At 40.2% G+C, this 257,155-nt stretch overlaps 1 protein-coding gene and 2 long non-coding RNA genes across 4 annotated transcripts; 2 read left to right on the top strand and 1 right to left on the bottom strand.

The window, feature by feature from the left end:
* Positions 1-106,907: 106,907 nt before the first annotated feature.
* On the bottom strand, positions 106,908-242,598 carry HIVEP1 (HIVEP zinc finger 1). Its single transcript, XM_038584179.1, is given in 10 exon segments — positions 106,908-107,856; positions 107,859-108,722; positions 110,726-111,237; positions 131,303-131,404; positions 136,011-136,186; positions 136,895-137,028; positions 140,244-146,203; positions 173,839-173,892; positions 211,434-211,738; positions 242,473-242,598. Coding segments are annotated over 9 exon segments (8,286 nt in total). The 5' UTR covers positions 211,567-211,738; positions 242,473-242,598; the 3' UTR covers positions 106,908-107,505.
* LOC111094072 lies at positions 107,925-113,114 on the top strand. Of its 2 annotated transcripts, none has more exons than XR_005384336.1 (5): positions 107,925-108,825; positions 110,884-111,692; positions 112,461-112,608; positions 112,705-112,863; positions 112,944-113,114. It is a non-coding gene; the product is annotated as an uncharacterized LOC111094072 (long non-coding RNA). The 2 variants fall into 2 exon arrangements; XR_005384335.1 differs by having other exon boundaries at positions 107,927-108,825; positions 112,705-112,788.
* LOC111094073 lies at positions 211,220-238,055 on the top strand. Its single transcript, XR_005384337.1, has 4 exons — positions 211,220-211,589; positions 212,975-213,141; positions 236,039-236,224; positions 237,631-238,055. It is a non-coding gene; the product is annotated as an uncharacterized LOC111094073 (long non-coding RNA).
* Positions 242,599-257,155: the final 14,557 nt, after the last annotated feature.

Raw genomic sequence — 257,155 nt, 5'->3', positions numbered from 1 at the left:
AGCAAGTTTACACTTTCAAAGCAATTTCTGTTTGCCCTTGAAATCCTAACACACACACACACACACACACACACACACCCGCCCCGCGCAGGACGTACCCACAGGGCAGCCACTGTGCAGTTGAATGTGCTGTAAGGTACCAAGCAAAAGAAATGTAAGGCATTGGCTTTTTCGGGTAGCCTCGTTTTTCAGGTGGGGAAAACGAGGCACCCACAGCTCCCACGCTCTACCAAAGTCCTTGCACTGTGCGGAGGAAAGCAGAGGCCAGAAGTTTAGAACATCTTCCCTGCATGGGAGAAAGGTGAGTCTACATCTAACACCTAGGGGCACCATGGAGTAGAAGCTTCCAGCATTTCTTCATCTTGTTTAACTCCAGTCCTCTCCCCAGGGTGGTGGTGGGGGGGGGGGGATATTTCAAATGTGGACCCGCTTCCAGGACTCAAACCGTTCCTTCCTTCTTCTCCCTGCTTAGCCCTCACCTCTAGAATCAAAAGGACAGATTTTGCCCCAGCGGGGGAGCTGGGCACTTGGGCCCCTAGACCTCCCTGGAAGTCACAGTTGGGGAGACAGTAACGGTAGCCGTGTCAGGTGCCTGCGGAGATCTGTTCCCTGAAAGAGCCACTGTAGCAAGAGCTGGAGCTGAGGGAGAGGCAGGAACCCTCCCTCCCTCACCCACACCAGAGGGGCCTCCACCCAGGCCCCAGGGGACCCTCCCTGGGCCTTCTGCCTCTGCATAGGCTTTACTTCAGCCCAACCCTGGGGAGTTGGGGAGGGCTCCGCTTGCCCTAGAACAGGGTGTCATCAAACTGGAAGCCAGCTTTGCCCACCTCAGCTCTGGCTGGTGTGTCCCCACCTCCTCTCCCCAGCAGACCACAGGGAGAGCTGCGAAGAGCTGATGTCACATTCACAGGATCCAAGCTCCCCCCATCCCCCCCAGGGAGGGAAAGGCTGCCTAGGATCCCCGTCACCCCTTCTTTAACCTTCTGGCAACTTTGGCAAAAGCCTGGTCACAGTCAGGACCAACCTGTCCTAAGCTCCTCCTGGGAAAGGACCACCCCCGCCCTCCCCAGTGTCTCCAGGTGGAGCCTGGGTTACCCTCCAGCAGGGAAGCCCCTCTCCCTGCCACCCCCAGAGTACTGAGGCTGCCCCTGCCAGCAGCACCCAGCCATCGGGTGGAGAAGTAAAGCAAAATGAAACTGCCCACATGCCTTCCCACAGTTTCCTCTCCTCTCCTCTCCTCTCCTCTCCTCTCCTCTCCTCTCCTCTCCGTGTGTGTCATCCTGTGAATGTATTTGAATTAGAAATACAAAAAGTGGGCAGTGATCCGCCCCCACCCCTGACCCCAGGCCTTCGAGGGCCCTGTAAGTAAATGCACAGGGTTCCAGACTTGGGAGACTCCCATTGTTCCAAGTACAGTCTCGCCTCCATCTCTGAACCCTGAGTTTCCAAGATGCGCATGGGCATATACAGGGGTGTCCTGCTTTTCTCTGTGTGTCATCGGTGCGCTCTGCCCTTTCCATCCTGCTCTCTGTCTCCACCTCTGGGTGCAGCCCCCTTTCCTTCTGTTGGAGGAAGGGGAAGCCCCTTTCAAGCTCAGAAAAGGCAGCTAGGGCACTGCCAGGCAGCTGCCCAGCAAGACATTTTCCCAAGAAGCAAGAGGGAGGGGGAGAAAGAACCCCAACAAACCAGTTTTACAAGCTCCAAGCTTCCACCTCTCCTCCACTTACAGCATTGCTAGAGAGGGAGGTAGGAGAGGTGGAGGTTAAAAAAGCTGAACAAAATAATACAGGCGGACATCCCACCACCCTCCACAGCCCGAACCCCACCCTCCCAAGATCTAGGAGCCACAGACCTCAGAGAGGAAAGGGAAGGGAAGAGAGAGAAGACTAAGAACATGGCTTTTTTTTTTTTCTTCAATAGAACAGTTTGATGTTGCTGTTCTTGCTTTTGTTATTACACTTGAATACTGGAAACTATTTGATAAAGCAATTTTTTATGTATTTCTTTCTGTATCTCTTGCTATGTATTAATAGATATCTATAAATAAAACCTCCTGAGCCCCAAATGCAGATACTACACAGTAGCAAAGTGTACTGTTTTTAGCACTCCTCAGCTTTGCTCTTTCTCAACTTTTGCGTAATAAAGTTTGCAACTTTGCCAAGCCAATAAATCTGGCGTGAGATGTTGCATTTAGCTCAGCAAAAAGAACAGCCGTTAGGTTGCTTGATGATAGCGCAAAGGATGGGAAACCAGTTTATTCCAGGCACGGTGAAGCTCTCCGTGTCACCAGACTTGGTTCAATCAGGTGTAGTGTTGACTGTTTGACATTTTCCCTCTGCATCGTGCAGAGCACTCAGGCTCCCTGGTACTGCTGTGAAAGAGTGTGTACCACAGATGCTACTCCGTACTACGTTGCACACCTCCCGGAGTCAACACGGCTTCTCCCTACAGCCCAGAATATAACGGTTGATTTAGCCAAGGAAAGAGGATGACCCTCAGGAGAGATCCATCGCCTGCATTTCACAAACATATGATGCACGCAACGCAATCTCCTTGACGCTTTCGTTCATAAGCCAATAACAGCCAGTCTTCAGTTTCAAAGAATATGTGCAATTCTTTAACATTGCATTCCTCAAAACTGTCATCAGGTTTTCACAATGTTGTCGTACTCATGGCCACCTGTACTTTTTCACAGAATATTCTCCATTAACCGACTAATTTCTTTTACTTGAATAACTTTAAAGCAACGCACTGTTACTACTATCGGAAGCAAAAATGTACATGAAGTCATGCTTTCTATGGTTAAAGAATGTACATGAAATCATAGTTTTAATACACATTACAATGAACATAATATCGTGTATTCATTCAGCTATTGGAAATAAAACATCTTCAGCCATGTACTATCACCTTATATCCTAGCATCGAGGTACTCCCCACTCTTAGAGAACACGGTTCCTTACATGACAATGTCTTACACTTTATTGTGTTAAGAATAAGCCCTGGTTTAATTCAACTCTACTTTCAAGACCATCTCAAAATATCGCACATCAAAACTCTCATATCGGTGCACTTCAAAGAAACACGTATTCTGACATTCAGAATCTACAAAAACTAAGCCTCCCTATCTTAGAAGAGTTCCTAGTTGATATTTCCCCTTGGCTTATCGTTTTAGTGTTTTGGTATTAATCTTGTTTTCAACCCTCTACCTTGAAGTTAAATACCCTCTTCGAGTGTTTTCACTGGCATCACACACACACACACACACACACACACCCCACATGTGGACCTACAGATTGGAATGGAAGAGTAATTGTAATATTTCACACATCAGAGAGACCAAAAAATGTGTCGGCCAGTGGCTGCCTCCCCATCTTTTTCCCTTTAATTTTGATTCTATGTAATTTATGACATGTGGAACTAAAGAGACTCTGATGTGGGGCTTAAAAAAAGAACACAACTTGAGAGAGTGAGTAGAGTAGAATCGAGCCCCTTCATTAAACCTGATTTATGTAGTCATTCCTGACAAATTTTCCTTCCACATTTTTGAATGAGACAGAAAAAAAAAAAAAAAAACTCATTCTAGAGCAGGTGCCCATAAATATGATGGCTACCTTCACGTTTTCTTAGGCCAACAGCATATGTATGAGTCAGTAGGCTGCTTTCTGTGACTCCATTTCATTACTGGTTGTATATTTCTTGCTTTTTAAGAATTTCTTTTGTGGAATGGTGGTTACCAGGCTGAGGGGGAGGGCGGTGATAGAAATGGAGAGAGTTGATCAAAGTGTACAAACTTCCAGTTATAAGATGAATAAATTGCGAGGATATAATGTAGGGCATGGTGTTACCATTGACAATGCTGTATTACAAACTGGAAGGTTGCTAAGAGCATATTTAAGTGTTCTCACCACAAAAAGAAATGGTAATTATATGATGTGATGGAGGTGTTAGCTAACCCTACAGTGGTTTGCATTTGCAATATATAAGTGTATCAATGTGTACCAAATCAACACTTTCTACACCTTAAACTTACACAGTGTTATATGCCAATTATGTCTCAAAAAAGGTGAAAAGAGTTTCTTTTGCACCTCATGTATAATTACAAAACATAAGCCAAATGTCTTAGCTCTTTCTCAGCTTTTCTTCTAAGATTTATTTATTTATTTATTTATTTATTTATTTATTTATTTATGATAGACAGAGAGAGAGAGAGGCAGAGACAGCAGGAGGGAGAAGCAGGCTCCATGCTGGGAGCCCGATGCGGGACTCGATCCTGGGACTCCAGGATCGTGCCCTGGGCCAAAGACAGGGACCCAGGGATCCCCTCTTTCTCAGCTTTTGTATAATAAAAGGCCTGTGGTGTCCTGCTGAAATTTAGAGAGCTACCCTCAGAAAGTATCCAAAAAATGACTCATTTGATATTCATTTTCATATTAGAAATCAGAATGCAGAAAGCTTCTATTATTTTATTTCTCCAATTTCATACATATATATGTTCATTGAGCCCCCACTGGGTGTTAAAAGTAATTTTAGGTACTTTGTGTGTTCCAATGGAAAGGTCCAGTGGATTTTGTATTCACAGGTCAATAAACTGGGATGGGATTAATAAAAATCACCAGAAAAAAGCAAAACTGGGAGTGCATGGGAAGGATGATCACTGAAGTGGGGGAAGCTAAGACATTTATAAACAAGCAAAGGCTGTGACCATTCCAGGCACCAATGATTCAAGAAGTAATCCTGGAATGAAGGAGGCCAAATGGAGGATCTAAAAGAAAGCAGGGAAGATCTTCAAAGATGAGTGGGTTTGGGATCTGGGACAAAGGACAGGAATTGGCTAAGAAGGTGAAGGGAAGTCTAATGAGATGATTTGGTTATTGGATTTACAGTTTCGGGGGGACCAGATGGTCGATGATGAGATAGAGAAAGATTGTGTAGGTGAGGTATGTGGTCAGTGTGTCCCACACCCCTGTAATGTACCAGTAGGATGTAGAATGTCTACAGTTTCACACTGTGGTTTCTGAAGTCCTGATGGACATTGGCCACTAGGAGGAAAAGCCACAGGAATCATGAGGAACTCCTTCCAGTGCATAAGCTCAAATGATGTTGACAGTTCATTGTGTAGACTATGTCGCCATTAGAAGGTCTGGATTCTATTTGTATTTGAAAATATTAAATGAGTTAAAATTATTCCCACATTTTGCAGTTCCCCTTTTTGGACTCAGCCATTTTCGGGGGGGGGGGGATGCGGAATGTGTTCACTATGGAGTTCGAGACTCTGCTCCTTCAGTGAGAAAAAATTTAATGCAAGGATTATTTTTGTTATTCCTATCTGCTGCCTACCTACCAGTAACAATTCAACCCTCCCTTTCTAAACTATCACTCTGACCAAAGTACATTTCTTTTCAAATAATCATTTTTTCCCAAATCTGAATATGCAGTGAAAAAGGAAAGAATATTCATTGCGGTTGTCAACATAGGGGGAAAAAATTAGGGGAAAAGTGGGTTACATTTTTAAAGGGGCATTTGGATTCATTTAAACATGCAAATTTAATTTCACAAGCTCCAGAATATATTTAACGCTAAGGATTGTGTTTTATTTGGCAATTGTGCTTTTTTCCATTTGTTCTTTTGATGAAAAAAAAAAAAAAAACTTTTGGAGTGGTTACAAGAATAATTTTCCTGGAAATTAATGTCTTTACTCTTTTTTTTTTTTTCTGTGAAGCTTAAAAAACTCCTGCATACTTTTTCTTTTAATATTATTTAACATTTATTGATTAACTGTCTTTCCCTGACTGTAGTTTTTACTAAGGACAGTGAGCTAAGACAAAAGACATTGAAGTACAATTCTTTCCTACATATGACTCACAAGAGCAAAGAATGCAGAGCGGTGACGTCGTGTTTGTTACCACCTTAGGTTTATTTATTTTAGAGAAATATGGGAAAGGGAAAACTGCAGTAAAATGAAGGAATATAGGAAGTATCTGCTTATGGCTGAATTTCAGGCCACTGGAGGTCTTCTGGGAAAGCAGTACTGAAGGTTCCTTTTTAAAAAGAAGGGAGGGGTGGGGAAGGGGGTACGGGAAAGGGGAAATCGAGGGCAGAGGGCCAGGGAGGAGAGGCTGGGGGGAGAGGGCCAGGCAGGGAGCTGCACCCCATTCTCATTACCCCCCTTCCTGGGATGTGAGGGAAGCAGGGAAGCATGAGTTAGAGAGTTTAGAAACTGATAATGTTCATATAAAGCCCATTATCTTGCTACAAAGTGGAAAAGATTTTGTGAGCTGCAAAGTAGCTTGTTGAAAGCCTTTTTTTCCCCAAGTTGTTTCAAGACTAGTCAGGGAGAGCTAACATTTTCTAGATAAAGAATTTTAACAGCATTGTTTCTTTCTGGCTGTTCTTTCTCCCCCAACATCCATTCTATTTTTATACACTATCTGGACAAAACTATCTTTTTGGACTAATGACCAGGTCTCTGCACCAGAGGCCTCCTTTTCTTCAGTACTCTCCCCAAGCCCCTCCCCCTTCCAAGAAGCATTTTTGCCACTTTCTGGTGACTTGGACCCCACAGAATGGGACAAAGAGTACAGGTTCCCAACGTGCACAGAGATTCCAAACCCACCTCCGCCCCCTCGATTGGTTAGCATCCTCTTAGAGCTGTGGACCTATGGACTGTTTTCTTTCTGGTCTCAAAAGATGATCCGTGAACATGTAGAACATTTTAATCCTGATTATGTTTTCAGTTTCTCTCAATCAAGGCTGTTCTTTATTCTTTCTCTTTATGAAACATAAATATGATGTTGCTTCAAAACCCTAGCTATGTAATGGAAAAAATGATAATTAAGAAATATATTCTCAGTAATTTTTTGAAGGCTTCCAGAGAACAGGGAATCTACAAAGGGCAACCACCCCAGGAGGAGCTACCACCTGCTCTCTGAAGAACAGAGGGGGATAAAAAATTGGAAAGTGAAACAATGGGGCAAAGTGACCCCATCTAAAATTTAGTCAGAATGCCAAATTATGAGAACACCCAATTCTTAGGAAAGTGAAATTCCTAATGATGACATGGTCCATGCAGAAGTTATCCAGCTCAGCAGGAGCTGGTGTGAACTAAATGGACAACCCCGCCCTCACACAGACAAAAGACTTGACCTCTCCATCTACCTCCTCCCGTTTATAAGATGGGGAGCCATCACCTGCTATTTATCTCAAGATGCCTAAGCAAAAGTGCTCAGTGGAGGCAGGAATGTCAAGGAAAGGAGATAGCCATATTGATTGGAAGAGCTTAACGAGTGAAGTATATGCAGAGATCCACTTGGGATTCTTTTTTTAGTCAAGGATCCGCTAAAAGAGGCAAGAGCAAGACACTTCACCAATGCATCATGCCAATACAAGAAGTGGAGAGGACAAGGACAGAGGAAAAAGTTCTGTCTAAGCTACCACTACTGGATCTTGACTAGGACCGGGGAGGCGGGGTGGTGGGCAGGGGGGACAGAGGACACTTAATATGAAAATCATAAGTAATAGCAGAGATCTTCAATGTGAAAAGTCAAAAAACCTGAAACCTAAGAGACAGTGTACACGAGCATTGGCAGGAGGGTTAGTTCAGACACTGAGCATGTGCCATCTTCCTCATTATAAGTGAAAACAGCACTCGAGCTGTGAAGTGGCAGTAGAGAAAACATAGTCTGCAAATATCTAAAAAGGACAAGAAAATTATTCTGAGAGGAAAGTCCCTTTTATTTTAATCTCCTGTAATTGTTTCCTGATCTGGGGTGAAGTTTGTTCTAGAAATGTTCAACTGGGCTGCAGAGACGCTAAACTAATCACAGATAAAGCAATGCGCTAAAATGCCGTAAGCAGTTACCTAGAGAACAAAGAATCTCAATTTTCCAATTTAGGACAGCGTTAGGGGAAAAGAGTCACATACTATTCAGCACAACAGAGTATGGAAAAGGTTATTGTGGTGTATAAAGTCATTAATAACAAAAGAAATATGCTATTAAGAAGATTGGGTTATCACAGAATAGAAAGAAAGAAGTTCACTCTCCTGATTTTCCTTTTTGTTAAAAGATTTATTTTTCTGAAGGGGGAGTGGGGGGGTGGGAGAGGGAGAGAGAGAATCTCAAGCAGACTCCTCACTGAGTGCAGAGCCCAGTGCGAGGCTAGACTCCAGGACCCTGAGATCATGACTTGAGCCGAAATCAAGAGTCAGCCACTCAACCGACTGAGCCACCCAGGCTGCCCCCAGTCTTACATTTTTATACCATTAAAATTCATGTCAATGCCAAAAAAGCAGAGCTAGTGCTGCTTCTCTTCACTGAGATTGCAAAGACCTTTTTATCAAAAAAAAGACCCTTTTATCATTCTGCTGGAGTTGTTGGGGGTTTTTTCTTTCTTTCTTTTTTTTTTTTTTTTTGCAAGCTTTAGTTCACTCCAGAAACTAGCTTTTCTCTTCCTTTATTTTGCTGCAGAATTATTTTCTTTTTGCAGATAGATTAAAGCCATCTTTACATCTGTACTTGGTTATAGTCTTCTCCTTACATTTTTTATGTAGGTTTTTTTATAAGCAATTCCAATAAGACCTCTTCCTGTTTAGTTACACAGATTTCTACCCTTTTCCTTATTCCTCCAAATTAGTTTTGACTGGCTATCTTATCATTGTACTTTTTTTGAGTCATATTTTTATCTTCCCATTCTTCTCGAACACTTTCCCTTTTAACAGTCACTGGAGGTTTATCTCTAATTTTTACCGTGAATTTTGAAATCTACTTTCTAGGAAGCCCTGATATCTGCGGGCCATCGTTCTGGATTTTCCTTCTTTCACTGTTGAAATGAATCACAGGTCATTAGTTTCACTTACGGCTTTTATCATTTTCATTTCACCAGTCAGCTTTTCTTCTTCTTCGGCTCGTTTTCCAAATGACAGCTCTCTGAGAAATGGCTGTGCAAGAAAATGCAGAGCAAGTGTGTATGAGGTTGGTTGAGAGAGGGAAATCTGTTCTCAGATACCCTGCCTTAGCCCAATTTATCTGGAACTAGCCCAATTCCGATCTTTGTCTGACCCCTGACCCCATCCCTCCAGCTTCTCTTATGTGTCAGAGATGGGAGTAGCTGGCTGCCACCCTGGTTCATGGACCACTTTATCTTCCACCCCAACACGCTGTCTCATCCTCCCGGCTCAGCTCGGCCTTGCACAGCCAGGTCCCCTCCTTTAACTGACTACCTACCACTGAGCTTCTCTGGGGAGCCTCAGGAGGCAGAGCTCATGGCCTACCCATTTCATTTTCTAGGGACCATTTTTGTAGGGTGCACCTCTCCTCCTTGCCTCTGGTCCTAGTGTGCGGAGTGAAAAAAGCACTGAGCTTGAATTGAAAATAGAATTTGCACTGCGGTCTGAAAAAAAGACACCATTCCTGTCTTCTTAGATCCTCAAGGCAGTGGGAGAGACAGCCAAACAAGTAAATGGACAAATAAACAAAAATTGACAAGTGCTGCTAAGGGCTATGCAAGCAGAGACCAGGATGATTTTATGACTATGAACTTGGGAGGTTAGCTGCAAACCCTGCCAGAGGGAGGAAAAGGGGATAGAAACATAAAAATTCAAATAGAAAGGCAGTATTCTTTAAAAAAAAAAAAAAAATAGGCCAGGCACCAAGCTTTATAAACGACTCAAGCCTTCAAACTGGCTTTTTTTTCTTTTTTTTTTTTTTTTAGATTTTATTTATCGATTCATGAGAGACACACACAGAGAAAGAGGCAGAGACACAGGCAGAGGGAGAAGCAGGCTCCTGACGTGGGACTTGATCTCAGGACTCTGGGATCAGGACCTGAGCCAAAGGCAGATGCTCAACCACTGAGCCACCCAGGTGCCCCTCAAGCTGGCTTTTGCAGAGATTTTTAAGTATAGGATGTAAAGGAAAAGTAAGTGTATATGCGGCATAAATAAAAAAGGAATATATGGCTGTGAGTGTTTTACAAAGGGAGTGTGGCCCTGCATCAGAGATTGAAGACCCTCTAGGACCCTCAGGAACTTCCGCCAGGCGTATTGCTGCAAGGACAAAGACTAACATCAAGCATCTTTTTGAGCTAACACATTTCAAGGAAAGGAAAGGAAATGACTGGCCTTCCGGTGGCCCGAGAAAAGCAGCAATCTCTGAGAATTCATGTGGTTTGCTGAATTTTAATCTGTAGGAAATATTCCAGGAGGTTACCTTACCATTTATTACAAATAGTAAGGGTTGCCAACAAACGTTGTCAGCTGCAGGCTATCCAAGGTTAACTATACCAACAATGAGCATTGGAGGGATACCTGGATCCCAATAATTGGACCCCAGTTGGGGTCTTCTGCTTCTTCCTCCTAGGTACTTTCTAGCTAGTTCTTACTGGAAATAAGAGAGGAGACACAATTTAAATCAGTTAATTTTCTAACTCATTAAGTGTTCTAGCAAAAAAAGTTTGTACACAGGAAATTAGACTAACACCCAGCATTATAATAATGGAATAATCTGCATTTTAATTCATAACCAAGTCCCAACATTTCATTCCTCATCATTCCAGATAATCAAGAGTCCAAAAATAAAAATAAAAATCATATGTCTGTCCTCCGACGGCCACCTTAACCATGAGGGGCCCCAGAGTGGTGGGAAGAGCATGGTGTGGAGGATCACAGCAAAGCCCAGCATACACGTCCTCATTTGGAAAAGGCAGGTGGCAATCCCAACCTTCAGGCCCTTGGCATCTATCAAGCCATTGTCTTCTGAGCTCTTCTACCCCTAGGCCTGGTCCAACTCCATCTCTCTCAGACACATCCCTTCCTTTGCCAGTTCCTGAAATATTGGAATTTCCCGGGTTCTGCCCTTGGCTTTTTCCTTTCCTCACCCAACAGAAGCCTTCTGCTTAATTCTATCCATGTTTTTTTGCCTTCGGATCTCTATGAATTGACCACTCCCAAATTTGTTTCTTACTAATTACATAACCTTGCACAAGCTACTTATCCTCGCTCTATGTTTCTGTTTCCTCATCTGTGAAATGTGGAAAGAGTCGCACTCACGCCATCTATTGTTGTAAGGACTAAATGAGTTCATATAGGTAAAGCATGTGGAAGAGTTAGCACATAGTCAGTGCTCAATAAATATTACCTGTTGTATGATCACCATCCTTCTGGTTGCCCAAGCCAGACACCGGGTTCTCTTTCACCCTTCCTTCCCAGTCCTATCAATTCTATCTCCTGGTAACATTTCCACTTGTGGGATTGCTCAAGAATCTCATGACTTGTTCCTGCCACCAGTCTCAACCGTTCTCCGTGAGGCATTCACCACTTAGCAAGACAACTTACTAGACACTTCAGGAAAAAGTTTCGTGGGGAGAAAATTAGGCTAACCACCAGCATAATGATCAGAAGAACACATGAATTTTTATTTAGAGGGAGTTCCCTGTCCCTCCTTCCTTATCAATCCAGATCATCAAAAGCACAAAAACAAACCAAAATAATCATATGCCTTGATTCAAAATGCTGACAGATTCATTTTTTTTTAAAGTACAAAACTAGTTCTATTTTTTTCCCCTACTTGAAATCCTTCACCGATTTCCCACAGTCCTCCGAGGAATCTAAACTCTAAAATGGCCTTGCCCCCCAGCCATATGTATGCAAGCAGTGTCCTTGACTGGGTCAGGTTCTCTGGTGCCTGCAGCAGTTGCTTTGTGTTTGTGGGGGGGTTGTCCCTGGCTTCTGCACCAGTGTTTCAAGACTCAGGATGGATGCCACCCCCTTGGGGGAGTCTTCCTCAAAACACCTCCACGCACATATCTACCAAGCTGATACTGAAGCTTGTCATCCTCTGGCTAAGATTAAGTGGAGGTGCCCCTCCTAAGCGCGCCCATATAATGACTCTGTACAGACTTCTTGCGCAACCCTTAGCTACACCCCATTATAACCACCAGTTATTCTCCTGCCTCACCTTTGAGACTGTAAATTCCTTGGCGTGAAGGAATGCACTTTATTCATCTTTGTTTCCCTTCCCTCACACAGTAACTTACTTTTAGAAAGTACTTGGCAAAACAGATTTTTAAATACAAATTGAATTCACAATGGACATAAAGCTCCCAGCTAACAGTCACACAGTTCCCTCTCTTTCCCTTGGTAGAAATCGCCAGCTGGATGAACGTTCTCCCTCCTAGGGATTGTCCTGAAACTATCAACATCTTTGTGTAAATAGCAAAATCTTTGTGTGCCAGGATTCTCTTTTTTTTTCACTTGTGTGTGTATACACACGCAGGCGTGCCCATGTGCACTTGTGTAGCAAACATACACACTCCACCTCTTTGACGGCCAGGAGTCACTTTGCACTTTAACCAGCTAATGAAGAAAGGAGATTTGAATATAAGGTGTCTGTCCTTAAATGTCCCTTATGATATGTTTCCAAAACTAGCGTTTGTTTAGCCTACCTGAAAGTGTTTGCCCCATATGCTGTTATAAAAGAGTGGGAAATTTTATATTTATAGGGTGACTTATCATCTTCATTGTCTATGATTCAGAGTGGATATGTACTTGGTTTTAGTTCATTCTGGAAATATTGAAGTACAGTGTATTATGGACCAGGTAGTATTCTCGTATTCAGTCGTGAACAAGACAGTCCCTGATCTCACGTCCTGAAATTCTAACTGGAGTCCAAAGGGTGGGGGGAAAAGTGAATTTTGGTTACAGGAGAGAAGAAAAGTGCTAACTGCAGATCTGCTGTGTCAAGTGAGAGATGTCTATTTTAATCAAAATTTTATAACAAAAGAAATATGTGTAACCACGCCAAGTCTCTCTCTTCAAAAGTCATGCCAAGACTCCTTCTCATCTCTCTCCTGCCTCCTTAGTGACAAATGGCTTCAAGGCCAAAAATGACTCATCGGGACAGTACTCTGTTCGTGTAACATGTAAGGAAGCATATGTGCAAAGGAAGCACAGGGATGCCAGCAGCAAGCAGCCAAGTGGGGGGCCCTGGGGCCATATAACCAATTTCTGAGCAAGAGCCCTTTGAGGGACTCCATGAGTAACACTAGCTCTGTTCTTGGGATCAAAGTTTTTGTTGTTGTTGTTGTCGTTGTTGTTGTTTTAGATTTATTTGTTTATTTTTGAAGGAGGTAGGGTTGAGGGGCAAAGGGTGAGGGAGAGAGAGAATCTTAAGCAGACTCCTTGCTGAACAGGGAGCCAGACTTGAGGCTCAATCCCACCCGCCCTGAAATCAGGACCTAAGCCAAAATCAAGAGTCTGACAGTTAACCAACTCAGCCACCCAGGCACCTAGGAATCAAAGGTTTTTGAGATTGCATAGTGTCCTGGTGTACCACTAAACATTTGGATCTAGAAGGAAATTGACTAGTAATTTATTTAATTCACATGATGGGTCTCTGGGGACCCATATACCAGGAGAAAGAAGAAAAACTTCAAAAATTTTTCTAGCAGGCAAGACCCAGTCCTCCTACCAAAGAACCAGAATTATTCCCTAAACCCAAACAATGTAACCAAAACATTACTGAGAATAGAGTTAGAAGGCTTGCATGGAATCCCAGATCTGACATGGACCAGCTATTTGTCTTGTAGAGTTGGCCTCTCTGATCCTTGGTTTCCATCCACATGGGTCAATGGGATGCCTTAATAGTTATGATGGAAGTCAAATGAGACAAGGATTTTTAAAGCACCCAAAACAGTGCCTGATTCAGAGTAGGTATGTATGTGGTTTTAGTTCATTCTGGAAATACTGAAGCACAGTATATTATGAACCAGGTAGTATTCTAGATGTGTGGCAACACAGTTGTGAACAAAACAGTCCTTGATCTCATGTCTTTAAATTCTAACTGGAGGAGAAACACAAGAAACAAGAATTTAGGCTAAATTAAAATGAACATTTTGAAGATAAATTGCCACTTTTCCATCAGGAAGCTATGTTCTTTCACTAGGGACTTTGCATGATTTATTAAATACGCCGCATGTACTTTGATGGCATGACAAGGCTCTGTACTAATATGCAACCAATTTTCTCTTGAAGTCATAGAGCCTTTTATTAATAAGTTCTTAACTGGGGGGCCTGGCTGGCTCAGTTGGTGGAGCTTGTGGCTCGTGATCTCTGGGTTGTGAATTTGAGCAGAGATTACTTAAAAAAAATCTTTAATTTTTTTTTTTTATGATAGTCATACAGAGAGAGAAAGAGAGGCAGAGACATAGGCAGAGGGAGAAGCAGGCTCCATGCACCAGGAGCCTGACGTGGGATTCGATCCTGGGTCTCCAGGATTGCGCCCTGGGCCAAAGGCAGGCGCCAAACCGCTGCACCACCCAGGGATCCCAAAAAAAAAAATCTTTAATAGGAAAATTTTTTTTTTCAGGTATCTCAAATTTTTATTTTATTTTATTTTATTTTATTTTATTTTATTTTATTTTAGTTCAATTTGCCAACATACATATAGCATAACATCCAGTGCTCATCCCATCAAGTGCCCCCCTCAGTGCCCATCACCCAGTTACCCCCACCCCCAGCCCACCTCCCTTTCTACCACCCCTTGTTCGTTTCCCAGAGTTAAGAGTCTCTCATATTCTGTCTCCCTCTCTGATATTTCCCACTCAAAGGAAAAGTTCTTATTGCTAATTGCCTTGCAGCCCAGTGTTAGTATTTATCTGTATCTAAATGAAAATCCATTAAAAGTAGTTGCATTTCAAACTCCAACTTTAGCTGGTTAATACTTCTATGGGATGTGGTGTACATATTCACAACTCACTGGTCAAAAGACAATTCATTTAATCACTTTGAAAAATGGACCAAATATTTCTTTTAAAAGCAGAGAGTTTTTGTTGTTGTTTGATTTTGTGGTGGGTTTTCTTTTCAAATGTCTCTTTGAGGATACATTCTTTTTTAAAAAGAGATTTTATTTATTCATGGAAGACACACAGAAAGAGGCAGAGACATAAGCTGAGGAAGAAGCAGGCTCCACGCAGGAAGCCCAATGTGGGACTCAATCCTGGGACTCTGGGATCATGCCCTGAGCCAAAGGCAGATGCTCAACCACTGAGCCACCCAGGTGTCCCTTCTGGTGGGTTTTTTGTTTACTTGTTTATAATAGTGAAGACAAAGGGGGGGGGTAACAGACAAAATATCAGCCAGATGAAGCAGAAACCAAGGGTAACACAAAGCCTATGAAAAAGCTGCCCTTTATGTAGTAAATACCACCCTGTCAGTGGTATTTAACACACATGGCTTTTCTACTGTTTGACCACTTCTCTCTTTCCATTAAAGTTGATGGTGCTGTTTTGTACAGCCCTTTACTGTCCTCTTGGTTTTGGGGTGTTGAATGTGTGGTCTCTTCAGATAAATGAAGTAGAGAGAGCAAAGTTGAGACTATGGTTCATAGAGGAAATCCCCCCCTTAATAAATCCATGCTCTGTGATATAAAGCTGTACTATAAAGATGCCGTTATTAATATTAAGAAACACGTGGGCAGAAAAGATTGTCTTAGTCACTGTTTACTTTCTTTACCTCCTTTTACTCCCGCAGCTCATCTTCCCTCTACCTCTCCCATCTTCCATCCCTGAGGACACAGTCATGCCGTGCCTTCTACTTAGAAAGAACAATCTCTCTTCAGTGATCTCCCTTCCAACCTGCTCAGTGAATTTAAACAAGAAACTCATATAATTTCTCTTTTTCCATATTCTCACCTCACTTGAGAAAAATGGTTATCCCATCCTTCAGGACCATTACTTGAAATCCCACTTATTCGCACCTGCATCTATTACCTACACACACTGAAGTGAGGAGTTTAAGAAACTTTTTCAAGTTTATCCAGTTATCAGAGCAATGGATTTAAGCCCTAGTTGCTCTCATTCTAAACCCCAGGCTCCTAATCACAAGCCCCTGCTCTAAACCATAGTGCTTTAGGTGCCTGGTTTTCTTCTCTCAGCAGAGCCCTTGGAATCTTGATGAGCAAAGACCTGGCCCTAAGAAAGATCAGAATAATAGGATGCTTACCAGAGCTTGCATACATCTTATGTTTCCATTAGATGTTACTCTTTATTCTTTACTCATTAGAAACTCTTGAGTGTCACAGGTCAAAATTGTTATATAGGATCTGTTGACATATGACATTTTGTTTCTCAATAAAAATTAAATGAAATGTTTCTGTGACATTCAAAAAAAAAAAAAAGTAATTCAGTGACTTTAAATCTAAATCTAAGGAGAGTTAGACCTACAGGATCACTTCCCCTTCCACTCTTTTTAAAAATCAAGACAATGGCGTTGTCATTTAAAATGCAAAGGTCAGTTCACAAAGACAACTTCTAAGAGAAACATTCCTGTCTTTTGTTAACAAGGAACTGGAAAGGATAGAGAAAATGATTACACTGAAATTAAGAAGGCACTCAGAAAAGGAAAACACAGCAAAGAAATATGAGGAGACTGTAACTCTCATGAAAGATGTCCAGAATAATCCATTTAACCCTCTCGTTCAAGATCTCACAGTGTTTGTCTAACTGTGGGCCAGGCATCAATAATGGCCAAAGTGATTTATGGTGGTGAAAGATTTTTCTGGGAGCACTCTGATGATGGAAATCGAGTATTAGGAAGATAGAAACCTCATTGCAAACTCAGAGTAGTGGGCTGGACAATGTCAACAGGGTGAAAAACAAGCCCTCTCTGGGAATGCCTTGGACCCTGGATGAGGACAGAGGTAACAAACAGACCTGGGGTGTGTTTTTGTCCTCCATCAATAATTTGCATCTGTACATCCATCGTGTATTCTTTTTGTGCTAAGCCCTCAAGAAAATTCTTCCTTTGGTTTTGGTAGATGTGTTTGTGGGTATATAATACAGAAAAGGGTTTCTTTTGGAGACTGGACAAACTATGTTTCCTAGATTTATCAAAAAAAAATTGTGTACTGAGCAGGGGAAATTCAGAAACACAGCGTGGCTGCTTAGGGATCTGGAATGAGGTCACTAGCTAGTCTGAGAGTGAGTTTTCTGAATATTGTTTGTCAAAAAATGCAGTGCATTTTCTATTATCTACACAAACCATTTCTCAAAATTCTGGCCAAGGAAACATTAAAAATGCTAATCATGCTAAGAGGATTGGACTGTCTTCTTCACAGTTTTATGGTCTTCTCTACAGAGGATTGTGCACATTGGCTCCTGATAATTTCCCAGAAATAAGAAAGCACATGTAAACAACTCACCTCCCACAATCCCACTCACTTTGAATTGTGCTCTAGGTTAAAAATAAACATTCGGGGAAGTGGGAGAGCACAAACATCACCAGGTGGTTCATGTATGCATCTACTTATGAGTCTCTCCCTCTTCCTTCACTAATTGACATTTACCCCTTGCTTTAGTCCAAATGTAGAACCATTTCTGACCGATTTTTGCCTCAACAGGAGAGTGAGGTCCATTCTGGTGGAAGCCAGATCCACACCTTGACCCACTCTGACTTAAAATGTGTCCAGGGTTCCACAAAGTCCCAGAATGCCCCCCAGGCAAACCACTTGTTCCCTCAGGGTACCCGACCTGTCTCCGCTATCTTGAACTACTGGATTCAGGCTTTTATTCATGCACCTCAATCCCAATATGTGCATTTTGCTTTAGTGAACAAATAATCCTAACACTTCATTCTCTTGCAAAGTATTCATTCAAATTACATAGCCATAGATTTTCCCCTGAAATATTTGTGCAAGTAGTCAACCTTAAAAAATCCTGATAACCCTGGGGCAATTAGGTGGACTTGAGCTCTCTGAAACAATTGTTTGTGGAGGCATTTTTACAAACTCAGTACAGTTTCGTTGTAACCCTAGAGCTGTCTGTTCAGTTTTATTGGTTCTGTTGATGCCCTGCATCTTTACCCCTCAACTCCCAGAATTTCTCCTGCTGGGGATCACTACAGGACAAATTCTGTTGGCCCACCTGTGTCTGTACTCCATCCCATTCAGAGCAGCCTGACCATTCTCTGGAACATCTTTCCCTTCTGACCTTCCCTTAACCCTGGCCATCATGTTCTCTGGTAGGCCTCCTTTGCTGCCAAGAAGCTTTCAGAAATTTGGAACATCTTTCTCAAATACACCCTTCTCCACCTCATCCCAGATGAAACCTGGATTTCCCCTGATGACATCATTTTTCCTATAATCCGCAAGGTGAGTCTTCTCATTCCCCACACACCCTTTCCCCAGCACCTTAGAGTTAGGATAATTGTGGCTGTGAAATCTATCCACCTTTGTCCAATAACACCTTCTCCCCTCATTGTCAGTTTTACATACCCAACTAAGTCTTGATACCTGTCCACTTAGAGTTGTCCTCTGCATTGTTGGGGAGCATCACTACTATTGTGAAATTTTAAAATAAAGCCCTGCCACCCCCTTGGAGCATGCATGCTACATGGAGTCGCCCATGTGAAGAGCCACTCCACAGTAATGAACACTTGGGAATTTGCAGTGTGTGTGCTTGTATCTTTCTATTTGAAGATCACTTTGAAAACAGATCTTGTTTGCTTAGTCTCTGTCTCCTGGATGTGTATAACATGGCTCAGCTGGTTGACAATCACCTCAGTTTTAGTTGCTTGAAGAAAGCCACTTCTCTCTTTGAGGTGTTTCCCCAAAGCAGGATTGAAAAAAAATGCCCCACCAATGAATTTTAATGAATCCAGAGTATTCCATAATACTCCACAATTCCCCAATAAGTGGACACTTGAGTCACTTCAAATTTTTCATGTAAACACCACAGTAGCAATCATCATGGAAACATAACTTTGCATAATGTGTCTGGTTATTTTCTTAGAAGAAATTTCCAGAAGTAAGACATGGGGTCAAAGTCTTTGAATGTTTATAGCTTCTGACAAATATTGACACCTTGCTTTCTAGAGTGGTTGTAACAGTTTACACTCCATCAGCCCTGGTGGAGTGTCTCACCACACCCTTTTTTTTCTATGTAATCTTTTAAACAAATCTTTGCAGAGCAACCACCCAGACTGGAGCAAAAAGAGCTAGGATTCTGGGAGGGTAGTCTAAGTCCAAATGAGGATTTGCCAGCATGCTTGGTGTGATAAAGAGTTTAAAAAGAGCTTGACAATATGATAAAGACAATTAGTGCTATAAAAAAATAAAGGCAATCAGAAACTCCAGGGCATGAGGGGGCAAAAGACTGTAAAAGACATATCATCATAAAACATGACCTGGTTTTGAGGGAAACAATATTGACATGGTCACGGTAATGTAATAATTTAACTTTAAGACGCTATCTAATGGCTTGAGTAGGATGGGAGAGGAGAGGCAGGTATGTTGCAAGAGAGCTAAAATTTCATTTGTCACTTCAGAGACCAATAATTAAGGTATAAAAGTGACAAAAATAGCAAAAGCAATGTAAGCTTATTACTAAGAGATATGAAAATAAACATGAGAAGAAACAAAGAGGTAAGTGCTTGCCTTCAGAGACTGGGAATCAAGAGTAGGGGGAAGGCAAGAAAGCCTACTGATTTTCATTACAAGACCCTTTTAACCATAAGCATTTTTTTTTTAAGATTTAATTTATTGATTCATGAGAGACATAGAGAGGCAGAGACATAGGCAGAGGGAGACACAGGCTTCCTGCAGGGGGAGCCCAATGCCAGACTTGATCCCAGGACCCCGGGATCACGACCTGAACCAAAATCAGATGCTCAACCGCTGAGCCACCCAGGTGTCCCAACCATAAGCATTTTAGCTTTGATAAAAGATATTTTATTAGTATTCTAAAACATTATTTGAAGCCTTTATTGATTTTTTTAAATTGTTATTATTTTGAATTCCTATTTTTATAAGTCTGTCAGAATTACACGCTGCTTTTATAACTTGTGTGTTCATGTACTTTATCAAGAGGTGTTACTGGTTTTCCAATAGACTTGTAAAAACTTTTTATATATTTGTCTACCACACTTGCTGGAAATACTTTACCCAGCTTGTTGTTTACTTTGTATTTTGTTTCTAGTGTTGGATGGAATGTAGCCAAATACCGATTTTTGCCCTTTTTTTTTTTTTTTTGAAATTCCAAATTCATCTGCATTTTATTTAAGATTTAATGTTTTATTTTAGGTCTTAATATGTCTTGATGGCTTATATCTTATTTATTTACTTAACACTTACGTGGCGTTTACTATGTGCCGGGCATTATTATAAGGTCTTCTGAAATATTAACCCAATTCATGAGAGAGAAGTAGGTACCTCTCTGATTGTTTCTCTTCAAAGAGCTCATTTTCCTTAATAGCCACAAACACCCATCTCATCTCCAAAGATTTGGGATCTGTTTCTGACATCTATCTTGTTTCAGATCTCTCTTTCCATTTTCTCAGTAAAGTCATATTTTACTGAATGTTACTTTACAATATGTTTACATATAAAAGAGCAATATCCTTTTAATCACTTTAATTTTTTAAAAAAGTCTTAGCCACTCTACCCACTATTCCTTTAGGTAATTTTTTGACTTTTTTTTTTTTTTAAGTTAACATCCAAAATAAATTCCCCTGGAATTGCGACCAGAACTTTGTTAAGCCAACAAATTAATTGAGAGGTATTCACATCTTTGCACTTAATTTAGCTCACTACTAAAAGTTATATCTTTCCATTTACTTAAATCTTATTTTAAAACTCTGAGCTGCTAAAATCTGAGTTGCTAATGAAGTTTCATTAACTCTGAGAATATTTCAGTAGATACTCATAGGTTTTTAAGCTTATATTCTTGTCAGCTGCAAATAGTGGTAATTTTATCTCCTGTCCTTTAGGAATTATACTTCATTTCCACTTTATGATTTAATATATTAGCTAGTATTTTCAAAACAACGTTAAGTAGAGAGATACTGATGATATCTTTTGAAGGAATAGCAAGACCAAATGCTACAAATTTGTATTTAGCCAAACATGTGGCAAAGCTGTATGTTATCAACATAAAATATATTGCAGGAATATAAAATTCATCTGAAATTTTATTTAAAACTGTCATTATAAAAAAAATAAAAATAAAAAAATAAAACTGTCATTATAATTTTGTCATTAAAGTTTGTAGTAGTTGATGTTTTTAAATTGATAAATAGAATATTGACTCCTTTTCAGAAAGGTTGGTAAAGGGGAGAGATTTTTCTGGATAGCTTTCCCAGAAAAGGTACTGCTCATGCTACCAAGCTTTTTTCTTCTCTGACAGTAAAAAAGAAAAGACATTACTTTCCATTCCACTCCTGGCTGTGAAGATTTGGTTGATGGTGATGATGTAGTTTCAGTGAAACAAACAATCTTACCAACTGAAATTTTGTGCTCTGCTGGGGTAAGATGCTTTCTCTACACTTTGAGAATCACACTTGAGATTTTTACTTTTAAAATTTTTATTTTACTTAAAATCTTTATTTTTTTAATTTTTTACATTCACTTATGCTTTTATTTCTAATATATTTTGCATTCAAATAAATCATTTGATAAAAATCTCTCCTTAAGGCTTACATCTAAAAATGTTGCAATGGAAAGCAGTCAGCTTTCAGGGAAATCTCTGATTTTCCCTCTATATCTCAGCTTTCACTGCCCATAAAGTAATTACAAGCATCTTTTCTGGAATGAAGTGATAAGAGAACTTTTATAGCAGAAATAACGTAAGAAGTATTTGTACTCTTAAGACTCAGCAGCTTATTGATGAGTTTATTGAATAATCAGTTTACTGATTATTTCTTAACCAGTCTCGAATAACAAACTATTTTTTTCTGGAAGAAAAAAAAAGTTGGTGGCTAGTATATCCTGTTAATCCGGTAACATTATCTGTAATATACAGAGTATGGAGGCTTTATTTGGTTCAACCAGCCTGCATTATCACCTTTTTTAAACATGGCAAACCAGTTTCCAAATCTGAACACCATGTCATTTGTCTTTGATCAAAAAAGGGGGAAAGTCTGGGCACCCAGGTGGGTGAATGGTTGACCATCTGCCTTTGGCTCAGGTCGTGATCCTGGGGCCCTGGGATCGAGTCCCATGTAAGATTCCCTGCAGGAAGCCTGCTTCTCCTTCTGCCTGTGTCTCTGCCTTCTCTTTCTGTCTCTCATGAATAAATAAATAAACTCTAAAGAAAAAAAAATAGGGAAGAGTCCTGAGATCTTTCTTCTTGGGTATGTCATCCTGTTAAAATACTCTGTACTAGAATTAGTTTCCAAACAAAACTGTAGGGCATGAGTAAAACAGTATATGCACGTGATTCCTAAGTCATTCATAGCCTTCATCATGTTCATTGTTGATAATAACTATGTTTACTAATATTCCGTTCTGTAAATATTTCCTCAGATTCATTATTTTGTTAGCATGTATCCTCAAATCTTTCATTCATCCCCTTGAAGAGAAACGTAGCTAATTATACATACACCCACCACACTATCAAACTTAAAAAAATTTCTAATGAGTTCTGCATGTCTCAACAACTAAGACACAAAATACAGAAGCAGCACATCTTAAAACATCAATGAGGGGATCCCTGGGTGGCTCAGTGGTTTGGCGCCTGCCTTTGGCCCAGGGTGCGATCCTGGAGACAGGGATCAAATCCCACGTCCGGCTCCCGGTGCATGGAGCCTGTTTCTCCCTCTGCCTGTGTCTCTGCCTCTCTCTCTCTCTCTCTCTGTGACTATCATAAATAAATAAAGAAAAAAAAAAAAACATCAATGACTTTTTAAGCACAATAGCATGAATTCAGCAAAATATTTTTTAGTAATGTATATACAAAGAATGGAATTTGTACCTAGGATTTATGTATTGTGCAAATCTGAATAATTCTTTCTTTTCAACCACTGAAAATGCTTGACAGTCCATAGCAATCATTTCAACCAACTTTTTAGTAAAAATGTGTTTCCTTTGAGGACTCAGAACTTTAGAGCACTCTTATCAAATCTCTTTTTTTGAGTGTAGACCAGCAATATTCAATTATATTTTTAGTTTTTCATTTTTCTCTTACACACATTTAAAAATACCCTTTGTTATATAAATATAGATCATCAAGATTGTTGTACATGATTTTATAGAGTTTTACCTCCTTATGAAAATTCAGGGTGATAGAGTAGACATTCTGCTGTTAACACATCTTCACAAGATGTAAAGGATTCCCAAACAACACATTTCCTGGAAACACCCCAGGTTTAAGTGAAGTAAAATAACTGAAAATTGAATACAATTCTTAATGATTATTTTATTTTGTGATGTGAATACTAGTATACAACTAGTATGAGGATTACTAGTACTATGTAATCTAATTCCTTTATTCTTCTTGTATTAACTATTTAGTTGATTCAAAATGTCATGTCAAAGACTCAGGCAAACTGCAGCCAATGTCTCCTGGTGCAGGATGAAATTCACAGGGAGTAAGTCAGCTGTTTCTCATCCATTCTTTTGGCACCTTGGGGAGGGCCATGCTTCCCTCATCACAGCTGTATGCACCCCAGGACTGTGAGCCAGCAGAGGGACCCCCTGCCTTGTTCCTGTCCTGTTACTAAAGAGGACTCAATGGGGAATATGGGTTAGTGGTGGGAACAATATTTTGAGTTCAGGTGTGCCTACTTTATAGGAGAGTGCTGGGAAATACTGGATCCTGAGCTCTGGGTAAAAGAAGTTTAAATGGAGTTGAGAGACCCCTCCTTACTATGCACAATTTCCGGTTTGTTCCTGAGTCATTGCTGCTTATCTCCACAGGTGCAGTGTCCTCCCTAAAGTTATTTAGCGGGGATGCCTGGGTGGCTCGGGGGTTGGGTGTCTGCTTTTGGCTCTGAGTGTGATCCCAGGCCCCAGGATGGAGTACTCCTCGCAGGGAGCCTGCTTCTCCCTCTACCCATGTCTCTGCCTCTCTCTCACTCTCTCTCTCTCTCTCTCTCTCATCTCCTCTCTGTGTGTGTCTCTCATGAATAAATACATAGAATCCTTTAAAAAAAAAAAGATAAAGTTATTTAGCAAACTTACTTTCTCTTAGTATCTGCAGTAGAGCGAACCATAAGAAATGGCCAATGTTTGATCGTTTTGCCCTACAAAAATGAAACTTTAATAGGGCTTAGACCAAAATTAACTGTCAGTCATCACTGATTAGATGTGACAGTCACCTATATAACAATATGATTTTTGATCAGGAGGGCTCTCAGGATGCCAGAAATCTAGTGAAGCAGGTATTTGTCTCTTCAGCTTAGCTATTGGATATTTACTCCATTTTGAATAAATGTCCTTGTATTTTAGTTTATCCAGAATGATGCTAAAATGGTTTTATCAGCTTTCCTTTTTTTTTTTTTCATTGCATAAATTTATATAATGTGCTAACCTATTTCTCTCACTAAGTCATTCTTGAGTTCCAGGAATAAATCCTCCTTGGATAGAGTGGATTACTTACTAAGGGACTATTGTATTTGGACTATAATTATTTTAAGGCTTTTGCAACCGTATACAAAGATAAGATAGATATTCGGTTTGGGAGTTTTGAGTTATTTATTCAGCCTTTTGAAGCAGAATCATTTCATCTACATAAAATTAATTTGGCAGATTGAAAAATCTTATTCTGTTCCATGGAACAATTTAAGTAATCTGCTCCTTGAAAATGTGAAAGCTGTAAAGCTGGTCCCACCTAGTATTCTTTTTTTTTTTTTTTTTTACAAAATTGAGAACTTTTCTGTTTCTTCCATAGTTACTGGAGTTTTCAGACTTCTTAATTATTAAGACAATTTTGGTCATTCATATTTATTCAGGAAATTTACCATTTAAAAAGATGTTCTAAATTATAATCACAGTTTTAAGTATCCTTGATATGTATTGTCCTTTCTCATACCAATTTTTCAATTGTGTGTATACTTTCCTCTTCATTATGTTTGTCACAGATTTATTCACTTTATTTTGTGCATATGTTATTTTCAAAGAAATACTGTTGGGACACGGGTAGCTCAGTGGTTGAGCATCTGCTCAGGTCATGATCCTGGGGTCCTGGGATGGAGTCCCACATAGGACTCCCCACAGGGAGCCTGTTTTTCCCTCTGCCTCTGTCTCTGCCTCTCTCTGTGTGTCTCATGAATAAAGTCTTAAAAAAAAAAGAAATATTGTTTTTCTGTTTTTCTGTTTTCTTTTGTTTTTGTCTTTTTTTAATCTTCATTGAGTCCTTCTACTGATATACTTTGGCTTATTCTTTATTATCTTCCCTAAGTTTTTAGATTAAGTATTTACTTACTGTTTAAAATATTTCTTATTTAATAATAAAAGCCCATCTGGGTAAAACTTTGGCCTGCAAGTGTGGTCTACAGGCTTCATGGGATTTATAATCTAGTTTGGTTTACAGAAATATCAGTAGGAGTTGTGATAGATAAGTTCAAGTTTCTAATGAAACGAAAGGAAACTCAACCAGATTTAGTAGAGCTAAGAGCCAAGAAAAGTTTGTAGAAGTGAAAGGAAGATAGAAGCAAAGGGAGGGCCCCAGACAGAAGGAAATGACTTATGCCAGGGCTGCAGGATGAGAGAGCCTGATGTAGTACTCAGCAATTGCAAATGTTCACGTGGTGGGATATGAAAGGCAACAAGAGTGATACCAGCCGGGGGAGATCATCAAGAATCAAAACTACAAAGGGTGATACCAAGGAGTCTGGACAATGGAATGCCATTGGTGTCTTATGCAGAAAAATGACACAATCATTTTTTTGAAATGATTGTCCATTTCAAAAACCTTTGAAGGAATCCTATGATCTCTCTATGGAGAAAGAGGACTTTGAAGGGTTATTTTGGTCTTCCTGTGAAGAATATATTTGATGGAAACAAGACAGGAGGCAAAGAAACTAGTTTTGAGGTTAGGGGTTGAAAGCCAGGTAAGACACGGTAGTGCCACATATAAGCGAAGCAGCAGTAAGCATGGAAGGAAGGAGAGACGGATTGAGACATATTTAAGAGATGGAGAAATAGAATTAGGTGAGTAATGGGTTGGGCATATGGGATGAGAGAGAAGAGGGAGTGAAGAGTGATGCCCAGCTTCTAGGCTTCAGTTTCGGGGCTGGAGGGCCATACCCTGAATAAGGCAAGCAAGAGCAGAAACTGAGCCAGCTGAAGAATAAGAAGACCATGTCTGTGGATTTGCTGACTTTTTATATTATGACCACTATTAATATAAACTGTGCTTCATACCCTCTTAAATGCTATGTACTTTGATAAAGTAACTTTATCAAAAGTTTTAGAAAAGTGAAATAACTTTCCTACATTTTGTTTGGTGGGTGCACGGTGTAAATACAAAAAAAAAATATTAAACCCTTTTTTCTTGTTTCTACTTAAGGAATTTATCCCTCTTTTACTCACTTCTTCTGTTCTTTTCTATCCAACTTCTAAATTTTGTTCATCAAATCTGAGATACTGTGCCCCAAGAAATGCTATCGGGTTATTTCATAGTACGCATTTCATTGATTTTATCTTGTTCATTTTCTGATTCCACTACTAAATAGAAGTTCCATGAGGGCAGAATTTTTATTCTATTTAACTTTGGTCTATTTAATTTATTACTGTGTTCTCATCATCTAGAACAGTGCCTCGTTTATCAGAGGGGTCTAATAAATATTTGTTGAAAAATATTGTTTTTACATTATGTATTATCACTCCCTTTTTGACAGCCACCCTCAGTTTTGAAATCATTCATTTCATTGCTCATTTATGGTCTTATTTAAGGTGCTAATTCATTTCAATTTAAGGTACTAATTTATTCAGGTTTTGATTGGCTCTAGTATGTGTTCAAGCATTTTCTCCCTTGGAAGAGTACGTGCAGATATATTTTTCTGAGCTCCATTATGGAGACTGCACGTGGAGCGTGGATTGATCACAAATTTTCCTCTTCAATTCTGTAAGTTGCTCTATTGTCTTTGACATTTAGAATTTCAAAGAAATATTCTTTTTTTTTTTTTAGATTTTATTTTATTTATTTACTTGAGAGAGTGTGTGTGTGAGAGAGAGAGAGAGAGAGAGAGAGAGGATCAGAGGGAGAAGCAGACTCCACTGAGCAGGGACCCCGATGCGGGGCTCCAGCTGAGGGCCCTGGGATCATGATCTGAGCTGAAAGCAGATGCTTAACCGACTGAGCTACCAGGTGCCCCTTTGAAAAATTTTGAGATTATCTGGATTTCTTGTCTTTACAGGTTATCTGTTCTTTTCTTCTTCAGTGTAAATTGGATTTTTTTTAATCTTTTAACTTTAAAATTATTTGTTCCTTGGGGACAAGTTTATTCATCTTCATACACCAGTATCTTGCAGAATATAGGCTTATAGTGGGTATAAAATGAATCCTGAATAAATATATACAAGAATAAAAACACAAATTAAGTTTGGGTAAACTTAAAACTGAACCACTACTTCTCTACCTTACCATCAATCCCAAGTTTAACTCATACTAATGTACCCTAAGAGAAGTCAGGCAAGTCACCTCGCATTTCTGTATAATTACCAACCCTGAAGGTTCTGGAAAGTCATTATGACCATTCAGAAAGTTTCATACTCAGAACCCAATCGAAATTAGCCGCTCTTTCAATACCTGTATTATCTAGCAAACTTCAGAAGCCTCCAAAGACTACTTGATTTTTACTTTGGAGAGTCAATACAATGAGAAACGGAAATGGAAACTAATTTTTAATGTCTTAGTGGTTTGGAGGAAAGACACAAAACAGATCATGTGTGAAATTAAAATCTCTCTTTTTTTAAATTCATCCCCTGGCTACCTCAAAGTTGGCTTCTGTCATTAGGAACAGAATCCTATCAGAATTTCAGAAGTAATCATTTCTGTTTCCTCAATATATCAGGAACTTTTGTATTACAACCAGTTTTTAGGAGCAAAGAAAATGGTGGACAAAGCCAACCAAACCTGTCAAACAATACCTAACAGGTGAATCAGTGTGGCCTGATGTAAATACAGAAATTGCAAAGGATACTGCTCATTGTATATTTGCACATACGCATTGATAACACAGATAAACTTAAAATGCATTTCTCTCAGAGTCACCTAAAAGAACACTCATTTTAAAAACATATAGTAATCTCCCCTTGCAAATTCAGAAGACAGAAATAGCAAATTTGTCTTCTGAGTGACACTCAGGTTTGATGAGATATCCATCAAAGGCATCTGATCCATATAAATTAGTTGATAATTAGTTTTACTTCTTTATTGACCATCAGCAAGTTCTGTGTCACTTACTGCTTTTCTTGTGTGTGTCCTTGGAATGTTTCCAAGAAGGAGAAATCTGTCGCTGATCTATGCATTTTATCAAATGGAAAAATAACAAATGAGATGTGTAGGTTTTGTTTTGTATGGTTCAATATATCCTTTAGAGGTCTTTTGTTTTCATTCGACTTTCCTTCTTTCCTTTGAGGTACATATGTGTATTGTGATATGTCCCTTGCCAGCATCTATGTAATGTTTAATGTTAGAGGCATAGCAGCTAAAATGGTATCCCCCTAATTATGTTATTTTGCTGGGCTGTGCCTTTCATCAGTCCAATATCTCTCTATTTTATGCTTGCAGAATTTTAGAGACATCTGCCCTAGCCAGATTCAAGTTAACCTCTCCGTCCCAGGAAACATGGCCCAATCTGTGTTACATCAGGGAAACAGAAATGACTTGCTGAACTTCATTATACACTTGAATGGTATGATTGGCAGTGACTGTAGGTCCAAGTATAAGCAGCTGGTATAAGCAAGTATGCTGAGAAGCACTGAAAGTCTATGCTAAGGGAGGCCTCGACTTACCCACCACCAAGGACAATTGACCTCATTCTTTAATTCCATCTCCTAGGGAGATCTTTTGAAAACAACCTTGTAAAGGACTTTTTTTTTCTTGAAGGAGTCCTTATTGTAAAAGGAAATTTGGAGACAGGAGCCATTAGATGGGATTCCTAAGCGCCAAAGTTGGGCCTTGAAATATTTTTTCCTTTCCTTTCTAAACTATTACAGAGTTTGCTTAGAAGTAGGCAGGAACAGGTGTTTGTTTGTTTGTTTTGTTTTGTTGGTTTTGGTTTGGTTTTTTTTTTTTTTTTTTTTTTTTTTTTTCAAGACTGAATCTTACCCAAAATTTCTCTCCTGGAATATAACAGATTTTTCTACAATGCTGAGAATTTCTACTCATGGATATAATGGCAAGAGAACCAGAAATTTGAGATTCTTTGGGAAAAGAGTTGACATGGATTCATCCTGAAGATACCTGCTCCAAGTCAATTACCCACAAAACTTTTAGCTGATTTTACCACTAGCAATAGTCATAGGGACCTGCTGACAGAGTGTCAATTCCAGGGTCAAGTCTAACTTAGAAAAGAAAAAGGAAATACCCAAAAAAAAGCACACTGCCTTTAACCAACTCAGGCTATTGGCAACAAATACGATACCATATTATTTCCAACATTCAACAGCCAACATTCAACAGAAACACTTAGAACTCTATGAACCTGATTTCTTGTGCATGCTTCTGAGGAATCTGATTCAGTAAGAATGGATGGACAAAGCACATTTTTTTGGAAATATTTTATTTATCTGAGAGAGAGAGCATGAATAGGGGGAGGAGTAGAGAGAGAGGGACAAGTAGACTCTGCTGAATGTAGAGCTGGATGTGTGACTTCATCTTAGGACCTGGAGATCATGACCTGAGCTGAAGTCAGACCTTTAACCAATTGAACCACCCAGGTGCCCCATGCACATTTTTAAAGTCAAAAATGCTCTTGAGTTTCAAAACTTAACTAATTACAATCTCTAACCTAATATTCATACATAATATATGTCTCTGTGTGTATTTACACATATTCTAAAATGATTGCTTCAAGTAGGTTAGCCTTCCCTTGACCCCCGGGAATTTCCTAGTTCCACCCACAGGCAAGCCTAGTTCTGGCAGGCTCTGGTGTCTGGAGGGAGAGCAATCCCGAGTAGGCCAGGGAGGTGTAATCAGCAATAGGAATTTGCTTGTCATAAATCATAGGGAAATAAACAATAGTACACCCACATTCTTACCAAGTCTTGCAAATAAGGACTCCAGTTTTACCCAGGAGGTTTACTCTTGCCAAACTGTTCAATGCTTTTCCTTCACTCCAAGAGGGGCCTAGGCATAAAATTATGAAATGAACCTTCCTTACCATTTCCCAAACCAATTCCTCACCCCAGATGAGTGCCTATTTGCAAAAGAGCTCTGTTGCTGGTCTCATATTCGCCATGCTTCCTCATTGGCTCTGACACTGTTATTTTGTCTTGTCTCTAAATGCACAGAATTCAAGATCCCCTACAACAGGATGTATTATTTTCTATCCCTGGAAGATATCGGTTATACATCTCTGAAGATCCACTTTCCAGGCAACAGCCAATCCATCAGTATTAAGCACATGTATTCATGTCAAGCACTTGCTACTGAAATTATTTTTCAATCCTTAGTTCTTCTAAGTGCAAAGATTTTTTTTTGGGGGGGGGGGTTCTGATGTACTGCAAAATAAAGCAACAACTGAATCTCACATGGTGTTTTATCCATGGAGAAAACATCAGTCTAATGCACAGTATACTAGACCCTTGCTAGATTGGTAGCGTCAATACACAAGTTGAAACCCATTAGAAACAAAGAATCTGGGGCTCCATTCCAAACCCACTAGATCAAAATCTGTACTTTAATAGGCTCTTCAGGTGATTTGCAGGAACATTAACATTTGAGAAAGCTGTGATAGACTTTGATTCATTTATGTCAAATCATTTTAATCTTTGTGCTAATACCAAGACCGTAGCCCCCATCTTTCAAAAAATTTGAGGTTGAGAATGAAACCTAAGATCCTAAATGCAGTTTTCACTCTTGTTCAGTCACCATGTCATATAAAACACCATTTTTCCACTCTCCCAAAGAGTTGTTTCCCTGTGCGTGTCCGTGAGCAATGCCATTCAGGTGCAGCTTCAAGTAGCAGTAACAGTGGTGTGTGCAAAGGTGTTTTGTCATAAGTAACTCTGGAAATACTGTTTTAATAAAACCAGCTCCAACAGAAAGTCCCAGACCTTATCCATGTGGTTTGCAGAAAATCCCACAGGCTGGCTGAAATAACATATATTCTTTCACTCCCTGGAGTTTAATGGAACATACCCGAATTATCTGGGACCAGGCAGGGAAGAGAACTGCTCTCTGTAATCATCGTCATTCAGTAGATCGTAGCTGCCCTTTTCTCTTCTTTTCCATCATGCTTGGATCACAGGGATATTCAAACACATGCACCCAGTCCACTCTCGGGCTGAAATGTGACTTTGCACCTAGGATGGAGACAGAGGGATGGATGTCAGGGTAACGACTCACAGGTGAGCCAGACAAAGCAAGAAGAGAGGAGTGTAATACTAGTCACTTTGGATGGCCATAAAAAAATACCAGAGACTGCGTGGCTTAAACCACAGGAATTTATTTTCACACCGTTCTGGAGGCTGCAATCCCAGATCAAGATGCCTGCCAATTTGATTCCTGGTGAGAACTCTTCCTAGCTTGTAGACAAACACTTTCTTGATCCATCCTCATGTGGCCTTTCCTCCATGGCACACGGAAGGAGGGAGGAGAAGATTAGAGAGACATCTGATGTCTCTTCCACCTCTAGTTAGGTGGCCAATCCCATCAGATTAAACCCAACTTTTATGACCTCATTTAACTTTTATTATTACCTCCTTCTAGGCATTAGCTTCAAGTACAGTCACACTGGGAGTTAGGGCTACAACATAGGCATTTGAGGGGGAACATAGTTCAGTCCATTACATTCTACCCTCTGACCCCCCAGATTCTTGTCTTTCTCACCCGCAAAAGATATGAGTGAAACTCATCCTAGGACAAACTTTCTCTCTGATTGTAAACATGTGAAACTGGATAAAGTATGTGTTTCCAAGATATGATTGTGGGCCAGATAGAGGATAGACATTCCCATTCCAAAAGGGAGAAACTAGAAAGAAGAAAGGGAGTATTAGGTCCCTAGTAAGTCCCAAACCCAGCAAAGTAAGTTTCATTAGACTTCACGGCTCAAGAATAATCCTCTTTGGCTCAGTGGTCCTCCTCAGGCCTACTGGAGTGGCAATGTCACCCTCATGGCCCTAGGTGGTGGTCCTACAGCTAGGCTCTGAGCCAGGGTAGCCTGGCCTGCTAACACCTAGGAGATGCTCTCCACCCTTTGAAACCATTAAGGAACCAGCCCTGCCCCTGGACATATGGTGGGAGTGAAAACCCTAATGATCTCTGAATCACCCTCGGGGTCATTCTTCCCTCTTCTTGAAAGTTAGCACATATTTATAGTTGAATAGCTCTGTTGTCTCATCCTATAGAATCCCAGAAATCTGAGAGCCTGCATTCATTCTGTTTCATTTTCTTGGTTCCTTTTAACCCCTGATGATTGTGTTTCTGGTGATATAATCCCATCTCTATTCTGGGCTTTTCCACTAAAATGGCTGCTTAAGTCTGCGGTTCACACCCACGCTAATCTCTTTATCAAAGGGTTGTTCAGCCACACCCTTAGTGTTCTCTTCTGAATACCTTCATCATTTTGTACTCAGAATTTTCCAAATCTTCACCTTCTGATTTTCGCTTGATAATTCCTTCAATTTAGCTCCCCTTTTGCATTTTGCTGTAAGTGGTCAAGAGAAGCTGCTCCGTCAGCACTTTGCTTGGAGATATCCTCAGCTAAATTTCAAATTTCATTGTTCACAAGTTCTACCTTCCACAAAAAACACTGAAACACGCGCACAGTTGAGCTGAGTCCTTTGCCACAGTATAATAAGGACAGTTTGCAATAACCTCTTTCTCATTTCTATCCAACACCTCAACAGAATGGCCTTGAATGTGCAGGGTGCTGCCAGCATTTTGTGAGGATATGTGTTCCCTGAGATAAAGGAGGCTTTCTCTATAGCTCTCCTCTTTTCTTCTTGAGCCCTCACTACGACTACCATCAATGTCCACATTTCTAACAGTCCTTTCCAGACAATGTATGATTTTTGGCCATGCACCCCCAAAACTCTTCCAGCTTCTTCTCATCACTCAGCTCTAAAGCCACTCCCACATTTTTAGGTATCTGTTATAGTAGCACCCTAACTCTGTACCAAAATCTGTTTCATTCTGCTCAGGCTGCCAAACAGAATACCATAGACTGGCTGGCTCAAACAACAGAAATTTGTTTTCTCTTAGTTCTGGAGCCTAGAAGGTCCCAGGTTAAAATGCCAGCCAGTTAGATTCCAGTTAGATTCCAGTTAGAAAGCTTGCTTTCTGGCTCATAGGCAGACACCTTCTTGATCTGTCCTCATGTGCCTCTATGGCATGTGGAAGGAGTGGGGAGTGGGATGGACACAGAGAACATGAGGGATAGACATTTGGTGTCTCTTCTTCTTATAAGGATCCCAGTCCTATCAGATCAGGGTCTGACCCTTATTACCTCAATTACCCTTAATTACCTTCTTATAGGCCCTATGTCCAAATACAGTCTACTTTGGGGTTTAGGGCTTCGCCACAGAAATTTGTGGGAGATACAATTCACTCCATGACAATGGTATAAATGAGAATTCTCTGTAAGAATGTTTCCAAACTTATTTCATTTGCCATAATGCTGTAATAACTGTTGCCCCTTGTTTGATCTGGAACTCCTTTGAAATTTTCCAGACCAATAAAATACCCAATGCCAGTATCTGTGTCATTTGTGGTATATGAAAATGTGTCATGAATTTGTAAGACCAGTCCTCTGGAGACCGGAGTTTATTTTCCAGCAACTGCATTTATACACCAAGTTCCCTTTAGCGCAATCTGCTGGGCAGCAGGTCAGAACCACACAGAGACATGGGATCACAGAACCCAAACAGATGCTGTGGACTGGAAAAAGATTCACTGCAACCTCGGTTATGACAAGACCTAGCTTGTTCCTACACCACACACAACAGAAGCCAGGGCCTGAAGCATTGCCCGCTACTAGTGTCATCTATGAGAAGTAAAACAAAAACATTTGTACAGTACTTTTACAGTTTGCAAAACATTTCCCAATACAGCCACCCAATTAACAAATGTTTATGGAGCAACTGCTATGTGCACTGCTCAGTGTTCTATATACCAGGATGACACATCTTGTCAAGTGGTGCCATATCATAGCAATTGATTCTTACAAGGGTCTTATAAAGGGGACAGAATAAGTATTGTTATTCCCAGTTGGTGATGGAAAACTCAAGCAGAGAGAAGTCAGTGGCTTGGTCTATGCTAATACATGATGGTGTAAACCGAGTCTAGGTCTTGTGGACTGGGGTCCGGGGCTTTTCAATCCTGCCCAGATTTTAATATCCCTTTTCATCCCAAATGATTATACTCCTAAACAGTAAATGAAGAAACAAACAGGATGGAGGGCATGGTGGTAGTTGGGAAGTCAAGAGATTATATGAAAGGAGCCAGGGGTGGAGGCAGAGAGGAAAACCAGATTGTGACAGAGGAAATAGTTAATTCCAACACTCAGCCTTGACATTTACACTGGCCCCAAACAGCAGGCTCACGAATTCCGCTTGCATGTGCATGCCCGGGATCTCACCGATGGCTCACGGGAGAGGGACTTTTGATTGATATTCTTGGCACAGAATAACAATGTCATCGCAACTCCCAGGCAAACTGCTGTCTGAGGACATGGTTTTCCACCCAGGCAAGCTTCTGTTCCCCAATGGTAAGAAGCAAACAAAGTGACTCTTGTGCTCTCCTTGACCCTGAGACTCGGGGTGCAGAAGGGAGACTTTCAGATGCTGCCCTCCAGGTGGCTCGGGTCGGGCAACTCCATCCAGAAACACTTCACCTGCACTTTCCATTGAAATCCTGTGCCCAGACTTACAGAATAGAGGGCACAGTGGAAATCATAGGGAAGAGAAAAATAAGTGCATTTTCATGAGGACAGGGCCATCTGACACAGAAGAGGAGGGAAAACACTTGCTCCTCTCTACAGAAGACTGGGGGTCCGTGTGTTTAGGGATCATTGTCTGCCTTTGAGAGGTGAAATATGGGTCACATACATGCAACAGGGTTATGGCAATCACTCATTGGTGGCAGGTGGAGAAGATCCTGTTACCTGGGACAGGCTGGTGAGTATGCACATGATGTTTTAAAAACTGCTTATGGGGGCACCTGGGTGGCTCAGGCAATTACGTATCTGCTTTTGGCTCACATCATGATCCTTGGGGTCCTGGGATCAAGCCCCCCGTTGGGGGGTCTCCTGCTCTGCTTCTCCCTCTCTCTGCCCTACCCCCTGGCTCATTCTCTCTCTCTCTCTCTCTCTCTGACAAATAAAATCTTAAAAAAAAACAAAAAACAAACAAACAAACAAAAAAACCCCGATCCTGTTTACAGGACCAGAGGGTCACATTTCCCTTCTTTTTTGCTCATTACCAATGTCCACCCACATCCTCCTCCCCCTGGACACATTCTACCTACATCTCCAGACCATATCACCAATAGCTCACAGCAGGCCAGTGGCAGCGGACTCCTTAGCCAAGTTTCCCCTCTGGTTGCAACGAGGAACAAGAAAAAAACGTATCTGTACTTTCAGAATGAGCACCTCCAGGACGTTCGGGCTGGAAGGCTCAGTCATTCAGGGTGTTCCTCTAATCTGGAATTCCAAATTTAGCAAGTGGTGTGGCCCAGGCATAGAGAATTTCTTTTCTAAGACCTTCCACCTATCAGCAGAAATGGAACATGGGAAAGGTCCCCAGAAGTCACACTTTTCCTGCAAGTTTTCGGTTATTTTGTAAACTCCACCTTAGGGATTTCCAAAGCTTCTGCCTTTACGGGAATCTTCTCAGTTTTACTAAAGTGAAACATGTTTGCTGAGGCGCGACAGACTGAGTGACTTGAGAGGGCAGGAAGGAAAGTCATTGACAAGTTCATCAGGAGTACAGCCCTGGTCCCATCTCCAATGTCCTCTGTGACTATGGGTGAGTCTCGTATTCTCAGATTCCTCGCCTGTAAAATGAAGACGATAAGAAGTCCTGTGCAGCCTTATCACAATCAATGTTTTAAAGTCACAGCAAAATAACTCATAAAAAGTCCTTAGGGAAAAAGCCACCAAAAGTACACGCAAAGGGGATTTTGTAGTTATTCACTCCAATTACGACTGCCATATCAAATTCTGATATGTTTTTAGAAAACATAGAAATTTTTAACCAAAATTTAAAAAAAGATTTTATGTATTTATTTGAGAGAGAGAGAGAGAGAATGAGCAGGGACAAGGGGCAGAGGGACAGGGAGAAGCAGACTCCCCTCTGAGCAGAGAGCCTGATGCAGGACTCGATCCTAGGACCCGAGATCATGACCTGAGGTGAAGTCAGACACTTAAACCATTGAGCCCACCCAGGCATCCCAGGGGTAGAACTTTTTAAAAAGACATTCTGAAACTTCTTTTTTTCTTCTTTTTTATAGATTTTATTTTTAAGTCATCTCCTCACCCAATGAGGAGCTCAAACTCATAACCCTGAGATCAAGAATCACAGGCTCTACCGACTGAAACAGCCAGGCACCCCTGAGACTTCTTTTTTATATTAATAATTATTTTAAAGACATTTCTTGAATGTCGACCTAAAACCCAGCCATCATATACTTTTGTAACTTTTTGTTCTGGGTTTATTTGTTCCTGAGAAGGGAGGCAGTACAGAAAAGATGCTTGATTAAAAGACTCTACTGGTGGGAATGTCATCCATGTGATGTCGATGAGCCTTCATTTAATATCAGAATACCCGACCACAGTGATTCTCAAAGAGTAGTCTGTTGCCCTGGGGCTTCCCTGAGATCCTTTTGGGGGTCCACGAGATCAGAGCTATTCGACTAATAATACCAAGAGGTTGTCTGGCTGTTTCACTGGGTTGACGTTCGCACTAATGGTGCAAAAACAAAAGTAAGTAGAATAACTGCTGTCTCGGTACCAAGCAAGGCAAGGTCTCTGACCTTACTAATAGTCACTGTGTTCTCTATCACCAGAAAAAAAAAGGGGGGGGGGGATGTGGTTTCATGTCCCCCCAAAATAAAACAAAACAGAGGCACCTGGGTGGCTCAGTGGTTGAGCACCTGCCTTTGGCTCAGGGTGTGATCCCCAGGTCCTGGAATCGAGTCCCACATCAGGCTCCCCACAGGGAGCCTGCTTCTCCCTCTGCCTATGTTTCTGCCCCTCTTTGTGTCTCTCATGAATAAATAAATAATCCTTAAAAATAAATAACAAAAAAAAAACCTCATAATAGGCGAAATGATTAAATTTTGTTAATCTCAATCCTTTGACAAGATATCTTTTCAATGTTCTGTGTGATGAAATAGGAAGTACGCAGAAAGCACTTGGGACACGTTACTCCAACACATACACAACTGTTTGAGTTACAATCTGAAATCACTCCTTTCCCTATGGAACATCATCTTTGCTTGACAGACAACTGACAACAAACTATTGTTATTTGAAGTTGGCTACTTGACATGCTTTTCCTGGAGATTGAATAAAGAGAGCTTGTCACTTCAAGGAAAACAACAGACATTATCTGCTGCCAAAATAAAAATGTGAACTTCAAGTCAAACTTAGAATTTGGGAGAACTTGTATCTGTTAATGTAAACCTAACAACCTCCTGGCACTTAAAGACCTCTCTGAGGAGGTCACTAGCATTAACAAACGGGATATTTAGATACTGTACAGCCCGTAGTTTAAGTATGGTGGAGTCAAATATTCACTCTGTGAATCAGTATTTTCCAAATGGTTGATGCATTACATGTCAAAAATCATGCTTGGGCAAAAGAACTGTTAGGAGAATGTAATAAATTTTCATTAAAATTAGTTATTTTTTGCTAATGTGTGCTGAGTTTCTCATTGCTATTTTATACAAATAAACATCTTAATCTTTTCAGTCTTAATATCATAAAAATTAGTTGTTTTATGTCACTGTGTATTGAATTTCTCATTGTCATCTTAAACAAAATATTTTACATGCTTCAGTTTTATTTTCTAATATATTCCATATAACCCACATAAACCAAAGCTTCTTGGGATCCTCAATAGTTTTTAAGAGCATAAAGAGATTCTGAAGGCAAAAATCTTCAGAATCACAGTCCTTTCAATCTTAGTCTTATTCTTTGTAGTAAGATATTCCTAATATAAGAAGAAAGGTAAATACTTTCTTGATTGAGAGAGACAAAAAGGTGACATTTGTATAGATAAGGTTGTATTCAACAAAAGCCTCTCTAAAGAGATGGTGGTATGTATTTTCTTTCTTTTCTTTTTTTTGGGGGGTGGGTATGCATTTTCACATCAGAATGTTGCATTATAGTGAACTGGATTTGGATCACTGTCACACAATGTACTCATTCACCTAACAAATCTGTTGAGTTCCTACTATTTGCCAACACTGTGTTAGGCTCTTGCTACAAAGATTAATGAAATATGGTCTGCCTTCAAGGAGCTCACATTTTTTAAACCAGCGGAAAAAGGAATTGTGTTCACACTCATTTTGTTTATCTATATATCCAGTCAGCAGATATTGAATGTCTACTCTGAGCCAGACACTAGTATAAACGTTGGATGGAGAGACACATCCCAGAGCTCATAGTCTTTCCACAAAGCCAGGAATCATAGCACAAATGAGTGATTCACTGTGATTATGAAGAGTGCTCTGGAGGAGAGTTGCAGAGAGTGCTTCGAGATATAACAGCAACTGAACCTGGTCTGGGAAGATGGACATAGCCTTCCCAAAGAAGTAACTTTAAAATTTTTTTAAAAAATTTATATATTTGAGAGAGAGTGAGAGAGAGCACATGCAAGTGTATGCAGAAGCACGGGGCTGTGGAGTGAGGGGAAACTGAGGAAGAGGGAGAAGCAGACTCCCCACTGAGCCGGGAGCCCGACGCGGGGCTTGATCCCAGGACCATGAGGTCATGACCTGAGCCAAAGGCAGATACTTAACCGACTGAGTCACCCAGGGGCTCCCCAAGAAAGTGATCTTTGATTATAATAATTAATAAAAAGCATCCCAACCAGAGGAAATATTATATGCAGGCTATAAAGAGAGCTAGAGAAACCAAAAGACGATCAGTACAATGAAAGCATGGACAGCCAGAGGAAGATAAAGACAGAACAGGCTGACAAGGTGAGCAGAGCTCCAAAGTCAACTAGCTAGTAAGTAGAAAGGTTGAGATTCAAACCTAGATCTTCCTCTCCAGGTGTAACTAGTACCTCACTAACTCCACTGAATTATAATTTAGGACTTACAATGTGCCACATGCCATTGGGTATACTTGACAATACATCTGCATGAGTCTCTCTCATCATCCCGCTGAATTCGGTACATGCAAATCCCCCATTTTGTGGATGAAATGATGGAGGGCAGAGAGGTAAGATAACATGCCCAAAGCTACACAGCAAAGAAGTAGCAGAGGCAGAATTGTAACCAAAGAGGTTTGGGTTCAGAGTGCATTACCATCTCCGCACCACCTCACAGTCCACACAATTAGCTGAGCCAAGACTCAGTACTCACAACCAGGTCTGGGTGAAGCCAAAGCTCCTCACTTTCTGCAGCAAGCACCTTCTGACTGTTCCCATTCCCTGAACTAGAAATCAGGTTGGTGAGGATTGGCTTTAATTTGCACTATTGGGAACACATTCAGTGGCTCTAAAGACCGTGCACCTCCAGAAAGCCCTTGGCATGGGAGGGGTGAGGATTCCAGGCTTCTTCCTGTGTGTCACCTGATGTTTCAGGGACAGCTTTGCAGCAAAGAGGAATATGCTGTTGAGGAAAATCTTTCATAGCTGCCTCTCTCTCTTCCTCATTCCAGATAAATTATGTTAATGCATAGCCCATTACCTAATGGGGTTGTGATTTAACTTCCTTCTCTCAAGCCTTTTATGGAAAACGATAAAGATGGGGGCAGCCCACACTGTGTACACTTGACTGTTTCAGGAGAAATTCCCACCACCACACCCTTGCTTTCTTTGGTTTATTGAGCTTAAATTTGTATCAGGCTTGTATGTTGATGCAATTTGCGAAAGTTGCTTAAGATAAAGCAATTGCTAGGGAATGCGTGAGACTGGAAACAATGACTGAGTCTTCAAAAAAGTGTTACTCATGTGATTGCCTTCTTTTAAAATGAGTAAGAGAACGGAAAAAAAATTGGTTTCACTTCTAGACTACATTTAATTTCTAAAGAAGAGCAATTACATTGATGTTTCACTTATAGAGCAATGAGCAATCTCTCATTGGGTAAAAATGTAGACCGATTTTTTTTGCATATAGTTTTTATAAAGCAAATGGCAGGCTTGAGGGCACCATATTGTGCCGATGCCTTTCTTCCTCCCCTCAAACCATCTTTCCCACCATGTTGTCTGAAGGTGCACCTTGCAAATGCACATCTTCAATTTTCCATGGTGAAAATGTTTTCCAAGAGCAGTTAGAGTCAGAATCAGCTGTAAGTGACTGAAAATTCAGACTAGAAGTGGCTTAAACTCAGTGAAAACTGATGTAATCTCTCATTGGGTAGGTGATCCAGGACTAGCGTGATAACTCCACCATGATCAGGGCCTCCAGCACTTTTTACTTTCACGTTCCATATTCTCAGCACACAACAGGATCCAACACCAGCCATCACATCTGCATTCCAGGCAGCAGGATATAAAAGGATATGGCTCTTCCTAGATATCATACGTACCACGGCTATCTTTTTAGCCCTTAATCCTGAAAGGGGAGAATAGATTCTGGAAGGCAATTAGGTCTTTGGCCATCGAGCATCTCCGTGTCCCCCTCTAGTTCAATGTGTAAGACACCCTCAGCCTCTCTCTCTCTCACAGAAAGAATCCCAAAGTTCCATCAGATTCATGTATCTAAGTCCAGGGCTTTCGGATAATCCCTAGTGTTCTTCATCAGGTTTGGGCATGGCTGTTCATGCTTTGAGGGCCTATTAAAAAAAAAAAAAATCTAAGTCACCTGATATCACTCACCCAAAGAAACATTTCTTCCATTTAAGAAGAGGGTAAAAATTAAACAATGGTTGCTTATCCCTAAAAATGATAGATACCTCTGGGCAGAAAAAGAAAAAATGTCAGGTCTTTTGGTAGACCCTCATTCCTACTGGGAAGGACTCCCCGTGCACTGTTATCTGTCGACCCTGGCTCTCCTCCTTAGGAAATATTTCCATGTCCACGATCCTCTGAAGTGCATGCCCTTCTTAAAGCACCCCTCTATAGCCCCCTGCCCCCCGTCTCCAGATTTCCAGCCTTGGTGGTGGCTGGATCACCCTAGGTGTTGAGTGGTCAAAGGCATTTATAGGCCAGGTTGTTGCCTTAATGGGCTCTTGCCTATTTGAGTACAAGCAATTCTGCTTCTAAGCAATCACAGAGATCTTGTCTGAACATATATTTTATGCTGGGTATTTTTGTCTTATTTTACTTCATCCCCTCTACACACTCTCTCTCAACTTAGGCTCCTTTAATCATGTTGCTCCACCTATTTTCAACCAACAGTTTCTACCTTGTGGTCCAAGATGGCTCCTCTGGCTTCAGCCATCATAGTTGAGTGAGACTCAGGAGGAAGAAGGAGAGAGGAAGGAAGAGGGCCGGCCCATCCCTTCAAACACTCCCTGGAAGCTGGACCCATGCCTTCTATTTATATCCATTAGCAAAATCTTAATCACTTGGCCACATCTATTTGCACATGGGAGTCATGGAAATGTAGTTTTTCTTCTAGGTGGTCATGACTCTGCTAGCATTCAGAGGTTTTAATAGAGCCTTGAGGGAAAGGGGGCATAAGAACATTCAAGAATAACTAGCAATCATGGCACACTTACATGTGTGTTTTCTATCAAGTTTAGAAAAATTGACAATTACCATAGAGACTGTAACATGTATCAGAGTGAGAGAGTAACAACTACCGTCGAGGCAGCATCCTCAAAGATGCTGGGCCCAGAATTATAACAGTGATGATTGATCGTGGTTCTTCAGCCAACACACAATGAGGCCTGCTGTGTGCTAAGGCAGGGATCGGCTGCAACATCTCGCCAGGCACTTGTGCAACCTCGCCTGAAGAAGCTTCTAAAAGTTGGAATCTTATACAAACGAAGAAAAGACCAATTGAGAGTGGTTAAGCTCATCAATTGATACATGCAGTTTCCCAAACAGTTGGCCTCCGCCCTGCACATAACGATCTAGAAATGACAGAGGGAATATTTTTCTATTAATTTCCAATTCGTCTTCACTGGGAAATTAGGAAACCTTCTGTCAGGTGGAACTAAAGGAAATGCCCCATTGCAACACTTGCTTGAATTGTGTTCTTTTATTTTCCTCTTTGCTTTCACTTCTGTGGTTATAATGGTTAAATTGCATGAGACCAAGGCTTGCAAACTGATTGCAGTGGAAGGTTCTCAATCTCTCTTCCTACAAGAGCAAAACGTCCTTGCTTGAACCGCTGTTGGCATCAGTTAGGGTCTCAGGAGGTTTGCTGTCCTCCAACACGACACTGGGCAGTCTGGGGGTTATATTGGCTAACCCTGGACAAGCTTTTGCCTGTGAGCATTTCTCTGGTAGCTCTCTGACAAATGCTTTTGACCGACTTCCTCCTGGTTTCTTGGGTCACTGAGTCTAGGGCACTTCCTGTCCTATGGTTCTGAATATTCCCTCTGCCACAGCCACTTGCGGGGGAGTGGACGGGGCAGGAGGAGGCCTCCATTTCCTCTACGTGGGCCATATGACACAGGACTTGAGAAATGGTCAGCTGGGATATAGATTGCTTTTATTTCCATGGCATAAACATGTCTCTGTACCCCAACGTAACTTCTACACCCTCTCAAATACAAACTCCCCTGGCAGCCAAATCACAAAGAAATAAAAGCATGGACTTCATTTGTTTTGCTGCTGCACTTTGGCTTATGTTAAGGGCCTAGGCTTGATTTGCATTTATTTTCCTTTGAGCACAGGAGAAATGCTCATTCTCAGGAAATGCAGTTTGGGGGTTTTGAGCCACTTTCTGGAGCAAAGATGATTTTCTGCACCAAGGATAAAAACATATGAAGAATTCTTCAAATGGAGCTCGGGGCCTCTAGAATAAAGATGTCTTGCATGTCATCATCAAAAAGCAAGAGACCCAGGACAGCAGGACATCATATGGTTGAAAAATCTCAGTCATGTAGCAAATGAGAAAAAGACACTAGGGTGCCACTCCATTTCAGATGAAAGTCAGAATCTCTTCTTTACTGGGTGTCACTCACAAATTCTGAACTGCATCAGTTTGCATTCTTATGCAAGCACCGTGTTTTACCACAATTTTTACAGGATTTTGTAGATTTCTCTACCAGCCTAGGTGTCACTTTCTTAAGTCTGTCACCTACCTGAAAACCTCTTTATGTTCTTTGAGGATAAAGGGCTTTATTTTGAGATCAAAATAAATGAGTAATGTTGCTCAATCTTCATTCCAGTGAAGAAATACCGGGCTAATTAATGAGGACCATACTTGGGATGCAACTTGAATTCATTCAACATAGGAGTCATCCAGTAAAGCATTTAGAACTTTATCAGTTGTTTTTTTCCTCCCAAATTCTGTCCTCCATATCAAATGTTTTACGAAAAATATGCTTATGTGTAAAGCCCTACTTTTAAGTACAGAATTTATTTTTATTATTAAATGCATAACATCAAAAATAGTCATTAACTGAAAAACATGCTAATATTACATTCAAACTACTTCTATTATATAGACTATAAAAATCTATAGAGGAAGAAACACTTTTCTTTCTACTTGCAGCCACAGAGTAATTTCTATTCCCATGGAATTAAACAAGGATTCTCTCTCTCTCTCGTAGTATGAAATTAAGAAAAAAAATCAGTGGTCTCAAAGGCAGATTTCACGAAGTCTGACACACTATTATTTTTATGTGATCCTGCTTTCAAGAAAAACAACATAGAGAAGCAATCTCAAAAGTCTGAAAGTCACTGTTAAGGATAGTTCTGTTATGATACACGCTTGGTGTCCTAGAAAAAACCACAGTGTTCTACAACAAAAATCTGTGTCATGACAATGTTATAGGACTGTCCTGTGCAATGTGGTAGCCACATGTGTTGGTTTCAGTTAAAATTTAAATTAATTAAAATAATGTAGAATTAAAGATCTAGTCCATCTGTCTTACCCGTTCAAACATTCAACAATCGCTTATGGCTACTGACTACCACACTGCTGAACACAAGCAACTTTTCAACACTGCAGAAAGTTCTATCAGACAGCTCTGTTGTAGAGTCTAGTCTTGTACAAATTACCTGTTAAGTGAATGACTCAAAGAACAGAAATCCAGGTTAGACCTGGAGAGTTAAGAGCACAGGAGGGAAATTGAATGACAGGTTTTGAAACAGCATGAACTGCCTTGGTGTCACAGACCAGCAGCCATCCAAGAGAAGAAAATCCATAGCAGTTTTTCCTCTTTTTATAGTACCTTAAAAACTTTTTTTTTGTTATTTTTTGTTGGTGGGTGGAAAAGGGCCAAAAGTCATGCACTGTGTGGATTTATCTCTTTTTTGGAAAAACAGAAGAGCAAATATCCCCTGCTCCGCCCAAATCATTGTTAGTGTTAAAAAAAGAAAGACTTATTGAATATCACTGTGTCATCATGTTACCAAAATTAGCAGTGGATTCAGCTGAAGAATAGGAAGGAAGTATGGGCAGGACAGACTTTCTAGGGAAATGGACAAAACTGAGGCTCTCAACTCATATTTTCCATACAGTTGAATCTACACTTAGAACCATCTGCCTTTTAATGAAGCTCAACCTCCCCCCCCTTCTACACATGAGGAAACAGGGACCTGGAGACAAAGAAATGACTTGCCCAAGGACACTGGCAATGTCACTGGAATAATAACCAGGATAAGTTCTCCCTTTTAAATTATTTTAGCAACATTATTACTACTTTCCTTATATACTAGCCAAGCAGACACTCCAATCTCTCCTTTAAAACAACCTATATGACAAAATAATTATTTTTTGCAGAGGATAAAATACCACAGTTCAGAAAAGCACCCTGATTGTTCAAGGGAATATTTGCCATCTTCCTGGTTTTGCTTCTTCATGGAATAACCTGGAACCTAGTCACTTGCCCAGTTGCTCTCGCCCATCTTTAAAAGCAAACATGAGGGAATCGTGTTCCCTCATCTCGCCCTCTTAGAAGGTGGATGGGCACTTATGAAGTCCCTCCAAATACAGACCTTCCTGACCAGGGTAATTCTGGAGAGTGGGTATTTCCAGAATCCCAGGTGAGTGCATTTCATATAGGATGAAGTGCAGCTGCTTCTGATTTGCTTTAGAGCACAGAGCCACCGTCCCCTAGAAGAGCCCAAAGCGGACCCTCATCTCAATCTTGGGAAGCAGCAGAGCAGTGGTTAAGAGCAGGGGAGTGTCAGAAGGATTTGACTTCCAATCCAAGTGCTCTAGTTATGTGTAGTCAGACCACTGGTGACCTCAGCCTCAGTTTCCTTACTTACTATGTTGGAATAATAAGACCCATTTCCCTGTTGCTTTGAAAGGATCCAGTTGATTACTAGAAGTGAATAGCATAATATATTGGTGTTAGAAACATGAGAATCACTCCATGAAAAGTGATGCTCTTGTGGACTGACCTGAGAACCCCAAGCAGCAGCAGAAAGACATGTCAGCGTTCTTGCCTCCAGGCAGCCACCCCGAAGCCAGTTTTCAAATCTTGGCTTCTCTGCCACCAGCTGAGGGAGCATTTCCAATTTTCGCTCCCAGATTTTGCCACTTTAATAAATGCATCAGACCACAAGGTGGTGCTTTATTCTAAAGTTTGATATTAGGAGGTTTTGCCAACCACAAAAAGTGAGTGGCAAAGCACATTCAACATCATTATCAACTGCCAACTGCTTAACCCTAATACAAATACCCAGGTGGACTCCTGCCTTCCAAGGCTAACAACCAAGGAGCCCAGGCCACATAGGAACACCGAGTCCTCTATACTTCTGTTCTTTGACTGAGAAGGAGCTGGAGAGAGCCCCAGCAAAGCTGAAGGCTTTCTGCGGTTCCTTTATCTATAGCATTATGTAAACTCCTGTCAAACTTATACATGTACTGTTTCACCCAGTTTCTGTTACTCAGTCTCCTGGTGAGCAGACTCTGCTCCTAGTAGAGTTCTGTGATGAGGAAGAGAACAAGGGTGTCCTTGTGACATCTGCATTAAGGGGGTGAAAAGTCAACTTCCCCCTTGTGGTCAAGTGACTGAAGCCCATGGCCAGAGGACAGATCGTGGAGCTCTGCGTGCAAAGCAGAAGCCCACCATGCTTCACTTCCAGCCTGCAGACGTGCATGCCTCTGGGTCTCATTGAGCTGTCAGCAGACCAACAACAGTAATTGTGTTCTTTGGGTTAACTACCTCAGATTCGTAGGGTAGTCCAGGTTGTTTGAAGGACTGTGACACCTATTTTCGGCCATTATTGAGAGGTAAGAGAGAATCAGCCATCCTGAGTACTAGTCCTGGCTTGCTCACTCCCTGGCTGCATGACTCTGAGCAATCCCATGAATTTTGTTTACCTGTGAATGGGTGGGGAAAGAAGGCAGGTAGACCAGATGGCTTCCAAGGTCTTCTTTACTACCAGCATTGTGTTAAGTCAATCTCATTGTTCCAGAAGGGGTTCTGCATCAGCTAAGGCTTGGGCTATTGCAGAGGCTAGGAGGATTTTAGGGAGAATACCTAATTATATGGGGCAAAGACTGTTAGGAGGTCAGAGAAAGGCAGGAAGAAGACAGAGAGGAAGAGCTAGGCTGAAGAAACAAGAACTCGGATCCTATAAACTTGGGCTAAGACATGAAGGTGAAGTGAGAAGCTTTTTGTAAAAAATAGCCTCTATAAAGGGGGAAAAAAAAGGAGTTGGGGGGAAGATAAAGAGTATTTTGGGATCCAGCCAAAGGATTAGCCCTAAGACTATTTTCTAGCTGATCCTCTGATAACAGCTTTCTAAAGCCTTGTGTAGACTTCCCTTCACCAAGTTCTTTGACCTTTTAATCCTTCTGAAAGTGACCTGCCCCCTCTTTCTACTAATGAGAACAGGACAAATAAAAGAAAGTTTGCCAGCAGTCATTCCAAGAACATTCTGTTGATTTTCTCATCGCTCTGAAGGCTGCACCCAACAACCTTTCATTATAAAATAACCAAAAGGCCTCTCCATGAGTCACAACGGCTGCAGTCCATAAACTGCACCACTATCTCATACCTCACAGCGTTTTCCTTTCGTCTATTGATATTTTGAGTAAAAGAATCAATTAGGATCAATTATGGATCAACTTTGTTTTAATAGATTCTGTTCCGTTTTAATGAAGAAACTCATAAATTCTTCTTCTAACAAGGAAAACACTAACACTTGGCGGAAGGCGAAGGGGATGAAAGATGAGCTTGACAGGACCAGGCTGCTTGGCTCAGAGAAAATACAAGGCAAGATTGCTACATTCCACAAGTTACTGATTTTGGAGGAGCACTGCATTTGTCCTTTCGAAATGATCTGACTCAGCTTCTTTGGTTCTTATGAGCACTCTGGCCCTATTGTTTGGGAGTCGGATGACCCGTTATTTATTTGATACTGGACATTTTCTTGTCTGTTGAAAAAATGAACTCAGTTACTGAAAATATGAACAGATTTCCCCTATGGGGATCTAGTCAAGATATATGTATTGGTGGAAATTATAATCATGTTACTAGAAGTGATATATATCTAAAATATATCTGAATATGCACTTAGATGTTACATTCTAATAGAATACATAAAAATATAGAAAACTGCTATCTCTTGGGGAAAATATCGAGATTTTACCCCTTCTTCTATTTACTCCAAGTGCTAATGAGTGCCTAATGAGTTTAAATTTATGGGTTGTTTGAAAATTGTTTTCATCCAAATTCATCACTGAACACATCAGACTTGTACAAAAGATAAAAGCTTCCCAAAAAGGAGTTACCATTGGTATGTGTCTTGAGCGACATTTCTGAGTAAAAACTAAAGGAATAAATCAAACAAGAATATTATTCCAAGAAAACAAGGTCAGAGTTACAGAGCTCATTTCCCTTCTGTTTAAGGAAATAAATGCATACCTTTCACTTACAACTCTGCAGATAACCATGTGTTTTCTCTCACAAAGCTTGTCTAAGAAGCCACTGCAATAGTTTCATTTTGCTTCTGGTCAGCACACAATCCTGGAAGAATCTAGAAGGCAAATTATAGTTTGTTCTAGTAAAAGAAAAAAAAATCATTTTTACTAGTCAGACTTGAACAGCAAACGTACAGAAACTACAAGAGTACACGCTTTGAATGGATTTCACCACATGATTTTCTCATCAGGTTTCAGATTTGTTGCAGTTCTTTTACATCAGTAATTTTATCTTTTCCTATTATGTATGAATTCATCAAAGTGGGGTTCTGATAGATCACTGGCCTTTACCTTTAAAATACTGAGCAAAGGGGTGCCTGGGTGGCTCAGTAAACATCTGCCTTTGGCCCAGGTCATGATGCCAGGGTCCTGGGATGGAGCCCCTCGTCGGGCTCCTTGCTTCTCCCTCTACCCTGCTTTCTCCCACTCAGGCTCTCTCTCTCAAATAAATAAGCACAATCTTTTAAAAATAAAATAAAATGCCAAGCAAAGGATAGCACTTATGGTGACCCCCACCACCCCTTTGGGATCTGCGATATTCAACCCCCCACTCCCAGCAGGAAGTCAGCGCTGCTGTGGAGGCAGGAGAGTCGAATTGGAGGACTGGAAGTTCACAGTAGCTTCTGGGCTGTTTAGTCTCATGGTTTTTCTGGCTATAAATCTACTTTTTATTAAAATATAATTACGCATAGATGGTGACAAAGCTCTCATATTATGGCAAGCCATTTCTCACACTAGGAAAGCTGCAGACAGATTGCTGGAGATGCAAGAAATTATGTTTCTCCACCTTAGGCCAGTTAGCTACTGTTCTGGTACTGTACCTCTCACAAATCATTTTCAAAAATCTCCTGGGTCTCCAAAAACTGCCTTGTTTCCTCTTCTCATCTTTTTGTCTGCCCTCTGCAACAGACCTCTGTTGCTTAATAGAAAGGAACAAATATAGGCAAATCTGCCTACTTGCTCAAATTTATTTGTAACCCCAAAATCAATACCCCCGCGCTTTCATGGTGATTCATGGACATGTGCAGAGCAGAGAAAAATGTGAGATATGGAAGCGCATGTTCCCAGCTGAATAAGACGATGTGCTGCCTTCTTGTTTCAGCTCTCAAACTTAAATAAGGTGTCTTTTTTGGCTATTTAATGTCACATTCTTTGCACATCTGTGCTTTGTTTTTTGGATGATTTCACTGTTTAAAATGGCCCCCAAGCACAGCCCTAAAGTGTTGTCTACTGTACGTAAGAACAACAGGCTGTGATGTGGGGTGCCTGGGTGGCTCAGTTGGTTGAATGTCGGACTCTTGATTCCAGCTCAGGTCATGATCTCAGGGTTATGGGATGGAGCCCTGCATTGGGCTCCACTCAGGGTAGAGTCTGCTTCTCTCCCTCTTCCTCTGCCCTTCCCTCCTGCTCTCTCTCTTTCTCTCAAAAAAAAATAATAATAATAAATGAATAAATATTTTCTTTAAAAAAAGAAGGCTGTGATGTGCCTCAGAGAAGAATATATGTGTTCCATAAGCTTCATTTAGGCCTGAGTTACAGTGCTGTTGGCCGTGAGTTCAACATTAATGAATCAACATTATGTATTACATAAAGTGTCCTTCAACAAAAACACACATAAAATAAGGTTAGGTATTGATTGATTGGTGGAAATGTGACCAGAAGCTTACAGGAACCCAACCTGTATTTCACTAATTCAATGTTCACAACAATTTCATAGAATGTAACCACCACCAATAATGAAAATAAGTATAACTACCATTGGTAGCTTTTCTGTTTCCCAAAATGCATATTCCTGTTTTTTTTTTTTTTGTTTTTTTTTTTTAAGAAATAAAACTAGAGACAGTTCAGAGAAGAGAAACATTTTATAAAGAGAAAATTAACCCTATAATGAAGAGTAAGGCAATGGGGGTTTGTTGAGTTTACAGAAGAGATATGGCTTTTTTTTTTTTTTTTAAGATTTTACGTATTTATTTGAGAGAGAGATTAGCACTAGCAGGGGGAGGAGCAGAGAGAGAGGGAGAAACATACTTCCCATTGAGCAGGGAACTGGACACAGGACTTGATCCCAGGACCCCAGGATCATGACCTGAGCCAAAGGCAGATGCTTAACCGACTGAGCCACCCAGGCGCCCCCAAAAGAGATATGTTTAAGACCCTTTCTGACCTCCATTCCAAAGAAGGGAGAGATGGTCCTACATTAAAGCAGATAAGATTGCGTTTGAATATAGTGGAACATTTTACTGGAACTTTGGAACATGAAGCTCCATTCCTAGGGAACATCAAGAAGAGACAACTGACATTCTTTCTCCTAATTTCAGCTAAGCTGAAATTGAGATTTCCAAATCAGGCACGCAGCCTGGCTCTCTACAGCTCTGGGATCCTACAAACAGCACCCATTTGCAAGGGGCCCCACAAGGCTGAAAGGCTAGATCTGTGATTATGGAATGTTTTTCCCCAGGACAGAGTTATCTAGTCAGAATAAACCCATGTGAGGATTAAAGCTAGGCCACTGGCCATATTCTGACCAATATTTTCCAGACTGCATTTCCTGTAAAGTGAGGATTTATTTCACAAATGTGTGTATGTGGTGGTGATGGTGGTAGGAGGTAGTCAGGGAAGAAAAGAGTGTGTGTGTGTGTGTGTGTGTGTGTGTGTGTGTGTGTGTGAAATTAGTGATTTGTCTTTTTTATAATCACACTTCATTTTTGCGGATGGACATATTACTCGGCATTTTGCTATTTTTTCTGTGGTCCAAGCATGTGGTGTTCAAATTCACACAGATGTGGGTTTGAAACTGTGTGGTCTCAGGTTAACCTCCTTTACCTTTAGTTTTCTCATCTGCAAAATAGAGATGACCATGTCTGCCTTGTAGGGTGTTTACTTTCTTAATTGAGATATAATTGACACATCATATTATTTTAGTCTCAGGTATACAACGTAGTGATTGGACAATTGTACACATTGTAAAATGGTCATCACCGTGAGTCTAGTTACCATCTGTCACCGTGCAAAGAGAACTCCAATATCACTGACCAGAGTTCCCAGTGTGTTACGTCCCCAGGACTTAATTTATTTTAAAATTGAAAGTTTGCACTTAATCTCCTTCGCTCATTTCACCCCCACTCCGCCAAAACCCTCCTCCCCTGTGGCAGCCACTAATCTCACGGGGTTGCCTAGAAGATTCTGTCTCTAGTTCAAGTGGCTGTCCCACTCTTCCTGCTATTGCTTGCTCACCTGCCCCCACCCCCCCCCCCCATGGAATCATCCTCTCACCACTAAACTGTAAGCTCCCCCAGGGCAGGTGGCCTATCACAGCATGCCTCTCACATAAGCGGGAGCTCAAGAGAGGTCTGTTGAGTAAACTGTTGGACAGCCAATCCGAGGTTACAATTCTTCAAAAACTCATCAATACCCACAGAATGAAATTTAAATCCTTGGAGAACTAGAAAACTGTTTTTGTGAGTCTGCCCCTGCTTACAGATCTAGCTGGCACTTGTCCCCTGCTCCCCTCCCAGAGCCACAGGGCTCCTGCATAGGCTGTTCCCAGATGAAGGGGGAGGCATGGTGCACAGTAGAAAGACCTAGTCATTCCTGGAAGAAAATCTCTTTTTCCAAATTGGCTGGCTTAAAGAGGGGCCACCCTTTTGCAATGCATCCCCCTTGGGATGACACTGTTTTATAGTTTGCACAAAAGCCGATGGCCAGAAGAGCATCTCTGAGCCCCAGCCCGGAGATTCCCTCCTGATGCACCCAGCATCAGGTCTGGCCTCTCAGCCTCTGAAGGATTTCCCCTGTGGGTTTCAGCTTAAATATGGCTTCTTCCCCAAAGCCTGACCCCAGGATTGAGTTAATAATCCCTCAGCACTGCATGCTTGTTGCTCTTCGAGCATTCGTTCAGATTTAGCGAGTGAGCCTCTAGCAGCCAACTAGGTGGACACAGGTCCTATCTCCTCGAGCCAGCAACATCTCAGGAAAAGTAGTCATTCAACAAATCACCACACAGAAGTGTTTTGCTTTTAATTTTGCAGGAGACTATGGCACTAGAGGAGGCTGTGAAGGAGAAGATAAACATGCATACGAATCACACTTTCCAGGCTGAACAGTTACTGGCCTGATTCCTTGCCAGTGTCCCCACTTGACCAGAGAGTGTTTGACCCTAAATCTGTTATTCTCAAAGCTGAAGCCCCAGAGTTGAGCATGACACACTGAATATGCCCTATGTGAAATACAGATGTTCCCATCATGGAAACTGCTGCTTGTAGGGCTCTGCATTTGCTCACTTGTGACAATATGCAGTTTTGAGTATCTCTGTGCACAATTTTTCTTTCTTTCTTTCTTTCTTTCTTTCTTTCTTTCTTTCTTTCTTTCTTTCTTTCTTTTTTTTTTTTTTTGCCTGAAAGGACAGAAATAAGTGGTGTGAGTATGGGAAAAATCTTGTGAAGCTTAGTGCATTTGCTTTTAGGACATCTGACCCTGCACCCCCAATCACACGTACCCCCAGGGCCCAAGCACCTTTTTCTCTTTCTCTCCCTCCTTAGAGGGAAACTCTGGGCTGTCACCATTTATGCTTTGCCTGAAGCTCATTCATTCCGATGTGTCAACTCTCCCCGGTAGCTACCTTTTAGTCTTCTTTTCAATGTCGAGCAAGAAAGCTTGTGTGTTCTGGAACAGGCATTTTAGATCATTGTGAAAAGTTATGGGGAACAGAGATCCAAGCTCCACCACCAACGCGTGAACACTACAGCCACACGTATTTACATTATCATTTTGTGAAAAGACGTACATTATGTTACGGGTTTTCTTTTGCATGAGTCACATTCTACAAATTATACAACTTTTCAACCAAATGACTTCCACAGTCCGGAAGGCCAATTTGGGTTAGTGGTGTTTAAGGTAACACTGCCAGGGATGCTTGGGAGTCCCGGGTTGAATGAAGATCCTGAATAAGAACTGAGTTAGGGCAGCCTGGGTGGCTCAGTGGTTTAGTGCCACCTTTGGTTCAGGGTGTGATTCTGGGGACCCGGGATCGGGTCCCGCATCGGGCTCCCTGCATGGAGCCTGCTTCTTCCTCTGTCTGTGTCTCTGCCTCTCTCTCTCTCTGTGTCTCTCATGAATAAATAAATAAAATTAAAAAAAAAAAGAACTGAGTTAGCTCCTCAGAGTGAGCTCTACTCTGGCCTCTCCTCTCGTTCTCAAGCACTCGGGGATCCAGGGCTCAGGTCTCTGCACCCTCCACTCTGTTCTGTCCGCATCTGAATTGTGCCTTTGCTCTACAATGTGGCATGTGTGCCACATGCCCCAAGACAGTACTTCTAGATTCCTTGATCCCTGAGGAACACAGCCTCTGGGGGATGATGGATTGCATGTGTGTGTGTGTGTGTGTGTGTGTGTGTGTGTGGTGGGGAGCCATGTGCAAGAAGGCTGGTGTAGTGGGAAGGTATGAGTGAATGGAAGAGTGTTATGGGGGAGAGCATTTTGGAATGAGAATGTGAGCACCTGTGTGCCAATGGGTGCTCCTACAATCAGTAAAGATTTTGGACGTTGGTGCCAATTATAGACATCAAAGAAGGGATAAAAAAGAGAATATAGAGTATTTATTGGCATAAAGGATCCCCTTATCATGTGTGCCTACTGTGTGTCAGAGACTGTGTACTGTAAGTTGTACCTGATTCAATATAGTAACATCTGTACCTATTCATGGAACATATAGATCAATAAACAGACCAGAATTAGACACAGGAAAACATGACAGGAACATGTTTCTTCCAGCCAACACCAGCTTCTGAACAGGAACATTTAGCCACAGTGGAGAAGTGCAAACCTCTGTTTGGTCTTGTTTGCTGGGGTGATGATCTATCTCTCTGGAGGGCTTTTCTGGGATGTGTGGATTCCTCTTTTCCCTCTGTCCCCTCAATCTCTACTCCCTCCTCTCTGATGCTTATAAAGGTGAGAGTCAGCCAGCCAGGAACAACTCCGAGCAATGGGTAACTTCCAGAGGTAGGAGCCATTTGTGAAAGTATCAGATAGCGAGAGGGCTCAGAGACCAAATCCAGCTCTAGGGAAGAAGGGCAAAGAGAGCCAGAGATACACTTATTTGCTATTTTTAGTAGCGGGATGGAAAAACCATTGTGGAAGTCTACCACAATGAAAGAAGGCCGCAGCCCGTAGAAAAAATATTTTTATATGTATGAGGCAGGGATCATACATTTACGAAAACATACTTACACAAATAAGATATAAAAAGAGATACAAGATTGATTCGTGCAAATATAATGCTAACTCGTTCCTTATGAAACTCTTCAGAATTTATGCTGAAATAGCATGCAGCACGATCCATTTAGTTGCAGAGTGCTGACTGTGTGCGGGGAGTTAGGGAATCAGGATTAGCGAAGCCAAGCATGGGGTCATGCCCTCATGGTCCTGACAGCTTCCTGGGCCAGCCGGCCATCACCCAGCAGAAAGTGTGAGCCTGCACCTCCGATGGAGAGTTCCAGATACCAGGCCAGCATCTCAGAGGTTGACCTGCCCTCTTGGGATGGATTTTTAAAAAAGCATCAGGGAAATCTGTTTCTCAGCTCTTCATTTTTTTTTTTATTTTGTTTTGTTTTGAATTTGGTTCTCACAGCCACAAGTCTGCCAGGTGAAACAAGCAAGTTGAAATTCAGAATAAGTGCTGGCTTCTGCTTCTTACACAGCATTAGAATTTTAAATATGTAAGATGTGACTTGAGTATTTTGCTTTTTCTTATAACTTTATATGTAATGCTTAAAAATTTTTTTTTAATTTTTAAATTAAAGTAAATTTTTTTAATCATTTACTTACCCACTCAATGAGCTCTAGACATGTGGATCATCCTGTGCCGTATTCAGAGCACAGAGGCTAGGTGGAGACACCAGGTAACAAGGGAACATACGAATAAATATATAGCTACAACTGTAGTGAGAGTTTCTCTGTGGGTCAGTGTTCTTCATTATAGACACAGGATCCATGCTAAACAAGTTAAGCAGAAAGGGATGTATTCAGAGAGACAGCAGGCTTTGCATTGTAAAGTGGCCTAAAGAAACAAGACTCTAGGCGAGAATTCCAATGTCAATGTCCCAAACCATCCTGCACAACTAAGCCATGAAGGTAGCTGCCACCTTTGCCAAGGTGACAATCACATCTCCTCTTCCAGGATCCCAGCCAGTCTAATGAACTCTGTCCATCTCTCTCTGTTCATTCAGCTGCACGTCAAAACCACCTCCCTCATGTATGTGTGATAAGAAGGACTCCACTACTTCTAGAACTCAGCTTCAAGGGAGCCTGGGAAAGGCGGTTTTGGTCATAGTCCATGCCTTGTAGAAGGAGATTGGAACGCACACTGAGGCAACCCACCAGTCAGCCATAGTCCCCAAGGGAAAGAGTAGAGAGCTATCAGAAGGAAGAGCATGAGACATCTTCTGTGTTGGCTGGGTAATAAAGCAAGGCTGTTCTGAGGAAGTTGCTTGTAAAGTGGAGAAGAACTAGGATTTAGTCAGTGTGCGCAAAGGCCCTGAGGTAGGAATTTGGTAGTGACAGCAAACAAGTAAAGTAAAGGAGAATGAGGGTGAGGCCACAGAGCAAGGCCTGAGAGCTTTTAGAGAGACGGTTGTGCAGGGCTTGGTGGCCCTTTGTACTTTATTCCACTTGCAGTGGGAAGCCCTGAGGGGCCCATAAAGGGGAGTTGTGCTCATGCATTTCATTAACACATAGCATTAATAAACATGTTGTGATTTATTGTTAATGCTCTCTGCTGCAAGAAATTAAATATCTGACTAAAAGGGCCTTAGACGTGTTTATTTTTATTACCTAACAAGAAGCCTAGAGAGAGGCAATTTCAAGATTTGTTCAGTTGCTGAGTGATGTCCAGGATCTGGGTCAGCTTCTTCATGATCCGCCTGCTCACAAGACAGCGGCTACAGTTCCAAGCATCACAGGCTTCCTCCATGGAAGGAGAAAACCTCTCCCTGGAAATTAGGAAAAGAAAGATATTTTCCCAAATCCCTCTAGTTCCTGTGGCTGCTGTTGGGTGCCATTGCTCTACTGAGCTGCAAAATACATGAGAAAAATGATTAGCTGACATTTTCAGATGCTGCAGTGGGAGGCAACCCCTGCCAAGAAAAGGGGGAGGTAGGAGTGGCTTTTGATAGGAAGCTGAGAAAAAGGCCAGGGCTGTATTTTATTACAACACGTACTCCACACACACGCACTCGGGTCATCCAAGAGAATGAGCATGGCAGGTGAGAGACGCCAAGAGCAAGAGTGATGTTCGCCTAGACCTGCCTGGCTAGACAACACTAGAAACTCCCCAAGGCGTAGAATGGGATGGTTAAAACAAATAAATCCACGCTTGTGTAAATCAATCATTTTTTCTTGTGTAATTGTGCCTCCTAGAAACTTTGTTTATAAATTTATCCATAAGCATATTCATAGGGTGATATCAGCCAGGGAGGCAGTGCTTGCAATACGCTATGCCTGGACCGTAGACGTGGGCTCCCTGCACCCCTGGGCCCACCTCTGGCTTATGGAGGATTTCCTTTGGTCGACCAGATGGCTGTTTGACGATTTGCATACATGCGTGTGTGCAAATCTTCTTCCCCCCCCATCTGACAGGGCCAGCATGAGGGGAGTCTACCTGGACGGCTGTGCTCTTGGCAGTTGGGGTTTATTAAAGATGGATCTTTTCTCTCCATCTGACGAGGAATAACATTTTACCCTCCTTTTCCATCACCATTCTTTCATCGTCTCAAAAGAGTTCCAAATTTCTCCCTCCCCCGTGGCAGGGGCTCGGTCATATTTTCCAGTTGTTGTCTGCACAAGGGGAAAGGCAGGCGGGCGCACCCCCAGATTTACATTATTTTCTGTTTCTTTCTCATGCTCATTGGAAATATGCTAATGACCCTGCCAGACCCCAAGGCGATGACAAATCTGGAATGCCTTTCTCTTGCCCATTATGATGGAGTGGTGAATAGTCATCTCCCTCTTTTGTTCTCATCACAGACTATTCCCAACTCCCTCCACCGAATCCCTGCTCGGGCTGCAAGGCTTCCAGCTGTCTCTGCATCTGACAGTGTAGTTCTGGGGCTCTGACTGCAAGGCGGGCTCCTCTCCTCGTTAAGCAGGGTAGACGCCACTGGAGAGACTGGTTTGCGAAATACCCAGTTGGAGGTGCAGAGGGAAGAGGTGGGGGTGGGGAGGATAGAGGAGGAGGGACGAGAATTTCTCTAAAACCCTTCGGCTAAATTAAAGATAAAATTGTAGGGTCTCATGCTATGCTATGTTTTTAATGTCGCAAAAGGAGTGTTAGCCTCTTGCTCCCTCCCCTGCTCACTGTGCTGCAACTTGCAGCTTTCAAGTTAAAACCCAACCTGCTGCCCAGCAACAAACCTCCCCCCCCCATTCTGAAGGCTCCTGTGGATGATGAAATGTGGGTAGGAGGGAGGGGAAAGTGAAGCGAACAGAGAAGGAAGATGGAAATGGGCTGAGAGAAAAATAGTTGATGTGTCCCTGGAAGTAAGTGATGGATGCAGCTGCTAGGGAGTGAGGATTAGTCCAGGTACAAGAACCCCCTTAGGCAGCCCTGGTGGCTCAGCGGCTTAGCTCCGCCTGCAGCCCAGGGCATGATCCTGGAGACCCTGGAGACCCTGGATCGAGTCCCACGTCAGGCTCTCTGCATGGAGCCTGCTTCTCCCTCTGCCTGTGTCTCTGCCTCTCTCTCTCTCTGTGTGTCTCTATGAATAAATAAATAAAATCTTTAAAAAAAAACAAACTTTAAAAAAAAAAAAAAAGAACCCCCTTGTCCTGTACATTTGAAAGCCTGGAAGTGCCGGACACTCCACTGGCACCAAACTCTGATGGATGGGTTGAGATCAAGAAAGTCAGCATCCCTGCTCTCCTGAAATGGCATTCTAGCCAAGGAGACCAAGATTAACAAATAAACAAGTGCACAACATCGCATCAGAAACTGATAAGTATTATTACTATTTTATTTTATTTTATTTTATTTTATTTTATTTTATTTTGAGTGTGTGCATGTGCATGATGGAGGAAAGGCAGAGAGAGAGGAGACAAAGAGAATCCCAAGCAGAATCCACTCTGAGCACGGAGCTGGACAGGGGGCTCCATCTCTTGACCTTGACATCATGACCTAATGGAAATCCAGAGTTGGATGCTTAGGCAACTGAGCCACCCCAGCGCCCCAGGAACTGCTGCATTATTAAGAGAAACAAAGCAGAGTAAAGATGCAGAATGAGGGGAGGGAGGCAGGTGATAAAGATCTCTCTAAGGAGGTGATATTTGAGGAGAAAATTCAAGGAAATGAGAGTAAGGGACTCAGAGCTAGCTGGAAAAGAGCACACCAGGCCTGGAAGAATGGAGAGAAGAGACCCAGAGGCAGAAGCAGGCTGAGTAAAGCGGGGGGTGGTGCAGATGGCCAGAGAGCAGACAGGTGGAGAAGGAAGTCAGGCCCTGCTCTAAGTGTGCAGGAGCCTCTGGGAATTTTCAGCAGGATGAAGGTATGCTTTGATTTTTATTTTGAAAAGATTTCTGCAACTCTGGCAAGAATGGGCTCAAATTAACCAGCTGGTGAGGACGTAGAGGAACTAGAGTCTCCATGTCTCACAAGGGAGTGTGAATTGGTAAAGTCATGTTGGAAAGTCGACTGACAGTGTCTGCAAAAGCTAGACACATACGGGTTTGACCAAACAGTTCCACTCCCAGGGATCCCCCCACTCCTGTGTATTTAACCAAAAGAAGGAAAATGGATCTGGCCTCCAAAAGCCATGCACAAGAGCCCCAAACTGGAAAAGGCACATTTATGAACAAGAGCCCCAAACTGGAAACAATGTCCGTTCGCTGCAGAATTGGTAAATAAATTGTGAAATACTCACGCGATGACTGTAACACAGCAGAGAAAAACAACAGAACAGGTGACTTGTTCTTGGTCCTGTCTAAATGCATCCTCTCTTCCGGGACACTGTATCCTCCTGTCTGACCCACCTGAAGGGTTTCTACTCTGATTTTTCCCTCCGTATCATATCACTAGAGAGAAAAAGAGAGATCAAGGATGACTCCTAAGGCTTGTGGCCTGGGAAACGGTGGAGGGGAATGTCAACTGTGAATATAGTCAAGACGGGAGAGATGGTTGGGATGGGCAGGAGGGTGCAATGCACATTTTCTTTTCATGCTCATGTGAGATCCAAGCTGAGCCGTTAACAGTGGCACAGATCAGGGTCACACAAAGGGACTATAGGCCTACTTTGGGGAGTTAGCAGCACATCCATGGTATTCATGGTATTCATCCATGGTAAAGCCACGGGTTAGATGAGATCTCCCTGGGGGCTGACTGCAGAGAGAGCGGAAGCAAGGTCTGAACACAGTCATGCTCAACAGGCAGAAAGGAAAAGAAGATCCAGAAAGGAGACTGAGAAGGAGCCACAGCAAGTGAGCTGACCCTTGAGATCCACATTGTACACCTGGATCAGCAGCACAGCCATTTCCTCTGCCAACGTTAGTTGGTTCAACTGCTGCTGGAGGCCGAGTGCTGACCTTTGGATTTGGTAACGTGGAGATTGCCCATGGTTTGACGATGGTGGTTTCATCGAGTGGGTACAGACAGGAGTGAAAAAGTGGAGACCATCAGCTTACATAACTCCTTGAGGAGTTTACTATAAAGGAGAAGGGAGACAAGAATTAGAGAAATTTCTTTTTATTATAAGACATCTGTCTTATAATGAGGAAGAACTGGCAGAGAAGAAGGAAATGGTGATGTGACATGAGGGGAAAATCAGAGTAGAAACCCTTCAGGTGGGTCAGACGGGTGGATAGAGTGTCCCGGAAGAGAGGATGCATTTAGACAGGACCACGAACAGGTCACCTGTTCCGGCAGGTGGGCAGACAGCATGCGTGGACATGGGGGCAGGTAGGCTGACTTTTGGGGGCCTCTGGACATGGTTCTGTTGAACACACACATATCTTGTACGGACCATTGTGCCCTTTGCTAAAAACTCAAGCTTCCTGCAAAGGAAATTGTTGCATATGTACATGATTTTATGGCTGTCAGCTGCTTGCCCCATGCCTACGGTTTTAAATGTCCAATGAAAGCATCTGGAACCAGGAGAGAACAGTCATATGATGCATGAAAGTCCTCGCTGGATTCTTCGTGCTGACCACAGCATCCATTCTTACAAAAGGTGGGGAAAATGACCCACGGGAACATTGTGGAGTGTGGCTGGGGGTGAGGGGTATGGGGTGGGAGGTGAACTTTTGTAAGAAATACACTTTCAAAGGCACATGTACCCAAAAAATAGTCAGAGGGAGATACACAAGGCAGTTAATGATTTTCATTTGAGAGCCCTGATCTCCAAATGATGATGAAGTTTTTTTTTTTTTTTTAATCGAAAATTCTACTAATCATGTAATTGGAAACCTGTAGAAGACCTGTTTCCCCTGTGGAGCTCGAGTCTCCTAACCCTGGTGTCATTGTCAAATTTGGAGACATTGACATTTTCACCTCACAGGAAACCCAGTACCTGGCACACAGGTAAGCACTGGGTCAGAGGGCCTGTGAAGGTGCAGGTAGGAGCTGCTTTGAAAATGTGAAAAGCCTCTTTTGCTCACCACCAGCAGCTTCTCAACACTAGGGCTTCTGGAGGCAGACTGCTTGCTGAGTTTGCTCTACCTGTGGTCACACAAGGCACCTTTAGAAACACCAGAGACGCACGGGGGCAGGGGTGGATATACAAAATGCCTGAGTTTCTAGTTCCTTGAAAAATTTGAAAGCTTTTGAAATTCATCTCCATGCTTTATAGTAGCATCATCTGTAAGATGAAAAACGTCAACTGATTTAGAAGGTCCTTTAGCTTTAAAAAAAAAAAAAATCCTGAATTTCTGGGGCACCTGGGTGGCTCAGTCAGTTAAACAACTGACTCATGATTTTTGGCTCAGGTCATGATCTCAGGGTCCTGTGTCAAGCCCCACATTGGGCTTGAGCTCAGCGTGGAGTCAGCTTGTCCGTCTCCCTCTGCTCCTTCCCCTACTTGCTCTCTCTCTCTTTCAAAGAAATAAATAAAATCTTCAAAAATAAATTTAAAAAAATTAAAACATGCTGAATTCTAAAAATCCAACTGGAGACGTCATTAATGAATAACCCAGGAAACTGATATATTGTACATGTGGATATATAAAGATGTAATTATAGCCTCATAATATAGGGTAGCATGTGATTATTAAATTAATGATATACCTATAGGTACCTGAGAATAGGTTTTAGGGGTAGTCCCAGTGGTGCAGCGGTTTAGCGCCGCCTGCAGCCCAGGGCCTGATCCTGGAGACCCGGGATGGAGTCCCATGTCGGGCTCCCTGCTTGGAGCCTGCTTCTCCCTCTGCCTGTGTCTCTGCCTCTCTCTCTCTCTCTCTCTCTCCCACTCTGTATCTCTCATGAGTAAATAAAATAAAATCTTAAAAAAAATTTTTTTTGAAGAATAGGCTTTAGGAGTCATGCCATTTCATATATATCTTGACTGTAAAATTTATATTGCAAATATAAATATAAATATAATTTATATGCAAATAAAATTTATACTAGCTTTAAAAGTTGATGGGCCCCTGGGTGGCTCAGTGGTTGAGTGTCTGCCTTTGGCTCAGGGCGAGATCCTGGGTCCTGGGATCGAGTCCCACATCGGGCTCCCTCCAGGGAGTCTGCTTCTCCCTCTGCCTGTGTCTTTACCTCTCTGTGTGTCTTTCATGAATAAATAAATAAAATCTTAAAAAAAAAAAGGTTGAGAAAAGTTTCCTGATAAATATGATGAAGTGACAGAGAACTACAGAAATCACTTTCACTGATATCTATTAAATAAAAATTATATTTGACCCTTGAACAACAAGATTTGAACTATACAGGTCCCCTTATATACAGGGGTTTTTTGATAAGTACGGTACTATAAATGTATTTTTCTCTTACAATTTTCTTAATAACATTTTATGTTCTCTAGCTCATTTTATTGTAAGAATACAATATTTAATATATATAACATACAAAATATGTGTTAATTAAATGTTTATATCACTGGTAAAGTTTTGGGTTGAAAGTAGGTTATTAGTAGTTAACTTTGAGGGGAGTCAAAAGTTGTATGTGGATTTTTGATGGCATAATGTGGGGGGATTTGTACCCCTAACCCCTGTGTTGCACAAGAGTCAACTCTAGTTTTTTAAAAGGCAAACGTTTCTCTAGCAGGAACCAAATAAGGAAAAATCACAGCATTATTCCATAAACATTAAAAAGTAGTGGGTAGGAAAAGAAACAGAATATTCTGGAGTGCCACGGCTCTCAAATACATCTTCAACCCTGGAAAAGGTACTAAGGAAAGGCCCATCAACATTATGAGAGTTTCATAATACTCCACGATTTGGAGAAAAGTAGACTAAGGTCAATAAGATAGTCATAAGACAAATCAAGAAAAAGTGACACCTGGGTGGTGACTTTGGCTCCCGGGGTCCTGGGATCGAGTCCCACATCAGGCTCCCTGTGGGGAGCCTGCTTTTCCCTCTGCCTATGTCTCTGCCTCTCTCTGTGTCTCTCATGAATAAATAAATAAAATCTTTAAAAAAAAAAGACAAACCAAGAAAAGAAAAGATCTAAGAAGGTGAAATCATTCAAAAGTAGGAATTGAATCATTATAGTCTACAACTGAAACATATAGTTAAAAATGCAGTGATAATTATAAGAGTACAGTATCCAATCAATCTCATAAAGTTTTCATAATCTTTTTCTTGAGTTTAAAGACATTTTTGTTGGTGAAGAAATGCCTAATGAAGTTCAGCCAATGCTTTCCGGTTAATGCCAGTTTATTTTTCTTCTGTGAATATTAAAATAAGATTAACTGTGACGTAAAAAAAGTAAATAGCCTCTAGAGAATTATTTTCTTTTGAAACAATTATTTGATATGCTGGTCACTTTTTTTTACCAATCTCTTTGTCCATACATCCATCTAACTGTCTGGAACAGATATCAGTCAGCAGATTACACTCCATATCTCATTTAGTCTGCAATTTCAAACAATTTTGAGAAAATATCATAAAATAGGAGGGTTGGATTGCAAACACAGATGCCTCATATTTTCTAATGAATCAGATGAAGACCTGACAACACTAGGGCCATGTTCCCGCTTGGCAACAATCTGCTCTACCTGAGTGATAGCACCTATACCCTCCAGTGAGGTGTCCTCCTCTAGGTAGCCATGAGTCAGTCCCACCACCTCTTGATTGTCCTCAGCGACAAGGAGAACCTTGGCTCCTATTATCATTTCATTTGCACTGTGGGTTTTCTGAAAATTGAGACACATTTCTCAATATCCATGTGGAAAATCCCAAAGGAGATTAAGAAGGTTGAGTGAGTTACACCCAAATGGTCTTGATCATTGAGGTTCTTTTTGGTTGCTGGAGGCCTTTTGGTTGACATTACAGGCCTAGAATGATATTCAACAAATGCCAACACTAATGTTTTCTTTCCTTTGGGGGATGTAATTTTGTATGAGTGGTTACTTTCTTCTTCGTACTTTTTTGCATTCTTTGATTTTTCTTTATGATGAAAATGCCTCGTTTTTATATTTAAAAATAGGGAATCCTTAAGTACATATACATATAAATGAATATGTTTATATAAAAAGACATTCATACATAAATATATATGTTTGTGTGCGTTATTAGAAAACAAAGTAGAAGGGAAAATGATACAAGTGTTCTAGCAAGAAAGTAGAATATAGGGCACCTGGGTTGCTCAGTGGTTGAGCATCTGCCTTTGGCTCAAGTCATGATCTGGGGGTCCTGGGATCAAAGTCCCGTATGCATCAGGCTTCCCCGCAGGGAGCCTGCTTCTCCCTCTTCCTATGTCTCTGTTTCTCTCTCTCTGTGTCGCTCATGAATAAATAAGTAAAATCTTAAAAAAAAAAAAAAAAAACAAGGAAAGTAGGGTACAGACCCTTGGAGATAGTCTGTGTACCATCCCCTGAGTGAGTAAGATAGGTTTTTCATTATAATCCTCAGACATATCTCCAGGGAATCCTCTCTCTTACATATCAAGGCAAATGTGACTTCTAAATGAGGCATTCATTTATCAGGCATTAAGACTTCCCAGGCTTTCTAACCAGCAGCAGAAAACCATATTTTTAATACCGCAGAAGGAAAACTTGTTAAAAAACAGGTCTATTCCAGGGCAAACCACACCCTAATTAGGAAGATATTCCCTTTAAAAAAAAATTTTTTTCTGAAAAAAGATTGACAAGGAACTTAAACTGAATATATACCGAGGTTTTAGTTAAGTTGTATTTAATCAATCTCCCTGGCAGTGGTGTTTAATTTACAAAAGCATATTATTTCCTCCTTCGAATTATTTAGCTCGGTCCCCAGAGGATGTAACCAACAAACTAAAAGCCAGAAGATGACAAATGCATGAAGGAATAAAAGCAGCACTTTTCACACCCTTTATTCTTTCAAATTATTGTTCTTCATTAGACTTGTTTCTTTGAAAAAAAAAATCGAACGGTGGTATTGATGCTTTCTATATTATAATTGACCTTAGCAACTATAAACTATTCTAACTAGGGGGAAATAGTTAATAAATAAGAACCACAAAGCATAAAAGCAACAGAGATTGAAACGTAGTGTTTCCAAGGTATAATTTCCTCCAAAATTATGCCAGCTAGCTAATCAAAGGACGTTTCCCAGTTTGCTGGTTATGGTAAGAAAGGTTAAGGCTTGTTTGGACTGTGGCATAATTTTATATGTATATTTTTTATATTCCATCTTTGCCCTTCTTGTTTGCATTTTCTATTTTGCAGATGGTGCTCCACCTTTTCTCCCTGGCCCCCTAGTCAGGGACTCGGCTTCCTGTAGACTGAGTGCTCAATCACCAGTATCTGATCGGCACCACTTTCCATTTACCGTGACGTCCTTTTTTGAGTGAGAAGACACATCTTTCTTTGTCCTGAATCAAGGTTTCCTTTTTAGGCTTTATCACCAACTGTTTGACTTTGGATGAATTCCTTAACTTCTCTCTCTCTCACACTCCCACGATATGCGATAAAGAGAAAAACATCAATATTGTTTTTACCACACAGGAATATTTTGATTGTATGCATGAGGCAATTACGTCCTATCAGATATAATATACTAAATATGTATTTATGCATATTTAAGAAGTCAACACACGTAAAGCACTTAGTACCTGGCATCCGTTGCTCAATTCCTGTTCATGTTTATAAGAATAAATCATATTATTTGTATATTCATTCAATAAATACCTCTTGAGGACCTATTCTAATACTGAGCATACCATCAGTGAATAAAATAGACAGAAATCTCTTCCCTCATGGCGCTTCATGAAGAACGCAGCTGATTATATAAATACATTATATAGGGTGTTTCGAGGCAATTAACACTATAGAGAAAAATAAAGCAATAAAGGAGAATAAAGAGTGTTGGAGGAGGTAAGGGGTGATTGGCTTATAACTTTGAATTTTGAATAAGGTGACCAGGAAAGGCCTTGCTGAGAAGGTGACATTGAAATAAAGACTTGAAGGAAGTAACCAAAGGAGCAAGGAAAGGGTCTGAGAGAGCTATGTTCCCTGCAGAGGGAACAGCATGTGCAAGGAACAGAAATATCAGGGTGGATACAGCAGTGGAGGATGGGGGCAAACAGCAGAAGATTAACCACTCCACATTCTTAAATGCTGCACTGATGGCTATAAAACTGTATACATATACTTATATACACACACACGTATATATTTTTTTTCTTTCTTCTTTTTTTTTTTTTTTTTTTTTTTAATGGGCAGGTGCTTAGTAAGTATTTACCTTCTACATGGAAACAAACCAGTCGTCTCAAATTCCATGCCATGCCTTCCACAGTCTCTCATGCTTTACAGAGCCTGGGGAGTGCTCATTAATCAAGAGCACCCAGCTGAAGGATTGGTTTTCACACTCTTAATGAAGCATCCAGAGCTAATGCTCAAGAACAAGTTTAATCTAAATCACACTATTCTTTGGAGACCTTCCCTTCAGTTTAGGATGAGTCTTTGGCCCAGTCAAAAGCCATAGGCAAGGGGCACCTGGCTGGCTCAGTCTAGGACCCTGTGACTCTTGATCTCAGGGTTGTAGGTTTGAGCACCACCTTGGGTGAAGAGATTACTTAAGGAAAAATAAAATCCTTAAAAAAAAAAAAAGCCATAGACGAACCTTCCAGTCAACTTACAATTTCAACTCTTACATGGGTTTAACTATAAAACTGTCTTTTGTCTTTTTTTTCTCCTCTAAACTATTTCCTTGATTAGAAAAATCCTCACACCCTACCTTTACTCTCCATGTTCAGTGCCTCAGATATATGAAAATAAAAAAAGAAAAATGCTAAATCTGCGAAGAATATATTTGTGATTTTTGCCCAAATTTCATTACAGCATATGTGTATGGTAAAAGATGCCTGTATACTTATGGCCTCCATAAGTTCCTTTGAGTTCTGGTGTTTGGCCACTTACTGGCTGTGTGTGACCTTGAGTGGAGTCACTTAAGCTCTGTGGGCCTCAGTCACCTCAACTGAAAAATGGGGATGGATGTGCCCACTTAGGGTGACTTACAAGGAATAAAAGAGAAAATATAAATACAGTAATCCCCCTCCCCCCACCTCGGGCACCTGGGTGGCTCAGTCCATTAAGTGTCTGCCTTGGGCTCAGGTCATGATCCTGGGGTCCCAGGATCGAGTCCCACAGTTGACTCCCTGCTCAGTGGGGAGTCTGTTTCTCCCTCTCCCTTTGCCCCTCCCCCCATTTGTTCTCTCTCTCAAATAAATACATAAAAATCTTCAAAAATTAATAAATACATACATACATACAGTAATCCCCCTTATCTGCAGGGGATACATTCCAAGACCCCAGGGGTTGCCAGAAACCACAGCTAGTACCAAACCCTACATATACCATATATTTTTCCTACACTTACATACCTATGATTAAGTTTACTACATAAATTAGGCACAGCAAGAAATTAATAACTGATAATTAAAATAAACAGTGAGGGAGGCCTGGGTGGCTCAGCGGTTGAGCGTCTGCCTTTGGCTCAGGGTGTGATCCCAGAATCCCAGGATCAAGTCCCACATCGGGTTCCCTGCATAGAGCCTGCTTCTCCCTCTGCCTATGTCTCTGGCTCTCTCTCTCTGTGTTTCTCATGAATAAATGAAATCTAAAAAACATATATAGAACAATGATAAGAATATACAGTAATGCAGGTTACGTGAATGTGGTCTCTCTGTCACAAAGTATCTAATCGGACTGTACTCACCCTCCTTCCTGTGATGCTTTGAGACGATAAAATGTGGTGAGAGGCAGGGTGGTGACCGAGTAGGCACTGTGACCCAGCATCGAGCTACTGCTGACCTTCTGACCAGGTGTCAGAAGGAAAATCATTTGCTTCAGGACGATGGATGACCTCAGGTAACCGGAACCTCAGGAAGTGAGGCTGTGGCAATAGGGAACCACGGTAGTAACTTAGCTTAGTGACGGGTCTCCAGCAACACTACATGAATATTTCTTGTTGTCATGGTCACTGTTATTTTGTTTTTCTGGGGAACTGCTCAAAAGGCGGAGAGGCATTAGGTGCTACAAAGCACCCATGTGAGTTAATGGAATGTGTAAATCACAGAGGTAGCAAAATTGATTACCACTCTCCTGCGTCTCCTGTTGAAGTAACAATATTAATGAAGCATTGACTTAAATCATTATTATAGACTTTCCTTTTTTTCAGATAATCAGCAACTACTTCTTAAGAGGCAAAATAGCTTTAATCCTGTTTTTATTATTTGGAAGGGGGGTGGCCTCAGAACATATTTCTTTCTTTTTTTTTAAGACTTATTTATTTGAGAGAGAGAGAGACAGAATGAGAGTGGCAGGGAGCAGAGGGAGAGAGAAATTCTGAAGCAGAGTTCCCACTGAGCGTGGAGCGCAACCCGGGGCTCAATCTCACGACCCTGAGATCATGACCTGAGCCAAAACCAAGAGTCAGATCTTAAGGGACTGTGCCAGGTGTCCCTCAGAAGGTACTTCTAAAAATATCTGTCACTTTGTAACACCCTGTAGTGAGTAATAACTATAATAGCAATCATTTGAAGGGTGTTTGCTCAGTGTCAGACATGCAATGTATACTATTTCATTGACTTCTGGAATATGCCCAAGGACTGTTACCACTCTCCCTATTTTACAGTTGAAGAAGCTGAAGCCCAGAGAGATTGAATCACAGCTAGTGGGCGACAGCACGGAATTCAAAGCAGGATCTTTAGTCTCCCACACCTGGCTCCTTAAATCTAGATGCTTGATTGCCAAGTAGTTATGAAATGCCTGAACAATGGATCAGACTTTCACTTGGTAGCCACGGTCAGCTTCTGAGGCTGTTTCACAGTAGTGATAGGGCAATTTACCAAGTACTTCTAGAAAAGTGTGCAGGCTACAGGAAGTAAGTGGAAATCATAGGCCCTTGGGTGTATTATTAGGGAATTTAAATAATCTATGGGGAGAGATCAAGGTTGAGGAAAAATAATAATGAAAATTATATTTACTGAGCATTTGTGTGTCAGTGCACCACACAGACAGTTCATAAACCAAAGCCAGGGTCCCTGGAAAGATCTCCTTAGTAGAGAGTGGAGTGTGGTTAAATCCATCTTCAGCAGACGCATTACCTTTCAGTGTGCATGCTACCGAAATCACTTGTGAGAATTAAGATCTCGGGCTGAAATGAAACCACACAACAGGCAATCAAAATGAGGTACCCTACCAGATTATCCAGGTGCCAGCAATCTCTACACATCAGAGATGATTTGTCTTCCTTAAAAAAGTCAGCAGAATCAGAACACATTTTTCAAAATACTTCTGATACTTTGATGTGACAGTTTTCCATGGGATCCGGTTTCTGAACATTTTACTTGATCAAGGTTGGCAACCCCCAGGTTCATTAACAGGTGGTGTTGACAGGTTAATTACAGGAGGAAATTAGCGCATATCAGGGACCGGAGTGATCACGCCTACCTGCAAGCACTTTTAATTGTAAATGATTTGCTACAGCTTCTCATTCACCTCTTGAGCTAAGGGTTTGGACTACAGTGAAGTTTCAGGAAACTCGGGCCTCTTAGCCAGGCTGAGATCTAGCACGGTGCCTTAGCTAGAAACCTGACAAAGACTAATTTGAATGTGTAAAATGTTAAAGATGACCTAAACAAAGCATATTGGTTTCATAAGGCAGCCATGACAAAGTGCCACAAGCTGAGTGGCTTAAACCTCAGACATTTATTCTCTCACACATCTGGAGGTGAGAATTCTGAAATCGAGGTGCTGGCCCGGCCATGCTTCCCCTAATGGTGTCTGTGTCCAAATTTCCATTTTTTTATGAGGCCATTGGTCATATTGGATTAGGACCTACCTTAGTGAACTCACTTTAACTTGAACATCTCTGTAAAGACCCTGTGTCCAAATAAAGTCACATTCTGAGTTATTTGGGGGTTAGGACTTCAGGAACTTGGGTGAGACACAGTTCAACCTCACAACACATCGTGTTACTATCATGTTAATGACGGCTCCAGCACCTGGGCAGGGGGTGCAGCACAGTAAAGAGGCAGGTACCCTGTTGTCTGGTAAAATGGGCTCAGGGTCATGCAGGCCTGTCATACAAAGGTCATACAAATCCTTACCTGGTCATCTGGGAGATGTGGCTTTAGGGAACTCATTTGTACTCATTACTGAAAGGTAGGTCATAACTAACCATCTTGCAATTTTTTAAAAGTGATCCTTTAGGGGATCCCTGGGTGGCTCAGTGGTTTAGTGCCTGCCTTTGGTCTGGGACATGATCCTGGAGTCCTGGGATCGAGTCCCACATCAGGCTCCTTGCATGGAGCCTGCTTCTCCCTCTGTCTGTGTCTCTGCCTCTCTCTCTCTCTCTCACGAATAAATACATAAAATCTTTAAAATAGATAGATAAATAAATAAAAATAAAAGTGATCCTTTAAAAACACATTCATTTTATATGTGGTAACAAATACGTCGTTTACAAATACTAATTTATCTAATCCTCATAACAACCCTAAAGCGTAGGTACAATTGCCACACAGAAGGCTCACAAAAGTTAAGTAATGTGCCCTCCGTCGTACAACTAGCAAGAAGCAGGGGCATGTTTCGGGGCTAGTAGCTTGGCCCGAGACCTAAGGACTTAACCAGCTATGCCCCTTCTGCTTATTGAAACTGGCCCGCTAGGCCCCCTATTCCATGCCGCAGGTCATGCTCCACTTAGCCTTGCTCAAAATATTTGACGGGCTTCCCATCTGACTCAGAGGGAAGGCCTGGGTCCTGATCCCAGCCCCTATCGCCTGTGTGACCTCATCTTCTGTTACTCCCCGTCCCTAAACCACTCTTCCTGGACACTCAGGCACTGGACACCCAGCCCTTTACCTTTGCTCTTCCGTCTGGCTTCCCAGTACAGCTTCCATAGGACTTGCTCCAGCCCTTTGCTCAGAAGGCACCCATCTGTCCACCTGACCAGTCCCTGCACCTGATACTCTGTCCTTTGTCTTCATGCCACTCATCCCTGCCTGACATAATATTGTTTGCATACTGCTTGTTCTTGTTTGTTTGCATATTGTTTTTCTCTCCCCAACTCCCAGGGCTTCTGCAGATCGAGTTTTTGTTTGTTTGTTCACTGCTGTAATTCCAGTGCTTTGTGACTGGGTAAGTAAATCAAGGGATGGAGTGATTACCACCGGGCTTGATCATGCTTCGTAAATAATGATTGCAATTCTTTTAACTGCAGAAACCAAAACTCATTGGACGTGGCACAGAATTGGGTTGAGAACAAGATGATTTGGGCTGGGGGAATTTCTTAATATTTAGGAGGATCCCTGTCACTGACCTTCCCCATGCATCAGGCTTTCCAGATTGCACTTGGACGCGGTGCCTGGCAGAGAGGAAGCCCCCGGTGGCTAGAGGTTGAAGATGAAGAGCCTGAGGGAAAAGAGCCAGAAAGAGAAGAACAGCAGGAGGAAGGGAGAGGAAAGGACTGCAAAGGAGGAGGAGGAGGGGCTGGCAGGCAGCTTGCTTTGTGCTGGCGAGGAAGCCGAGAGGCCAGGGTGGCCCACGAGAGGCCCACTGTCCAGAAGCCTGGGTGGGACACGTCCCATGATGAAAGATGCAGCATGACAAGACCACTCTACTGGTCTTCTGCATGGAAGGGTGCCCTGCGTGTCTCCTCTTTCCTTTTGCCTTTATGCAGAGGAAGGATTTTTCTCAGAACCCCTGAATACCCCTCTTTGAAGCTGGGGTAGCCCCCAGCTCAGCAGTGAAACCTCCTGGCAGGTGGCTCAGGCTCATGACCACCTGCGCTCTCATGGGCTGGCCCAAGTCTAGATACATTATTTTCCAAAGAGCTTTTTTTTTGGTCTCTTCTTGCCGTCCTCAGCAAAGGAAAACAATCGCTTGCTAGTGACTCTGAGCCTGTGTCACCCCCAGAATAATAACCTACCGCCCTGGAAGGGTCACAGAGGCAAACTTGCTCCCCGACAAGTGCATTTGGGGCTCTCAATTCCAAATGCTTAAAATTTGGAGTGTCTACGACTAAAGCAAAGTCTGCGGGCTGCTACTCTTCGCTGGCCTGAGACCAGAGCCAGTGTTTAATGGGTGATGGTGCTGCGAGGACCGTCCTCAGCCTTCTCCCTGTGGAATGTCCTTATCAGCATTAAAAGTCACCACATTCCATACAGATCTTTCCAGCACCGGGAGTGTGAAGCAGTGCTGCTATATAAGGTTATTTCCAGCTGCCAAAGTGCCTGCTTTCAGCGACAAAGCCTCATGTGTCAGACCATCACCTCCTCCCCCACCCCCAAGTCAAGAGCAAGAGGGAGAAAATTCTTGGATGAGATCGTTGGGAAGACGGACCGCCAAACTATGCTGCCGTTAATGACGTTTGACATCCACGTGCGTTGGACATCTGAAAACGTTTGCCCTTTTTTGGAATCTAGAAAGCCAAGTCTTTGGGGTCGTAGTTCACAAGTATGCATTTCACAGGCTGTGCGATTCATAAATGCACATACTTCCATTCATGGTAGAGATTTGGGAAGGGACTCAAAATGATTACTTCATCTTCCAGAAAATTGGAAGAGGAGTGAATTCTGATTTCTTGGTAATTTTCTAGTAAATCTGACTTGTCTAAACGTTGACCCAAATTTCACCCTGGAAAGAGTGGCCGGAGGGAGGGCAGAGAGACATTCGGCAACCCTTGTATTTGGTGCAGGTTGTGGAGTGGAACATTTCCCTTCCCTGGGATAGGTTTTTATATCTGGCATCACACTGATTTTGTGTGTTCCGGGTATGTACCAGCTCCTCCAATTGTTTGACCAACACTGATCTGCAACATACTCTGTTGACATGGAAGGTGTGGAAAGGAAGATGTAGGTGAAAGAAAAGTGATCCAGAAATCTCCTAAGTCAATGACAGGGGATAATTAAGAACCAACCATAATACCAAAAACAACCAATAATTTTGCATTACTGGAGACATAGCAAGAAAATAAGCACTGCACTCCCAAGTTATTGAATAGAATAAATCTCACAAGTTAATAAAATATGGAAGAAAATATTTTCTGTGGTAATAGGACAGGGAGAGACTTAGCATGTCTGACTCCATAGTGGTTCTATTCCCCTCGCTTCTGTGACCTATGGCTTAGGAACGTCTGCTTAGCCCTGCGTGTAGGCATGTTACAGCTCAGATTTGCAAAAACTGCTTTTTACCCAAAATCTATGTCATATGAAACATTAAAAAAAAAAAAAAAAGTACATGCAGAAATGACTATGTTGGGGCACCTGGGTGGCTCCAAGCCTTCAGCTCAGATTATGATCCCTGGGGTCCTGGGATGGAGCCCCACATCATATCACTGAGCTCCATGCTCAGTGGGGAGTCTGCTTCTCCCTTTCCCTCCTACCATCCCTCCCCACTCATGCTTTGCTCATACTTTGACTCTCTCTTTCAAATGAATAAAAAAATCTAAAAAAAAAAAAAAAAAAAAAAAACCACAAAAAAGGAAATGACTATGCTATGTTTAAGACAAGGAGCAACATCATGACCAGAATCCTGTACCCAAAGACCAACTTGACCTTGGACAAAGAAGTTAGGTCACCTTCCGCAGTTGTCTACAGATGTCACTCGCCTTTGGATTCCAACCCCCCCTGCATATCCCTTTTGCTACCATAAAGGCAGCTCGAATTTCGTGTGAAGAAGAGATGGTCCTTTGCAGCAATGGTCCACCACCTCTTCGGGTGCTGGTTTTCCCAGTAAAATCACTTTCCTTGCCCTAGCATCTTTTCTTTCGACTTATTGACCTGTCATGGACAAACAGAACAAGTGTGGGCCTTGGTTACAGTAGAAGATAGTGGAAAAATAAAAGTTGTCCCCTGTAATATCTAAAACTGTTTAAAAAAATCATTTCACTCCTAGACAATATTAGAAGATATGGATTTAGATCAAAGTGTTCAAATCATAAAAATGACAGAAAAATGGTTTCTTAAGTGTAGAGGACACTACCTTTGGTGGAACTCATTTGGTTTCTTTCCCATTTCCTTTCATCATCCAAGTCAGCAAAAGGTTATTGTAGTGTCATTTTCATGAGACACCCCCCATCCCTCTCTGTGCATAGCCATAAAACCAACCTATAAAAAGTTTAGAAGATTGGGATCAAAAGAGAAGAAGAAAATATATGCATGATTAGAAAAGTCTCTTAGGGAATTCTCCCCAAGTCACTGGTGAAAATTGAAATTATGTGCTTTGGGGTCCAAATTATTCACCTTGGGAGTCTCCGATACTACAGACCATGCTTTCTACATTCAAAAAATAGTCAATCATTCTATTTAAATGAGTAGAAATGGACTTCTAGAAGGAGAAAAAACCCACATATGCTTGGAAATGTCCAGATTCAGATAAGAACGTGAGAAAGTCTGTATGAGTCAACCAAGACTGACTGACCATCTATGAGACTAGGTATGTAAACTGCAAGGCCCCCGAAGTCTGATAGATTGCTAATGTAATCAGTGGTTTCGTATTAACTTCTATGTTTGTGTCTCTCAATCTGGGCAAGGCATGTAATGGGTAAAGTCGGATGCCAAGGAATAGATGTTTTGGTGAAGTGCTTATTTTATGCAAAGATGTTTTTGAGAGAATTATTAAACAATGATAATATTACAAAGTAGAATGCAAAAATCAGTTGAATTTTAAAATCAAGCAAAAAGAATTCAAATAAGCTTCAGGCATGAGGCAGAGTATTGGAGGCTAGGTGTTCATTCTCTTTGGCCGCTAGGGAGTCTTTGGTAGAAAATCTAAGATGCATATCTCTGCGGGAGCCTGGGTGGCTCAGTCGGTTAAGCATCTGCCTTTGGCTCAGGTCATGATCTCAGGGTCCTGGGATCGAGCCTTGCACTGGGGTCCCTGCTCAGTGGGAAGTCTGCTTTTCTCTCTCCCTCTGACTCTCCCACCCTCATGCGGGTGTGTGCGCTCTTTCTCTTTCTCTCTCTCTCCCTCTCAAGTAAATAAGTAAAATCTTAAAAAAAAAAAAAAAAAAAAAAAAAAAAAAAGCATATCTCTGAATCCCCTTAAATGGATCTGGAATCCTCAGTGGGAATGTATACTGGGTGTGTAGGAATAACTGCCTCTAACAAATGGCTTTTCTAGACCCTGGTGTCTAGACTTCCTCATGGCTCAATGCCCATTTGTATTGAATTGAGTCCACTTAGTTTTTTTTGTTTTTGTTTTTGTTTTGTTTTGTTTTGTTTTTAAGATTCATCCATTTATTTGGGAGAGAGAGAGCAAGAGGGGACAGGGAAGGAGCAGAGGAGAGATAAAATCCTGAAGTAGACTCCTGCTGAACATGAAGCCTGACGTGGGGCTTGATCCCAGGACCCTGAGATCATGACCTGAACCAAAATCAAGAGCTGGCTGCTTAATCGACTGAGCCACTCAGGTGCCCCTAAGTTCACTTAATTCTTGTGGAGTTCCGGTGCTACGGACTGAATGTTTGTATTCCTCTGAACCTCCTGTGTGGAGATCCTAACCCCTAATGTTGAGTATGATGGTATTTGGAGGTGAGGTCTATGAGGTCTTGAAGGTAGAGTCCTCGTGATGGGATTAGTGCCTTTATAGAGACAAGACGGGGTTTGCTTGCCTGTTCTTTCTCACTGCCACGAGAGGACACAACAAGAAGACAGCCACCTGCAAACCAGGAAGAGGCTTTCACTGGAAGTCAGCCATGCTGGCACCCTGCTCTCAGACTTCTAGCCTCCAGAACAATGAGGAACAAATTTCTATGGTTAAGGCCACCCGGTCTGTGGTAATTTGTTACAGCAGCCAGAGCTTACTAAGACGCTTGGTCTCCATCTTTACAATGCTCTTCATCTCTTCTTCCCCATCTCATGCCTTGGCTTCAGAATTGGATTTGGAAAGCTCCACCTTTGACCATCATCCCTACTCTCTGTATATTGAAGGAAAATAGGTTCCTGCATCCCACCAGAGCCAGGCCAGCACCCAGCCTACCTGGGAATGGTGAGGAGACAGACGCAGCACTGATTTACACAAGCAAAGGTTGGGCTCTGCACTGGAATATCTTCCAGAAGGGCCAGATGTGTCCTACTTGCAGCTTTTATATTTTCCACTCAAATACCTTGATATAGTATGCTCAATTTATTACATAATATGACAAAAAAGCAAAATTTCTGTTAAAAACATGGTGAACATCTTTGCCATAAAAAGGCAGGAATGTATTTACACCGAATTTCCTTTAGATTTCACTAAGTGCTGCTTTGAAATAGTCTCTGTGTTCAAGTGTGCCCCTGAGGGCAGGAAGGGAACTAACAGTTAACTGCATTTCCACCACACCGTGCCAAGAATTAAGCACCACGTTGCATCTCACACACTATAATCACATCACAAAGGGTTATTTTTTTTTAACACTATCCCACAGGTGAGTAAATGGAAGATCAAAAAAGATTCAAATCCAGGTCTCTCTGGCTCCAAAGCCTGGATCCCTGGTCTTTCTATACTATATTGCCTCTCGAAAAACATCATTCGGAAGTTTGCTCTGGTTCCCAGGTTAAACCTAAAAGCTTAAAAAATTACTCCTCTGCCTCTGCATCTCACGGGACACAGAGATTCGCCTGCAGTGTCCAGGCAGATCACTTAGCCTCCTTTGTGTTCCTTAGGGTTGGCCACCTCTGCCAACAGAGAGCTCACTGCCTTCAGAGATGTCCATTCCACATCCGGCACCTCTGACTATTCTGGTAAGTTGATTCCACCCAATGTTTGTGCAAATCCATTAAGGACTACAGGCTTAGGAAACAAGATGAATTAGAGAGTGTACTTTTTTGATGTTTATAGTTGAGTGGAGGATTCTGAATTTTAAATGGATCTTTGTCATAAACCTGTTCTTTAGGTAGCTGAATTCTGTGTTCCTAAATTTTTGACAGTCTGAGTATGCCTTCTCAGATCACCCAAACCTGGGTTAGGCTTCTCTTTTTGTGCTTTCATAGCATCGTAGACCAATGCTCATCACAGTTCATAGCACACCTTGTGGAAATTGACATTTTAAAATGTCTGTCACTCGGGGCGCCTGGCTGGCTCAGTCTGTGAGCATGCAACTCTGGATCTCAGGGTTGGGAGTTCAAGTCCCATGTTGGGCATACAGCTTACTTTAAACAAAATGAAACAAAAAACCTTGCCTAGACTAGTCCAAGATTTCAATAAATAAATAAATAAATAAATAAATAAATAAATAAATAAATCAAGGTTGAATTAAAATCTCCGTCACTCTTTGATTTTATCATAAGCTTCCTTGAATGCAAGAGTTGAATTTGATTCCTTTTTGTCTTAGACCTAGCCCCATTGGGCAGATAGTAAGCACCAAACAAACAAACAAACAAACAAACCGTGTTGGGGAAATGGAGAAATAAATCTTCTCTTCATTAAGTTAACAGTTCCAATTTATTTGTGGAGCCTGGTTTCAAGATACCTCCCACATAAATTGTTCTTTAGATCACTTCTAGCTTCTTGGTGTCCCACTTAAAAGATGAAGACCAATCCTGAGAAAATCACTTTAACCATGACTGATAAAGCACACTGTGTTATCTCTGATCAGGACGCTAACCTACACTTTGAAGTTGGCTGAGTTTTGCTTGGTTGCCAGGGCACGCTATGCAGGATCCCATGAATTCATAGTGCTCATCGTGATTATGCTGAATTATGAGCAAGTACGCACCAGGATGGCAAGAATGCATCCTTTTTTATTGGTGGGTTCTTTCCTGTGCTTTTCTGCTGTAGAGTATGATCGTTTTCTGTTGTCGAGTATGATCCTTTATTAATAGTAAGCTTTATTATTGAAACCAAGGAAATGATAAGTAATCTGAAGAGCCATGAACGATAAGTGATTCTGGTTTTGATAACTGTTACAAACTATGAGTTCTTTGACCTCGGGACTAATTCTGGTTGTATTTGTACTCAAGCAGAGTGACTGCCGCATGCAAAGATATCCAGACTTTGACTACTTCTCTCAACCTCTATTGTAACATCCTGATTCCAACCATCATCATCTCTTCCCTGTGTTAATACAAGAGCCTCTTACTTGGTCTCCTTTACTACTGCCAGTGGCCTCTGTGATGATTAATTTTATACACTAAATTGGCTGGACCATAGTACCCAGATATTTGGTCAAACACTATTCTAGATTTTCTGTGAAAGTATTTTTGGGATGAGATCAACATTTAAATCAGTAGACTTGGAGTAAAGAAGATGGTCCTCGGGGATCCCTGGGTGGCTCAGCGGTTTAGCGCCTGCCTTCCGCCCAGGGCATGATCCTGGAGTCCCAGGATCAAGTCCCACATCGGGCTCCCTGCATGGAGCCTGCTTCTCCCTCTGCCTGTGTCTCTGCCTCTCTCTCTCTCTGTCTCTCATAAATAAATAAAATCTTAAAAAAAAAAAAAAAAGATGGTCCTCTGTAATGTAGGGTGGGCCTCATCTAATGACTTACAGGCCTTGCCAAAAAAAAAAAAAAAAAAAAAATCTGACCTTCTCCAGAGATGAGGGAATTGTCAGCAAATTGCTTTCATATTCAAACTTCAACTCTTTCCCACATCTCCAGCCTTCTGGCCAACTCTAGATTTTGGACTTGCTGGCCTCTACAATTGTATGGGCCAATTCCTTCCAATAAATCTCTCTATTATGTGTGTATGAACATCTTACTGATTCTGTTTCTCTGGAGAACCTTGGCTAAGACAGCCTCCAACAGTCCACCTCCATTTCAGCCATCAAAACAGGCTTTTAAAAGCTAAGTCAGAGCCTGTCCATCCTCTGCTCACAACTCTCCAGTAGATTCCCATCTTACTCAGAGAAAAAGCCATGCTTCTCACAAAGACGTCTGTATGATTTGTCCACATTCTCTGGTCTAATCTGCTACCCTTGGTCTCACTATCGTCCTGCAGCCACACTGCCTCCCTGCTATTCACTGAGGTTCAGAGGGTTGGCCCCTGTCTAGAACATTCTTTCCCCGGCAATCTGTATGACCCTCTCCATCTCCTCCAAGCTGTTGTTACTTTCTGGGGGAATTCTTCCTTGATCGCTCTGCACCAGCTCCCTTTGTCCTCCTCAGGTAGACTTACTTTTCTCTGTAGCACTTGTCATCCTCTAACATGCTCTGTCATTTACGTATTTCCTGCTGGCTCTCACTTGTCACCACCATCATCACGGAAGGTGGTGAAGGCAAGGATCTTTTGTTCGCAGCTTCCTAGATGCTTTCAGTAAATATTGAACCAACAAATGAATGGTTGATGATACTTTGTGCCCTCTCTGAAAAAATTACTCTATTAAAAAAATTCTTCAGCAGTCTCCATTTCAACAAAATAAAGCAAGACAACAAAGACCAATCAAGAACCTTCTCCATTGTCCCATTTTCAGTCCTCTGTCCTTAGCATTCTATAAATCCTAGGGGACATTATCAAAACCCAAGGTTTCAGCTACAACATATCCACATCCATGTGTATCATGATCTCTGGACAATGCACACTTCTGGAGCTGCAGGTCCTTTAGAACAACTGTCTAATATGCATCCCTCATATATGCTTCATAAATATCTCAAACTCAGTGTTTCCAACAGTGAAGCCATTGTCATTCCCTGAAACCTACACTTCTTGGGTATTCCCTGAATATGACACCCTCACTTACTCAACTTGCTCAAGCTGGAAACACAGGCTCCCCTAGACCTCCTTCCTCTTCCTCATCCCCAAATGTACATTTTCTTTAAGTTCTTTCAATTTTACTTCCTAAATCACTCTCAAATCCATATTTTCTTTAGAAGCCAGTTAAGACCCTCACCAGTTTCTGTTTATATTGCTACCTAGCCCCTTCATGTTCCTTCCTTCCTCTCGTCTGGAAGACCATGTCACCATGTCCCTTTTATTTACACAGCTAACTTGCACTTAAAAATTCATCTTGTGTAACTCTCCCAACAGGATGATTTAGATACCCTCTCTCTGAGTGAGTACAGCATCGCATCTACACTACTGCTAGCACCTAGCATCCATTACCCTGAGGTTGAGGTTGATTTACTTATTTCCTCTGTATTTCTAAACTTTACAGTTTTTTTAAGGGCAAGGAATATGTCTTTATGTATTTTTTATCCCACATTCTTAGCTCAGTTCCTGGCATAGCATAAGCGTTCAATGAATCCTATTTAAATGAAATAATTGATTATCTTGTCAGTTCCTAGCATAGCATAAAGCTAAATAAATCTTAATTAAATGCAATAAATGGGCTGTGACACGCAGGATGGCTTGAGATTAACTAGGAGTAAGGATACTTTCCTGGGAGCCTGGGAAAAGGGTTCTACTTTGGACAGAGGAAGGGCCCCACCCCTATCTCCATGAGAGCCATGTATCGGAAATGGAAAGAGGGCTTCAGAGCTATGATGGGGATCGCAAGTGACTATGGGGGAGATGGAGAGATAGGAATGATTTGGAGTGGGGAGTTGTGTCAATGTGACAGTAACCAACTCCAAAATCATTCTAATGCCAGTTCCTATCAGCAGGAAGAAGAGCAGAATAGCAGAGATATTACAAAGTGGTGGGAAGAGAGACCAGGACCAGTGGCCACAGAGGAGAAGTGGAATGCTTCCCACAGAATGTCTGGTCCACATGCAAAAGTCCCTTTTGGAGGAAAGATAGGAATAAGCAAAGATTCTCTTGATTCTTTCTTGAGGGCTAAAGAGCCAAAACTTCCATTTAAGGTGTGCATAAAGTACATGGACTAAATGTCTAAATATAATGCACCTTTCATAGGCATGCCCCTTATATCACTTCTTGTTCTACCAGAGAAAGAAGCAGCAGACAAGAGGGTCTGTGTAAATGGGAGTGAAAAGCTAATTGTCCAAGTGTAGGAGTGGGTATCAAATTGTGTGATCAACTAAAAATGAGAATATTACTTTCTCCAAGTCATTGACCTTTTTTTTTTTTTAACATAGAAAGGTCAAACAGAACTGCCCGCGTGTGCATACAGATACGTGTACAAGGGTGTTTCATCACCATGGCACATTCCAAAAACATCACTAGAGGGCTGCTTAAGGGAACGATTTAAGGCCAGTGAATGGAATACCAGGTAGCCATTAAACAGAGTGAGGCAGTCAAAAAAAAAAACAAAAAAACAAAAAAACATAGAAAGGTCAAGAATAGAATTCTATGACACATGACTTCCTTTTCATTCCACTGCAACCCATTAATTCACCCTACTTGGGACCAGTGGTTCCACATACCACCAATTGGTTTAACTCTCTTAGTTGCAAGACTATTACAAGCAACCTTATCAAATGACCGGCTGAAATCTGATTACACTTTGTTTATGGCAGTGGAGGAGAACCTTCTGCAAAGCTGAATGGCTGGCTATTTGGATAATTCTCTGAATCTTTGTTTCACCCAGAATAGTTAGGAAATTCTACTAGGAACTTCTTTATATATTCAGATTTGGGATAAGGATTTAACTGTTTGTTTTTTTTTTTAAGTGTATTAGCCAGGTAATCAATTTAGCAATTTGATTAAAAAGGAAATTAGGAGAGTTTAACACAACCATTCTTACTGCATACATTTTGGCTCAAAGTAATCATGATTTCCCATTCCAAGGACAACCAGCAGAGTTGGAGCCAGATAGATGCATTCTGTGTGGCAGGTTTTCTGCTTACCAACTGTATGAACCCTAGGCAAATTACTTTACTTATTTGGGCCTCAGTTTCCTTATCTGTAAAACATGTGTAACACCAAATAATTGTGTTATTGTGTAGGGGTGCCTGGCTGGCTCAGTTGATAGAGCAGGCGACTCTTGATCTTGGGGTTGTAAGTTCAAGCCCCATGTTGGATGTAGCGATTGCTTTAAAATTTAAAAAAAAAAATCTTAAAAAATGATAAAAATTTTAAAAATTGTGTTACTGTGTAGATTAAATTAAATGTAAGTTCTAAGAAAATCTGGGCATGTGAAATTTTTTTTATTAATCGATTGTAAACATTTTTTAAATTATTGACATCTTATTTGCATGATGCTTGGTATGTATATAATTCAGAATCCTCACTTCCCCTATTTTGAAGATCTGCATGTTTTTCCATCTCAATTATCTGGCCATTCTGTGTTCTCTGGTCACTTATTCTGCATATATTTATTGAGCACTTCCTATATGCCAGGCAGTGTTCTAGGCGCTGAGGGTATAACAGTGAATGAAAGAGATCACATCCATGCGCTCATGGAGCTGCTAATTTAGTAATTAAATTAGTTCAATTTTGGAACAAGTGCCAAGGACTACCAATGATTCCGTTTCCCAGAAATAAAAAGTGATCTGCCGTTAGGCATGAATGCTTATTTATAACACGTGGCTATTCTTGTATGTCTTCCCTTCTATCTTGAGTTCATTTTCCTCCTGAGACTCCGTCTTCCTTTTCCAGTTTGAAATCATTCTTCTTTGTAGAAAAGACAGAAGCAAAGTAGGAAATGCATACTTCTGTCTTCCCTCTCTCATCTGGTAATATTTTGCCAGCATCCCTACACATAGTCTGTCCTTCCCTGTTCTCCTTTGTGCTCTGGACATAGTTTTCAAAGCTCCTTTGGATTCCTCTGACTCATTCTATGAAAGAGTCCTGACACTAGCTGGTTTGCTCCTTTATGTCTGTCTTTGTAGTAAGTCCTTTGAAATCTGAATTTATGAATATATCACTGAGCTCATCAAAGCCATCCTGGCTGGTCATATTGGTTGATGCAGTGCTATGCTCTTTACTTAATTTAATTATGTGGTGCATTCTCTCTCTTTGTCTCTCTCTCTGTCTCTTTCAAGCCATATACCCTTTTAGATCTCTGGCTAAAGCACTGAAATTTTGTATTGGCCTTCTTGAAATTAAGATCATAACGATGCTTTAGACCTGTACCAGCCAATGTTAGCCATATATGCAATATGAATTCCAGAGGTCACATTTAAAAGAAAAAGTGAAACAGGTAAAATTATTCTAATGATATGATTTATCTAGCCTAACATATCCCAAACATTATCTTTTCAACATGTTAATAATTTAAAAACTATCAATGAGATATTTGGCATTCCTTTTTTTGGGTGCAAGGTCCTCAAAATCAGGAATCTATCATGTAGTTACAGTACATCTCAACTCAGACCAGCCCCATTTCAAGTGTTCAATAGGCACATGCTACCATATTGCTCACCAGAGGCAGAAACTATTCATGCTGTTCATACCTCCTTTTTTTTGTTTTTGTATATTTTTTTATTGGAGTTCAATTTGCCAACATATAGTACAATACCCAGTGCTCATCCCGTCAAGTGCCCCCCTCAGTGCCTGTCACCAGTCACCCCACACCTCCTTTTAATATTAAATCAATTCCTTTCCATCAATGCATTTGGTTTGTAAAAGCTTTGACAAAGGGTAAAAGTCCCCTAAGATCTAAAACTGAGCCAATCCAAAGTATATTATAAGCTCAAATCTTGTGACTTTTGCTTCCTTCTTTTCTCCTAATTTGCATATTAATGTACCTGAGAATACCATTTGCAATAATCATCACTTTAGTGGGGGGTCACTAACCATTTCTGCCTCCTCTCTGCTCTGCATTGCCTTTCATCTTTCGTGCCACTGCTTTTTATTAAGATAAAAAACATAGTGGATTAATCCAGCCTTAAAAGATATCAGGTAAACAAACAAATTGGAAAACGTTTGATCTCATGAATAAGCAAATAAATGCAAAATAAAAGGACAATTGGGAGCTATTTTGCCAATTATATTAGTGATTTATTTTTAAATGACAACAACTATTGAGGATAAACAGTTTCCCACATGCTCTGGTTGATATTGTCACATCCTTTGAAGAAAAAACCCTTGACAATGTGAGTCAGTGATGTTAAAAATATTAATTCCATTTGATCCTATAATCATCCAACAGGGAATTTGTTCTATAGAAATTGCCAGGGATATTGACCATGATATTCACATGGAATGTTTACTCCAGGATTATTTATAAAAGCAAAAAGTGAAAACAACCTCAAAATCCAAAATGGAAATGAGATAAGTAAATCACACTACATTCATTGGGCAGCATATTAAATACAGTTAAATTATGATTATGGAAAGCTTGCAGCAGTAAAAATATAAGAATGACATGTTAAGCAAAAAGCACAGAGTGAAATTTCATATACATCAAAATCTATGAAAACCATATGTAAATCAAAGAAAGATACTAGAAAATAATACCCCAAGATGAAAACAATGGGAATGCCTGGCTGGCTCAGTCACGGAGCATGTGACTCTTGATCTGGGAATTCTGAGTCTGAGCCCCACATTGGGTGTAGAGATTACTTAAAAATAAAATCTTAGGAGCACCTGGGTGGCTCAGTCAGTTAAGCATCTGCCTTCAGCTCAGGTCATGAACCCAGGGTCCTGGGGTCGAGCCCTCCCCCTACCCCATGGGCTCCCTGCTCAGTGGGGAGTCTGCTTCTACCTCTGCTCCTGCCCCTGCTCATGCTCTCTCTTTTCTCTCTCTCTCTCTCTCTCTCCTAAATAAATAGAATCTTTAAAAAGAATTCAGCTTGGTAGCTATGTGCACTGGTGTTAGACTTTGGCAAAAATAATCAAATGATGTGGAGTGTCAACTTGCGTGCATGGTTTGTTGTTTTCTTTTGGGATTGGTCAACAATAGATGATAGATACTTCAGCAAATTGATGTTGAGATAATGACAGGCCTTTTCAACAAGAGTGGTTGCTCCAATCTTGCATACATCAGCTTGTGTCTTAGTTTCCTCTTATAGGAAAAGTTAGCTGAGAATCACACTTGACAATTATACTTCTTGGGAGTTTTTAAAAGCTACTACTGGAGTTATTAATCCATCTAGTAGTTTCTAAAATTACATTTCTTTGCTTTTCTTCCCCCTTATTTGGTTGTCAAAGCACTGAGATTGTCAAGACAAATGAGCATACCAGCTGTACATAGTTCTGTGTATAAAACAGCAAAAAATATTGGGCATCATCAGTTTTAAATATAAAAACAGGGGCCACATTTTATATCAATCCATAATATATTTATTCTGTTAGGTTGTCATACAACCTTGGGTTTTCATGAGTGAATGAATTTATTCAATTTACATTCCAGTCAAGTTGGAATCTGTCAGGCACTATCATAGATGTTGACCCACCAAAGAATAAAATAGAAACGGTACCTCAAAGAGTTTAGAGTTTGAGAAGGGGTGTAAAAAGACACGAAGCAAGCCAAAAAAAACAGATAAAGAAATGAAAAACAACTATCTGTGATAAGTGTGAGTAGAGGGAATTAGGTGCCACAAAACACTACTAACAAGGACTCCACTGTTTAAAATTTTTTAATTTAAATTCTAGTTAGTTAACATACAGTGTAATATTAGTTTCAGGTGTACGATACAGTGATTCAACACTTTCATACATCACCTGGTGCTCATTACAAGAGCATTCCTTGATCCTCATCACTTGTTTCACCCATTTCCCTGCCCCCACCTCCCCTCTGGTCACCGTCTGTTCTCTATAGTTAAGAGTCTGTTTGTTGATCTCTCTGTCTCTCTCTTTCTCTCATTTTATCCCCTTTGCTCATTTTTTTTTTTTAGTTTCTTAAATTCCACATGAGTGAAATCACATGATATTTGTCTTTCTCTGACTTATTTTGCTTAACATTATACTCTCAAGCTCAATTCATGTCATTGCAAATGTCATTCTTTTTATAGCTGAGTAATATTTCATTATAAACATTTCATTGTATTATTATATCTCATTATCCATTCATCAATTGATGGACACTTGGGCTGTTTCCATAGCTGCTATTGTAGATAACACTGCTATAAACATCAGAGTGCATGTATCCCTTTGAATTAGTGTTTTTATGTTCTTTGGGTAAATACCCAGTGGTGCAATTGCTAGATTGTAGGGTAATTCTATTTTTAACTTTTTGAGGAACTTCCTGTTTCTCAGAGTGGCTGCACCAGTTCACTAGTTTGCATTCCCACCGACAGTACACGAGGGTTCCTTTTTCTCCACATTCTTGCCAACACCTATTGTGTCTTGTGTTGTCAATTTTAGCCATTCTGATGAGTATGAGGTGATATCTCATTGTAACTATTTGTATTTCCTTCACAATCAGTGATGTTGAGCATCTTTTCATGTGTCTCTTGGCCATCTGGATATCTTCTTTGGAAAAATGTCTGTTCACGTCTTCTGCCCATTTCTTTTTTTTTTTTTTTTCTGCCCATTTCTTAATTGAATTATTTGGTTTTTTGGGTGTTGATTTTTACAAGTTCCTCATATATTTTGGATGCTAACCCTTTATCAGCTATGTCATTTACAAATATCTTCTCCCATTCCACAGGTTGCCTTTTAGTTTTGTTGATTGTTTCCTTTACTATGCAGCCTTTTATTTTGATGAAGTCCCAATAGTTTATTTTTGCTTTTGTTTCCCTTACCTCAGGGGAATCTATTTCATTTCTATATACCAATAATGAAGCATTAGAAAGAGATATTACATCAATAATGAAGCAGTAGAAAGAGATATTAAGAAAACAATCCCATTTAAAATTAAACCAAAAATAATAAGGTACCTAGGAATAAACCTATCCCTAAAGGCGAAAGACCTATACTCTGAAAACTCTAAAACACTGATGAAAAGAGTTGAAGACAGCACAAAGAAATGGAAAAACATTCCATGCTCATGGGTTGGAAGAACAAATATTATTAAAATGTCTATACCACCCAAAGCAATCGCACATTCAATGCAATCCTTATCAAAATACCAATAGCATTTTTCACAGATCTGGAACAAACAATCCCAAAATTTGTATGGTACTACAAAAGATTCAGAATAGCCAAAGGAATCTTGAAAAAGGAAAGAAAGCTGGAGACATCACAAGTCTGGACTTCCAGTTATATTACAAAGCTGTAGTAATCAAAAAAGTATGGTATTGGCATAAAAACAGACACATAGATCAACAGAACAGAATAGAAAACTTAAATAAATGCACAGTTATATGACCAACTTAATCTTTGACAAGGCAGGAAGAATATACAATGGGAAGAAGTCTCTTCAACAAATGGTGTTGGGAAAACTCAATAGCAACCTGCAAAAGAATGAAACTGGACCACTTTCTTACATGAAACACATACAAAAATAATTCAAAATGGATGAAAGACCTATATGTGAGTCCTGAAATCCTAAAGATCGTAGAAAAGAGCATAGGCAGTAACTTCTCTGACATCAGCCCTAACAACCTTCGTAGTCCTATTTTTAAGGTGTGGCTTTCCTGAGATTTCAGCAGAATGTGTGGCATATCCAGTGAAAGGACCCCACTCTGCTCAGAACCCTGGTGACCCCCTGCTCCGTGTATCTAGTGTCCCAAGTGCAACTCTGGCCCCTTGGGAGCTCTTCTCAGCAGGTGACCATGGAGGTTCGCACTGAGCAGGAGCCGGTCAGCATTTGGTGAAAGAGTCAAAGGAACCTATGTGCAGGTTTCTAGAACTGCTTCTCTGTGCAGCTTTTCCCTCTCTGGATCCCCTTCTCCATAAATTACAGCTGTCTCAGCAGCCCTGATCTCTTGACATCTGTTTCCTCCACCTAGCAAGATCACTGCTCTCAACGTGGCTTAACTTCCTTGTCCTATGGTTTGGAAAGCGCCCCAGACAGAAAGTCTAACTGAATGTAGAACGTGTCACACACATGCATGTGTTTTCCTTTTTTTAAGAATGGCAGACCTAGGTGGGATCTCGTCTGATGTCTGAAAACAGTTACTTCATATCTTTTGTCCAGTTGGATGGCTGATTACTTTAGGTAGTTATAGCCAAGAGCTGCCACTTGTCATGTCCATAACCAAAAGTTCCTTCTTTTTTAACCCCAAAATGTTTATCCCAGAAATTTTACTTTAAATGTATGTATGTAATGTGCATGCATGTTTATTTATTTGTTTATTTATTTATTATTTATTTATTTATTTATGTACACCTTAAACTTTAGCCTGAAATTCTATAAAAATATTTTGCAGACCTTAACCGCTTTTCACTTTTAAGTAAATAGTGCTTTCTCCTAGGAAGATTTTTAATGTTACATTAAAATAATAATATGTATCATTTTCCAGCTGAACTCTCTTACTGTTCTGGGACAATTGCATAATCACTTATAAAAATTTGATTTTTTTTCTTTTTTTAGTGGAATTCCAACTTATGAGTCTGTATTTTTTTTTTCTGTTCTATTTCACAGGCACAGAAAATGCATGCTAACAAAACTCCCTCTGTGAAAACAGATTGATTCACAAAAGGGCTGCAGTTCACATTTCGGAGGCTATTAAAAGGGAAAATGGAAGAAACCATCAATAGTTTCATTATTCTAATCATAATGAAATTAAAATGTAAATATAGTCTGCCAGAACGGCATTATTTGTGAGTGCCACATGAACAGATGGCAATGCATACAGATCAAAATACACTTTGTGTGCCGTGCTGGAATAATGGAATGCAGAGAAGTTTGTGCCTGTATTTAGTGTGATGATGTATGATTTTTAAGATGATAAGGAATTGTTTTAATGTGTGTGCTAGATGTTATTATAGGGGTTGATATTTAAACATTCCTGAAAATCCCAGATCAGCCCACAAAGTGGAGACAAATATATCGAATTCTCAATACAAAGTCTTCGAGAGATCCAACCTTAGGATCTTTGCTGAAAATACTTTGCCTATAGTCTCTTGAAGCCAAAAGAGAAAGGCAATCCCATGTCATCTGTAACTGTCGCCAAGAAAAATGATCTGATTGAATTCTAATCATCCCCATTTACATTTGGACAAATAACTCACCCTACCCCCAAAGACTAGGTATCTAGGTATCTATGTATTTTATCTATCATCTATTTATCAATGTGTCCATATTAATAATGGGATTTACTCTAGAATCTCTGCCACTGTAGGATTTTTCTTGCCACTGTATTTCTTTCTTTTTTAAGATTTTATTTATTTATTCATGAGAGAGGCAGAGACACAGGCAGAGGGAGAAGCAGGCTCCATGCAGGGAGCCCGACGTGGGACTTGATCCCAGGTCTCTAGGATCAGGCCCTGGGCGGAAGGTGGCGCTAAACCGCTGGGCCACCAGGGCTGCCCTGCCACTGTAGTTTCTTAATTTAATGATCTGAAATTCTCTATCATTTATTTTTGTTAGTGATTTACATTTCAGACATTTTTCATTTGCATGGAAAGATATAAGCACTCTACCCTTTGTTTTGTACCCCTACTCTCAAGGGATATAACAAAATTATTAAGATATACTTATTTTTGATCCATATCCGTATATAGGAAACGTGTGCCATAGTGAAATTTTGAGTGATGGTGACGAGACAGCGTCCAGGAATGAGTTGAAATCACTGTCCGATGATTAAATGATCATATCTTGTAAATGCGAAAAATGATGAAAGGCAGCAAAAAGATTAGAAATCAAGAAATCTGAATGTTAGTCCAAACTGGACAAGATTAAATTAAGTGATTAAAACTTAGTTATTTCAATTATCTTTTTCATCTGAGGGCTTTTATCAGAAAGATCACCGTGGAGCACATCTCCAAGAACTCCATAATGCAGCTTGCAACCTAGATGTTTCCACGGAATCTTTAATAAACACAAGAGGGTGCTGAAGTCAGAGCTTGCTCCTTGGAAGCCATACCCTTTAAATATGCCTTTCCTTCTCTCTCTTTCCCTCATTCTCTGTTTCTCTCAATTCACTTTCTGAGTGCTTAATGAATCTGATTAATCCTGCAGAGGGCACTGAGATCAGCACAAGCAACAGCTTTGCTTTGTCATTATTTAGGATAGTGATTTTATTTATTTATTCATGAGAGAGGCAGAGATACAGGCAGAAGGAGAAGCAGGCTCCCTGCAGGGAGACCAATGCAGGACTCGATCCCAGGACCCTGGGATCATGCCCCGAGCTGGAGGTGGATGCTCAACCGCTGAACCAGCCAGATGTCATCCCTGAGAGCACTTTCTTTTGAATACACAAATTTTCCCTTTTTAACTATCTGGTGACCGTCTGCCCTAGAGATAATATTATAATGCAGTTTGGTCTCTGGCATGCTTCTTGCGTGCTCACTTAAAAAAATCCGGATTTCCTGGGCTAAGATGTACACCCTTTTCTGAGTCACTCAGGAGGGCCACCATCTGAGCTGACACCACATCCCTGCAGGGAGCACACACACTGTGTCATCCTTGTTAGTTATCACAAAGTTTCTGATATTAGTAGTGACATCTTCTTGTACAGCACTGTTTGTCTTATTAGATGATTCAAATATAGGTCTTCTTTGAATCTTCCTCACAAAGTTCTTCTGGGGGGCGCCTGGCAGGCATTCCTCTTTAAGAAGGAAGACAAGGAAACTAGAAGATAGTGAATTATAAAAAATGTAAATCACGGAGTCCAGGAGAGAACCCATGTTCTACCGCCCCTGGCTCAGGACTCAGTCCAGTGCGTCATCTTTTCTCTCTGAAGAAACAAGCATTTCCTTCAGCCCTGAATTAAAGTGAAAACTTCATTTGAAATCTCCATGAAAAACAAACAAACAAACAAGCCTTGTTTCATATTAATTCACGTGTGATCAGAACTTTTGCTACTGAGTTGGAGGGAGAACAATAGGTCTCAGGGTTGCCAATAATTGGCTAGCCTGATGATGGGTACACTGATTATGGTTTCTTTTTACTTTACATCCCTGAGGCATGGCATGAGAAAGCAATTTTAGAGTGATTCTTTATACGGGGTTTTTTTTTTTTTTTTTTTTTGGCTTTTTAAAAATTTAAATAAAAGAAATTTCAAAGAACCGATGGGGAAAATGGTACTGATATGACATGTGAGTTGTTTTCTCTTTGACCTATGTGTCAAGTTCCTAAAACAGATTTCTAAATATCTACTTTAATCTGCATTTTAAATTGTTTTTTTCCTGGGGGTGCCTGGGTGGCTCAGTTGGTTAGACGACCAACTCTGCTTTGGCTCAGGTCGTGATCTTAGGGTTGTAGGACTGGGTCCTGTGTTGGGTTCTCACTGGGTGTGGAGTCTGCTTAAGATTTTCTCTCTCCCTCCCTCCCTTTCCATCTGCCTCTTCCCTCAAGCTCTCTCTCTCTCTAAAAAAATAAAACTAAATTATTATGTCCTTTTTGCATGATAACTTTGTTACCTATTGTTAATACAAGAAGCGCTTAAATTTTGGGTCCCCTGTGCTAATTCCCAAAATTTAGGAGCTGTGAATACACTACAGGGTAACTGGGTTATTCTGGGGATAATAATCTGGGGATTATTATCTGGGGAATCGAGTTTTGGAAGAAGAGATGAGATGTACTCCATCATTTCTATATCTTGGCTTTTAATCTCGATCATAATCTTAGTCTTTTGGCAGATAAAAGAAGTAGCTTCTCTTGGCTGTACTGCAAAATACATTATCCTTATCAAAAGAGAAGAAGAGGATTTTAAGGTGAATCATCAAGATGTTAACTTCCATGTTTTATGACATGGGAAGAACCAAAACTTCCCTTTGAAAAATATAAGCTCTTACCTGCGTTAGCACAGCGGCATCCAAAATAATATTCATATGTTCACATATTGACTTTAGGGAGGGAGTGTTTTGGCATTTGGGCATATTTTTGTTGGCTCAAGAACCTATTGGAAGTCCCCAAATACTTTCTTTTGGATTACTTCAGTTCTTTTATGCAATAACAGGTTGGAGAAAATTTGCAAGCCAAGCTAAATACATGTACAATCAGAATTATAAAGCGGCCTGTACATTCAGAATATCAACTCTTACCTTTACATATCTTTGTGGGCCTATGAATCTCACCAAACTGTCATCATTGCTTTATATTGATGTGCAGCGTAATGAAGCCACATGTCGTTTGCACCTGTATGTGATGTAGTCTCTCCAGCTTATTCAGCATTAAAAAGCATTTACAAAAAGAAAAATGAAAAATACCTGTGCTGCAAATGAAAACAAAGATATGTTCGTGTATTGGATTATTAGACTCTTGTGGAAATTTCTGACATTGTAGAGGAAGATCTGAATAATTGAGTAGGAAAAGAATGTGTGGATGCGTCCAGCAGAGACTTATGCCCGGAGTGTGGCCTAGCACTCTTTCATATAAGAAAATGGAAATTGTCATGGAGGGAAATTATATGGTATTTATGAAATACAGGAAACACTGAATATCATTTTCATTTTTTCATTCCAAAACATCTATTTGTAATTACTTGTTAAGAAATTTAGAAAACCATAGTAATTCTGGAGAAGCTGACAATTAGAGCAAATCTCTAGGTGATTATTAAATACCTAGCATAAACAGATACATTTTCCCCCTAAAAATATTGAATGCTTATAATTATAGTTTACACGAATAAAGGACTCTTTCCTCTCAGTAGATGAAGATTCTAGTTGGTGAATCATTGCAAGTGTATATGCCAAGAAAATAATGGAATTTGTTTTAATTTAAAAATGCATACGTTCAGCTTATCCAATGATGACCTGGTAGCTGGAAAGAATATTGATAAAGAACAAAGGAGATAAATATGCATTGGGATGGGCTCAAATTTTGGGGAACTTGGGCAGGTATTTTTATCCATTTTATGCCTCGGTTTCCTTAACTGAAGAGGTGTGCTGACTCTATGGTGCTTAAATAGATAGATAGATGATAGATAGATAGATAGATAGATAGATAGATAACCATGTACATAACAGAGTACTTTGCACATAGTTTTTATTTTAATAATTATTTCTTATTATTTCAAAGATGCTGTTCAATATCTTGAATGCATAATGGTGTTGTTATAAAACTTACTGAAATTTTACCGGTTACATCTTAGGATTAATTTCCAGTCCTTTTAAAGAAAATTCATGCCATAACTCTTGAGCTTTCTATTTTGTCTTCTGTCCTAATTTTATTCTCTTACATGGCTTTGACATAAATATATTTCCTTGGAAGCATTAAAGCATTACTTATAAGTGACCACTGTTCTGAGAAAAGGCTAACTAACATCCTTTGTAAATTTCTATTTGAATTTTGGTTTTGTTTACTTGTGTCGCAAGAGTACATTTCCTCTTTTTAGGGCATTAAAACATTGCTTGTTAGCAACACTGTCAGAGGAAACTCTCATCACCAGGCTGGAAAATAGTAACAGTAACATCGAAGCAGCAACAGGAACAATCTTGACCTTGCTGCTTCATCCTTTCCAAACTCACTCCTCTGGAGGATGTGGAGAATCCTGTTACCTAAATGGTGGGGCAACCCTGGTGCACATTATTAAAGAAACTGGAGCCCATCTATTGAAACGGTATGAGGTTGAGGAACCAGTCGCTTCTCTGGCTCTGACCACTATGAGGTTATGTAGAACTCAACTCCTCTTTATGTGGACTGTCCCCCAAGGCCTGGACTGGAAAGGGGCCATACAGAGGGGTAAACGTGATGCAGGGTGGGGAAGCAAGTCCATTTTGTTGTAGACCTAAACCATCTGATAGCCTTTATCCATCATAAAGCTGACATTTTTGTTCCTGTCTGTATATTAACTTGACCTTAACTTACTGGGCCCATAAAACCCAATGAATGCCCACCCGTTTGCCATGATCCCTAGCTCTTCCTCAGTGATGTCCCGGGCTATGAGTTGTAGGTATCATCATTCCATGCCTTTTCCTATGCTTTTACGTAAAGACCTAGGCTCCAAACATCTGTACTCCATTTGGTTATATCCTTTTATATTTTTTGATATAAATTGTACCTGTTATATGAATTTTCCTGAAATTGGTTATCTTTATCTCAAGATAGGTCTTGGAGATCTATCCCTCTATTTAATGCTTTCTTTTTTAATCACATTGAGTGTTCCAGAGAAGGAACAAGCTCTGATTCATGCAGATTCTCTTCTATGTAAGGATATTTAGGTTTTCAAGAATTTTTCAATATAGTAAAAAAAAAAAAAAAATTACATGGTGTTTTTGCTCATGTTCCCTTGGTGAGTATTCCTTCATATTGATGGTTGATATGGAGAGGTGGGGAGGAGCATAGGTTGCATTTTAGTTCTAGTGAATATTGCTAAATTGTTCTTCCCAATGGCTCAGACGTCTACCAGCTATGTCTAAAATCCCTGCTCCCTCCACAGCCCTGCCCACCCACGCTTCATGGGACTGAGTTTTTACTATTTGACTATCTAGTGAAAAAAAATATTAATTTTCACTTTTCTCATTTCTTTGAAGGTAAACATGTGTAATATATTTGTTGGCCACTTGTATTTTTTCTATGAATTTCTTACTCTTACCTTTTGGATATTTTCCTATTGGGCCTTTTGTTTTTTTTTTTTTTTTTTCCTTACTGGCTTTTAAAATATTTTAAATATGTTTGGGTTGAGTATTCTCTGTGAGATATATAAACCAAATCCCTTCCCCCGCTGAGTTGTCTTATTAACATTTCAATGTTTTTATGTTGAATCCAAGTTTTGCATTTTGATGAACTTGAATTTAAGACCATTCCTGATTTTTGTTTTTAGTTTCTTACCTAAAAGCCCTTTCCTGCCACAATGTCAAAAAGATAATATCTCATATTTTTCCTAGTAAATTTATGATTTCCCTTTTTATAATTATACTTTGAATGTCATCTTAAGCATTTCAAGTCACCAAAACATAAACTCAACAAATTAAATTCTTTCAAACATGGTTTATAAAATAATCAAATTCCTTAAAAACATTGAACATTCCAAGCATAACTTATAATTTAACCTTCTCAGGTACTTGGAGTACTGACTTCGGAGACAGACAAATGAAAAACAAAAACAACCCTAAATATAAAAATCCTCCTTATCACTTAGCCAGCTCATTAGAGGTCAAGAGTGAAAATTTCAGAGCATGAAGGGATGTTTGTCAGCCATTGTCTTCTGGTTTCTTTCTAACTTTGGTTTCCCCAGAATAATACCAATAGGTATAATTGTAAAAATAATAATAAGGCAACTTTGAATGTTTATTATAGGCTTATTACCAAATACCCTAGTGACATGTCATTTGATTTTCCTGATTTCTGAGTTTTGTATTATTACAATCCCCATTTTTTAGATGAAAATTGAGGTACAGGGAGGGTCAATGACCTTCCCTGACTTTAGAAAGCTTATAAGCAGAGAAAGGAAAGAAATAATCTCAGGCATTTCTTCTTGGGAGCCTGCACTGGTAGCCAGTGTCAATGTGGCCACTTTGTATCTGTCTTAAAAGATTCAGAGTATTAAAAAAAAAAAAAAAAAAAGTGGAGGGGGAGGGGACGCCTATGTGGCTCAGTCAGTTAAGCATCTCACTCTTGATCTCAGCTCAGGTCTTTATTTTAAATATATATATATATTTTATTTATTCATGAGAGACACACAAAGAGAGAGGCAGAGACAGGCAGAGGGAGAAGCAGGCTCCTTGTGGGGAGCTGAATGTGGCACAGAATCCTGGAACTCCAGGATCACACCCTGAGCCAAAGCAGACGCTCAACCAGAGCCACCCAGGCATCCCTCAGCTCAAGTCTTGATCTTAGGGTGGTGAGTTCAAGCCCCACATTGGGCTCCATGCTAGCATGAAGCCTACTTAAAAAAAAAAGAAGAAAAAAAAGATGTGGAGCACTAACCCTCTTTGGACATCATTTTCCTCATTTATTAAATGGGGATGTTGAAAGAGTAAGCTTAAGTTCACTTTTTATATTTAGAATTGAGTGATTCTTGGGCAGCCCCGGTGACACAGCGGTTTAGCGCCGCCTGCAGCTCAGGGCGTGATCCTGGAGACCTGGGATCAAGTCCCACATCAGGCTCCCTGCATGGAGCCTGCTCCTCCCTCTGCCTGTGTCTCTGCCTCTCTCTCTCTAGCTGTGTCTCTATGAATAAATAAATAAAATCTTAAAAAAAAAAAAAAGAATTCAGTGATTCTTAAAAACACACTCAAGACTTAAAATGATAGTGACCTAGAATCAAACCCTATAGCTCTCTGACAAATCAACTGTTTCCAGTCACTCTTTAACAGTCTAATTTGGGGAGCCTCCTCTCCCACTGGGTGTAACCTTGTGGTTGCCAGGCAGTGAAAGCAGCCCCAAGTCCAGCACAAGCAGAGATGCTCAGAGGCAGCAGCCTAATTCTGTGGGTTTGGGCTCTTCCCAGCTCCTGGACGTTTACTTGTTTTCTAACACTGGTCTCTGGGCAGGCCTGGGCAATATGGCAGTCATGGCTGTGATCTTCCTTGAAGAAAACTGTGTCCCGACTTCCTGCTAGACTCCACTAAGAAGAAAGGCAAGCATGGAACAATCTGGGAAATGAGTACCTTTCCCTTAGAGGTGCACTCATCATCTGCAAATATCACACACCCTCTTTTTTTTTTTTTTTTTTCCCTAGCCAACAGCCCACCTTCTTGAGAATAGACAGGAATGACTTCACTTTTTTGAATGTATAGACATAAGAATTCATGTAAGCTATTAGAAAGAACCTGTTTGGTTTATTCATTTTATTTCTGCCTTGTCTGGTTTTCCTGGAAAGCGAAAAATGTTAGAAAGCATTCTAAACACAGCACAGCATTTCATAAAGGGTGCAAGTGGGTTTTAGCATGGTTACAGATAAAGATCTGACATGGTCTTGCACATGGTAGGTGCTTCATGAGTATTTGCTGAATGACTGTTGGCATCTGTCTTATTGCAGAGCATTCAAAATCACTTGAAAACTCTAGTAATCAGTGCTGACATTCAGATATTTCTATGCACCAGGAGCTGTTGATTTCTTTACATAAATGTCTGCTTTAATCTTCCAATAGCCCTAATGGAGCATATTTACTGTTTTTAATTGAGATAAGACTGACATATAACAATGTGTAAGTTTAAGGTGTGCAATGTGTGTTGATTTGATACACTGATACACTGTGACATGATTGCCATTGTAGCACTAGCTAACACTTCTATCACATCACATATTCAGCATTTCTTTTTTGTGGTGTGAACAATTAAGATCTAGTTTCTTAGCAACTTTGAGGTTTATAACACAGTATTGTTGACCATAGTCACCGTGTTGTGTATTAGGTCTCCAGGACTGACTACTAGTAGTAAGTTGACCCTTAAACAAGATCTACTCAAATCTCCCACCCCAGCCCCTGGTAAATCTCATTCTATTCTGTTTGAGAACTGCATTTTTTAGAATCCATATATAAGTGAGATCAAACAGTATTTGTCTTTCTCTGACTTAAACTCAGCATAATGTCCTCAAGGTCCTACCATGTTGTCACATATGGCAGGATTTCCTTCTTTCTCATGGCTCAACTATACTCCATTATATATATTGGTATTTATATATATGATAGTTATTAAAATTATTATATATAAATATCACATTTTCTTTATTAAATTATATATAAATATCACATTTTCTTTTTTTTTCTTTTTTTTTTTAAATATTTTTTAAAATTTATTTATTCATGAGAGACAGAGATTGAGAGGCAGAGACATAGGCAGAGGGAGAGGCAGGCTCCATGCAAGAAGCCCGATGCGGGACTTGATCCAGGGACTCCAGGATCACGCCCCGGGGCCCAAGGCAGGCGCAAACTGCTGAGCCACCCAGGGATCCCCCGACACATTTTCTTTATTCATTCTTCCTTTGATGGACTGATGGACACTTAAGTTGTTGCTATGTTTTGGCTATTGTGAACAATGCTGCAATACACACGAGAGTACTTACTTTTTTGCCCTAAGTGATAGATAAGAAAATTGAGGAACAGAAAATAAATAATTTGATACTTAGCTGGCTTGGGATTTGAATTTAAGCAATCTTCTTTTTCCTCCAAGTATGTATGTATATATATGTGTATTGAGAGAAAGTGAGTGTGGGGGCAGGGGCAGAGGGAGATGGAGAGTGAGAATCTTAAGCAGACTCGGTATTGAGCTCTATACACCACCCTGAGATCATGACCTGAGCCAATATCAAGAGTGACACTTAAACCAAACCACGGAGGCACCCCTAAGCAATCTGTTCTTAAGATTACTTGTTTCCATATGCAATATGTTACTTGTTTCCACATGTGACACTAAAAGAACTAAGGCTGAAGCTTATGTTTTGATTTGATAAACAGATAAATTATAGAACACATACTATATAGACTAATAATATTGCTGCAATGTGTAGCTTATGAACCTTGAGATATTTTTTTGCACATCCATTCTTTCTTGTTCATACTTCATTTGGTTATAAATTTGTAACACGGTTCACAGCAGTTAGGGATGTAATCACTGGCCACTGACATAAGCTGAAGTTAAACTAAGATTCAATCATTCTCCAGTCATCTGGTCTCAGTGGCCCCTAACTCTGAACAAAATTTTAATGAAATGTGCAGGTTTTACCAATCAGTTACATTATATTACAAATCATATACAAATACATTGAGTATATTCTATATGCTGGCAAGGCAGTTACTTAAGCTCCAACAGTAAAAACAGTAATAGTGAAAGCTTTAGGCGCTTCTAAGAGACAATAATGAAAGTCTGTCACGAAATATTTTATCTGTTTCAGCTGAAATTTGAAAGAATATATGACTCTACCTATAGAAGCAGCTTTAAATGTTTTGACGCCTGAATCTGTTTTGTCTTCCAAATCCCTCTTTTTTGGAAGGATTTAGAAAAATGACAACAAAGAGTTCACAGGAATTTGTTTAGTTACAAAACAAAACAAACAAAACATTTTCCAGGATAGGCCCCTGGGGTCCCTGTGTCAGTTCTGATCTTTATCTCCTATTTAAAGAACCTTCAGAGCATTGACCTGAAGGCATTCAGGGTTGCTTAAGCATCAAAGAGGATTGATGTACCATGTACTAAACATTTTACAACTATTTCCAACAGAGGCTGAGACAAAGAAAAATATCTTTTATTAAGCATTTCACTTCATGGTCATTCACAAAAGGATGTCATTAGTGATTGGAGTCTGAAATTAGTTTTTAAAAAGGTGAGTTGTAAAAATTATTTTTCTCTTCATAGATTACTTTCTGAAATTCAATTTCTTATAATCAACATTATGAATTCAGAAGGTGGCAGCCTCTTGTAGACTGAAATGGCCCAAGTTATTTGATCAGAATGGTTAATTTACTTTCCATGAAGACTGGATCTTTCAATAATTATTATGATGGTGGTACCTGGTTGGTTATAAATGAGCAGACTCTGCAAGAAACCTTGAATTACTCCTAGTGAGTATGAGTGTGGAAGTAACAGAAAAGGTCTCGATGTATAATGAATGTAATAAAGATGTTCCAAAATAACTAAATTCAAATGTATCCAAGGATACATTTGCTGAATCAAAATGAGTCTTAACATTTGACCCTACTGGGCAAAACTAAGCCTTGCTATTAGCAAAGAAAACTAAGCATGCCTGGCTAATTGACTGATCTCAAAGCTGGCTTTTCTTTCCATGATTGACCTCCAGGAATGTAAAGTCCTGTTGTCTTTCACCTAACATGGTTTCCTTAGATCCCATTTGGCAACATTCATAGATAAATAACTAAACACACTGTCTTTCATGTAACTGAAAACGGATGAATGAAAGATGTCTTGTCTCTGGCAAAACCAACTACATAACAAATGCCTACTGGGCTTTATAACTTTATAAAATCCACAAGTATGTGGACATCATGAAAGGTATCTAATTATTCACTACTATAATTCAGACACCAAAAAGTAAGATCTGGAAGAAAATAAAGCGTTGACTCTATACAGTTACCTTTATTGGTTTGTAATGATATATGGAATCATTTGCTAAGGAGATCAATTATTTTTTTTCTCTCTTCCCGGTTCTGCAAAAAAGAATTTATTAATGTCTTCATTTCCTTCTAAATTCCTATCTTTGATTTCTTTACATTATATGTAAATAGTACAATTTACGACATTTTTTAAAAGTATAATTTGATGCTCCCTCTTACAGGAGAAATGTTTATTTTTTATCTTATTTTTTATTTTTTTGAGACAGATGTTTAAATAATTTTCTTCTGTATCAAAAGTAACAGAAAATTGCTCTATTTCTTTTCAAAAATATTTCTGAAAGGATCAAATTCAGAGACTTTATAATGTTATGCTGTGCTCAAACCATGTCTATATCCAAAACAATGTGAATCTATGTTCAATTTTCCCCTTTCATTTGACTTTTACCACTGTAAGATATGTGACAAAGACATTTTTCTAAATAATGATGAATTACTGAAACATAATATACTTTGGAAATTTACATGTTTTATGCTTGATTAGGATTATCGTTTTACATTGCTATTTTATCTACTGCTATTTTAATTAAATATTTCTTCACTAAATATTTTTATGGCTCCTATTATATCCATTATGAGAAAGGCCATATGGGACAGTTATAAAATCTAATATCTATACAAATGTGCATAGCACTGGATGTACTCACTTAGGTCAAAAATTTAAATGGGATGTTTTATGAATACTAAGTAGACTTTCACCTAGAAATGAATCCAATCCAATCCAATTACTATAAATCTTTACTGAAAAGGATCATGGTACAGTAGGGGGAAAAAAAGACCTAGTTTCCAACCCTAGCCTCACTACTTTGTAACTCTTAGGCAATATTCTCAACCGTAAAATGGGAATAACATCATATATTTGTTGTAACTGTAAAAATTCGAAACACTGCATTATATATATGGTGACTTGTTGATAAAATGCTCTATTGCATCCAAGGATGATCTCAAAACCTTTATCTATATGAATACCTTATTAAGTAAGAAAATTTACCTAATCCTGCAAATGAATTTATTATATCCTTTTAAGCTGGGAAATGTTCACTTTTTTTTGGAGTTTCATCCTAATAATCTAAGTAGCTACCTCTTCTCAGGATGGTACATGGCTTGAGTGGGGGTGGCGGAGGGGAATAAAATACAAAGCTTACCATTCTTTCATCATTATCCCCAACACACAGACCCACGCCTACCAGAGTCTAGAGCCTCAAAAGAATTCTTCAATGTGCTGGAATACAGCCTTCATTTCCAGTGTAACCTCAGGAATTATGGAACGAGACAGCCCGAACTTCTCAGAGAACAAAAGCATAGTGAGGAGAACACTTCTGTTATGTCATGGGGACTTTTTATTACAAAATAAGCCAATCTTGATCCATGATTTTGAGAGAAACACCTGCCTGGTCCATCTCTCTGCTGTTAGATTGTGGCTGGGGGTCACTGATTTTAGTACTAGGGTTCTTCTCAGCTGCTTCTGCATGATCCCAGAACAGAGACTGTTCCCAACACCCAAGCCCTCGGAATTGGTGTTCTGGTAGAAACTGCTTCAGAATCAAGTGGAGGGGAGAATAGTTAGGCAGGTCTTCTCTGGGCTAGTCCAGATAGATCTTGAAGGATTGGTGTCAATACTAGAATTTTTAATACTGCAGTCTTCCCTGAAGATATATTCCTCTATGTCTGGTTATTATGCAAATGTGAGTTTTAGTTTGAGAGCCCTGAATTCCCACTGGCTGCTTGCTGTGAGGCTAATCCTGGTTTTACACAAAAGTTAATGGAGACCTGGCATTTCCATCACAATGGCCTGCTCTTTCCTCATAATCCCCAAACTCTCTCTCCCCTACTGGAAAGACAACTTTATTGTTCTTATTTCTTCTTCTTCTTCATTGTGATTACTCTTTATTATTTCTGCTGCTGTGACTCTCCTGAGGTGCTTTCTTGGCTGTCAGGATGAGCCATCCAGGTTGTCCTGCTTCCAGCCCTCTCACGAAGGCCCTTCTAAAAGCTTGGCCTCAGAGCTTGATGGCCCCAAGACATGTTCCTTTTGTTTCTATATTGTTCAAGCTTGGGTCCAGAAGTCCTAGTTATGAAGAATACTCCTGGGATGCACTGTTCACAAGGGAATAGTATGGCTATTTTTGTATGTGGGTCTAACTAATGTATTTCTAATATCCCCAAGACAATGTTTTTTTTGGGGGGGGAGGGGAAGAATGTAGAATGGTGCCTACTGAACTTTGTATAAATCAAACTGCTACATTTTTATTTTTATTTTATTATTATTATTTTTTAAAGATTTTATTTATTTATTCATGATAGTCACAGAGAGAGAGAGAGAGGCAGAGACACAGGCAGAGGGAGAAGCAGGCTCCATGCACCAGGAGCCCGACGTGGGATTCGATCCCGGGTCTCCAGGATCGCGCCCTGGGCCAAAGGCAGGCGCCAAACCGCTGTGCCACCCAGGGATCCCTACATTTTTAAATACAGTTTAATTTTTCCTATTAAATTTTGTCTCAAACCCAGTCCATCTCTCCAGTTGGTCCAATCTTCTTGGACACTGATCCTCATCTATTTGCATTATCAATAAATGTCTCCTATAATTTTATTGAGTCCACCAATTAAAAAAAAATACTGTGGCCAGTTCAGTCATGAATTGTGTTTGCCTTCCATGCTCCCTGTATTACTTCCTTCTCCTCCTCACTTTTCTGTCCTGTTATTGCCAGTTCTTCCCCTAAATTATTCGCCCATTAAAGAAATAACACTCTCCTCCCTGCATGAATGACTCTGTGACTCTTCATGTGAAGAGACAACACACTTTTAATCATCTTCAGTTCTGTCCCTTGCTCTCCACAGTATCACCATGGCTTTGTCGGGTGCTTGCTACACCACTAAAAACATTGTCTGCTTCTTTCATCTTGATCCTTCTTCAGGCTTCCTGCACCTCTGGTTCTGTGCAACACTGCTGTTGTGCAATCTTGTGACTCAAATACCATCTCCTGCAGGAGCATGATGAAAATTCAAAACAATGAGAGATGCAGGTTTCTTGTCTAGAAAATGGGAAAATAACACATTCAAATGAGATGATAAATAATACATAGTGGGGATAAATATTGGTTGCCCTCCACATCCCTCTGTAATGTCCTCCCTTCTACTGTTTCTGCTTAGTGACGTTCCTTCAAGGGCAAATTTAAATATCACATGCTCCAGAAAGTGCTCCCTGATCAATTCAACCAGGAGCTCCCCCTTATTTGCATTAATACTCTTGGTTGTACAGTAGCCCCCTGTTATCCATGGGAAAATGTTCCAAGACTCCTTTCACTGGATGCCTGAAGCCACGGATAATACTGAACCCTCTATTTACTATGTTCTTTCTAGTACACACATACCTATGATAAAGTTTAACTTACAAATGAGGCACAGTGAAAGAACAATAAAGATGAATAATACAGAACAATTTTATACTATAATAGAAATTACATGAATGTGATCTCTTTTTCTTAAAATACCTTACTGTACCATACTCACCCTTCTTGTGATGATATGTGACAAGATGGGAGTCAGGGGGAATGACACAGGCACTGTAACATGGTATTAGGCTATACTACTTACCTACTGAGAATGCGCGTGGGGGCAAGCGGGGGGGGGGGGGGGGGGAGGGTGGGAGAGTGAAGGGGCAGGAGGGAAGAGGTGGGGGAGGGTGGCGGACCACCTGCCTCTGCCTGAGGTTGACCACGGTTAACTGAAACCACAGAAAGTGAAACAGAGAATAAAGGGGAACTATGGTTCCACTCTTACTTCTCTTGAGAAGCTCTGTGTCTTACACTTACTCTTCTACTAGACCTTAAGCTCCTAGAGGGTAGACACTAATTTGCATTAAATTTGTCTCTCCAAAGTGCTCTCTATACTGTTGGTGCTAAATAAATATTTGTTGAAAGCCTGAGTGAATCTTCTTTTCCACTTAGACTGCTTCCCAGGCACATTAAAAACAACAACAAAAAAATATTTTATTTGAGAGAGAGAGAGAGAAAGAGAGAGAGTAAGAGGGGGTAGGGGCTGAGGGAGAGGGAGAAACTTTAGCCGACTCTATGCTAAGTCCAGAGTCTGATCCCAGGACTCTGAGATCATGACTTGAGCTGAAACCAAGAGTCTGTTGCTCAACCGAGTGTACCATCCAGGCGCACCCTCCTCCGCTCCCCCAGCATGATTTTTAAGTAGCATGGTCATCTCAGTTACTTCTGTTCTACTGCCTAGCAACATTTCTTTCTTTTTTTTTTTTTTTGCCTAGCAACATTTCTAAAGTCCCAAATCCCATTCCTTCTTCAAAATGCAGCAGTCCCCAACATACACAAATCATTCTTTAATTACTTAAGATAACTTTCTTACCTCTCAAAATGTTTATAGTCTGTGATTTCTAAGATGTGTGTGGCCTATTATTATTCTCTAGTTTATATGGCCTGAGTCTTAGGCAAGCATGCTCCTTTGGGACAGAAAGCGTGCCTTCTAATTTCTTCTGTATCTTGCATTATATTGGAGTTGGTTGGTACTTAGCACAAATGCTGGATTTGGGATGCCTGAGACTTTTTCATGCCTGATGTACTCTGATGTCCACAACAGAGTACTGGCATATGCAGTACTCTGGTATATGCAAGGCTCTAAATGAACCCAACAGAGGCAAGAGCCTCATGACTTTCAAATTATATAACTGGCGGAGAAAATATTTTACATTTTTTGCTTTAAATTTGCTCTCTTTCATTTTTTTGTAATGATGGCAGAGTCAAGGTTATTAAAATAATCCCATATAACAACCTTCATTGAATATTAAATAGATAATTCAAAGTCATGGGATACCAGTTTAGAAGAAGATTCTAGTCTTAGATTTAATATCCTGTGTTTAGAATTTACATAGTTTTGAGACAAAATTACTTTAATGAAAGTCACCCTTTCATGTTGCTTAAACTTGATCTCAAAACATAAGCTTAAAAACAGAAAAGTAAAGAAGAGCACTGATGTTATATTTTGACCTGAGCATGCATCAAGAAATACCTTGACAGTTTTCCAACGAAAATAATGAACATCTCCATAAGCCTTGTTAAGCCCTATCATTTAAAATTCTGATTAGAGATTAATATGAGTGTTATTTACAGTGTTCCTGTGAAATGAAAGTCACTGCTGTATTATTAAAAAAAAAAGAGAAACAAAATCTCTTTGTGAAATATTATCAGTTAATCATCATTCTGAAAAAATTAAGTCTCATCGTAGCCTAAAGTTTGGAGAATGAAGTGACTTGAATGCCACTAACTTGTTAATCCAACAGTTTTCATAAAACAGATATATCAACCCTTAATAACTAGAAAGGTGACTTTTTTTTTTAAGAAGTTTTATTAGGTGAGCTTTATTTTTTAAAAGTAATCTCCACATCTGATGTGGGGCTCGAACTCATGACCATGAGGAGGATCAAGCGTCACATGCCCTACCAACTGAGCCAGCCAGATGCCTACAAGACCTTTGAATCTTTAGCTATTTTCCACCACTTCTGAGAGTGATACTGTAGTGGGTTCACATAAGGAGATACTGAAATTGTCTCATTATGCTTTTCACTTGTTTGGCTAACAACTTATCACAGAGATTTGCTATGGTCACTGTGGTCTATTTCTCCAGTGACCTGGGTCTTCCGTGACAGTACAAGAGAATAAAAGTCAAATGTAGGCTCACCAGCTCTATGGATTGCATTATTTGCAAGTCACTTATATTTAAGGATATCAGTGCTCTGTGGGAAAAGATGACTTTGCATCAAGTGTCCAAAATTATTCCCTTAGATTTTGTTTATGTGACTATTTCAAAATATAATGGCTCAGACTTTGAGAATGTTTCTCACTTAGCTGCATACTAGCAAACTATGTGAAAACCACATTGAAGTAGTAAAATCACTAATATTAAAGGTATGTGTATAATGTAATGAATCTTGAAAACTCAAGACTACAAAAGAAGCTTAAGATCTATTACAGCATTATCAAATCCTCAAGGGAGCATCCAAGTATATCACACATTGGTGTTTGGTTAAATGTAGGAAAATTTTAAAATTAATGGAATTCATCCATTAATAGAATTCATACAAAATAAAAAAGAAATCCCAATCCCAAAATTCTGAGCATTACTTTTGAATTTAGAGAAGTTATACATACCTAAAATATGATTATAGAATAAAAATGTTTGCTATACTGCTTTAAAATTTTAGGCAAAATACAATAAAAAATATAATAGAAAGCATGACATGAAATCAAAAAAACATTAACTTTGAGAGATTTGATGAGTAATGGACCTCATTTTCAACAACTATATTGACAGAGCAATGCAGTTCTTGTAAGTTTCTAGAATTCTTTTCAAATCTTGGAATATAAAATAGAGGTTTATTTTTGAGAAATAAATGTAAATAAAAATTCTAGCACACATCAAAAGGACCACAGACCCATCAGGGCCTGCTGGGGCCAGAACGCACTCTAGAGGTTGTTAATTCGGTACAGGGCATGCAGGCCAAGATGGCAGGTGCCCTTCCAGAAATTATAGAAAGCAGTGGCCGGCCAACAGCAGGTCTGGAAACAACTGAAAATACTTCACCCAATGGTCTGTCGTCTCACCAGCTTCATACCCCTGTATCCCCATGAAGGAGGCCTTTAAAAAATGTGAATACATTGCCTTAATGATATATTACATATTCAGTTCCAGCATTAAAACACTTTCTCACAAACCAAGCATGTGTAATGCTTAATAATGCATATCATGGCCATGGGGACTGTGAATTCTTTTCTGAATGGGTAAGGCCGGCTAAGCCTCCCAGGACAGGAAAGGATCATTTCTAAAGAGAGTCACGTAAGTAATTCAGAAGTTTGAATTCCGTTCTTCCGTAAATCTTGGGACCCTCTGCGTTTTGGTTTTGGTCAAGAGCTCTCCGAGATAATCAGTAGGGCTTGTTAGGAGGCAATGAAGAGCCTTTGGCTGATGGACAGACCTGGGGATGGAGCCTGAGAAACCGGTTTCACGGGGCCTCATCCAAGTTCTCCGGACAATCGTTTTTTAATTTTATTTTTTTGACAATCGTCTTTTAATTTGATTTCTGTTAACCAGAAACCGTCACACCCGCATTTAGGAACGCTGCCTGTTGCAGGCCGAGTGCTCCAAGTATCTGCAGACCGTGTTCATGAGGACTGAACCTTCTACAAAGTTAGCGGCTATAAAACGAGTCCCCTCACAAATAAGAAAACTAGGCCTTGGCCGTTTGGATCGCACTGAATTTCACACGGTAGTAACACCCGTCAGGCCCCCCGTTTCTCAAAAATAAGGGTGGGGGTGAGCGCGGAAAGAATGGGGCCTAGGGGCCTTTTCTGATCCTGGATATGGAAAGAAGGCACGGCTTAAGCAGTGGTAAAGTCAGTAAACAATATTTTACTGAAACATTTCATGACACAGAAAAAATCTGTCTGAAGTGTAAAGTTACGGTCTTTTACACAAGAAGGACAGACCCATTTTCAAAGACTAATATGAATACAATAAATATGGAGTTTACATACTAATTTATACACAGAAACTCTGCCCCACAGCCATAAAAATTTATATTTAACAGTGCAACATATAATTTAATCATTTGATTTGACGGGGTGTTTTGTTTTGTTTTCTTCTAAACACAAATAACTACCTGGTTTTCATATACATATATAATATATATTTTTTATGTATATAGATATTCAACAATCTGTACAGCTTCTAAACGTAAAACTCCTAAAAGGCACGAGTGTCTATACAACATGTACAAAAATGGCTGGAGCGGACACAAAAACAACAATTATTGGTCAAAAGTTCATGATTGCACAAAGATTAGTCATGAGTTTATGTCAGAAAAATGTGCTTTAAGGAAAGGAGGGTTTTCAAAGAAACCTTTAAGTGTTATATAAAAAAAAACAAAAACAAAAAAAACCACCAAAAAACCAAACAGAACCAGCCCCCCGCCCCCCCCACAAAGACCCCTAGGTGGCTATCACAAGCCTGTCCTCGTCGTCGTCGCTACTCACGTCGCTGAACTGCGCGACGGCCTGCCTCCGGGGCAGCACGGCCGGCCTGGGCCCCCGCCTGTCGGGCCCCCGCCTGTCGGGGGACGGGGTCCGCCGGCCCGGGGGCTCCGGGAAGGCTTCGGGCCGCCCCGGCAACGGCGGCTCCAAGGGCCCCGACGGCGGCGGGACTTCCGGCGGCGGCTTCCCGTGAGGCCCCGGGGCGGGCTTCCCGTGAGGCCCCGGGGCTGCCTTCCCCGCGGCGTCCATTTTCCGGCAGCCGTCGTCGGGCCGGGCGTGGTCCCTGGCGGGGGCGGGGCGGGGGCTTCGGGGACTCTGCTCGCGGGGGCCCGCTGCGCCTGAGGCGAGCCCTGAGGAGACGTGGTCCTGCCGCCCTGCTGCGCGCTGACTGCCGCCGCGGGCTTGGGCTGCGCCTCCCGCGCCCGGCTCTGGGAGGCCGGTAGCTCGGCGGCGCCCTGCGCGTCCACGGGCACCTGACTCACCGAGGGGATGAGGGTGGGCAACGCGATGTTCAGGATCTGGAGGCCTGGGATGTGCGCCTGCGGGGTGGGGCTGCCCTGGGGCGACGGGCTGGCCGTCAGAACCTGCAGCCCCACGGCGTTCAGGGCGAGCCCCGGCGGGTGCACCTGTGGGGCCAGGTTGGTGTTGGCGAGGCCCAGGATGTTGACGGTTTCCATGCTCAGCGACGGGAGAGGCTGCAGGCCGGGAGTACTGAGGTTCTGAAGGCCCGGCACCCGGATCTGGCCGATGGGGATGCACGGCACGACTCCGCTTAACTCGGCCACTCCGGTGGGGTTTGCGGGGCCAGACACTTCGGGGACGGCATCCCCGGGAGCGCCCACAGTCCTGTGGATGACGTTGACGGCGGGAATCGTCAGCTGCATTGGCCCTGCTTGAATGGGGACGAACGTGGAGTAGGTGAGGCCGGCGGGCACCACGTGGATCCCGCCCACTGGAACCATGTTGTAGGGTGTCCTCGACTGCTGCTGGGAGTGCAAAGGCAGGTGGCTGAACAGATGAGTCTGGGGCGAGGGCAGGCCTGCCGGCGGCTGGAGCGTCACCTGCTGCTTCTGCTCGAGCGCGTCGGGCTGCGGGGAGGCCCCCGAAGGAAGCTCCGCTGCTGCCGGAAGGCCGGGCTCCGCCGCGGGAGGAGGGAGTCTTACGGATCCTGTGCTCTGGAAGACAAGACGCAGGGGCCTTTTACCAGCACAGCTTCGTCGGGCCCTGAGCTAAACGGTGGCAGAACAATCTCTTCTGCCCAGAGACGCGGAAGCACGTGTATGTGTCCACACATTACAAGCTTTCTGAAAATGGTGCTTTCATTTTACTTTTTATTTTTTTAAATTTTTATTTATTGATTCATGATAGACACACACACACACACACACACACACACACACACACACAGAGGGGGCGGGGCAGAGACAGGCAGAGGGAGAAGCAGGCTCCATGCAGGGAGCCTGATGCGGGACTCGATCCCAGAACCCCAGGATTGTGCCCTGGGCCAAAGGCAGGTGCCAAACCGCCGAGCCACCCAGGGATCCCGATGCTTTCATTTTAAAAGATAAATTGCCAACTTAAAAAAAAAAAAATCTATTATGCCTTTAATCTCTAGTACAAATAACAGCAACACATTTTGTATAATACTGTTTGCATTTTTCAGACATTTCGTGGGCATCATCTCATTTATACAGGAATTAACCTTGAGATGTAGCCATAACTCTATTGCTGTTCTATTTCTGTTATTATTATTGGCACCACTAGCTCAGCTGTACCCTATTTTAGAGATTAGGAGTTAATTGAGAAATTGTGGCATTAGTTGGCTACGAATATCGAGTCGAAGGGGAAAATCAACTGGAGGGTTATTTTTTTTTTTTAATTTTATTTATTTATTCATGAGAGACACACACACACACACACAGAGAGAGAGAGAGAGAGGCAGAGACACGGACAGAGGGAGAAGCAGGCTCCATGCAGGGAGCCCGATATGGGATTCCATCCCGGGGGTCTGCAGGATCAGGCCCTGGGCTCAAGGCAGTGCTAAACCGCTGAGTCCCCCAGGCTGCCCTGGAGGATTATTTTTGAAATATTGAGTTGTCATTGATAAAAGCCTGCAGTTGTTTATTCCTTCCTTCATTTGTAAGTTTATGAAATGTCTACTGAAAACCAGATTTCTAGGCACTGGCAGGTATGTAAAGTGATTTTAGGACAGAGAAGCCGAGAGTGTAGGTGACCATTCTGGAAGTCATGAAAAGGGATAAATCTCGCCAATCTCCCTCCTGCCCAAGATTATCACCTTAATATTAAATTTTTCTTGACCATATCTACATTGCAGGGCTGCATTAATTTATGTATTAATTTAAATATCAAATATAATTTATTACTGCAATTAAGTTAAATTATATTACTTTAGAATAGTCTACAGAAATCTGAGCTTGCACAGTCTTTATTTCTCTCCAGTGTTACTTACCAAACCAAAATCTGCCACATTTAGAAATAAACTCTACCGCCATGGTCAATACTAGAGGTAAGAGAAGTGTCAGGGAGATGAACGTACTCGTCACAGATTTAAACATTCCTCATGAGCCACCAGGGGTAAGAGCAGAGACACGTTCCCATAACACGTAGGGTGACTTTCCACAGGCATGTGTGTCTGGCCCTGAGCTGGTTTGCCGGCAAGAAGCTCTAAAGCTGCCACAGCAATCTGATCACTCAAGCAAAGTGAACTTCTTGATAGGTTTTTTTGGTGTCACGCTAACTTTGCCACAGAAACTGGTAGCTGTCTTGCTGACAGGCACAAAGTGCAAAATGTTTGGATAATTTAGTGCAAATTCATCATATCATATATCAGTGGGAGAAACAACTCAGAGTGAGCACTGGGACAAACAGGTTCTGAGATTCATGTTCCCAATGGGCACATAGATATTTTTTCAAATGAGTATATTTTTAAAGATCCATTTGGTCCTTTCACAGATTTGTGATACAATATGTGAGCTCTGATTAAAATAACTAGCAAGGAGCCAAAAACATAATTGTTCTTTGCCTTCAAGTAAAACAAAAAATTAAGCCTAAGAAACTGGTTTGGCCATAAATCAGTAACTTTAGTACGTTATTTTCTTAAGCCATTAGGATCCCCCTATTTAACAGGTTAAACAAAAGGAAAGCAATAAACATTTACCTGTGTTAAAGTAATAGTCTTTCCTGCCACAGAACTTCCCAGAATTTCTTCTGAGTCAGGGTAGTCTACAGACATTTGGTGACATGGGGATCTGGGTGCAGCTTTGGGTGACCTAGAAGAGTCTACGGGAGTAGTTGGTTCTTCTCCATCTTTTGCAGCCTGCTGCCGGGTCTTCCCTGGAGATTCTGGCTTCCTGCTCTGGTCTGACTGCAGTGTGCTAAGCACAGTCATCTTGGTGGGCAAGGCTCTGGGCAGAACGTCCATCGGGTCGGTGTGCACCCCCGAGAAGCAGTCAGCAATCCTGATGTCCTCCTCCACACTCCCAGAGTCCTGGAGGCTACTTCTAGATGGAAGGTGCTGCGGGCTGGCTGTAACGGAGGGAGCTGCTGACAACACAGATTCTGCTTGACTGTCTTCATCGTCATCTTCATTTTCGTTATCGTCTTCATCCGGCCCATCAGAGTCTTCAAGGTCATACCCAGACCGCTCGAAACCAAATCTCTGCTTTTCATCTAACGAAAACAACCAAGTGGCTACGTTATACAATGTTTTACACGTGGACAAATACAACCTTTTATTATTATTATTATTATTATTATTATTATTATTATTATTATTTATAAGCTTTGCAATGCTGAAGAATAGAACAGACAAGTCTGTACCCACAGAAAGCCCACAGGTTAGCCAAGGAGAGTGGCCAGGGGAAGAATGGGCCAGTCAGTCCAGGGATCAGAAAAGGGAGGTGCTGACAGCGGCATGTCCAGGACACTTGTTAGGGAAGCAGGACATGAAATGGACCTCAGGAGAGTAGAGGCAAGGGTAATATATCAAGAAAATCAGAAAAAAAGGCCTCAACTAGAAGATATACAGAAATTCAAGAGTTCAACACAATTCTTCCTGAGCTCTTTCTACCTCCTTGTGTCTCCCTTTTATTAAAATTAAAACAACTCTGATGCCATTCATATTTGTAAGCAAACTAATTTTATTTGACGATATATCAAATATTTGAATTAATATGTGAATAGTATTTTAGGTTTCCACTGTCCTCAGAGTAGTAATATTCTTTAATATTTAAGACTTCTACCTTTTTCTTTTCTGTTTTACTAAGAGAGATGCTGAATCTTTCCATCATTTTTTCTATGATAATTCAACTCACACGAAGAGGAACATTGACTAGAAGTCATTCATATGAGCCTCATGACCCCAGTGGGACTGTGTTTTAACAAAGAACATTCAAGAAGGTCCAGGTTTCAAATAGTTTCAAAATTTTCATAAGCTCACGTGGAACTAGATTTAAAACTTCATCTGTTTAAAAAATATTACAACATTAAATGTGCTTTCCAACTTGGAAAGCTAATAAACTTTAAAAAGTTAAATGGAGGATAAATGCAAAACCTCACCCCAATTCTTTGTCATGAGCAATAATAAAGACATCACAGAGTATTCAGCTTAGCTTTGAAATATTCTATATTTATACGTACTTTTTAATGTTCTGTTTTACACATATTTTTTGGAGAGAGGTTTATTTCCTGCATATCCCAAAAGGTCTGCATATTAATTTATTTTACCAGTCCTTGTATATTACAAAGGTAAGTTCTTAGAGAAAAGCCTCAAAGGATTGACACCAAAACATTTAAGGGTGATTATTTCAAGAAGATGGAATGGATTAGAATTTTTAGGTTGTCTTTTTTTTTTTTTTTTTTTTTTTTAAGATTTTACTTATTTATTCATTCAGAGAGGCAGAGACACAGAGGAGAAGCAGGCTCCACCCAGAAAGCCTGATGTGGGACTTGATCCTGGGATCCCAGGATCATGCCCTGGGCCGAAGGCAGGGCACCAAACCACTGAGCCACGCAGGGATCCCCTTAAGTTGTCTATCTCAAGTATGTGTTACTTTTACAATTAAAATATCCGAGGACAAAATATATGTATGTCGGTTACTTTAAAATGTGATTTCATTTGCTTTTTTTGCCTTACAGGTTTTGCTGTTTTGCTATAAAATAACACTGATTTACTGAATCCCACCAGCTGCCCATGCTAGAGATGGAATGGGTGATTTCTGGGTAATTTCCCTGCCTCCTGCTTCACAGATACGTCTCTGAAACACTGTCTGATGTTTGAAATTCTAAAATTGGAGGGTCAGTCCCAATTTGTTTTGAGTTTACCATGATAGTGCTAAATCAGACACTTTTACTTTTTTTTTTTTTTCCTCTTAAAGAGAAGTTGAAGAAAATCAGAAGACACCAGATGATTAGGAGAACAGATTACTGGAAGGGAGGCTGATTTCATCAGAGGTCAGCCCTGCTACAAAGTCTAACTGGGATGAAACCTGCTTTATCTTAAAAATGATTATTCTATTTAAAAAAAATAAAAAACAGGTCTCATTTTGATTTATGACTTTTTCATATTCCTTGTAAAGCTAAGGTCCTGGTCATTCAAAGAGTTGAAAGACCATGTCTGCAGGAAGAGAGGAGACACAAGCCTGCATCATCTAGGGTGGATGCAATGGGATACTGGCTGGAAGAATTCAGCTAAGCAGCTGATGGGTTGGTTAGAGCCAGCTATTGTGTGAATCCTCTGAAGCTATGCTCTCCTGTAGGCTCTATGTCATGAACCCCATTCCAGTGCTCACAGAAAAGAGTGCTCAGTATGCACTGCAATCCACATCTGGGGGACAGGAGTGGTAGCCACAGAGATGGAGCAAGACATTCCACTTGGATCCACTTCCCCTCTCCCCCTAGGGAAAAACACGACCCTGTAAAGGGACAGGTACATGCATTGCTGCCCTCAGGACACTGGTGAAAACTTACTGCAGTGGGGAAAGGGGAAGAAAAGGAGAAAAAAAAAAAAAAACAGCTCTGCTACATGAGGAGGAACAGGATTACCAGCTGGGTCCACCACAACAGCTGAAGAAGTGGTGGAGGAACACAAAGGCCACAGCCCAGAAACCTAAGAACATGGTACATATGGGAGACAGAGGCCAAATCAGAACAGAGATGGCATCCTGTCCTCCTCCTCACCCCTCAATGCTGAGCTAAGACCTTGAAGGGACAGTTAACAGCCAAAAACTGCTGGAATATGTCAAGTGACTCTCACTGAGACATGGTACAAAGGGAAGACCTAAGACTGGGACTGAGTTGGGCATCACATGCATACTGCTCTGGTAACCCACCCACCACCTCAAAAACAAGTCCTCTACATAAGAATCTGAAGACTCTGGTGCTCTGAGGGTTGCCATCGCTACAGCAAATCTGTCATGTGTGGTTGGACTCCTAACTAGAGAAACTCTAGTGCCCATACTAAAGGCCCAGCAGGAGACACATGCCCCTTATAAGGTGGAAAGACTACACAGTCTCCACTGTCTTACACAAGATGTCTAGCTTTCAACAAAAATTACAGGGCATACAAAAAGGCAGGAAAAAAAACATACGCAGAAGAGAAAAAGCAATCAGAATTAGTTGGATATGACACAGATGCTAGAAGTGTCAGAGAATTTAAAATAAGTGATGTATTAAAGTCTCTGCTGGGAAAAGTGGACAATCTGCAATGTCCAGTGGGAATTTCAGCTGAGAGATGGAAAATGACGAAAAAAACCGAAATGAGACAAATGGAAAGTAAAGTAATAATGACAGGAAAATGGCCCAACCCAGAATTCTATGCTCATTGTCAATATTCAAAGGCAAAGGAGAAATGCAGGCTTCCTTAGAAAAACCTAAACTGAGGGGACTCACTGACAACAGACATACTTCACAATAAATGTTAAAGGAATTTGGTATCAGATGAGAATGTGGATCTACACACACAAAAAATGAAGAACATCAGAAATATGATAAAGATAAAAGTACTTCTCTAGAGTTTAAATTGCTTGCTCTGAAAGGCAACTGAATGTCTGCAGCAGTCACAATGTACCGTGTGTTTACAGCATCAGTAAATGTAGAAGGAATGAAAACAACAGCACAAAGGATGGAAAGGAGGAATTGTGAATACACTGTTACAAAGTCTTTACATGTAAAGTAAGGTAGCATTATTTGAAGGAAGACAACTAAATTTTTTAAAAAGGCATAAATAAAAAGTCAAGGAGGAGATGAAACAGAATCATAAAAAATGCTTGGTTAAGTCAAAAAGAAAAAGAAGAAATAAACAGCTGGCAAGATGATACGTTTTATTCTACTACATGAAAAATATCATTAAAAGGAATGTTCTAACACATGAATTAAAGGACAGAAACTGCTAGACTGGATAAAAAAGCAAGTGCCAAGTACGTATTGTGTACAAGAAACCTATTTTAAATATAAAGACATAAATAGATTGAAAGTAAAGTTTGGAGAAAGATATACCTCATGACATTAACTAAATTACAGATGGAAAAACTACTAAATTCAGATGAAGTAGATTTTAGAACAAAGAATATTATCAAGAATATTATCAAGAACAGGAATATTGCATAATGATACAGGAGTTGCCTCACTATGAAAATATATAATCCTAAATCTGTAGTAACTAAGCCAGAGCCTCCCTCATTTAGCCTTTAAATGAAGCTAAAACTGAAAAAATAATAAACCAATTCACAATTATGGTTAAAGACTTAAACATTCCAGTCTCAGTAACTGATGGAACAAGTATACAGAAAGTCAGTAAGAACATAAAAGGCCTGAAAAACTATCAAATAACTTGTTCCAGTGACAGTTATAGAACATTACACCCAACAACATATGCTTTCCTTGTAAGTATACATGGAACATTCATCAATATATACCATGTTCAGAGCTACAAAGCAAACCTCAACAAATTTCAAATAATAAAGGTCATATAGAGTATGTTTTTGGATGAAAACAGAATGAAACTAGAAATCAACAATTGGAAGATATGTGAAAATCCCCCAATATTCCAGATTCACAAAACATATTCCTAAATAATCTTTGGGTCAAAGAAAAAATCTCAAAGAAAGGTCAGAAATACTTTAAGCTAGATGAAAATTAAAATATAACATGCAAACTGTGGAAGGCAGCTAAAGAAGTGGTTATTGGGAAATTTACTGTATCAAACACTTCTATTAGAAGAGAGGTCTCAATCAGAGTTCTCACCTTTAGAAATTAGAAAAAGAAAACAAAAACAAAACCCAAAGCAGGGAGCAGAAAGGAAATAATAGAGATGAGAAATGGAAATAAAGAAATTGACAAAAGAAAAGCAGATAGAATACATGAAGTCAAAAGCTGAGTCTTTGAAAAAAAAAAAAGGATAAAATTGATAAACATCTATAATACTGGCTAAGAAAAAAAGAAGATACAAATTATCAGCATTAGGAAAGAAAAAGAAGGTATTACTACAAACTCAGACATTAAAAGGATAATAAGAAATCTATTTAGAACTCTATGACCCACCAAATGAACTAGAATTCTATTGAACAACTATTTTATTCTAATGAACTACAATACTATTTAATATAGCATCAAAATAATGAAATACTCAGGTATAAATTTTAAAAATGTACAGGATCTGTATGTTGAAAACTACAAAATATTAGTTAAAGAAACCAAAGGGAGGAAATAAATGAAGAGATGTACTATATTCATAGACTGGAAGTTTCAGTATTGTTATGAAAGCATTTCTCCCCAGTCTGACCTATAAGATGCAATACAATTCTATTAAAAATCTCACAGGCATTTTACAGATATTGACAACCTGATTCTAACATTTCTATGGGAAAGAAAAGAAATCAGAATAGCCAAAGCCATTTTGGAAAAGAAAGGAAGTTAAAGAATTCAGACCCAATCAATGTGGTATTGGCAGAAGGACAGACATATAGGAACCAACAGATCAGTAGAGAGAATCCAAAGATAAAAACCACACAAATATAGTTAGCTAAATTTTGACAAAGGCAGTTCCATGGGTAAAGGACAGTATTCTCAATAAACGTTGCTGAAACAATGGACATTCACATAGGAAAAAAATGACACGTACTTTATAAAATAAATCTAAATGTAAAATACAAAACTGTAAAACTTCTCAAAGAAAACTGTAGAAAATCTGTGTAACTTTGGAGTAGACAAAGATTTCTTACATATGACATCAAAAGCATAATTTTAAAAAATTGATAAACTGGGTTTCATTAATATTTAAAAAAGACCTTTTTTCTCTGAGAAAGACACAACAAAAAAGAATAAAAAGACTGGCATAGACTGTGAGAAAACATCTGCAAATCCCCCTTTTTTAAGATTTGAAAGATTTTATTTATTTATTTGAGACAGAGCATACGAGCAGGGTAAGGGGGCAGAAGGAGAAGCAGGGTCCTCACTGAGCAGGGAGCCCGATGCAGGGCTCAATCCTGGAATAACCTGAGTGGAAGGCAGATGCTTAACTGACTGAGCCACTCAGGTGCCCCCTGAAAATCCTATTTCTGACAAACGGTATCTAGGATATATTTTAAAAATATGAAAATTCAACAATAAGTAAACAAATATCACACTTTAAAAAAATGGGCACGATTTCCGAACAAACACTTCACCAAAGAAGACAACTGGAAAGCAAAGAGCATATGAAAATAGGCTCATTATCAACAGCTGAAGAAATGCAAATAAAAACTGCAATGAAATGCCACTGTCAGAATATTTTTTTCAAAATGTACTGGTAAGGTCGCAGAACAACTGGACTCTCATACATTGCTGGTGATATGGAATATAAAATGGTACAGATACTTTGAAAACCAGTTTGACAGTCTGTTATAAAGCTATACCTCTATCAGCCATACGACCCAGGGATTGCACTCCCAGTATCAAATGGAAATTTACATTCACATAGAGACCACGTGAATGTCTTACAGCAAGTTTATTCATATTTGCCGAATACCAGCAGCAATCCAGATCTTTCCACTAGTCTGTGGATAACAAACTATGGCACATTAACACAATGGAATACTACTCAATAATACAAAAGAGATGAATTAAGTGAAAGAAGCCAGACCCCAAAATCTACTTATTCTATTATTCCTCTCATATGGCACTTTGGAAAAGGAACAACTATAGGGAAGCAAAGAGATCAGTGGTTGCTAGTGGGTGTTGGCTAGGAGAAGCAGTTGTCTTTAAGAGAATGGCACAGGAGTTTTGGGGATGATGGAACTCTTATGTATGGAACTGCGGGGGTGGACATACCATTCTATGAATTTGTCAAAGACCACCTTGGAGTGAGCTGTACACCATGATGTGGAACTTTATGGTAGGTAAATAGAAACAGAATCAGCCAGGATGTGGGAAGTACCCAAGATGGAATGCAAACTGAGGCAGATGACCTTAACTGAAGTACAGGTGAACTACACAACCTCACTGAAGGGTAGGAAGAAAGGTCCCATCCTGGGTAAGGGTTATGACCAATGAGGTGAAGGCTGAAGACAAAAAGAGCTGCACACAAATGCTGTCTGTTACTGTAAATCTGTTTTTATGCAGGTGGTTTAGGATTTCAGAAACTGGTTCACTGATTAATACTAGATTTGAACAGTGGGTGCCTGGGTGTCTCAATTGGTTGGGCATCTGACTCTTAGTTTCAGCTTAGGTCATGGTCTCATTGCTCATGGGACTGAGCCCAGTGTCGGGCACCATGCTCAGTGGGGAGTCTGCTTGAGGGTTTCTCTCTTTCTCAGCAGTTACCCCTATAATAAATAAATAAATCTTAAAAACAAATACTAGAGTTGAACAAATATACAAACATAGTGTAGATGAGGGCCAGGTGCCTCACTGTAGGTGATAGAAAAACAAGGAAATAGAGAAGGCTAGAATCAACTTCGAGGACTGGAATTGGGACTATCAGTATGGACTCATGTTTCATTCATGTATATGGCATACATGTGTGTGTGTGTGTGTGTGTGTGTGTATGTACATGTTCTCCCCCTCCATGATACAGAAATTAATACAGATGTGTGTGTAATTAGGGGGTTGGCATATGTCCATATGCTTCTTAGCTCTACCCAGTGACAGAGGACAGAAGCAGTAAACACACCACCTAGTGACATCTTGGTTTCTAAATACCATTCTCCAGTAGAGGGAACCAGAGGTCCTTGGAGAAATGGTTGATGTCAGGGCAGAAACATCTTGGGGTGCTAGAAAATAAAGAACTGCTCAAAGAAAAAAAAGATGGGGCGAGTCGAAAAGGGTATAGGAACAAACCTCAAAGAGCTATCAATGCTAGTGAGAACTTGAGTTACACAATAAAAAATGATAAGCTTGATCATAACCCAAATAATAATAAATAATAAAATATATATCTGTGAGTCCATATGGATGCAAATGAATCAAAGGATGAAAGAACAAACGGCCAAACGGTAACTTCGCCTTCCAGAAAAATTCCAGTTAATAAATTAGAACACACTAATAATACTTATCCTCGGCAAAATCCACCAATGTATAATAAACAGGATACCTGCATAATGTCAAAGTATCTCCAACAAACATTTAATATTTACAAAGGGAAGAACAGTAAGTTTACAACAGAGAGTCCTGGAAGACATCACCTTAGCCACGTAATACAGGTTTACATGACCAATAATACCTGTTGACATAACGTACCTCCTGATATGATACCCTGATATACATACAATCACCCCATGGCACCTTCCTAATGATGAAAACCTCAATCCAATCATGAGCATACACCAGAAAACCCCGAATTGAGAACATTCTGGAAAACAACTGATCAGTATTCCCTACAGATGGCAAGGTCATGAAAGACAACAGAGACTGAGAACACATGAGAGGAGTCCTAAGGAGCTGTGACCACTAAGTGCCATGTGGGATTCTGAAAGAGAATCCTGGCTAGAAAAAGGATATTGATGGAAAGAGTGGTGGAACTCAAGTCACTTCTATACTCTACTTTCTAATGTTGAGCTGAAGTTAATCTCTCCTCACTGGCAAACATTCTGTAGTTATGTAAGATGCTAACACTGGGGGAAGCTGGGTGAAGAGTATACAGGAACTCTCTATATTCGTTTTGCAGGTTTTCTTTTTTTTTTTTATTAAAGATTTTATTTATTTACTCATGAGAGACAGAGAGAGAGGCAGAGACATAGGTAGTGGGAGAAGAAGGCTCCCCACAGGGAGCCTGATGTGGGACTCGATCCCAGGACTCTGGGATCACGACCTGAGTCAAAGGCAGATGCTCAACCACTGAGCCACCCAGGTGTCCCTGTTTTGCAGGTTTTCTATAACACTAAAATAATCTTTAGGAAAACTGCATAAAACAAACAATTTGCCAGTACTCCAGGGCCTTTATTTTACTCTATCGACACCAATATTCTGACTCGTTCAGATAAGCTTGCGCAATATCCACTTCCCTGCTGTTCTTATACTCATTAAGACTTCTCTTTCTGATAAGCAATTTTCTCTTTCCTATTGTTTAATAGGAAACCATTAATTCTTGAAACCAAATCCAACGCTCTTGTTGCTGAATTTAAAAGCACAGGAAATTTCTCCCAAATATGCCATAATCTACACACACGTTAAATTTTTAGCACCTACAACTGTTCCTACCTTGCATCTTGTACCTAGCTTTGCATCTTACTCAGCAGCTGTGTGTATGGTTCTAGTCTCCAGGACTCCAGGAGAATCTGGCTCCTCACGACATACACACCAATACTGTCTGATCATAACTAAAACAAGGAGTAATTAGGGACTTGATGTTTTCTCAGATAACGATTAAAAACATGTAAAATGCAGTTAATTATTTTAAAGTGTCAGGCCCACAGATCACAAGTGTCAGAGCTGAGAGTCAAATCCAGGTTTGTCTGGCTTTTTAGTCTTTGCTAAATGCTCCACGTTCAAATGTCATGTTTTAAAAATCTATAGAGTGATCTGAAAGGTCAACAATAAATTATAGAAATTAAGCTAGCTTATAAATATGCATGAGTTGAATGTTTACAGGTACAGACATTAAAAGCTTCATATAATTATGTGATTATGAATAGAACATGTAAAATGCAATTCCCAAGGAGAATGTAAAACTAATAATTCAACCTTTTTAATTTCACGACAAATACTGCATTTTTATAGTGACTACAGAAGCTTAAGAATACAGTATAAAACTTTAAATTTTATATATATATATACACACAAACTTTCAATGTATGCAATTTATATGAAGGATTTTAAAAGAACACCATATATTGTTTAATGGGGAAGGGAGTAAAGCTATTTGGCTCCATTTTAATCTGATTTTGCCTTGATCATGCCAAGTTTCAGACCAAAGCTGGAAGTGTGATAGGTAGGAAGACCCCAAGGGTGGTTTCCCTGGATCTTCTTTCTCCCTGGACAGAGCCACAGGCCCACAGCTTGGAGAGCACTTAAGAAAGGCTAGGATTCTTTTCTGTAGCTTTCCTTCTCCAAGACAAGGAGAGAGTAATGTTTCTCTCTGCAAGCACTGTGTCTTGAAACTCCTGAAGGGGAAGTTTCTAAGTAAATGAATTCTGGATCATTCTGTATTTCTTAAACACAGCTGATTCTCTAGGGTGACAGAGAAAATATAAAATGGATAGCGTAAATGAATGCAAGACAATAGCATCCTTTTAAATACCCACAGCACCAAGGCAGAGCCCACCAACTCTATTCTTTTGTTTGGATTTGTGTTAATTAAAGTCCTTTCATTAACTTCACTGTCCCCTTAGCCCCTCTCCTACCCCCAAAGAACACTATTACTACTGCATCAGAAATTGTGCTGATAGAAGGCAAAGAAAGGAAAAGTGACTTTCTCTATGATCATAAGCCAGCAAGGGAGAGACCACAGATTTGTTAATTACTTCAAAAACTAACATTTATGAGCTTGTGGTATCATTCATTGTGCTGTAGCATGTTACACAATATAAGACCTACTCCAGCACACCATGCTGAGTACCTGTTATATCTGACCTTGTCAAACTGTGGCTGCTGACTGTATGTGGCTTGCTGCCTGTTCTCGTCAATAAAGTTTTACTGGCACGAAGCAGGCTCCTGGTTTACAAACTGTCTAAGGCAGCTTTTGGTCACAACCACAAATGTTAGGAGTCGTGACGAAGGCTGTATGACCCACAAAACCTAAAATATTCACTATCAAGAGCTTTCCAGAAAAAAGTCTGTCAACATCCATACTCTGCTGTCCTGTTTCAAAATCTAAAAGGCACTGCATGACAGCAGTGATATCAAACTCATCCTATGCAAGGAAGTTAAGAGACATCTATATGGCTAGGAAGCTTCAAAGCCAAAATTTGGAACCAGATTTTCATGTATTTAGGAGTCCTGTCATTACGCCAATAAGATGTATGGGCTTCCTACTATTCTACTACAATTGTTCTTTTCTTGGTGCACCCAATACAGAGTGTAACACTCCAGGAGGGTAAAGGCAGTAACTTGCCCCTCTGTGTCCCCCAGGGCCTCTAGAACAGACATAAAAAAATCCATACTTGCTTAACAAATTCATAAATGCATGGTCCTTACAAGTTCTTTTTTTTTTTCCTTACAAGTTCTATTTAGTTTACATCTTCCTAGACACATTCCCTGTTTGTATATTTTTCCAATATTCGGTAAAATTTTATGTGAGTGGAAAATTAATTCCTTTATTTTCTGTGAATTGAAACTCATGAGGGAAAGAGGAGGTATGCAATGCAGTAATATTGTTCTTTAAAAGTAAAGGTTTTGATAAACTTATGTCACACAAGTTCCCTAAAGATGTATTTCAAAATCCAGTGTGGGTTAGATGAACTGCAACCTGCCCTCCCATCGCTGCCAGACAGTGACACCTGCTGGAAGAGTCGGATTCACAAGAGGTCAGCACCACTCCCTCCAATATCTGAATTCTCTGTAGTAACCTGCCTGTTTTTGTTTTTCTCTTATGTTTAGAAATATCACGTGGAGATCCAGACAGACAGCAGGAACCTGGGGAGAAACTCTTTTAAAGCCCACAACTACAACAGTAATAAATTATTGGGTTATTTTGTTTTTTTTTTAAAAAGGATGAAAACAACATTAAGGATGTAACGGGCCAGGGTTTAACATTTGTTAACTTTAGGAAGTAAACCGAAAGACACCTATGTCATTCACTAATGATATTAGCACTTCTTTATCTTACATATAAATCTTCAGAGCTACTATGATTTCCTATTGTAGATGGAAATTTTTCTTAAAAAGGCGCAACCATGTTTTCCATGAAAATCCCAGTGACAGAAACATGCTGTACAGGTTTCATGTCAACAGAATTTCATTCAGAAAAATTCACTTCAATTCGCTTTAAGGGTAAATGTGATACAGACTTTAAACGCTGCGATCCAACATCATTATCTTACACGCATTATCGTAGGCTTAAACCCCCAACAAGAATCATGTTTCCCAGCTGCGCTCTGCCACACTCGATGGTTCTCCCAGTTTGGCAGCTGAAGGCACATATTAACATTCCTAGCACTGAGGTCCGGCATTCTGTTGACAAAAACATTCTTTGGATCAAGGCATGAAAAGCAAATAGCCGGCAGCATGGTTTTTGACACAAAAGGTGAAAACGAGAAAGTATTCACTAATACCCCGAGAACACAGGGACAAAATTCCTGAGACTATGTAATTTTGTATGGCAAGAAAAATAGGAGCGGCATGTGCAGCTGGCTGGAGGGATCGGACTTTTCGTGAGCACATACTACTATAATTGTAACTAAATGGAAGCTTCTTTTAAATGCCAAATGTCCACATTTTAATGGCTGGCTTAGAAAAATGTGTAATTCCTCCTGTTCCATTCAAAGTAAATGATTTCCAGCATCTGTAAATTCACTCCACTTGGAAATGAGGAGAATTCATCTGCCGAAGGATAAAATGGGTAGCCATGCAGCCTGCTGTTGCTAAGGGTAGCAAGGAATTTTAAAAATCAAGGGTCTTGGGTCCTTCATCACACCATTTTCACACTGTCCTTTAATAAGTCCTGTTTAACAACCAGGGAGCATGCACATGACCTTGGGGAAGGACATTCTGAGTATCGTGCTGACTGGCACAGTAGAAAATAGGTTTAGGATAATTAAAAAAAAAAAAAAAGATTGAAGATAATGCCAGGAAATAAAATATTTAAGGAGAAATAAACCCCGAGTAAACCTTTGAGGAAAATAGACAAAATGAGGCAGACATAAAGGAATAACTAAATAAATACATAGCATTAAGGTGCCTTGGATTTTTGCCAGAAAGTTGTAAGCTGGCTAAGACATTACTGAATAGTAATAATATTTATGAAATAAATATTCTGGGGCCATCTGGGTGGCTCAGTTGGTTAAGTGACTCCTTCTTGATTGTAGCTCAGGTCATGATCTCAAGGTGGTGAGATCCAGCCCTGAGTCAGGCTCGGTGCTGGGCGTGGAGCCTGTTTAAGATTCTCTCTCTCCCTCTATCTGCTCCCCCCCACCCCCGCTGTGCATTCTTTTTCTAAAAAACAACAAAAAAGAAATATTCCAGTGAGATACTTTGTAGTAAAACCGTCTTGCCTTTTGTGACTCTTTAATAAATTTTGTTGAATGAATGAAAGCTCAGAGATGATATTTCTTGGTGATATATCTTGGTGTGCCACAGAAAAGATCAATATAACAACCAAACCCCCAAATTTTCCCTGTAAACCTAAAGCACTATCCTTGGTATAGGTTTCTTGGTGCTACTCTGTATAAGTATAGCATTTAGAATCAGGTCTCCCAAACAACACTACTGTGGGTTTTTTTTTTTCCTTTAAAAGGATTTACCCTGTTTCTTAGATGTCCAAGGTGATCAAGATTTAAATATATACAGGAAGTGCTTACATGTCCTGTTAGCATTGATCATATGTATGTGAAGTTCATTAATGTGTGCCAAATCAAATTGTCCTCCTGACAGTATAGTAGGACTCCAAGGGTGGCACATCTGCCACGCTGTTAAACTAGAAACATGTCATGTAGCTATCAAAATTACATAGGAACTTAAATCAGTATCTAGAGAAGACAATGTCACAAATTTTCATACTGATCAAGCCTTGACATTTTAGAGGAATGGTTTCCCAAAAGACACGGAGCCTCTGAATCAGGTTACTTATTTTCTTTAATCACTATATTCTTTAGTAGACAACTATAATCTATCAACATCAGTAGTGACAGATTTCAACTGTTTAAGAAAAGCTAGATGACAAAGGACAGTCAGCTGGTGGAGTTTACTTAGTTATTTCAGACTTTCTCTTTGCACAGGGCTAGACCAGCTGTCCCTGGACAACTGCCGTTGTGCGGGCATGAGAGGCATCTGAAAAGCTACTGCAGTCACTACCTTTTTGAAATAAAGGTAAGAAAGCTCACCGTTGAGAAGTGCAGAGGCACCTTACCACTGGCCAAACCTTCGCATTTTTCCTGAATGTTTACTGTAAACATATATGCAGCATCTGGAATGCCAGTGTGGTTTCTGGCAGTGAACTGCGCCAGGGTTCAGTATCAGATCTGTTAGATCACAAATCTGAGAAATAATATCAAGATCCCAGGGTGCTACAAAAGCATTTGATAAAAACGTTCACCATTAAAGAGAAGACAGCAGGTTCCGTGCTCAAAGATCCTACGTTGCACAATACAATTTTGCCATTGGTTTTCATCTAGTGGGCCAGGAAGATGGAGAACACCATCAGGCAGGAATGTTGAGAAGAATGGAGGATCCTATGTGGTATTGAAAGCCTCAGAAGGAACATGTGTGTGTCTGATCCTTACATGGGATCTTCAGACTGTGCCTAGAGGGACTGGAAACCTCAGTGGGGAGGAGGGCCCAGAGAGGTGAAGCTAGCATATAAGATCACTCAGCACTGGCCAGCCTCAGACCCCTCAGCTTCAGTCCACCAGGAGGTATATATTTCAAAATTTAAAACTGCAATACTTGAAAACATGGATTTTCCTTCCTGCTTAAAAGTCAGCCACTTCATTGCCTACAAGTGTATTTCTAATAATTTGTATGTTTCCTTGGGAAAGGAAACTGAAGGTAAAGGGAAAGACTTCATAACAAGCTGCTACAATTTATTACTTCCTTATGGAGACGATGAGGGCAAGATTTTAAAATATACACAAACATTAAAGCAGAAACAATTCAAGTCCCTTACCTCTTATAAGAGTCTAGTCCAAAGGGATAATTCTATACCACAGTGACACTGGCTAATTAATTCCAGGGGAAACAGTGCTCCTTAATTTAATACATAAAGAGCAAGATCTAAATGTGTCATTCCACATTTATACGTAAACATACAACTGAATGTCACAAGGGAAAAACCAAACCACACTTCCCACCTGAACTTGTAAACTCCATCTACTGGGGAATGGGGGATGTTGAAGCTCAGAGGCACTCTCTTTAAAAAACAGCCTTTCCAGAAAGAGGCTTTTGCTTCATGGTATTTTTTACTGTTGCTGCTGAATAGGACCATCCACTTAATGAACTCATGCTCCTTTCAGCCATTACAGTCTAATTTCCCACTATGAAATAAAACAGCAGCATCAGGGAGAAAAAACAAAAACAAAAACAAAGCAAAGCAAAACCAAAAAGCTCAGCAATGAAAATTCCACAGTCACAGATTAAAAGCCCTATTATCTTTTCTTTCCTTGTTTCAAAAACATTTGAAAAAATAAGCTGGATTGAAAGACAGGTGTATATATGCCCAAGGAGGCAATGGATTTAAATGACTTTAGATGACATAAAAAAAAAAATTAAACTTTTTAAATCAAAGGAACACTTTATGTATCATTAACGTTTAAAAGAATAAAAATACTAGAAAAAAACATACTGAAGAAAGAATGGTTTTCAAATGTCACAACATCAAGAAATTGGTATAAACTGCCACAGCAGAGACTCTGATTACATCTAAGGACAAGTGAGTATAGTTGACACCTGGAACCACTGCTCCTAGGGCTAAAACTCTCTTGCATAGTCTGACCTGTCCCGCAGCCCCTGTCAGGTATGCACCCTGTCCCAGTTACATGCTTAGCATCTTGCTCCTTTCTCCTAACCTCAGGGGTTTTGCCCAAGCAATCCTTTTGGTCCAGAATGTTGCCTTCCCTTATCCTACCCTCCTTACCAATACTTTTTCTTTCAAATAAACCAATGTATAGATAAGTAAGTCCCATTCCCTTTCTTCTGGGACACCCTTAGTCATCCTTGGGCAACCAAGCAGGCATCCCTGCTCCTGCCCCAATCCCAGCCAAGTCCACGTTCATGCCACCACCACTGCCCAGGCAAAGAGCTTCTGAGCCTGAGGGCAGTGGCATGCACATCATCTATAGCTGCCCAAGTGCTAAATAAGCAAAGAACACATCGACAGGACAAGCAACTTTTCTTTCTGAAACTACTGAAAAAGATCTTCATCAATCTGGAGTGATCATTACTGATGGAAAACAGAACAGTCAGATAACTTGAATCATTTTCTCGTCTTCTGATCCCGTGACCAATAAATAACAAATGAACAAACTGACACCATCATCACTTCAACAATACCTGTGTCTATCCTTCACCATAACATGTAAATGCTGTTTATGGGTAGAGGCATTAAATACTGTATGATAGCTACCGTCTAATTTTAGTGAAGGGATTTAATGGAAAATTAACATGCCAAATCCTAAAAATAATAATACTGAAAAATTTTCTGACAGATTATAGGTCCATTCCCCCCCACCCCAAGTCCTTCATTAAATCAACAACTATTTACTGTCTATCACTTGCCAGCAACATCCTAAGATGTCAGAGATAGGGCAGTGAATACAATAAAATCTCTGTCCTCTTGTTTTATTTTCTAGTTGAAAGAAACTGATATTAAAACACACACACACACACACACACACACACACACCTGGTAGGGTAAGTGCAATAAGCACAAATAAAGTAGGAGAGAGAGGAGTGAGTTAGGTGCTCTCTATCCAGGGGGTCTCAGGAGGCCTTGCTGAGCTGGTGCCACTGGAGCAGAGGCTGAAAGACATGACAACATGTGCACAAGGCCCCAGGGTGGGACCCGCTGGGTGGTTTCATAAAGAGCAGGGGGATGTGTGTGGGTGTCATTGAGTGAGCAAGGACAGAAGAAATGGGAGACAAGCTTGGGAGAGACGGGGTGAGGAACGAGAGTGGGTCCGAGAGCTCCCTTCATGCAGCAGACTGGAGCTCTGAAGGAGATAGGAAACCACTAGAAGGTTTTAAGCAAAATCATGACTTTTGGTCTAGCAGCTGGAAGGATGGGAGAAGATGTTAGGGGAAGTGTGCTTCTTAGAGGTAAGGGGTCAATTGGAAGATTGGGGCAATCCAACTTGAGGAGCCCGTTAGACCCACCAGTGGGGGATGGTGAGCAGATGTATGGATGCACCAGTTTGGGGAGAGGACTAGCATAAGCAGCAGATAGGTGGTATTTACTGGCAGAAGGCTGAATGAGATTACCTAGTGAGTGGGCACAGACAGAAAGAGCCTAGCCACCACAGCCCTGGGGCGCTGCACTTACAGCCCAGCTTCCACTAGAAAATCAGATCCCCTCCAGACATGCGGGAAGCCTGCATCCTACTGCAGGCTTCTGGACTTTCTCCCCTAAAAATACAGTCAGCTGAGGCACTGTTAAGCAAGATCCCATCTCCAACTATCATTGATTTAATGGAGTGGAGCTTCTTTTCAAAGGATAATAAGATTCAACCTTAGGACAGTAATCAAGAAAACACAAAGACGGCAGTCTTTTATTCATCCAATCAGCCGCAATTTAAATTCTTATAGTATAAGGCACAGTTGAGGATGTGCAGAGACAGAAATTGTTCTAGAAAGCAATTTAAAATTATAAAGCAAAATTAATTTTCTAGGTATCTACATAGAAGGTGGTGCTGTTAATGCAAATTTAAAACACAAACCAACCAACCACACACTGTTCATGGATATATGAACGTACGTTAAATGAATTGAAAAGAAAACCCCTAACTGCAATTAGGGTTTGCCTCTGAGAGACTGACCAGCAAAGGTGACCTGATGTGTAAATGATCTGCTTGGCTGTGTTTTTTCAAAAATACACTGAATTTATGAAAAAGACTTGAGGCAAACACAAGAAAATATAATACTCAAGTCTAATGCGAATACATGACTGCATGTAATGACACTCTTTGTAATCTTTTTGCATTCCAAAAAATTTTTTTTGAATCAAAGTATTTTTTTAAAAACACAAAACAGAAGAATGAGATTAAGATCCACGGGTATAAAGCGACAAAAGTTACTACTTTTATACCTATATTCCAAGCCCATAATAAAGCAAGAGTAGAATATGTTTGTTGGCATAGTCACAAAGGATTATTAAGCACAGTACCTGGTAAAATCCATCTATATGCTATAATTTACTATTCAAGCCAAAATTGTGAAAAAAACGGAGTAGGCTACCCATAATTACAGTAATTTAAAAAAAAATTAACCAAGAGTAAAACAAGTAAAACTACATAGTTTTATCAGAAGATCTCATCTGAATAGACAATTAGGTTATCAAGTTTGAGTTATAATCTAAAATCTGCTTCAAGTGAATGAGTGGAGAAATACAAAAATGAATGGAGAGACAAGTAATCCCATCAGTCAGCCAATCTAAACAATACATGACAATTAATGGAAAGCACACTTAATTTTCCTATGCAAATTTAGGATATAAACACAACCTTCCTTTAACTTTAGAGAATTCTACAGATATTTTCCTTAATTTTATGACATCTTCCTGAAGAAGTAAAACATGTAAATGAGAGTATATTGTAACAATACTTTTTACATTTAATATGTTTTTTGGACATTAGCATTTCACATTTTTACTTTGTTCCTTTTGTATCTGTGGGTGATAATAAACTTGCTTGAAACTTATTCATTCTTCCTAGCTTTTTACTTCCGAATGACGCTATATAATAATACAGCAAATAATAAAGGCAAATAATAGAGCAAAAAATTTTTTTCTTGGCTTCATTATGGCAGTTAATGTACTGCATGATTACTAGCAGCAGAAAATAAACCAAACACACTGTTTGTATTAGAAGTAATTATAATTAATTCTATTAAATGTGTAAGTGTCTTTAAACAAAAACACAATACAGAATTCAATTTATGGCAATTTGAAAATCAGCTTTTAATGAATATGTTCCTAGGACAGAAAAGATATCTGTACATGAATGTGATAAGCAGTTTTATATCCTGATATTGGCATCTCCAATATGTATCAAAGCATCAAGGTATCTAAAACACTTAAAAAGCTCCTTATTGTCCTAAATTTATTATGATTATCTTTGTCTTCTATCAAGATGTGTCAGTTTATTCTCAAAAGAGAGTTAAAGGCAATTCTTTCTGTGTGCTTAAAATACTGAATCATATCAGCTGTACCACTTAAGATGTGAGTCACTTCCTTTGCATATTTAGAAATAAATTCAGGGTGATTCATTTAGTGTGTTACTGGTTGTCAGGTGGAATAAAGAGTTTGCCTTTTACCTATATTTTCAATGATGTCCTCACCATTTGCTCTTTGGAAATTCTCTAGGCATCAAACTAATGCATATCAACAAAAACACAGCAAGCAAATAAAGGCCTAATTTAGGGCAGGTTTCAAAAAAAGTAGGACAACTTTCTAAAGAAAACTTATCTCTTTGGTTGATAAATTCTTGCCTTAAAAATAAAGTCTTATGAAAGAATAATTCTACTTTCTAATTAGAACAGAGGAACAGGTTTATTTTCCCTCAAAATTGGTTAGAGATAAACACTTATATTTGTTGAGTTAACACTGTTACAAAAACAACCAGTTAACTTTTTCTAAATAACAAACATTTTGGGGAAGCAAACAAATGTTTTACTCCACAAACATTTCCAGAGCAGCTGCTCTGTGCCAGGCACCACACTAAGGGCTGTGGGTGAGGGGAATAGCACTCCTTCATCAATTCTGCTCAGGACATGCTCAAGAGTCTCTGTGAAGAGGGGAGGTAAGCATTTGTAAATAATCCAAAAATAATGCAGAAGGAGAGTCAGTGCTTTCAGGGAGCAAACTCTACTACAGAAGCTGAGAGAAGGAAAAATGGCTTCCCGCAGCATGGGAAGGGAAAATCAGAGAAGGCTTCATGGCGGCAGTGGATTTGAGCTCGACCTTGAAGGGAAGGAAGATTTTGTCCAGTGTACACTGGGAGCCACGTTTGCATGGGGTTTGAGGGCGGGGGATTTTTAAGGGAGGGTTGGAAACACAGACAGCCAGATCAATGTCACGTAAGCAGGAAATTTAAGCATTAGGGCAAGTGAAACAAAGAAATGAGAAACAAGGGTGAAGAAGTAGGTGGACACCAGATTACAATGGACTTGGAGGATGTGAGGTCAAGAGGCTCGTCACTTATTTGGTAGGCAAATGGAAACCAATGAAAGACTTGCAGCAGAGAAGTAGTATGACCAGACATGTGCTTCAGGGGATGGATGGGTAGGGAGGAAGACAAATTAAAGATAGGAAAACTGATTAGGAGTCTATTGCATCAGGTAAAGAAGCAGTAATGACAATAAGAACTAGGAAGTATCAGTGGGACGAAAGAAGCATATGGATGCAAAAAAATAGCACATTGTACACAGCATTTATGAAAAATATGGAATAAAGCCTTACCTGATTCTTCTGTATCTTGTTCATCTATTAAACCTACTGAGACGCCTAAATCCACACATTTCTTGCTATGTGTCTTGGACTTCATGTGTTTTGTCAGATTTCCTTAAGGGAAAAGAATGTTTACTAAGCTTACATAGTATTATTTTGCTATTGCATTTGTCAATACTGGCAAATTCCAGTTCTATTTCAAATGAAAGCACAGACGGTGGTTATTACACAATTACAAGACTAAAATTTGGACCAAGAAAATATTGGTTATCTATATGTTGTAATAACCTTGCTGTTTATTACTAATAACTTCTCTTTTTCAAATCTACCTCCTCTACTTGGGTAAAGTCTGTTTTTGCCTTTGGTTCCTATTCTGTAGTCCACATTTATTTCTGAGAACATTTTATGCCTATTTAGTTTAAAGTTCCTTTGGGACTACACTAAGATCTGTGGTTCCTGGAATCCGAATTCTCTCTCACTGTGTCTGCTGGATCTCCCCCATGGTACTTTGTTTCCTTGCATGCTCTGTAGTTTCTATTGTAAGCTTATCTTCAGCAAGATTGTCCTCCACAGAGTCTTAAGGACCCTGGGTTGCAGAAATATCTATATGGGTCAGTTTTCCAATTACTTTTACTTGTGACTTCAGGTTTCAGACCACTAATTCTAGACCAGTTATTTTATCTTAATTAATTAACTACTTAATTTATTTATTGGCATAAGAGATTTATCAGCATTTTGCTTTTTAGCAGGTGCCTTTTCCCTACATGGTCCACAAAGTCACTGGGCAGAAGGGCCAGACTTATTTCAGAAGCCTTGGACTCCATTCCAGGATTGAATGGATTAAAATCCTCAGGGCTGAGGGGCATATATCTGGCTTCGACTTTTCCATGAATTCATTTTTTTTCATTTTAAATTCTATTTATTTATTCATTTAATCATTGTTCTTTTTTAAGTGTCTGTTTGCTATTATGCTGGCATGGAGTTTCCTTTTTATTTCTTTACCTGGGAATTTGTCTTGTTAAATTTCAAGCTTGATTAGCTATTAAAAACTCATTTGGAATATGAGAAAGAATTTCCTACACTAATTTTACTTCCCCGTATTGACCATAAGCCTCACGATAGTATCTCTAAAGATGTGTTTCCTTTGGTAGCTAATGTATCTAAGTATTGTCAGGTTAACTGGGAACCACCGGGTACAACTGTCCCAAGTAATCATGAACTCGGGGAGAGCTCAGATTCTTCTAAGGATAACCAGTAGCTTGAGTGGATAATGCCACACACACACACACAAAATTGCCGACAAGGGAAAATCATCTCTTTTGAGAAAAGAAACAAAATCTAAAGACTTAGCTTGGTGAGCAGTGGCAAAGTAGTATCTGAAAATAAGCCTTTAAAGGAGCTAAATATGTCTGAATTGTTGGTCTCAACTTTGGGCCTGCAGTAACTAAAGGACCTGCACCACTGCTGTATTCGTCAAACCTCAGTACCACTACAAATGCCCTAAGTCCATGGCACTGGTCACACTTGTTCAAGCCAATTCTTGCAGTGGACAGTATGCACAGCAGCCCAGAGCTTAGTGCTTCAGGGGCTCAAGTGTGAGAAGGTGGGTGCATGGTCCAGATAATATCTAACACCCATTAAACCCTGACTTCTGTAATTGTAGAGGTGACACCTGACTTAAATGGCTTGGCCATGTCTGAGAGTTACTTTTAATACACTAAAAAAAAAAAAAAAAAGAAAAAAAGAAGCAAAATGGCAAAATGTTAATGATTAGTAAAAGGTGGCTGGTATACTGGATGGAGTTCATTTTACAGATCTCTATGGTATGCTTCAAAATTTTCACATTAAAAAGTCATAAAAAATGGCTTGGCCATCTCAATATGGCTAAAATTTCCACGTGTAAGTCAAAGCACTTTCTAATATAATAACAATATTACAGACCCAACTATGAGTTCTACTAATAGTCTCTTTCAAAGTGTTTTTGTTCCCTATAAGGACAGCTAGAGAATGTTATTTGTTTCTTATAGAAGTTAATGGATAATTGTAACCAGGTAAATTTGGGAATATAAGCTTTTAATACGCACATTTTCTCACAATTTGAACTATTACTTATTATTAACCTACTTCTTAAATAAGATAAAACAATCTGCATTTTAACATGCAAAATATACATATTAAGATGCAAATATCCCCTTGAAATGCTATGAACTTTGTGCGTTAACTTACTAAGTAAATTTTTTAAAGATTTAATAAACATTCATCTAAATCCTCTGGAAAGCACATGAGGTTGTTTCTGGGTTCGGATGGCTACAATATGGAGTCTAGCCTTTGGTGATAGAAATGGTAGTAAATTCTGCCGAGATGCAAGCTCACTGTGTATTTTCTGCTGACTGACCTTTAAAGCAGAACAGTGAAGACAAATCAATTAAAATCCTTTTGAAAATGTACTCATAAAATAAACTGAGAACAAATGAAGTAGAGATTTATAAGCATTACCATCAGAAGCATCACTTTCTAGCACTGCAGATCATTCATTTGGCAGCATTTTGCTCTCTCTGCATACTCCTATTTCTATAACATTGTCTTTATATCACTACTTCTCCTACTATCCAGGCACATCCAATGAGAAGTAGAGGTGCACTGCCTAGGACAACAAATCAAGTAGGGCAACATCTACAGCCTAATCCAAAATGAAGTTTCTTATTAGTTAGCTACTTTAAGAAGATACTATGGAATCTGTTTCACAGATGTTCATAGAAGGCAGACTTCTACAAGGAAGCTGACCCGTAAAATAAAGAACTATCATGCTGAGAAGAGGAAATTACTGAATTTCTAGCATTTTCTTCACCAGTCTCCCTAGCGAGGGTTGCTTTCTTCAAATGAGTATTTGTCACATAATTCCAGTGAATTACCTGACAAGACATTTAATGTAAATTCAGATAAGCAGCACGTTTGAGAAGTGGAAGATGTGAATACTGTGAAGGCTGCTCGCTCACTCTTCATGGGACGTTATGCTCCATCATGTCTTTTAAGAAATACCGGTCTAAAACTTGATTCAGTGCCATTTTGAGTTATTTCTCTAAGATTACTATTTGGTGATTCAGAGTAGTTAGTTTTCTTTGCCAAGAAGTCTCTGTAGTTTCATTTGGTTTTCCACGCGTAAGTGTTCCTCCCTTTCTTCTCCTTATTTTATGAATTTTGACTATCCTGATTCCTTTCCCTCCTTCTATTCAAAAATACCCATTTCAAAAAAAAAAAAATACCCATTTCACAGTCTACCTCGATCCTCTTTTATTTAGCAACATCGCTTTGTATTTGGTAGCCTTTTATTAGTAACACTGGCTTCTTTCTGGCCTCCTGGTCTCATATTGGAAAGTGCCCAATGTTTCTTAATCACAGGATCAAAACCAGTGAAAGAGCAATATATTGGGTTAAGAGGTCAAAGCACTTTCTTTGACCAGGAAGAGCATCCTGAAACCCACTCTCCATTTCCAGAAGGAGAATCCACATCACAATCAGAGGACCACCAACGGTGAACCTCCCAATTACTCATGAGGTCTTGAAACTATTCAGAAACATTCAAAGTGAGCTGAAGAAGTCCTGTTGCTGTTATTTCTATCACTCTGGTATTATTGGCATTTGAGAAGAGTGAATTTGAAGCTGCTTAATTGCTACCCATCATAACTTGTTTAAATGCCAATGAATACTAAGCAAAAAATGAAATCAATTTTGCTGAAGAGTTGACCAATCTTTAAAACAAAAACCCTGAAGGCCAACATAATCAGGAAAAAAGTGAATATTCACTCAAAACAGATAAAAATAAAGCTTCTGTAAAAAAATTATCAATTAAGTATTTTTTACAGGTATTGCATCTTCAAACAGGTAATTTTATGATTACATTGTTTTGTTTTAGAGAGATTCTCAGTTTTTAAAGGGTGGTATAGGAAATTAAAGTCTCAAGTAACTTATTTTTATATAATGATTCATAAGCAAGGAGCCTAATGGAGAAAGTGAGCATTATTTTATAAGTAGTGTACTCATTATTAGTACTAGGGAATCTGGAGAGGGTAAAATTACCTAAACTATAATAAAGACTTACAATTTAAATAAAAACATATGAAGAATACAGAAAAAGAGTACTAAATATAATTTTAATGACTAGTTCTGAGTTGTATACACATTAAATAGTGCAACAGAAATTTTTGAAGCTGAAAGTCAATAGAATTTGGGTAAAAAACAACAAACATCTTGGAAAAAAGAGAAATAGCTATTCATGCCTAAAATTAGATAATAAAATATGAACACAATCATTATAAGTTTACTATAGTTATTATTTAAACTTTTTCTTCAATCTTTTAGCATAGAAATGAGTTTACTTGTAATCATGAAAATTTCTTTCTCCTCTTCTGCCCCAAAGTATTTTTGAAATGTATTAGTCATCAGGTTATACAACTCTAATTTAGGGAGTAAAATGAAAAAGGGCAGTTGCTCCTTTTAAAATGTTGTATTTATTATATATATTGTAAAAGCGTATAATTAATTTTTTTTCCTTGAGAAGTCTAGAGACAGATAAAGAAATAAGACTACCATGTTGACAAGATGTATTTATATTAGTCACTTTAAGCTACCGCATCCTGGGTCAAAGAGTATGTAAAGTTGGATCTTAGCTCTACTAACTCAACGCATATAAAAAGGACCATGAAGCAATGTCATCTCATACCTTTCGTCTTAAAGGAGAAGTTACAGTAAGTGCAGTGGTAGGGGCGGACATCTGTGTGGGTCCGTATGTGTTTCTTTAACATACTAGGTTTCTTACAACGTATTCCACATTCTTCACAAATGTACTTTCCTCTTCCCCTGCCTCGGACATATACATACTCTTCATTTGATTTATATCTAATTTAAAGAAAAAAAAATGATTAGGGAGATTGGATGCTGTGTCTTTGAGAAAATATTGATGATTAGAATTCAACTTACAAAATACAGCAAGTCACAATCTTTATACTCAATACAAATTTTATGCACATGTAAGTAACAGAATATTCCAGCTTTTTGCATCAACACTTAAAATGCAATAGCTAATTCTAATCAAACAATCTTGATACTAGGTTTAATTTTAGCAGAGTACTCTACTCCCTTTTTCTAAGCCACTCTTTCAAAGGTTGTCTTATTATTAAATTCAGTTACAACTGTAAATATTGAAATATTTCTTGGCTTCGCCAGAACTACAGTCAGCTTTTACCATGTATTCTTCTCATTACCAGATATACAAAGGCATCAGATAGGCAGTAAATTTATCGGACAGCAGATTGCCCAGGGCACTCCTTATTGTAAATCCACGTGAAACCCAGAGTTTACCCTGAAAGCAGTTCTTAACCGCTTCCTAGGACCTACAATGTTTCCTAAATATTCTCTTGATCAGAATGGAATTATTTAACACGATAATCTAACATATATTTTGCCACGAAGATTCTGTTAATAAGCTGAGAAACCTTGTAACATTTATATAAAATTGGCACTGGTAAGTCTTCAGTCACATGAAAGCAAATGTACATTTAAAAAGTGCGTTTAAATGTACATTTAAAAAGTAAAATTTGTACTTGCCCTCCATCAAATATTTTAATTCTTCTTGGTTCACTTTTGATTAAGGAATTTTCTTTATCTTGCTCACTGTTAATTTCAGAGGCATCTTTATTGCTGAATTCAACTACTGTGGACTTTTGATTACCTAATGCTCTCTGAAAGGGAAAAAAAAAAAGAGAAACTAATTTAATAAAACTGGAAACACAAACATGCCAATGTTTCACTTGGAAATCAGAACATGGCAGAGAACTGTACATGTAGGTAACTTAAATGGAATGCATTTCGAGGAATTCAACATGTTTACAGGTCATTGGCTCTCTCCCCCTCCCTTAGCTTTCAGCTCTGCCTGCACCACAGCAAACCAGGAAATTGTGCGTTGTTTGAGAATCCCACCGCAATCCGCTCACCAACCACTCACACTACAATTTAATTATTAAAGAGCTTTATTCTTTATTCTGCGGGAGACAGGAAAGAGCAGGCTCCCCTGGATGGTATAACTATGTCTTAGACTCCCGAGACACCTGACTACATCCCCTTCAACTTGAACGCACTATAACCGTGCACCTGTCAAGCAGAAGCCTCATTCCCAACAGTCTCCTTGTCTCCTATTGTTTTAAACCAGAATGATGCTCCCCTCTATCTTCTCAAAAGTTCCTGAATGCTGATAACTGTGCGACGCTGGTCAGAAGTCAGGCTGTGGCCTGGTAATAATTCTCTAGGAAACTAGGTAGCAAACATCAAAGTGATAAACAACATGTGCATTTCCTATGAAGACTTCATAGTGACAGCGCCTTAGGATGTCACACATGTTTCCTCTCCTTGGTCACTGCCATTCTTCTATCTCTGGTGAGGCAGGCAGCATAGGAGGTTACGGCCAGTGAGGACAGGCACTCTCGGGGTGAAGTCACTTGTCTGAGGTCAAGCTTAACAGCCAAGGCTCAAACCCCCGTCCTCTAGCCAAAGTCAACGTGAGGCCCGACTTTTCTGATCAAGGGACCATTTTTGCAAACCTTTAAATACCACAGCCCCTAGCAGAGGGCTCTGTATTGACGTGACTTCACTACCAGCAAGTGACATGAGAGCGGTGCACCATGGATGGAGAGCCCGTGCAGCCGCAGGGGTACCCTGGGTAGCCCCTGTCCTTTTGAGGCCAGTAGTATAGCAAAGCTGCTGGCCCAGTGTCTCAGAAAACTAGTGTGAGGAGCTAATGACACTGACCCTGACAAGCAAAAATGCTTTGATCTCCTCTTCTCCTGGCAAACAAATCGGGTTCCCCGCAATCTGCAATGTATACACATCCCTTCCCTTGACTCTATACTGTTAACACTAACCCTACTTTTTAGCTTCTTTTCAATACCTAATTCCCACTTAATCTTTCGTTCACTTTCTTACTGTCAAATCTGGCTTCTATTCACCAGTCACCAATGAGCTAAACATCCCAAGATCCTTATATCCCTTCCTTAGTCTTTATATGCTTGACCACCTGTGCAGTCTGTTGTTGATACCTTGCTTCTCTTGGAAATCATTTCACTTCAGCACCTGCCCCTTCCTGTCCATTTTGAATTATAAATACATTAACATCTGGGTTGGGAGTGAACAGTCAATCCAGCACCCAGTCCTCCACAACCACCTGCCCCTACAACCCGAGTCACCAGCGATATTAGAACTGCTCAGTCCAGGAACCATGTTCGTCTTCATCTTTTTGTGACCTATATTTGACTTCTCCGTCTGAGTAGCTTTTCTTGAAATTTTCTCCTTGAGCTATGTGATCCCACTTTCTACGGGTCCTCCTCTTTCCTCTGTGAACCATCTCTTTAGTTTCCTGTGTGGGCTTCCTTTATCCATTCAACCCTTTAAGTAGTAGTGATCCCCAAACCCATCCTGAGCCTTTCTTCCTTCCACCCCCTCTGAGCAAGCTCACTGATTATACCAGTGCACCAAGGAATCCCGACACTTTCCACTGGAAGTCATTGCCTAGCTCCACATCTAGATACACATTCCGGAGGCATTTCTACCAAGGCACTTGGTACTGAAGGGGAGCCACTTTTCTATAGGCACTTCAGGAATATTCATGAAGCTCTGTTTAAATTCTCATAATCAAAAATAAATAAATAAATTCTCATAATCAGGTATCATCTTCCAAGATTCTGAGAGTTAGTAGGTCTAGCATAAAGTCTGGGCATTTAAAAATTAAATTCTGAATGATTTGGATGCACCCTTCTTCACTGAAAATGGATCAATGGGTCTCCATCATCATGCAAATTCTTTGGTCTTTACCTATACTTCCCACTTGAAAGCATGTTGGTGTCTCAGACTTAACACCTTCTGACCATTGCAGAATCCTCAGGGTTCCTTAAAACAAACCAAGTGCTTTCTCACTTCTGTATCATTTCAGCGGACTATCAAAATTTTTCCTTCTTGTTCACTTGAAAAAAAAAATTCCTACTTTTTCCTTTTTTAAAAAGGACTCAGCTCTACTTTTGGAATATCTTCCCTGTATTCACACCTCCTCAACCTACTGGCAAAGTTAGAGACTTCCTTCTTAAAAGTGCAATACACCTCTACTCTAACTGTGATACGTAAGTACGCTCTTATTGATAAGCACATACATGTCTATGAGCCTGTATTAGACGCTTGTGAATCTGTAGAGGTCAAGCACTTGCCCATCATTCTGAATGGCAGAGTTCAATACGATCTCCTTACCTATTTATTTATTCTCACTTCAGTGATTTTTCCCATTTTATGAAGTCAAAAACTCTACTCAAATTGATTCCACAAATAACCCCAAAGTAGAGTTTTATGACCTTACTCTCTACATCTTGACCAAATTAACTTAATTATCAAGCATATGAGTAGCTATTCTGTGACTCTTCTTTTAGCACTAAGATGATTCCAACACTGGGCGGGAGTGGAGACTTGCAAGGCAAGGGGAGAGTGGTCAGGTACACACGGGTAAGTGTGAATGGCTCTCTGCTTATATTTCAAAGTGAAATATAACACTCTTTGATTAGTCACACTTCTGTTCCCCTGCACTAGGGGGGACATAGCATAAACGGAATCTCCTACCACTTAGTATAAGAGAAAGATTAAAGTAAAACTGTGGTTATCTGTACCATCACATAAGGACTTAAATACTCAGCTCAGGACAAGTTATTTTCAAATGTTTCAAGATAAAAATCACTGAAGGATTCCCTGTAACCCTTATCAGTATAACTCCCGGGGTAAACTTATCATCCTTTCTTTCGGGTAACTTGATACTTACAGAGCACAATTTGTCACTCAAAATTAAGATACAATTTCCAATTAAAACATTTAAAGGCACCAAGACATGGCACAAACTATTTGTGAAGATAAATGATATGTCAAGTACCTTGCTCAGGTTGCTTTTCCACTTGCTTGAATAGACCAATAAATCTGATTTGGAATGGGTAGTTATTGCTTGACAATATAGTGATTTTCCAGTCTTCTGTTTTGAATTAAGGAGAGAAAGAGCAACTTTTGTAGGCAAACCAAGTGGGTTTGGATTACTGGCACTAACTGTCCAATCAGTATAGGCTGAGGTTTTCTGGTCATTCTGAGGCAGATGCAACGCCTTCTGTCTTAACAAGTAACACCACGTAAAGTTGGTTGAGGTCTTCAGGCTGGGGAAAGACAGCTGCTGTGTGTCTCCCACATCAGACACTAAAAGTGTGCTGGTTGCAGCTGGACTTTGCTCTTGGATGGTCTCTTTGTCACCCTGAGTTTTAACTCCTGGAGACTTCCTTTCTTGGTTACTGTCTACACATTCTGAAGGAGAACCTGCAGGAATGGGTGAATTTCTCACTGTAAGAGTTAGGGATGTGGATGACTTGACCTTTTCAAATTCTTGTAGTTCGTTTATGGGTTCTGTAACTAGAGACTTCGAGTGTTCGGATGACAAATGATCAGCTGGTAAAACATCTGTCAAAGGAAGAGCCTCACCACTAATTTCAGGTTGAGAAAAAATATCCTGTTCCAAGAGCACACCTTCAAGAGGTTCGGTAGTACAAACCTGCCTCACTAAAACGGGTTTCTTCTGTTTATTAACTTCACTAGGTCTTGAACTCAATGGTTCCAAAGGTCTAATCTCTGTTGTACAAACAGCCCCATTCTCATCTTTAGCTCTCTTCTGGTGCTTTTCCATGGCAATATCTAAACTATTTGCTGGGGAAAGCATCCTTTTACTTGAAGCTGAGGATTCTTGCTGGGGGGAAAGTCTACCAACAGACATTTTCTGGGTTATGGACAGGGAATCTGGTGGAGAAAAATTCTGGCCCATCTCTGGGAAAACATTTTCACAAACAAGTTCCTTCTCTGGGTTTGGCAAAGCATTCTGGTGATCTTTTTGCAATTTTGGCATGGAGTTTTGGTCTTCGCTGATTGGCACCATGCTACAATTAGCCTGGCAAATTGGCTGGTTGGATAGATCTTGTGTCACCAGGATTTGTGGCAGAGGTGTGACTGTGGCAAAACAGTATGCTGGAACGTTACTCTGCAGATGCACAGGCAATGCAAACGATGTTGGCACCTTCTGTGCCTGACCACCGAGTGGCCCAAGCTTCAGTGGGGGTTGAGCACATGAATTAGGCATGGCATCTATTAATTTGGTTGGTAACGCTAATGAAGTCCCACGGTGGTCAGCCCCAACTGGATCCGAAAGAACTTGCTTTGGCAAAGAAAGTACAGGACTAGAAGAACAAGACTGGCTTGAAGTGAAAACCTGACAGTGAAGTTGGTATTTCGGAGCAAAGCAATCTTTACTTTTAGAAGACACACATAAACTGGGATTTGCATCTGGTTTGACACTCTGTGTAGACACTTGCAGAGACATCTGTGTGTTTTGATGGCCAAGGGGTGTGTGGATTTGATTTAACAAATTAATACCAAAAAGCTGTTGAACAGGAAAGATGTTAGTAGAGCTGGAACTGGAAGTTTCAGTTCGCTGATCCTTAACTTGAGTCTGGGAGTGCAAAGTATTTACAGGAAACTCGGCTAAAGATGCATTAGTGAGCTGAGGGCCCTGAAACGGTGCTGTGTTCGCACCAGGAAGAGCAACTGTTTGGAAAGATGGTGGGTTCACAGGAGACACATGACTATCTGGAGCTATGTTCAAAGATATCTGCCGCATGAGTGGACCTCTCCTTCTTTCTAAGAGAGGCACGTGCCCAGTGACCCCCATGCCAGAAGGGGACCTCAGGGGCTGCAATTCAACAGGTGGTGTTGTCTGAGGTGGGGTTATGCTTCCACAGTCGAATGATTTACTTCTGAAATCAGAGACCTCCATGGAGGTTTGCATGCAGCTAATCTGTTCTGAGGCAGCACGCCTCATTTCCCGGTGAGTTCCAGGAACATTAAGTGTGTTTGAGCCAGCTGGAATCATGAGAAAGTCTGCTCTGTTTAGAAAATCGATTTTGGAGGAAGCCTCAGTTTTAGAAATATCCTCTACATCTAATGAAGCTGAGAAACTGGAAGTGTGAGATAAACTACTCTCCCTACTCAGACTCCTGGACAGAGTGGAGTCAAAACTTGACTCTGTTGAAGAATGCTCCATCTCGGCAAGACGGAGCCTCTTCTTTTTGGGTGGCAGCTTCTCTGTTGGCAACTTCGACAAGGTTTCACTACGCTGAGGCCAGCTGAACTTTTCGGATTTTTCCTGATCATAGCCTTGGGCTTCCAGGTCCCGATCCGGCTCTTCTGTGACTAGAATTTCTGGGACTTGGATGTTGTGTTGCCGAACTAGTCGGGAGGGCTGTCCCAGCACATGTCGTTCATTTGAACTCTTTCTCAGACCATCCTGAAGTTCTCCTCTTAGAGCATCTGATGACAGCACAGGCTGGTGAGGGTGAGGTGTATTCTGAGGAGGGAGGCCTTCCTCTAGGGCAATTCCTATTACTTTCAAAGGCCCAGGCTTCCCTGTTCTATTCAGCTCCTGGAAGGTAATGGGGGAACCTCTTTCAAAAGACTCAAGCTTGTCGAATGAATTGGGTCTGCTCAGTGAGTTTGTATGCTGAATGACTGAGATCCCGGTTCCCTGCCTCTTCAGCTCTGTCTTGTCCTGGGCAGTTGAACCAAGGTGTTGCTCAGAGATAGGGGACGGCTTTGGATCTGTGGTCTGCTCGGGGCCTCTGGCAACCAACTGGATTTGGGAGGTTTGCAACTGTATGTTTCTGTGCTGCTGGTCACTTGTTATTGCAATATTATGCTTAGACAGAGTGGAAGCGGGGCCCAGAGAATTCTGAAATGGAAGGCCTTCGGAGCTTTTTGGAGAAGCCCCCCTTTCGTGTTGCTGAAGTTCATCATCATCTCCAACGCTTTTCATTTTCCTCCTTTTTCTGACCTGGGGCGTCTGTTCCCACACCCCTGTGGAACCAGCAACTCTGTAGTGGAGAATCTGAGGCTGCGTGCTATTCGGCACAGGGCTGTGTTCAGATTCTCTCACAGCTACCTTTGTTTTTGGTCCGTGTAACTCTGAGCAGTAAAATTTCTTATGGTTTTCAAAATTCTCCAGTTTTCTATACCTGTTTCTACAGGTTTCACACTCAAACATGGTCCCTCGCCCCTGATGGGACTTCTTTTTTTCTAAATGCGAGCCTGGTGCCAATGACTTGTTCCTTGCCGATACAGTGTCACCAGTGGCACCACATCCTTGATAGCTCTCATCCAAGGACTGTCCAGTACCGAGCAGGTGATTTTCACTTGCTGAAGAGTCTTCAACCGCTGACTGTCTGACAAGGGTACGGGGATGTGCACTCTGGGGCACAGAAGTGTTAGGTCCTGACACAAAGACATCATCGTAGAAAGCGCCAATTTTGTCATCAAATGACTGGCTTCCTCTCAGTGGGTGGGGGGGAGGTATTATGCTCGCAGGTACTGCTGAATAACCTGTGGTAGGCATAGAGTTACTTCTTGTAATAGGCAAACAGTCAAGGGAAGGTACAGACAGAAGAAACACTTGCTTTGATTTTTCCGTAGGGGTGAAAGGGGACTTTGGTATATCAGAGCTTGAACTTGTTCTCCGTCCCATTGGTTTCAAATCAAACTGAAAAGAATCTTTAAAAATGTATGATTTGGGGGAATCGATACTTCCTCGTCGTGAGAGAGAGGTTCTCCGTGGCTTTACACTATCCAGCTGCTTATCATCCACCAAGGCTTCGTTGTCGGAGATAAGCTTTGATATCCGTTCTTCAAGTGTTTTTGTTGCCAAGGGTGGGCGCATCTGACCTGGTAAAAGCAATGCTTTTTCATTTGTTGATAGAGTTGAGGGTGCTGGTGTATTGATACGAGGTGCAGAGGGCCCATTATTCTTATTTGAGTCTTGTTCCATGGTGGGTAACGTTCTGGCAAAGGGAGTCGGCGGACTCGCTGTCTGGTCAGCACTTTCAGAACGTGAAAAGTAACCAGAATCTGTACTTCCCAAGCTTCGAGGACTCGCCAGTTTTCCTTGTTGCTCTTGGGGGCAGTCCGTAGCCTGCTGCCTTTGTAGTTGGGCATGTACCGTTCCTATGTGTGGTTCTTGTTTCCCTTCTGGCTGACTCACATCCCCTTTTTGACGAGACTTCTCGTCAGTCTCTAGGGAGGATGTCCAGGCTGAGTGGGACAGTACACTGGCTCCCTGAAGGTCCTTCTGCTTCTGTGCACTGGACAGTTCAGCCTTGGAATCTGTAAGCTTTGGGCTGTCAACTCTTAAAGGGGACACGCTGACCGGGTGGACCACAACTTTTGGTAACTCTGTCACAGCTTGTGATTCTGAAGCTTTGTCTTGTAGTGAAAAGTCACCCACCACGTGGTCTGGTTTGCTTGGAACGGAGCTTGATTTTGGTAAAGCTTCAGAATTTGAAATCATTTTCATTATTTGCACAGGCTGCAGGTCCATGGAGGCCAGATCGTTCTGTCTTTCATCAGCAGCCCCCTCCTCATCACTCTCCCCACTGTCTTCTACGTCTGAGTGGATACTAAGTGCTTTGGGGGACTCCTGTGACAAGAACAAACCACCAGCATCCGGTTGTAAGACAAGACCCAGTTTGATAGTATGTGCATGGGATTTTTTGTGCTTGTACAGATTGCTTTTAGTCTTAAATGAAAATCCACAGGTCACACAGGGATAGGGTCGCTCTCCGGTATGGGAGCGGATGTGCTTTAAAAGCACGCTGGGCTTTGCACAAGCTCTATTGCAATACTCACAAATATATTTTCCTTGTTTTTTGGGCTTCTGATCTTTCAGAAGAAGATTGCACATTTGTTCCACGCTATGGTTAACGACAGAGGCGACAGGAGTCGAATTATAAATTGGCAGGCGAGCTGACTGTGTAGAATGGGCTGGACTTACTGACATTGGTGAAGCAGAATCCATTTGCTGGTTTTGAGGAGTAACCTGAGTTCTACTGGAAGGTGAGGTCAGAGCCACAGATGACGTCACTGCTATATGATAAACCTGTTCGATTTTGGCATTCTCTTGATTTTGCAGATTTGCTAACGACCTCGTGAAAGCTGGACACACTGGAAGCTGCTGATTTTGTTGGTTAGGTTTAGAAACAAAGTGTTCGTGTTGATGGTATGACTGAGAAATTGACTGAACTGTGGCTTGCTCATTCTTCTGAGTGGCAGGCACATGCACTACGTATGAGGTACAAGGAGAAGGCTGTGATTCAGAAACAAATTCTTGCGGGGTCTGATTCAGGGCATCCGTTGAGCTGTTGTTTAACTGAGAAGGGGGTCGTACAGTTTTATTTGGTCTCAGTTTTTCAATCTTAACTGCACAAGACGAGCCCTTTCGGGACAAGGTGCTCAGCTCTGGCTCCATTGCTTTCAGTAAGACATCGAATGCGGTGTTTGTGTAAGAGGAAGAAGTAGGACTACGAGTGGAGGAGATACATTCACTGTGGTCAGTCCTGGTTTTACTTGACGAAGAACCAGAGTCACATTTTGTGTCCAGGAAGTCTAACTCGGTGGGGTCAGAGCCTTCCGATCCCCATCGACGCAGTTCAGATGCGTGCGGCAGAAACAAGGGCTTCTTTGGGGAGACAGAGTCTTCGGATCTAGGGGCCTCGGCAACTACCCCAGGTGTTTCTCCGTTTTGTTTGGTAAACTGCTTCCCATTTTTTACGGGACTAGGATTCTGTTTTTTGTGAGACTCTGAAGCACTCTGAAGAACGGCAAAAGATGACTCTTCTGTATTTTGTTTATGTTTTGCCTGAAGAGGATTCCTCAGTGGGGATTTTGGTATTTTTTTCAGGTGATTCTCAGCTACAATCTTTTTTCGTTTCACACCTTTAAGTGACTCTGAAGTTGCTTTAATGCCAGCCTCTAAGATTTCTGTTAAAACAAATTAAAAATAACAATTGGTAAAATGGTATATACACTCTATTCATATTTTTAGAATTAATATAATCAGAAGAGCATTATGACAACTGAAGAAGGTAGTTTAAGGAAAGCTTATTTTGGATAAAGCTGTATTGGAACATTCTGGCAACTTTAAGAATACTGGCAATCAAAATCTATTGAAACAATCACACAAAGACCTAAGTGTACATTTCCAGAATGTTGTGTTACTCACTTGACCACCTCTCTCACCAAGGTCCGAGAACCAGATCTTTCAAAAACTAAATTATCCTTCCCCTTCACATTGACAGCCGAGGACTCTACACAACAGTCTGACACCTGCCCCATCCGCAAGAAAATTCAACCTTTTAATGCTGGGTAAGGCAAACTTCTTAGCAAATTTTTAAGAGTATTGTTTTAAAATATGCAATATTGATATTCTTACAAGAAAAAAGGCTATTATACAATGATTTTTAGAGGAAACATACCTCAGATGATCATGAGATATTAGCTGGTAGAAGCATGAAGAATTGCTAATAGAGCAATTTTATCGATGAACAAAAACTTTATGAAAATAAAAAAATTTACGTATTTGTGGTTCTTCATCAACACAATTTAAAAGTCATAATGCTATAATGGCCCTTAGTTTAAAAAGAAAATCACCATTTTAACTGAACAAAATATTCTTTTTTTTAAAGATTTTATCTATTTGAGAGAGAGACAGAATGCATGCGTGAGAGAGAACAAGTGGGGCAGAGGGAGAGGGAAAAGCAGACTCCCCATCAAGCAGAGAGCCCAATGTGGGGCTCCAGGATAATGACTTGGGCTGAAGGCAGACACTTAACTGACTGGGCAACTCAGGTGCCCCAACTGAACAAAATGTCTATGTTTCTTTGTCATTGATGACAAGAAGGGAGATAGAGCTAAATGCTGGAGGGAAGGGGTGAAACTACCTCCCTTTCTGGTTGTGTTGAAAGTAAATCAGTATTTAAATGGCATCAACCACTCCCAATCTCTGTCAACTATTATATTTTTGAGCAGTGATTACTTGTCATAATTTCATTGGTTTCCATTTGCTGGATCCTTGGGTACACAAACAAAAATTATTCAAGCTCACATTATTTATTTGTACAAAAGTCAAATACTCTAATTCCTGATTATCTTCAAATAGCGGTTGCAATGCATGTATCTGAAATTCATATTAGACCAAAATGCTTACATCATAATAACCACTTTATATTAACTGAAGATAAAAATTTACATAAGATAAATATCCTAGTCATCCTGTGATTATCAGTTTATATGCTGTCATAGATTAACTTAACGAAAAATACATTACTAACATGCTAATGAGACATTTACCCATCATAATCAAATGAGAAATAAAAGTTAGGGGGATGCCTTGTAACTAAGATATTGGAGCTAAGAAAAATAAGAAAAAGAAATATCAGGTTTGTTGATAAGAAATGATGTTGAGCAAATCCCTTCTATGCTTTGATCCACTCATTTATAAACTGTTTCCCACTGGTTTTCCCTTTCCAAGATGAATGTAATGAAATTAATGATGTACTTACTCTGTGCCTCGTATTAACCATGCCAAGCAAATGGGAGGAAAAGAAAAGTCATACTCGTCATCTGGGGTGAGTTGTTTCCCCAATCATTTCCAAAAAGCATGGAGGTGGGTTGTAAGAAAGGTAAAAGCCAGTATGTTGTCAAAACACATATAAAAACAGAAGAGAAACCAAAGGAGCAGCAGTTCAAACTGTCAGAACATTCGGAAATACAAGAGGTTTCTACAAAATCTGCTCATGGGGCCCCTAGGTGGCTCAGTAGTTGAGCATCTGCCTTGGGTTTAGGTCATGATCCTGGGGTCCTGGGATCGAGTTCCACATTGGGCTTCGTGCAGGGAGCCTGCTTCTTCCTCTGCCTGTGTTCTGTCTCTCTCTGTGTCTTATGAATAAATAAATAAAATCTTAAAAATAAATAAAAGTAAGTAAAAATAAAAATTAAAAAATCTGCCTGTGCCAAACCCTATCTAGGACCTAAACAGATCCTTGGTTGGTAGATGGGTTTACTTTGTTATGTTTTATGTGTTTTTTGGAATAAGCTTTTATTTTTAGACAAAGTAATTTGTAAAAAAAAAAAAAAAAAAAAAAAATTAAAACAATGTCTTACACTCCAAAGGAAAATGTAAAAATTCAACCCACAGGCAAAACACCCAGAAATACCACACTAACTTTTCAAGGGATTCTATACACCATCCTATGTATGTCTTAAACAGAAAGAGTAAAATTTAACTGTACTTAAAATGAAGCTAAAGTGAAAATAAAGGAAAACTACACTTAAATCTGTATTTCTTTATAGAGATACTACTTTCCTAAAAAAAATTCCTCTGAAGTTAAGACTTTGAAAAAAAAAAAACATATTTTAAACAGATTTTCTGAACTACATGCATCAATTTTAAATGAAGACCAACTCCTCTCTCTTTTGTCAAAGTATATAACATTTACATTCAATTTGCATAGTTGTTTACTCTTGGTTTCTCTAGTTGAATTTTAACACTTTCTTGGTGCTAATACATCAATTTTTTCTTTCAAAACTCTGATACTTCTTTGCTTTCTGGTAGTGATGCAGAAGTGGAGAAGCTCAGAGCCAGCCTGACTGGTGGCCTCTCCTCTTTGGGGTGACTTGCCTTTTTTCTGTCTGTATGTCTGCAAAATTCTTTATTTCTCAAGTCCTATAAATAACTAGGAGTCAGCATGGAGTTTGTCACTATACAATTTTTGATATTTTGTTTTCCCCTAGAACACAGGGACCTTCTCTGAAGGAGAAGCATTTCATTTCAGAAAAATTTTCTTTTATTATATCTTCAAATAGATCTTTTCTGGCCAATTTTTTTTTCTTTGGGTTGGGCTCCTTTATAGATACCAATTATCTTTATACCAGATCATCCTTACAATGATTTAAATTGCTTCCATTTTGAGGGTTTTTTTTTTTCTTTTGCCTTCTTTAGAATTATCTGAAGCTTTTCCTTTTGTTACTCAGTTTTTGAGCCCTTAAGTTCCTTATTGTTTCAAATTTATTTATTAAGTTTTGGGCGAATATTGTTTTGTTCTCATCTTGTTCCCTTAGTTCCAGATTTCCTATTTCATCTTATTTTATTGTCTCATACTATGTTTGGGCTGTCGCTTTAATAAATTTATGATCTTATTAAGTTCAATGCTTAAACACTTCTGTTTCTGAGGTAATATTTTCTGTAAGGCTAAGTGTTTGGCTTATCTTTTCATGTTCTGTCTGCTTTTCTATTGCCTGAGATCGTGGGGGGGAGGTGGGGATTGAGGGGGTGGCATTTGGTGGAGACTATATTCCTAATGGTTTTCTTCTGAGTTGCGGTCACTCTTCTAAGATTTTGTCAGGTCTCCTTTAATAGGGTTCACTTTCCTTGTTGGAGAGATAAAGCCCCTCCAACTTTATTGGTGGGGATGACTCTACATGTTGGATCAGTCTCTAAATATAAGGACTTTGTTGTTGTTGTGAAGGGAGAGGAAGCTGGAATACATCAGAAAGAATGTCAAGAGGGTAAGGGTACCAGGCACATCTAAGATGAACACCACACTATCATCCTACAGTTGGAACTGAAACAAGGTATGTGCCTCACCACTGATTGTTACCCTCCATCCCTTGATTCACCAGATTTGGGGCAGGAGTGCACAGGGTGGATGGCTAAGCCATCTGGCTAGGAATTACAGATAGAAGCCTCCTCAAGGGGGCCAATGCCTGGAGTAGAACGAAGCATCAGACCCTTGGGTGTTCAAGAATGAAGCACCCAGGGTAGTTTTTAATTGGGATTAATCTCAAACCTATCCACTGAAGAGCGACAAGTTATTTTCTCCTGCCCCTGTATCTACAGCAAAGAGCACAATCATAAAACATTGTAGCTGTATCTATGATGTCTGGTACACAGTTATTGTCGGCCACAGAGTTAAGAGGATGCACAGATCAGAATGCCTCAAGGCAGGAGTACAGTTAGGGCAGAGGTTGAGAAGGGAGCAGCTGTTACCATCAGCACCTGTGCTTTTCAATAATTGTAAAGGCACTTTGCTGTTATGGTAGACTAAACTGAAAATTAATTAGAGGATCCAAGAGAAATAGAGACCATGAGACAAGTGGTGGAAGACAGCGGTAGGGCAGTGCCTTTATGACATGCCCATTCTCCACCAGCCAGTGCACAGGCCCACCTTCTGCTCAGAATATGCACCCTGCTTTATAGTATGGTTCCCGGGCTGCTGTGTTTTACTAAAACTGGGCTTGGAAATGCCTGGTGCACAGAACCTTCTTTCCTTAAATAGTGATAATACATAGTCAGAGTGGGAAAGGGTGGAAGGAGCTCAAAAATGGAGTCAACCAACCACTGTAACTTGTGTCTTGGTTGGTGTGCTACTGGAAATGGCTGTCAATCACGCAAAAGCTTAGAGGCATCACTCATTCGGAAATCCAAATAGGAATTCACTTAACACACACAAATCACACTGAGGAGTGACACTAAAGCTGGTGGTGTGGCTACTGTTGGAAGCTCTGATCTGATGGGCTTCATTAAGGAGCCAGTTCTCCATCAGGTGGGTGGTTGGAACAGTTTGGAGAGATCACAAAGGCCACTTGATGGGGGGACCGGTGAACAACAGTTAGAGAAATAGGTCCCAAGTTCTTTGTATTTAAGGCACCAGCACTTCATTTTCCAAGGCACAAGCCTGGTAATCATTAGGGTGCCTGTATTTTTTTAAGAAGAACACCAAAGAGTGTAGAACAGCACCATTAGCTGGTTTCCAGGACTACTTCTTGAGAATAACAGAGTGGAAGCAAACACATTTCCTGGCTCAGGAGAGCATCTGAGTTGCCAGTTAAATATGGCAAAAAATACTCCCAAGGTTCATGGGAACTACAATCTAATAGTGTGCTTAAAATCCTGCCTTGGTTGAAGGTCAATCTCTTTTTCAGATTTACTCAGAGACCCATGAGTGTGAAAATCTTAGGGTCTTCTGTATTCTGGGGACACATGAGCTACTTGTTCTCTCACAACTGAGAGCATGCTGTAGCAGAGAGTAAAAAGGCCAGGGACACAGAGACCACAAGGAAGGCCTTTCAGGAGTTCATGCAAGAGTTAGAATGCTACCCTGAACTCAGGTAGTGACAGTGGGGGCCTCTCAGCTGATTCAAAGCAAGAAAGCTGAAGAAAGACCTACCAAAGATTCTGCTGAATTTCCCATCTTTATCTAGGAGGCCAGAGCTAGTTTGGGGGGGGGGGGGCAGGGAAGCAATTCACTTTCCATCCCATCAAATCTCAAACTCAATACATGTGTAGAATTATAAAGTGTGGCTGCGAATCCAGGACTAGACATTTTCAACCAAGAAATGGTTAGGCTAATTACAGCAGAGGCACTTAACATAACATTACACATCCATTTAAAATAATTGCAAAGATGACATAGCAATACGAAAATTATGATCTATTAAATATAGATGCATATTCTTTTCTTTCCCTAGAGGGAAGTCTGGGCTGGAGGCAGAGATCTGGGAGTACACAGTGAGAGCTGGTTTGTAAAAGCACATAAATGATAAGCCAGAGAGAGTATATGGTAGATAGAGAGGTCTGACATCAGCACCTTGGGTAATCCCTCTATTTAGGGTGGATTAGAAATGAAAATATACAAGGGGTAATGAGAAAGATAAAATGTGATGGTGAAGTGCCCAGGATGTCATGGTTTAGAGATTTTTAAGAAAGAAGATGTGGCCAGTGGAAATATTTCATTCTGAGAAATAAGAATAAACAAGAGTGTGCTGGGTTTGGTGGTCACTGGGATTAGGAGGCCATGGTATGTTTAAAAATCATTTCACAAAAGGGAAAAGAGGGAGGGAGGGAGGGAGGGAGGGCATGATGAATACAGAACACCTTCTGAGAAGTGGCTGTGAAGAAAAGGAGAGGCAGGGCTGTCAGCATCAGCGGAAGAGAAGGAAATCCTCCAAATCATAACCACTCCAAAGGTGTGGTTATAAACAGGAAGGAAAAGTTAGCACAGAGACTGAATATGTGAGACAGATAACAAATAAATTAATGTGAGATAAACAACTATACTAAAGGCACACAGGCACACCTTATGTCATTCGGCTTCACTTTGCTGCACTTCGCCAATAGTGCCTTTTTTTTTTTTTTTTTTTTTTTAAACAAATTGAAGGTTTACAGCAACCCTTCACCAAGGAAGTTGATTGGGGCCATTTTTCTTTTTCTTTCTTTCTTTTTTAAAAAGATTTTATTTACTCATGAGAGACACATAGAGGGAGGCAGAGACACAGGCAGAGGGATAAGCAGGCTCCCCATGCAGGACTCATCCCAGGACCCCAGGATCACAACCTGAACCAAATGCAGATGCTCAACCACTGAGCCACCCAGGCACCCTGATCGGTGCCATTTGTTCCAGAAGCATTTCCCACTTTACATCTCTGTGTGCCATTTTGGTAATTCTTGCAATATTTCACACTGTTTGTTATTATGATATTTGTTATGATCAGTAATTATCACCCACAGAAAGTATGGAAGATGGCTAGCGTTTCTTAGCAATACAGTGTTGTTTTTTTTAAGTCTATCTTTAACTTTCTTATAGGCATAATAGGTATTGTACACCTAACCGATTCCAGTATAGTGTAAACATAACTTTTATATGCACCGGGAAACCAAAAATTCACTTGACTCACTTTACTGAGATACTTGCTTTATTGCGATGTCTGAAACCAAACCTGAAATACTTCTGAGGTATGTTTGTAATGGGGAGGCTACCATGCAGATGTGGGAATGACTTTTACTTAGCAAGCAACAGCAAGCCACATTCAATTCATCTCACGTTCTTCCCCTTCCTCATGTAATTCAAATATGTAGCCTGGTTAAAGAGATGGCATGGTCATCTGGCTCTGACTACATTTTTGACCTCCCTTCATAACTCACTTCCCAGCACTCACTATGTTTCAACAACACTGGTGAACTTTCTGATCTTCCAAGAGGCCCATCTCCCTTCTGCCCCTGGGAATTTGTACTTGTCAGCTCCTGAAAAGCCCTCCCTACTCTCAACTCTTTTAAGTGACTGTATCATTTTCAACTTTTACAGTCTGACACCGATGTTACCTCTAGGCTGTTCCTGTCCACCCTACCTAATTTAAACACACAGAAGGTCAAATGAAAATACTAACAATAAAAGACAAAGTAAAACAGAGACAGGCAAAGCCTTTTACAGACTCACTAGGAGACCTGACAAAACTAAGGAGTCAGTGAACTTACAATAAAAATTAACCAAACAGGAACACAAAGAAGAAAAACAGTATGGAAACAAAAGAGGACAAAACAAGAACAGTGCATCCAAGATCCACAAGACAATATCAAGTAACCTAATGTATAACTGGAATCACAAAAAGAGAAGAACAAATACAGTAGAAGAAATAGGTAAAGAAATAAACAAACCGGGATCCCTGGGTGGCGCAGCGGTTTGGCGCCTGCCTTTGGCCCAGGGCGCGATCCTGGAGACCCGGGATCGAATCCCACATCAGGCTCCCGGTGCATGGAGCCTGCTTCTCTGCCTATGTCTCTGCCTCTCTCTCTCTCTCTCTCTCTCTGGGACTATCATAAATAAATAAAAATTAAAAAAAAAAATTAAAAAAAAAAAAAAAAAGAAATAAACAAACCACAGATCCAAAAAGTCTAGACAACCCCAACAGGATAAGTAAGAATAAGATGAAAAGAAAAGCAAGAAAATAAAATAAAAGTAAGAAAAGGAAAGAAGGAAGGGAAAAAAACAACCTTGACAAACCATATTCAATGTGCTGAAAACCAAAGAAAAAGACAAAACCTCGTAGGTACCCAGAAGTTAGATAAAAGTATCACACACAGAGAATCAAAGATAAAAATTAAAGCAAACTTCTCAACAGAAATTGTACAGCGGCATTTTCACACTACTCAAAGAAAAAATAAATGGCTGACCCAGAATTCTTCATCAAAAGATAATAGTTTTCAAAAATGAAGGCAAAACAAAGACTTTGATAGAAAAACAAAAACTGGGATCCCTGGGTGGCGCAGCGGTTTGGCGCCTGCCTTTGGCCCAGGGCGCGATCCTGGAGACCCGGGATCGAGTCCCGCGTCGGGCTCCCGGTGCATGGAGCCTGCTTCTCCCTCTGCCTCTCTCTTTCTCTCTCTCTCTCTCTCTCTCTGTGATGTGACTATCATAAATAAATAAAAATTAAAAAAAAAAAAAAAAGAAAAACAAAAACTGAGAACATTCATTGCCAACTGGACTGTACTGAAATGTTAAAATCTTAATTTGGATCTACATATATGAAGAGCTCTGAAAATGGTAGCAATAAAAGAAAATTTGTAAAAGAATCTTTAAAATTCCATCACTTTAAAATATAATGCAGTGTGACACTGCACTGTCCAATATGGTAGTGTGGCAAAATAATGGCTCTGCAAAATGACAACACCCCAATTCCCAGAATTGGAGACTATGTACCCTTATATGTGCACAGGAGACTTTGTAGATGTGATAAGATTATGGACATTAAAATGCAGACACAATCGTGGATGATCAGAAGACCTCTTCAAACTCAATCAACTGACAAGAAGAAGATGGGGGGGAGAGAGAGAGAGAGAGAGATACCTCAGGTGCGACAAACCTGACCAGCTATTACTGGCTTCAGAGATGGGAAGAAGGGAGCCAAGATCCAAGGAATACAGGTGGACATTAGAAGCTGGGAAGGCCAGCAGGACAGAAGAATTCAGGTCTACAGACACAGGAATTTAATTGCCAACATCTGAATGAGTAAAAAACAGATTCTCACCTACAGACTTCAGAAAGAAGCAGCCCTGCTAACATTTTGATTACACCCAGTGAGACCATGTCAGGTTTCTGTCCTACAAAACTATAAGATAAGAAGTATTTCTTTAAAGCACTAAGTTCATAGTAATTTGTTATGTAGCCATAGAAAACTAATACAGGTAGCCACTGGGCACATGTGACTTTATATTTAAAAACAGTCTGCTGCTCAAAAAGGTTAAAAGGACATATAAAGTATGTTCTCTGACCACAACAAAATTAAATGGAGAAATAAATAGTAGAAAGATATCTGGAAAATCCCCAAATATTTGGAAATTAAACAACATATTTCTAAATAGCCTAGGGGTCAGAGAGGAAATCACAGAGAAATCTGAGAAATCAAAACAAAACTTTAGAGAAATAGGAAAATACAATAAAGAATAATTACCATTCTGGTGATACGTAACATTCAAAATCAAACACTAGAGAAATCTCTTGCACCAGGGAACAACAAGGGGGGTTTTGCCATAATCACTATGACTTTTAATCAGTTCTTTAGATGATGTAGCTAACGCAGTAGCAATAAAAAGAAATGAGATATAAATAATGGTGAGGAAGAAAGTAGTCTTATTTGCTGATAACATAATGGTTTCCCAGAGAATCTATGAAAAATAACCGGAAATCTGTATCTAAAAAGAGCTCAGGAAGGTGGATGTCTACCCAAAATAAAAAAAAAAATCAATCTTGTCATTTATACCAAAAATAACTAGTTAGAAAATATAAATAATGGCAAGAATATTCTACTTGTAACAGCAATAAAAATAGAAAAATGCCTAGAAGTAAATTTGGCACAAAATAACCAAAACATACAAAAAATTAAAGTTTTCAGATATGATTTAAGAAAAGATTTACAAGACAAATACACCATGTTCCTGGAAAGAATATTGTGTAGATAACAATTCAATTCATTTCAAATTTCTAAATTTTATATAATTTTAAAGAATAGAAAAATTGCCCCCCCCCCTTTTTAATGTGACATGACTCTAATCTTCACTTGGGAAAGTATTTTAAATTAGATAATAAAATTCTGAAAAAGAATGATGTAACACAGAGGCATTAAATGATTAAACAGTATTTTCTCAAAATTGGATTATGGTTAAACCAAAACCCATAGAAAGATCCCATCATATACATGCATTTAGTATATAAAAAGGTAGTATATTTCAAAATCTTGAGGAAAAGATGATACAGTTTTTAAATATGCAGTTTTCACACATGGAACAAAAAAGGAAAGTAGATCTTAAGCAAACACCACATTCCACACTAAGTTCATGGATTCGATGTAAGAAATAAAACCACAGAAAGAAGTGAACTTTCTGGAAGAACTCTGAGTACATATAAAAAAATTATTTGGGGTGCCTCGGTGGCTCAGTCTGTTGAGTGTTATACTTTTGATTTTAGCTCAGATCATGATTTCAACGTCATGGGATTGAGCCCAGCATTGGGATCCACACTTAGCATAGAATCTGCTTGTCCTTCTCTTCTCCCCAGCTCATGCATGCACGCGCACTCTCTTCTGTCTCAAATAAATAAAATCTTGAAAACACCAAACACCTCTTTTATAAAAAAGCCAATGACAAAAAGAAAAATATGACAACATATAAGGCAGATAACAGGTTGACATTCTAAATATACAAAGAACTTTTATAGCAATGGGAGTAATTCAAATGATACTCTTCTGAGGTAACAGAATAGCTAAACAAAACACAAATGTTATCAGCTTAGAGGCACTGAAACAGTAGGAAGGTAGTGAAAAGTTAGCGGGCCAAGAGCTAGGGGAGGATAAAAGTCCAAAAAAGGTGAATTCAGCGCTGGGGCTCCTTTTGCTTAGGAAGATTTGTCCAGATGAAGTAGGTAAATGGCTGAGCAGTTCTGACAATCTAAAGGAGCCAAGGGTATAAAAAACAGAATCAGGGCATGCTATCTGTGGATCTCTATGAAAACCAACATGTTCCCAGTTGAGAGCCTGAAGGGCTTTATTCTAGAAATATGAGAGAACTGCATGGAGACCAAGCAAGCTTCACTGCACAACAACTCACTTCTAGTGGCCGAGAAAAATCACAGGCCCCCAAATTGGATTAAGTTGATATGAGATTGTTGGTTCTCCTAGGAGCCTTGCAGAAGCAAATAAAAATGTTCCCTGGAGGAAGATGTCAACTTAGGCTTCAAATCATTTTAGTAATTTTTAAAATAGAATGCCTAACTATTCAAAGACAACCAAGGACCTAAGAAAAGAATGAAAGAACTGGTATCACAGATTGACGAAGCTCTAATATATCGATTGGAATTGATATACAGAAACTTTAAAATCAGTGTAATAAATGCTGTTCATATTGAAAATTCCAGAGGAAAAAGGGAAAGTTTATAAAAAGAGATAGTATTTTGAGAAACAAAATATCAATGACAGAACTGGAAAAATACAAGCAAATTTGGAACTCACTGGATGTTGACTTAAGCTCAGATTATGACAGGGAACTGGGAGAGGAGTCAAAAGAAACAATAGAGAATAGAGGACCAGAGACAAAAGGTGGTAAAATGGAGAGGTTCTGCAACAAAAGATGGGTCAGAAAGAATGGAACTGGAATCTTGGAAGGTGAGAACTACTGAAACCCCGGACTCTACAAATTCGAGTGCCACGAAGCACAAACAAGATAAATAAGAGAGAAATCACACCTATTCACCTTTCTGTGAGACCGCAAGGCAGAGATGAGGCCCCAAATCTTAAAAGTCTCAGGCAAATACATTAAAATGAAGACAGATCACCTTCCAAAGAGCAATAATTAGACTCATAAGTGACAATCTCAGCAGCAACAATGTGCTCGAGGAGATAAACTGCCAAGCTAGAAGACTCCAGTTTCATACTCAGCAAAAGTTTTTTTTTTTTTTTTTTTAAGGATGAAAACGAAATAGACATTTTCTAATAAATGATCCTTGAAGTAATTTGTCACAACAGACCTGCACTAATGGAAAACTAAAGAGAATTCTTACAGTAAAATAAAATCAGCCTGGATGGGAAACTGGAGATGTAAAGTGAGGAGCGAACGTGTGATCCCTATGTGGCTGAGTCAAAACGAACAGCAACTGTGTGAAAAATAATAAAAGCATGTGGAATTCACATACACAATGACAGCATGTAAGTCAAAGGCAGGGGAAATGGACAAGCCCTCAAGAGGAAGAAGCAGCAGGATGATGATAAGTTGGAAAAGCCTGGTACAGCACAGGCACTGCAGCAACTTCTGAGGGCGTCACCACACCTCCTTAAGGGCTATCTTGAGCAGAGCAGAATGTCAGGGCGGTTCTTGGGGCATTCAGTGAAATGTGAGTTGAGTTTTACTAGCCCAAGTAGGTTCGAAGGCCTGGTTAATACTCCTAATGGAGGACACTACACTGAAAAGCAATCAGAAGCCAGCAGCCTTCCTGAATAAGAACCTCAGTCCTGGAAAGAAAAGCAAGAATAAAATGGTAAGTGGAATTTGAGGTCAACTCTCATCCCAGGTAAGACCTGGAATCATCTGGCTAGAGGTTCAAACAAGGCAAATTGCAACATTACTAAACTTTTATAATATAAGAGACAGGCAACAGCATAAATTAAAAACTCTTCAAAAAAATAAAAAAAAAACAGAAGAATAAGTGTGGGGGAGTGTCTGAATTCATTTAGCAGGCTATGATGTAGCAAAAGGTCGGGAAACAGAAACACACAGGTTTGAACACACAGAGAAAATGTAATAAAGCAGACATATTAACTTATAAATCTTCATTAAAATAAGACCTTCATACACAAAGTTTCACAAATAATTTAAAAACATGGGGGGGGGGCGTGAAATAGGTGAAGGGGATTACAAGTACACTGCTCGTGATGAGCAGTATTATGTACGATTGTTGAATCACCATATTGTACACTGAAACTAATATAACACTGCGTGTTAATTATATTGGAATTTAAAAAATCACTGTAGGACTGGAGTATGAAGATGGCACAGGAAAACTCTTACTATCTATCACCTAGAGTTACATATTTTTACATTCATCATGCACAAATATATTCTCATAAATACATAATAAAATACCCACCCCCAGACTGTTTCAACTAACAAATTAAGAACCTAACAGGTAACTGCTTATTTAACAGAAAATAATATAAATCAAAATCTAGTAGATATGGGCAACATAGATTCTCTAATGTTTGTGTAATTAACCACTCAATGGCAAATGAATGCTGTAGGACTTTTTTATATGTAAAAGACAATTTGCTAAGCAGCTAATACATGATTTCAGAGAAAGAATTAAGATGGTAGGAATATAGAAAAAAGAAAATTAAAAAAGTTAGACATAACTCAAAAAGAATTTAAAGTAGAATAAGTAATGCCTTTGACAAATTTAAAGACAAAAATCAGTGTAATCAATAATAAATGTTCTTAGATAATGAAAAAGCATATGATATAAAAAACAGAAAAAGTTATTCAAAATTGTAAGAAAAGAATACTTTATTCCACCTTATTATATTTGGAAACTTGAGTAACATATAGAATGTAACAAATTGATCCAAGAAGGTGAAAACTTGACCAGACCTCTGAGGAAGAACAGAGGAACCCACACAACACTCTCCTCCTTCCTTTCACTCAAACTTCCAAGTAACCTTTCCAGATGATTAAATAGAAGGAAAGTTACCCAACACAGTCAGTGAAGTCCTGTCAGATCGACACAATGAACTTAATTTTAGGCCAATCTCAGAGTGCAGGGTGTGGCCATCCATGCACCTGCCTGTGCAGGTGAAACTGTTCTAGACTCTTCCTACTCTCATACTCCATCCACTCAGTTACCACAGGGAAGCCTGGCTTTAAGGCTTGGCTCTACCAATCACCAGCTCTATGACCTTAGACATGTCCTGTTATTGTGCAAATAATGGCACTGCACAAAGCTTCAAGGATTATTTGGGTAATGCATGTAGGAAGCGCAGTGTGGTGCTCAAAATCTCGACTTTGGTTCTAATATCACTATTGTACTGTTGATGGTGATTATGATGTTATTATTATATTGCCATCATCCTATTATTACTATACCATCATAGGTTGCAATTATATTACTAGAACAAAATGGCTCAACCAGTATTACAACATTTATTTTCTATAATATGAGTAGCTGGAATTAACTCCAGTATTTTATTTAGCTCCGGTGAAACTAAATTTTTAAACCACTTCTAATAAAAACATCATAAACACATACTTTATTTGATGTCCTGTAATAAGTTTATAAAAGGGCTAACATTATTCTAATGTTCTATGTTATTAGAATATAAAGTAAGAACAGTTTTTAAATAGATTGAACACTAGTAGAATAAAGAGTATTAAATTAACATAAAAAATAAAATAATACTTAACCTCTTTTAGAAGTATGTCCTTAAGAAATGACAAGGTAATGACACTGGGTGACAAGTGTATTTTTCTGTGAAAAGTTTAAGCTGCTAAAATGCTTTGACTATCTTATTCAGAAGGAAGACAACGAGATCGTTGTTCCAAATGCATTTCTCGGGTATAATCCCTTTCTTGCTTAATTACTTAAGGAGATGATTTTGAACAACTTTTTGTTCTTATGGAGGAATTTTAATCTTTAAAAATTTGTTACAGAAAGCTATATTTGTTTCAAAGAAAGCATTCCCAGTGGTCTGTACCTTTGTTAGCTTCATCATAGATAATCTACTGTAGAATCCTTTCATCAATTTCATGGCAATAGTCATAGTCTACTTTTTTGGAAAGTCTTTGAATCATCTGTACAAAGTTTTGCTTTGCTGACTGCCATTTCTCTTCCTCTGGGGGATTATGTAGGACCAGAAGAAACTTTTCAGGTGAGTATACTTTCTTTGTTCCTGATTTCTAATTTCATTCCATTATGTCAGTTTGAAGACAAACTTCATTATTATTTCAGTCCTCTTAAATTTACCAATAAACTGTTTCATGGCATCCGTTATGGCCTATCTTGGAGAATGCTATGTGTATACTGGAAAATGTGTGTTCTACGATTGTTGGGTGGAATATTTTGTAGATGTCTGTGAGGTCCAGCAGGTTTATTGGGCTATTTAAGTCTTCTGATTACTTGCTGACCTGCCTAGCTGTCCCATCCATCATGGAAAGTCTCTCTGACCACACTGTTCAAATGTCTACTTGATCCTTCATTTCTGTTAGTTTTGCTTCATATATTTTGGGGCTCTGTTGTTAGGTAAATGTGTTTTTAACTTGTTACGTCTTCCTGATGGATTCACTCTTTAACATTACAAAATACTTCTGTGTGTGTATGTTCATATACATATATGTGTGTGTGTGTGTGTGTGTGTGTATATATATATATTTCAAAGATTTATTTTTTGGGGGGGAAGGGAAGAGGAAGAGGGAGAGAGAATCTCCAACAGACTCTCCCCTGAGCGTGGAGCTCAATGTGGGGCTTGATCTCACAACCCTGAGATCATGACCTGAGCCAAAATCATGAGTCAGATGCTTAACTGACTGAGCCACCCAGATGTCCCACCCCTGTTTATATTTTAAGTCTCTTTGTCTAATATTAATATAACTACTTGGCTTTTATATGTTGGTTGTTTATATGATATTTCTTTTCTTAGCCTTTTATTTTCAACTGAGTTGCATCTTTGAATTTAGTAGGTCAGTGTAGGCAGCAAATAGTTAGATCTTGTTTTTTTAACCAGTCTGACAATATCTGCCTTTTGATTGGATTATTTAACCAATTCACATGTAATGTTATTAATGACATTGTTGGGTTCCTATCTGCCATTTTACATTCTGTTTTCTATATATCTTATATCTTTCTTATTCCTCCACTTCTCTTTAGTTTTTGTTTTGTATTAAGTGAAAATTTTCTAATATAATCTTTTAATTTAATGATCTTTTTTCACTACTTTTTTTGAGTTCTTTTCTTTGCAGTGCTCTAAGGCTTACCTTACTTACATCCTTACATTCTAACTTACTAGCATCTACTTCAGATTTATAGCAACTTAATTTCAGTACAGTATGGAAATGTTATGCCTATATAGCTCTATTCTCCCCCCGTTTTTTAAAAAAAGATTTTATTTATTCATGAAAGACACAGAGAGAGAGAGAGAGAGAGAGAGAGAGAGAGGCAGAGGGAGCCCAACGTGAGACTCGATCCCAAGTCTCCAGGATCAGGCCCTGGGCTGAAGGCGGCGCTAAACCGCTGAGCCACCTGGACTGCCCTTTCGTCATATTATTGTTATACAACGTCACATTCATAAATATTACACTACAACAAAACACTGTTGTAATTATTACCTTACATAACTTACGTCTTTCAAAATGCCACTAAAAGAGGAAACCAAGTATGTACTTACACTTTTGTTACACTAACCTTATTTATGATTTTGCTGAGTGCTTTTCCTTACTTCTAAAGAGCACCTCAGAGAAACTCATCCTTTCCATGGGATAGCTAGGTTAGCAAGGAAGGTAGAAAACTAACAACCGAAAGGAGGCGTTATGAAAGAAGTATAGTTTCTATTTTTATAAGTTGTTCTGATGTGTAATGATATGGCCTGTGCAAAAATAGTGAGCTGGAGAAGCATAAGATAAAAATCTCACTGTTGCTAACAAGAGAGCTGACACTGATAATAAAACCAAATATCTGGATGTACTTTCGCAGGTTTAAGAAGGTCACCTGGTAGAAGGATGATTCAGCCTTCGACTCAAATAATAAGTTTACAAGATAGTCACATTTCCCTGCCTTGAAGGTCATTTGGGTTTGTATCCTTCTAGTTCACTTTCATAAGAAAGATTCCAAAAACCCTGGTGATTTTTCTAAGAAAATTTTGAACTTGGAACTGGGGCCCATTTCGCTCTAGGTCTTACTCTTCCTATAGCTGAATCCACAAGAATACAGCATGATGATAATTTCTCCGAGCAATATGTGCTTAGGACAGCCCTATTAAATAGGCTTTTGTAACCATTGGTAGCTTGAAATCAGCCATGGTAGGAGTATTTTCTCCACACTGCAAATGCTGCCAATTGTTCCCTCTCTTCCCCCAGGGACCAGCCCAAGACTGACCCTAAGCTTAAAAAAGAAACAAAGAATTGAATTTAAATAAAGTATTTTTTTAAAAAAGAAAGAAAGAAAAAAGTTTAGATTGAGGCTAATGCTATTACCAAGACAAGAAAATACAAAATCTGTTTGGTAAACATTTCTACCACAAAGGCCCTGGAACCTTCAGAAGTCTGAAATCCTCAAATTTGCATTCATAACATCACAACCTCCCATGAGGTTAACCAAGATGTTATATTGTATTACCAAAGTATACCAAGAGTGGTTCTAATCTTAGCGTTTAGATAACATCATGAGGAAGGATTTGTTTGCAGTAGCTGTTTACAGTCTCTAGGACAGGTTAGAGGAAAGCTTATATTTTTGTTAGAGAGAGATATATACACAAATGAGTTCTGTGTATCACTGCAGACACATATACAAATTATACAGATAATTTAATATAATAAAAAATTTACTTCCAATATGCAATCTAGGTTATAGCAGGAGAAATAAAAAACATCCACGTAGCTACACTTAAAGAAATAGAATAGCACATATTGTTCTGTTGGTAATGCGAAGGAAGCCATTCTTTTCCCTCAGCTACCTACCCACCTGTCATCATTTATTCAGTGAATATTTGCTAGATGCCTACTGTATGCATTAGGGGCTGGTGCCAAGTCCTGGAGTGGGATAGTGGGCAAAACTGAACTGGAGGAAATCACAGGAGACAGGTGAGGGAGAGGGAGCAGATGAGGGGCGGAGCTTAGAGATGAGGCGGAGCTTAGCGAGATGAGGGGTGGAGCTTAGCAAGATGAGGTCTCACAGGTGCCAGGTTTTGGAGCACTGTTTTCATGCCAAGAGCCATGGAAAGCCATTACAGGAAGTACTGTTAAACGGCTTCTAACAGGTGGTAGGCCTGCTGAAATCAACACACCCACAACAACACCCCCCCTTCCCTGCTCCTGTGCAGTGAGCGCACTGCACTCCCCAAACTGTTCTGTGGTCTGCTCAAATCTGCTTCCTCACTTAAACATCAGACTCTGGGCAGATGTCACAACCTGCATTTGTCCTCATTTCCAACATTCTTCAGCCCTCTTCAGACCTTCCCTCACTCATCCACCAAATCTCAGTTGCTGCTTCCAAATGTCTTCTTGAATGGAATAGTTAATTCTCTGACTGGTGCTCAGGACAACACTCGGAAGTTATCATCCTGCAAAATTTGATATTCTTCTCAGATGCAGCCCAGCCCAATAAAACACTCTGCATCCTGAAACCGACAAGAGACTATGGTAGTTGGGTGAAAGGGTACTTTGTTATTTCTAAAACTGCTCATGTTTTAATTTTTACATTTATTTTCCAGAGTTTCTCCCAGTTGTTTAATCCATTTTCAATTTATTCTGCCTCCCTTCACTTTTATTTTCTATTCTTCCTTCCCTGGAATTATCTGCCTCACTTTCACGCCACACATCTAGTACCTTCTCTCTTCTGTGGAAACAGAGAGCAAGTCTCTCTGTAGGCAATAAATATCTGAGCTCGCTTTGCTTTTGTTCCTTTTGCCTCGCACACGCATTACAGCAGCCAAGTGGAGAAATGCCTCACTAAATCAACAGTAACACACAATCCTTTTAAGTCACTCTGCAACATATTTACATAGAAAATACTGAGGCATATGCATGAGGTCAGTAACCCAAGAAGCAGAGACTGTAAGTTGAACATAACCTGTTTTTCCCTCTTATCATTCTTCTATGAATCCCCAAGAGAACCAACAGAAAAAGATCCATTCCTTTGTTTTTCACAGTCCGTAGGGATGCTGTCCTCAAAGCAGCTCAAGTCCACTCATCATCATCTGAACCACTTTATCTATCTCTCTTACCAAAAAAATGAAGCAGTGGACGTACATACATACTCTGTAGACTCTCAAACAAACACATTACAAACATTTTAATCTCCTTGAAATCAGGATTCATCTTCTACTCAATTATAAGAGCACTGTGCCATGATTTAATGGGCAGTGACTTTCCCTTTCTAAATGGTGCATGAAATCATTGTGCATCTCACAATCAATAGCATCTTGAAGCGAATGGCATATGCATTAAGAGTGTAAAAGAATGCAAGTCTGTGATATCCTATGAATCCTATAAAATAAAAATCTTGTTAGCTACTTAAGTCTCTAATTTAACGAATGATTACTCAACAGACAGAAATCAGTAACAGAATATTCTAACAAGAAACTATTAAGGATCTTGCCTCTTGCATTTTATGGGAAACAAAGTGTTAGTTTTTCTGAATTTTTGGAGAAAAGATTTATTTATTTGAGAGAGAGAAGGAACAGGAGGGGCAGACAATTCCAGGCAGACAGGCTCCCTGCTGAGAGTGAAGCCTGACCTGCAGCTTGATGCAGGCTTGATCTCATGACCCTGAGATCACAACCTAAGCAGAAACCAGGACTTGGTTACTCAATGGACTGCGCCATGCAGGTGCCCCAAGGTTTTTTTTTTTTTTTTTTCATTTAAACACCACGAGTACAGAACACTTAAAGACTATTTTTTACATTAATATACTAAAAAAATGCCTTTTGTTATTTATCATTGTGCAGATCATCTTCTATATGGCTGGCACAATCTATCTGAAAGGCAATAATCTTGGGGTTTGGTATTTTTAAATCTCAAAATATCAACAGGATTGACATATGCTACCTTTAAGTCACACACATTGCACAATTAAAACAATACTAATCTTCCTATAATTCAAATTAGCGTTGTCTATTACACTAAGAGAGTACTTCATGAAACCTGAAGGTTTAAATCTAAAATTTCAAGTAATAAAATATGATTCTTTTCCCTAAAAAAGCAAAATCTGTTGCTGTTTTCCCAAGGGAAATTTGTTAGGTACTGCTGCCAGTCTACACAAAACCTTATGAATTTTGATTCTACCAATTCAGATTTCATGATAATTTGGGCAAGAGCAATAAAGCCAAGGCTTATGGGTTCTTTTAGGGGTTAGACTTTTTCTTTCCTGTCTACTTCCCAGGGCTACAAAGAATGGCTGATGCATAATACAAATTTGTTGAATAAAAGAATGAACTAACAATGTTATGAGAAAAACATAGTAAGTTTTTTAGGGCATTTATTAAGAAAGCAGAATTTATAAATATTTACAATGTTATTGTATTATAAATGGTTATTTATAATAAAATCCATTAATATACTCATTTAAATGCATTATTTCCCAGCAATTAATTTATAAACCTAAGGACAACTTGTCAAGAATACATACTTAACTAGTTGGTATTGCTATACACTAAAGTAATAAAACTGCATTCCTTTAAAATACTCTGAAGTTCAGACATCTCAATGAAATAGTACACTGGCCTTTCCTCTGGCTGGGAACCTTCATTTTGTAAATTGTTAATGCCCTTCTAGGTTTATTACATTTTCATGATGCTAACCAAGTTTTGTCTTATTCCACAAACTTTCTCCCAGACTATTCTAAAACATTTTTATCTTACCTTATATTGCATTAATATTACTCATTTTAATTTAATAAAATGAGCCCAAATTTCCCACAATGCCACCTCAATTTTAGTCTTACACAGGAAAGGCTTCATTGCTCCTAATCTAAGAACAAGCCCTTATGTTTTAAGTATACTTAGCAAAATTCTTAAGGAAGAGAATGTCATTAGCATTCAAGCATAACCTTATTAACATAAAATATTATTCCAAATCAGCCTTCATTTTTAAAAATAGCATGTGTGATATTTAAAAAAGAAGAAACATGCTAGTATTTTTTGTGCTCCTGGCAAACTTACTCCTATTAAAAGAAGCTTTAAAAAAAGACATTTAGGAAAGTAGGTGAGCAAATTCTAGGGTTTCTTATTTACACACTAATTAGAGTTCCACAATCTAGTTTTCTGCTCATTAGTCTGTCACTTTCACTTCAGAATTATGCAGCCTAGTTTTACACAGAAACCTAACTTCCCTTAAGCTTTCCCAGATAACAGGAGGGTAATTCCTGGGCATAAATTATGCCTAGGTTAACAAAAATCCTGTGTGTCAAGTGACTCCTTGGAGCAAGTCTAAAAGCACTGAGTTATTTCAGCAGTACAGATTTCTTACTATGTGTTAAGCCACAGAGACTACACATATATGCTTAGGCCCTCATTACTCTCCTACACAAGGTAAAATGAAGGATTAACCAAAATTATTTTTTACATAAAAAAACTTTCTGGTGGTGGGGGTTTAAAAAGTCAGAGTGATGCAACTGCAGCTAAAAGAAATTACTGGCATTACAGTGGCAATTTCAGGATTTTGCTGTCAATTACTGTGAGAAATTCCAATGCAAGCTGACCTAAATCTCAATCTTTTTCTAGAGCCAATGGCTGAATCCTATTTTTTCTGAATTATCACAGTGTTTTTAAAAGAAGTGACTGCTATAATAATATCACCACTCAAAAGGTAATATTGAACAGGACTATTACAAATTCAACTATCACTGGACCACAGCTCTCATCTAGTTATGATGCAGAATAATGTTAGAATAGTAGAGTCCAAGACAAGGACTTGAAACTTCCTCATGCCACTTTCTGGTTGCACTCTCTGGGGGTAATGTTATTTGAAATATTTCGATTTCAGCTATTTAATCTTTGTAACATGGTAAATTTAGAAAGTGATGACTTCTCAATTTCTAGCATAAAATCTAGGAGCATTTTTGTAGGACATTCCTTAAAAATTTTGATTACAGTGTTCAGAAACCGAGAGCAAATTATTTTAGAAATACCAACTAGTTTTAAGAAAACAATGTAACAATGCAATTAAGTGAGAAATCACTAATAAAAACAGAAAATCTCCAAAAATATGGGAAAAAATTCTATCAAGAGCGTCAAAAAGAAGAAACCAACATAGAAATTAATGAAAGTAACAAATATAAAATTGTGTACACTTGTGATAAAGCAATACTTAGAAAGTAATTAATAGCTTTCAGTGATTCAAATAGAAAAGAATGAAGTCTTAAAATAAATTAGCCCAAATTCCAACTTTAAGAAATTTGATAATAGAATAAACTCAAAGAAAAAAGGGAAAAACATAATAAAAAGCAAAACTTAATGAAACTTTTAAGGACAATACAAGAGAATATGAAGAAAATCACAAGTTGGTATAGCAATAAGGAAGTGAAACAGGTCTCTGGCAAGACTAATCAAGAAAGAGGGATGCCGGGGTGGCTCAGCGGTTTCACCATCTGCCTTTGGCTCAGACCTCAGTCCTGATCGACACCAGGATCGAGTCCCATATCGGGCTCCCTGCATGGAGCCTGCTTCTCCCTCTGCCTGTGTCTCTGCCAGTCTCTCTCTCTCTGTGTTTCTCATGAATAAATAAACAAAATCTTAAAAAAAAAAAAGACTAATCAAGAAAGAGAGAAAAAGCACAAATAAACAAAATTAACAATGACAAAATCCATGCCCAATGAAAGAGTAAGAGAATACCACCAATGACTTTTTGCCAATAAATGCGAATACTTAACAGAATGTATACGTTGTAACAAATATATAACTTACTATCTCATTGAAGAGAAAAAAGAAAGCTTGAGCGGACCTGTTATTAAATACAATAATTTGATACTTAAAAATCTACCTTCAATCCCACTGGAAAGTCAAAATATATTCTAAGATCTTCCTATAAAGCAATCATTCCAATATTACACAAACATGTCCACGGGAAGCAGGAGGACAGTTCTCAGATCACCTCTGTTAAGCTAGTATAATTGTGAGACAAATTAAGCAAGGAACATTATCAGAAAATAAAGCCATTATCTCTTGAACATGGATACAGAATTCTTCAACAAATATTAACAAATCAAATCTAGCAGTGTGTTTAAAAAGATAAACATCAAGACTAAATTGGTTTCATTAAGGGAATGCAAGTGAAGTTTAAACATTGAAATGAAAGAAGACTATAAGATCAACTCTACACATGAAGAAAAAGCATATGTACAATTCTTATAAACATCTCAATAAGTCAAAAAGATAACCTCCTTAAGCTATTAAAAAAAAAAAAACTGACCTCATCCTCCCATAAAAAGAGTTCAATAATTTTTAATGGTGAAATATTAGAAGGATTACCCTTAAAATCAAGAACAAGTCAAGGATGCTAATACTACCATTCTTTTGCTATTTTATGGAGCCAACTGGGTAAAACAAGAAAAATAATAAAGGAACAATGATTTTAAAAAGGAAGAAATAAAACTTTCATTATTTCTAGCTGATATGACTATAAGAAAATCTAAAGCATCTGCAGACAAATTTTCAGAATGAATGATTCAGTCAAGTGGCTGGATACAAGATGAATATACGAAAAGATACACTGCATTTCTATTTGTCAACAAAAGCTTGAAAACAATTTTCTATATATATACATATGTGTATATATATATGTATATATATATACACACACACACACAAAATAAATGAAATCAGCAAAAGATATTGAATTTATTCCAGCAAATAAATTCAATAAAAGAAATACAGATCCATATAGAAAAAATTATAAGAGGTTAAAGACAACACATGTATCAAAAATATGCTATTTTTATAGATAGAAAGCCTGAAAATTGTGACAACAGTTTCCCCCAAATTCAATGCAATCCCAAAGTCCCCACACGTTCTTTTAAAGCTGATTTTAAAATTTAAATGTATGAGCAAAACCTAGAAATAGCAAAAACACTTTAGGAATTTGCCCTACTCTACTTTATATTAAAACATAAAGTGAAGTAATTAATACATTGTGATATTAACCTACGGATATATAAACAGAACAGAACAGAGAGCCAAGGAACAAACCCATACATGCAAGGAAAATTATTATGAAACAGAGAGTAAAGGGAAATCCACTCAATAAATGTTCAGGGACAAATGGTTACCAACTGGGGGTAGGGTGGGGGAGACACAAACTAAAACTGAAATCCTGACACCGTTATTTAAAAAAAAAAAAAAAACAAAAAACTCCAGATGGATTTTTTTTTTTAAGAGGAAAAATAGAGGAAAAAAAATATGTGTGACCTTGTGGTAGAGAAGAATATAAGACAAGCAAAAAATTTAAAAAATCCCTCAAACAAAATTCTAATCATAAAACAAATAGCCTAGTAGTTTGATAATATTAAAATTAAGAGCTTCTGCTTACTAAAGTGTACTTTAAAGAAAGTAAAAAATTAAGCCCGAAACTAAAGCAGGTAACATGATTAAAGGATTCTTATTCAAAATACATGAAGGAAAAAAACCAAAGAGTTTTAAAATGCATTGGAGATACTAACAAGCATTTCAAGATGGTGGAATACAAATGAAGACATGTTTAACATTCTTATTAATTAGGGAAAAATAAGTTGAGAGCAGGAGAAAATACTACCTTTTACCCATCCAACTAGAAAAAATAAAAGGGCTGACAATTCCAAGCACAAAATGAATTCTTAGATACCATTATACTCCCTCTTATATACCCTGGAAAACTCACACATGTGCACTAGGAAATGAGAATATTCATAGCTCCCCTGTTGGTGACAACAAAAAGGTAGCAATAACTCAAATCCATCAACAAGAAAATGGAGGAACATATTGTTTCACATAATAAAATACTATTACAGCAATGAAAATAGCTACATTCAATAACATGTATACATTTTAGAAACAATGCTCAGTGAAAGAGCTGTTAAAATTATACAACATAATTTTATTTTTAAAGCTCAAACTCTGGCAAAACTAAAAAGTGTAATTACTTTTATGAAGCATTAACACAATGAACACAAACTTGAGGACAGTAAGTGCATCCACAGAGCAGACAGCAGGAGGAGACAGCCTAGCATGCAGATTGATGCAACAGTACTGACAATGCGCCAGCTCTTACTTATACTGGGTAGTGAAATCAAAAATCACCATGTTATTTTTATGCTTTATAATTCACTACATTAATACATTAATCTATAGATATCAAATATTGTATGATAAACATTTTAGACAAACTATTAAATTAAAACTTATACAAAAATAGAACATGAAAGCTCTCCTGAGAAATTGTTTATTTCTTTCCAGTTTATTTTATAACATACTCCATCCCCACATCTATGACATTCATTATTTTATCTAAATCCTGTGCAATAATTTTAGGAATAGTGTCAAATACAATGGATGTTAAGAACAAGTAAAGATACTGTAAGGGGAATATAATGATGTGAAGGAGAATTATGTGAATGTTACATGTTCTGTTTATCCACAAATTGATTAAAATCAAAATAAATCAGTCATCTAATTTTCATTCATAAGCAGAGAGAAAGAATAAAAGAAATACATTAACATAATTTAGTGTCCTTCTTTATTTTATTGGTGTGTAATGGGCCAAGTCACTTTCTTTGCCACCATATTAAGCAGATTAATCCTTTCTTAAAATGTTAGAAACAATAAAGATCTATCAACGAGCAAGGTTTATTTTTTTAAGGGCCTGCATTAATGTAGATGCTTCCGAAGATAAATTAGTTATTTGTCCTAATGTTAAAAATAAAGGAAGAGGGGAAAAGACCACAGATTAAGTTAAGGACTATAGTATCTTCAAGGGAGATAGAGCCTTAGAACCGTGAGCATTGTAGAAAATAGCCAGATGTAGAAGAGAATAAGTCAAACTTTCAAGGGGAATAAACCAAAAGCATCTTGAACAAATAATGAAAAAGTGATCTGTCCTACATGAGTCATCTTCATAAAAATAATAAACAAATTTTTAAAGTATATCAAAGGAAGAAATGAATTTCCTTTAATAAAACAGGCAGCTCAGTAAGCAAAGTTTGAGAAATCTCAACACTTATTACTCAAAAAATTTTACCTCATATTGTTAAAGACAAACTGATATTATTCCTTAATTATATTTGAGGGAAAAGTTATCTTATTTTTAATTTGCCCAGAATGTGTATGTAAAAATGAAAGCTGAGTAGTAATTCGAGGCAGTGAATTGCACAGAACAATGCTCACTTGGTATTCATCCTAGGTCTTAAATAAATGCAGCCTGCCAAATGTAGCCCACTAGATTATTCTGAACCTCATTATCCAATTTCTTTTTCTAGAACCTTTGTTCCATTTCCTCCTTCCTATCAGGCATTTAGTTCACTGTTCTTAAAACTCTCTGCTGCTGAAATGAAAAAGAAGGAAAAGGAAAACAAGCACACATTTATTTTTCTACTTGAAGCAGCTCTAAACCATTACTAGATGTAAAAGATCTCTTAGAGCCTGCATGTCTTAAATGCTTTATGTCTACAGTGATGGGGGAAGGGATCTTTAGTCAACCACTGAGAGGGACAGCATGGCTACAGTGACTTCTCTGTTCTTTCTAGACTTTTCTGCAAGAATGTCTTTAAAGGAGCCTATTTGTTATGGCCTTTCCAGATTGCATGGAAGAAAGGGATGGGAGGAAAAAAAAAACAAAGAAGAGAGACACTTCAGGGCTGTTGCACATCACACAACCTAACCATTCAGATCAAAACCAAATCATTTTGGAGGTTCATAGGTTGACTCAAGGCCTGGAGAACCTGGATAGTCAGATATATTTCTATAAAAGATACCTCGCTAGGAGCCTAACTAGATTTTTGTTTCCAAAGGACTTCCAATTGGAATTCTACATGACTAAATTACTCTGTCAAAATAGTCCACTCTAATTAGAAGACATAATTAGGACAAAGACATAATAAATCATGAAATATAAATGCTACAAAGGGAGCTTTAATTATGTCCTTTTAATCAATTTTTCTCATTAACACATAAGTGTTGGAACACTATCTACCTCACACTGTCTCCCCCTCTGCACTGGCTATTTTATAGTGAATGTGTTTTTTCATGTTACATGGAAAAGTAACCAGTATGTTTTCTATGATGACAACCAATTCTTGCCTTTAAGCTTCATTTTCTATACAAAATTATAACCATGATAATAAAAAATACAAAGCCATATAAATAAAAGTTAATCTTCCTCAGCCTTTCTTCCACCATTATAAACATATTTGTGCACAGTCCTTGCAAACTTTGTCCAAACCTGTATAATCATATGTACGAGAATGCATATGAATACACATATGTGTGTGTATGCCTCTGTCATTTGATTAAACAAAAAAATTGAGATATTTTATAAGCTACAATGCAATTTCACTTTCCTCATTCAGCAATAAATCAACTGAAATTATTAACATTTTTAAAAAAGATACATAGTATATCCCAAAATATGAATATATTACAATTCACTCAACTGTTCTCCCACTGACTAGCATTCATATTATTTTGTCTTGAGCTTTTGTCATTACAAAAAAATATTGCATCACAAGAATACACATATATATGTAAACACAGCCATCATTAGTCATTACATTTGTATTTTTATTGCTATGGGATGGTCTCAAAAACAGGACTTTCAAATAGCTGCAACAATTTTTTATATCCTACCAGCAATAAATATGTGGGAAACCATTTCAGAATATGGGTGTAGCTAAAGCATTTCACAAAGCAAAAGCCATATACTTTTAAGTATCAATTAGTCTGAGGTGATTTTTAATTTTATGTTATGTTTACATTGGTAGATTTAGTAAGGCTGCAATTATAAGGTATCTATAGAAGAATCACTGTTAAGAATACATATATAAGAATATATATTGTGGCTGAATGTAATTTACCTTTTTTTGATACTTCTGCCCCATTAAGTTCTTTTTGTGCTTCTTCAATTTTGTCTAAGAAAAACAAAGAAGTTTTACAAATCAATTCATCATATACAAACAAGAATACCATAAAACAAACATACTACTTAGCACATGGTGTCTGATACATTGTAGTAAATATTTATTGAATGAATTATTTATGAAACACATATGTGTAAACTCAAAATAATGATATATTCCCTTATTTTAAAACTGAATTTCTTATTTCATTCATGTCTTGGTTATAAGGACCAATTCCAATTAGTCAATGTTTCCAAAATGCAAATAATTAGTACATTTGAAACAGTGAACTATAGTTTAAAAATGTTTAGGAACCTAATAAAAGTATCTAAAAATAAATCCTCCATCATGAAGACATAAAAATGCCCAACAAGGATTTTATTAGAGATATACAACAAATGCCCACTAGCTTAGGAACAAGTCTAATCAAAGTTCATAGATGGCCTGAGACCTATGCCAAACATGGAAGAACCAGGAAATAAATGAAATGAGGAACCGAAGAGTAGCTTCATAGCCATCTGTCTTGCCAACCTTTGGTAACATGATAGTTATTTATGAAGTGTGAGGGTAGCATACTGCATTAAAGAGATACTCTATCAAAGTAATGACCACAGAACTGCTAAATATGAACCAGTTTTGAAGGATCAAGTGTAACCTGGAGGTAATAACTAACAAGACGCTGGGACGGCTGCCCCAGGGAGGGTTAGGAGGGATGGACAGCAGAGGTAGCCAGTGTGGGTTAAGCCAACAGGTCTTAGATCTGAGGCTCTGAGCACCACCGGGTTTTGAGTAAATAAATAAATAAATAAATAAATAGCACGTGTTCCACTTTAGGTAACAATTAATTTTAACTTTTTAAGGATATACTTATTTGATGATCGTGACAATAACCAATTCCAAGTTTAACACAGGAGTCTAAGTGCTCATGATAATGGTAGAAGTTACAAAATTCCCAGGGCACTATTTTGTACTGAAATGAATACAGAACCAGTAATTATATAATATTTTAGTTAGTCCATGGAAGTATCATTTAAAAGCTTTTCAAAATATTGGTACTTGAGCCATTTATGCCTTTGGGCATTCACCATGAGTCCCTAAAAATGGTCTTCAAGGCTAACAGTACCACCACTGGCCGCAGATGATCTTCCAAAATGCATCTTTTTTCCAAACAAATAAAAGAGGCAGACCCCACCACAGGCCCTTTGAACTCTGGTCCATCTGCTGCTTCTCCCATCAATCTTGCCGGGAAAGCCAGAAATGCGGAGAACCTTCAATTTACTGATCAAACTTCTTTTAAATTGCATATTGATCCACCCAGTCTATAAAATAAAGGCAGAGTGGAAGCAGCAAGATAAAAGAGACAAGCTAGTTTGAAATATTAGACACTATCAGTGTTGGTTGAAATAACTAAATTTTTATCCTGACAAATGTATCCCCACAGTAATGTCCTATTTATTTGATGCTAATCATTGGATCCAGAATGAGATGTATGAAGAGTAACCTGTAGAAATAACAGAATTTTTCTTATTTATAAATTTTAGTTACTTGTCATGAGATGACAAGTGAAATCGGAAGCCCTCCTAAAAAAAAAAACAAAAAACAAAAAACAAAAAACCCAAAACAAAACAAAAAAACCAACCTTCTTATTAAATGTAGAAAGTGGATCCTGCCTCAGCAATAATTTTGCTTCGAAGAGAAAAATACAAAATGCATGGATGAAATCTATGTTAACATAAATAACAAAAGGGCAAGGGCCACTTTTTTTTTTTAAGATTTATTTTATTTATTTATGATAGACATAGAGAGAGAGAGAGAGAGAGGCAGAGACACAGGCAGAGGGAGAAGCAGGCTCCATGCCGGGAGCCTGACGTGGGACTCGATCCCGGGACTCCAGGATCGCGCCCTGGGCCAAAGGCAGGTGCTAATCCACTGAGCCACCAAGGGATGCCCAAAGGGCCACTTTTTAAAAAATAAAATATACTAAGTACACTGGAGACCTTCAAAAATGTAAGGAAACAAATTGTATAATTTAAATATACAGTCCTTGAGAAACATAAAAAGGAAAAAACACTGTTATTTCTATGTCAGCAGTTCATCCAAACTTAACCATAAATAATATGTATGTATATATTATATATATTCATAGTAGTAATGGCTAAGTTTAAGAGTTTATGCACACATATTTGGGATTATATAATAAAACAACTGTTTATTAATAGAATCAATTGTGACTCAAAGCAACAAAAACTCAAAATCTAACATGTATTTAAGGAACAGCTGCTATTCAGTATATGGAGGTTTGGTCACCTTCTGTTTGCATGTTAACATAACAAATTCTTACAAAAATGACCTCAATTTACATGGGATCACAAAACACTACTCTTTGTGCTAAATTTTCAATTAAGTTGCCTTTTTCTCTTGATAATAATGTGCATAAATCAGCAGATGTAGGACATCTACTATGTTAGGGATAAGCATCTACTTAAATGCTTTTACCTAAAGCTGTAGTTCAATAGGTAAATACAATTTTCATGGAGAGGGCTTCTAAAAGCCAATTTTCAAAGCTTTTGCTTCAAGTTTTAGAAAAGTCTTGTTTATATTTAACCTCTGCTTTATGATTCTCCTGGTTGATCAGGATGTTTCAGAGACACTCCAAAAGCCAGAGAAAGTAGTCATACATTGTATGCTCTTAATTGGATCATACAAGGCAATTCACTGATATTTAAAGCAATATTTATCACTTTTTTTACTATGACTCCAGGCAATAAATATATTCTTACATTCCAACCAATTACACGTGTGTACTATTATGTGTATACATAATTCAGGAACAAACTTACCCATACTCCATCCTCTATCTTTTCCTATTAAAAATGAAAAATGCTACCTTGCCCAACCAGCTACACTGATTTTATGTCCTACTGCTGGATTCCTCACCTGATATAAGCAGTTCCCTACACATCTCTTTTACTTTTTTTTTTTTTTATCCTTTCCCTTTAACCAAGGATAATACTTGCCAACAAATATATGATCTCATTATTATAAGCCTTGACTTGGGGGGTTGAGGGTGCAGTTAGGATGGGATCTCAGACTCGGAGCCACCTCCCCAGTGTCACTGCCATCTGAGGTAACAACTTCACAGAGAAGTACACATTCAGAAACAAATTGTAGTTTCTCATTGCTGTTGTTTAAGAATAAAAATAGATATGCTCACCAAATGAATACTCACACCATGTTGGTAAATCTAGAGTCACGCATTCTTATGTAATGAGTTCTTACTGTATTGAAGATGCAATTCTAATTAATTCCATTTTTAATAAATGTACTTGGAGGAGCTGTCACCCAAAAAGAGGTCCCGACTACATGAATGGATCCATAATCTTTTCTGAGATCCACTGGGGCCCATGGTTGAAAGAGTAACAGGCCAGGGGAGGGCAGGGGGTACTAATCATCTAAGTCATATTTTGGCTCTGCAACTATTAAAAATTTACAACTTTTTTATAGATTTTTCTCCTCCAATAAAGCACAGAAGCTGTTCGTTAATGGTGAAGACTATGAACAATCATGTATAATGCCTTACATATTTAAAAACTTTTGTTTGTACAAGAAAAAATTCAAAAATATTTTATTTCTATCATCCATAAATAATTAAAGAAAAAAGTCTCTTTACTTGTGAAATATAATCAGAAACGACTGAACAAAAACCAAAACCAAAACCAACTCCTAGAGCCCTTAAGAAACCACCTCTCTTTTAGGGCACAGGGAAGAAGACTGAATGATTAAAAACAAATAATTTGCAATAATAAAGCACTCTTTAAATGCACGTTCATGGTAAGTTCCTGCTCTTTGACCATTTACACCCTATGGTGAAGGGTGGGTGCCTCTCTCGGCACCAGTCCCCCAGGAGCCTCAGGATACAAGACACTAGCTTTGGGGACCAACCCATGAAGCCCTTAAGATTTGATTCAACAAAAGCTGTGTTTTTATTGTGCTGAATGTCTCCTCCATGTCATGTACAATAGGAAGAACTAGAGATAGGAAAACAAAAAACAAAAAAAAAAAACAAAACAAAACATGGTAGCTGAGTGGGGAAAAAATAAAACAAGACGAAATCAGAGAGGGAGACAAACCATAAGAGACTCTATCACAGGAAACAAACTGAGGGTCACTGGAGGGGAGGCAGGTAGCGAGATGGGGTGACTGGGTGATGAAATGAGCACTGGGTGCTGTGTTAAGATTGATGAATCACTGCACTCTACCTCTGAAAGTAATAATACACTATATACTAATTAATTGAATTTACATAAAATTAATTAATTCTAATTAAAAAAAAAAACAAAAGACCCAGAATGGCTTTCCAAGAGGGGCTCACAGATTCTTATATCTTTTATTTTATTATTTTTTTAAGGAATTTTTGTATTTACTCATGAGGGACACAGAGAGAGGCAGAGAAACAGGCAGAGGGAGAAGCAGGCTCCATGCAGGGAGCCTGATGCAGGACTCGATCCCAGGACCATGGGATCACGACCTGAGCCAAAGGCAGATGCTCAACCCCTGAGCCACCAGGTGCCCCAATTCTTATATCTTTACACAATCATTTTAATATCAATTTAAAGGTAAACACAAGGTGGGAGGTTCTACTGTGCAGCTAACAAGGTCCTCCTCCGCCTCACTCCCAGCACCACTCTAGGCTTTCTTTCTGGCTTCAGCCCCACCTACAGGCAGGCTCCATCACATCCCACCCCGCCCCTTCTCCTGGTGGCATCCTTTCCAGATTCGACTCCCCCAAGAAATCTTCTCTTCACACCCTCATTCACAGCCTGTCACTCCCTTCTTTGTGCCACCACCAAACCCTGCATGTGGAACCCTGTCTCTCTGTAGCGACACAGCTCATGATCACGCGCCCCAGTGACAATGAGAGGGACCTGGGGGATTTACTGACCAGGTAAATGCTGACCCTAACCTGCTGAGACATGGAGGAGCACTGGGTCGTTCTGAAAAAGAGGGATAGGTATACCTGCACACAGAGGTGGTTCCGCTTAAAAAACCAGCCTTTTATCCTCTTTGACATTACAAATGATTGCGACATTTGGGAAGCCATATGGGTACATTGAAAACTCTTGAATCAACTATTTATTACTCCATTCGATCAATGGCAAGTGCTTCCCACCTTAATTTTACTAGCATACCCTTCTCTCCTGCTTTTCGGTTAGGCACCTGTAACCCCTGCTCTACCACCACGGACTCTCCCTCTTCACTTGGCCCTAAAAGCACCAACAGGGCAGGGAAGAGTAAAATGTTATGAAGTAGCTCCTAATGAACTGTAAAAGGCACCTCTATTTACTGAAAGAGATACCATCTGATTGAAAAAGGATCACCATATGGGACTGTACTATTTTTACTACGAAATAAGCATAACTCCTACATCCCCTCATTACCCGTCAGTACAAGCTCCTTACTCTTACTGTTAACTGCTAGAGCTATTTCAGTAGGACTAAATATATGACAATGACGTAATGTTAAAACGCATCCAATACCCAGAACCATTTATACATGCTCTTTTAAATGAAAATTCTCCTGGGGTTCGCTACTAACTCAGCTAAGTAAGCCTGGTCATACATCCTCGTACCTCTGAACTTATGTCTTCTAAGAAGACGACACTGTACAATAAAACTGAAAATGATAATCCAGACTGGGGATATTTCAAATCGGAAAATACTGCCTGAAGTAAGTAGGGTAAAGAAAACAAAATCAGAAACTCGTCTCTGTCCCAAGGAATTTGAAAACTGAGATTAATTAGTAAAAAGTTTCCAGGAAACAGTATTACTCAAGCTGATCCAGGAAGAGGAAATCTCCATGGGAATAACCACGATGGATGCAGCTGAGAAACTGACCAAAGAATAACCCAGAATTATCTTTTTTATTTTTTTGAGAGAGAGAGACGGGAGGGTGGGGGCAGAGGGAGAGGGAGAGAGAGAATCCCAAGCAGACTTTGAGCTCAGACCAGAGCTCAATGCGGGGCTCAATCTCATAACCTTGAGACCATGACCTGAGCCAAAATCAAGAGTCAGATGCTCAACTGACTGAACCACCCAGGTACCCTTAGAATTAATTTTGTTTTGTTTTGTTTTGTTTTTTACAGGTTCTAGGCCTAAATGGTTTTGTTATTAAATTCTTTCAGATTCTGAAGAGTAAAGCATTTCCTACACTGTTTCAGAGTACAGGATAACATAAAAGCTGTTCTATGTCATTTTATAAAGCTGGTATGACCCTGATATCAAAATATGGCTAAAGGGGCAAAAAAATCAATACCACAGGTAAGTCCCATGTGTGAGTACTGATCCAACAATCTATATCAAGAAGTACAGAAGCACCTGGCTGGCTCATTCAGTGAAGCATGTGGCTTTTGATCTTGGGCATTTAGATTACCTAAAACATAAAAAAATAAATACAAAAAATTTTTAAAGAAGTATATTCAAAGTTTGGAAAACCACATCCAAGTAGGATGTAAAGTAAGTATGCAAAAGTATTTCAATATTAGGAAGTGCTGTTGTTCTAATTTGTTAACAACAATAGTACAAGAGAGGAGGGAAAGGGAATTTAAATAATGTCCAGAATGGACATGATTAAATCACATCTATTGTTAATGTAAGAACAAAACAGAAAACAATAAACAAAAAAATCCTCAACAATAAAAAGAAACAGGGTAGACTTCACTGTATTAACCAAGCATTATTCTAATGAACACCTGAAAACAAAATTGGCCACTAATCATGTTATGACTTTCTTGAGGAAGCCATCCCTGACCAGGACCCTCACCTCGGATCTGCATTCCTAGCATGGTGCCCTCACCTCCAAAGCAGCATACATTACTGCCAGGTTTTATGGGATCCTTTCTTTTTTATTTTTTAAAAGATTATTTATTTATTTATTTATTTATTTATTTATTTATTTATTATTTATTTATTTATTTATTTATGACACACAGAGAGAGGTAGAGACACAGGCAGAGGGAGAAGCAGGCTCCCTAAGGGGTGTCTGACATAGGACTCGATCCCAGGACCCTGGGATTACAACGTGAGCCAAAGGCAGATGCTCAACCACTGAGCTACCCAGACGATACCCACTGAGATATCCAAAACATTAAACAGGGTTCATTCAGTTCAGAATATATTTATTAGCTCCTATTGTAAGGATACAGAGAGATGAGTGATCCCACATGCAGGAACTTACAGGAGTCAACCAGCCATTCTTCCACATGGTGGAACGGTGTGATGAGGGTGTTCAGGGAGGGGAGCATGAGGAGGTTGGAAACGCAAACAAAAACAGAGGGTGTGTCAGGAGCTCAAAGCAGCTTGGGAACAGATCTGGAAGAGAGTAGGTCTAATGAAACAGGATTTGGAAACTACCTTCTTACATGTCTAACAGTTGAAAGCATACCACGGGGTTGGTGGAAGCAAAAACAAGCTATTCTATGAAGTGACTTGGCCATAGGTATTAAGATCTTTGAAAACCACAGCATCCTTAATACAGTGATTAAAGCACTGGAAATCTAGACTGAGACCATAAGAGGAGTGGGGTAAAGGCCATTCATCACAGTGCTTGTCATACTAGAAAAAGAAAATCATCTACAGCACCTAGAAGGTGTTCAATAAATATCTGTTGAGTGACTACTTGAGAAATAATTATGGCACTTCCATATGACCGAGTATTATAAAAGCATCACAGTCCAGGTTTCTGGAAGGAGGTCCTCCTGAAGCAATACTGGCCCCAGGTTACACTGATCTAAAAGCTCTGACAAGGGGTTTTTTTTTTTTTTTTTTTGAAGATTTTTATTTATTTACTTAGGATTTTATTTATTTATTCATGAGAGACACACAGAGAGAGGCAGAGACACAGGCTGAGAGAGAAGCAGGCTCCCTGTGGGGAGCCCCATGCGGCTGGGATCACACCCTTAGCTGAAGGCAGAGGCTCAACCACTGCGCTTCCCAGGCGTCCCGACAGAGGGTTTTAATGGGCCGCCTACTCTCCAGTTAAGAACCACTAGTGGGATGAGAGGCAGCCCCAACTGTTAAGGAGGAGGTAAAGAAAACGCAAGAAAGAGGCAAAGAAAAAAAAAAAGGAATGGTTGGAAAAAAAATGAGGAGACCCAGAAATAATTTTGGCCTCAGAGGTCAGGAGGACAGTATTCACTGTCCAGTTGATGATACAATGGGTACAGGCTGGAAAAGCTTCCCCTGGGTGGCCCTCAGGATCCTGGTGAGGTGTCGCCAAGCTCCCAGTGGGGAGGCTGACGCACAGGCCTGGGACAGAGACAGGAGGGAGGCAGCGAGGAGAACAGAGCAGAACTGTCTTTCCAAACCCTCAGTGGAGAAGGAGAGAGGGAACTGGGGAGGCAGGACCAAGGGAAGGTCGTTTGGTGTGTTTTTCAGAGACGTTACATCAGGTGAAAAGTCTACTGATGAGAAGGCTGAGGTTGAAGAAATGCACATCCAAGGGCCTCGATTTTACTGAGATGAGAGGCGAGGTGGTCTGCAAAGAAAGAGGAGCTCAAGTGTTTCCGTAAGGGGTCTTCAAGGCTGGCTAAGGTGAGACAGATTACTGACAGGAATGGAAGAGCTGAAGGATTTTAAGGACACGTGAAAGCACTGATGAACATCGACAAGGGATCTGTGACGTGGAGACCCTCGGACACCGGATACTCTGGTGCACACAGCAGTGCCCTTTATCTCAGCAAAGTCTGGCAACCTGCACAAAGAAAGGGAGAAGGAATGCCAAATCTGCACTTTTCCAGGGGGAAGGACAAAGAATTCAGGGAGACGAAGCTGCTAGAGGATGGGCCATTCGCTCAGCCAGATACACAAGATGGGTAGTGGTTCAGTGGGCAGTGGCGAGGAAGGAACTGAGAAAAGAGACGGACAAACTGAGGGGTAGGGGACAGTGACTGGGAGTTTGGGGCCCACAAACAAGCCTGGCTAGAGGTTATGATCGATTTTTTTCTTTTTTTTTTTTTTAAGATTTTGTTTATTAACTCACAAGAGACACACAGAGAGAGGCAGAGACACAGGCAGAGGGAGAAGCAGGCTCCCTGTGGGGATCCCGATGCGGGACTCAATCCCAGGGCCCTGGGATCATGCCCTGAGCCAAAGGCAGACGCTCTCCATTGAGCCACCCAGGTGCCCCCATGATCAATTTCTGACAAGGGGTTCATGGGTCTGAAAAAGATCCAGAGTGTGGCGGCAGGTAAAAGTTACACTTTCAGGTGTATGTAAAAATATAACTTTATATATTTTGCAAAATTGTTCATTTATCCTTCTCAGAAAGCATGCTTCCATTGTGACACGGAGAAAAATTTAAAACCGTTCAAAGAGGAAAGTAAAAGCTCCATCATGCTTTTAAAAATATGGATAGATTCAATGCAATGTTTCTTCTGTAAGAAAATCATCTTGATATCAAAGCTGACCATGGATGTAACAAAATGTACACAGACACACACAATGTTACCACTGAACCATTCTAAAGCTTTTAAATTACTTTTTTGTCTCTTAATAACACATCACCCAGTTTCACTTTGCAGACAGTCCCTTAGTCTTCCTCAGCAGAGCCAAGAACTCTGTTAGGTCACCAGGTGCAAAATACACTTTTAATAGTGGGATAATTATACCTTTTTACCCCTACGGGGAGATGGGAAGACCCCTGGTTTTCATAATTGAGTGTACATTGCCTAAGAAGTGAAAAAACAAAGCAAACTCCCCAAGTCTCCTTCCTGAAACCTCACACACTTTCAGAACCCATGAGCAGTCCAGCCAAGGAGATTGAGTTTGAAGAAAAGCTCCTTCTTCAGATGGATGCCAAAGCAATGTGGCCCAAGGCCACATCCCTTATTGCCATCCTTCTAGCTCCTGCCTTGTCCTCTCTTATAAGTCACCTAAGACACCAGAAGTCCACCTGTGCTCATTTATTACCAGAATCATTTAAAAATCTGGGTATGAAGGCTGCACCCCGTATCAGTCAAGTCAGTACTAAGATTCCCAGGTGATTCCAATATGCAGCCAAACCTGAAAATCAATGTTCTCTAAATTATAGATACTATCAGGTCAAGATTTAAAATTGTGTAAAACCCAAGTAGTCACGGGAAAAAATCTTATCGGCTGGCTCCTCGGAGCAGCTTTTCATCAAGTAACAGGGATGGGGCAGTGACATCATCCGCCTCATGAGAGGGGCTGCTGCTGCCTTTGGTGAATTCCATGGAAGACGAGGAAGGAAAGCTCCATGTGTACTTCATGGCTACGGATGTTCAAGTCTATTGCTACAATGCAAAGCCAAAGCATACATATTAATAAGCATTAATAAGCATTACATAAGCATTATATCACAGATAGATCTACTACTCATTACCAATATGAGTCCTAAACTAAAAAATAAGTTTCCAACTGAAAAATGTATGTTTGAAAATACAAAAAGTATTTAAACATAATAAGCTCCTGTGTAAAGATGCCAAAAATTGACATGGATTAATGTAGTTTTCTAATAACTGCATTAAAATACTTGGCCCCTTTTGGGTCAGATATTATTATTATTAGAGTATGACAACATTGGTTTCCTCTTCCCAGTTGATGATTTCTGATGTCGTGAATGGGAGCAGGTAGTCATGGTAACTCTGACAGGGAGAGAAAGGATTAGGAAGACAGAGTGTTCTTATCCTGAAAGGCTAAATGCCAGGTTCCACTGAACTTGAGTCACTAACCCGGGAATGGATTCATGCACTTATAAATACATGTGTGCACCCTCATGTGTGTGTGCATGCACGCACGTACACACAGACACACACACACACACACACACACCAAATTCAAGGGTAGGCCTGTAAATGTAGAGATGGTTGAGAGAGAACCAAGAGAGGTGGATCTCAAAGTCTGAAAAAGAACTCTTCTGGCTTTTCAGGCTGGCTGTCTTACCCTCCATCAGCAAGTAATACACATTTTTCCCTACAACTTTTTAAAGGCCTTTTTTTTTTAAGATTTTATTTATTTATTCAAGACAGAGAGAGAGAAAGTGAGAGAAAGAGAGAGAGAGAGAGGCAAAGACATAGGCAGAGGGAGAAGCAGGCTCCACGCAGGGAGCCTGACATAGGACTCAATCCTGGGTCTCCAGGATCAGGCCCTGGGCTGAAGGTGGCGCTAAACTCCTGAGCCACCAGGGCTGCCCCCTTTTAAAGGCCTCTTAAAGAAAAAAAGAGAAAAAGACAGACAGACAAAACAAAATGGAGGACTTAAATACAAAGTGTTGCTATGATCTAGGGCAAAACTAAGCATACTGAACTGTATCTGAGGGAAGGCAAGCTGTCCACTTCTACATACCTGGAGGGCTCTTCTTGGGACATCCTCCTTATACCTCTCACTGGAAGCCCACTCACCATTCTTTCCCTCATCAGGAAACAGTTAATGCTCACAGTATGCCTGGAACTGTGGTAATTGTACTGTGGGCTGGAGTAAACAATAGTTTAATACTTCAGATTTCTGGTTCCACTGGTTCCATCTTGTGATCTCCAGTTACTACACAAATACAAATAAATCTATATTCTCTAAGAAGTAGGGGGAAAGGAGAGGGTGGAGGAAAGGATGAAGACTAAAAATATGAGGGCAGAAAGAAAGCAATGGAATAAATAACTACCGCAAACCCCCTTCAGGTAGAAAAAGTATTTAGAGACACAAGACTGGATAAGGAAGTATAACTACCTTTCTTCTAGAATTCTAACTGGATAAAATGTCAGTCTGGGGTAAGGAATACTTTGCTATTTTGGTTTTCTACTACATACCTGGCAAAGAGCTAGGACATGTGGTCTTCCCAGCTACCTGCCACTGGATTTACCATCACTGTGCTGGCACTTTCTGCCCATGGATGTCCCAGCTCACAAGCTTGGATGTTATGGCTACATGGTTCAAGCCCTGGCCTACTGGTTGATACACAGCTAGCTTCCCTTCAGCAAGATTCAACTCTATAGGAAAATAAATTCCAAGACATGTGTGCCGTATTAAAGAGACTCTGAAAAGCCTTCTCTAGACCGTATGACATTAAGCACTTAACTGCATTCTAATGAAAAAAAGAACCAAGATTGATTGATTTTGCTTGTACTCCTAACACAAATTTAGCAGACCCAACACACTCATCTAATGTATAGGTATGGCCACCTCTCATGGTTGTATTTAAAGGAATTTTATCTTTTATTTTCTTGTGAAAAGGAGAGACAGAAACTAACATGTGAATATTTTGCCTGAAATGCATTATTCACTCAAGAAATGCTGACTTTGGGGCACCTGGGTGCTCAGTCAGTAAGCATCTTTCTTTGCCTCAGATCACGAACCCAGGATCTTGCATCAAGCCCTGTGTTGGGTTCCCTGCTCAGCAAAGAGTCTGACTCTTTCTCTCTTCCGCCCCTTCCCATGCTTGTGCTCTTTCTCTCTCACAGTCTCTCAAATAAACAAAATCTTTAATAAATAAATAAATAAAAGTTCCATATTCCAAAGTTTAAAAAGAAACAAAAGAAGCACAATTTTTTTAAAAAAACTAAGAGATTACCAATGTATTATTAGTGTATCGTTATACCACTATAGTTCAAATAATAATCATAAGCAAGAAATGATATATAAGTATTAAGTAAATGAAGCAAGGTACCCACAAGCCCAGCATACAGTGGACATTCAAGAAAGGTCATGGCTCCCAGAAATAATCAGAGCCAACAGGAAATTAAATAATTTCTGAACTACCACTAGGAGTCGGGTTTGTACACACCAAAGCTGAAAAAGATATCAAAAAGAAAAGAAAATGATTTCCAGAAATATGCTATCCAATGCTCTTAAATCCTTTGGATGTGGCAGGAGGAGGTTAAGAACTTAAAGATGAGAAAGAAAGTTAAAAAAAAAAACAAAACAAAAAACAAAACCCAAGGAGTAAAACAATGCATATAGTATGCTTCCATTTGTGTCAGAATATAAAAAGAATGTGTGCACACATGCGCCCCCGTGTGTGTGTGTGCATGTGTGTGTGTGTATATGTGTGTGCATGTTACGGAAGGCTCTATATAACACTGCTGGTATTTACAGCCACCCCTGAGGAAAGGTGTCCACATAAGAAAGGTATATATTTCATTGTACTTTTTAATGTCTTTTCTGTTTTAGTTAATATTGTAGGATTTATTTAAGTTCTGAAATGTAAACAAAAATATATGGTACGAGAATAAAACAATATTCCAACTACACAAATTAACCACCGTTAGCATGTTGGCACATCAGATTCCAGGTTATTTTCCATGTGTGTATACACACACACACACACACACACACACTCCTTAAAAATGAAATGACATAAGAACTATATAGACACAATGTCTTTTTTTTTTTAAGGAATATCTTCCTCTTACTCCAATACTGATCCATCACTTTTTCAAATTTCATTTTTAAAAAAAAGCTACTTAAAAAAATAAAACAAAATTTCAAAATGTTTCTATTTAAAAAAATCCTTATGACAATACACACACGCACATGAGCATGCACATTCTTTTGCATATGGTCTCAGGGGCTGCAGAGACCCTAATCCAGGTTAAAAACTTCTGACACAGACCTAATCTACACTATTACCATTCTTTTGCATTCTTTTTTCTTTAATTTTTATTTATTTATGATAGTCACAGAGAGAGAGAGAGAGAGGCAGAGACATAGGCAGAGGGAGAAGCAGGCTCCATGCACCAGGAGCCCGATGTGGGATTCGATCCCGGGTCTCCAGGATCGCGCCCTGGGCCAAAGGCAGGCGCCAAACTGCTGCGCCACCCAGGGATCCCTATTCTTTTGTATTCTAAGTGAGCATTCAAAGGTATATTTTCACAGTGATACTAAATATGTTTTCATTTTTTTTAGTTGTTCAATTTTTCCCAAAATAATTTAGCAATGTAGCTCTTACTAGTACAAACTATTCTTATGTAGCCGCATGAAAAAAAGGGGAAAAAAAGAGGTAATTGTAACAAATAATCTGTTCTTTTTCTTAATTTACCAGTCCTATTATATTTAACAACTCTTTACAGAATAGAGAGTAGACAGGAAAGAAAAAAAAATCACTGTTCTCAGTACATCAGGCATTGTGTTTAGCACAGTACATTTCATTTCTTTCTTAGATCTAACCCTGTGCAAAGCTTTGATCTAGATACAGTGTCTACCCTTTGGAGGCCAGGCTCTTGTGGAGATGAAAATATATTAATCAAGTAAAATGTATTAATGTATTAGTATCGATGATATATAGTAAAAAGTGATACCCTCTCAATAGCAAAAGGAAGAAAGGAAACAAAGCAAAATTCTCATAGTACATGCCCAACACATAACCCACCTAATTTTTGCTTACAATAGCGTGTAGGGAGAGTAAGGCCCGGTGAAATTTTCCACCAGCTGCCAGTCAACCTGAGACACCAAACTTATGAACCAAAAGGATCCGAGGACTTATTCCTCCACCATGCCAACTTGGGAGGCTTCCCAGAGTCTCTTAATTCCTTAAGTAATCATCTTACTAATATTGTAAAACTCTTCCATTGAGAGCAAGAATTTATTATCTACTCATTTAGGATTTCTGGCGTCTGGTAATGCCAGAGTGGCTTAAAGGAGACTAACTCCCCCTGTCAATACAATAAAAGTATGTATGAAGTATTAAATAGCCAAAAAAAAAAAAAAAGGAAGGTACTGGAGAGTGACCAGGAAGCAGATAGAAACTGGATAGGATTTGACCTTGGAAGGGTAAGAAGCAAACAATGTTAAGATACACATTTCAATGGCCCTTTCCTGAGGGGCAATCACCAGTCCCTGAAGAGCAGAGGTGGAGCAAAGGGCACAGAGGTAGATTGTGGAACTGCTACAACAGCTGGTCATCGAGGGTGGGGGAAATCCCAGAGGGAGCCTCAAAGAGAAGAGCCTGGAATCTGTGAACAAGCCCCTCAAATCCTTGGTTGACTCTTAAACTGCTTGTATGGACCTTAAGGAACCTAAGGGAAAGAAACCCAAGGGCAGGCTGAAAGACGGAGCAAAGTAACAGCAGCAACTGGCAGTATGAATACAGGGGACACTGAATTTGGAATTCAAGTCCTGTCACATTCGAGGATCCAGGCAAATACCTTGTATTTCCAAGGAAATCTCAGAAGGCCATGCCTTAGTATTAACATCACATCTTGGACTTGGGGCAAGTCAAAGAGACCTACTCCAAAAAGCCTCCACAAGTTTTGGAAGATCTGATAGTAATTTAACCATCTGCTAGTACAAAACTCAACAGTCGTCAGATGAAAATGACAGAATCCAGACTTCTAATAACATATCAACCACACTGTTCTGTATATAACAGAACATTAGGAGGAAGATGAATCATGAAATTGCTACAGACAGAGAAGCCAGGAAAAAGAATTAGATCTACAGATGACAAAGACATAATTAGCAGATAAGAAATTTAAACTATTAAAAAAAAACAAAAAAAAAAAAAAAGAAATTTAAACTATTAACGCATGACAAAAAAAAATTACAGAAAAAAAGAGATGAATCTTGTAAAGAATCAATTGTAGGAGAATTTCAGAACATATATAAGAACTCTAAAAACAGTGGAAATAATACCAAGAAAATTGCAATATCTGAAAAAAAATTTCACTGGATGGTACTAAGAACAGATCAAACACTACAGCAGAAAAAATTAGTGAACTTGAAGACAAGTCAAAAGGAATTATCCAAACTGAAGCAGAGAGGGAAAAAACTGAAAAATAACATAGTCTCATTGCCCAGTGGAACAATATCAAGTAATCTAACATATATGTAACTAATGTCCCCAAAAGAGAGGAGAGAAAATGGGGAAGAAATAATAGCTGAAGAAATAATAGATGAATTGTTCCCAAATTTGACTAAAACATCAATCTATGGATCTAAGAAGCTCAGTGAACCCCAAGGTGGATGAACACAAAGAGAAGGACACATATGTATGTCCTAGTGCAACTGCAGAATATGGAGGAAGGAAGAGAGACAGTACAAATAAAAAGACTGTATTTCTCTTTTTTTCAATTCTTTAAGAAAAACTAACCATTATAGCAAAAAATAAAAACAATATATTATAGGGTTTATAACATACACAGAAGTAAAATATGTGATTAAAAACATTAACTCATCTCAAATGCCCCAAGCCCAAGGTCATCACGAAGTAATGAACTCATACAAATCTGAATCTTAATACCTTTAAAGTTATTTTGTCTTACACCAAGTCTTAAAATGCTAGATTGACATGATTATTTTTTAAAAACCACAAAACTGAAATAGATTATTAGATGGTTTGTTCCCAACCTATTTTCTGGTACACATTTCACACAGCAAGCAGACTATCAGCTTTGGCAATCTTTTGAAAAACTGAGAGCATCCTCTCTTTTTAAATAAATCAATTATTTCATTCTATTAACTACTGGCAGAGTGTGAGCTCAAGTAAATGCTAGGGAAAATGAAAAAAGCTTCTGGGAGGGAAGAACGTGAAGAAAGTAGGAATGAGTACACGGCATGTGGGGTACAATGAGTAGGTGTGGTGTGGCAGAAAGTAAACATGCAGGGTGAGAAGAGAACGTGGTGAAAGGCTAACATATCAGGAAAGTAATCAGAGAGTCTCAAATGACACAGAAGGTTCAGGTTTGCTGAGTAGGTGACAGATAGAGCCACACCACACATCATAGAGGCAAATGACCTACTTTCCCCCACATCTATCCACATATCTATTCACACCTGGCAATGTACATATATGACAGAGCAAGCGCTCTACTAGCATTTAGGAATCTACCGATCAATTACCAAATGAACAAATGAATAAAGAACCAAAAATGGTTTATTAGGGATGGGAAGTCCATTTGTAGACATGATAATGAGTTTGGAACATGAGTTCCAAATTTGAATCCCACAAATAGAATAAATAGAATTCTATTGACTGGTCAAGCCTGGACACACAGATTTGGAATTAAGAATCTAGACGTAGACATGATAATGAGTTTGGAACATGAGTTCCAAATTTGAATCCCACAAATAGAATAAATAGAATTCTATTGACTGGTCAAGCCTGGACACACAGATTTGGAATTAAGAATCTAGACCTCATGTTTATTTTAAAGGATTCCAGTTTGTGTTGTAGCATGTTTAGTCACTAGAGAAAACTGAAAGTACTTTGCTCTCATACTTCTTCAAATACATATTCTGTAAATAACATTATGAGTGAGAAAATTAACATATCAGCAATAAACTGACAAAGACATTGACCAAATGAATGGTTGGGAATAAATGGCAACCCAAAATCCTGCAGGAGGCTTGGTGCAGTCAAATTTTATCAGTAGTCAACTCACTAGTAGGTGCTTTCCTACTAGTATGGCTTTTGCTTTCAATTTTAGTTTATAACTCCAGGGATTTGGGCAATGACTTTTTAAAGAATGAGAATCCTAATTTTTTTAAAAACATCAGAGGTTCAGACCAGCATAGATTGTATAATTCAGTTTTTAAAAAATGATGTTGTCATGTCTGCATAAACATTTCTGAAAAGTAACAAAGAAATTAGTGTGAGTGCCTCTTAGAATGAGGATAAAGAACAGGGACAGGAGAAGGGAGAAAAGACAATTTTTTATTGTACATTGCTTCTGTACTAGTTGATCTTTAAAAAAAAACTAAGTATATGCATTATTCAGATTGAAGATCTGATCATTTACATATAATATGCATGTATAAAGATAGATGTATGTACATGTGAGTAGCCAAATCAAAAACAAAACTTGAATGCCTCAATTCTCTAAGAGTATATAAGTACTTACTTACATACTTAAAAAATTCATATATTATGTGTATTACATCTGTTCACCTATTAAATATACACGTATGCTCTCAGATTTTGTTTCTGTATTCTCGCTTAAATGATTATTCCATGTTTTCAAAGTCATGGATGCCAGTTTCCTCCTTCCAAACTGAGGATATATTAACATGTACTGAATGGGAGTAATACTGCTGTAATTATTACAACACACTGTTCTTTATACTTCCCTTTAACTTATTCAACTCAACATATTAGTCAAAATATTCAGAGGTCAGATAATGTCTGTTTTTCACCTCAAAATAGTCCAATTTGCATCCTTGCCAAAGGGTAATTCCCTCACCAGCAAGAATCAGAAGGTAAAAGGATATGAAAAATTATAAGTAGGTGGTAGAGGGGAGAGAAATAAGGTGAAAACAGACAAAGTCTAACAATTTTAGTCATCAACTACAGATATCATCTTTAAGGGGGGGGAATCAGAGTCAAATAAACTAAAATACCCTCACAATATTTTGTCATTTATGAAGATCAAGCTGGGGACCACTGATACGTACTCCTACAATACCTAACACCCCACACTGTCCCTACGACAGCAGTCAGCTCATTTTACTGTGAGTAATGGCTTGCTTCAAGAATTACTTCCTTACTCAACCAGTAGCCCATGAGGTCAGAGACCAGACAGGTGCTTATCAGCTCTGAGTCCGAAGCATAGTGCTGCATAAACGGCGGGTCAACTGTCCAATCATCTGGACACTGGCATTGAACAAATGCCACAAATCCTAACCATTCTCTACTGTGTAAATCTACACACAAGCGGGGAAGAATCTGATAACCACAAGAAAAGTAACCTTATGAAATTTCCAATTTTTGGATTAGCTACACATCTTTTAAACAATCCTTATTAACTTTTCTGTGCTATAAAGTGAATAAATGCTCTAGTCTGGTCAAGTAGCTTTCCACTCAAGAAGTTGCATGGCAAAAGCTCCCAAACTTTTCAGAGTTTCAGAGAGAGAGATGAAAATATACACAAACAATTATTTCCAGTTACTAATATCGTATGCCATAATTTTTAATGTGAAATGTATTAGCTTCTGAGTGATTTAGGTCATTACAAGTACAAAGTGGTAAAGAAGTAAAGAAACGTATGGTGGTTGTTTGTGGGATCCACAGAGTGAATGGCCAACCATGAACTTAAGAGTTAGCTTTTTATTAGTGGCCAACACACTAAGGGAGATATTCCCTAAACTGATTTTGAAATGAGTAACGCTTACAAAATACCTCAAACGAATCCACTGGTTGCATTATAAATTATATTTTAGGAAAACAAACTCAAATGATTGTTTGAGGCTATGAGCCTGAATGGTCAAGTAACTGTTCATACAATTTTGCATATTTGTGTATGTAGACATGTATAATGGATGATGTGTATGTTTGTATCATGTATGTTGTTATGCACATTACCTTATTTGAAATATACTCACACACCATTACATGTATACATGCCTATGTTCCCTGTTAGTCTTCACTGTTATTGAGTAATAACATCTCATATAAGATAATGATAGCACTGGCCCTTCATACATGGAAGTGATTCTGAATCAGTATTTATGAGAAATTTTACAAGGTATAAAAATGCCAATCCAAACTTTATAATGCAATCACTCTCACATACACATACTCACACAACTCACAGGCTTTAATCAATCATCACAATTTAAACAATGAACAAATGTCATTTTTTCACAAAGGAAGTACTTGGCTAACTCCCACACTTGCAAGGACTCTGGCCAAAAATAACAGTAATTAGACTTATAACTTCATATGTATGGATCTAATCTAGTCAAGCCAAAAATAGCTTTTTAGTCATTTATCAACTATTGTCATTTGCTTTAGAGGCTCCTGCATTATACAGACCCAGTTTGGCAAATCATGGTGAAAACACACTAAAATATAACTAAACGTAAGAAAATTGATAGTGCTTTTCAGTTATAATATTGTAGCACCTGAGAGATCACCATGATGTAATTACTGTGGATAGCTAGTAAGATTAATTCGTTTTTAAATTCCCTAAACCATATGTTAAATAAACTAGCAAAACAGAATTAACATATAACATGTTTCTTAAAGCTAATGGAGACATCCTAAGTTATCTATTCCAACACATCATTAGAATCTCTGCTCTTGAAAACCCTCCTCTTGAGGGGGCACCTTGGTGGCTCAGTGGTTGACCCTTCAGCTCAGGTCGTGATCCGGGGTCCCAGGATCGAGTCCCCCATCGGGCTCCCTGCATGGAGCCTGCCTTTCCCTCTGCCTATATCTCTGCCTTTGTTTCTGTGTCTCTTGGGAATAAATAAATAAAATCTTAAAACAAAAACAAAAGCAAAAACAAAAACCCTCCTCTTGAATGGGCAACACTGCCTTTTAGGGATGCCCACACTACACAGCTCGCCCTTCTCCCATCACTGCTTCAAATTCACACGTATTCCTCAGGAGATGTGCCTCCCAATGCTTCCCTTACACCTGCCTGGAAGTGCTCATCCTCCTTCAGACCCTACTGAGGAAAAAGCTATCAAAATAGCGAAAATATGTTTGCTAGGTGCCCGACACTGTTCTAAGGACTTTATGAAAACTCACCCATTCAACTCTCACAGAAAACCTACCCGGGAGGAAGGAACTGCCCTTGTGACCTCCACTTTATAGAAGAGTGAACTGAGGTCCACAGAAGGCTGATGAGGAGACGTGCCAGATGGGAATCCCAGCACACTGCCTCCAGAATGTGCCCTCCCTACCCCTCTACCTCCACACAACCATAAAGCTTCTCTACAACTAGATGGCTGTGGCTCTTCCCTGTGTATCCACGCACAGCAGTGCCTCCACTTTATAGAAGAGTGAACTGAGGTCCACATAGTGAACTGAGGTCCACATAGGTCCACATAGGGCTGATGAGGAGACGTGCCAGATGGGAATCCCAGCACACTGCCTCCAGAATGTGCCCTCCCTACCCCTCTACCTCCACACGACCATAAAGCTTCTCTACAACTAGATGGCTGTGGCTCTTCCCTGTGTATCCACGCACAGCAAAATGGCATCCTGTCTGCTCTGGCAGTGCCTCCTCATCCTCTCTCATGTTTGCACTGTAAGACGCATGCTCTTGCAGCCCCTCCCCGGGCCCCTACTCTAGCGTGCACCAGCACTAACTACCGTAGCTCCTCCAACATCAAGTTCGTGTGTGTTGGTTCGCTTCTTTCATCCTTGTATCACTCAAGTCATCAACTCCATGGCAAGGGTCTCCCACAGTCACTCTGTCTCCCAGACCTCACCAATGTTGCATGACCACGCTTCACTCAACTTTCAGAATCTTCCAATAAATCCAGCAAAGACAGCTTCTTCCCTTCCTATACATCCCAAGAACTTTATTTGCTCTGTACTACCATCTGTAATGAAGTGTCTCTTCAGTGGTATTCAACTGTATCCCATTTGCCCATTTATTACTGGTGGTCTCATTTATTCCTTAATTTCTCTGTTACGTGGAAGCCTCTTTTCCATCTCTGCGATTTTGAAGCTACCTAAAGAGAAGAAAACCAATCCCTGCGGCACACACACAACTCTAGAAACACGGCGTGTGTTCCAACGTGGCTGAACTCATATCTGTCAGAGTGAATGAAGAGAGATGAAGACCCACAGGGAAGACGACTCAGGATGGAAAATGGAGTTGAAAAAGTCCTTCTCCCAGAGGAAAATAAAGCAACCAATAGCTGATCAGGAGTGGGGCCTGTGGAGGAGGTAGGGGGCAAACCAAGAAATCAAGACTCCACAAAGCTGTCAGGAAAGGTGGCATCTCTCCTCTCCTTTTGTCTTCCCCCTTTGGCCAGGCCAATGAACTGCAAGGCCTCAGTTCTGACGCAAAAAGGAATTTTTACTCTATTACCGTGGAAATCACTGACAGACACACTTAGCTACACACAAGTCCAACATCACAGTTTAGCTGTGTGGGGAGGGCAGGGGGCTAGTAACTGGCATCACAATCCTGTAATACTAGCAACAGTGTAATTGCAACTCTGAGTGGTTTCCCCTACAATTATTAACAAAAGATCATTAGGTTATGCTCGTGTGATCTTACTGACTAAAAGAGCCTCAGAAAGCAGCCTTTTGAGGTGATCTGCTGCATGAAGAGAGAAGTTCCACTGGGTTTTCCTGGATGCTGTGCCGCAGACAGGGTCTGGGATGTTGTGTCCTTAGCATTTGTTAAATGTATGGCGTACGCTGTGCCCACTACAGAGATGCGCTGCTTTAAGGAATCTGCAAATTTCAAAACTGTGACTCAAAAGCAAGATATTCATGTGGTGTCCAAAAAGGTAATCATTTCACATGTGGAAGCACTGGAAGAGAAAGCTCAGGAGCCAAGGAAAGAAACCAGGGTGGGGGACAGGCAGGGGCAGGGACCCAAGAAGAAGCAGTAGTGTGCACCGAGGCACACCACTGGCCAAAATGGGGAAGTCTCCCGTCTCTCAAGATCACATCTGACCCTTCATGTTTTAAATATGCACTTACTTGGCAGTCACAGACATAAGACTCACGGTTTCCAATATTCACAAAGGTCTGGGACATTCAGTCACTTCTAACTTTGCTAAGAAACACACGTGAATCCCACACGCAGCCAAGCTGACACACAGAAGGTTCGCTCAGCTGGCAAGTTAGTCTTGCAGACTCCCCAGCATCCACCTCTCATACCCTCTTTGTTCTTTACTCTTTGCTGTCAGCACTGTAATACTCTAGCAAACCCCAAGTCTTCTGACTCTCCCTCCAGAAAGCTCTCCCAACTGTCCATCCCCAATGGCTGGTCCAGGCCCTCATTTTTTTTTTCTTTTAAGATTTTATTTATTTATTCATGAGGGAGAGAGAGAGAAGGGGCGGGGGGAAGAGACACAGACAGAGAGAGAAGCAGGCTCCACAGAGGGAGCCTGATGTGGGACTCGATCCCAGGACCCCAGGGTCATGCCCTGAGCCAAAGGCAGATACTCAACCACTGAGCCACCCAGGCATCCCCAGGCCCTCACTTCTCACTGACATCCCTGCCACAGCCTCTGAGTTGGCCTCCATGTCTTTTCATGCCCTTCCCTTGGCCAACCCACACTCCACATGCAGCCACACCCACCACAACTGCCAGTGTGCTCCCTCACATTATTCTTGTTTAGAGTGTCTTGGTCTATTCCATCAAAGTCCTCAACACACTCTGTAATCATATTATGTTTATTTACTTGATTAATCCCTATATATCTCTAATAGTGGTCTTTAGCCAGGAATGATTTTGTCCCCAGAAGGCATCAGACAATGTCTGGAGACGTTTTTGGTAGTCACAATTGAAGGGGAGGGGCTGTGGCTGGCATCTAGAGGATGGAGGCCAGAGATACTGCTAAACGTCCTACTGACACACAGGACAGCTCCCTCAATGAAGAATGATCTAGCCCCAAACATCCTTACTGTCAAGGTCAAGAAACCCTGCTGTGTAAACTTGGACGCGTATTTGAAAGGATCTCTGCAAAACGGTTCAGTATTATTTTAATCATATCTTTTACTCCTCTATTCTATTCCTTCTAAACAGAACAATAAAATATAATTTTGATCACTATCTTATATTTTAGCATTATGAATAAGAGTGCATGTTAGCCAGTAACTACTGCCATGGTGGGGGGCGGTGGGGGGAACAGCCTTCCCATTAGCACTAAGATTAAAGTATTCACATATATTCCATCATTAAGAACCCACCAAAAAATTGAGGCATGAGCAGTCCTAACTTCTGCTATGTCACTCGGCTAAGACATGGAAGGCTGGACATCCCAGGACAACTGAACACAAAACTTTCTTGCAACCTCCAGTTATAGTTTTCACATGAAAGAAACAATAAAGTGTGGTGGTTGTAGACTTTCATGGATTCAAATCCCGCCCTCCTTCTTATCTCTATGATATTGGACAAGTGACTCGATCCTCCAAATCTCTGTTTCCTAATCTATAAAATGGGTAAGAAAACAGCACCCACCTCACAAAGTTGCATAAGACTGAGAAAAGGCAACAAGGGGAAATGTTTAAAAGAATACTCAGCTTATAGTTGATACTCATTAAAAATTACTTATTAATTATTGAGGCGCCTGGGTGGCTCAGTCCGTTGAGCATCTGACTCTTGGTTTTGGCTCATGTCATGATCTCAGGGTCATAAGATCGAGCCCTGTAGTGGGTGCTGTGCTCAGCAAGGAGTCTGCTGAGATTCTTTCTCTCCCTTTTCCTCTGCCCCTCCCTCCCCATTATTTTATCTCTATCTAAAATAATAAATGCATCTTTGAAAAAAATTACTTATAATTACCTAACAAATATGCAAATATTTTACACTTCATAGCCCTTTGACTTGCATGAGTGATCAAGAAAACTAGTTCTGGTTTCCTTGTTGAATCAGTGTACCTTGGAATTAATTTAACAACTAAGAAAAGCAATGAAAATGTCCAATTCATCAATATCTGTACCTAATAACTCATCAACTTTTGTCTATAAATATTATATTTAAAAAGTTAGGAAATTCAATCTTATTATACAATATTTCCAATACAAAAGAAAGAGAAATTATTAGTAAGCCAAATAATGTTATCATTTAAGGAATAGTTTTTTTATACATATAATTTCCAATAAATATTTTTGGAACAATGTTTGAAGTACCCTAACTTGAAGTTAACACTTTCTAAGTAAATTCTGTAATAAATCTGTGTATTACATTACAAATCTTTTCAGAAGCACTGTGTACCACTCTGTATGATACTGTGTATAAATTTTAATAATGCTATCTTATTAAAAAAAAAAACCACTTGGTTTGGCATTTCTTTCACAGACTAAACAAGCAATTAGTTGTCATTCTTAAAATAAGTTGTACTATGCATTAAGCAGCCAACAACAGTTACAACCTTACAACGTATTCTTCACCTAAGCCATTTCTGACTCAACTACTATAAAAACAGTATTAATATTCAGTTCTCATTCAGATTTCATTAGAAAACTGAAAGGTCAAGTTTTTTTTAAAACTTGGTAAATTTAAGACATGATATGATTTCCTCAAGAGAAACATAAATTTACCCAAAAATATTTTAAACAGTAGTTCCAGTTAAAATTACCAATCGCATTTTATCTTTAAACAAAGGCATTATCCACAATTTTACCCACGAGAAAACAAAAGACTACTATATCACCAGATTCAATTTACCAGCTACGTGAAGAAAGCAAAAAAAGTCCTAAAATGATCACACTACAGACTCATTAACACAATGCTCTATTTGATCTGAAACTACACCCCCCCCCACACACACACCCTGCAAAATACAGTGATGACAAGATGCATCTGTTAAGATCAAGCATAATCAGCTACACAAACACACAACTGGTTTTCTTCTACCTGTTAATGCAGAAGAATCCTTACAACTTTTATTGTTTTCCTTTTTCCTGTGTTACCCAGCTAGCTACACTGCGCTCTCTCTCTCTCTCTCTCTCTCTCTCTCTCTCTCTCTCTCGTCTGTAAATTAAGGACTCCAGGTTAGTAACACATTCATCTCTGGTTGCGATTTGATCTACCATATTAGATTTTTCTGAGTGTATTATTCCCATCGGAATTTATTCATGTTTATGAATAAATATATACATAAATATATTTGATTATATTATAATTAAAATAATTAATCAAATTAAATTATTAATTAAATTAATTAAATTTTAATCAAATTAAAATTATTTGATTTGTTTATATTTATATATGAATAAATATAAACATAAATGCTTATGTCATTTATCTCTATGCAAACATGCCAACCAAAGTTGAGTTTCTCATTATAACGAGGGTGTCCGTCGGGGTTAACTATGCTTAAACTCTTCCAAGCCAACCTCGCGTGTAAGAAATGGTAGGAAGCGTGGGCATCCATACAACATTACAATCCCTTCAGTTCACATAGAGAATCCACAGGCCCGTCCACCAACATGTCTGTCACCCCCAGGGGTCTGTGCACAGTCACGTTACCAGCCATGACAGGTCACCAGCCCCACGCGCTGTGCCGCCGAGGCACACCTGCGCTCCCTGCCCCTCCACGTCACGTTCGGGAGCAGCTCTGAGAAGCGGCCGCTGTCTCGGGCTGGTCCTGGGAGTCCTCCCCCACTACCTCTCCATGGCAACCGCAGCTACAGAGAAGCCGGTCCACCTCTTACGCAAATGAAAAGAGGCCACAAATGTCAGCAGTCACAACATCCTCCTTTTCCCTCCCCACTTAATTTCCTTCTTAAAGTAACAGCGGTGCATTCCTCGTTATTTTGCATTTCAGAGCACCTTCCACCACCGTTCAAATGGATGGGAAAGAACTTAGGAAAATCAGAGTTAAAAATCCATCTGTGTGACCACTTACATAACATGACTGAGGCCCCGGAGAGGACTCTGATTTGCTGGGTTTTCATTTACCAAGCCAGCATCTCAGCAAGTCCCCTCTGTATCTGGGCATCCCAGTATTTGAGACAAGAATCCTTTAAGATATTAACCATCCTATTTTTGGCTTCCTCAGAGAAAGACGAGAGAGAGAGAGAGAGAGAGAGAGACAGACAGACACTGGTCCATTAGGATTACTCAGTACTCGATATGCATGGTTTCTTTTGTAAGTTCATATTTTTATAGAAAAGTCAAGGCTCTCTTTCTTACTTTCTGAACCAAACGGTCATTATCTAAATCACTGGCAATACTGACACTGGCAAATGTTCCCTGATCCAAGAGCCTTACGTTACAGCAGCACTTGGCTTTAAAAATGATCTTCTTTCTGGAATCCACATTTACAGCCTTATGGATTCTATAAAAAGGGGGGAGGAATACATTTAGCCCTCCCAAAGACTGAGGCATTTTTTTAAAAAACAGACATAATAGTTATCAGAATAATTCTGATTATCTAGATTCCTTCCTGCCCACGAGGAGACAATTCAATGTGCTGGCTTCAGGGATTTCTCAAGTCTAAACCTAATATCCTGCTCATCCTACAATTACCTGAATAGTGATAACTAATTCTTATTAAACTCTTTTTTCTTAGTAAGGATTCTGAAGAAATATCAGCCTCCCCCTTCCCAGCCTACAAAGAATAAGGGTTATATTCACCATTCTAATTTATTTAGAAAAAAAAAAGTTGTAATTTTAAATATGCAAGAAAGGAGCATCTTAACCAACCCTGAGCACACAAGAAAACAATATTAACTAAAATGTCCTACAGCACTAATGTCAGGAGATATGTGATTGGTAGTAAAACGGTACAATGAGCTATTTCATAAGAATATAATGCAATCACTAGTTTTTTGAGTCTTAGATAACAGAAAATAGGAGAACTGAGACCACCTCTGGAAGCTCCTTTAATGTGTGACACTGGAGGGTGTACAGATTAACATCAAGATCCTTTTGTAGATAACAGATTCCTGTGCAAAACTAACAGAATGAGGGAGAGGAGGAGTATTGAAATTTGTTTTTCAACTATCGAGACTTGAGTCATTCCCAATGACTTCAAGTCTGAGGACCAATTTTTAACCAAAAATTCTGTAGTCTTCCCTGTATTAGGAGCTATGCCTTAACTATTTGTAGATGTCAGAAGCAGATCAATGATAAAAATATATAAAAGAAATACTTCTATGTGGATCTGTAATTCATAGTGACAATCGCATCCACATTCATTGATCCACTTAAAATATAGTAGCATCAGAGCACCTGGGCGGTGCAATCAGTTAAGGGTCCAACTTTTTCTTGATTTCTACTTCAGGTCCTGATCTCAGAGTCACGAGATCAAGCCCGGCATCAGGCTCATGCCCAGTGTGGAGTCTGCTGAAGACTCTCTCTCCCTCTGCCCCTTCACCCTACTTTCTTTAAAATAAATGAAAAGAATCTTAAAAAAAAAACTATACACACACACACACACACATATATATATATACACACACACATATATATGTAGTTAATAGGTATATAATAGTATATATATAATTTATATGTCAGCACCAAAATATATTAAATGAATAAAAGATCATCACCAAATAGGATTTATCTCAGGAATATAATGACAGGCTTGACATCAGAAAAATCCATTACTAAATTCACTACATATTAAGGAAAAATGTGAACTATAGAAGCCAATTTCTAATGATAAAATTTTCATGCCCATTCCTACAAAAATACTCAAAGTTATGATTAGAAGATAATCTCTAAAACTATGTAAAGAATATTCACCAGAAGCTAACTGCAATCATCATATTCAACCGTGGACTAAAGGAAACATTCCCATTAAAGTCAGAATTTTAGCAGTGATACTATTTAATATTCACTAGAGGTTCTGGACAATTTGATAAAATAAGAAGAAAAAATTTAAGAGGTATGAAAATTATAAAAGTAGAAACAGAATCATTTATTTGCGGCTTATATACTCTAATTAGAAAAATCCAAGAAAATCAAATGAATTGGTAAGAGTAAGAAAGAATTCAGTCAAGTGGCCATACACAAAGTCAACTTATAAAAATCAACAGTTTAAAGTACTTTCAAATTTATCACAAATAAAACGAAAAATAGTACACAGAGAGAAGAGAAAGAGAGGAGAGAGAGAGAGAGATGGCAAATGCGACAAGATGCAAACAGCTGTGAATTTAAGTGTAGGACATTGGGTATTTATATTAACCTTCTTACTTTTAAGAGTACGACATTCTCTTCAGTCTAAGGCTCCATACAACATAAGTAAATTCAAGGTACTTCCTTCCTCTTCTCACCCTGCACAGTTACCCTACTAGCACTTTGTAGATCCCACCTTACCTCCAAATAAATCCTAGGGCATTTAACTTGATTTTCAGCTCTATATTCTTCACTTTTCTTTATTAACTCATCACCTTGTATCTCAGATTTTCTTTCCAACTTTGGCATCAGATCAAGGCTGAATCTAACCTGGACCCCAGATCAACTGCCTACAGCCTTTCTCATACAATGGGACTTCTGCTAACTAAATTGGTGAACAAATATATACGAACCAAATATTAACTCACCTTTTCCATAAAGATTCCACAAGGCACAATTCCCCTAAATGGTGTACAATATCCTCTCATGTCTCCCTGTACTAATTTCATAAACACCACTGGCCTCATAGGACCCTGGTCTTAGGCACATGTTTACATCATTTTGCTTATTTTGTGCTTAACTTGCTTTGTGAGCAGGCCAATGCTTCTTAATCATGGTGATGAAATCTCATGCTTCAAAACCACAGTGCTGGCTAAAAGAATTCAACTTATACCTTGAAATTTGCTAGCTCAGAAAAAAAATTCCAGATCAGAAGTCAAATACTCAACCAAAAGGATTACTATTTCTTTTCCTCCAGACTGGATATTTGGTGAGAACAAAACACTATATAAATAAAGGGTCTGAATTGTATCCTCTGGTTTGTGACAGCTCCTCAGATAAAACATAGAGGCTTTCTATTTTAAATAGAAGGCACAAAAGAGAGTAAAATTAATGAGAATGCTCTTAACTGAAGAATTGTCTTTTCCTACAAGTTTAGATTCCTTAAGTATATGTTCTAGTGCTACACTTGTAACTTTTGGTTTATAACAGTTATTACAAGTATAATTCTATAATCATTTAATTACTTCACATAGGTAATTATTTAATATAGTTATTAGATAATTATTTAATATAATACTTTTCAACCAAGCAGTAAGCTCTGTAAGAACAGGAACTCTGTCCATCTTGGCTTGCACTGTAATCTGAATACCTAGCACATATTTGCTCAACTTATATTTCATGGAAGTGTGAACAAAAGTAGATCAAACTGAAGCTAACAAAGACAATTTTCTAAAAGAGGGATTTAAAATGCAAAGACATATTTCTTAAAATTATTGCAGCATAAACACAAAAGTAACTCAATCTTGAATTATATTCTCAAATGCTCAGGCTTTTTTTTTTTTTAATTTGAGAGACAGCAGGAGAGAGCATGTGCAAGTGGGGAGATTGGTGGGGTGGGGGGGAGGGAGGGAGGAGGGAGAGAGAGAGAGAGAGAGAGATAATATATTTCAAGCAGACTCCCCAGGGAGCAAGGAGCTCAATGCAGGGCTTCATCTCAGGACCACGAGGCAAAATCAAGAGTCAGACAATTAACCAACTGAGCCACCCAAGCTCCCAAATGCTCAGGCTTTTTAATGAACAAGAAGCAAGCCATTTTTGATCAAGTAATAGGTTACGCCATCAAATCAGGCATGTTAGTTATAAAAGTGGAAAAAAGGGTTCCATGATAACCATTAAATAAAATGGAAACAAATTAATCATCCCTCAGCAAGAGAATGTTAAGTATAACAAATTAATATGAGGCAAAATATCATGGAGTCATTTGAAACCAATATCTATAAGGAATTTTAATGACATTGCAAAACACTAGTGGTCAATACGATCAAAGGGGGGGGCGCACCACAAAATCCACACTATATTACTGGATGGTACAATTAATTATGAGTGACTATAATTTTTGAGTATGCAGATCTTTGAAATTTTCTCCAAAAAACATACTAACAAATAATTTTTTTTTTATTTTTATTTTTTTAGTAAATACATCTAAGGATGGGGAGAGAAGACAGGCTGTATTCTATTCCTGATAGTTTAATTTCTTCCACAGCATAACCATTGGTATTCATCCAATTATTTACACACTCATTGGTCAAATAAGTTAAATAAATATTAGACCCCAAATATAATACTCCAAGTCCCTCAAATTGCCATCACAATTGCTGGACTAAAGTAACTGAGTATAGAATAGATGCTTTCTGTACATTGCTGAGAACCATGAGCCATGAGAGCTAGTGGCGTTCAAGTACAGTGGGCTCTACTCCAAACACAGAAAAGAAAGACAACCAACTTTTTCCGATACTAACAAATTGTAGGTCCTATCTCCACATGGAGAATGATGAAAATGTACGCTCCCCTTGTTATCCTACTTGTGAGATTCTTCACTGAAACAAAGCAACAAAAACTCTTAAATATGGAACAATCACTATGCACCAAGATGTTCATCATGATAGTGTTTATTCTGGAAGAGAAGTGGAAGCCACCGTACAACACAGCCTGTGTGTTTATTCCTGTGTTTTTCTGTCTTCTCTTGTTTTGCTTGGGGCTTGACAAGGCTGCAAAAGGAAAACTGGTGTTTTCTTTTCTCTCCAAACATATCCTGGTTGAATCAGTACATAACCTCCATACACGTTCCCCACCACTACCACCACTTTGGTTTCTGTCAAGACAGGGCATCAATTCTGCCCTTAGGGCCGCAGAGTCTGAGAACTGCCCACACTCTCTCCTCAGGACCTTAGAATATTTCCATTGGTCTCTTGTCCCTAAGACTTGCAGGTATCTATTTTGGTTTTTCTGTTATATCCCAACATTTGGGTTAATTATAATTAAAAATGTTTGCCTTACAGTAATAGTCTTTTTTTCCATAGTTTTTAACATTGTTTATTAGTCAGAGTCTATTTTTGTACTCATATTTCTATAGTCATAGAAAGTTTATTTCTATGCTGTTTCTCTTATTTTTACCCTTGATCTTCTAACTTGACCAGGAGAAAAACCCCAGTCTTCTTTTAAACAAACCATAAACTGACAGGACAGTTTAATGTTTAAAAAGCAACAAGCAAAATTTGGCTAGACAGCCTCAGAACCTATCAACATATAAAAGAGCAATTAGGGAATATTTATAAAAATTTTATATCTCGTCTCCCAATCTGTATTCTGAAACACCATTTATAGTAGGGACATATATCCTTTCAGATTCTCCCCCCAAAAGAGGGATGTAAATTAAAGCAGCTGCACAGAAAGTCTCCAGATCTAGGGGGAAATTATGCTGCAAAATTATAATAGGCACATAGTCCAGTTACAAGAACTGTACAGCTTTTCCGGTAGTGAAAATAAACTACTTTAAAACCTATGCCAATGAGAATCTTCACCACTCCAAGAACTCACCGTCTGAATGTTTGTTAAAAGTCTTCAAAAGGTACCGTTTGCCAAGCATTTTGGCATATGGTTTTAGATCACAGGGACCAGGGCTACATGAACTAAAATTTCTAGCTTCTAAGGAGTTATCTAGTTTTAATTTGGTGAAATGAGATCCTCTGGTTTCATATTAGGATGAGAAGAGAAAGTGAACTGAGACAACATGGTCCTCTGGGAATAGCGAGGGTTTTGTTTTCAGACAAACTGAGGTTCAAGTCCTGGTTCTGTCACTAGCTAGCTGTGTGATAGTAGCACACGTTCTAACTGTCACACTTCAGCTTCATCATTAAAAAAAAAGAAAAAAAGAAAAAAAAAATCATCTGCCTTCCAAGATGGCCTTAATTCCTGAAAGAGATCTCTGATGTAACAGAACACAGAGGAGGTATTCAACAGATGCTCACTCTCTCTCCCCTCTTCACAAATACACATTTCTAAAACTGCCTAAATAACTTTGTACACATAAGGGTTAAACACAACTGTTTTATGTACTATGGGCGGTACATTTAGAACATGAGTTTTTTTTTTAAATAGCATTTAATAAAATTAAAATGTGTTAACATAAACATCCTCAAGTATTATGACATGTTGCACAAAGCCCTCTCCAGGAAGCCCTTAAAATATGTATTTGCCCACTTTGGGTGCTTCTGGTAATAAGATACAGTTCAGGATTTTAGCTTGTGCCTTTGCTGAGTAAAACATAACACAAAGAGAGTGAATAGATATGTTTATCATCTGAATGGATATACCACCGTTTTGTTACCCTAGGAAGACAGTTCTTGATGCATCTGTAGTCACGTACCAATGGAAGTTAGAGTTTCCAAATACCACTTTCAACCCAAAGGTATGTTTCACAAGTTAGCAACAGCTGTCGCCGTCCCTTAGATTTGTATTGGCTAACCACACACCATGGCATGCTTTACTCATTTGGAAAGTCCCCCACACGGTACTTAAACTCATTTTGAAACCAGAGAGGATAGTTCCTCCTATAACTCATCTGAGCAAGTTTATATAAAAGAACAGTTTTTCAGAAAGCCACAGAGTTTCTCTCCCAAGACTGTTCAAGCACAATTATGGGCAAGTGTAATTATGGAAAAAGAAGCTAGCCAAAAGTAAAGGGAAAAAAAAAAAAAAAGCACAGTGCATAAGAGTTATGAAGGGAAAAAAATAACAAAAACAAAAACTTTAATCCCTCTATTGAAACAATTTTAGAAATACCTACTGATGTACCATCCCTCCCTCATAATGTCCCCTCCTCACAGGGGGGAAAAACCCAATTACAGTCTGTATATTCATTTGTAAAGTATAACCAGGTGAGATTCCTTTCCTTTGGAAATATAAAGCACAGATCGATGTACACATACATACATATGCCTACATTTTTGTATTTTACCTATAAATTATGTAATATATATGTATATACACACATAAAGACAAAAAGGGAAGAATAAACCATAATTTTTCTTAGATACCTAAGTTTTTTTAACTGAGATATACTAGACATATAACATTACAACATAATGATTTGATATATCTATGTATTGTCAAATCGTCAACATAATAATACTATGGTAACATCCATCACCACAGTTAATTTTTTCCTTGTGATGAGAAGTTTTAAGACCTACTCTGTTAGCAACGTTCATATATACAATACAGTACTGTTAACTATAATGGCCTTGATGAACATTACAACCCAGGACTTATTTATAACAAAAAAGTTGGTATCTCTTAACCACCTCTACCTCCACCTCTGGCAACCACCAATCTGTTCTCTGTATCTATGGATTCACTGTTTTGTGGTTCTTTTAAAATTCCGCATACAAGTGAGATCATACGGTATTTGATCTATTTCTCTTAGCATATTACTCTCAAAATCTATCCATGTTGTTGCAAATGGCAAGGTTTCATTCCGTTTTTCTGCCTGCATAATATTCCACTGTATTTATATACCACATCTTTTTTATCCATTCATCCATCGATGGACATGGGGGTTGTTTCCATGTCTTGGCTGCTATTAACAAAGCTGCAGTGAACATGGACGGGCATAGATCTTTTCAAGTTATACATTCTTTGGATAAATACCCAGAACTGGAATGGCTGGAGTATATATGATGGTTCTGCTTTTCATCTTTTTGAGGAACCTCCGTATTACTTTCCAGTGTGGCCGCACCAATTTACGTTCCCACCAACAGTGCATAAGGGTTCCCTTTTCCCCCACATCCTTACCAACGCTTGTTTGTCTCGTCTTTTTGATAACAGCCATTCTAACAGGTTTGAGATGATATCTCACTGTGGTTTTGATTTGCATTTCGTAGATAATACTGATGTTCAACACCTTGTCATGCAGCTGTCAGCTATCTGTATGTCCTCTTTGGGAAAGTGCTCAGATTCTCTGCCCATTTTACAAACGGATAGTTTGGTTTTTGGCTATTCAATTGTATGAGTTCTTTATATACTTTGGACATTAACCCCGTATCAGCTATATAATTCACAAATATATTTTTCCATTCTGTAAGCTGCCTACTCGTTGTGTTGATGGTTTCTTCTGCTGTGCAGATTTTTAGTTTGATGTAGTCCCTCTGGTTCATTTTGCTTTTGTTGCCTTTGTTTTTGTATCGAATCCAAAAATCCATTGCCAAGACCAATGTCAAGAAACTTACTGCCTGCTTTCTTCTAGGTATTTTATGGTTTCAGGTCTTACATTTAATTTTTGTTTTTTGGGTTTGTTTGTTTTTAGATTTTACTTATTTATTCATGAGAGACACAGAGAGAGGCAGAGACACAGGCAAAAGGAGAAGCAGGCTCCCTGAGAGGAGCCCGATGCAGGACTCAATCCCAGGACCCCAGGAGCACAACCTGAGCCAAAGTCAGATGCCTAAACACTGAGCCACCCAGGCGTCCCAGGTCTTATGTTTGAGTCCTTAATCCATTTTGGGTTGACCTCTGCATATAGTCTACAATAGCAAGGGAATCCAGCTTCATCCTTTTGCCTATGTCTGCCCAGGTGCCACAGCACCATTTATTGAGAAGACTGTCCTTTCCCCATTGCACATTGTTGCCTCCTTCACCATAAATGATTGGCCTTTTATGTGTGGGTTTATTTCTGGGCTCTCTATTCCATTCCATTCATCTATGTGTCTGCTTTCATGCTGATATTACACTGTTCTGATTCTTATAGCTTTGTAGTATGGTTTGAGATCTCAAATAAGGCATGTGAGAAAAAGGAAGGTTATTTAACAAAACCACTCAAACTTGCCAGAAGAGTATATACTTATTAGCTAGAAATCCACAGATTCCATTTGTTTTTAAATAACCTCAAATCATCTGTAAATCATACTTTCATCTTTTTCTTTTTCTTTTTTTTTCCTACACAGAGGTGGTTTTTATTACCTGAGTGAGCAAAGAGGAAAATACCTGTTTTGGCTAATTGTGCTGATTTGTGGATGGAAAAGTAGATAAAGTTCATACATCAAAAAGCACTAGTGAAATCTGTAATGTTCTAGAGTCATTTAAAGAGAAGCGATCTACTCAAGCATAGCAACTGTCACAATGGTCGTGCAAACCCCACCTCCTCCGCCAAACACAGAAACCTAGCTAGTCACACCCCACAAGCTACCTGAGTAGGTCAAATACCACTCTGCTCCTCCTCCCCAAGGTGATGACCCCGTCAAGCAAATCCTAAAGAGCAAGAAAGAGAGTGAGAGAGAGGAGGGCAGGCCCAGAGAAAACCTCCAGCTAGGTAGCTGCTCATGATGAGGGCTGTGTGCCAAGATCACCTCTCGTTTGAAATACATAATAAATATCATTAAGCCTGAATTTATAGATACCAAAAGATTTCTACATTTTTAACACCTCTTTCAAGGGCGCTCCTATTATCTAATAATCTAAATCCCAGAATAAGTGTTTTGGTTATAAATGCTTTGGGAAATTCACCCTCCTTACCCCCACACACACCTCTGCTCTTCCCCTGTGGATACCCAGGAGTTGACTATATGCCAGAATCCAGAATCCAAAATAGCTATTTTAATATTTTCTTATACTGACATTCTTATTAAAATGCAGTAAGCAGCCAGTGTGTTCCACAGATATCACATAAACACTTTGAGGTTTGTTTTTGGTTTGAATTGAGCAGACTAGTGGTGAGAAAAATAATACCAAAATGTTCCCAAGCTGAAAGAACAGCTTCACCGTTTTGCTCAAAGGCAAGTCAGTATCTGGGTAGAAAGCGTCACAAAACAAGCGTGTGCCAGTTTCACAAAGAGTGAGGATATTTTTATTTAAATAATATTTTAAAAAAGAAAAATCCATTTTTAACTTCTAGAGCTGTTCAACTCAACTGGAAAGTTCTTTTGAAAAATAAACCTTCTATTTTGGACTTTTATAGTGAATTTTCAAACAGTGTATCCAGGTCCCCATAACAATAGATTCACCATGCATGTTTTGAAATACCTCATGAATCACAAGTATCATCTTGATTACAAAAAAAAAAAAAAAAAAAGTTAAGATTTTGGGAAGGATGGTGGATATTTTCGTTTGGTAGACCAAGAGATGTCTGTAGGGAGGGTATTAAAAATACAAGACATCTCTCTCTCAAATACTAAAATGATCATTAAATGTCTGGGTGACAAAGTTAAAAAAATTACACTAATTCTTTATTCAAGCAAATTTTCATTTCCTTATCTAAAGATGTGGAAAAATTTGGATTCTTGGGCCCCTCTGACATGCTGTTTTCAGGAACAGCGTTGAGATGCCTTCCTGTAGCCAGTCATCTGCTCTGCACCACACACCTGCTCGCACTACTGGGCCCCAGGGTACCTAGAATTTGTGACTCTACATGAGAGTATCAGTTGAACAGAAAGCCTGAAACATCTATGGGGGGAAAAAAAAGGTCCATGTTTCCTATACAGGAGATTCCAGGTGTATCCTAACTGCTGAACTAGGAACCGCAGATGTCAAGCCCAGAATTCACCTTTATACTCAGAGGGTCTCTGCATCCCTGAACTATGCAAACCGACTTGAGGCATACTCAGGCTTTTAAAAAGCAAGAAGAGCACCGTTCAGAATAAAAGAATGCTAAGGAACCCCAAAACGGGACCTGAAACTCTCCTGGCTGGCTTACTGAGAAAATGGGAGTTATCCATGACTGCAGGTGACGTGTCGGGGTGGGAGAGCACAGTTAGTTCAAATGCTTCCTATTGGGGTGTATCAGTAAGAATGAAGTGGCCTGCGTGGGATGACCTAAAATTTCACAGACTGAATGACAAAATAAATAAATAAAATAATAAATAAAAATACAAAGGAAATGGCACCCTCAGACACGGCCACCACGAAAGCAGAAGTGAGGGAAAGCCCAAGCTGACGAGGGTAATGAGCTCAGCGGTGGGGGTGGGAAGAAGACGTGACCGGGGGCAGACGCTCTGCGGGGCAAGATCCTGCCCAGGTGGCTGGGCCCCCGGAGAGCTACCCCGCTGCCTGGGGAGCCGGGAGTGTGAACAGGGGGCAGCACGTGGGCCGCACGCAGGGCCTGGCGGCCAGGGAGCGCCCGGTGTGACCATCTCCCCCACTGTGGCCCGAGGATCCCTCCCCCCAGGCCGTGTGGGCCTCTGGCCAACTGCACAGCTTCCGGATTCCCACAACGATCCTGGCGGACGCCTCTCAGCACCTGACACGGCCTCGCGTGGCGCGGTCCCTCGGCGGCCTGGCACGTCCCCGCCCAAGGCGGCACTGGGCGCTGGCAGGGCCCCGAGCTTCCACGTGTCTGGAAGGCAGCCAGGATGATGTTGCCGTGGAGCCATCCACAAACTGCGGGGCCAAGTGTGTGAGTAGCGTCTCAGGCACCGCGAAGCGCTGTGGCAGGAAGAGGAGCAAGGCTCTGGGGAAGACAGTCCAGGGCCTACTTCCGGCCTCCCACACGATGCCTGTGAGGTCTGCGGCTTCTTGCTCCTGTATGCCTCAGGCGTCCCCTCTCTGAAACGGGGACAACACAGTACCAACACGCTGCAGGACTTTTTTTTTGGGGGGGGGGGGGTTGGGATTCAACAAGGTAAGGAGATTAAGATAGGTCCAGAAATACAGAAAGAACTCAATAAATGTTGGCTGTTATCCTTAGGGACGTATACAAAATACTATTCCTCTATGGTTCCTTTTTCTTTCCTTTTTTTTTTTTTCTAAAAGATTTATTTATTTATTTATTCATGAAAGAGAGAGATAGAGAGAGAGAGAGAGAGGCAGAGACACAGGAGGAGGGGGCAGCAGGCTCCATGCTGGGAGCCCCACGCGGGACTCGATCCCGGGACTTGGGATCGCGCCCTGGGCCAAAGGCAGGCGCTAAACCGCTGAGCCCCCAGGAATCCCCTCTATGGTTCCTTTTTGAACTACTAGTCAACCTTACAACAGCAAAGTGTTCCAAATACGTCTTAAAAAGTCTGTGCAATCTACCAAAGTAGCTCAGATAGGACGACCAAGGTAAAATTTTTTCTAGTTTCTATTTTCCTAAGATTATTTGAAAATCTTTCCCCAGTGAATTCTGGGTTATTTAAATTGCATGTAGTTCAGGTCTTCACTCAGTGTTCCTACCAAAAGCTACTTTAACACTGTTGAAAATCATATTCATTTATAAAAAGAAACTTTAAGCAGTAAAAATATAAATTACTGGATTTTCGAATTGGCAGCATGTAAAAGATGATTGTAAAGCATGGCTTCCCAATGCTTCTAAATGTTATAATCAAAATTTTATTAGGCATGTTTGCACCACTACAGATGTTATAGAAAGCATTTACTAAGCACGCGCTGTTAAAATGATAATGTGTTTTTAACTGGTAATAAATGAGGTTTGAGATCTGCTGTAAAAAGGCGTTTACACACTGCAAACACCACTAACATGCCCTCCGAGGCCTGTGTGGGTCAAGCACCAACAGTCACCTCTTACGTAGAAGTGTATGCTTCACTAGCAAGCAGTAACCCCAAAGGTGTTTACTAAAGAAATTCAGGAGACAGGTCAAGGCTGTGCCCATTGCACAATCCCAGGGGACGCTGCTCACCCTGTCTCCCGGAAATGTCAGCACAGTGGCCCTGGGCCACCTTCCCACTCTGACAGCACCTTGAAAAATGTGCCCAACTCATGACATGTGAGAGGAGTAGACGAACCAAATAAATCTCCCTCAACGCGTCAAATAGATTCAACACGCTCCCCCTTCCTTTCAGATTAATCTAACGTGTCAGCCGCTGATGCTAACATAGAGCAGAGCTGTCCTGCTCCTCCATCTACCCCTGGAGCCTCTGAGGACTTGGGGCCGGGCTGCTTGTCTGCAACGGAAGATGGATTTGTTGGATACACATGCACGTTCACCCAATCTCGCTTCTGACCAGTGGTATGTAGGAAAATGCCCCACTGCTGACCAGGGTTTTGGAACAGAGATGGAAAACTAGAAGCCAGGGCCCACACCACGTTTCAGCCCTCTGGCGATCTCATTAGTCCACTGTTCCCCACTAACTCGGCTACATAGCACAGAAGTCCTATAACCAGAAAATAAAGGGAATCTTCTCACAAAGCATATTCAGCCTATATCTACAAAGGCTGACAGGTCGGTCAGCATCACAGTGGAAGCTCCAGAATGACTATAAAGGAAGGACACAGGGCCATTCCTTGAGGAGGGAAGAAGCAGCTTGCTAAGACAGGTGCAAACCATACTTGCAGAGCGAGCTCTCAGCCGTAGCCAGAGATGTGTGGTTGGAGGGAGCAGCTAATAGGGCGATGGGACGGGCAGCCCTAAAGCTCCCCGAGGTACACTCTGGTGCCCCCCTTTAGTCCCTAATTAAAAAGCTAGTTTGAAAGTCCAACTGAAAATCATTTTGTTCAGCAATCAAAATATATTTTGCCTTAGGGAAAAAAAATGACACGTACACATTGGTGTGTTGACCAACTTATAAAGAAGCCCATAAATTTGCCCTCCAAAGTCACAAAATATTAATGCAGATCCCGATTATTCATCATAACAATGTTCTACGGGGAGAACAAATTCATTTAGCATTCTTACCCAGGAAGCCTGAAATCCATTTTCCCAGCCTTCCATTCATGGCTTTAAAGTTGTGGTCTCAGCAGGGGCTGGTGACCCTGCACAATGCATCATTTACATGCATAGGACATTAAACACAGACACACAGTTTACCACAGAAAACTCTAAATATTAAAAAAAAAAAACTGATAAAATGCTAGAACCCCATATTCTCACTCTCACCACCCACTCATGTCATCTTCAGCAATTATCTACACTCCCCTGCCACCTCAAAGGTCCACCCCTCAGATTATTCTGAAGCAAAACTCTGGGAATTTTTGTTTGGCATACTCATCGGAGTGCCACTGGCATTGAGATGACAGACATCAGAGGTTATTAGAAATTCCACAAGGTCTAGGATAGTCTCTAAGTTTTATTAACTTCTAGAAGTGCCACTAACGATCTAGCAAGGAAATGCTGGGGAGCACCCGATTCACTGGGAACCCCTCTTGCACTGGACAGAGAAGCATCAAATGTCCCCTGAGCTACAAGCAAACCGCATGGAGTGGGAGCCACTGTTAGGTGAGCACTTGTGAGCACACAAGCACTATACGTAACGCCTGCCTAGTTCACCAAAGGTTTTTTTTTTTTGGTTTTTTTTTTTAAGATTTTTATTTATTTATTCATGAGAGAGGTTGGGGGGGCAGAGACACAGGCAGAGAGAGAAGCAGGCTCCATGCAGGGAGCCTGATGCGGGAGTCGATCCTGGGACTCCAGGATCAGGCCCTGGGCCGAAGGCAGGCGCTCAACCGCTGAGCCACCCAGGGATCCCCTAGTTCACCAAAGTTTTAAGGAAAAATGAACAGGTAAAAACAGAGCCTTTGGAATTGAAATTTAGGGTATTTCAGGCAAACATTAACAAATGTTATTTAAAAAAAAAGTGAAGCCAAACTTACCTTTTTGGAATTTAAAACTAAGAGCTACTGCCACCAAAACTGTATGGTGTCAGAAGAATAAGTAAGTCAGTAAACCAGGCCAGGAGGCCAACTGCATGCGGGAAATTATGGCAATTCTGTGAGAAAAGGATTCTTTACTTACTAAACAATCCTGAAAAATTGGTCTTATTTCTGGGGAAAAAAAATAGACGACATACGAAAATAACCACACACACACACGCACACACAGCAAAACCAATTAATTGCTTCTATCAAAGAAATAACTGAATAAGTTAGAGAAATTGATACCTTAGATTACTAAGTATTTTAGATTAAACTAATTAAATATGAATGAAGATCTATATATGATGAGTGGAAGGATGTCCCTATCAAATTATTCAGTTAAAAAAAAGGAAATTAGAGTCATCATTTGGGGCAGAAAATTAAAAATTAGTAAAATATTTTTTGTGTTTATGTCTGAACACAAAACGATGCAGAAAGAGCAAGCTATTAACAGCTTAGAGGGGGAAAAAAACAGAGGCCAAATCAGACTACAGATCCACTGCCCATCAGTCAGATCCTTTCTCTGAATAAATAACATTAGAATTTCTTTTGGGGTTCTAAAGTAGAACATGTAGGTATGAGATGCTACTCTGCTTCTAGCAGTGACGTGCTTTCTAAGTCCTTAGCTAGAGTTGCATTTCTTTCTTTCTTTTTAAAGATTTATTTATTTGAGAGAGGGAGAGAACACATGGACATGCATGCACATGGCAGGGGGCAGGGGTGGGGGGGTGGGAAGCGGGCTGGGGGCTGAGGGAGAGAGAGTCCCAAGCAGGCTCCACACTCAGCCCAGAGGCCACTGTGTGGCCCAAACCCAGGACCCTGAGATCATGACCTGAGCCAAAGTTAGATGTTTAACTGACTGAGCCAGCCAGGTGCATTTCCTATACACAAAATGAGAAAACCGGACTAAGTGATTCAATTCACCATGCTACTTGACTTTTTTTGCAATATTGCCAAGAAAAGCATTGTAACCTTTAAATTGTTTACTTGGCTTCTTCAGCAAAACGTGAACTTTATGACAAAACAGACAAAAAACACAATTCTGCTTCTACACATAAATCCAAAGGAAGTACAAGGGAAATAGAGAAGATGACAGAGGAATTCACTCCTATCTAACCTGAGAAAATGTCTCCAAAAATTAAACTGTTTGAGGCCACATGAGTTTGAGTGGCAGGGACTCCAGTACCCTTGGTATCACTCTTTGGATTCAAGGAAAATCAATAAGGTGCCATTGAAAAGCACATTTAATTTCCAGTCCTTATCACAAATCCACCACATAAGCAAATCACTTGCGGTGCCCCTAGAATCACAGCACCAGCCATTTGTTTTTATTACAGACAAGCCACAAATAAATGGTTTTAAGGACAACTGAGCCTACATCATGCTTTTTCCACAGGGGCAATACTGCCTCAAATGAGGAAAAACTAGTTCTTGGTGGACAAAAATATTTGAGCCATTACCATGGTTTGTGGCCATTCGAAACTCCACCCTACCCAACAAAGTCTTAGTTCTTAGGATTAATATTTAATATTTTTCATAAGGCAGAAATTTAAAGTTAGTCAATTTTTCTCTTTAATGGGAATAACAACAATAAAAAAGTGAGAGATGCTGCTCTGGATCATACCTACAGAGTAGAGTTACAAAGGAGTATCCAAAAAATTCCTACTTAACAAGTTTTCACCTAAACTCTAGACACACAGCAGGGACCCGAGGATGTATAGTGGGCTTGGAGTATTTTAAATGTTGTTAGGTATAAACTAAAACTGTTCCTAGCTAAACATTGGTATAAACATCCAAACTATTAAATAACCAAATTCAAATGTTAAGCGACCTCTGAACTGTTAAAACTTCATCTTAGCCATGTATATTTTAAGCAACTTTGCTAATGGTATGTGCATATAATATTTAAATTCAGTAAGTGTATTCAAATAGTTTTCCCCCAAATATTCAAAACATGTCCAAACTGAAAGAGTTCCAAGTTTCTAAGATAACTATAAACATATTCAAATACAAAATTCATTCTTGCCTTTATCCTGGCAATGAAATATTTATACTTGCCTTACAAAGACCCTACCCTACGTTATTTCTACCTCTCGCAGATGAAAAACATTGTCGGGGGACCTGTTCCATTCAGCCGCCTACCTTCCTGTTTTGATTAGGATCCTGTCAGTTGGGTCACATTACAAGACAGTTAAAATATCTGACGTGTCTGCTACAGTGCACTTTTATCTTCAAAAATTTAAATCATATGACTTTTCTGTATCAAGCAGAAAGTAATAAAAATTGAATGAAACAATCATCATACTGACTATGTTACCTATGTTTTGCCAGGTGTCATTGTTTCTTTCTAGAAAGAGCAAAATGAGATGGTGTGGGATAGCCTCAAAAATCTATGATTAGTTTAAAAATCAATTGTCAATATTTTTGAAGTTATGTATCCACAGATTTTTTTATGCAAGACAGAAGGCAAGAATCAGATCAATGGTCCTTCATTGTGTGGGAGAACTAAACTCTTAAGAGAGAAAATGATTTAATTTCAAATTTTTCGTATCTTTTAAGAGGATTAACTTCTGTGATCATAAAAGATTTGCACCACCTGGTGGAAAAGCAAAGATTCAAACACAGTTAAATCTCTTTATTATAGAGCATTTCTTAGTTCCTCTGGGATCAAAGCCCCTTTTAGGCCCTCTGATGAAAGCCATGCATCCCCCTCACCCAAAGCAGGCGTGTGCATACACATTCACAGCAGGTGCATACTCAAACACACAAATATAATAAGCACTTTCAACAACTCCTGGATCCAGCAGTAGAAAACATTCATTTTTCTTTGTTTGTATTTTCTCTAAGATGCCCAGCATCTGAACCTTGGGGAATCCACCACCTGGTGACCTGGTGGGCGGCCAGGCCCTTTTCTCTCCCCTGTCATGATCTCCCATGTTCTGGCTACACACATAGACTCCCACCTGTCTTTTAAACAAATATCCACTGTGGTGGAAATTATGTGGGCAATCCCATATCCTTCCAAATGAACTCCTTCTCTGAGTTTCTATTGTTTGCCATCATGAGCACTGACTGTACACTCGTATATTTTTAAGTCTCTGCCAACTGCCCACCCACGCACCCACCATCAACCAATCCATCTAACCAACTCGGAGCCAATAGATCAAAAGGGGGGTTAAAAACCTATTATAAGTGAAGATTAGGGAGAGCAGGTTACCAGTCACAAAATGCAGAAATACCATTTTCAACCTGAAGAAGGATTCCTGTAAACGAACCCTGAAGAGAGGCTTTCTTATCAGGATAGCTTCCATATTGCTCTGGTGATATTTGAGACAATAAGCATAGTTTCAACCAAAGGTGACTGGCAAACATTTAATGAAAGAAAACTGGCAAAGAAAAGCTAGGTGGCACGGAAACAAAAGGCAAAGACTGTCCATGTGTGCGTGTTTCAAATCAACAAAATAAAGGTCTGTGCCTGCTTCCCATTAGCGGTGCCACATGAAGACAAGTACATCAATGTTCTTCAGCACAGCTGAAGAAGTGTTCCAATCTGAAAAGGGGCAATCCTGATTTTTGAAATAATCTCAGATTTCTTGTTTAGATGAAACAGAAACAGGTCTAAATCCTTTCAGGTTCGATAAATATGTATGATCAAGGAATGATAAATAATTTACCCAAGGACACATAGCTAGTTTCTGGGAAGAGGACCCAGAGGTAGAAACGTTTACTCTATGTGCAGGTTACCCTGCTGGGTATGTTAAATAGAGCAACTATTTTTATCCTCATCACAAACCTTGGATAGATATATCATACATACTTTATAACTGAGAGTGAAGCTCAGAAGTTAAATGCCTCAGCCACAGAGCTCTTAAGAGGCAGAGTGGAGATTCCCAGATTAGAAATTTATTCATTTCTTTTTTTTTTTTTTTTTTTTTTTTTTTTTTTAATTTTTATTTATTTATGATAGTCACAGAGAGAGAGAGAGAGAGAGAGAGAGAGAGGCAGAGACATAGGCAGAGGGAGAAGCAGGCTCCATGCACCGGGAGCCTGATGTGGGATTCGATCCTGGATCTCCAGGATCGCGCCCTGGGCCAAAGGCAGGCGCCAAACCGCTGCGCCACCCAGGGATCCCAGAAATTTATTCATTTCTAAAGTTCATCCTGGTCCCTTCCCTGGCTGGCTTTGGGCTTGGGGGATAGGACCAGGTTGGGATGGGTTGTTCTTAATGTTTCATGTATACCACATACATCCTTGCAGTCGAGTAAAATCTACGGACCTCTTCTCAGAATGCTTTTATTTTTTTCATCTTTTTACATGATAAATTCTACCTAACTTTACTTTACTTTTAATTGAATTTTAATGAACATACAGTGTTATATTAGTTTCAGGTGTACAATATAGTGGTTCAACAATACTATACATTGCTGCTCAGTGCTCATCCCAATAAGTGTATTACTTTTTTTTGAGAGAGAGAGAGAAAGAGTGTGTGTACAAGACAGGGCAGGAGAAGTAGACTCCCCACTGAGCAGGAAGCCCGGTGCTGGGCTCGATCTCAGATCCTGAGGTCATGCTCTGAACCAAACTCAGACACTTAATCAACTGAACCAATCAGTGTACTCCTGATCTCCTTCACCTATTTCACCCATTCCCTCCACCCACTTCCCCTCTGGAAACCACCTGTTTGTTCTCTGTATTTGAGAGTCTGTTTTTTGTTTCTTCTTTTTTTGTTGTTGTTTATTTGCTTTGTTCCCAAATTTCACATATGAGTGAAATCTTACAGTATTTGTCTTTCCCTATCTGACTTATTTCACTTAGCATTATACCTTCTAAATTCATCCATGTTGTTGCAAATGGCAGGATTTCATTCTTCTTTGATGGCTAATATTCCAGTGTGTGTGTGTGTGTGTGTGTGTGTGTGTGTATCACATCTTTTTTATTTATAAGTCGAAGGATTGCTTGCATATGCTTTTAAGTGCATAAAACATATAGGATAAAAAAAGGAGGGCAGCCCCGGTGGCTCAATGGTTTAGCACCACCTTCAGCCCAGGGCCAGATTCCGGAGACCTGGGATCGAGTCCCACATCGGGCTCCCTGCATGGAGCCTGCTTCTCCCTCTGCTTCTGTCTCTGCCCCTCTCTCTCTGTCTCTCATGAATAAATAAATAAAATCTAAAAAAAAAAAAAAAAAAAGGATAACAAAAGGAAACCAGTTACACCAAAATACAGTCCTCAAATATAAAAAACACATATGGAAATTGTAATATCTGTGTTTCTTTAGAAAAGCATTAAAAAAGATCTAATAGATCACCAAATAACTACTATTATTTGCCTTCAACTTAAGGGACAGCCATAGATCAAAACATTTAAACAAAGAATTTGCATGGTATTAATGTCTTATGAAATGTATCATGTTCCTTAATTTTTCCTACACAAGATGCTTAAAATAAAAACGACAAAGAAAAACAATAAGTAGGATTTATCATTTAGATATTATAATAAAATTTTTTTTTTACAAAACAGCAAAATACTGCTACTACCTCTTGCAAACACAAAATTTTTTCCCATAATATTCAATAAAACTTGTTTCCCAACCACATAAAAGTGCATTACCCACAAATATGTTCATATTCAGCTATAACCTGTAGTAATAAACTACAAAAGGAAATACACTTTCATGGATCAGGAGTCAGAAAATTTAATTTTTGCTGCTGATTCGCATACCATCTCAAGAAAATCATCACAGATCAATGTATGAATAGCCACAGTAGTAAATACACAAAGAAATGTACACAAATGAGTACCCATTTTGATTCCATGCACTTCAGTTGTGTTTACTGTTAGTCAGACAACCAGAAATATTCAACAATTATAGGACAGAGCATGACCAACAAAACAAAAAATGCGTACTGTACTCTCAAAGAGGAAACCACCACATGAGGTGAAAACAAGAGTCCTTTTCCACCCTTAGTAACAACATACACACCTTCTAAGACCCAGTCCTCACCACCGACCCCGTGCCCGACCCCCATGTTGAGTTTACCCTGGAAATAAAAGTCCTTGTAAATACACACGTCCCCCTCGACTCACACTTCAAGTCTTTATTCACACTGTCACCTCTTCTCTGATCCCTTCCTCCCAAATGATTCGGCCAATCCCCATATATTCTCCAAGACTCAGCTCATGAAATCACCTCTGGAAAGCCACTCTTTCAAACTCTACTGCTAGCTGTGTTAAGTGCCCATCTACACGACCATATGGAATCATGTGAGGAGCACTACATCCCCAGGTGGCTCAGTGGTTGAGCGTCCACCTTCAGCTCAGGGTGTGATTCCGGGGTCCTGGGATCGAGTCCCACATCACAATCCCTGCGGGGAGACTGCTTCTCCCTCTGATAGGTCTCTGCTTCTCTCTCTGTGTCTCTCATGAATAAATAAATAAAATCTTTAAAGAAAAAAGGTTTAAAATTCTCATATTGCTGCCACCCCAACAAAAGCATGTCCACAAAGGCCATATAATTGCATACTCTGTACTATACATATGTTTTCATATATAGCAGGCATTTTTCATGTTTCCACAAGATCTCAAAACTATCATTTTTAAAAGTCTGTTAGTACAGAAGATCAATTTAGTATTCTACACTAAAGGGCATACAAGTCACTTCTACTATTTTGCTATCACAGATTACAGTAAAATTAGTGTCGATGGGGAAATACCCTTTGGCCCCTGACAAGTTATTTCTTTGGGATAAATTTTAGGACATAGAATGCCTGGCTGAAGGGGTTTATTCAAAGGGCTATAGGCAGAGTATAAACTAAGTTACACGGAGTACATGCACCTTTAAAGCTCCATCACATCACCAACAACAAATGATAATACTTGTTCTACCAACATCAGGCATCCTGATTGCTTTAAAAAAAATCAAATGCATTGGTAAATAAAAATTATCTCCAGAGAGTTTTTACTTTCCCTTTTTATTACTGAGAGTAATTTGTCCCCTTACCTATTACCTTTTCTTATACAGCAGAGTAAGTTACCATTTTAAGATTAACTCTATCATCTTTGAAATATAAATACTTTTTATTTTTAGATCAGTCATGCTTTTTATTTCAGAGCTGTATTTCTCCAAACCTGAGAATGGAACCTCTCCAGGGCTTTAGGGTGTTCTTCTACATTTTCTATACTTTTCTATATTTTGATTTTCTTAATATATCCATTCTTTAAAATCTATGTTGACTTTTGGGGTAAAGTTTCAGTATCTGCCCCCTCCAAGCATCTATTCATTTATTTCAAAATTCTTTTTTTTTTTTTTTAAGATTTTGTTTATTTATTCATGAGAGACACAGAGAGAGACAGAGAGGCAGAGACACAGGCAGAGGGAGAAGCAGGCTCCACGCAGGAAGCCTGACATGGGACTCGATCCCGGGTCTCCAGGATCAGGCCCTGGGCTGAAGGTGGCGCTAAAACGCTGGGCCACTGGGGCTGCCCTCAACATTATTTTCTAACGATCTTCCCCGGGTTTTGGGTGTTCATGTATATACAGGACGATTCCAAAATTACAAATGTCAGAAGATGAGATTCACTTTAGAACTGGATTTTGGAAACAATCAAGTTGGCTGATATGCACAGAAGTCCACAGAGCAAGGGATATATGAAAAAAATCAAATAAACTACAAGCAATTTTTTCAGTCTGGACTTATCTAGATTCACATGTCAATGAGTCCTCACTCCACCTCTCTGCACTGTCTTTATTGTACATTAAAAAAGAAAACCACGACTGTGATTCTTTCCCAAAACAATACTGCATATAAATTTGAAAAGGATAATGAATTATTTAAATGCTACCTTGTTTTCATGTTTAGTAAGTCCTACCAGCAGAATTCTACAGAATAAATATGGATACCCTGGGAGAGATTAAGCTGTTACTCAACAGATACACTCCAACTTTATTTTATTTTTCAAATAACTTGGGAATATACTGAACAGTTGTTGTCACAGATTAAACTCGACAGATCAGTTTGAGCCAAGACCATACATGTGTACATACTCATACGCAGATAGACTCTGCTACATATGCATACACACTTTATGTAACTAAAAATAATAATATCCACATCCATGAGGTGTCAGTAGTTCTTCATACATTTGGTACCAACAGCTTGATTCACACAAATGGTATTTTTCCCAAATCTAGCGTCCAGACCCTGAGCTTAATTCGAGTTGTTTCTCCGAGATCTTTCTGTTGAGTGACATCTTGCACTTACAAGGCTTTTCCAGTGACATGTCAGGTCATATGCCATATGCAGCCTGGCTCAACCCTCAAGTGGAGAAACCACACCAAGTGTCCAAGCTATGGTCCTTAACCAAGGCTCTCACCAATGAATTCCTCTTGTCTCTCTTTCAGACTTACTTGATGAAGGGAATTAGGAATGTTATATGTCGGTCTCATGCGCTAAAATGGGGACTCAGAGAATTGGTCTGAAATGAACAAGGAAAGTGAACAAGGAAAGTAAAGAGAATTCTTGGGGGTCGGGGATAGCTTTCCTATCAAACCAGAAAAACACTGCCTTCCCAGACTCTTTCCACAGCTCTACTCACCCCATGGCACTTATCACCTCGCACTTGTGATGGTAGGGACTTGTCTCACTGCTCCCATTGAAATGCAGGACCCTGGAGGCTGGCATTTATGCCAGAGCCACTTTTCTATCCTCCACAGCACTCAGAGGGCACAGCACTTTGCATGGTTTATTTATCAAATATTCACTGAGTACAAAACAAAAAAATATTCAATCTACACAGAATAAAAAGTCCAAATTTTCCTTTCATTTAATAAAACTTTTCCAAAATTTTTATCATACTAGTCTGATTTTTTAAAGCCCAAGAGAACAAGTAATAATTTTTATAAACCTGTTACAGACCTGCCTCAAGACTTGCATTTATATCAGTGTTTAATAGAAGCAAGATGCATATATAACTCCATACTCTACTCCTGCAACAAATGCAGGTGCTCAAAGGACCATTTCATGTTGACAAACCCATAATTTAACTACCGAACTCTGCTGTATCATGTGTGTTATAGGCATGTATGAGTTGCTGGATCCGACCTCATTCCAGACAGCGTACACAGCTGCAACTCCAAGGGCAGGGTGACTCCCATAAGCCATCTGCCTAATCCTGTCCACCCTATACCTGACTTCCTGATTTCACTTTGCAATGAGAGAGCTCTGGATCCTGATTTCCTGTATGTCTAAATTCTGCAATATCCATATTGCAAAACTTAGAGCTTAAGTACTTCCTCTTTTTTTTAAGATTTTATTTATTTATTTGACAGAAAGAGTGCGAAAATACAAGCAGAGGGAACACAGAGGGAGAGGGAGAAGCAGGCTCCTCACTGAGCAGAAAGTCCGATGATACAGAGCTCAATCCAAGACCCCAGGATCACGACCTGAGCCGAAGGCAGATGCTTAACTGACTGAGGCACCCAGACACTTAACTGAGACTGAGCTACCCCTTAAATACTGTATTTTCAAGAATTACATGTAACAAACACATTGTCCGTAACACACACATTCTTTGGGAGAAAATTAAAGCTTTCAAGAAGAGGCAGTGTCCTGAAACTTAATTTTTAAAAATTTAATAAAAAACATTACAAACTATTCTGACATAGGGTGCTCTGACAGTTAAGTAAAATATTACATAAGAGGAACTGTTAGCTTCTCAGCTTCGAAAATCATAGAAAAGTATGGCTATTCATAAAAGGCTCTGGATATGCTTTAGCCCCACCATATTCTCTCTAAAACCAAAAATGACATTACAACCTAATGAAGCAACTAGAGCAACCACTTCCTCCCAATGCGCTTAAATATCAGAGGAGAGCACCTCCAAACCAGAACAGAGTGAGATGTGGTCCAGCAAGTCCCAAGAAAATTTCTCTGTAAGTCTTTGATCACCTCTACTAGAGGCCTTGTTTTGCCCCTCCCAGTCATGTCCTGAGAACATCTAGATAATGATCCACTTTCTTTCGTTTTATAGACCTCTTCCAAAAGGCAATCTTATACATGTGAGCTCATTCACCATAAAGTGGCCATAAAAAGTTTCATTGCCACTTATAAACACATAAAATTTGGATTTTAGAAAGGAAATCACTATCAAGTATTGGGAACACTTGGGATACCTAGAAAGAGCATTCAACTAAAATGTACTCCAAGGAAAACACACTGTATACTTCAGTACTGTATAAAGTACCAAAATTATCCCAAAGAAGGAAAAGGAATCTGAGGAAGCAAAGCTAGGTAAAGCAAGAAGCAGATAATCTGAAAAAGCGAGAAGCAAAAAACTCAAAAGTCACCAAAACTGCATTCCCAACCACAGGCTAGCATTTGCTGAATACCTACTATGTCTCAGATGTCTCCCTGATGTTCCATTTAATCTCCAGAATAACTCATCAAGTAGGTGTTATTATTCACCATTGAAGCTGAAGAAACACAGACTCAAAGGGATCAAAATGCACTCTGAATCACAGAATCAGGATTCAATCCCAATTCCACAACTCCAAAACCCCAAAGCTTCTGCATTTATTTTTTCCAACTAAACCACAGTTCCAGTGACAGAAGTTTAGACCAAAAAAAAAAAAAGTTCTCAGTGAGCAGGTGTTTAAATGAGTAGTATGGATGTACAATATCAATAATGGCTACACTAGTGTCCCAGGGGCATGATCATCTCACTTTTTATAGCTTTTCAAAAGCAAGAAGATTTTTGGCCAACCTGATGGGTCTCTCTGAGCAGTTCCAAGTAAAAGGCTTGTTAAGACACGGCACAAAACTGATGTTCTGAGAACCCAGGGTGGGGCTTAGACCTTCACAGAAAATGGAGCAATGACAAAATTCACGAAGTGGACAGATCTTCTCCGCAAAACACAACCTACAAAGCCAGGCAAAACTCACAAACCACCAGTTCAGCGTTCTAGAAACTGAGAAGTACTTCTCTGTGACAAGTACTGAATTTCACACAGGATCAGCAGAGCAGAAGACCATGTGGTTTCTGCAGGTGGCCACTCCCATCTCCTTGCCCCCAGCTCCGTTAGTGCAATAGTTCAACTGTGAGGGGGCGCTGAGAATACCAATAGCTTCACTGCCTCTGCCAGTCCAGGGCCCCTAGATATGGAGCACTGTAAGAGTGGCAATCCCATCAGCAAGGGAAAACAAAGGTGTTGGATTTCTGCTAGCCTGAAACTAAGGTCCTGTGCAGGGCAAGCAGGACACAAGCAGACAAGTTGAGATTTAACAGGGAGTCCTGGGAGGTGAGACAACCATAGTGTAATTAATAAACTTTCTACAGATGTCCCAGGTTGACCAGAGATTCTGCATATGCATTGCAGACATGAGAGTGGGTCGTGCCACCCACACAATCCTTGGTGACAGAACCTATACCTATATACACAATGAAGATACAAGGGGGGTTGAGCTCAAAGTAAAAGCTGGGCCAGACAAGAGAACTGCCTGAAATCTGAGTGCACTCCCCAGCCCACACACAGATCCATCAGCAGAGTGAAAGCTCTACTGATGTGAGGTCAACCTCTCATCAATCACTGGCTGAACATAAAACTATGAGCCAGGAAGGTAACCCCTAGGAAACTAGGCTTCCAGTAACAGGAAAACAAATCAACGACAGACCTGAACAGATAGCAGCAGGCACACTGCATGGGAGAGATGGCCTTCACAGAATTATTCCAGGAAAGTTACTAAAGAAACAGAATAATGACAGCAACGACAAATACACAATCAACAAGAACAATAAAGAGAGTTGCTCTAATCTATTACCTGAAGTGTAAAATATTCAACAAAAAACTTGGAAGACATTAAGAGAAACAGGACAGTGTGACCCGTACTCAGTGTGACCCGTACTCAGTCAATAGGAGCTGTCTCTAGTGCTCCCAAATGTTTAACAGATTAAGACTTCAAAGTAACAATTATATGAATATACACATTTAAAGAACTGAAGGAAACAAAAAATGAAAATAAAGAACCAAAGGAAACCATGTGTAAAGAATTAAAAGAAAATATGATAACTCAACAAACAGAGAATCTCAATGAAGAGATATAAATTATAAAAAACAGAACCAAATGGAAAATTCTTGAGTTGAGAAGTAAAACAAATGAAATTTAAAAACTTACTAGAGGGGTTCAAAAGCAAATTTGAGCTGGCACAAGAAAAAAACCAGTACAGTTGATGATTGTTCTATGGAAATTAGCCAATCTGAGGAACAGAAAGAAAGCAGATGAAAGAAAAATGAACATAACTTCACGGGTGTGTGAAGCCAAGTTTACCAACATATGTGCAGTGGGAAAAGGGAAATAGCTGGGAAAAAATATATCTTCAGAAATAGTGACCTAAACTTCCCAAATTTGATAAAAAGCCAAAACCACCAAACTCTGAATCCCAGAGGTTCAACCCAAAATACAATAAACACAAAGAGATTCACACCTAAACACAGCGTACTCAAACTGATGACAAAGAAAAAATGGAAAGCAGCAAGCAAAAAACAATTCACTGTGCACGGAGCAAAACAGCACGAGAAACAGCTGACTTCTCATCAGAAACAATGGAGGCCAGAAGGCAGTGGAAGGTCCAAACTGATGAAAGGGGAAAACACTATCAGCTAAGAATTCTATAGCCAGAACACTACTTTTCAAAACTGAAAAAAGGAGAAGAAATAAAAGCATTCTATGATTTATTTAAAAGATAATTTGCTGCTAGAAGACTCTCCTTATAAAAAATGCCATATTAAGTCCTTCAGGTTAAATAGAAGTAACACAGACAATTGCTCAAACCCACATGAAGAAATGAAGAGTGTCAGAAATGGTGAATAGAAGACTTACTATTTTTTCTCATTTTTTTATCTTGAATGTTTTAAAAAATATAAGATTGTACAAAGCCATAATTTAACACTATAGAGCTATGGTTATCACATAAAGGGATGAATCATGTTTGACAACAACAGCATAAAGGAGAAAAAAAGAGACAAACAGGATCAAAATTGCCATGTTTTACCAGAGTTCAAGTACTATTATTCTCAAGTAGAAAGGGATTCACTAAGGAGCATATTATAATGTCTAGAATAACCACTAAGAAAATTACTCAGAAATATAGTAATGTAACAAAGAAATCAAAACTATATACTAAAAAATATTTAATGCAGAAGAAGGCAGTGACACAAGAACAACAAAAAGTGTGAAGCAAGTAGGGGCCCCTGCATGGCTCAGTAGGTTAAGCATCTGACTCTTGGTTCTGGCACAGGTCATCTCGGGGTTATGGGATCAAGTCCCGTGTTGGACTCTGTGCTCAGTGGAATCTGCTTGAGGATTCTCTCTCTCTCTCTCTCTCTCTCTGCCTCCCTCCCTCCCTCCCTCCCCCATTGACCCTTCCCCCACCCCCACTCACATTCTCTCTCTCTCCTTTCTCTCTCTCAAATCAAAAAACCTTTTTTTAAAAAAAGTATGAGGCAAATAGAAAAGAAATAACAAAACGGTAAACATATGTCCAGCAATAAGCACAGCAATGTGAATGGAATGAACACCCTACACAGAAGACAAACTGTTAGGCTGAATAAAAGAGCAATTCCAACAACATGCTGTCCATGAGAGGTTCAAAGAATCCAAAGGCTCAAAGTAAAAGGGTAGGGAAAGATATACCATGCAAACAGCAATCCTAAGAGAGCTGGAATCTCTATAATTATGTCAAGTAAAACAGATATTAACAACCAACTTGACTTAAGTGGCATTTATAGAACATCCTGCTAAAATGCAGACTTGGGCATTGCTGCTTACAACATTAGTCATTAACAGCCCAAAACTGAAAACAATCCAAAAGTCCATCACCTGGTAGATGGATAAATCAAAGGTGATATATTCATATAAGAGAATACTACTCAGCATTAAAAGGTCAAAAAAAAAATCCTGATATATGCTACAATGTACATGTGTCTCAAACACATCATACTAATTGAAAGAAACCAGAGAAAAAAGACGTAAGTTGTGTGATTCCATTCTATTAAAGGTCCAGAAAAGGCAAATGTAAAGAGCCAGAAAGCACACCAGCAGGTGCCTGGGAGCATGACTGACTCCCATTAGGCTCAGGGAAATACTGGAGGTGATGAACATGTTCTAAAACTGAACTGCAGTAGAGGTTGCACAACTCTGTAAATTTACTCAAATTCATTAAATGTACACTTACGATGGGTGAATTTATTGCATGTAAATTACATCTTAAAAAGCTGTAAAAATATATATATATATATATATCTTGCAGTGGTTTCTGAGGCAATAAACTACTGTCTGGAGACTGAAAAACACTTTCCACAAAAACTTTATGAAACTCTACATTCTTGAAGATGTTACTGTAAATGTGAAGCATGTAACTCATCACTCATATGGCATTAATTCCACCAAAACATAACAGATCACTCTAAACTATCAACAGATAGAAGGCCAAATAATGCACTTAACCCCTCTGCCATGCAGTCATACATCTGCTTATATATGTAAATTGAATATTATTTCTGTGTTCACTCATCAAATGTTTGCACAGCTGGCTGGACTTTCACGTGTAAACCATTATTGTCTTCATGTCTTCAACTATAAATTTCATATGAGACAGGGGCAGAGCTGCTGAACTCTACCATGTGTCCAACCCATCCCAGCAGGGCCTTCAAAAGTCCAGGCAGAGGCTTCCAGAGTGGCCCTTTGTTTTCACTTCACTTCATGACCACTTTGGGCTCTGCTTTTCACTGAGAAAGGTCACATGTTAAAATACTGAATCTCACATCATTTTCGAGACACATGCTCACACTGGCAGGTCCCACAGTAACAAGACCTATGGTCCAATGTGTCTGGGGAGAATCAGCATTGCTTTCTTTCGTTTTCTTTTTTTTTTTTAAGATTTTATTTATTTGAGAGAGATTGTATTTATTTATTCTAAGCAGTGGGGAACGACTCAGGGAAAGGGAGGAGCAGGCTCCCTGCTGAGCAGGGAGCCCAACACAGTGCTGGATCCCAGGACCCTCATATCATGACTTAAGCTGAAGGCAGACGCCTAACACCCGAGCCACTCAGGTGCCCCGAATCAGCATCGCTTTCAAAAGTGTTTCTCAAACTATTCAAATAGTTACTATGAACTCAACCAAGCCCATCTTTAATGTATTTAAAATTAAGCAAAATAAAGTAAAACAAAACCAGAACATAAAGCTATCTTCTCTACTCATTCTCATTCTGCTAACCCAAAACCACCAGAAATAATCACTTGGAGATCAAAGGTGGTTGTGTAGGAAATATTGAGATTTCAGATATTCAGAAATGTAATCATGCTTTCTGAAACTGAAGAACAAATCGTGGGGCCTAATTGTCAATAGCACTTGTCATACAGATAACGGGTCCCATTCTCAGCACACCACCGTCAGGGAGTAGGACTGCCTCTCAGGGCCCATGTTTCTGAAGGCACTCTTCTCAAAGACAGCTCTTTTTTTCTAAAAAACAATCCTTCACAAAATGTTTGGTGTACAGCATTGGGAATTGTGGCTTACGATATTTTTCTACCATTGTGAGTTAAATACAGAGGTAACTAAAAACTCAATACAACTGGAAGAAGGACAGCGTTCTAAAAGAATGGCTCCCTGATGACCCAGGCCTTTTGAGTGGAGACCCATGATCTTGGCATTAGAACATCAAGAACAATTAAATCTTTCTGTCAGACCAACTCAACCTCTAAGGCTCTCCCTTCACCTTATAACCAAAGGAATGTGAATTTCTTTGTCATGCGTGGCAGGTAGCAGTCCCTAAACCCAACAAAACAGCCCTTTTAAGTTCCCCTACAACTCATTCCTACAGTCCTCTGAAGATAGATGGAATAGTCTTACTTATTCCCAAACATAAAGGGGTCTAAAAATAAATAATCCAATTCCCCTCTATTCTATAGACAGGGATCAGCAAACCGCGTAAAAGGCTAGATAGAAAATATTCTAGGCTTTCTGAGCCATTTGCAACTACTGCTATAGCAAGAAAGCAGCCACAGACATATGTAAATGAGGAGGCATGGCCAAGTGCCAATAAAACCGTATTTACAAAAATGGTAGAAGGTTGGACTTCACCACTAGATTGTGGTTTGCTGACCCCTGCCTTAGAGTAACCGCTAGTTAAAGCTAAAAAGAAAATTACAGATCAACATCACCCCACTCCCAACCCCTGCCCACTCCCATGCCTTGTTCTCAAGGAAGAAACTAAATTCAAGTTATCTGCTCAAGGTCATATGTTGCTCTTTTCCTGATTTGTTCATATGCAGGAAGATGATTTTCTGAAAAAGAGAGACAGAGACTGCCTTATTCTTTTAACCTACCATCCTTTTCCTGGATATCAACAAATCATTCTGACCCTCGGTGAAGATGTTGTTGAGAAAATATGTTATTTTTTTAAAAGTTTTAGGTGCATAACAAAATTGGGGGGGACTGTGCAGAGATAGCACACATACCCCTTTCCTCCACACATGTACAGTCTCCCTTACTATCAACATCTCCCACCAGAGTGATAGACCGGTTACAACTGTTGAGCTTACATGGACACAGCATCACTCAGAATCCAGTTTACATTATGGTTCACTCTTGAGGTTGTACATTCTATAGATCAGGACAAATGTATGATGACATGTATCCATCATTATAGTATCGCACAGAGTAGTTTCACTGCTCTAAAAATCCTCTGTGGGGAGGTTGTTTTTAAATTTCAAAGTATTGGGGCACCTGCGTGGTGCAGTCAGTAGAATGGCTGACTTTTGGTTTCAGGTAGTGATCTCAGGGTCATGAGCTCAAGCCCCGTGTCACACTCAATGCTTGGTGCAGAGTCCGCTTCAGATTCTCGGTCCCCCTCCCTCTGCCCCTCCTGCTTGTGTATGCATGCTCTTTCTCTCAAATTAGATAAATAAATCTTTAAATTTCAAAGTATTATAAGACAGTCTCTAGCCTCTGATATATCTTTTATAAATACTCAACTTACTATAGAACTCAAGTTGGTGATTTTATAATTATTGTGAATATAAACTACACATGTCAAACCTACAAAGTTTCCCTTATTCTTAAATTTTCAAGTTCATTGAGAAATACACTTCAATCAAGCAAACTAAACCAACAAGCATTCCTGATTTTCTCCCCATTAATTTTCCAGCAAAGTCTCAAAACTATTTATTTTCTCTGCCAATCTACCCTTCCTTTCTTTAAAAGCTATCTCAAAACTCCGCTTCATTCAAGTTTTCAGTGAGAAAGAAATTAACTCCTCCAAGTATTTTCTGATTGATTTATCTCAACAAGTTAGTTTTTGCTTCATCTTCCCTTTGAGAGTTCCATACTACAATGTTCCATATTCATCTTAAATTATGTATTTGTTGCTTTATATTGCCCTTAGATCTTTTTCATATGTTTGGAGACATATTAAAAACCCTTAGATGGCTAGGTGTGAGGTTAAATTTCTACATATAGCATACTAGCATGTTCACTGTTTGTGGAATTAAATGGAAGACTAATAAAATGTCCCTTTCATTCTTTCATTTCCCTTTCACCTACATCTACAATCTATAAAAGTCCAAATACATCTAAAATAGTACACTTTTTCTATATCCTTCTGTATCTACTTATGAGAAAAAATTACAAAATCTTTTCATCCATATTTTACTTAGAATTTTAATGTTTTCACATCAGTATTCCCAGAAAAAAGTTTTTAAGCATTTATGTCTAAAATTTCAACTGTTAGGCTGAGACTCTCATATAAATACTGCCATTCTTCTTAAAATAGAAATACTATATGAACCAGTAATTCCACTACTGGCTATTTACCCAAAGAAAACAAAAACACTAATTCAAAAAGATATACACACCCCGGTGTTTATTGTAGCATTATTTACAACAGTCAAGATATGAAAGCAACCCAGGTGTCCACTCATAGAAGAATAAAGAAGATACGGTATACATATACAACAGAGTATTAGCCATTTAAAGAATGAAATCTTGCCATTTAACAACATGGATGGACAGAGAGGGTATTATGCTCAGCAAAATTAGGTAGAGACAAATACCATATGATTCCACTTATGTGTGGAATCTAAAAAACAAAACAAACAAAAAGCAGAAACAATCCATTAACAGAGAACTGGTGGTTGCCAGAGAAGAGGTGCATGGAGGCGATGGGCAAAACAGGTATAAAGGATTAAGACATACAAGCTTCCAGTTATAAAAGAAATAAGTCACAGAGATGAAAAGTACAGTATAGGGAATACAGTCAATACTACTATAATGCTGTATGGTAACAGATGATGACTACATTTATCAAGGTGAGCACTGCACTACGTCTAGAACTATCAAATCACTATGTTGAACACCTGAAACTAATATAACATAGTATGTCAACTATACTTGAAAGATAAATTCTTAAAACAAATCATTATAAAAAAATAAATACTGCATTTTCCATGGTAAGCAAGATATTGCTACTTTCAACTACATATTACTAAGTAAATAAGTAAGCAAATAACTTCGATGGAACAACTATTTTCTCTCTCTTGAAGACTTTGGAAATTCCTTATGTTTGTAATACCAAATCCAGCTTGGAGTAATATATACATACACAGCTCTGAAATGAATTTCAACAATTAAAGACTTAGAGGGGGGAAAATAAAAGCCCTTCAAATTCTGACCTTCTGAGTGACCTCAGCTCTACATGCTGTGCTTGACAAAAGTTTTATTTTATAACTGAGATAGAGAACCTTTGCAAGCTCTTACTACTCAGGAAAACTCTACTATCAACATGAGCAAGTAGAAGTATGATGGACAAGATCAAAGGCACTGGAGACTCCTGGCTGTGGGGCCTTGGGCAACCAGCACCCTCTCTGTGCCTCATCCTCATGTCTATATAATGGGAGCAATAACAGTACCTGTCCCAGTCGGTTTTAAGGATTACATGAACAAAGATACTAAAAGCATGTTGAATATAGCCTAGCACACAGACCTGTGGACAGGTTAGCTCTTTTTACAACAAAAATGATAAAACACAATGTCCCTCTTGCCACCAGCTCACAACAAAACATAACCATGGGAAGCAGTATGATTCAAAAAAAAAAAAAAAAAAAAGAAATTCTAAAGATCATTCCACAAATGTCCCAAATAAGATGCTGTTCAACATCAATTCACTTAAACTTCTCTGGCCAACTTTCTCATCTGTAAAAAGGGAAATGAAGTAAATGATCTCCAAGGTCTGTCCTTCCCAGCTGTAGAATTTGTAGGATTCTCCTGGAGAGGTGTCTGAGAAACCAGCAAGAGGGAGAACTCCCTGACACATCTCTGGCACTGTTCAACCACCTTTCAAGGTCCCTGGGCTGTGTAGCAGCTCAGTGCATGTTTACATATTTTTAAACTATCAAACATGACACCGATTGAATTCTTAATTTATTTCTGTTTGAACATTATAATATTAAGCAACTTTATGCTGATCTGGTCTTTTTCCTCCCTGGCAAATCTTTTTAAGAGTTGGAAAATAAGCACACTACTAAATGCAAAGCAGTTGGTACCTTTGAGTAAATTCGTACTCTCACCACATAGGCACATAGAAATGCCATAGGCACATAAATATCCCAAGTACCATAAAAGTCCAGCTTTGCATTGCATCAATTAAACAAGAAGAACACTTAGACTACTATTGTTCCACTTCACACCTAAAGGACCCCTATTCTCATTAATTACTTAGCAGGCAACCAGTTTTTGATCACTCTATTTTTTTCAAGTACTGTGGCACGGCAGTATGGCCTTAGAATATTTTCTAGAACAAAATTCAGCATAGAAAATACCCAAGAACCTTACATTTTTAATTTATTTTTAAAAAGTTGTGCCTCGGAGCACCTGGGTGGTTAGTCAGTTAAGCAGCTGCCTTCAGCTCAGGTCAGGGTCTCAGGGTCCTGGGACTGAGTTCTCTGTCAGGCTCCCTGCTCAGCGGGGAGTCTGCTTGTCCTCTCTCTCTCTGACCACCCCCCTTTGCTCATTCTCTAATAAAATAAAATCTTTAAAGGAAGTCACACCTGGCTGGCTCGGTCGGTAGAGCATGCAACTCTTGATCTCGGAGTTGTAAGTTTGAGACACAAGTTGGGTGTAAAGATTACTTAAATTTATTTTTAAAAGCCAAAATGAATGCAATGCTGCCTCAAATAAAAACTCCAAAGTAAAAGCCTTATAATCAAGAAGAACTTCCTTCTGAAGAATGACTTGAGTATTGAGAATAAAGGACACTATTTGGTTGTAAGTGTCTGCCCTGCAGTGATTAGTGGATAACATCATTAAAAATAACAAGTGCTTTATAAGAATACCTGAGGACCATTTGTAATTTTTGCATATTAGTAATATGCAAAAGAGTGCTGTTGAAAGGTTTTAAAATACTAAATATGGGAATGAAAAAATAGGGCATTTAATTTATTCACAAAACATTTTTTCAGATAACACAAGAACCAACTTTGTCCCAGACTTGTTCAAATTATAGGGCATTCTAAAGGTAGAACTTAAAATGTATGTATATAATAGGATATTCTATACACATTATGTATTTTCCTATTCTATGATAAGATAAAATTATACCTCATCAGAACATATTTGGTGCAAAGATGCTCTTAAATAAAATCATTACTCTGATTAATCATATTATTACATTTTGCATTTGCTTTTAAAAAGAAAAAAGCATTAATGTTATTAAGCATTCCAAAAGCATCAAATAAGCTCTCGATATGAGTTGAAAAATAATTATCTGAAAACAAATGGGAAGCTTGCTTTACGAAATCTAGTCTCCTATTTTTATCCTAGTCAGATGAACTAACAGCTATTTACATGATAGCTGCTAATAACTTCAATACCTTCTTACCTTTATCATCAAAAACTCTAAGTTATTTACTTCCTTCCTTCCTAGCTGCAGTCACATACAGAATTTTTTTTTAAATAAGCCATGGGTTATATACGCCACAAGATTTCTGACTTCTCAAATCTTAAGGCTGTTGTTAACATAGAACTGCTGGCTTAACATTCAAAGATGAAGAGCAATGCATGAACAGCTGGGATTCCATCTAAAAATCATCAGAATTAAACTTATTCTACTTACTGCTTTATGTAACAAGAAAACACGAAATTTTCTTCACGACAGGTGATTTATAAAACAGGCACGGGAGTGGGTCCACTCACTGGCAGCAAATGAAAATGTTCACATTTTTCAGATTACTCCTGAAAACGCACTGGGTTTCCAAGGTCCCACACGGGAGGGGAGCGAGCACGAGGGACAGCGCATCACTTCCACCCTACAGGATCCTGAATGTCAAATCCTTCCGAAAGCAGTTCCGTTACAATACTGCAGAAGACTTCACAATCGATCAATGTCCTTAGAACTAGATTCTAAACATGAGGTAAGCTGTGAATCCGTGTAGACGGACAAACTGGGGAGGTTGCACACTGGGTGAGAATTGTCCTTCCCAAATTCTCTTCTGCAGTGATGTGTCTCTTCTGCACCCCAAGGCGTGGATCACTAGGACCCTAAGACCTATCGGTAATTAATGCTGAGCACAGACAGGGAAGCCAGATCACACCTTGCTTCCGGGTGGCCTCTGTTTGCAAAGCATATGCAACCCAAGAGTTTGGCACAAACCAGTTTTCTAGAGAAAGCGACAACTCTGTAATGAGTGTTTACCTGGTGTCAGGCATCAGTGCTAAGTGTTGCCATATTACCTAATCTTCACACATTATCTCTACTTTGCAGAAGAGGAACCAACACTGGAGGCTTGCCCAAGGCCATGCAGCCAGCCACTGATAACCTGAGGCCCAACTCTTTACCATTATGTTAATTAAATGTACCAAAGAGATAAACTCTAGGAATTCTGCCACAAAACCTAATGTAAAACAAAAGTTAATAATAACTACTTGGTTCAGGTGATTAAAATTTAATATTGTAACAGGTTTCTTCCTCAGAGGCTACCAAATACCACAAGAAGCATTTGCTAATCACGGTTGAAAAGTGTTAAATAACTTTTCAGAGTACAAATCACCTTTAATCTTTCAGTTTGCCTAAAAAGCTAACGCAGATATGTTTTTGTTGAACAGAGATGGGTGATTAAAACATGCTCTTCTGACATGTAAGTTATACCCAATTCAGATGATAGATCTATTGGAGAATAATGATGATGCCGTTATCAGAAGTTCAGTAAGGTACCTATAGATGCAAGCAATGGAGGCCCACCATGTATGTTGGGGGTGGGGAGCATGGTGGCAGGGGAGGGGATAGGGAGAAAAGCTCAAAGATGAAGAGAAATCTTTGGCAGAGACATCTCCCTTGCAGAGTAAGACAATAGAGTGGAAATGGGAAGGGGAAAGAAATACTTCCCAGAAAGAAGAGCAAGCACAGAAATACCAGATCTGCATGTGGAGCTCTGAAATGGCAGATTATTCATCAGATACACAGGAAAACAAGAAGACCAAACTGTGTCCGAGGCAGACTCAGGACTTTGGACCTCATCTTACAAGGGGATGATGGGTGGGCATCCACAGACACCATGCGTGGACCTCACCCTTTACTTCTCACATTATAATAAAGCAATATTCAGAGCCAAACTCACTCAATCAATAAAAATGAAAAAACCAGCCACACCCAAATCCCCAAAATCTGTTTTGCAAAAGGTTAAAAAAATTTACCTTTTTACAAATGGTTAGCACTTGGTATTTTGTACATTGACTTATTGACTTCCAATCTTAAAGTACATCAGTCTTTGAAACCCTAGGCCCAAATTCAACTCAAATACCTATTTTCTTTCTTCCCCAGAGTTTTGGAACACATTCACAACGATGACCAGCATAGCAGAACAACAGCCCTTTCTCTCAGGAGGACTGACATGGAAGCCCAGCAAGTCCCACCATCTGGGTTACCTCAGTCCAAGCAAAGGCCAGGGAAGGTGGGGGGAGATGGGTGATCAGAAAAGAATGATTGCTGGCGAGGGTGGCGCTGGCACATGCATCAACACTACACATGGGGGTTCCAGGAAGGGAGTCTGTCATAAAGTGGCCAAGAGCCCTTCTCCAAGGAACCCAGGACAACATACAAAATCTTTCTTCTGGACGCCAAGTGTTTACCTCATGCTCTTCAGAAATTCTCATTCACCTTCACGAAGGATATGTCAGTCGGGGGCGGGAAGGGCACCTGGGTGGCTCAGTCGGTCAGGTGTCCAACTCTTGATTTCAGTTCAGGATCTTGGGGTCCTGGGATTGAGCCTGTCAGGCTCTGCACTCAGCATGGAGTCTGCCTGCCTCTCCCTCTGCTCCTCCCCCCCACAATAAATAAATAAAATCTTTAAGAAAAAAAAAAGGATATGTGTTACTCTAACCACCTGTTTCATGCAGACAGGCACCAAAGATAAAGGTTCTATATGCTTTATAGGGCCAAGAGTAAAGATACTAGAATTCAACAAACCCTGCTCTGACAATCTGTACAGACTCCTCATCAGTTCTAACGCTGTCTCAGTTTTGCCCCAAATTCATGTCTTGCCCTTAACATAGCAGTTCTTCTCATACTTTTCTACTAGAGAACCTCTAACAGCAGAGAAGTGTATATTCCACCTTCTACAGGAACATTCTGTGTGCATGCCTGATTTAAACCCATTCAAATTCTGTATACTTATATATGAAATTATACTTGTGAAATATTTTTATATATGAATACACACACACTCTCGTGTGTGTATATGTATCTTCCCCAAAATAAAATTTATATTCCAGAAAGTTATAATAGGTTTATTCTCTGGTTTTACATAGCCATAGGACTACACCAATACCAGTTGATGAACTGAGAATAAATCAAAGAAAAATTATATTTTAAAAGTTAAAACTGCCATGAAAGCATAATAAACATATAATTTAAGTATAAATCTTTTATTATTGACTTAATTATCAAACACAAGATGAACACATCACAGACTATTTTCCAAGGAAGCCTGAAAAGAAGCAATGCACTTAAAGTAGTGTGAGCAACGTGCTCACCAGAGCAAGGTGGGCTGTGACTGGCTTTCTGGTCTTCTGATTTCCTCTCTCCCCATTTCATAGCTAACTTACGTGGTAGGTCTTCTGTAAGTCAAAGCAGTGGGTGACAGGGTAAGGCAAAACAAACGTGATATTTCAACTGTCACAGTGAGACACAAAATAAATGCTAAAAATTTCATTTTAATAGCTAATGTTTACCTGTTTACTTTTTTTTTTTAAATCAGCAAAATGAGCTTATTCAAGAATAACAGGGGAATTGCAATTCAGGACATTATCGGCTTATTTTAACCCCCAAACCGTGCCCAGGGATGCAGTCCTCAAATATACGTTAGGAGGGAAGTGGAAATTCTTAAAGTGTTACACCTTAGCACTTCCTTGTCTTTGTGCCTCTGTTTACTGGGTTTCCCCGACAGGAACAGCCTTGCCCTCTCTGCTGAGTGAGGTCACTGCCTCAGATACACCTCTCCCATGAAGTGCCATGCCCCAGCTTCCAGTCCACCACCCCCAATCCCTGCACCCAGCCAGTCTGCAGGGCCCACTGACCTACGTGGCTTTAGTAAATTGTCTTGTGCTAATCTACTGTGATCTGCTCTTCGATGCCCGAGAGTTCATCACTGCCTTAGTGAAGCAACTTTTGAAGCTCTCAATGATGGGCCAGAATTGAATTTATTTCAAATTCTCCTGGAAAACTTTTAAAATATCTTAATTTTGCAAAATAAGCAAGGTTTCCTATTTAAAGTTTTATCTCTACAGGAAGCCTGGGTGGCTCAGTGGTTGGGAGTCTGCCTTTGGCTCAGGTCATGATCCTGGGGTCCTGAGATCGAATTCTGCATTGGGCTCCCAGTGGGGGAGCCTGCTTCGCCCTCTGCCTATGTCTCTGCCTCTCTCTCTGTGTCTCTCATGAATAAATAAAATCTTTTTTTTTTTTTTAAATCTTTTTTTTAAAAAAGCAAATTAATTAAAAAAATAAAGTTTTAGCTCTGCATACTAAATTTAGACTCAGATTCAGGGGCCCTCAGGATCTGATTTTAATTCTTCGATCCCACCCTCTACCTTGCCCCTTCCCCCCCTGAACGGAACTTATGGAGCTTGGATTCCCCAAGTCACTTCATAAGCTCCTACCCCAGCTTCCACCCTGTCTTCTCAGCTTCCTGGGTAATTTCTTAGCCCTAAGAGCCCACTTCAGACGGTACCTTTGTTTCTCTTTCCTTCCCACACTGCCCCTCACCAAATTGTCCCCCACAATCAGGACATAGTATGACGCCCCACCTCTGTGGAAGCTCCATACCTCTGCTCTTCCCAAATCACACTGCACAGGTGCATGTTTACCCATCTCCCCTCCTCAATTCCATGCTCTTCCAGGGCCCATGTTTGAGTATCATTTTATTCCTATCTCCTAAAACAGTAGAACATAAACAGTTCAACAACTATCTGTTGGACTGTACATTTGGTACAGGAAGGAAAATAGTCTGTGGCCCAACATCTGCATTTCTCTGGATAGCCATGTGATCTAGAATATTATAAAGAACAAGCACACCTTGCTTTATTGTGCTCTGCTTTATTGCATTCTGCTGTCCTTTACAAATGGGAGGAAGTTTGCGACAACCCCGGGCTTATCAGGTCCAATAGCGTTTACTCATTTTGTGCCTCTGTGTCACATTTTGATCATTCTTGCAATGTTTCAAGCTTTTTCATTATTATTATATTTGTTATGATGATCTGTGATCAGTGATTACAACTCGCTAAAAGCCCAGATGATGACCAGTATTTATTTGCAGAAAGTATTTTTTAATTAAAGTATGTACATTTTTAAAAACAATGCTATTGCACACTTCATAGACCATAGCAGAGTGTAAACAAAACTTTTATATTAACTGGGAAACCAAAAAAATTCATTTGACTTGATTCATTGCAATATTCACTTTACTGCAGCATTCGGGGAAGAGGACTGGACATAAAACTCCAAGGTATGTCTGTATATATTTTAAATATGAAAAATATTTACTACTTGTGATCTAATAAATAATGCTTTAAGATCAATCATGTATTCATTTCAACAAATATCCAAGCTCCTAGTAGCTTCCAGGACCTGTGCTAGGCTAGGGCACCACAACCCCTCTTCGTGCACACTAGAACAGGGCACCCTCTTTAGACAGATGAATTATAAAAGCGGGCCCAGGACTCCAAAGGCCCACCTCAGCTGGCACCCAGGAATGGGAAGGCTTTACCTATAATAGTAAATGAGAGAAAGTACCGACTTTTGGGAGCTCAAGTTCTAGTGAGAATGATGGGCAAATACACGGTCAATTCTCAACATTTTCTATGACTCTGAAAAATCAGTCTTAGACACACAAGACTTAATGTTCTCCAACTAGATCCTCACCTCATTGAACACTGGTGCTATAATCATCAATTTGAACTGGATCCGAGGCAGCCACCTATGCCAGCACCAGCAGAGAGAGTTCCAGTACTCTTTTAGGCAGGAAACAAACACTGTTCCAGATTCAAGTAGGCCACAAAATTGACCATGTTTTCAATTATTGCCCCACAGTGATTACCCAAACTGATTTCACAAAGAAACATCTTCCAATTAATCTGTTTGATCTTCAGGTTATTTAATTTTTTTTTTTTTTTTTTACCTTGCACGTGCCTGACTATTTTTTTCTGTAATACTAAATATGTCGTGGGCAGCCCCGGCGGCTCAGCGGTTTAGCGCAGCCTTCGGCCCAGGATGCGATCCTGGAGACCCGGGATCGAGTCCCACGTCAGGCTTCCTGCATGGAGCCTGCTTCTCCCTCTGCCTGTGTCTCTGCCTCTCTCTCTCTCTCTGTCTAATAAATAAATAAAATCTTTAAAAAAAATACTAAATATGTCGTAAGATACTTCAGTCAGTTTGGAATCATTTGCTCTCGCTGTTCCTTGCCTAGCACTGCTAAAACTGAATATAAAAGATAACTGTTCTTCCCGGTTGATATATATACCACATCAGAACAACATACATCTATTTTTTAAAACAATTAGCTAAAATAAGCTCACTTTCCTAAAATTAAAACCTCTTCACAGTGAAGGTGCAATACACATTTTTCACCTTTGCATGAAATGTACATAGCACATGTAATTTTGACTGGTTGCTTCCTCATGGAAAATGGGTCATTTTCCTCTGAGTTCTGCAAATAATGGTCTGAGTTAATGTCAACTACAACTCTCTTCGCCTCTTGATAATCTAACATATAGAGTAGTACAAAAATAAATCTCAATGGTGGTATGGGGGAGGGATAAAAAATTCATGTTGGCAAAGAATATCCAACTATTCGTTTCAGATTCCTCCAATGCAAACGCCATCCCTGTTAAGAGAAAGTAAATCCCTCACTTTCACATCCACGCTACTGGTTGGAAGGGCATTGTAATTTTGTCAAATTCTGATTAATTCATTCAACAAATATTGATGAAGCATTTCCCGAGAGATGGAAATTGTGCAGGAAAACTGAGCACGAACAAGAGAAACAGCGTTCCTGGTGCTCACCATGGAGCAGCGTCCAATGTCTAGCAGGCTGCCATTCCTGTCACCCAAGAAATACTTTATTATAAGGTTTATCGTAAACCTGACTTCTATTTTAACACAGAGCCTTACCTCTTAGATTTCTGGGATGAATCTGTTTAGTTCGAGGCATTTTCTTTGATTCAGGGGCCCCTTTTGCTTCTTAGAAACTGTAGGAAGAGCAGGTCACAAAAAGGTAGCTCCATAAACTCAACATCCATCAATTAATCCATGTGCTGAAGGAGAAAAAACAAATCACATTTTACTACCTTCAAAGGAAAAAGACATTTCAAAAGTTATGGCTTAGTTCAGTCCTAACCTAAATTCAACAAAAGATAACCAAGCTAGAGACACCTGCAAAACATTACTAACTTTGAATTAACCATAGGCATCTCATTTTGCTACTACCTGGGCTTTCTTATTAAGAACACAGAAAAAGAAAATCACTGTACCTTTATCAAAGAAGAGTGAAAAAGATTCACCCCACTGTGTTTTAAAGTCATCACAGGGTACAGATTAAAGTTACAGCGTCAGGCCATAAAAGGATTATGCCGTATGTAATACGTCTGCTCCTTCATAAGCTCTTTGGGAACAAGGACCAGGTCTCATTCATCTTGTTTTACTGAATTAATTCAGTTAATATATGTGGTTGCTATCGGAGCTGCTCCCCAACTATTCCAGTATGTTCTCTCAGGCCTGTGCCAGGACCATGCTTTATGCCTCCCTGTGTTAAACTACAATGTGTGACCAGTTCTGGCTAATGACCTGTGAGTGGAGAAGACATGCACCGTTTCTAGGCGGTACCAGGCTGTTTAGTTATCAAAGCAAAATCCTCCAGCGCTCTGTTCCCTCTGCCATGGGACAGGCACCATTCCAGACAGTGAATGTTGCAACACAGAGCTGAGCTCTTGCTCATCTAACATGATCAGTCTACATAAACAAGAAAGAGGCCTTCGTTGTTTGGAAGTGGCCGAGGTTTGGGAGTTATTTGTTACTGCAGCATAACCTGGTCTGTCCTGACTTCTACGTTCTAAAAACAGTGATGGCACATGCAACATGTCAACACGGTAATAACCCCACACCCAATCATCCCTCTTCCCAAATCAGCCACCTCTGCCTCCTATTCTACGAGACCCTCAAGGATCCTAGAGCGAAAACTTTAGTTTTAGCTTCCTGGAATAAACCTGACGATGTTAAGCATGAAATTATGTTTAATCACTAAGCAAAGACACAAGAATGGGGCAGGAAATGCTTTGATTTAGAACACTCTATATCCAGTACTGTAGAAGAAACGAGAGAGTACCTACTGAGCAGGGTGCCTGTGTGCTTTCTACACATTACCTAATCCAATCTTAACAATAACTGGCAAGGTAGCTATGACTTACCTACTTTACAGATAAGAAGAGGAGATGGGGAGAGGTTGCCTAACCTGCCCATGGTCAGCAACTAAAAAAATATGGCACCAGGTGACTCGGCTACTCTCAGTGCTTATTTCCTCAGCAGAGATAATAGGTATTCTGTGGTTTTATTCAAAAGGCTGGAGAGCACAAATCATGACTATATATCTCGGAGTCAAACCGGACTGAGTTCAAAGCCAGGCTTTTCCCCTTACTGTGTGGCCTTGTTCAAGGCACTTAACCTCTCTTAAGATCAGATGTCCCAACTATAAAACTAGGAAACGGTATCCACCTCACAAGGTTGTTGTGAGGTCCAGCCTAAACAATGTAGATGCTTTGCCTGTTGCCTGGCACACAAAAAATATTCAAATATTAATTCTCCCAACAAAGCCTAAATGGGAAAGACTAGATCTAATATCCCAGTGTAAAGTTTTCGAAATCTATGATCTCATCATAGCAGAGGAGAAACAGAAGCCAAGAAGGCTACAAGTAACTTCAGTATCTCACCCCTGATAAGGGCTACGTGGGGGCACCGCACAAAATTATTTGCAATTTTTATTTTAACTGCAGAGAGAAGAATAAGAAACACGATGGCCAACCACCATCTACTTCATCTGGCACCGTGCTAAATGATCCATAAAGGATTTGGTTCCTCAACTCCCTGCTTTGGTTAAAGACATCCACCATCCGATTCATGAAGCTTGATTCCATCGACGTTCAGAGACGTTGGGGCCCAGCAAATTGTACGCAGCCTTAACCGCATTCCTTGTTAAACTTTAAAGCTTTTAAATGCTCGTGATATTCGGAAGTTTTTAAAGCGTGAACTCCGAATGCGATCCAATCACGTGACCCCGTATGGGGAGCATAAATACAAAACCTGCAAATCCCCAATCAGTAACAGCTCTCTGCTAGCCGGTTCCCTGCCTCCCCGCTGTCCCTAGCTGTCCATCCCAGGTCTAAATCCTGGTGGGGGGGGGGGGGGGGGGGAGCGAGCAGATGCAAAGACAGCGGCACTAGAGCGACTAGGACGAGTCATAAAGCGTTCCTTTGCAGGGAAGGAATAAATACCACATGGAGCAAAAACATGACACGATCAAAAAGCGTAAAGACAGTTGCAAGGAGAAAAAACATGAATGAATGTGGAGGGCGGAGCCTGGGAAAACCCCTCTGCAACGCTGCACTGAACAAAGCGCTTCGCATGCCAGGAGGAGGGGGGAATGGAAGTGCCAGCTCAGGAAGGAGCCCGGAGTGGATGCGGAGAGGAGGAGGAGGAGGAGGAGGAGGAGGAGGAGGAGGAGGAGGAGGAGGAGGAGGCCGGTATGAGGCGAGCGCGGCAGCCCTGAGACTCCTCCTCGCCGCCGGCTCCAGCTCCGGCTCCGCCACCGCCCCCTCCCCTCCCTCCCTCCCTCCCCTCCCCTCCCCTCCCCTCCCCAGCAGCAACTCCTTCCCCAGCCCGACCCCAGGGCGAGCCGGAGCCGACCCGCGCCCAGACCCTCCGCCCGCTTCCCAACTGCTGCAGGCGCGTACTCCCAACCCGGAAAGAAACTACCCAGGTGGCTGGGAGTAAACAGGCACTTGGAGCAAAGAACGAAAGGGAAAGAAAGCCACAAAGCCGGGAGGTTGGGAAGCCGAGGCCTGGTCTCCCTCACCCCCCCCCCACCCTCTTGCAAAAATGCGTCTGCGGCTGGAACGCGGGTGGGGAGGCTGGGTCCCTCCGTACCTGCTCGCCTCGCAGGACCGCAGCTCGGGCCGCTCGCGCGCGGCGAGGGCGCCCAGAAGTGCCAAGTGTCTCCCGCACGCAGCCATCCCCTCCGCAAGGTCGGCGGCTGCACACACACACACACACACACACACGCGCGCACACACGCGCGCCCGCACGCCCCCCGCCCGCGCAGGGGGACGCGGTCCTGCCCCCTCCCCCCGCGCCCTCCCAGCTGCAGCGCCCCCGCCGCCCAGCCCGCGCCGAACCTGCTGCCAGGACGCCCGGCGGAGCCGCTGCCGCTGCAGCCGGCCCGGGAGCTGCGCTGCTGATGGCGGCGGCCGCAGCTCGGAATCTCCGCGACCCCCGTGCGGCGGCGGCGGCGGCGGCAGCGGCGGCGCCCGGGATCCCTCCTTCACTTGACAACCCCAAACACAAACATCGCCCCCTCCCGCGGCTGCTCCCGGCCCCCGGCTCCGGCCCCCTCCCCGCCGCCGCCGCCGCCGCCGCCGCCGCCGCCGCCCCAGCAGCAGCCACCCCGGAGGCCGGCGACTGGCGCTCACACCACCCAGCGCTGAAATATTAAACAGGGGAGCCGGCCGGGGGGCGGGCGGGCGGGGAGCGCGGGGCGCGCGGGCGGGGGGCCGCAGGCGCCGGGCGGGGGAGGCGGCCGCGCTCGCCGGCGCCCGGGGCCGCGGCATGACCGCCGCCGGGGAGGGGGCGGCGCGGCGGGGGAGCGGCCCCCGGGGCGCGGAGGGCGGGCGCGGGCTTTACCTCTCCCCGGGGCAGAGTAGGGCACGTTTAGCGTCTTTAGGGGCGACGCGAGGAGCGCGGGCCGGGCGGCGCGGGGGAGGGAGGGCGAAGGTCCGAGGCTTTCCCGCGGGTGGGCGGGGCGGCAGGGGATCCCCGGGGGCGGGAGGCGGGGAGGCCGCGAGCCGGGCGCGGGCGGGGGGGGGGGCGTCCCCGGCGGGGGAGGGGCCCGGGCGGACGGGCGCGGCCGGCCGCCCTGCGCGGGGCGGGGGCGGGGGCGGGGACGCGGACGGGGACGGGTGGGTGCCCCGGCCGGGGCCCGCGTGGAGCCCGGAGCGCTGGGTCTCCCCGGCGGGGCGGGGCGGGGCGGGGCGGGCCCCGGACCGCGCCTCCCCCCTCGCCCCCCGCCTGCGGCTCCGCCCCGCCCGGCCGCCGCAGGGACGCGGTGGGGGGGCGGGAGGCGGCGGCGGCGCGGCCCGAGGGGGAGGGGCGGGGTTAGGGACGCGAGGGGCGGGCCCCGGGGTCGCGCCGGCTCGGGGACTGGCGCCCGGCGGGGGCGGAGGGGCGGGCCCGGCCGGTCACGCGGCCCGGGGAAGGCCTGGCCGGGTCGCGCAGTTGGGGGCGGTTGGTCCGGGAAGAGGGGCGGGGACGGGCGGGGCGGTAGTTTCTCTTTACCGTCTCTTTACTTTCTAAAGCAGGATGTGGGCCGGGCCGGTGACGTCATGGGGTCTCCCAGGCCCGCCCCCCGCCCGGGCCGTATGGGGGAGGGGAAGGAGAAGGGAGGGCTGCGCGGGGGGGGGGGGGGAGGGGGACCCCAAGGGGGTTTCCTCAGCAACGCGTAGAGGGAAGGGGAAAGTCATTGTGAAACTTGAAACTCATTAACTTTGAAAAACAACTTAAAAAAAAAAAACGGGGAGGGAGGGGGCGGGGTGTCGGTTTGGAGGGTGGAAGGGGGACATATTATTAACCCTGAACTGAAACCACTTCTTGGTGGCGGATGTTCTATTAAAAGATTGAGGGAAGCCAAGGTTATTCCAGAGGCCGCTCCGGAGCCCGCCGGTGGTTCCCAGAGCCGGGGCTGCCGGCGCGGTTAACCCCTGCCTGCCCGCCTGACAGCCCGGGGCACGGGGGGCACGGCGGGCGGGGGTCCCGGGGCCGCGAGCGGGGCGCGAGGAGGAGGGGAAGGGGGCAGGCGGGGTACTGGCCCTAAACCAGAGGCTGACCCTGGCTGCTAGAAAGCAGTTAGAGGAAGCTGGGAGTGTGTGTAATCTATGGAAAGAAGGCGGGAGGGGCTGGGCCAGGGCACTGATAACGAAGGAGGTGTTTCGGGGTTAGACCTACTGTGCGGTGTTGGAACCCGGGGCGGGAGGGGGCTCCCGTCCGCCGGGAGAAGCAGGCGAGAGTCCCTGCTTTGAGGAGCCACGTTGAACTTCGGGGGGAATGAGGCGAAGCAGAAATTTGGATGCAGGAAAAATGTCTCAGATTAAACCAAACTGCTTTCCCCTTTTAAGGAATAAATATGCTAAACGACCGTACACCCACTACGCGGGCCATCTGTGCAGACTTGAATTGTTTTGTTCCCTGGGGCTTCCAGAAAGACGTCGAGGCTTTTCCTGCTAGGGTTGACCCCGAAAAGTCCCCTGAGGAAGTCCTACCTCTAGCTCATCTGAACTAAGAAAAAGCTTTAATGCACCAGAATAGGAATGATTAAAAATGGAATACTCAATAAAGGCGAGCTTGTAACCAAAAGTAATGTCACCTAAGTTGGGGGGGGGGGGGGAGGATTACCTATTAAAAACTAAATTTGGTCATGAGAGCAAAGATCACCCAACAACTGCCTACATTTGAAATGACGTTGTTTAGCATACTATACTCCCAACCTGGCAATGAAATAATGCAATCTTTAAATTTTCAGTGTGATGTAATCGTCTGTCTTTTATAAAAATAAAGGCTATTTAATGGATGGCAATCACAAAAAAAAGTATGTGCTATAACTTCCCAACTGGGCATTTGAATAAAAGATAAACCTTCATTTAAATGTTAAAGTACATCTAAACTGTCAGAGGATAAAGATTAAGGTAGCTTGATAATGATTAATTCTCCTTGGTGTCACTTGCTAAATCAAAATCCTAACTGAATGAGTATATTTTTAACCACATACTTGGTGAACATAATACACACTGTGAACACAGTGTTTGTATGGGATTTTTGCCATTGTTGTGAGCTTCCCAACAGATTAAGCATGCAATTTAGAATTATAATAGATAATTTTGCTATTTTAGCTCGTTAAAAGAGTCCCCCTCCCGCCTTAAAGAGACGACTCACAACTTTTGAGCTTTTGAGCGGCAAATCAATATTAAACTTTCCTTCGCAATACAGGCGATCCGGGACACCTTCCTATTTCCCAGTTTCGAATTTTCTAAATGCAATGCCTTTTTCCTAATTCCGCCTGCAGTTCTAACTTCCTAGTCATCAGAACGCAGGGAAATCCAGCTAACCGGTAAAGTAGCTCGCTTCGACTTGTCTTGTGGGCAAATTAAATACAGTTTCGCAAATGGTGTCGGAATGTAAGGGGGGAAAGAAAAAAATTTTTTTTTTCTTTTTTTAACCAGAAGGTAAATGTAAATGGTGAACAGCAGTTTGAACTGTCAAAAAAGCTGGGACAATGGAGGAGGTGACCCTACTCTTGGGGCGGAGTGAAAAAAAAAAAAAGAAGAAGAAGGGGGTTCCCAGGGCCCTATTTTTCTCTGGCTGCAACCTGCAACCCTGCTGGCCGCGTGAACGCTGTTCAGCCCCCGCCCCCCAACCCGGATTGCGGTTCAAGCGAGGGCATGCCACGGCCAGGCTCTGCACACATTTTCCTTGCTGAGCACTTCTGGCAGGACGCGAGTGCACCGCGGGGCCCCCCGCCCCCGCCCCCGCCCCCGCCCCCGCCCGCGCGGCCGCCAGCCCGGGTTCCCACGCGGCCGCCCGGCCCGGCTCGGGCTCCCCCCTGGCGCGGCCCCGCCGCCCGCCGCCCTCCGCCCTGCGCCCCGCGCCCTCCGCCCTGCGCCCCGAGCGCGGCCCGGCAGCAGCGCCGCCGCCACGCGGAGATCCCGGAGGTTCCTCCCCGCCGGCCGCCGGGTCACGCCGCCGCCCGTCCCTCCCCTCCCCTCCCCTCCCCTCCCCTCCCCTCCCCTCCCCTCCCCTCCCCTCCGCCCTCCGCGCGCGCCGGGCTTTCCCGTCCACCGGCCGAATCCCCTCCTCCTCCTCCCCCTCCCCCCCTCCTCCTCCCCCTCCCCCTCCCCCTCCCCCTCCTCTGCGGGGCGACCCGGCGACGAAACCCTCCCCGCCCGCTCCGCCAACTCTGCCCGCAGACGCCAGACAAAAGAAACCGACAGAAAACTTACCCGAACTGCAACGCCAAAGTCCGCTCCCAAGCTGCCTGGGTTTTTAACTTTTAATTTTAAAAACAACAAAAGCAGAAACCCAAAGCCTCCTAGGTTGGAAGTGGGCGTGAGAGGAAATGCTAGGGGGAGGCGCTTGGTTGCCTCGGCTGCTCGGCCCCCCCCCCCTTTTCGGGCCCCTGCCTGGGGCTTTGATGTTATCTGGTGCACCGCCTACGTTGGTTTATACCGTGGGCTCTGGGCCGAGAATGATACACAGATATTTGGCACTTTCTGTGCCGGTTTGAAGAGAGGGAAGCAGGTGGTCACGGTAAAGGATTTCCACTTCTTCCCCTCCCCGCAGGGAGAAAGGAGCCTTTTGCCCGGGCTATCCCTTTGTTACCTGGACCGAAATGAACAATCCACTTCGCTGATGATCCCCAAGAGCTTGGACCCTGTGCTGTCCTGTCTGTTACACACACACACACACACACACGCACACACACAAAAGGCCTTCTAAGTCAGATTCATTTCCCCTCCCCTCTTAGCACAAACTTCGAACAAGGTGGTATTGTATGTTTTCTGAGGCTTTGTTTGCTTTTTAGCTCTGTTTTGAAAGTAAATATTATTTCCCTTCCGAGATGGACCTGAAGCCTTGAAGGGGCAAGGGTATACCTCCGAAGCAAAAGAATCTCCATAATGACGTGCCTTGCATGCCCATTCTTCTAGATCAGAATATGTCAGCGCCCCCCCCCCCCATTATGGAGAGCCTTTAACTGTTGATTTTATCCTAGTTAACTGGACACTAGCAGAAACTAGCTGTATTCTCACATTCGAGACCATCACAAGCAAAGCCTTAACAAAGGATGGTTGTTGGGGATTTGGGGTTTTGGTTTTTTTGTTTTTTTTTTGTTTTTTTACAGATTAGTAATCAAGGTTTGCACTGTCTGCCATGCAGCCCTAACTGTTCATCCACATTATGCCAACACCAGCCTGTGTTCAGGCCTTGCCCTCTGGGAGTTTACAAATTAATGGAGACAGGATAAACACATAGAAAAAATACCTGGAGGGGAAAAAGATACAAGAAGGAGCTTATAAACAGAGCCAATTAAAGTTATACAGAGTTATTTACATGATTGCTGAGAGCTTTCTGGATTGGGTGGAGGGCAGTATTATCAGAGAAAGTTTCATCCTGAGGGTGAGTTCTGAGTAGGGTTCTGAAGGAGAGAAAGTTCATGATTTGGCAATGGTATGAGAACAGCATTCCAGGCAAGGGGAATAGCTTGAAGGTGAGAGCAAGTGAACCGTGTGTGATGGTGTTGCTGGCTGGAGCGGAAAGTCAAAGCAAATGTGAAACAAGTAGGGTGGCCCTATAAATGTAGCAACCAAACCAGGACACTTTTGAGAGGGAACAGGGAGCTATTAATAACTATGCAGATGAGGAAATATATACCTGGACTGTCCTAGTAATGAGCTACGAAGACAGAATGGGGAGACAACAGCCAGCCAGGGAAAAGCCTTCTCGGCCATCATTAGGAAAGAATTTGGTCGTGATACTGCAGTTGGTAGTTATTTGGAGACATCTGGACCGAGAATGATCTTTTTAAGAAAAATTATTGTCATTGATGGATTTAGGATCTGTCACTGTAGTGCTTTTCCCAGCAGAAGTGTAAAGTAGTATTTGTATGGACAGAAATCACTATAGTAGACTTGTATGAGCAGCAATGGGAATAATAGTACTTGTATCAGCAGCGATAGTAATAGGACCAATAGTGGTTGTGGTAGTAATTGACAGTTAATTGAGAATTTATGACTTGTCAGCCTTTCCTGTGTAAACTCATTTAATCCCCACTATAAACCCATACTTCAGATGAAGAAAGAGAGGCTTAGAAATGCCAAATAATCTACCTGCAACCACAGAGCTAGTACGTGTAGATCCATGCCTACAGCCCAGAGAATATTGAGATGCTTAAGCTTAAAGGTTATATTTTATGAAAAACATTGCAATAGCTCTATCATGTTCTGCGTCTGTGGAGAAAGAAGGAAAACAAATGGAAAAAAAAAAAGGCCTCATTTTCAAGTTTTGAGAAGCTGATAGATTGTGTGATGAAAATGGGGAAGTCCGGATGGTATGATGTTTAAAGGGGAGAAGAGAAAATGATTAATTTTAACCAAGTCTACTTTTAAGAAGGATGATTTAATTCACATTTATGCCAATATCGATACTATTACCCTTACAGGACACGCTAGTACAAGAAACCTGGTCTCTAACTTCATTTAAATGCACTGAGTTCAATGCCAACTAATAGAAGAGTTAATGAGTATTTTTTTGGTGTACTCTCTGGTGAAAGAAGACCAGAAGTGACTTAATGGAAGTGAGATTTGCGGTTCCTCAAACAATTCTTCATAAACAATTTCCACAACTGGAATACTGGGGAGCTCTAGAAAGAGGCACTGGCATTCAACCTTCTCTGTGATCGAAATGGTCCAACTTTATCCTTGATCTAACCACGTGGAGGCAAGCAGGTGCGATAATCTAAGACATTGTATTTGTTGGCCGGGGCTGCTACGCAGAGTACCATCGATCGGGCCACTCAAACATTAGAAGTTTATTTCCTCACATATGTGGAAGCTGAAAGTTCAAGATCAAGGGTCACCAGATTTGGTTTCTGGCGAGAGCTCTCTTCCTGGTTTGTCGCTGGCCAGCTGCCTCTGCCCTGTGTCCTCACGGGACATTTCTTCTGAAAGCCAGTGAGCACTCTGGGATCTCAGAAGGACCCTAATCCTATGGGATCAGGGCCCCACACTTATGATTTCATTTAACTTAATTACCTCCCAGAGACCCTATTTCCATATACAGTCCCACTGAGCATAGGGCTTTAACATGAATCTGGGTGTGTGCGAGGAGGCACAATTCAGTCCACGGCAGACACCAGGACTACCGTTACCTGGAAATGCAGCGTGTGTTAACACAAACCTAGGAGACTGTCTTGTCAGGTGCTTGAGGATGAAACAAGTCACGTGGGCTTTGGGTTCAGACCTGCATGCCACTCAGAGAGGACACTGGTGACTGTGGGAAAGGTTGCTCTCATCTCTTTAAGTTCTAGTACCTTCCTTGCAGGGGTAAAGACAGGATTGAGTGAAATACTGGTCATAAAGCCTGGAACTGATGAAGTTCTCAATGAATGTTAGCTACTATTGTAACTCTCACTACTATTTTCCCTGCAGCTGCCAGGGAAGATGGGAAATTGGAAAAGCTCTGAATTTGGGGCTCCTGGGTGGCTCAGTTTTAGGTTAAGCATCTGCCTTTGGGCTCAGGTCTTGATCTTAGTGTCCTAGGATCAAGCCCCGCATTGGGCTCCCTGTCCAGCAGGGAGTCAGCTTCTCCTTCTCTCTGCTCATGCTCTCTCTCTCCCTGTCTCTCTCAAATAAATAAATAAATAAATAAATAAATAAATAAATAAATAAATAAAATCTTTGAAAATTAAAACAAAAAGGAAAAGCTCTGAATTAGACTGCAGCCTCCTGTATCCAAGGGGAGACCTGACTGGGGCGTGCTTGATTGGACCATAGCCTCAGAGGACCAGAGGCCTTCATGCTAGTCTCCTCTTTCCAGGAAGAATGACTCCTACATAACTTAAAATACTGTCATGTGCTCTACTTTTTAACATTTCTGGTAAAACAGTTTCAAACCTCCTGTTGAAAGCTGTTTGGATATACACATTTACTGCATTGTAAATAAAGCCGCATTATTGATTGCCAAAGGGTTTAAGGGTCTCATCTTCCCCACTGTGTTCACAAGCTGAACTTATGTCAATTAAGCATTCTCTATCTTTGCCTATCTAAAGTGTGGATACCCCTGCCCCTACCCCATACCCTCCATCTTATCACTCCGTTCATTTCCTTTATAACATCCAGCATTCCAGAATTATCTTGCTGATTTCCTTGTCTTTTATCTCTCAATCCTCAAATAGAATATGAGGGCCATGAGTAAAGAGGGCTTGATATGTGCTCCACTGAACCCGACCACCTAGAATAGTGTCGCAACAGATGTTTGTTGAAAAAATGAATGAGGAAACCATAACTCCTTTCCACTCGAGTGCAATCCCTCCAGTTACTTTCAGATTCTACTCTATTGGTGGCAGGCCCTGCTCTCAAGATGGCCCCTTTGTCATAGTCTGAGTCCAACTCATCTCTCAGTTTGCCTATCCAGGTTTTCATGCCAACTTTACTGTTTTCTTACTTTTGCATTTTCATTCAAACAACATGGAAGGCTTGTATTTCTGGACTCAATGTCAGAAAATACAGTTAGAAGGGATTGACTTATTTTGTAGACTGGGGAATGGAAATATGAAGTGGCCATGTGGATTTACAACATTGTCAAGCTGGCTCCTGGCAGAGTCTGACTGGAGACCCCCCACTCCATCCTTCCTTCATTCGCACCCTACTCTTTCTCCTTTTATGTCATTCCCTGGCTCTCACTCACCAGCCACTCCACTAGTTTTGCTTATTTTTAATCTTCATCCTCAGATTTAAAAAAAAAATGTTTCTCTTTGGTACAGCTTTGATTGAGGTTTCATGGCTGAAGCATTTTATGTTGAAAAGAAGGAAAGGGGGCGTCTGGGTAGCTCAGCAGTTGAGCACCTGCCTTCAGCTGAGGTCATGATCCTGGGGTCCTGGAATCGAGTCCCACATCAAGATCACCGTGGGGAGCCTGCCTCTCCCTTTGCCTACGTCTCTGCCTCTCTCTCTGTGTCTCTCATGAGTAAATAAATAAAATCTTAGAAAGAGAAAGAAAGAAAGAAAGAAAGAAAGAAAGAAAGAAAGAAAGAAAGAAAGAAAGAAAGAAAGAAAGGGGGTCCTAGGTGGCTCAGTCTGTTGAGTGTCTGCCTTTGGCTCAGGTCATGATCTCAGGGTCCTGGGATCAAGCCACACATTGGGGTCCCTGCTCAGCAGGAAGTCTGCTTCTCCCTCTTCTGCTGCCTGCCTGCCACTCTGCCTGCTGTGCTCTCTCGCTCTCGCTCTCTGTCAAATAAATAGAGAAATAAAATATTAAGAAAGAAAGAAAGAAAGAAAGAAAGAAAGAAAGAAAGAAAGAAAGAAAAGAAAAGAAGAAAAAGAAAGAAAGGTAGCTATGTGTGTCTCTAAAATTAAGAAAAAATATGGCAGAGCAAGGGTTAAAAAAAAGTGATCTATAGGAAAAGCTATTCCCCGAGTGCTCCTGGCTAATTCAATCCACGTGCCATACCTTTTCTTTCTAAGTTGCTATAACTGTGGAATTAAAGAGGGTTAAAAATCAGGCATATTCTTAGTGAGAAATGGGGGCTGGGAAACCCCCACTGCCCTGGAAAGAATTAACCAGTTCCAGAATCTACTACTAATAACAGCATGTATTAAACGCTCACAAAGGCAACCTGGTGATCAGAAGTCTGGACTTCATCCCAGCTCTGCCAGAAACATGCTCTTGGGCAACTTATTTGAATTTCCTGTGCCTCAGTTTACTCATCTGGAAAGGAGATGTAATTCACGTCTTCATAGAATTATTATGAAGATGATGAGTTGGTATTTCTCCTTTTTTTTTTTTTTAAGATTTACTTATTTATTTTAGAGGAAAAGAAAGGGCAGAGGGAGAGAATATTCAGATTCCCCACTGAGCATGGAGCCTGACCCAGAGGGGCTCTATCTCATGATACATGAGTTCATGACCTGAGCCAAAGGCAAGAGTGGGACGCTAAACGGACTGAGCCATCCAGGTGCCCCATAAGTTGGTATCTCTAAAGCACTCAGTGCCTGTCACCTAGTTATAACTGCGGCACACACATAAATGTTGACAAATTCCTTATTGCATTTCCTGCACTCTGCCAAGTCCAGGAAATAAGACCTGAAATAAGTCTCTGGAGATGGAGGAGACATGAAAAGTAAATGTAACTTGGTGCCTAGGATGGAATCCTGGGACATCAAGATGACATCAGTGAAAAAATTTGGTGGCATCCAAATAAGGTCTAGAGTTAATAGTAATGTCCTCTCGTTTTTGACAAACGCATCATGGTCATGTAAGGTGTTAACAATGGAGGGAAATGGGTGAGTGAGGGGGTATGGTAGTTCTTTGTACCATCTTTGTCTGTTTTCTGTAAATCTAAAATATTCCAAAGTGAATTTGTGTGATTAGAGCTCAAGTTTATTTCAGATAACAATAACTCGCTATACAAGTACTGTTGTTAACCACATGCCACTGACAAAGGAACTCAGGCTTCGAGAGGTTAAGTAACATGTCCAAAGTACAACAACGCATGGTGTCACAAGGACCCTGACTGTCTGCAGAAAAGACCACATCCTGAACCTCCAGACCACCCCAGCTGCCCCTGAGTCTTTCCCTTGCTCCCTCATCTGCAGCAGTGTAGGATTGGGGCAAGCAGGTGGGACCTACCTCAAAAATATGCCTTATATTTTCCTTAGTGTATTTTGTAATTCAAGCGTAAATATATCTATCATATTAATATATGTATATATTACATATATATAATCTCTAGCAGTTTTTCACTTTAATAGGGTTCATATCTATAGTTATGAAATTCCAGCATCAGCACGGGGTATACTAGTTGTGTAAACCAGGTTCCAGGACAGGATTCAACAGAGCATGAAAAAGCATTTCACGTTTCCCTTCTAAATCACTGGTTATACGCAGCCTTTCCTTTCTGTAAATAAACTGCCAACCCCACAACTCCGCCCCCAGCTTCACTAGTGCTCTCTTTCTCCAAACACAGCTTGACTCCCAATGTTTACCTCCTACATGAACATCTCTGCTACCCCAGACCTGACCAGGTCCCAAACTCACCAGTTTCTGGCTTTTTAAACATGTTGTTGGGCTCTAAGAAGTTCTCTCTAGATGCCTGTTCATTGAATGAAATTTTGCGACTAAATTGCTTCTGGTAAACAACCCTAAAACCCACCATCTCTTCCTTCCCTAAACTCAGGGCTGTACACTACACTGCTTCATTTAATTTTCTGTTTGCAAGAGCTCATGGTTTGATTTATGATTTTGAGTTTATCGAGATCTTGTTTTCGTGGTGGTCCCTATTATGCCAAAATATCTGCAGGTATTAATACAAAAGATCCCCAAGTATCTGGAGTCAAAGTTCAAATTGGGGCAAATTAGACGAAGAGCAATAGACAGAATGAAAGGTCTAGAGGCTGAGAAAAATGAAACAAAGATTAATAAATAGCAAAGATAAGTTAGTGAATGAAAGACCAGAGTAAGCCCCTAATAAAAGGACAATAACATATAATGGTAAACTTGAACATGTTTTAAGTACTCTGTAAATTTCAGCTATTTTAATTTCTCCAGGAGGAGGTAGAGCTTGATTTATAGTAGATAATTGGATATGTAACAAGGATTATAATAAGGCGTCTAAATAAGGCTGTATATGTGTGTGTGCGTGTGTGCGTGCGTGTGTGTATGCATAGTATCAGCTAACCAGATGGCTGTCTAACCTAAAGACAGCGTAGATATTATTTGTAAGATTTTTTTTTACTATTAATGGATTATGCACAGGAGGCTTGGTAAT

The sequence above is a fragment of the Canis lupus genome, chromosome 35 (genome assembly GCF_011100685.1).
Source record: "Canis lupus familiaris isolate Mischka breed German Shepherd chromosome 35, alternate assembly UU_Cfam_GSD_1.0, whole genome shotgun sequence".
Classification (NCBI taxonomy): Eukaryota; Metazoa; Chordata; class Mammalia; order Carnivora; family Canidae; genus Canis; species Canis lupus.
This window is presented reverse-complemented; position numbering and strand designations above follow the sequence as displayed.